This window comes from Pieris napi, chromosome 15, assembly GCF_905475465.1.
Source record: "Pieris napi chromosome 15, ilPieNapi1.2, whole genome shotgun sequence".
Classification (NCBI taxonomy): domain Eukaryota; kingdom Metazoa; phylum Arthropoda; class Insecta; order Lepidoptera; family Pieridae; genus Pieris; species Pieris napi.
The window spans coordinates 11,326,700-11,586,670 of NC_062248.1; the positions used below are offsets into that span (position 1 = coordinate 11,326,700).

The 259,971-nt window shown below is 34.6% G+C and overlaps 2 protein-coding genes, 2 long non-coding RNA genes and 1 other non-coding gene across 6 annotated transcripts; 3 read left to right on the forward strand and 2 right to left on the reverse strand.

The window, feature by feature from the left end:
• Positions 1-14,341: 14,341 nt before the first annotated feature.
• On the forward strand, positions 14,342-31,065 carry LOC125056692 (venom acid phosphatase Acph-1-like). Its single transcript, XM_047659954.1, has 8 exons — positions 14,342-14,458; positions 21,485-21,585; positions 23,161-23,271; positions 26,599-26,856; positions 27,577-27,759; positions 28,413-28,533; positions 29,004-29,221; positions 30,573-31,065. The coding sequence occupies exons 2-8, from the start codon at positions 21,487-21,489 to the stop codon at positions 30,741-30,743; spliced, it is 1,161 nt and encodes a 386-aa protein (XP_047515910.1). The 5' UTR covers positions 14,342-14,458; positions 21,485-21,486; the 3' UTR covers positions 30,744-31,065.
• A 6,373-nt stretch (positions 31,066-37,438) lies between these two features.
• LOC125056691 lies at positions 37,439-243,399 on the forward strand. 2 transcript variants are annotated; one of them, XM_047659951.1, is made up of 4 exons: positions 37,439-38,070; positions 175,191-175,227; positions 238,670-240,116; positions 240,503-243,399. In XM_047659951.1, the coding sequence occupies exons 3-4, from the start codon at positions 238,685-238,687 to the stop codon at positions 241,540-241,542; spliced, it is 2,472 nt and encodes an 823-aa protein (XP_047515907.1). In that variant the 5' UTR covers positions 37,439-38,070; positions 175,191-175,227; positions 238,670-238,684; the 3' UTR covers positions 241,543-243,399. The 2 variants fall into 2 exon arrangements, with proteins under 2 accessions (XP_047515907.1, XP_047515908.1); XM_047659952.1 differs by lacking the exon at positions 175,191-175,227.
• LOC125056693 lies at positions 63,073-64,276 on the reverse strand. Its single transcript, XR_007118089.1, has 2 exons — positions 64,081-64,276; positions 63,073-63,928 (listed from the first exon to the last, which is right to left on the reverse strand). It is a non-coding gene; the product is annotated as an uncharacterized LOC125056693 (long non-coding RNA).
• LOC125056993 lies at positions 120,677-120,792 on the forward strand. Its single transcript, XR_007118150.1, has one exon. It is a non-coding gene; the product is annotated as a 5S ribosomal RNA (ribosomal RNA).
• A 7,764-nt stretch (positions 243,400-251,163) lies between the features above and the next one.
• On the reverse strand, positions 251,164-251,602 carry LOC125056633. The gene is made up of 2 exons (XR_007118083.1): positions 251,542-251,602; positions 251,164-251,328 (listed from the first exon to the last, which is right to left on the reverse strand). It is a non-coding gene; the product is annotated as an uncharacterized LOC125056633 (long non-coding RNA).
• Positions 251,603-259,971: the final 8,369 nt, after the last annotated feature.

Here is a 259,971-nt window from a genome sequence, read left to right on the forward strand (position 1 = left end):
GCGAGCCGTGGTAAACCTTATTACACTTTAAACTTATAAAAGTGGTGAAAAATAAAAAGGAAAGCCGGCATTATAACAGGATATTAAACCATTAGCGCGTTCAAGAGTTTCCGAAGAAAACAATTCCTTCTCACAAAGTTTCTATCACACCGAATTGTATGCACAATTTAAAATTATTAATTTTTCGACCAAAGTCGATTATTTATATTTTACTACACACATACCCTATAACTATAAAGAACGTTTGTCCATCGTGTTGGACAAACACTGAAATGAAATTATACCACAAAGAACGATACACAATCTAGGATAATACGTATAAGTCCTGAGTACATACCTTCCTTACCAAGAAAAAAGGCACACAATTATCAGTCGTTAGGATTTGGAGAAATTGTATTGTGAACAAATAGAGGTTAGACTGGTACTGATACCTTGCCTCACAATAGTTCACAAAAACGCACAAAACACTCACTATAAAAATATAAATTGAGGACGTAACTCTTAGCTAATATAATTAATAAAAAAGTATAAATCAAAATAATAACGCGTCTAACATAACCCGAGTAAATTTCAACAAAACAGTGACCAACCAAAAAATGTGACGATCGGCCGATTAAAAATATTTTGGATGACCCTCATCAAATTTTATTAAATTAAAATTATGTATTTCGAATAGAAATGTTTGAAAAAAACAAAGGCAAAGTTTATTAAGACCTTCGCTATAAACGATATTTGATATTCTTTTATTTTGTGATAGTAAAATAAATAGGCTAGCATACAATTGACTATTAGTTAAAACATCCCTTTCCTAGATACTCATTATCATCATCAGCATCTTTATTTGGTCCATTTCTGGACGTAGGCCTTCTACGTTATCCTCCAGTACGGCATGCACTGGCCTCTCTATATCCACTAGGAACATATAACCTCCTTGACGATGTCGTCAGTCCATCAAGTCGGTGGGCTGCGGCGTCTTTTGTTCTGTCGAGGTTTCCAAGAAGCTAGCGGCTCCATCGGTATTACCTACTAATTCAGAGGTTTGGCCTTGGGACTTGTTCATAGTTAACGCCAAAGATGGTTTTGAAAATTGAATGGGGTTGGCAGATCAGGGGGAAGAGATACCAGGCTGGTGATAATGGTCGCTACAGTAAAACATTCCTTTAATTCATAAATAATTATTTCATAATTAATAAGCAGCTGCTTTGCAGGTGCTCTGGTCTGTCTCTGATAGGTGGTAATTTTATTCGTTAAGTAATGATTTCAAACTGTGAACAATTAAATAATAACTAAACAAAACATATCAAATAAAATAACTTCAAAATAAATCGACTGATTGACTAGATATTACTGACAATTCTAGCATTCTCTGACATATATTTATTTCAGTAATTTGAACGTGAAATATGTATTTAATGACTGTAATTATCATATGTTATCACCATATCATTGCATTAAAAAAAATGTAATTAAATTGTATATTTTAGCTGGGAACCCTGACACAGGTATTTTTTACTTAAAAAGGTTCCCAAATCTTACACATTCTAATGAATTGTTGTTAAATGAATAAACAAATTTTTATTCTTATATTTTTTTAAATATGATACAATGCGATACAACTCTTTTCAGTCGTCTCATAAAACATCGTAGACGGTCGTAGTATGTAACATTAATCCACACAATTTACACTCGGAATTCGTGTCGGTGTAAGAAAAGCCGTATTTTATTCTCAACTCGTTCGCTATTTCTTCAAACGACATATTCATATTTAAATTTATGACGAAACTTGGACTGGGCGAAGGAATAACTCAGACTATTGTAATAGTTTGTTAACTCGAAACTTCAACGTTTTGTACTACGTTCTTTGTATAATAAAAGGAATTTACCGAAATGAAGTTTTAATTCATATTCGCCGTGTTGTAATCCGATAAGTGGCTTAAGTGTGCGAAATATATTTGCTTTGTAAAACGGAGATATTCCTACTCGAAGTTAATTCACAGCATTTATGAGTTTTGGCCCATGTAACTTTCAATAGTAATAGCGGTCTCGTGTAGGAAATAGCGGTCTCGTGTAAGAAATAGCGGTTTTGTGTAGGGAATAGCGGTCCGATGTAGAGAATAGCGTTCCCGTGTAGGGAATAGCGGTCCGATGTAGAGAATAGTGTTCCCGTGTAAGGAATAGCGGTCTCGTGGAGGGAATAGCGGTTTTGTGTAGGGAATAGCAGTCCGGTGTAGAGAATAGCGTTCCCGTGTAAGGAATAGCAGTCTCGTGTAGGGAATAGCGGTCTTGTGTAGGGAATAGCGGTACCGCGCTACGATATCCACGATATCATCGCTACGGATATCGAAATAATTTCATGGAAATTGAATGCATTGAACATTTTATAATATTTTTATAATTGACGTTCATAAGTGTACATTGTTATATAATTTTATCAGCCTTGTCGCTTGTTACTTTTGGGCCTAAGGTTTATAGTCAAGATATAGCGCTAGGCATGACTCCGGTATGTCAAAAACGTATTGGACTCGACTTCTTACTCGTCGGTTTCCTCGCTAGGGGTTGATTCCTGCTTGTGTTCTATATAAACTGCAGATTTTATTGACGTTGTTAATAGTGTAATTGCAATTCCATCCAAGAACAAATATGTTGAAGTACACGTGTATAAAATTCTATTTGCGTTGCCATTTTAGTACTTACTAATGGTAATAAATAACTTAAAAATTCCTAGTTTATCAAGACGGTATAAGGCTGTGTTTTAAACAAATCAAATAGCTTGCATCTAACTTATTGTTAATCACAATATTTTTACCTAATGGACCATCTATAGTCATAGTTATAGTGATTAAAACGTGCGTTCAAATTCCAATTTTGCAATAATAACACATTATGACCAGCTGTTAAAAGTTGTTCGTACCTTAAACGCATCGTGAGGTAGCCGGCATATATTATACCCGAAAACAAGATTCGTGAACGACTATTTAAAAAAAACATAATTGGACCCATGTAGCCATGAAGAGTTGTTGCTCCACTGTATAAATTGTCGAAATAAATCACAACACAATTAAATGTGTGTGAGACCACTCACAAGTTCAATACGCGCAGTAAATAAAAACCAAATTATAAAATTCAAAATTCAAAATTCAAAAATCATTTATTCACGTAGGTAACACAATGTACACTTGTGATTCGTCATTAAATTTATTATAGGTTAGTTATATATTCGCCAAAGATAATTACTGAATGTACTACGTCAACAATCATAATAAATCAATTATTAATATTTCCATACCTTTATTTACAGTCTGATAACTTTATAATTAACAATACACATTTAAAATTAATTATTTCAGAATAAGAATAGGTAATTAATATGTGTTCAAGAATATGTACCATGCCTACTGCTGATAGGAAACTGAAAGTAAATCTAAAAAAGATTTGTCCTCTATCAGCAGGAGGCATGGTGAAATAGGAGCACGCACTTACATTCTCGTGGGAACAACACGCAAATAAATAGTCAACATCACCGCATACACGAATTCAAGTACGAGTTTTAATCCATATTGTTTACCAGCTTACTTACACTTAGTTTAAGTGGTAATATAACACACTAAATGTTTTAGATATTATTATTACTACCACCATATAAACTAACGCTTACATTCGGAATAATATAAATATATACGCTACAAATACAAATTAAGCATGTTCTTTTTAATTTTAGCTTTGGCACAGACCGTGCACAGTGTATATGTCGTTTCCCTATATGGCGACGTGTATAAAGACGTGGATTTTTTCACTAAAACTTTTCCCTGGGTAGTGGATAACATTGGAGGTGATATAAGTGTAGACTATTACCTTCTAGGGAGTGGAAGGTATTCAGTACCTCAGATGTGTGCGCTTGAGCAAATGAAGAGGAACACGTTCTTGCAAGCGCAGTTTTTGAAGTGTGAGGCCGAAGGTACATGGGTCAATTCAAATAATTCATTATTTTAAGATTTAAATAGTAGTAGTAGTATAATGGTTTTCAACGCAATTTCTTCTTTTGATGCCTCTACAACACTGGATGTTGGCTGTCACTCTCGTGAAGCGTGTCTTGTCCTGTGCCATCCATCAACTCTTCCGCAGTCGCAATTCCCGTCCAATCCCTAATGTTGTGAGTCATGATTTATTCCTTCTACATATACCGGCAAACATCTTGAACAAATGTCCTTGCCTGCGCAGAAGTGATTGTTAGGTATCTCTCGCGGCGGGCGGTGGTGCGCGGCGACGCGAAAGTGACGTGTCGATCGCGTGATTGGTAAAGCTGGTGACGTTTGTGTCCCGCGATGCGCAAACTTTCCCCCACGTGGGGTTTCCCTTGTTTAATGCTCAAGAAGTTTGCCGGTATCTGTACCAACACGTCGTTTTTCCGGTATTTTTCACATAACGCCATTCTATTTAAATGAAAATTTTAAACTTATTTCAATGTTTTTCATATATTCTTAAATTGTTTTCTTTTGGTTACAATGCACAGTATGAAGTCCCGAAATCCACCAAAGGGACCAACTAAATTTTACGTTAGTTTCACTGACAAGGATTTCATTTATTGGGCACATAAAAAACCATCCAAAGATGAAGGAATGGTCGACCAACGTCAGATAGTCTTATATTAGAGGTAAAAGCTACATATACTTGTTTCAGGCACCACCAGCACCACATGTTTATGTGAATCAGGCATTGATTCGCAGAAGTATCAGCACTGCGTCCTCACAAAAGGATTCTACGCCAGCTTTGCTTCAAACAAGTACAGCCAACTCGGTCTAGACGCTTCTCCCGTTATCGACGTGGGCTATAAAAATACGGTGTTTGGCGTAGACGAGAACTGGTATCTGAAGAAAATATGCACGATATTTGGAGACAATCCACCAAGAGGCTGTACTGAACCGTTCGCCTGCAATTCAACTTCAGAGTTTAGTCACAGAAAGGGAGTTGCTAGTTTTAATTGTAATAGCATGAATGACTGCAATTTGCCTGTGACCGCTGTAACTACGACCGAAAAGCCATATACGACAGAGAATAATTTAAAAAAAATTTAAAAAAATTATAAGAAGAGATATTGTATTTGTAATATTGATGTACGTACATATTTTATTTTTACTCTTAAAACAGAAAAAAATCTATTACAAAGAAAAATCCAGATTAGTTACTTTAAAACTCGATTAGATTATTGAAAAACAATTTTTTTTTCTTCCGAATGGAACATTTACAATTAAAACATTCTAATATCATCAATTATGCTTGCATAAATAATTCCGGCAGTAACAATAAATTTACGGTTTAAGATATTAATTTAACGCATTAACATTCAATGCGGAGCAGTGGCCTAGTGGCTTCAGCGTGCGCATCTCATCCCTGAGATCGTAGGTTCGTGAAGAATATTACTTAATGTAGGAGGAGATCCTAAACGAATCGCCTAAGTAGGTGAGCGGAATTTCCTAAAAGTATCTCTTTGAGGAGCGTAACATTTTTTTAAATTTATTTATTCCATAAAATACATACAGTATTAAACCAACACAATAATGTCAAAAAAGTATATAATATTTAATACATAATATACACAGTATCGCTACTATGAATTCACTCTGCGAACATATAAATATGTCGATAGTGTCGGAGACAGTAGGCGCAACGTCTTTGTTAACAGGGATCTGTCCAACAGACTGGTTCTGGGCCTTGGTATCGCAAATAGGCCTTCACACATATAGCTATATATTAATCTGCTTTCATATGATTTCTTATTACACTCAATTTGCATCTTAAAACGCAATTTATGTGTCTCTGTTAGTTATTTTCAGTATTCAAATTCAAATACCGAATTTGCAACGTTGGAATTATTCTTAGTTACGGAGTAGGTAATTTGTTGGAGTGCTCTTCTATCTTGTATAACATTAGCAAACGACCAAGACTCGTTTATCATGCTAACAAATATGTATTTGCTATGAATTACACCTCTACGTATGCATATGGCCTTGGTTCGATCTCGGCAAAACAAAAATTTTTTTTTTTTAATATAACATCTCTCATTACATTTTTAATTTTTTTTTGAGTATTGTTATTTTGTGTGTTTATGTGTGTGTACTAACAAAATTAGTAATAAATGTTGTCTATGTGTATGTTTTCGGGTGGAAATTTGTATGCTTCCCATTTAGAATATGAAAGTATAAACTTAAAACGTGACGAATAAACCTGAAACAGAGATTTTTTTTAATGTAACGTGCAGTAGGCTCACCTGATGTTAAGTGATACCGCTGCCTATTATTCACATTGACATAGTGCTCGCAAGTGCGTTGCCGGCCTTTTAAAATCTGTAACTACTTTTCTTGAAGGACAAAATAAATAAACACCAATGAAAAGTGCAACCACCGTTTGTTTTTTATATAACAGGCGATAAACGGGCACGAGGCTCACCTGATGTTAAGTGATACTGCATAGACACTTACATAATACCAGAAGGCTCGCAAGTGTGTTGCCGGTATTTTAATAGGTCCGCTCTTTTTTGAAAGACCCTAAGCCAAATTGATTCGAGAATACTTTAGTGGGCAGCTTATACCATATAGTGGTGGCGGCAAAAACTGCCTTAAAAACGCTCAGTTGTGGAAAATAGATGATGAACTATCGGTAATGGTCTAGTGATGTGCCGATAATCGATATTAATGTAAGAACGTACATCTAATAGAGTCTGCGATGCACGCTCGTAAATACGGAGATTGCCTCACAAAGAAGTGCTGTTCTTGATCGACATCGATAGATTTATACTATGGATTTAAGAGTTAAATTAAACTAAATGCAAATTTTAAATGTTTATCGCTGTCTGCTCTCGGAGTTGTAATAAATATGGTCTTGGACAATGTTTTCGAAGAGCTATTCGCTCAAATATTTAATGAGTTGCGTTTAAATTTATTGATAATTAATTTTTGCAGTTATACTTCTTTTGGCGCGTTAGGGAAAAATTATGACAGTAAATTGCAAGCGGGAGGGAAAGCCTAAGAAGTAGTGTGTACATAAGAACACACACGTTTTTTCTAAGACTAAAGCTGTTGATTTAAAGAAAAGACATCATCTGTACAGCTTTCCACCAAGTGGACTGTGAAATGTGTGTTTGTTACCTTCGGTCTCTTGTTGCCGATATCCCGTACTTATTTATATATTCACTATTTACGTGGGTACGTCATCAAGTCAATTCAAATCTGAGGACCAAAACTAAAAGGTTGTTCTGCCATTGTTTTTATTTAATATAAATTGTACACTATAAACAATGGGTACATCACTATGCCAGTAATATATTGAAGGAGTAATACATCACGGTAAACCCACTAGAGTTATGTCACCTGGGCACATTATTATAAGTTTTATTTTTATTTTATTTTTGTATAACATGTGTGATGTGAAGATATGTTCCAATGAGAACAATAAGATTATAAAAATATGTTATAGAAAGAATATACAAATGACATGAGAACTTAAAAAGGCGCAGCGCTAACCAGATCCATTCAACTTTCTCACAATCGAGTAGCACGCAATATTTCAGCACACAACTCACGAGGGGACTCTTTGTATTGAAGAAGTTGCATGGGTTCGGCAAGCATCCGCCAATATACACTGAAGTTATCTAGGAATAAAGACAATAATAATAATAGCAAATAATTAACACAGCAAAGTTTCTAAAACGTCTCGGCGAAAAGTCTCCATGGAGTTGCTGAAAAGTCCACCAAGTCGTTGAAAGCCTTGCATGAGTTGCGCTAAAGAGGCGCACCAAACCATTGCCGTGACTGCACGCTTACGGCTCGCTAGCTGCACATTCGCAGCATATTCGCCAGATGTGGACGCACCCTAAGGTTAACAGAAGCCATGTGAATATTTTTAAAAGGCCGAAATTCACTCGGGGCCATTGAACTTACAATCAAATTAAAGCTTAAACATTTATCACAATAAATAAATAAACTATATTAAAATTCAAAACATTTTGCTTAATACAAAAATACTTTTTCTATTAGCCCCAAAGGCTAGAGGCAATTTCATGCTTCAAAAACGGTAACACAAAACCTGTTTAAACATATTTAGGTAAAATTGTGTATTTCCCAACACTGATCCTCTTCAAATAGACGACACAAAGTTGAAATTGAATAAAAAACGAAATGTTTCCGTGTTTTATCCTCAAACTTCCAGCGGTGTAATTTGATAGCTTTTTAATCATACGACACGATTAATAATAACTCGTCCTGGTCACAATTAAGTCTTCTCGTACTGCTCACATCGTGATGCCAGAATGCCTTAGACCAGTTTTCCCAACGTGGGGCCCACGCCCCGCAGGGGGGCAATTTGATTGTTAAGAATTGGGCTATTTGAAAATTTGCTTAATAATTGTATTCATAATAATGTCATTATAATAAAACATATATGTTTTGAAATATTACTTACTGTGTCGTATAAACTTATCATTTAACAAAAGAGTGAGTAAGAGTTTCTTAAGTGAACAATTCAATTTTTTATATCAAAAATTATGTACTTATGGGCGTGAATAACAGTTTTAGGTGGGGCATGGCACAAAGAAGGATGGTAAACACTGCCTTAGACCCAAATTATGTTGTATGTACGTGGGTTACGGGACTTAAAAATATGTGAATATCGATACGTCATCATCGATACAACTTGTTGAAGCTTATAATGATGGGCAAAAATCAAGATAAGAGACGGGCAGGTAGAAGGTAGAAGTCGTGGTTGCGGAACGTGTGAGTGGACCGGATCCGAGGATCATTTTAGACTAGCGCAAGATACCCGACGATTCAAGCTGTTAAGCACCTTTAGTAATAAAGTGGCACCAGAAGAAGAAACGTTGTGTTATAACTTAATCATAGATAGCAAATCACGTGACGCAAGTGGAAATGGATAAACCACTCCGAAGTTTCCAATTATATCCCCAAGCATGTGCTTGATTGGAACCCGCAAGAAAAGCGGAAGCGTGGCCGTTCAAAGCAAACCTGGCGTCGTACAGTTACAGATGAGGCAAAGAGAGCCGGAAAGACTTGAAGCGAGGTGAAATACGAGGCTCAAACCGAACGCGATGGAGACTTACTGTGCGGCGTCCACAGTATTGTGCCCCATCTAGGGGTTATAGAACATGAAGTCATCTAAGTCATGAAGATTTTTAAACCATTCGCGATTGTATACAAGGGCGGGTCCTGAGAGGACCATGGGGCGTCATGACTTCCTGGGGTCTGGACAGAATATCCCAAATGTTTTAGCTTTTGGGAGTGAAGGTTTATAGTCAGCATAATTCAGATCTTCACATACTTGTGTACGTATATACTGTGTATTCATGAAAAAATTAACTTCGACTTCGTGACATTCCTAATGACTTCTAGATCCGCAATAGACTGTAATGTTCAAAAAATCGTGTGATATAAATTTCTTAGTGATTTCGTGACGTAAATAATCGTAATTCCGAGGCCCAAGCTCCACTATTCGTACCAATGTCGAATTGTGTCGGGAATCGACGCTTTCGTCGGAAAACTTTGATTACTTTTTCCTTCAGCGAACTTCCTCTTGCGTTATGGTATGTCCTAAATTACTTTTAAGAGTATCTTAATCTAATTCTTCAAAGTTTTTGGAGACGGGTTTAAATTCCAGTTGGTATGCTTGGATTCCAATTGTACGAATAATACCTAGAGTTTCTTCCATCGTTCCAGATCTCTGTTCCTCCTGTTTTAATGTTTAAAGAACTTTATTACTCATTACAAACAATTAATTTTTATTTACATGAGAACGAGATATGCGTCGCCATCAGCTATCCTAATTTAAGTCTACAAGGCTCATTCTAATATGTATCTTTAATGCTCGTTTGAATTTATTAAACACGCTAATATTAAGAACTCGCTCGACCGGTATTGCGTGTAAAATTTGATTTTTTTTAATGATAAGCTGCTATGGAGAGAGTTGTTTTTTTTTAAATTAAGATACAGGTGTTATAAACATATAGTTGTGTAATCGTCATAATTTTGGTTTCTTGATAGATTTTATTAGAAAGTGTTAAAAATTGTATCTAATTAGTGCTTTTATTAATTTATTTTGTAGTGTTTGTATCTTAGAAATTTTGTTTTGTTTTACAGCCATTAAATCGTTCATTTCCTGCAATAAATTACCATTCCTGATGTATATTTTCTTTACGAATTTAATTACAATATGCCCGCTAAACTACCATAATCTCTATTATGTACATAATGAATATATAAGCAACAAAAAAATACATTTAATTTACTAAATGGCCTAAATACTTTGTTATAATAAAAAAAGGGATAGGACAAGATATCGTAGCCGCCATTATGCCGATACGTGACCAAAACCAATCAATAATTTTATTTAGAATCAGCAGTACACGTTTACGTGTCTTTTCATAGCCACAGAATTTTACGCAGCCAGCAATATACAAGATATATGAAATTCTATCTTAATCTTATCTATAACCTCTAAACAAATCGGTCACATTTTTGAACCAATTCGACGTCCATCCGTCCTTCAAGAAAAGAGTGTACTAATTCTTACATCAGTAATGCACCTGCGAGCGCTCTGGCATTGACAGTGTCCATGGGCGGCGGTCTTAACATCAAGTGAACTTGATGCGTGTTTGCCCCATAACCCGTTCTATAAAAAAATCGCATAAACATCGATGGACACTACAAACGCGTACTTTTAAAGTAAAAATAAGCATATTCCAGAAATAGCTAGTAAAGCAATGAAAGTATTTCCTCCCGGACAAGCACAAAAACTGGCGCTGCCGCATAACCGGCGGAAAATAAACGGCTCAAATAGACATAGACAAATCATTTATTACAAATAAAAACACACACACATAAATACACAAAATAACAATAATCAAAAGAAAAGAGAAAAATTATAATAAAAAATAGAATGAGAGATATATTATAAAAAAAGTCCTTTTCGCATTCGGTTCGTTTCAAGCGTGTAATGCGTGTGTGCTGTGGCTGTTATTGGCCCTTTAGGAGGAGCTTTGGAGTAGAGACTCTTGGGCCATGGGGTTAAGTGTACAGGCCCTAATTAATTTAAGTTGGCGCCTGGTAGATAGTACCGGTGACACCAGAGCTGGTGCTTTTCTTGCTCAACTAATAAATATCGCAATACAGCGAGAAAATGCTGCCAGCGTTAAAGGTACACTGCTACAGAGACCTTTTAAATTTGTTTTCATTTTAAATTATTATTACTATGTAGGTTGAGAATATATACTGCAATAATATATTATTAGTAAACACAAAAGATTAGAACGTGTAGGTACTTTAGACTTTTAAAATGTACTGAGGTTAGGTTAGTAACAAGTCGTTCCGCACGAAGTCTCGAAATAAAAGTTGCCACGCTTTATATAGGTTTCTGCTACAAGATGGCGTTAGTCCGCTAACAATATAATATAATAATATGCATTTCCAACTCACTGATATACATACTGTATATGTGAGTGGAAATGCATATTCCATTTGTTAATACAAGTATCTTGGCTGTAACTAAACTGATATTTGCAAACTTGGTTGCTGATGTAACATTACCTTACGGTGCATAACTAAGGCTGTGTACATGTTTACATTAGTTGGAAACTTAGTTACCGACAAATGCCTTTGTTCAGCTTATACAGATAATTATGGTACGTGAAACTGTCGACAGGATAAATTATGTAGTTAGAAAATACAAATACAAAACATCACTTGTTACTGTCTGTTAAAGAAAAAAACGTATATTCTACAGAACAGCTAATAATAATCTAAGCGTACGACCAACCAGGCTCCAGAATTTTAACCACTCCTTATATGGAAATTGTATTCGTTTTTACAACAAACTCCCAAACGTTTGTTGTAAAAACAAAAAAAAAAAGTTAGAGAATTATCACTGAATAAATTAAAAACTCTCGTTAAACGTAAATTAATCAATAAAGTTTTTATACATTTGACGATTATTTAAATGGTCCTAATCCTTGAGATTGATTTGCTCCAGTTCAAACATGTATGACTCAAAACTTGGCAATTAAAAAGAGTGGCGGAGTTTCTTGTCAGTTCGTCTTGCCCTCTCTACGCCCTTGACTTGCGAACTGGTACCTTTATGTAAATTTAGAATCAATTTTATTTTCTGTAGACGTTAATAAGTGTACTACCTATATGAATAAAGTTATTTTGAGATTGAGTTTGATACCATTTTATTAATGTTTTTTTTTTATGTTTAGCAGGTTTTATTCACTAACATTCCTTGCTTTTTCAGTCTAACGACATTGATTAAAAAAGGCCTAGCTGATTTATCTTTTAAAATCAATAATAATGCCAAACAAAATTATTTTGAGTCTATTCTTATCATTCATGTCGATGTAGGGTCCTGCAAGAAAAAAGAGCGCACCAATTTTTTGTTCAGCAACGCACCTGCGAGGCCTCCATGGATGGCCGACTTAACCTATTATACGTATATAAAAAAGGACCGTTAGTATGTCCAATATAAGAGACAGCCCAAATCATAAGGAATCCTAACGTGGGGCCTTGTTCACTTTCTTTTAAACTAAGCATCTTATTATTTACGATAAAAATCTAAAAATCTTTCTTTCTATTTTACCTCTTAAAATAATAAATGACTACAAAATTATAAATATTATAGTAAATACTTAAACATTTTTAAACAAAAGTAATTTTCCCAGTATCATATCACGCCATCTATACTACGAGTTTAGAACTACGTAACATCTGTATTCCTGTAAAAGCGACATCTTTGGATTTGTTGTCGAACTTTCTCGTGCAATTTTGTGAACGAAGTTCCTGTGCTGACGGTTATTGCCACCAACATTCAATTTTGTGTCTACATTAATTAATATTATATTTAACGTAAAACGATAGTTTTATGAGCCCGCTTAATTGATTTCGAAGTTAATTAACAATTAAGAGAGATATTTGATGTAAATTAGTATTCAATTTAGTGAATATATGATAAACAAATGAATTTGCCTCGTTGCTGGCACAATTTTGAGCGGAATTATTAAGGACTAGCTTTTAGCACGACTTCGTTCGTGTTAAACTATATTGATTTATTTAACCCTACTTTGCATAATAATCCATGATCAGTTGAGAGTTAAATTTAAGAAATACGTGATGTTGAGAGGTAAATTTGTACATAACATACTTAAAACATTAATATAGTTTCTTCTTTAAGAAGTGTAGAATAACTGCCCATAACGTCATAAATAGTTAAACTACTCAATAGTTTTGACTAATTACTGCCTAAAATCAAATTTTAACATAAAACCAAGACTTTTCTTCTTAATCATATGATAGAAAATTAAAATAACAGTTGACCATGAAATTCATATGACAACTTCAGCCTTATTATTCATAACGAATTACGATTACTTCTGCAATGTTTTCCAAGTTCCATTACGTCCAAACATAAATAAATAATTAAATAAATCTTGATCTATACGATATTCACAAAGAGGCGGTGCAGTGGAGCTGGCCATTCCTTTTACTGCGCTACGGCTTGAGAGAACTATATCGACCGAGCAGTGTGGGCCTAGTGGCTTCAGCGTGCAACTTTCATCCCTGAGGTCGTAGCTTCGATTCCCGACTGTGCAAGCTTCAAACAACGGACTTTCGCGCATTTAACATTCGCTCGAACGGCGAAGGAAAACATCATGAGGTAACCGGCTAGCCTTAGACTCAAAAAGTCGACAGCGTGAGTCAGGCACAGGAGGCTGATCACCAACTTACCTCTTGACAAATGATCATGAAACAGATACAGTAATCTAAGGCCCAGGCCTAAAAAGGTTGTAGAACCGTAATTGATTCTTGATATCCTCTCCACACCACACCATCCTCACCTTCTTTTTATATAGAACAAACGGGCAGGAGACTCATCTGATGTTAAATGATACTGACGCCCATGGACACTCTCAATGCCAGTGGACTCGCGAGTGCGTTGCCGGCCTTTTCAAAATTGGTACGCTCTTTTCTTGAAGTACCTACCCTTAGTCGAATTGGTTCGGAAATACTTCAGTGGGCAGCTACTTTCTCATAGTTCAACCTTGTCTCATGTTATTGAGTATGTTGAGATCCATACGATAAATCTATCGAAATTTAGAGTGTACTGGCCGGCGATGCACTCCCTAACATGGGTGACCATGCGCATGTCTTTTAAGGCTGTTTTGTAGGCTCGGCTAGATGTTTTTGTACAATCTATGTCCTATTTTATAACTAGTAAAATAATAATTTCATTAATTAATCACAACTAATTGATAAAATACGTGCTTAAAACTTAATGACCAGAGATAAATAGCACTCGTAGAGACAAAAAGGAATGTCTTAAGGCGTCCGTGACAGTTGAATAAAACGACTCGCGCGCAGACAACGCGCAGTCGTGTTGCTACAAATTGTTTTTTTCACAACCTTGGGTGAGTAAATTATAATAATTATTTGTCAGATAAGTAATACATCGTGTATATTTCTTTAAAACTACTTAGAAATAAGTCAAAATTCTTTCACACATTACAAATTCAACTAATAGTTATGTTTCAAATCACTTTGAGGTCGTGAATTTAAAGCCATCAATATATTTTTCATGCCTATTTGGTGATTAATATTATGTCAGTATTTGACTAATAATTCTATAATAAATTCTTGTGTTAAAAAAATTTTAAATTTAAATTAAATTTTATAACACGACTTTATATTATTAATATAAAAGCCTGTTTAATTTCCAATCATTACAAAACCAGAATACTCAGCTAAGTTTACTTACATATATTTTTCTTGTTATCCTAATATCCTAGCTTCCTTCAGTGCCGATGATAGGAACCCCTTCACGCGTAAAGGCTTTTTCCAAAAAATCTCTGTACAAGGCTTTCTTTCTCCATTCGCTTCCTGCTTAATCAATATTTCTTCTATCCCCTTTTATTAGGACTTCTACTTCTTCTCCTTGGTTCTTTTTCTCCTCCATTAACACGACTATACAAATATTATATTACTATTTAAAGCCTAGTCGTAACTGGCTTTAAGAAGTAACAGTACTGGCATATGTTTCAATAAGTTACTAAAACATACTTAAAATTACCCTAACATATATTTATTCTATTTTCCCCTATTAGCCTTCTACTCTGTTTTTGCTTGAAATTGTTATCAGAGTCAAGTCTTAATGAGATCGTGAGTTTGAGCACTTCCTGTATTTAATACCAGTAATTAAAGGTTAAATAAATTGCAAATTTCAATCTTTTATCGCGTGTTTTTTAAATCTTTAATAAATATTATTTCACCGGGAGTTGTATCCGGATCTCAGGATGACGCCTAAACTATGGAGGCCGTACACATTTGTCGTATATATCTTCAATAATATGTAGACTGTCTATATGTAATTATATGTTATACTAGAGCGCAATTATAACTACAATTAAAATATCTATAAAAACACCGCATAATCGCCGAGGATAATTTCTTTATGTAAATTATACCTTATGTTGAATCATAAAAAACCCGTTACAATCATTTAAATAACAGGTTATATTATGTAATTATATGTATGACGGATCCGTAAATGTCGTTGTCAGGGAGCAACATAGTTTTATATTGCCTAAGAATTATCCTTTTTTTCTCTCTTTGGGTAGTTTAAATAAAGGAACTGCATTTTATGTAATTATATGTATGACGGATCCGTAAATGTCGTTGACAGGGAGCAACTTAGTTTTATACTGCCTAAGAATTATCCTTTTTTTATCTCTTTGGGTAGTTTAAATAAAGGAACTGCATTTTATGTAATTATATGTATGACGGATCCGTAAATGTCGTTGACAGGGAGCAACTTAGTTTTATACTGCCTAAGAATTATCCTTTTTTTATCTCTTTGAGTAGTTTAAATAAAGGAACTGCATTTTATGTAATTATATGTATGACGGATCCGTAAATGTCGTTGACAGGGAGCAACTTAGTTTTATACTGCCTAAGAATTATCCTTTTTTTCTCTCTTTGGGTAGTTTAAATAAAGGAACTGCATTTTATGTAATTATATGTATGACGGATCCGTAAATGTCGTTGACAGGGAGCAACTTAGTTTTATACTGCCTAAGAATTATCCTTTTTTTATCTCTTTGGGTAGTTTAAATAAAGGAACTGCATTTTATGTAATTATATGTATGACGGATCCGTAAATGTCGTTGACAGGGAGCAACTTAGTTTTATACTGCCTAAGAATTATCCTTTTTTTCTCTCTTTGGGTAGTTTAAATAAAGGAACTGCATTTTATGTAATTATATGTATGACGGATCCGTAAATGTCGTTGACAGGGAGCAACTAAGTTTTATACTGCCTAAGAATTATCCTTTTTTTATCTCTTTGGGTAGTTTAAATAAAGGAACTGCATTTTATGTAATTATATATGTATGACGGATCCATAAATGTCGTTGACAGGGAGCAACTTAGTTTTATACTGCCTAAGAATTATCCTTTTTTTATCTCTTTGGGTAGTTTAAATAAAGGAACTGCATTTTATGTAATTATATGTATGACGGATCCGTAAATGTCGTTGACAGGGAGCAACTTAGTTTTATACTGCCTAAGAATTATCCTTTTTTTATCTCTTTGGGTAGTTTAAATAAAGGAACTGCATTTTATGTAATTATATGTATGACGGATCCGTAAATGTCGTTGACAGGGAGCAACTTAGTTTTATACTGCCTAAGAATTATCCTTTTTTTATCTCTTTGGGTAGTTTAAATAAAGGAACTGCATTTTATGTAATTATATGTATGACGGATCCGTAAAAGTCGTTGACAGGGAGATAAACTTAAAGCAGCTTTACACTTGGTCGTTTCTGTTTCCGTTCGTATATCCCGCAATAGGACCAATCTTCCTTCTCTATAACTACCACTGACAATAGTACTACGACAATAACATTTAAAGATATTATACAATATGTTACATATTCATAGTACGGGCTTTTTAAGCTGGATCTTAGGGACTATTAAATTTGACTAGCACGGGACCTAGCACGAAGTTTACGATAGTTTTATTAAGTGTTTGTTACAGAGGTCATTGTTTATGACAGCTCACATACATTCACGAATAGCATACGAAATACATATGTCCTGTCCATGAAAATTAAACGAAATACATATGTCCTGTCCACGAATATCAAACAAAATACATATGTCCTGTCCACGAATATCAAACGAAATACATATGACCTGTCCATGAATATCAAACGAAATACATATGTCCTGTCCATGAATATCAAACGAAATACATAATATGTACTGTCCATGAATATCATACGAAATACATATTATGTCCTGTCCATGAATATCAAACGGAATAAATAATATGTCCAGTCCATGAATATCACACGAAATACATAATATTATGTCCTGTCCATGAATATCATATGAAGTACAGGAACTGCAAACGAAATACATATGTCCTGTCCACGAACATCAAACGAAATAAATATGTCCTGTCCATGAATATCAAACGAAATACATATGTCCTGTCCATGAATATCAAACGAAATACATAATATGTACTGTCCATGAATATCATACGAAATACATATTATGTCCTGTCCATGAATATCAAACGGAATAAATAATATGTCCTGTCCATGAATATCACACGAAATACATAATATTATGTCCTGTCCATGAATATCAAACGAAATACATAATATGTACTGTCCATGAATATCATACGAAATACATATTATGTCCTGTCCATGAATATCAAACGGAATAAATAATATGTCCTGTCCATGAATATCACACGAAATACATAATATTATGTCCTGTCCATGAATATCATATGAAATACATATATCCTGTCCATGAATATTAAACGAAATACATATGTCCTGTCCACGAACATCAAACGAAATAAATATGTCCTGTCCATGAATATCACACGAAATACAGTCCGTGCTTCCGTTTAGTTCCAAATACGCTAGTGGAGCGCTGCTCATGTATTACAAACATTCTTTGCAACCGAATGCTTTATCTAATATGTTTTGTCCTAAACTTTGTATGAAATTCATCCTCAGTAGGTCAAGTTTGCTATCATATTCGCGTCCCAAATAATTGTCTATCAAAGAATAATTTTTCGAAGTACCTTAAAACCTCAATTATTATCTCCATATCTGCCAGTACTAACGACCTAGTGTAATTATAAACAGGAATTAGCCTTCTGCCTAGCATAGCCTTCCTATTTCTAGTAAATAATCTTAGTTATTCTTAGATTTATCATTTAATATTTTTATTATGTATATATGATAAGACTAGGTCATTGGTTCGCATGAGTGGGTCACTCTCATGATATCGTCACGTGCTACACTGATTCGGAGAGATTTTAACCGGTTTAAACAGCCATTATGCAATAGTTTAGTTCCTGCTTTTATTATTACGATTCCAATATCAAAACAAGATAAGCGAATTATGTTATATAATTAAATTCCCGCGCGTAAATCCACATTTAGGTCTGTGAACGCGTTCCAAAGGTTAATTATTAACCGATTGTATTTAGTTTGAAAATCTATTTTCTTAAATTCAGAACTTAAGTGTCTCATTAACAAGACATTTTTTTTAATTTTTTAAGTTCTTTCATATCGCTTGAATTTGGATAATTTTATCGAGCAAACGGGCAGGCTCATCTGATACTAAATGCCAGAGCACTCGCGAGTGCGTTGCCGGCCTTTTAAGAATTGGTACGTTTTTTTCTTAAAGGACCCTAATTCGAATTAAATCGGAAATACTTTGTTGCGCACTGAGCTTGTTCCACATAGTGGTGGTGCACGGCAAACTGCTTAAAAACCATCAGTTGTGGAACGAAGGACCTCTCACAGACTCTTAAAAATATGACTGGAACTCTAACCCATAGTAGCCTTTTTCAAAATGACATTTTAAGAATGCTGATTAGTGAAGGAATACACAAATAATGTATAATAAAGGCAGATACGTTCTGCGTCTATTCCTTTAATTATTTTATAGTGATTGACTTCAGTCTACCGATACGAAATGATTTTTGTTTGCCCGGGAATAGGTTACAGAACCTGGTATACATATAGATTTGTGATCTACAATTTCGACATGTCTTAGACCCAATAAGTCGACGGCGTGTGTCAGGCACTGGAGGCTGATTACCTACTTGCCTATTAGATTTAAAAAATGATCATGAAACAGATTTAGAAATGATTTATTTTATTATATCTACAAATCTACTTTCTAAATCTAGTCATTCCCTAAAAAATCATCCTTTGGCAATAATAATAAAAGCCTTCTTTTACAAAGCCTGAACAACTTTAGCGTGAATTTTCATTATACTGAACTTGTACTGACCTATTTAAAAAAGTGATTAACACAAATCTCGCTTTCATAAACTTGAGAAGTTTTCTTTTATACTCGAATTTTCTTTTAACCTAATTAGTAATTACACTAATATATAAGTCTCCGAGCTCTATATTAAAATATATCTATCTTTAGAATCAGCGTTACAACCTTTTAGGTTTTTCTTTAAATCTGTTTCCTGAACATTTTTAGGTTTTTCTAATAGGCTAGTATCAATGATACACATTGTCACCCGTACACATAAAGTCCATTGTAAGACATGATTTATTTATTTCTCAATAACAAAAACTTGATATAACAAAATAAGTTTGAAATAAATATTTCATTAAAACTTAAGTGGATAATATATTATGATAAAGCGTTTAACATTTTTAAATTTCAATGAAAATTACCAGTTTTATAAAGCACCTCTCACTGGCTGGCAATAATAAAAAAAATATTTTAAACCAGTGATACGGCTTATGTTACTCTCATTTAAATATAACTATATACAATTAAGTTAGCAGAGGCAGCGAAGTGAGCGATAGATTTGGTCCCAAAGAAGTTTGCGGCAAAAAACTTTCAAAGATTATCCTAATAGGTTGATCTCTTGTATACAAATAAACTAATGAACATTTTATAAGCTTAATTCTATCTAATATTAGTTTAGTTTTATGCCTATCAAAGCAAATAAGTTAGGAGTCACATTAAATTTATGTCCTTCATCTAAATATACCTCTAACCATTACAAATATAACAATTGTGTAAATATTTAAACTACTTACCTCTGACAATGTAAACAAAAGTCTTATCTTTAACTAAATATTTTGCATACATAAAAATTATCTATGCTAATTTTAACTAGGCCAATAACCTTTCACTGTATTGCAATATATAAAAGGTTCAGTGGATTGACATTCACGTATTGTTACGGATTAACTGTTAAGAAATCAATAAATCTTATTATTTTCGTGACTCTGTGAGGACAGTGTAAAAATATGACGTTATACATTTTACGTCAGGTCCCGAAGTTTCCTCACAAATAGCCACACAATTGAAAACATGTTTAAAGAATGATTCGTCTTTAGAGGCGAGTGACTATTCTTCTAATCTAAAGGAATTATAATTTGTCGGTTCACAACTGAGCGTTTTTTAAGGCAGTTTTTGCCGCGCACCAGCTGCCCACTGACGTATTTCCGAACTAATTCGACTAAGGCCCTTTCTCCACTGCTCCGGTCCGGCGTCGGCATGAGTCATGAGAAAAATATCGGAACGCCGGATTGCGCTTCTCCATTATATCCGATCCGACAATAATCGATACTTGTATATTTATCATGCAACACTTATCTTAACTAAAACCAGCTATACTTGTACTATACCAGTTATACTTTATTTTATTAATAAAACGTTCTAAATTCTGAATATTTTATTGCCCTGGCAAGTTTATTACTTTTTTTATATTGTCTATCTTAAAATATTATAATCTACTTAATAAATAGTTTACTAATACTATGGTATAAAAATATAAATAAATAGCAACAGCTAGGTCCAGGTTATCCAGATTCTTTCAAATTAAAGAAACTATAAATAAACCTGTGAATAATAATTTATAACCTCTTGGATACTTGGATATACTTGGACCGATAAAACACCGCGTTCCGATCTAGCAAGTTATCGGATCGTTAAAAACCGGATGCCGGAGTAGAGGAGAAGTACGTAAGTACTGTTGTGAGTTTCTAAATCGGATCGGTAATTAACGTTTGCCGGACCGGAGCAGTGGAGAAACGGCCTTAGTGTCCTTCAAGAAAGGAGCGTACCAATTCGGAGGATCACTTGTCATAACTTGAGCCGTCTGCCCGTTTGTTCTATTAAAAAAACATTTCCTTAGACGATAGTCCCACCTTATATGCACACATGAACTTTTACACAGCACTTAGATGTCTATAGACATCACCATTCTCCGAAAATAGGAAGAAACTTGGTGTGAGTTGCCTCCTATTTACAGGACTTCATTAAAAAATTTGCGCCAGATTTTCAATCTTGCTTACTTTTTCAATTTAATTCTAGAACTTCATTCTTCATCCACAATTCGTTTAGTAATAATTATTTTATTTTTTACAGAAATGTACCGGTACATCGTGCTAGCCATTTTCGTGATAGGCTGGGCGCAGTGTAACGTCATCAATGAAGATGACGAAAATGAACTCCTTATGGCATTTGTGGTGAGATTAATTACTTTTTAATACAATTATTTCGACAACAACAATTTGAACCGATTCATACATTACCTTGCCATGTTGCGGAAAGTAGAAACCATTATAGACTTTAAATATCCACCTGTGTCCACAAAAGAATACATTTTTGAGGTATAGAGCAATTTTCCAATACCATACCGTATGACGTACGCTCGTTCCGCAACTGAGCGTTTCTTACATTGATATACAGTAGAACCTCGATAAGATAAAGTCCAAGGGAAGCACAAAATATTTTATGTTATAGAGGTTTTAAGTTATCAAGGTTCTATGTCGGGTAAAGGTTAATATAGAGGTATGTACATGTTTCTATGTACCCTTCATCCCATTTTTACTTGAATGCATCAGAAGGATGGAAAATTAAATATGTAATCATATTTATTCACATTACTGTGTAAGTAAAAATAAAACAACAACTAAAGGTTTAGTCTACTTAAAAAAATCTGTGATTTTCTTTTGTTTTAAAAAATTCACTGTTTCTAAATCGATTTGATTTTCAATGACAAATAGATAGGAGAATACATTAACACATTAACTTATGATGCAAGTAAGTCGTTGTCACAAAGCTAACCGCCGCAAAGCTTTGAAGAATTTAGATAAAGCAAACAATAGGTAATGTATTGTTTACGTTAACAATACATTAGTAAACACGTGCAAGCAATAAATACCGAAACCATTTGTTTTGACACTCTTATAAAATGACTCATTCACAAACAATTTTATGTTATAGAGGCTGTGGAAACATTTCTTTTAGTTACTGAGGGCCTATACAGAGATTATTTATTTACGTTATAGAGGTTGCGTATTTTAAGTTATAGAGGTTTTGGGCTCTGATGGGAAGGGAACATAGTATTTTTTGAAGTAACAGAGGTTTTTATGTTACCGAGGTTTACGTTATCGAGGTTCTACTGTACAAATAACCCAAGATGCACACTCAACGTCTAAAAACGTCCTCAAAAAATGAGCGCAACATTCGAAATTGTGCGCTCATTTCAAATAGTCTCGCGTCTAATAAGTGGAGTCGATGTTATTTATTTGTGTTTTTTTTTATAAATAAATTTATGTACTTTTGAACTTTTTTGTGTGTAGTTTTTGACAAATATATTTACGCTATATAAAGTGTAGGTCAGGAGGTAGCCAATTTAACTTTTTTTTTTTCGAGACTGTGCATCTTGGGTTTTTTGTATATCAATGGTTTCTTAAGACAATTTTTGCCGCGCACAATCACTATGTGAAACCAGCTGCCCACTGAAGTAATTCCGAACCAAGTCGACTCAGGGTACTTCAAGAAGAGAGCGTACCAATTCTTAAATGCAGGCAGCGCGCTTGCAAGCCTTCTGGCAGTGTGAGTGTCCTTGGGCGGCGTTATCACTTAACATCAGGTGAGCCCGTTTGCCTCCTGTAATATAAAACAAAACAAAACTGTCGACTAAATTTATATTTATACTTTAATCGTTTAATTATTCGTATTGATACAGATACGATATCTTTATTGCAACACTTGCTTTTAATAACTTTTTGACATTTAACATTGAAATTTTAAAGGTGAACAGACACGGTGAAAGGACGCCGGATTCTGATGAGTTGTCCTTGTCAGATCAACAGGAAAAGATAAAGAAACTAACAATCATTGAGGGATTAGAAGGATTAACTAATGTATGTATTTTATAATATTTTTATAATTCTTCGTAGACATTACTGAAGGTCCCAAATAGCCCTAACTGATACGTCGACTTGCTGCTTGCAAACCGCTCTATCAGCTTGTCTCAGGGCATTAGGCATGTTAAAACCCATAATTGTCTTTATTTGGACCAGGTCAGACCAAAGGGTGATCGACCCGACTTCTACCATTACTCCTACCTACCATTACCAGCTTGTGGAGACTTTTCTATGCTCTACGTTATTATGTTAATGGATATTGATTAGAATTTGAGTTTAAATTGGTTTAGAGACTATTATTAATATTTTCTAGACTATTCTTTAATCAATGCCGCCTTGTCTTGTATGGTATTAAGTAAAATTCACATTGTTGTGGGACATAAATAGTCAAAATGCTAATTAATTCAATGGATAAGCCCGCCATTTTTAATTGAAACAACATATTATGTAATTATTTACAAAAAACTTAACAGGATACCGTAAACCAACAAGAATATAAATCTAATAAAAACACGCACACGAAATAAACAAAATGAAGTAAATTAAGAAAAACGAAAAACAAGCTAAAGTACATTTACAATTTTAAAAATTCTAATAATAACAAATAGTTGACCTTTGCAGACGGCACTTCACTGACAATAGAAAAGGACCGTTAATATTTTTTATTTTACTTATAAAGAAATTATATACCTATATCTATGTCTAGATCATAGATATAGACATAATATTTTTTATTACTAACGAAACACACACAGAAACACACAAAATTATAATAATCAAAAAAAAGAAAGAACAATTTTTTTTAAAGAATAAGGTACATTTGGGTTGATCATTCTGCCAGATACCACAACAGTTAGTACGCGCCTCAGACGCAAAAAAAAGAAAAAGTGTGTATCTAATAATAATAATAGTAGAAAAATAAAATAAACAGTGTAAGAAAGAGAAGAAAAGAAGTTTCCTAATATCTACTATTATTTAAATAATTTATCGTTCTTGTAAGATAATTAAGATCCCCCAGAATGAATGATTAATTAAAGAAGGTTTTATTCAATTAAAAAAACAACAGATGTAAAAACCTTTCTCTTACTATGTACGAATATATTTCCTTGACTCAAAAACAAATAACGAAGTATTCGTGTCAACACTGCCCCACTTAAACCGTTTGGCGTTTTGCTTTGAAACCGAATCTTAACCAAAAACACGATAGCATTGTGACTCTGTGGTATGAAATACGACACTCTTAGAATAAACGTATTCCAAATTAATGAAACACTAAAGGAAGCATTAATATAAAGCCATAAGTAGAAAAATGATATGATGGACAAGAAAATTCTCCTTCCTCTGGTGCCACTTTATTGCTATAGGTTGATTGGTAACAACTACAATTGCCGGGTATCTTGCGCTACTGTAAAAAGCACCTTGACGGATGTGATGCCGGTCCACTCCCGTAGGTTCGGGAACCACGACTTCTACCTTCTACTCTAGCCTTGAAGTTTGCCCATCACTATAAGCTGCAATGATGGACAAGAAAATTGCTAAGACGCAAATATTTATTTAACAGAAATAAAGTAATAAAGGCCGCTCCTGATTATGCACTATTAACGCAACGAAGTGTTAATAAATAAATAATTCTTAATTATATTAAAAAAATATTACACAATTATAAATAAAACCAATATATTGATATTTTAATCAGCGATGCGGAATACTTAATTATGATTAATTACAGAAATTAAATACTTAAATCGAGAATGATGCATTATTTTCCGCGATATTTCATTTTTACAGTGGAGAACTATTTTAATAATTTGAAATATACGATACTTACCTAAATCAATTAGGACGAGACATATATAAAACAGTTTCGATATATACATATAGATATACTTTGCGGGTATAAATACGTAAATATAGTATTTAATTATATATTAAAAAACCTATCGAAATAAGTGTGAATGTATATCACTAGGTCACGTGGCAACTATTTCTTATCATCAGGTTATCGAAAAAAAATGCTCAATGTCAGTAATTGGGTTACATAGTTAATATATTATTGGCACGCTTTTTTGTATATAACATTACGTAACTTATTAAAACAAACAATAATTTACGGTAAATTGATTATACCAAAAAATATCTCGTGCAATTTCGTTCGTATGTAAAGCGTAGAATTTAGAAATTAAATCAAATGCAGCACATATGGATGTGTTACTTAGGTATAAGATGTGTTTGGATACCTGCAGTAATATCTAGATTAAATGATATTGTTTCGCATACCTATGGCGTCAACACTTTCTAATTAGTGGTAGATAATCACGATAAAAACTTATTTATTTACAAAATTTATTAAACAACATGAAACGAGACACGTTGGTGTCAAAAATTTTAGAGGGCAATGCTTTCTTGTCTATTTTATTTAATACATACGTATATTTATTTATTAAAGTTCACCATATCATACAAAGTGCTATAGCTACAGTATAATAAGGTTGGGGAAAAAGTTTCTTCGCATTTTTCAAGAAAATTCACAACATTTTTTAATATAGTTTATTTACATTTAACTAAAGTATGTAAGTACCATTTTGTTTGAAAACTTTTTTTTTTTTATAGAACGGGGGGCAAACGGGCAGGAGGCTCACCTGATGTTAAGTGATACCGCCGCCCATGGACACTCTCAATGCCAGAGGGCTCGCGAGTGCGTTGCCGGCCTTTCAAGAATAGATACGCTATTTAATAAACTATTAACTTATTGCTATCTTGTAGGTAGGGATATGATCCCATTGCTATAGAAATTTTGGGGCTTCTGATCAAAATAAATTTGAAAAACAAAAATTGATAAAGCTTAAACCAAATTTGTGCTACTCTCACAGACACTGCACTAAGTCCATAAACATCGCAAATTTTTTTCGGGGCTTGCGTTGCATTTTTACCTTTTTTGTAGTAACATTTTAAAATGTATCGAATTTCTTCATTACATTCACTTATCTTGACGGTACGAAAAATAAATAAAAATCACACATTAACATAAACATATAGTATAGCCAAAGAGATTTTATTACAAGTTCATACATAGTATAATGCGAAAAGACTTTTTCCCCAACCTAATAATTTATGCTACAATCTTTTCTTAAATCTATGACAATTATGGTCAACTAATTTTACAAAAAAATCAAAATATACAAAAATACTAGCAAAACAGCTCATTAGGTATGAGATAGGCAATTAACAATGTTTTTTTTATAATTATCAGCCCAGTACCGAATATATCTAGCTCCAGATAAGTACAAATAAGTCTATAGCAACTTATCCAGGTTATAATTTCAGACTGGCAAGCGGAGAGCGTACCAAATCGGAAAATTCATTCGACAAAGATATGGATCGCAGGGCTATGGACTCTTATCCAACATATACCTTCAAGATGAGATAATGTTGAGAAGTACTGACAAGGAGAGGACAAAAATGACAGCTCAGATGGCAATGGCTGCTGTCTTTCCACCTGATTCTGAGCAGCAATGGGATGATGGGCTTGGCAAAGTCTGGCAACCTGTACCATACACAGCCGTACCATTGAAGGAAGATTATGTGAGTATTTAGACGTATTTGTTTCAGTCAGAAATATTGTTAGAAATAGTTCACACTGTCAGACTTGAAACGATAACGATCTGTTATTTATATTATGTTACTAACAGATTCGGCCAAGCGTTGCTGTGGCTAAGGTTTATTTTATATAGTAGTAAACTATTCAAGGGAAACGGTAGGAGAACACCAGCCATGGGGACCACCATGCTTTTTTGGTGGTTATGCTATTAAATTGTAGCTTATGAAACGTTGGTACTTTCAACACAGCGCCATCTGTTAGAACTGTGACTGTCATATAATTTGCAATAAAATAATATTGCGGTATTGAGATGTATCCTATCTTTTAAATTAAATCAAGCAGCACACAGTGTGCAAATTTGATTGAAATCGGTTCAGTAGTTTAGGAGTCCATAGCGGACAAACAACGTGACGCTTAATTTATATATATTAAGATATATTTAGTTTCACATTTGTTGGACTTTCGACCTTTTATTATTAGTTTTCACGAATTTATAACAACAATTTAATTTTTAATGATAATAAAGTAATCACAAAACAACAGAAAAAAATAAACTTATCATTGTGTGATTACGTCTATATAGACTTGGGAATGGCTGCCTATAATTTCGAAATTACCAATTTCACTATATAAAACTGGTACCGTCATACTACATATGAAATATTTTGTAAGTACCCACATAAAGTATTAGCTTTATTTTTCAGCTCCGTTACTACTCAAACTGCAAACGTTTTAAAGACCTAATGGCTATCGCGAAGTCCGAATCACTGTACCAGGAGTTCAGACCCTATACGGAGCTCTTCAAGTTGGTGCAGACGACGACAGGAAAGGACTTCAGTGAAGATCCGCTTCTTTTTGAGACCCTCTTCGATTTGTTTAAGAGTCAGGTGAGTACTTCCGGGTTCTCAATGGCTTGTCACGATTACCTGCGAAATTGATTTTTCTTTAAGATATTACCTATATAAATATATGTACATACGAGGTTGCTAGACTTATAATAACTGATAAGTTAGTGATGCCAAGTTAAATGAAATGATAACTGGTTGCACCTGATTCGAAAAATACATATTTTACAAATGAATTGAATTGTCATACACGAAAGAGTACTATGACAAGGAATGCGCACGCACAAAGTGTAAAAAATTTGTTTGATTAAATTTAACAACTACTTTTTAACATTATTTACATATATAACTTTTATACTTTCTACCTCTTCTACTTCTTCTTTCTAACTTTCTCTCTCTTTAAACATACACCATGTTCCACGGAAGAACTGTAATCTATTCACACAATCTCTAGGGCTAGTCCCCTAAGAGTGTTGTGTGTGTGCGTTATATCGATTTTATCACAATCATATTTTAAGAAGAAAATCTATAATTATTAATCAAGGTAAGTCCCTGTAAATAACGGCTGTTAACTTTTAAACGTATAATAAAAATAAGCAATTTTACTGATTTACTTTATGAACAGGGGCGTTTGTACTTACCTTATTAAAAATAGCTTTTACGACTACAGATAACTTATAACTTGCTCTTTCCAGGTAAGCCTTGGTCTAGATATACCTAACTGGGCGAAACCCGTTCTGCCGAAATTGGGAGAAGCTGCAAAACTAGCGTACAGGCTTTATTACAGAACAGAAGAGATGAGACGTCTTGGTGGAGGTAATTTAGCATTTAAACATTCTTTACGTAATAGTTGTATCACCTAGTACCCTGTAAGGGGCGGAGAAGTGGCGAGAAGAACTGGCAAGACATTCTCCACCATTTTAAATAATGTGTTTGTTATCTAAACCGTCTTGCATGTCTTAAAATATGGTCATTAAAGTCTGTATAAAAAGTTAGCAAAGCAGTAAGCTTCATAATGACTGTATATAAAAAGCTTTTTATATATACAGTCGATTTCACGAATTCTTAATATTAATAACATAAGACATTTTATAGATAATTTTATATAATATCTATAAAAAAATAGAGCCTGTATGTATATCTTAAGTGATATTATCATTAAAGTTACCAACCCTATATATGAAATAATTATACTTTATAGTATTGTTCTACATGTTCCAATTTGAATCAGGCAATCGAAGTAAGTTTATATTTCACAAATATTCACATAAGTTATTTAATTCCAGGTGTTATATTAAACCACTTCATTGAGACGGCATTAGACATAATTAACGGGAAGAACGTGACCAAGAGGTTCCATATGTACTCAGCCCATGACTTCAACATTGGATCTCTTATGGAAGTCACTGGGATCACCAAACACGAGCAACCGGTTCCGGAGTATGGTGCTATCTTTGGATTGGAGCTCTTCCGTTCGAGGGTGACGGGAGAGTTTAGCGTGCTTGTAAGTGTTAAGCTAAACTAGGAGACCGACCGCCGCGTGCGTGATGGTGGCTGTACACACTCGGCGAGAGCTTCTCGCCGGGAGTCTCGACCGAGAGGACCGAGAGAAGAGCGCAGCCTGTACACACTCGTTACGTTAATTGTATTTAAAACACCGTTGATAATGGACGTGGCAACCGCTGCTGCTGTTTGTCTTTGTGCAATGAGTTATTATAATTTTCTTCACGTTAACCATTAATAAAAATACGAAGCCATGGCGAAGAAGAAGATGGTCACTATACACCGCAACAGAAATTGGTAATTAGGATCATAAAGTTTTAATATTATCCAAAATTTAATGATTGAACGAGCGTGTACAGGTCGCTCTCGTTTTACTCGCGAGACCCTTTGACTCGTGCGCAAAAAACCGACAGGCGACCGAGAGAGGCGAGACCAACTGCGAGGAAGCGAGGCGAGACGAGAGCTCTACTGTACACCCTCGCACTCGGCCTGTCTCGGGGTGTCTCGACGAGTGTGTACAGCCACCATGCAGTCACGTCGTGCTCCGCAATAACAAATCATTAAAAATATAATAAACGAATATTCGCGAGTTCGGAGTACAATAAACTATTTAGTAGTGCTTCAACTATCACTGCAAGTGCTTGTGTAGGATTTATTAGTATAATTTTCGAAAAAGTCAAGTAAAACATACAAACTTTTCAAAAGTGAACTAAATCCTAAAACTTGTAAATAGCATTAAAACGATTAAATAGTGTAATCCTGAAGAAAATGCTTTAAATAGTTCAAATATCGGATCGGTAATAAATTGATAAATTGAGATGAGATAATAATATTGTTTAAATCCATTCAGAAGTTTAACTCAGTAGTTGCTTCTCTCTTCTCTGACTCCTGTGCCTCGCAACGACTGTAGACCAATGGGGTTTTCTTTATATATGCAATATTATCTCGTGCGACGAGAAAAAACATTGTTAGGAAGCGGAAATGTTTATAATTATGTGTACTGACTTCGAATTTAAACATAACTTAAAATGAAGTACAATTTCAATGTTTATTCGATAATAGCATTTACAATTTTGCGAATATCAGTTGCCCCACGATATATTTAATTAAAATGGTTTTATTGGTAAAAATAGTTTCCATGTATTGTATTGTGAATGTGTACAGCACCGTTTTTATTGTTTTAAAATGAATATCTATGGAAATCAACGAATATTCAAAATTGTTAGTATATTATCGAGTTCAATTGTATCGTAGGATATACTGTGTATCAGGGTTTTGTCGCATTAAAATAATGTTCGCTCATACGCATAAAATTTATTTTTCTAGCCAATTAAATTTTTGTATGTTTTCAGCCGATATATGTGGCGAAAGCCGGTGAATCTTCTCTTCAAAAGTTACACTTTACCTACTGCGACGCAAGTGGAAGTTACTGCAATTTCGACAAGTTTAGAAATGCAACACGCCATCAACTACTTCCAGAATGGGAGTTCTACAGTATTTGTGATATTAGGACTGAGCTGTGATATTAATTAGTAATTTAAGTAAATAATATTTTAATTTTCCTCTACGTTCCTGTTGCACTGTAATAACTAACGCCTGACAATTTATTTAGAGCAATATGCTAAAGAGTCACTTGTTACATAATATGTTAGGCGTATAAATTTACATTGTGCCTTGCTATTAAGTTAATTACTTTATTAATATGTACCGTTATATTTTGCAGTTGCTGTGATATTGAGGTTTTATATTTCATAAGCTTGATATTTGATTCAAACCAAGAACATTTGACTTAGCCATTTATTTTTCATAGAGTTTTTTGATTTCATAGTGTTTATAACGTCCCTTATATAATAAAGAATTTAATGCAATATTAACTATACTATATAATATACACGGTGAATTTTTTTGTTTATCCATCTAGAACAACAAACTATTGTTAGCACTAATTTAAATAAATAATTGTGGTGTTGTATCTCATATTTTTCTATAGTTCAATTGTTTTATATAAATGATAATATTAAATAATTACAAATAAATAATGTACATATGTACTTAAAAGATTATATGGAAATGAAATTTTGTTTTTAATGAATAAACCTACTTTATGCATAAACTGTAGTTTCATTTCACTAACAAACCATACTAATTAGTGTGAGCGCACGTTAGTCTTCAGTGCTAAACAGTGGTAAGTGGAAAAATAGTACACAAGAACCGAGTGTCTTCCCCTTAAAAGAGACTGTAAGTAGTGTTATTGCACACTTACTTATATTAAATATCTTTTTTAGTAAATCAAGTTAATTTAAGATAACTTATTAGCTTTAAGTTAGATCGTAATGTCAAATGATGTCTTTGTGCAGAGACAATTAAAAAAAAAAGGTTTTTAATGTAACCGTGTAGTTGTTTTAATTATACACGATTCCCGAATGCCTTGCGTTAAAATCTTCGCTGTGATCAAAGAAACCTGAGGAAACCAGAATTTCTTAAGATGAAACTTATCTGAGATGCTCCTGTGAGTTATGAATCTTAAGAGACAAGACTCTTATAAAATTTACAAGTGACCTTTGAACTTACCTTCAGCTTTAAATAAAGTTGTATACAACAGGGTGAAAACGGACAGGAAGCTGATCTTATGTTAGACAATACCGCCGACCATGGACACTCTCAACGCCAGGGATTGCGAGTTGGTTGCCGGCCTTTTGAAAATTGGTACGCTCATTTCTTGAAGGACCCTAAGTCGTATTGTTTCAAAAATACATTAGTGCAGTTGATTCCACAGTGTTGGTGCAAGACTGTTTTAAAACAGTCAAATGTGTTTTTAATATTCATCAATTAATTGATAATAACTTAAAAAACATATTATCATATAAACGTCCAATCCCCAAACATATGAGCCCAAAGAAGATATCAAACAATAAATCAGTTTCAAAACAATAATGTTGGAAACTTTTACGGTAAAGTGTGTTTCTCAAAACGTTTTCCCGCCAAAACCCCATTTCGCACTGAATGAGATCGTGATTTATCGTGCAAGGGGTTCTGCTTTCAATTTAATTTCAATAGCTCTTTGTGCATTAGATGAATAGATCATTATTTTGGATATTTTACCTATTTGCTTACATTTCATTTTGGTTCAATCTTTTCACGGTGTTGATATTATATTTGATGTAATCATAATACTAAATCAAGCGCTTTAAAATGTTTAGAGTCCATGTAACGAAATATTTTTGCAAGCTAAACGTCAAAGTCATATTGACAGATGGTCATTGACAGGTCTATAAAACGCCGAGAGTGGAAATGGGTGGGCTATACACTCCGGAGGGATCCAAGTCACGTTGCCAAGCAAGGCCTCGACTGGAATCCTCAAGGCAAAAGCCGTGGCCGCAAAACAGACCTGGTAACGAAGCATCATTGCAGACGCGAGGCGATGGAATGCCGTGGAGTGAATTGCAGAGAGCCGCCCAGGACCGATCAGGCTGGGGTTCTATGCTGGATGGTCTCTGCCCCTCTTTGGAGACTTTAAGCCATGTTTCATAATATTTTTGATAAGATATATAAAAATATTGTTTCTATTTGAGCTTTTATAAATAATTTAAGTAAGACTATTGCACAGTACCTTTTGTTAAAAGGACTATTGTTTGTTTTGTTAAAACCAATTTAATAATAAATCAGTGGCGCTACAACCTTTTTAGGTCTGGGCCTCAGATTTATGTATCTGTTTCATGATCATTTGTCAATCTAATAGGCAAGTAGGTGATCAGCCTCCTGTGCCTGACCCTATCGACGTTTCAGTCTAAGACAAGCCGGTTTCCTCAAGATGTTTTCCTTCACCGTTTCAGCAAAGTTAAATGCGCACATAGAAAAAATTCCATTGGGGCACAGCTGGGTTTCAAACCGACGACCTCAGGATGAGAGTCGCACGCAAGCCACTAGGCCAATATGTATGTTAATGGCTCGTGTTTGTATTATTATGGAATAAAATAGCTAAAGCTATATCAAATCAAATCAATCAAATCAAATCAAAATACGTTTATTCAATTTAGATGCTTCTTAGAGCATGCTTGTAAATGTCAACAACGTTTACTAAATTCACGAGACTACGCCATCCGTTCGCAAAACTACCAGGAGGCCTTGTTCTGAGAAGAACGGGCAAGAAACTCAGCAAGTTTTGCCCTCCCTTTACATTACAATTATTCAAAGGAAAATGTCATAAACCTCAACGTCATTAAAGTTACATAAGTAAAAAAAATAAAAAATCTGTTCTGTGATTTACCACATTCACCATTACACACATATTCATAACACTTCAAAGATAACAAATCAAATTATAAGAATATAATTAGAACTATTGCCAAGCGGTTTTATCTTCCAGGTAGTCATTGACTGTGTAGTAACCTTTACAAATTAAGGTTTTTTTGATATGTGTTTTGAATCTGTTTAAAGGCAGTTCCAATATTTCACTAGGAATCATGTTATAGCAGCGTATACGTATATTATTATCATACTATCATACTTATACTTAAACTGACGCACGTTCCTGCCTGTACTGGCCTTCAGTTGCATTCGACATTTGGGATATTAGTGGAGCAGTAGATCCAGCAGTCACAGGACTAGCGAAGTACCTACGTTACGAACGAGTTATTTTTGTGTATTTTTGGAGTTTACTCCTTAAGAAACGATTTGAGTTATAAGGCCCGGTACGGAAATATAATGAGTAAAATCAAGTGTAACACGAAAAGTTGAGGCGTTATGTGTAACACGAAAAGTTGAGGCGTTATGTAGAAAGAGACAAATGGATTGAACGTGTAAAAGAATGAGATTGAATACATTACAATTAAGACTTTTTTATTTTGAATTCACGTTTTGACAGCCACGTTACAACATTGTCAGTGTTGATAGGTGTAAAAATAAAAGTAGATTGTCTAGCGTGCCAATTTTTGTCAATAGTAATGGTCAGTGAAATTAAAACTAAAAAGATTGTTCATTCTTATTCTTCTCTTACTATAAAGGTAACTTTGGTAACAGAAAGAAATTCCTATTTGGGCATAGATGATGTAGGTACGTTTTATTACTACTACAAACATTTATATTATAAAAACATACATTCTTACCACCTTTAGTATGAAAATATGGTCGACAGCCACAGAACATTATCGCCATTTTATCGTTCGTAAGGAGTAAACTCCAATCGTGCGTCGTAACTCGTAGCTGACACACACACATTTTTTTTGTATCTTATTTAACCGGATTTAAGCAAAAGTCATTTTATATTTCTTCATTTGCAAATTACACAGTAACCTGTACCAGTGTTCTTCAAACCGATCGTTGTCATCAAAGACAATTTACTTTAATTGTTATTACCCAGTACTCGGCGTATTTCAATTCCGGACGAATACATTTATATTGAGCATACGGTATACATATTGATAGGTAAATAATTAGTCAATTATAAAATGATATTTCTACTTTTATAAACATAGTTTCAATGTCAAATATTAAACACACTCTTTATAAGTGAATGATGGCTAAGATAATAATAATAAATCTGGTCGTATAAAAATAAATAATTAAACTAAGAAATCATTTATCAAGGGTTGTAGCAGCAGTGTTTTGAACCCTTAATGTGTTTGTAAACCACAAAAGCGGTATCATCACTAGTAGGACAGGACTTGAAGGGTACAGGAAAAGAAGGATCATAGTCAGTGTTTTTCCAAAACAGAGGTGACTATGCCATCTAGTAGTAGATTATGAAAGCTATCAAATGGTAAAATAAAAAAAAACAAAAGAAGTCATAGTCAACATGAGGAACTAAAAAGTTTACAATGGATGTAGGAAAAAAAAAGATTTTTGTCTATGGACACTGATATTTCTTTGACATTTGGCTTAAAGGTCTCGTTACCAGGCCATAAAATTTAAAAAAAAAATTCTTTGACATTTGTATGACAGCTGACACAGAAAATGTGAGTGAGAAGACAAAGTGTGGAGTCACTGTTCATCCTAAAAAGAGACCAAAAAGTATTCGTTAAAAAGATGATAGTTAAACAAACAAACAAAGATGATAGTTCATGACTTTGATCTTTGTTATAAAAGTAATTTAATCTCTATATATGAAAAATTCTCGTGTCACAATGTTCGTTCCCATACTCCTCTGAAACGGCTCGTTCGATTCTCATGAAATTTTTTATTTTTATTCAGTAAGGCTGAGAATCGGCTACGATCTTATGAACCCCTAAGTAATAAGGGCTGTCCACTAAAAAAAAAAAAATATTTTTTAGACAATTTTTTTTTTATTATTTTATGATACAGTATACAAAAATACATACAACCCCTAATTTTCACCCCTCCACAATCAACCCTATTTTTTTATTATAATAGATAGTTATTTTTACTTCTAAAAAAATGATTCCTAGAAATAATATACATTGCAAAACAACGTTTGCCAGGTCAGATAGTTAGAGATATAAATTTATGTTTAATTTGTAATAAAGAAAAGCATTTAATAATTTATAATTAATTTTATAAATAAATTTAAACAGTGTTTTATAATAAGAATAATTGGCCTACATGCCCTTTCTAAAATGTTGTACTTTAGTTTTAGTTTAATACATTGATTTTATGAGTAAATATGTTTTTTATTATTATCTCAAAAATATTTTTTCTTGACAGTGATCCATCTTTCCTTGTACTCCTTAATTGTTATATGTGCCTAAAATGGTGTCGTACTTTAGACACGGATTATCATTATGGTAACCTTGTTTAGATTTAATGTGAGTACACAAATAATATATGGTGCGATGTTTGCAAATTTGATACAGGATGTACCTAATGTACCCTACTTCAAGGTGGTCCTTTAGAGTTAAGTGGGTAAAACAGCCAATAAAACGCGAAATATTCCGTTGTCAAATTATCCAAGCTTGCAAACCTTTACAGAGCAGTGTTGGCATAGTGGCCTGAGCGTGCGACTCTCATACCTGAGGTCGTAGGTTCGATCCCCGGCTGTGCACCAATGGACTTTCTTTCTATGTGCGCATTTAACATTCGCTCGAACGGTGAAGGAAAACATCGTGAGGAAAGCGACATGTCTTAGACCCAAAAACTCGACGGCGTGTGTCAGGTCTGCTGAGGTCTGTAGAGGCTGATCACCTACTTGCCTATTACATTGACAAATGATCATGACACAACTCTGAGGTCTAGACTTAAAAATAATGATTATTGTCTTTAGAGGATTCGCGTGATTTAAAACCAAGATCTTGTAGAATAATTAACCAAACGTTTGATTAACTACTAAGCTTGATATAAAACACAATTATTTATAAAAATTTTCAAAAGTCAAAAATCATTTATTCATCTATAATATATACATCTAATCATATGTAACAACTAACACAATGTACACTTACGAACGTCAAAAATGAAATATACCTACATTAAATGCTTCTAATTTCAAATTTACTGCCAGTTCTCAAATTAAGGGCGTAGAATGGAAGAGAAGAACTGGCAATAAACTCTCCGCCACTCAATCAATCGCCAAGTTTTTTGTGAAGGATGCTCTTCGCCCGACCCAAAGAGAGGTTCCTCGACCTATACTGGTCGAGGAAACACTGACTGGCCAGCCCGAAGGGAAAAGTTCTGAAGGCCTAGATCGAGAAATGTATTAGCGGTCAGAATTCGATTCAGATTACATTACCTCGGTTCTGGGTAGACGCCATCGTACTCATTGTAGTCTCGAATTATAGGTATAAAAAGTAACAACCAAAAAAAAGTAACTACATAACATAAAAAAAAATACTATGGAAATAGGTATATAATAAATCAATGCCTATTTATTTATTACATTTTTAATTAATTTGACCTACTTACAAGTTAGTTATTCATTGTATAAATATAAAACCGCCAAATTGGCTTTGTAATTAACACGTATCTATCTAGAAATCTTAGATTCGATTCCTCTAGAATCAAAAATTGTTTCAGGTTCGTCGGCATACAAGGCTCAGTGTTCACCTATTTTCCTTTAAAAGTTATAAATAAAACAAGCACGGAAATGTTTCTTGTGTGAAGGGAATTCATGCTAACAACAAACCACAAAAGTACATTTGTGAAAGTATCTTAAATTACCTGAAGATGTTTTTATTTCAAGTATATACTGTTAAGTTAGCGTCAAGTACAACAGGTTCTATAGGGCTTCTCAACTGTTGTCTAACTTCACACCGTAGAAATGTTGAGTAGTTTTTGCTTGCGTGCTTAGCGCAAACATGGCGTCCGTGCTTAAAACCATAACAAAAAGGCGATTAACCTTATATTTACGCGTAACAACACGAACCGCACCATTATTTTAAACCTAAAATACAAACATAACTTGGGTCAACAGTTAAATGTAACTTTCGAGTCTCAAAACAAAAAGTTTTTTTTGACCCATGTTTATAGTTTCACTCGTGCCAAACCGACTAAGTGTAAAAGTGCTCCGGTTTTAACAAAACAACAAAGTGCGCGGTCTTTTTTATTTTGTTGGGTTTCATTCGTTTGTCGACGAATCAGTCGCGTTTTGGTTTTACGGTGGGGCTGTTGTGTCGCGTGTTTCGCTTGATAAACTTTTCTGTTCGAGAAAATGGATAAGTGAAATAAATCGATTCGTATTTCGAATAATAATAGTCATAGAAAGTGTTATGTTGTTTTGTGTAAGTTTTAAACACAGTTTTTAGTGCAATTCAGTGCGGTTTGGTGATTCATCTCAGTGAACAAGATTGTTTGTGTGTCACACATAGGTGTGTGTGTTGGAATTTAAGTTGAAACTGCACAGGAAATGTGTGAACGTTGATTTTTTGGAATCAAAAAGAGTCTGGTTGCAGCGGAAATAAGGTTAGTAGTTTGTTCTTAACTTGATTTATTTCGTCTTAACAACTAGAAGCAACGAGCAACCATCCTTTTATAAAGACCGCATAAAGGCATTCTTGATAATAGGTCTTATTTGTCTTGGTCCGTCAATTAATCTTATAGACTACATAACCTACACATACAGCTGCACAAATGATTGAATAGGGTTCGAATTCTAGAACGTAAAACAATTATCAATATTACCTATATCAAGTTATATTTGGTGATACTAGGGTCTTTTGTGTTATTTTCAACGCCGTATTTATCATTCCCTTTAAAAATACGTATTAATCGCGAAGGTGATAACGATTCACGATTGAAATACAATTGAAGACTTCGTAGTCTTATAGATAAAGTTAATGTCAAATGTCGATAATTTTTTTACCTTGGTAAGTACCTGTTTTACCGACCGGCTAGTTGGCGGGATTTGATCTGTTATTGTTGTTATGTAGTCATAGGCTGGATTAAATAAATACAAACTTGCCATGCTGTATCATTAATATTTCTAGGAAAAAAAAGTAATTTATTTATATTGGCGGAATGTCGGTGTGATAGCGGCTGCATTAAATTTTTAAAGTTACTTGTACTACATCAACTAGGTATTTCATAATCTGTATGCAGTTGAGATGTCAAATGAAACAATAACGAAACCTACTTCACAAAATATTCCACAGACAAAACAATATTTATTACGAAGCAACACACAGAGACAAAAGCAACTCGCAATGTTATCTTTTATTTTTGGTTAAATATTAAAAGCCATTCTTGCGGTAATAACACTCTATTGTTCTGAGATTCCTTTTTCTTTAGTGGGATTTTTAGGTTAGTAACTTGCTTTTGAGAAGGTTTATGAGAAATGGAAACCAGTTTTGGTACGAGTTCGTTCGTTTGATGCAGTGTACGTGAACTATTTCTTGCGTTTTAAAGTAGTCTATAATATTTGAGTGAGGATTTAGGGTAGGGTATGTTTAAACAGCCCAAATATGTTATTTACAACTTTATACTCACATACACTTTATACAGGTATTTTTTTCAAACTCAAACTCAAAATATCTTTATTCATGTAGGTAAACAAGCACACTTATGAATTGTCGGAAAGAAGTTAAATTAATTGTAAATTTACATTTACTACCAGTTCGCAAGTCAAGGGCGTAGAGCGGGTAAGAAGAACTGGCAAGAAACTTTCCGCCACTCTTTTTAATCGCCAAGTATTGTCATACAAATTGTTTGAACTGGAGCAAATCAATCCCAAGGATTAGGATCATTTAAGTATTCCTCAAATTTATAAAAAGCTTTAAATCCTTTTACATACTTGAGTGTCTAAAATTAAATGATTTTAGTCTTATAGCACTCAGAATTGTTTATGTTAGTCAAGGCAAGCCATTTCGTAAAGATATATGTAGTTCCTACACAAAGAAATTTGTATGAATCTGTCAATTTGGTTGCAATTTAATTAAAATTTGTTTGTAATACCGATCCGTAAAAGCGTGATTTTAATAAAAAGTTTCTTGTTTACATTTTGATAGCTTGTGAATAATGCGAACTCAATACATAATATTATCTGTAATGAATACGTCAGTTCGTCTCAATAAATCACTGACGGACACGAGACTAATTAGTTGTAGCAGAATATTATTTTGCTATTGTATTATTTTATTATAGAATTTAAACAAAAATAGCATTGTAACATTTGGCACTTAAAAAAATAATAGGATTGGGCCTACGTGCGAAATGATTTTTAATTTAATTTTTAAAATTAAAGACGTCATGATCCGCGTGGTTACGGGTTGTAATGTTTGCTTTTATAAGTATTAATTTAGAGTAATAGAGAAAATTTGCCCACGTGGCTTTAGAATGCGACACTCAACCCTGAGGTCGTAGTTTCGAACCCGGCTGTGCACCAATGGACTTTCTTTCTATGTGCGTAATTAACACTAGCTCGTACGGTGATGGAAAAGTTCTTGAGGAATCCGGTTTGCCTTACACCCAAAAAGGCAGGCTGTTTATCTATTTGCCTATTACGTAACATATACATAAATCTGAGACATATTACCTAATTGTAGCAAGAATGAATTTGTTTATTTAGAATAAATTTGCCTCCGTGAAAAAACACAATTTATTTCATAGCGTAGTACTTGAAGTTATTGCGATACCGGCTTGAAATTAAGTTAAAAGTGTCATTAAATAACACTTAATTGTATAGACAACACACATAGATAATAGTAAATTGAAACGGGTGCCTTATCGCTAATTAGCGATCTCTTCCGGAATCCCGTAAATTTATTATGAGATGAAACAAATAGCAATCGCAATTAACAACCCGAAATCGCTCTAGCTGTATAGATCTTATAAAGTATTCAGCGTACAAAGTTAATATAAAAAAAACCAGTGGCGCCTCACCCACAACATCTTAGATTTATGTACTGTTTATTTTTCTTAATTTGAATGATTAGTCTTCTCTGCCTGACACCGTCGATTTTTGGGTATAAGAGACTTCCTCACGATATCCCACGAGAAAGTGTTAACTACATCAAATATATAAAGTTCTCGTGTCGCGGTGTTTGTGGTTAAACTCCTCCGAAACGGCTCGACCGATTCTCATGAAATTTTGTGTGCATATTGGGTATGTCTGAGAATCGGACAACATCTATTTTTTATCATTTCATTAAGGGTAGTCCACCCCTTAATATTTTTTTTTGATACAGCATTAAAAAATACATACATCCTAACTTTCACCCCTCTACGATCAACCCCTATTTTTTATTATAAATGATATACATGGCAAAACGACGTTTGCCCGGTCAGCTAGTATTATATATATGGAATGAAATCTTTTGAGAGACGCACTTTCAAGTCACTATTAGCTAACACGGCTGTCGTCAATAGAAAAAAAACTATATACATTATTATTTCATGATTTACTTACGTCCCCACTATCCGATTTTAATGAAACACCTTTAATATAGCGTATTTTGTTATAACGACAATTATTTCATTAAATTAAAATTGATTTAATAAAATATGAAAAATGATATATTAGATCCGTTGGGAATCTAATTTGCCAGGCATTGATTATTCATAAATCATAATTTGTTTATTAAATACGGAATACCCGATTTCTGTGTGTTGAGGCGATAAGGTTGCTTTTTGACTGGTGAACTATTAAGTATAATTTTAGTGCAATGAAACGTCTGCTTCGCGTTGAATCTACTTTATTACTAAATATTAAAATTGCAAACATAATATGACTGAACATATCCGCCCACCAAAGGACCTTTAATGTCCTTTCAAAAGATTACATGCAAACCCTTAATATATACTTTAACAATTTGGCACTTAAGCTTCATTAATTGGGAGATAGCAAAGATTAGATACAGATCGTTTTACAATATTATTTCCATTTTTAACACTATAAACTCTAGTTACACCATCCAGAGTCCTCCGAAGTTTGGTGAGTATGCAGGAATGAAGTGCCACTGAGTGCCATCATTTGCTAAGCTGTCTATGATTTCTTGGTCAAATTGCAATTTTGCTTCTTCCCATGCTTTACACAACTCTTTGTTTGCTCCTACGAAGTTTTTTCCCTGATCACTCCAAAGATGTGCGCATTTGCCTCTTCTTAATGTAAATCGTCTGTATGCAGCTATGAATGAATTTGACGTCATGTCACCGTCTAGTTCTAAAAGAATTGCTTTAGTAGACATACAGACAAAAATTGCAGCGTAGGCTTTGTTTGTTTTGATACCTCTTCCTTTGTTCATCAAAATTTGAAATGGACCAGCGAAATCTACACCTGCATTGATAAATGGTCGAGAAGGTGTAGTACGAACGGAAGGTAAGTCACCCATTAATTGAGTTTTTACCTTTGCACTTTCCTTAGCGCAAATTAGACATCGATGGATATGCTTCTTTGTCATGTCTTTTGCACGCAATACCCAATATTTAGAGCGTAAATAACAAAGCATTAGCTGAATACCTCCATGTAATGTTGTTTTATGAGCGTCGGCGATAATAAGTGAGACAAGAGTGTTATTGTTTCCAATGATTATAGGATGTTTAGTATTTGTTTCTAAACTTGATTTTGCTAATCTTCCGCACACCCTGAGCACTCCATTATTATCTAAAAATGGATTAAGCGTCTTCAATTTACTGTTCTTTTTAATATTGTTCTTTTTCTTTAACGAATCTATTTCAGTTTCGAATTCTTCATTTTGCACTATCTTGATACATGTTAGTAATGCTTCTTCTATATCTTCTGTTGTGATTGTTATATTTTTATTATCCTTTTTAAACTTGATAAACTTTTTACAAAAAGCTATGGTTCTTAATAGTTCATTTAAGGTAGTAAATCTTTCAAATTTTTCGGAAAATCTTTTTTCTTCTTTAATGTTTGTCAATATGAGAGTTTTAATTCTTTCCTTTTTCTTTTCTAGATCTGTTGTAAATATGTTCTCGTCTGTTAAGATGATTTCTCCTTTTTGTAACCAAGTAGGTCCTTTCCACCAAAGGTTGCAGTGTTTCAAATCGGAGATGAACATACCTCTAGATGCAATATCTGCTGGATTTTCTTGTGATTGGACTTGATGCCATTGTTCTTTTTTATGATTTGCTAAAATTTCTACTACACGATTGGCCATAAATGGCTTCCATTTCGTGGGTTCGCCAGACAACCAAGCTATGACTATAGATGAATCTGTCCATGCGAAAACTCTTTCCATCGGTATTCTCATGGCCTGTGCTACTTGGTTCAATAATCGGGATAAAAGTAAAGCTCCAGAAAGTTCTAATTTTGGCATCGAAATTGTCTTGAGGGGAGCCACTCTAGTTCTGGCTGCAATTAATGATGTTCTATATGAACTGTCCGTTTTCTTGACTAGGCAATACACCACGGCGGCGTAAGCTAAAATAGAAGCATCACAATAACCATGAATTTGAATTGTATCCATGTTGGAGCAAGAAGTACTTAACCATCGATCGATAGAAATGTTATTCACATTCATAACATCTCGGCGAATCTTCAACCATTCTTCCTTCAGAAAAATGTTAAGATCCTCATCCCAATCAACCTTCTCAAGCCATAGTTTTTGAATTAATATTTTAGCTTGAACAATACTAGGTGCGATCCAACCTAAAGGGTCGAACAACTTTTGTATATCTGAGAGGATATTCCGCTTCGTGATAATGTTTTCTTCATCGACTTCAGGTAGGTTTAAGTTGTATTCAAATCGATCATTCCCTAAATTCCATTGAACCCCTAGTGCTTTAATTATTCCATCTAGTTTTAAATCGAAATGAGCTTTAGTAGTTCTTTCATCTGGTTTTAAACTTTGCATAAATTCAGTATTATTAGAGGACCATTTCTTCAACTCGAATCCTCCTCTACGTAACAATTCTTTTAAATCCTTGCTAATCTGAATTGCTTTTTGAACATCATCACTTCCAGACATGCAATCATCAACATAGAAATCTTCATTTAATATTCTAGCTGCTTCAGGAAACTTATCCCCTTCATCAATCGCTAGTTGCTTCAAAGTTTTTACTGCAAGATACGGTGCTGAGGCTGTCCCGAACGTTACAGTAAGAAGGCGATAGTCACGTATCTCATCGGATGGATTTTCTCTCCATACTATACGCTGATAATCAACATCATCTCTATGAATTTTTATCATTCTATACATCATTTGAATATCTGAGACGAAACAAATTGCATGAATACGCCATCTCATGATTAAATTTCTTAAATCTTCTTGCAAAACTGGACCTGACAGAAGCTCCTCGTTAAGTGAAATATTGTTGGAGCCTTTACAGGAAGCATCGAAAACAACTCGTGTCTTCGTAGTTTCTTTGTCCTGACGCACCACAGCGTGGTGAGGTAAGTAAACTGATTTTTTATGTAATTCTTTTTCAGGTACTTCTTCAATATGATTTAATGTTTTATATTCGTTTATTACTTTCAGATATTCGTCTTTTAGTTCTGGATTTCTACTAAATCTTCTTTCAAGCTGCATTAATCTCTTAATTGCTGTTTCTTTTGTATTTCCTTCAGATGACAATGGTGCTTCAGTTTTAAAGGGTAATCTAACTATATATCTTCCTTCGTTATTCCTAGCATGAGTTTCTTTATAAAATTCTTCACATCTCAATTCTTCTTTAGTTAAATTACGTTTTGTGTCTGTATCTATCTCCCAAATAGTTTTAATTAAATCATTAAAACTTGCATCAGTTGTGATATTCATTGCCATTATGGCTTTATGCTTTGGTTTCATGTTGATGTTTATTCCACCCATCACAATCCATCCCAGGCTGGTTTTTTGTGCGCATACTGTGCCTGATGGACCCTTGATTAATCCTTGTTTAAGAATTGCTGTATACTCTTGCACCCCTAATAGCAAATCCAATGCTCCGGAATCCATAAAATTTGGATCTGCTAGATTCAATTTCTCAAAATGACGCAGTTCCTGTTGCAAATATTCTGATGAAGGTATGTTAAACTTTAATGGCTGTGACATCACGTAGGCGTGTATTGGTAGCTCAAAGTTAGGTTCCCAGCGTGACAATAAATTAAAATTGACTTCTTGTTTGATGTTTACCTTCATATTATCCATACCCGTGACGACCAAATTTACAGGTTTGCGTTGCAATTTTAGTGCTTGAGTTGCCTTTTGAGTGATAAAGCATGACTGCGACCCCGAATCTATTAGCGCCCTAAGTACAGTTGTGTGCCCATAGTTTCCTTTTATAACCACAATTGCGGTTGCCAATAGATTGATATGTTCTGTAACATTATGTAAAGCTGTCATTGTACCAAGAGTCTTCTCCTCTTCCTGAGGTAATGTCATCGGTTGCTTGAGTTCTAAAGATGCCGATGCATTTGCTTTAGTTGACTGATGAAGAAGAGAATGATGACGAGCCTTGCATATTCGACATGAAAGAGGTAAATTACATCTAAATGCCGAATGCCCTGGAGCCAAGCAGTTGAAGCAGAGTTTGTTGTGTTGTGCATAGTGACTTCTTTCTGCAGGTGACATTTTTGAGAATGTTTTACAACGACATAAGCTATGATTTTCCTTACACATAATACATGTCTTCTCTATAGACATGTGGAAAACACGTTCTCTTAACGGCTTGAGAGTTGGTTTAAAAGGTGGATTTAACAATTCTAACGTTCTAAATTTTCCTTCTAAAAACTTCTGTAATTCAAACCAGGTAGATAATTCTTCTTGACTTATATCATACGAAAATTGTTCCCATTCTTTGTGAGTATCTGGATCCAACCTTTGAACTACTAAAAATACAATTATAGGGTCCCATGACTCTGTGGGTACCTTAAGATTTTGTAAGCTGTTTAAAACTTCATTTGTTGTATCTAATATTCCTTTTAATTGTAAAGCCGATTGTGACATAATTTTCTTTTGTGAAAATAATCGTTTAAATAATGAATTAATTATCATACGTTTATTCCCATATCTAAGTTTTAAAGTCTCCCAAGCAGATAAGTAATTCGACTCGGTGATTTGGATGTGTTTTAATAAGGATGCTGCTTCACCTGTGATGCTGCATTTCAAATAATGTAGTCGCTGAACATTAGACAGTGCCGTGTTATCATGTACCAGTGCAACAAAAATATCTTTGTAAGAAGGCCATTCTTCATAATTACCCGAAAAAGTAGGTAATTCAATGCGCGGGAGTCGAACCTGTGATTGTACGTTGTGTTCGACTGCAGTGGAGCCGTTCCCTTGATTACAGGATTGTTGTCCTCTTTGAATTTCAAGACCTTCTAACATATCCCTGATGTCAGACACCATACATAAATATAAATCCTCGATCAAATAATAATCCTCATTGACAAAATATGGTAAAATTGACTTTTGTTCACGTGGCGTAATTTTTATTAAATCTAAATGTGCACTTTTATAAGTCTTCCAGTAACTTTCTATACATTCCATCCGTGTTTGTAGATAACCTTTCGTAAGTCTAGCCTTTGCACATTTTTTAATATTTATTTGAGTCTTTTTTAATAGTTCATTATTATTTTCAAGTACACTTAATAATTGTTCCACATTTGCCATTATTTGATCACTTTAAAGTCACTTGCACGTTCTATTTCAATATTATTCAAAAGTTATAAGTCTAAAAATTGCACAAAATAGTTGCTAAACGAGTTCCTTATCGCAATGGAATGCGTATTCTATTGTTCCTTCGATGCAGCTCAGTAGACACAATATCCGGCGAGATTGCGACCATATGGAGCGGCGGTAAGGTTGCTTTTTGACTGGTGAACTATTAAGTATAATTTTAGTGCAATGAAACGTCTGCTTCGCGTTGAATCTACTTTATTACTAAATATTAAAATTGCAAACATAATATGACTGAACACTGTGGTTTGTCATTTGGTAGGGCGGTATGGTTTTATATTTAACTACAGTTAAATATTCATGAGATACTAAACCATTTATTAAGGACAAGTTAAAAAGATTTTAACTGACGTATGTTTTTTTTAACTAATCGGATCGAATTAAAGATTCAAAGTCAAAGTCAAATCATTTATTCAAATAGGTATTTAAAAGGCACTTTTGAAAGTCAAAATTACAAGTTATAATATTAAAAAAGTGCTTTGGTTGCCCCTTCCAAAAGAAGAAGAATGGGCAAGAAACTCCATACTTATTCTTTTAAAATCTGAGGCGAGACGTATTTTTTTATGTAATTTTTTCCAAAGGTAATGGAAGCACTACTTTTTTGACATGTATAGTTGCTTCGTCATACATTATTGACCTGCCCTTACATATAATTTAACCCCACAAGCATGTCTGATACAGTCAGTCAAGGCTATTATCTATATAGAGACCTTTTTAAAGGTTCTATTCCCAAACTCATACATTAAAATGTATTCATAGATTAATATTCTACAGACAGACACGTTAAAAACTGCAAATATGTAAATGTGGCGACATCTGTGGTCTCGTGCATGTATGCAGATTTCATTTGTTTTTGTTTAGTTTTTCAGTATATCGCTCATGCATATAAAACACGACGAAACATAATAACGGATATTTTGTTTGGTAAAGGTGATAATGTGGTAGATATGTATGATTATTTGTTTTTTTTTAATATTGCTTAATATATTATCTGTGGTCATAGATCACACAATGATAAGTACATTCATTCATATATCGAGTCATATCATATTTTAATAGTGCCTTCAAGATTTCTTAATAATTTAATTGCTTGTCCTGTAAAGATATGAACACAAATCTATATATATATAAAAATGAAACCCGTTTTTCGTTGTCACGACATAACATGAAAACGGCTTGACCGATTTGTCTGATTTTTTTTTATAATATCCCTTGAAGTACGAGGATGGTTCTTACGAGAGAAAAATTAAAAAAAAATTGAGTGAAAAAGTCTAAAAACAACACTTTTCTATATTCCCATACAAAATATTCGTAATAATACTTATAAGTCAATTTGAACTTTAATACCATATCATAAAGTTCAAATGTTAGTAGAGGGGTTCCAGGAAGGTAAATTTTTATTTTTTGACATAATGTATTTGTTGTCTTATCAACTTTCTTTTTTTTATCTCACTAGCTAGACCGGTGTCCCGAATACCAGAATAAGTATTTAAAAAAATAAAGAATCGACTGTTAGGCGGTACGATGTTCGCCAGGCCAGCTAGTTATATATAAAATAAATGCTAAATATTTAAAAGAAGAGCTCTAATGACGTCATTGGTCTCAAAAGTCCCATCAAAGGCTCTTTCAATCTTCATTCGTGGTTCACCTTATCAAGTGACCTAGAAGACCTGAGACCTACTCTAAAGGTTATCTCGATCGAGTGACATCGTACTGGCAAAAACTTTTCCTGTTAAGCGTAACGTCTCTTCAGGGAGTCACTTGAGTTTCGAAAGTTTTTTAGTTATCTATGTGAGGCTGAGGTGTCCCTCGGCTGATTGAGGTTGGTTAAGGTGATTTTGCCAACTGTATTAAACACCGTGTCTTTTCCTCAATTTATTTATTTTGTATGTAATTTAAATTATGAGCAGTGTTCAGCTAAAGTCATAGGTTCGATCCCCGGCTGTGCACCAATGGAATTTCTTTGTCGCTCGAACGGTGAAGGAAAACATCGTGAGGAAACCGGCTTGCCTTAGATCCTAAAAGTCGATGGCGTGTGTCAGGCTCAGGCTGTTTACCTACTTGCCTTTTAGATTGATTTATCTTAAAACAAATTTAGAAATCTGAGGCCCAGACCTTAAAAAGATTGTAAGTGCCACGGAGTTAAATACTTCTTTTGGCGCGTTAGGGAAAAATGATGACAGTAAATTTTTACAATGCGCGCGCATACCGTCACAAAAAACCGACACCCTGATATTAACATTTTAAAATAAAAAAATGTAAATTTCTTTAATTACTTATAAAGAAATATATTTTTTGTGATTTTTAAATAAACTTTATTGAACTAGATAATGCGTTATAACTTATAATAAAACTTTCAATGTATTAAATCCTTTTTTTTATTGTTAGTGTCTTTCTTTCTACAAACGTAGAATAAGGCGAAAGATAAAAAAATTAAAAAGATTTTTATCTTGTTACGCCAAAGAAGTATAACTTCTAACGCGTGTACATAAGTACACACACGTTTTTTTTAAATGAAATTACATACAATTGTATTGTTACATAGCGTACGTATAGTCGTTTTCGATTGAAGATATGTCAAATGCGATATAGAATTTACTATTACTAGCTGTTTCAGGAATTTTCCACTCGGCAGCCTTTTCGCAGTTCAACTTAGCACATTTAGCGGTAACTACCTACTTGGTTTGTTAATGTAGTATAATTTAGGCACCGCAAGCATACCGCAAGAATTCAACGTATCTTGCGATTAAAAATATACATTTCTGCTAATGTATGCAAGCCAAGGAAACCTTAGGTCCTTCCAACATAAGTAACGACTCTGTGGGTCGGTTAAATCATTACCGCAGCCTATGGACATATGCAATAGATACGTTGCTGGCCTTTAAGGGAGAGGTATGCTCTCCGTATCAAGAAATATGACACGGGAGTTGTGTAACCTTACATTAGTTAAGTTACATGTATGTATATTTAAGTTAATAATTAGAAGCGTTAACAACATTTAACAATCAATGCACACTTGAAGCCAATATGAGCCCTTTAGTTTTTACCACACTCAAAATTTAACATTCTCGTTCCGCTAATGTCCATTTAACATTTACGAACTTAGAGCGTATCAATTTTTAAAAGGCCGGCCACGTACTTTCGAGGCTTTTTTCAATATGTTCATGGGCTGTGGTATAGCTTAACATCAGATGAGCCTCCTGCCTGTTTGCCCCCTATTACATAATACAAAACTACATAAAGTTATTGTATTCTAAAAGATTGTATGCCCTTTGGCTTTCAGTAATACGACACATATTCAATATCTGTGTCTGTAAAAATCTTAAAAGTTTAATATAAATTATAAACAAATGGAATAATTAATAAAACAAATAAAAACAAAAAGCCCTTCAAACATTTACTTATGTCTGTGAAAGAGCGTCTAAGAAATGATTACCATTCAATAGTCACATAATGCCTGTTGTAACATCTCATATCATCATCAGCATATTTTTATTTTATATAGCTTATTTTCAAATAATTTCATAACACGTTGTACATAACTAACTTACTCAAAATTTTCTCGCTAAGTGAATGTAATTCTTTGAGATATAAAGTATCTTTGAACCGAATTTCAATAGAGCAGAATTTAAATGTACGCGCGATATAATGAAAATTTCAATAGTGAAATCGTGTTGAACTTTCTTGATAGGTACACAACACATGTAATATAATTGTATAAATATTTCATGAGGGATACTTGGCTGCGTTCCACACAAGAAATAAGAATGTCTGTTAGATGAAGGCGTTTTACTTAATTTATTTTATTGTGTCGGCCTTGTAGCTCTTAATATGAAGAGTATTTTGCTTTTGCGTTTTTAAAAAACGAAACGTTTTCCTTAATCCGTAACCGGACGTAAAATTATTTAACCGCAAGGGAAAATATATATAAATACAAATAAGTTCTCAACATAATTTTCCAAGAAAATAAATACAAACATGATTTTAATGAAAAATTAAATAAATCAGTGGCGCCTAAGTCTGGGCCTCAGATTTCTGAATCTGTTTCATGGCAAGTAGGTGATCAGCCTCTTGTGCCTGACGCACGCCGTCGACTCGTTGGGTTTAAGGCAAGTTTTCTCACGATGTTTTCGTTCACCGTTCGTGCGAATGTTAAATGCGCACATAGAAAGTCCATTGGTGCACAGCCGGGGATCGAACCTACGACCTCAGGGATGAGAGTCTCACGCTGAAGCCACTAGGCCAACACTGCTCACTCATAGTAAGACTCCGTACACAAGTTAAGCCGTGTACAGACCGACAATAAAAAATCCTAATTGTACATCTAAACCAGTGTTTCAAAACCTTTTTGGTGCCCCACCTTAGCCCTTCTAAAATTCCTATAATTAAATAATTTTTTATTTAACATTAAGTAAATTTTTCTCTTCAAAAACTTAAGTTTAGTACATTTTCAAAACATAATGAAAAACTGAAATTCAAATTAGGCACAAATAATTTTAATAAATTTTCCTAAACAATCATATTAAGCCCGTGGGGCGTTGTGATACACCGAACTGAACCTTTATCGAATATTTTTCAGTCCAGCTGTTTAGGAGTTTTATTATAAACACAGAATATTATATAATATATATATATGTACAGTAAAGATTATACTTAAATAAAACATTACGCGCTGCTGCTGTTTTGCCTTTTATGTACACTAAATATCTCTTAATTTTTATATATATATATATATATTACTAGCTGTCCCCGCGAACTTCACTTCTTAATGTGATTGTACTTAGCCTACCTTATTAGTACATACCAACATGGAACATTGTGCTATGCTATCCCAGAGACTGTTTGGTTTTCTGGAATGAAAACTTTTTAGGTTCTTCTGTAAATTTTTTCTATATATATATAAACCTCAGAGTTCAATTAACAATCATAAAAAAATAAAATTTTTCGCGTGGAACACCCTTAACAATTAGGGGTTTGAACTATAAATAGTAGCCGATTCTCAGACTTACTGAACATTCATAAAACATTTCATAAGAATCGGTCGAGCCGTTTGGAGGAGTATGGGAACGAACATTGTGACACGAGAATTTTATAATAAAAATCACAAATTATCCTAATATGAATTTGGAATTATCTTCTTTAAAATCTCAACTTTCAATGATATCAAATACAGGCAAATACATATAGTATAGCCAAAGAGATTTTATTACAAGTTCATACATAGTATAATGCGAAAAGACTTTTTCCCTAACCTAATATATTAGTTATCGTTTTTAAGATTTCTTTTCTAAAAATATTGATTTACCTAATATAATGAGAATTGGTAACACGGCTGTTTTAAAAGTTAAATATAAGTACACTGGGATGAATAAATCTTAACGCACATAACTTGATAAACTTGAAACTAGAACAATTCTAATTACTTAGGTAAATCTTGGGCCAGTATGGGCAAAGTCTTAAGTTTTGAATCAGAAATTCAGCCGCTAGTTTGTCTTGGGACTTAAATACTTTGTAACGGAAAGTGTAACAATTTGTAAAAGCTATTATGGGAGAATTGCCTAAAAATTTAATTTCTTTAACAGAAATTTATTACATTACTAGCTGATCCGGCAAACGTCGTTTTGCCATGTATATCATTTTTAATAAAAAATAGGGGTTGATCGTAGAGGGGTGAAATTAGGGGTTGTATGTATTTTTTAATGTTGTATCATAAAAAAATAAAGAATACATTTTTTATCTAAAATTAAAAAAAATGTAGGGGTTAACATTTAGGGGGATGAAAAATAGACGTTGTCCGATTTTCAGACATAGCCAATATGCACACATAATTTCAAGAGAATCGGTCGAGCCGTTTCGGAGGAGTTTAACCACAAACACCGCGACACGAGAATTTTTTACGTATATTAGATTTACGTAACACGACGTTTCGTTATTTTCAGCATTCGTGGTCATCGGGAGTTAAGGCAAATCAAAGTCAAACATAATGTGTTTTCTTATATTTGTTCCGGCAGAAAATTGTATTTTTTTTTACTTATTATTATACAGTATACTCGTGGAACGTGGAAAATACCTCCTGTTTTGCATTTTATAAATAAAGCGACATAAGGAAAAACAATTGAAATGGGAAAATGAAATGAATCGAAAAAATAGCTGTAAAAATTGAATTTGGAATTTCTTACCAAAGAGGAGATATTTGAGGTCAAAGTGGCCAATACGATAAAACTTCAATTTCATATGTCATCTAATATTACATTACTAACAAAACAGTATCAGTCTCGAACGCACGGCTGTTTTCGATAGGTACATAAGATCATAGCCATTTAATGTGCTTAAAATTGTGTAAAGAAAAAGTAATTTTAGATATTATTGCTCTTTAAGTTCACATGCAATACAAAAATAAATCAGTGGCTACAACCTCTTTAGGTCTGGGCCTCAGATTTCTGAATCTGTTTCATGATCATTTGTGAATCTAATAGGCAAGTAGGTGATCAGTCTGTGCCTGTGCCGTCGACTTTTAATTTCCTAGTGATTTCTTCCTTCATTTAAATTTCTTAAGTAAAGGTTGGAAGGTTTAAAAAAAAACATATTAAAGCGAAACGAAGTTCGCGGGTCAGCTGGTATCAAAAAGTTTTCTATCAATTTAATTTTCTATTAATTTGCGTTTATATCTATTATAGATAACATAAGTATTTATTAGCTTGTTCATATAAGGTGCTCTTAGAAGGAAATTGATAAGGCTATAATGTGAGGCCGTGTTCAATTTCCACTCAAATGAGCTTCGCTAATTGCACGCGATCGTTGACACAGTTCACAAGAACTCAAGTGGCAGGGAGTCTTGAGCTCTCATCTTGAGATCTCTTTTCGGTATTGTCTTCCTTAATGAGGTGGTAAATTTTACATGGTCAAGTGTGGGATTCCGTGTAGGTTTAGATTATCGAGTTTGTGGGAAGTAATTTATGAAAGTTGAATTACATTAAAGTGATTAGTTAAATTGATAAGGACCTGCAGCTGAGACTATTTACCGGAACTAGTTGCCGATTTGTTTATTTATTTATTTATATATGCTTTATTACCTTATTCACAAACATACGCATAACAAAAATACAAAAAAAACATGTTACAAAAGTTATAAGGCAACGGGCGGCCTTATCGCTAACAAGCGATTTCTTCCAGGCAACCCCAATGTGGAACAATGAAAAAGAAACACCTACAGAGGGTAGAGTACAAGAATTGCAAAAACTATTAACAAATTAATCAAATTAAAGATTTAATCATTTACAAACCAACTTTGTCTTTGGCAATGTAAGTGTCCATGATATGCGGTATCACTTTATATCAGATAAGCCTCCTGCCCGATTGCTTCCGTTGTTAATTTAAAAAAAATGGATATCTAAAGGAATAAGTGATAGCGACAGATGCTACCCAATATAGTCTACAAAACGGTTATTACTCAGAGGCATAACTGTGAGTACTTAAAATCGTACCTGAACTTCAGAATTACAGGCGCAGAAAGACATTATTATTTATAAACAAATAAATATTATTATACTTATGATATAGCTAAACGAATAATATTTTAATATATAAATTATATAAACAGTCAACTCGATAGACGCTATATATATATACTGGGACATTTAAAATATATAATAACTTTGTTTATCATATAAACATTTTTACTTGAGTAAATATATCTATAGCGCACAACGTTTTTCCGTTATTTCCAACAGAACTTACCTGAATAGAAATTCTTTCAAACTACGTGCCACAATGATACTTCCCAAAAACTTATTCAATCAGGCCGCGAACCCAAAACTGTAATCATAGCTTTACGGTTATATTTAGTTTTGTTAAAGTAAAAAGTTATGTTAAGATTACCGTAGACTTCGAAGCGCACCAATAGATTGATCTTTGCATACATCCTACGGACACACCATATACCAACAACGAAATATATATATATATATATTGGAGAAACTGATCGTGGTTGCCTAACCAGATGGACCGACTAAAGACTCATCGTCTTCAAAACTGTACAGAAGAAGAGAGGTATACTGTATAAGAGAGGTGCTGGACAGAATCCGATGGAAACAGATTGCTCCAGATGTTTCCTTGGTAACCACGACGCTCAGACATGACCTACCGTCTGAAGAAGGAGAGAGAGTTAAAGAAAACAATTAAGAGGACAAGGTCATGAATTAATAATTTGTTGAATTATTATTTATTTATTTCCTTATTTAATATAAATTAAACCAAAACCATAATATAAAAAAAACAAGAAAACACAAAAACCTAAATTATTTTATAACTGAAAATAATGCAATTCTTGTAAAATCAGTGTGCGACTAAATAATATCCGTCTCACATGCAATAATATTCAGGGTTTTATTTCCCATGTGTACAGACACATTCCGTACACTTACTGTATATTATTTTAAAAATATATATTTAGTAAAAAAACCCGTGACATTCAATTATGTGTTAATTATTTAGCTTTGTTTATTTAATCTCTTGTTAGAAATGAAGTTTGAAAAGCCCCAAGCGCTTTGTAGTTTGTCAAAGGTTTAGTTCCAAGAAAACTGCAACTCATTGTTGTAACTAGAAGTTCCGAGCGGCTTATTTAGTTAATTAAAAGTAATTAGCGATGTGCTCCATATGTGTGGAACAGAGCCAAGGATTCGAAAAGCCTTTTAAATTTCAAACGCGAGCCAAACATTTAATTGACTTAATAAGAGTAACATAATTGTCCAGTCGTCTAAAAATTGCACTAACATCACGCGCGTTTCACTCCTCGTTGGCATCAGCAGTTGCTGCACGATTTGGATCGTCGTTTCTTGTAGAAATAACAAAAGAGTGGAACTCTTTCCATCATCCCTAGACAGTTTAATATGATTTCATTCATCGGCGGTTAAATAGGCATCTCCTGGACAGCCTCCAAAAGGCCGCACCTCACTTAACGTCAGGTGGGAATGGGATTGTGGCAAATCGTCCGTCCAGTTCTATTAAAAAAAAAAAAAATTATTGATTAGTTTGTAAAATATACATTTTTACTAAACATATTTCATATTTACAATCAAGTGTATATATATATATATATAAATATATATATATACAGTATAATACCATTTTCTTAACCTACAAATAATAAAAAATATTAAAAAAAAAAATCAAAACAAATTTAAGTTTGGTCCCTGTGGCAGTGTACCTTTAACGCTGGCAGCATTTCCTCGCAGTATTGCGATACTTATTCGTTGAGCCAGGAAAGTACCAGCTCTGGGGTCACCGGTACTACTTGGCGCCAACTTAAATCTTTAAGCGCCTGTGCACTTGAAACCCACGGCCCAAGGGTGTCTATTCCAAAGGGAACAAAATATAATTAATTAATTAATTCACTAATTTAAATACATATATTTAAATTTTTATTTATTGATTACAAGAATAAAAACATTTAAAAACAATGTTGAATGTTTAGTATTAGAATTTACAGTTATGTATTTTAAATTAAACAATTCCGACGTTTCGCGAGATTTACAGCAATGGTCGCAGAAGCTCAACTCAATTATGATCATGAAATTCATTTGATAATGATTATTTTATTTAAATGTGTCACTCATAAATAAATTCAAATTCAAAATAATTTAATCATTTAGTACACTTAAGAATGTCAATAAAGAAATACTAAATGCTTCTAATTTAACATTTACTGCCCATTCTCAAATCAAGGGCGTAGAACGGACGAGAACTGGCAATAAACTCTTCGCCACTCTTTTTAGCGTTAAAAACAGCATTTGTAATAAAATTATTAAAAATTTCACTTATTAATAGCTCATTATATATTGGCACTAAGTCTATCTACAGGGATATTGTGTACACTATAACATGCTTTAAGTGTTTGCGTATGTTACTTTGACCTATATTACAGCTCACGTTGCTTTAATAAATTGCTGTGTCAGCTAACTAAATGTTGCCATCCTATACCTAGGGCGTTCAACTGGTGAATTATATTTTCTCTTATTAATAAATTAAATTATTATGTAAAAATTATTAAGAATGTATATATATAAATCTTTGGTCGGCCTCTATCAGCGTATACCATTCATCTTTGTATTGCTTGCTTGATACAGCTTTGATATCGGACCAGCGTGTTTTGGTCTGCTTATTCGCCGTTTATCGCTTGGGACACTTCGTTACTTTATACGTTCTTATGTCAGGATATCGTATTAAATATCTGTTTGATTATTTCTCCTTTAATAGGCTTTTAAATTATATAAGCCTAGTTTTGATTGATGAGCTATAGGTCCACGATTGGCATGATGCAATAAAACATATTATTATTGTCTTTAATTCGTGCCATCCATTACAGATTACTTTTATTTATAATTAAACCTTTACTGTTTACATACAGATAAATATTTATTATTTACACGGACTCTTTAGACTGCATATGACTTTTTCGTCCCAACAAATTCGATAATGAAATTTTTTAATCATTATTAAAATTCCTATATTGAGTACAGTATATTGCTAACATTTGATAAACCTATGGTATATATATATGGTAAAGAAATAATTATATTTCTTAAATTAGATTGTTAATTATTATCTATTGTGTTAATAAGACGTTTCATTTAATTGGTAATATTGTTAGTATGTGGAAAGAGACGAGTGTTGGCTTGTCATTTGAATTTTTACTAGAAGATTTTTTGTTGGAACATTTTGGAATTATATTAAAGTAATTGTTTTTAAGATCTTTTTTTTTAAATAAAAATTTTAAATGTTGTTTTTAGCAACACATTGATGTTTCTTTCATCATATTATATTGTATATATATATATTATATATATATTATATATATATAATATATATGTATATATAATTATAACACAAACAGTGATGTGATGGTTTCGTAAGTAAATTATTATAGCTGTTGCCAAGCCTCAACAGAAAACCTATTTAGATTAGCGACCACAAATGTAAGCAATACCAAATCCATATTGAGTGATTGTTTTATTTGTTCACTCATTAACGACAGCTGATTGTCACTTCTAATTGGCTTAAGGGTTCAAGTGAACACTCCACGAGTGTGACAAATCTTGAGTCAATAGGTCAAAGTTTATTTATTTTTTTATACAATTATTGCCAGTTCACAAAGCGTAGAACGGACAAGAATAATTGAATGAAAGTCGCCACTTTTTAATCGCCGGCTATTATGTTTTACAATATTCTTCCCCTATTAAGATTTTTTTTGGTTTAAAGTTTAATGGCATAGGAGAATGTCGTTTGTTGTTACTTCTTTTTCTAAGTCAGGTACGAGTAATAATATACAAGAACAGCCGACCCGGCAGATGTTGTCTTGTTTACATTTTTACAACCAACTGTTTTAATAGGCTGTTTCAATTTGAACCGTTTGTTAATTACAAAAAAGTATAATTTTAAAACTAAACCATTTTCGATTCAATAACAAAAAATTCTCGAATAACACTTTTTAATTCTCCATTTATTAAGTGAGTTTAATTTTAAAAGTTAGAAGTTGAGTTTAATTACACACACACAAAAGTTAACACACAAGATTAATATAAATAAATATTACCAAGTCTATTAATCGGCTTAGAACTGTTTAAGCAGATTGTAATTGTAATTTAAAAAAAGAAAACCAGCCCCGTAACTTTCTTTAAACTTCGCTGTTCTCTTCACGTGTTTCCGAATTATCTTCATTATTTTTTAATTTACTGTATTAAATCCGTGTATAGGAAAGAGATTTAGAAAATGTTAAAATATTATTTATTAAGGTTATAAACTTGTTAATAACGTATATCTGCTAAATACTTGTTAAAAACCGAAAATTATACAGAAACATATCATTTTTTATGCTGTGTTGTGAATATTCATGTATAAATAATAAAAATCCTAGGTTAGCATAAAGAATTTAGGGCAGTCTTGGAGGAACCCTGAATTTTATAGTTTAATTAAAAATAATGATTTGCTATAAAGTTTTCTGCATAAAATCAAAATTTTAAAACCTCAAACTTTTATTTCCATTATTCGCACCGTCTTCTGAGACTGAAATAAATTGAAATTAATGACGTCACCGCTTCATTAAAATTTTGAAATTGAATTCCTTTATAGTAGCGTTAGTAACTAGCTCAGAAACGTCATTTACAGACTCAAACTGAGCTTATTTTAGTTGTAATATTTTCAATTTTCTCCTAATAATGTCATTAAAATTATTAGGTATATTAGTCCATTTTATTCAAAATTCCACAGGGCATGTGGTAGCGATATTTCAGTGTTTGTTCGTTCTTTAGTTTATAGGCTGATACAAGTCGTAAATTTTTTTGGTTAAATTTTTTATCTCACGATAATTGCCTTCATCATACAAGTGTTACTTGCGCACACCTAAAAATCCAATAGTACCTACTAAGTTGGAACGTACCGCCTAAAGGTTGTGTGTTGATTTTGTACTCGTCCAATATTATTAGGTTTATTTAATTAATGTTATGGTGGCTGTACACACTCGGCGAGAGCTTCTCGCCGAGAGTCTCGACCGAGAGGACCGAGAGAAGAGCGCAGCCTGTACACACTCGTTACGTTAATTGTATTTAAAACACCGTTGATAATGGACGTAGCAACCGCTGCTGCTGTTTGTCTTTGTGCAATGAGTTATTATAATTTTCTTCACGTTAACCATTAAAAAAAATACGAAGCCATGGCGAAGAAGAAGATGGTCACTATACACCGCAACAGAAATTGGTAATTAGGATCATAAAGTTTTAATATTATCCAAAATTTAATGATTGAACGAGTGTGTACAGGTCGCTCTCGTTTTACTCGCGAGACCCTTTGACTCGTGCGCAAAAAACCGACAGGCGAGACCAACTGCGAGGAAGCGAGGCGAGACGAGAGCTCTACTGTACACTCTCGCACTCGGCCTGTCTCGGGGTGTCTCGACGAGTGTGTACAGCCACCATTACATATAGGACGGAACGGCGGCAACGACGCATTTTGTATTATTAAATTGGTGTCTAATGTTTAAACTCAAACTCAAAATAACTTTATTCATATAGGTAAACAAAAACACTTATGAACGTCAGAAAGAAAGTTAAATTAATTGTAAATTTAGATTTACTACCAGATCGCAAGTCAAGGGCGTAGAGCGGGCACGAAGAACTGGCAAGAAACTTTCCGCCACTCTTTAACTATGATTTGTAGGTTATATCAGGTTATATTCTATACACAACGTTAAAAAATAATGCCTTATTTCTAAAGTCCGTAGTTAGATCCTCATGGAACAATGAAAATGAAATAAAAATATTTTCGATTTTCGTTTGGACAGTATTAGATAATTCAATTTAATTATTCCGATTTTGGACACTTTTTCTGTCTCTTGGGGAAGCCGCTCCGAAGTGACATTTGGCGTATTTTTCCGAATATATTGGACATTTTCTAGGAATATTTGTCCCGCATTCTTTATGGGGAATATAAGTATAGAATTATATTCCTCATATAGAATGCGGGAGCCAACCCAGAGATCTTTGAGCGTGGCACTGCGGCAGGCATCCGAGGTACTTTAGTGGGCTAACCCGGATCTTGAGAAGCAGATGTTTTACTTGGAGTGGAATGAATCCTACATACCTACTCCTTGTGGAGCGGGATGGATGTGGTGATGGATGCGTAAAAGCCAATTCCACCTCAGATTAAAAAAAATATAATACGATAAGTTGTGTCCTGCGCTTATCCAAAAAAGTTATTCGTTTTATAATGTAATAATAATAATGAACTTAAAAATAATCAGAACTTTACTTAAATAGTTGCTAAGATAAATGCGTTCACTGAAACAAATTATTCTTTTTTTTATTATATTACATATAGATAATTAAATTATTGGAAATAGTAAAACTCCGGACCTAAAATCGGGTTTGAAAAGTAATGAAGATAAAAAATACACCTTACATAGCCGTGTATCGGTGTAATAAAATCTTGTGCGTTTAATATCTAGCCAATTTATCATTTTTATGTATCGATACATGCATTTTGCAACCACTCCCCTACGTAAGGCAAACAGTTCTTATCAGTGCAGACTATGACTGTTTCATAGGACTTTCAACTCTATATTCCTTTTGATTAAGTGTACAATTGCTTGTTTTGGCTTATCAATTACTTCAGGTGAAATTATCAGTGATCGACAGTGTCGCAATGAGTATAAAGTTAAGCAATGGCGTGGCTATTTATGGGTATAAGGAAATAAAATTCAAATAAATAGTGTTTACGCCGGACTTAAGGTTCCGTGAACACTTTGACAGATTTGTCTGAAAAAGCTTGGTTTATACTATGATTGTCTCAGTACAAATTTGTTTTTGTACACATACAAAGTCGCGAATTTTACTATTAACTACTAAGAAATCATTAGGAGCAGAATTAAGGTACATAACGTAATGTTGGAGCGGGTACGAAAGAATATTTTGAAGCACATCTGACTTACAATGTATAGTGTGTACGCATTCTACCCATTCATGTGTTCTAGGTTCTGTGGGTTAGAACAACCTCAAAGCACATAGTGAATTCGCGCTTGTGATTTACTTAATAAAATTGTTGGCAAGCAGAGGATTTCGGCAGTAAGCCTAATGGGCAAGTCAGGAGGCCACATCGGCCGGCTTTTCTATCCTTAGTATCTTTGATAAGGAACTATGTGGTCGCCAAACTCCAAAAAAGTACATTGTTTCTTTTCATTTTTCGTCATCGTTTCTTGAAGTAGGGCGAATGGAAAAAATATATGGTGGAGTTGAGTAGTTTATGTATCCATTTTGGAAGATCGATACACGATTTAAATAAGATCGCTTGATAGAAAAAAAATCCAATCATAGGCAATTTTTGATACTTCGAATTCATTTTATGACGAAAATGTATTATAGAACAGATAATATTACATTAATTTAATGTAACATAACTAATTGTTATTACGGGCCGGCGCGCCTCAGTGCTCCAGGGGGTCTAGCCAAGATGGCTTAACGGTAGTGTATGTAGAAAGTCGAAAACTAAATTTGTATGAAAATGACAGCTCGTGTCGACAGTCGGTAGCCTAGGCCCTAAAGGCGTGAGTCGGGATACAATAAGCGACGCCATGACAGTGCTACGAAAAGACACACATTAACGCTTACGCTATTCGGTAGCCAACGGCCAATTAATGTTTCGGCAGTGTAGAAAAAACGGCGTTTCTCCGCCATGTTTTAGCGTGATCTCAAAAGCTGCTGTTTGCAATAATTCAGTACAACTATTGCCATCTTTAATGGCTACTGTTTTAAAAACATGTCATATTTTGGACGTTTTAACGAAATGGTTTTTATTTGTTATCTGTCTTTTTTTAACGTTCTCGTGTAATTATAATAATTTAAACTAGAGTTAATATTTTAAAGTTAAGAGTTTTAGTTTTTCTATGAATCAATGCGAGGATAACATAATAGAGACAGATAAATATGAAAATATCAAGAAAATCAGCAAATTAGTAGAGGTAAATCCTAGTTATATTGGATATCTTTTATTGATATTTATATTGCATGTAAGTTCATGAAATTGTTCTTTAATTTGAAAAATAGGTACATATACCATTTAATATTGCATATATTATGTAATCACAAAGTAAAATGATTGTACATTTTATTTGTATATTTCAGATGAGAAAGCAGTCCCTAATGAACATAATTAGAAGTCCTAAATATATTTTATTGTAATTATAATAGAAGCTGATAATTATATAATGTTGATTTAAATTAATCAAATAAAGTGGATTTATACTTTATGAACTTTGGAAATATAATATCTAGTGAGCAATACTAAGTAATGGTAAGCAGATATTTTCTTTAATTATTTACTAAGTCAATATACTAGAGAAGTTATTATAATATTGTTAATGAATGAGAAGTTTGAATTCAAGTCCCTTGGGAGTTACTGACATTGTTTGGTTATTAAAAACTTTAATTGACAATAAGCAGCAAAGTGACAAATTAAATATATTTTTAAGTTTAGAATTAAGAAAAGAGTTTTAATATTAAAGTTACCTATTGAACAAACCTTGGGCCAATCTTAGTTTAGTTTGTCAGTTTTCTATTTGATCAAAGTACTAACTAAAATATTTTCTTTTCAGAAAAAGAGAAGCTAATAAGACAACTAAAAATATTTAAAAAAACCAAAGTGTTATATTATGTACCTGAAAATAGGGAATGAAGCATTTTATGAATAATGTAAAAAATAAGACAAGTGGAGTATGAAATAATGGTTGGTTAAGTAACATTACCTCATGAACAGGATACAGTAACTGAAACTATGTTCTTCCACATTTAATCTTAATAAGTTCAGCAATTTGAATGTTAATGAGATATTATTATAAACAAACTAGATTTGTAAATTTTGGGAAGAATTATATCTTTAAAAAAAAACTATTATTATTTACAATTGTTGTGTTAAGGAAACAATCTGTTTGTTTTTCTCTGTTTTTTTTAATCGCTCAGGATGTATTCATAGTAACTGAAGGTATCATAGTAATTTTATGAAATCATCACAACATCTAACATTAGGTTTTATGAATTGATTTTTTTTTTGTATATAACAGCACACAAACAAGATATTGACTTTGCTGCAAATTAACACTTACATTTATTAGTTAATTATCTACATATATAAATATGAATAATTGAATACATCTACATTAGGTAGTAATGCTTTGAATTTGGTACACCTGTGTGTGTTCAGTAGTAATGTCCGTATTGTTTAATAAGTTGTTACATATGCTTATTTTTCTATGTAGACTGCATTATGTTAAGGAAGATATTTGGTGCCTTATTTTAATAAAAAATAACCATAACTGAAACATTTTTATTTTGCTACCTATTTGTTTAATATTCCTAACTGTTAGTAGGTACGGGTCATTCAGATTATCTGTATATTTTTGTAAAATAAACTAATATTGTTAACCACTTTAATGGCTTTTCCTACTAAAGAAGACATAGGTAAATTACCAAAAATAAAACTGACAAATACATAACATACAATGTTTATTCATTTCTTACTTAAACAGATTTTGCATTTACATATTAACTAGTAGCAAATCACTGATATAACCAAAAGTTAATTGACATAAATATTAACTTAAAATCAGCATCAAACTTAAATTTATATCTAAGATGTAAATCAATATGGAATCAAAGGTTGAGTAAGGGTTTTAATTTCATACCAGACTAAGTTTCTATTTTATAATTTTTATGAATCCCTCTTTTCATTTCATTGAGTACTTGCTGCTTTTCAATTCTCACTTTCTAAAAGTATAAATTTATTATAAACAATCAACCTTTGACTCTAACTTAAACTGAAATTGTTTGTTGGACATAAACAGAGATAATTCCAACTAGTAGCAAATCACTAATAAAATCTACACTTTTATATAAATCTGCTTACAAATTGACATTAAAAATGTTCAAGCACAAACACCAATCCTAATTAAAGCTTAAATCAAACTCTAATTTCAGTGCTCACACTAGTCTTCGTTTTTTTTCTATAGTTTTTTAATTCCTTGGACTATCCTTCTATTCTTTATCAACTTCTAGTCAACCTTATTTTCACTCTTTTTATCAATCCACAGTACTATTTCTATTGTTTCTTCTAAGCGGTAACAAAATATGTTGCTTCTTCATTTTGCGGATTAGTTGTGAGGTCAAATCCTAAAAATAACAAAGTATGAGTACTTCTTATTATTATATATCGCGATTATGCAATTTCAAAATATTGTATTTATTTGTAGCCTTAAATTTCTGAGAAAACATGAAACAAACCATAATTAGTTCAAACATGCAATTAAAATTCATATATTTACTTTGCACCTTCCGTAAATTCCACTTAAATCGAAAATTGTTCCGACCTTGCTGACATTCTAATGTCCCTTTTGCAGCTTCCAATAATTGGAATTTGCAATTATAGCAAATTTACAATAATATTGTAGTTTTAACTTTTATTTGTTTATAAAAGTGACATTAGGAATACATTTAACCCAGAGACAATATGACGGAATAAGGTGCTACGAACAGCAGCTCGCATCAACGCTGTCGACTTTGCGGTAATGTATCGACATGCCTCTTGGCTACGAACGAAGCGTTTTCGACAGTACGATTACGCAAAAGCGGTAGTGTATGTAGAATACTTTTCGACACCAATATGGCTAGACCCCCAGCTCTCCACTACGCTCCGCAATCCACCCCGAGACACTGACACAGCAATTCGTGCTGGGATAGGGCCTTAAATAACAAATGTTAAAAAAAACTATGAATATGGGTCACTGGACCGATGTTAAAGGAGGTTCGTTTCTGACTCTTACCCTGGTTAGGGGTACAATACATTACAACAAAGTAAGTTCGACTATTTTGTTTAGGATTTTGACACACCCGTATATCTCGTTTCTGAAAATCAACAAGTGTTCTGTACACTTCAGATTCAGGAGCGAGACGAAGCTTTTATACTAAATGAAACGTGAAACGTGTATAGGCAACACTTATAGTTACCGCTTTCATAATTAATCAAAAAGCTTATTTGTTTACTTGTCCACGAAAGCTCGACGTGGGTGTTAGCGGCGCAAAATATCAAAGTTTTAATTAGTTATATCAAATGTGTACCTTTTGGACTCTAGAGATAACATTAAGCACTCATGATTGGTGGGATGTGTATAATATAAATTAGGTTAAATTGTTACGTTTATGTGGATTTTATTTAGTGGTAAAAAAGAAAATGAAGATTTTAAAATAAAAAATGTGAAATTATTATGTTAAAAAGATATTTTTTGAGTGTATTTTTTTGGTGTCTTTGTACCGTTTAGCATTGATTAAAATGACTTAATATGTTCAATCTACGTACAAAGTAATTTTTTTAGTCTTTATTTTTGAAGTTATACCTACTTTTGGTGCGATAGGGAAAATTTATGAGAGTAAATTTTTACGATGAGCACGCACACCGCCACAAAAAACCGACACGCTGAAGTTAGCTATAGTCAACATTTTATTAAATAAACATTATTTAACAAGATAATGCGTTATAATAAAACTTTCAATGTATTAAATACCTTTTATTGTTAGTGTCGTTTTTTCTACAAACATAGAATAAAATGTTTGAAATTGTTTTTATTTTGTTACGCCAAAGAAGTATAACTTCTAACGCGTGTACATAAGTAGTCACACGTTTTTTTTATTGAAGCAGTGGTAGAAAAAGAATCATTTTAGGTATTCCTGTGTTTAATTTAAGTTAAAAATAATTAAGTAATAAATTTGTTGTACTAACTCGTTACTTTAGTCGAATGCGAATAAAATATCTACTGTTCTTAATATTATATTTCATTGGTCTATTATAGTCATTTTTATTTAAAAAAACAGACCGGGCCGGGTGTGGACTCGCGCGCTTAACCACTGGACCTTGCACTTAGCAATAAAAACTTGCTTCAATCTAAATGTATGGGGCATTAATTGAAAACTTACCTACTCACAAGAAGCATTGCCAAGACGGTATCTCTACCAGAATGTTAAGTCTAAAGCGAGCGCACTGTTTCTAGGTTAGCATGTCACAAAACCCGCATACACCATAATAAATGGGGATTTTGAAAGGACAAGTTTATCACCTGCTCTTATTACCCGCTAATTACACAAACGAGAAGGGTTGTAATTGTTAGGTTTTAAAAATATTTTTGTAACCTGACAGTTCAGGTATTTAAAAAAGGGTGCGTGTACTTATGTACGCGCGTAAGAAGTTATACTTCTTTGGCTTTCTTTATTTTTTTTAAATATTAAATAATTAATAACAAATATTTAACGTTAATAATTGAATAATATACTAAATATATTTAGTATATTATATATATTTAATATTTAGTAAATTATTCAATTATTAATAAATATTAATAATAATAATAATTATTATTTATTATTTTATTATATTATTCATTCAATTTTATAACTACGTATGTTTCATAAGATTTTAACTAAGTAACAATAGGTCTTTGTGAAAAAGCATTGCTAAATTTCTTTGAAAAAGTAATTAAAACCCCTTTATTTGTTTAAAAGGTAAATGACATTATGTTCATTCAAAATTCTTGGCATAGCTGCTAACTTCACGCATATTCTATTTCTTTTTACTTGTAGATTGTCTTATTCCCATCTCGCTCGCGCACACTATAATCACACTGACAACTTTGTGTCTCAGGTGCGCGCGCATTGTAAAATTTCACTCTCATCAAATTTTCATAACGCGCCTAAAGAAGTATAACTTCAAAACGATTGAGGCACTTCTATTACAATATATTCTCAATATATATGTTCAATATGTTTTTGAAGCCTGTACTTTGTATGTACAAAAAAATATAAACGATTTTAAAACAAATGGTGATTCACCAGTATAATACTCGAAAGAGAACTAATCAAAGCATACGACCAACCAGGCTCCAGAAGATAAACCACTCCTTATATAATTGTATTCGTTTTTAAAACAAACTCCCAAGCGAAATTAGAGAGTTATCACTGAATATTATATATACTCTCGTTAAACGTAAATTAATCAATATAGTTTTTTATAAATTTGACGAATATTAAAACGATGCTAATCCTTGGGATTGATTTGCTCAAAACTTGGCGATTAAAAAGAGTGGCGGAGAGTTTCATGCCAGTCTTCTTGCCTGCTCTACGCCCTTGACTTGCGAACTGTGGTACCTAGTACTTTAGTTTTTACCACACTCATAAACTGTAATTTAACATTCTCGTTTCCGATAATGTCCAATAACATAAGTGTCACTTAGATTTACGAACTTTTCAATAAGTCAAGTTAGTTTTTTGTTAATCAGCGTCGCAACCCCACCACCCCTTTGTTATCATGTTAACAATTAAAGGCCAGTTGTTACTCAGCTTCAAACAAACCACATTATAATTATACATATTATATACATACAGCTGATTATAGTTTCTTTGAATAAGTCCAACCCCTTGAATTTTGTAAGTCAATTATCGAATTTACTTGCAAACTTACTTCATCCATCGAAGCGATTAGTTGGAGAAGCGTAATGGAACAATTGCTGAGCTGGTTGAAGTGAGTTCGACTTGAAATCCGACCGAATTGATTTCTATGTTATATTATTTTTGGTTGCCCTGCATTTTACTTACAATATTACCAGCTTTTAGATACATTACTTATAGACTATACATTAACGTGAGCTTGATATTAGTACAGATATTGCTATTTAGTTATGTTATTTATCAATAAATATAATTCATTTGAATTATTAACAAATCTTTAAATTACGCACTTATTTTAATTTTTTCATTTGTATACCGGGGAAAACGGCCAGGGATACCAGTCTGTTGCCGGCCTTTTATGAATTGGTACTCTCTTTTCGTGAGGATAGTGATGCGGAAACTGCCAAAAACCTACGGATGTCGAGGTGATACAGGTAGAATTTCGTATTCTGCTTGGTTGAACGGGTACTGGGGATCTCCCATGAGCAGTGAGGATGAGCACACCAAGCTTCATAGAGGCTAATTGAGCCTTCCCTTCCATATGATAATCTTAACGTGTAGACAAATAAGAAATTGTTAATATTTTATTGCAAATTACGGTCATAGCGCTGAAAGATAACTCACTTTAGACAGTTTATCAGAAGACTTAGTGTAATCAGCGAAGTGTTATTTTGTCTCGTTTCTTCATTTGCAAAGCTAGTCTAGAATAATAAGGACATAAAATTCACAACCTATGAGGCATTTATGTTTATGAAGGGTGTCTCCGTTTTCTTATAAAAATGTTTCCGTTTAACATACACACATAACTCGTGTAATGAGAATACAAATTGGTGCCAACATTTCATTTCGAAGTAAAAAATGAAACAAAAGTTTCAATTTGAGACGCCGAGAAAGCGCTGAGTGGAAGTTGATTCAATTTCAAGTTATTTTATATCTAAGGAGCCAAGGACTTTAGCGCCTAACCACTTTAAAGTGATTTTTCATTTCACTTTTTATACTAACACAATTATTAAACAAATGGAAAACTTTAACTTTATTTTTGACTTATAAAAATAATATGTATAAAGTATAAAGCTTAAAAGCACTTCAACTATCGATAAATAAAGGCCGGCAACGCACTTGCAAGCCTTCTGGCAATGTGAGTGTCCATGGGTATCACTTAAAATCAGGTGAGCCTCCTACCCGTTTGCCTCCTGTTATAATCATTAAAAAAATCGAGTTATATTAGTTACAGTACATAAATAAATTAAATTATATTTAAATTAGCATTAGACTAAAGTAGTTAAAAAACAAAGGCAGTCTTTGTTAGTGTGTACATACAGGATTTAACAGGAATAGTGGACGGAACGGAAGTGGCTGGATTAATATATATTTTCATTGTATTATGAGCCTATACGAGTATGTTTAATATTCACTGAAGTATTTCCGAACCAATTCGACTCAGGGTCCTTGAATAAAAGAGCGTACCGATTCTTAAAGGACCGGCAGCGCATTTGCGAGCCCTCTGGCATTGACGTAGTCGTACGTAACTCGTTTATTAGGACTTCCGCTAATATAACAAATATACGAAATACGAGTGTATCACTTCGACGTCCGTCGTTTCACAACTGAGCGTTTTTTAAGGCAGTTTTTGCCGCGCACCACCATTATGTGGAACCAGTTGCCACTGAAGTATTTCCGCATCAATACGACTTAGGGTCCACTCAAGAAAAGAGCGTACCAATTCTTAAAAGCGCAAAAAGTCGCATGCCTTGTGGCTATGTCAGTGTCTATGGGCAGGCCCAGGTTCTATAAAAAAATAATCTTTAATATCCGTATGTTCATAAATCAGTAAAACTAAGTTAATTAATGAAGAATATTATTCTACGCAATATTGTATATTTGTTAAAAGTATAAGCGATATACGATATTACGATAGTACAAAGCTACAGATAAATAAAAATGAAGGCCCAAATAAATCGTAAATCACATATAATAAGACCCGTATAATATTGTCATTTAAGACCAACGAAATTAATTTAAATTCTCTATTGAAACGGGTTCTGTGGGACCATTCATCTTGTGAAGAGATTTCGTCAACATATAGCGTAATTAGCCCTTCTATTGTTTTGTTACCAGGGTATAAATTAGATGTGAGCTTTAAAAACCTATTTTTTTATTGCTTGAGTAGTATTGCAGGGTAAAATAAGCTTAATGGTGAGAAAACAAGTATTTTTTTGTACGCTATTAAAGTAAATTTGATCTTCTATCATAATTCAGTTGTACACCTATTGGTTTATATGGAAAGCTTTTAAGCTTGTAATTGACACAGAAAGCCAAAGTATTGTAAATCTTGTAAGACAGTTACAGATCGGCAATCGCAAATAATTAAAATTACAATAAACAATAAAATTAGTAGTAGCAGTGATTCGTAGAAACGTATTGTTATTAAAATATCAAATTGCTTCTTGAATACAGAGATATGATTATTAGCGTACATTCCAACTATTTCTTGGTGTGTTAGTATTCATAATTACATACAGTAAAATTCAGAAATAGAGATACCCACATGTAATCAAGTGTGTAAAGCTAGAATAATAATAGTTAACACGCACAATGGTTCTGAATTTATTAGGGAAATAAAAACATAGCACTATTTGTTATTACCTAAAGTCACCGGCTCGCAGGACCAAAATGTACGATTCCTGGGTTATCGGAGTGTTTTAAATCATAGAATAAATTTTTAACTGTATATTTATTACTCGCGTACTAAATATAATATATGCGAAATAAATGCTTATTGCTATGAAACAAATGCTAAATGTAAATGTTGGAGAGAGTGCCTGCGTCTGGCTATACTTTCGGGGCGTAACTTACGATTTAGGTAATCGCCACGCATATAAAACTAAGAAAGCCTTAGTGAGCAAAATGTACCGCCTTGGCTCGGACATATTAAAAGGTACGAATAACTGATATGTATTCAATAGTAAATTGTATACAAAATGTATCCAACATCAACCTCATAGGTTTCGTTGAGAAAGATAGATATTTTTTGTGATTTACAGTCTAGTTGTTGCCTGTCTAGTGTCTACTTTGTCGAATCTAATTTTTAGACCATAGTGCTCCGAGGCGACGCAAACTAGGAGAAACAGATCGTGGTTGGTTACACCGAATTAACCGACGAAAGATCGCCCACCGACCAGATGGACAAATCAAATGAAAGACTGGTCTTTCTCTTAAACCTACACCGAATGAGAGAGGCGCTGGACATAAACCGGTGGAGACAGATGATTCAGATGTTAGACCACAACGCTATGACATGAGCTACCGAGCTAAAAGAGAGTTTAATCAATATCTTTGTGGCTATTCTAACATAAGCATTTGTATTTCGTTTCATGCTATATTAAATATTTTACAGTTAAAGGAACGCGATTGACATAAAATCCCACATTTACCAACTGTAATTGTGAACTACTGTGAACGCAATATATCGCTATTACTTGACATTAGAATATATAAATAGTTGATATTAGCGGTATAATGGATTTTAGTCAGCTAATGCATACCTGGCTTTCAAGCAATTACAATAATAGCTTTTAGCTGTGTCAGCAGTGTCTAGTAGCTTACGTATCCTCAACCATGCGGTCGTGCTTTCGAATCACGGCGTGCTAATAATTCTTTCTTGCAATTAACACTAGAGTGTTTCAATACTAGATTTTTGACAAAGTATAGTTGTAGAGGTGAAACTATGTCTATATCGAAATTTAGTAATTCCATTTGTCATTATGTCTACGTATCGTTACTTTGTAATTCCATTTGTCACGTGGATCAGGCAGTCGCCCTAAAACCGCCATTTAGGTAAATAAAGATTTTCGTTTTTCATTTTGTGTACCTCTAACACTAAACTTGTGACCTCCCGACGTGAATCAAGGTAAAAAAAAGTGAAAATCAGAATAGGACGGGCCGACACACAAAATATGTACAACTCACCACCATCATCAGGCGGCCCGATGACGCCATCCTGGATGAAGGAGGAACAGCCAGAGTGCACCAACATGACTCTGGCAGCCAGCAGCGAGTCGTCCAAGGTGCCGGAGTTCTGGGTGGAGACGCAGAGGCTGTGGTTTGCACAGTTCAAGGCTTTCATGGTGATAAAGACAGTGAATACTATTTTCGGTTTTCATTTTGTGTACCTCTAACACTAAAGAGTTTTACCATTTTTATTATTATTTTTTTCTGGACCAAAATCAATTATAATAAATACCCTATAGCAGACATTGGTGTGCTAAGGGAGCGTTAAAGTATTACGTAACGAATTTTTTGGTCCTTTTGTAAAACGTTACGATGCGGGGCGGGGATTGAATTACGCGTTATTTTTAATATTATTTTCGAATTTCCACATTATGGTAACTTTTAGGTATAAAGAGTCACTAGGGGGTCTATAACGTTTTACTTACTATACTACAGTACTGTACTTGGGTACAGAAAAACATTACGGCGCATTACATGTCTCAATAAACTCCAAAAATTGTGTGACGTAATACTTGAACGCTCCCGTAGTTAAAAATTACATTAAAAAATAACACAAGTTGTAAATATAATACAAAATTGAAATGTGGGATTCCCATCTTTTCTATTCATACTTAAACTTGCATTAAATCTTATTTGTAGAATTCAAAACGACAAAGGTCCACTTTGGACACGCCCACTCGATCATCCCAATTGTAACCGTAAAAATATTTTGCGCAACCACAAATACATATATTTAGTCTGCAATTTTATAGGCACACGTATTCTTTTGTGTTGTTTTTCTGAAGAAATTTTTATATTTTATATCAATTGTAATAAATAAAGAAAGAAAGAAGTAGTGGCTTCTGCGTGCTACTCTCATCGCTGAGGTTCGAACCCCGGCTGTGCACCAATGGAATTTCTTTCTATGTGCGCAATTAACATTCGCTCGAACGCTAAAGGAAAACATCACGAGGAAACCGACATGTCTTATACCCAAATTGCCGACTGCGTGTGTCAGGCACAGTTGGCTGACCTACTTGCCTATTAGATTGACAAATGATCATGCAACCGATACAGAAATCCGAGGCCCAGACCTATTTATTTATTAGAGATTTATTTATTAAATAAAAATATTCGTTAATACTTTTGTTAAATTTCGATAAGAATTTAAATTAAGATCACAAAAATTAGTTAAGCACACATTCTCAAACTACATTTGTCGTTAAACAGTTGTGTGTGTAGGTACACTAACACTTAAAATCCTGTTATTAGAGTCTTATACGTAACACGTGTTAAGATATTGTGGCAATTGTGCGGACAATAGCCCCTTACGACTGTAATGGACCACAATAGAATATAGGTAATAAATTGTAGGAGTTTTTGTGGCCCCTTAACGCTCAGGTACTGAGAAATGTTGCTCAACTGGTCTTCGCAGGATTACACTCGAACAGCATTGAAGTACTTATAACTGTTGCTGTATAATTTGTGTTCAATTTCATATTATTATAGCTATAAGATCAACAAAAATCCCACGAAATCTAGTTTTTAATCCGCCCAAAAAATATTAATAATTATTCTTATTTTTAAGTTTTAATTTTATTTTATTTCCTATACGGGTAGTTCTTATATAAGAGGTTTTTCGTGTATGGAGGAGACGGCCAAGGAGAAAAGTTGGAGTTTATCCATTATACATATATATTATGATTTTTGGCTCGTTTGTGTATCTACTCACGTAAGGGCAAGTTACTTAAAACATATTTTGTCACTTTTTAGAGGGCCAGGGTAAATACATCAGGCAGGGTAGAGACATGAAGATAAGGGTAGATACGTATTTGACCAGGGGAGATAATTAGAAGCAATAAAACAAAGAATACAATTGAAATAATCAACTTTTATCAAAGATTGTTCTTGAAATTTATAATCAGGCAACATTTTTTTATCATATTTATTATTAATCAGACTAAATGCGCCGTTTTTAAGCGTTTCTTTGGATGTCAACGGTTGTTGAATATTTTTTATTTGGTGCTTGTGATCTTTTGAAGTTATTATTTGTTCAATGTCAAAAGGAGTCTAGTTTTCGGACTCTGAATCAGGGACGTAAACATCTTCGACTCGGAGACGAGATTTTTTATTAGACGAGTATGTCATGACACCAAGCTTAGAATGATCGCAATGTATATCTTCTTTGCAAAAGCAGCTTAAAGACTTCATTTTCAATGTTGTCGGATCTTCAATGTTCCATGACACCTGATGGACGCGCAAAGTACCAGCAAAAGTCTTTATGAGTGTTTTAGCACTAGCAAGCAAAGCGTCTTTGTCTAAAATATCTTTGTCATAACGAAAACATTAATGCCAGGACAGTTTTTCTGAATAGCATCTGACAAATCGCTCAGACATGCTATATCTTTGCCACTAGCTACCAATAGGTCGGCTGATCTTTTGCAAACAGCATCAACACCATCTGAAGCTCCCTTACCGTGACCAGCTTCATGGTAATTCCAGGTAAAGTCTGTAAGAGCTGGGTAAACTTCTATTAAATGAGTGCGATATTGTGTCCATCGCTCCAAAAATGGAGGATCTCTACTTCTGGTGGCAAGCTGTTCAAAATTGGCTGTAAGTGTGCCCATATAGCTGGAGGCGTATGTAACAAAATCTGTGACATCGAACAATAGCATGTTGTCTTTACTTCACCTGATGCCTCTTCTTTCGTGTAAGTTACAACTGTGTACAGACTTATCTGTTGACGTGCACCTCCAAAATGGAATTTCTTCTGCGTATTTTGTTTAAAGTCACTAAGCTTCACGTGAATCACAGCTTCTCTTACTGTCAAATTTGTCTTATTAATTTTAAAAGCAGAATGTTGGTGGACTATATTCAGTTCATGGTGAAGAAAATACTCCAAGTTGTCTTCTAACTGTATGATCAAATCACGTAGATAATTATTTTTACAATGCAATCTCGCGATAGACACTGTTCGTTACACCTATTGCAACAAATTTGAAGAAGATTTTGATGGTTTGATATTGATGTAACTTTGGCTTGGAATAGTGCCGTAAGAATCAGATCCACATTGGCGTGTGCAACACACAGACATTAAATAGGTGGCACAATTACTATGATACATATCTCCCCTGGTCAGTAAGTATCTCCCCTGATAGTAATCTTACCAGGGGAAAGACACCAGGGGAAAGACGTTTTCATAACATAATACATTATTTTGGTTTATCCAAGAAAGTTTTCAATTAATAATAAAGCAAGCTTTGACTATTACAGTATTACTAAATTACGACAGGAATTGCAAATAAATAAAATGATTATTATAACTTTTATTACTTACCAGTGGAGAGACACAATGACCTTGCGAAACCGTTACATCGCACGGACGTGACACAAAAACTGGCAAATTGCGTCGATCTAACCGCTTCTGTGCTTAGTATTGCGAACTTCACGTTGTTAATTGTCAATGAGCGAGTTCGGTAATGTGGCCGTCTTATATTTTATATTGTAGCAGCGTGCGAACATTGCCAGGGTAGATACACAAAAAAAGCGGGACAACAATTAAGTTTTAAAAATTATTGAAAATAAGCAAATATTTTTCAATTTCTCTTTAATAATATTAAAGTATATTTAATTACGTTTGTGGTAAACATACTTTGTTTTAGCAAATAATACAAATATTGTATGTATTGTATGCTAGTTGGGCTGAAACCGGTAAGGGGACAGGCCAGGGTAGAGACTTTTTTAGACTATATAACGAGTTTTACAAAAATATGCTTTAATGAGACATTTAATTATAATGTTATTTAATAAAGGACATTTAAGAGAAGTGATTCATTGCACAAAATAGCAACATATAGATTAAAAAACCACTTTTAAATAGATTGCCACCATAGTTACCTCTTATAAGAGAATCACCCATACACCTTTAAACAAGACTTCATTACACTGTTCACTTTGACTAATGTTATTATTATTGTCTACTATTATTACATTCCTTTTCTTTCTTTTTTGCGACTGAGGCGCGAACTAGCTGCTGTGGTCTCTGGCAGAATGTCCAGCGCTGTGGTACCGTCTGCTCCTTAGCATAATGCTGAGCCAGGGCCAATTACAACCACAGCACACACGCATTACACACTTGAAACGAACCGAGGGAAAAAATGTTTTCCCTCTCATATTTTTTTTTCTTTGATTATTATTGTTACGTGTGTGTGTGTTTATTAGTAATAAATGTTAGGTCTATGTCTATTAATTTATGTTAAAGCAATTTACTGTTTTATATTAATTGAACTTTTTCTTTGCAGGTAATGGAATTTTATAGTAGTAATCTTCGCTAAAAGGTAAGACCCTGGTTTAAATGGGCTATCTGTGTGCGGATTTGTTCACGCAAGTATTATTTTTATTAGATAAATAAATGCCAACCTTGAGAAAAGTGTAAAATGTGTGCAGAATAGACAAGAATTACTGAAAGCTTACCCATATTCAGAAAAATCCTACTAATATTATATACGCGAAAGTTTGTAAGTATGGATGGATGTTTGTTACTCTTTCACGTAAAAGCTACTGAATGCATTTTAATGTATAAGCTATATTATTATACATAATATAGCTTATACATCAGAATAACACATAGGCTACAATGTATAAAGTATACCATCTGCGAGCTATTCTGTCGTGCGCTGCCAAAATCGCTAGAGTTACACATATGTAATGTATGATGGAATTTTTTTCTTAAATAGTTCTTCAAAAAAGCCCGCAAGATATATCTATGTGTAAGCCATTATAGCAAAAATAGTGAACCATAACTACAATAAAAATTTATATTTTATTCTAATACACATTTGGTAGTAAAAATTTGATTCCTAAATCAAAATATGTAAATATACTTTTAATCATTTCTGGTATATAACGCAGATAAAATGGGTCTTTCACGCATCAATATGTCCAATATCAGTTGGATAAATATAATATCATTTCATTATAATTTCACTCATAACTAAAGTACTTTCCGTCCCTTTCAATCAAATTGTGTTAACGCCGTGATGAAAAGAGAAATACATACTACAACCAACACCTATTTACAAATCAGGAATGATACCGTCAGCCTCTCGTTAGTGTTTCGAAGCCAAATCATGGTAATCTCTGTCAGCCATTATTAATCCAATCTTGTTAAGAAAAAATGCAAAAGCTCTCGTAAGCTCTATTGTCGACTGATGTTGTCTCAGGCTGGTGTGGTTTAAGCCATGAGTGAAAATATATTAACTTTTATAGTCTTTGTAAGACATTATAAAAATACGTTATAGATAGTTATCCAATGACGTCATTAATATTTGAAGTTTCAAATGACGACATGAAATTTTATAATATACTTATATACTATATATATATATATGATTTTTCACATTTAGGGTCCTTCAAGAAAAGGCGCTCTTTTTATTAGTTACTTAAGGTACGCCGTTGCATCCCTTATAATTTTTATGTACTGTGTTATTTATTATTTTTATTTGTGTTTCTTTTATTTTTATTGAAACCAAGTGTGAAAAAATAAATACTCTCCCTTGATGTCCCATAGTCTTGGAACGCCCTGTATATAAGGTTTGTTCCCGTTTTACTAGTGTGACTAAAATGTACTATTACAGTGTAAAATGAATTACGAAACAATTTATATGAACAGCAAGAACTATAATAATCGTAATTTAATAATGTTTTGTATTGCATTTCTGCTCTATGGCTATAGGGGTCCGAACCAATTCGACTTACGGCCCTTCAAGAAAAACGTGTACTACGTTTAAAAGGCCGGCAACGCTTTCGCGAGCCCTGTGGCGTTGAGTGTCCGTGCATGCCCGTTTGCCCCCTATTAAAATCAAATGTATTGAACATATTTTGTCATATCGCTTCCGCTTGTAATTTAGCCCTAGGCGATTCTTGTCTTGCCCTTTAGTGTGCCAAGTGAGAGATAGGGCACGATTTTTTTTCTTTATTACCGCGCCTTTTTAGGACGATTTGCGATGACATTTTGATGAAACCTATCACGGAATATTACCCTCGGTCTTTATAACGAATGATAATATCGGAATGGATAATGTTCCTGAAATATTACAGTCATTTGTTACTTTATATTTTGTCGATAGTTTAGGGATATTGGAGATTTTTTCGATCGTAATTCTAATACATTTATTTTATATCAGTGAATTTATGTATGTATCATTGATTAAGTAGACTTTATCAGAGGTGCAGTAGAGTTCGGTTCAAAACACAGGTGCAAATAAATACGCCATTTTGATTTTGCGTTTTTTTTATAGAACAGGGGGCAAACGGGCAGGAGGCTCGTCTGATGTAAAGTGAACCCATGAACACTCAATGCCAGAGGCCTTGTGTTTGCGTTGCCGGCTGTTGCGAATTGGTACGCTCTTGAAAATAAAGGACCAGTAAAGCTGTCTGCCAATGTTGAGAAGACAATCAGATACTTTTGGAAATATGTTTCAGGTGGCGCACAAGAACGTGCATTTATTAAGTATAGGCTAAAAAAGTAAATACAAAAGGTATAGTTTAAGTAAAATATAGGATGGTGAGTTAATTAAATGAAAAAAAAAATCTATTCTATTTACTTTGTATAGGTATAGGCTATACTTAATAAATGCACGTACTGTTGCGCCACCCAGTAGATAGGATATACATGTGTGAAAATGACATGAGAACTTAAGTAGGTGCCGCGCTAACCAGATCCAACTTCCTCACAATCAAGTATCATCCCCCAAATCGCACTCAATCTCAATAGAGATTCACTGCCGCGGTCGAATCGGCTAGAGAACATACGTTATTTTTTTAAATAGTAGCAGTTTCTGCCGCCACCACCACTATGTGGAACCAGACGCCCACTGAAGTATTTCCGAACCAATTCGATTTAGGGTCCTTCAAAAAAGAGCGTACCAATTCTTAAATAGCCGCCAACGCATTTCGATCCCTCTGGCATTTAGAGTGTACATGGGTGGCAGTATCACTTATCAGCAGGTGATCCTGCCCCTGTTCTATATTAAAAAGTAGGTCATCTATGCGGTCAGACCTTTGAATTTGAATAAAAGTATAGTATACAACCTCGATAGCAATAAAAGTCACTGTCTCTACAATAACTCGAATTCTACGGCCATTAAACGCAACGGTCGTACATTGAGTTCGACATTTCAACAAAAAAATAATCAATGAATGCGTAGTGTATAACACAAAACACATTTCCGGTTTCAATTACATATCCTATCGGATCCGGATGATCCAATCACAGTAAGACAGTTGCTCACAACAAGAATTTAAGTAATTACCATTTTAATACGGCCATAACATTTTCTTTCAAAGTCTTACCGTTTATTATTTACGGACTACAAAGCTAGTGCAAAACGCGTCTAGCATTTCATTATGAACGTAATATGATTTGCATACGAATCGATTTGAAATTCGTTTATCATATTGGCATTTGTTTCGAAAGTTTGCTCGATGCACACCTGTCGCCTGGGGCGCAAGGCGGGGTATGTCCGTTTCTTTGAATTCTCTTTGACAGCAAAATCCGAGAGAATCCCGATTGCGCATTGTTTGTAGTTATTGGGACAGTATTGCTTTTGTTTGTGATTTGGTCTGTGGTTTATTCATCTGAATTTTTGAGACCAAATACAATATTTAATGGGAAACGAACAGATGATTCAAGATTATTATATTAAGTCATTATTAATTTAAAACTACGTTGCATAGTATTCATAAAAAATAATGTAACATTTTTTATTATTATTTATTTTATTTAGTGACTTAAAAACAGCATTAATTAGTACAGTGACTTTTCCTTAATAGAGACTGTAAGTTGTTATTGGACACTTTCTTATCTTTAATATCTCTTTTAGTAAATTAGTTTGGACTTAAATTACTTATTAGTCTTAAGTTAAACTAGATTTTAATGTTAAAACAGCAACACATTATGGCAACATAGATGTTCTCCCTAATGTCAGTGGTGAACACTAAATTTACCGTTCTATGTAGATAAATATTTTGTGATTTCCATAGTTTTATGCTATGAAACCTTTTTTTGAGAGCTGATTTATTAATAGTTACTGTTGTATATATATATAAGATACATAGATGCGCGGGCCATAATTACTATTAGGTATTCCCATGAATTATGGCATCATTGTTGCGTTGTGGTAAGTTAATATCTTTTTTAATGTTGGTACAGTCACTTTATTGGTAATAGTAGAAACATCCCGCTTGTGACTTCTTTCGTAAAAAAATGTCATCTATCCCAAAAGCAAGTCCAAATTATTCTATCTATCTGTTACATGTGGCTACAAAATAAATAAAAACGAAATGTATTCCACAAACTAAAATCAAAAAACATTTTAACATTTAAAACCATCCTCATTCCAGAAAGTTTTAGTTGGGTTGATTGATATTTGAGGAAACATATTTTATTGAGTTTACATACAGTTATGTATATAAATTGTTATGTAATGTTACGCCGATAAAAAGTAAATGATATGCTGAAAATGTTGAGGGAATATGCTATTTTTACATAAAGCTTCTGCATGATAAACCTTGAGAGACACTTGCGGATGAAAGTTATGCATGATAATTACTATTATAATGAGGGAGTGCTACTGTTAGTAACGAGGCGCGCTACTAGTATTTATGTCTGAACTTTCGGCCTTAACTGTTGTAAATATCCTTACCAATTACGAAATAAATTATCGACGTAATAACAAAAATATTCCGAACGAATTTTGGTTCTCCGATATATCCATGAGAAAAGTTTCAGTGTTATCAATATTCATTAGTTTTATGTAAATTGTCTTCCTTGAAGAAAAAAAAAATCAATGGGGCTACAACCTTTTTATTACATTTTAGAAAATAGAGCCACTCATGGCCATGTGTAATATCTTTTCAGAATCCCTATTAAATGCGCCAAAATTGGTAATACAGGGTCACTTTTCGGTAGAGTATTTTTTTCAGTGTCTGAAGTAAACAAAAAGTTATGATTTGAGAAAATTTTATCTTGTAACTTAATATTATCTTCAATGCACCCAATAAACAACCCTAAATAGCATGTCTAACGCAAGGACACATCAGTACCAATGTATATTATGAAAAAGATACAGGATGTAGATCTTTTCGAATTTTAATATAATGGAAATAAAATTAAAAATTAAAAAGTTTGGTCCCTGTGGCAGTGTACCATTACCGCTGGCAGCATTTCCTCGCTGTATTACGATACTTATTCGTTGAGCCAGGAAAGTGCCAGCTCTGGGGTCACCGGTACTATCTACAAAATAAAAATTAATAATTAGTAATATTAGTAATAATTATAAAACAGGGGGCAAACGGGCAGGAGGCTCACCTGATGTTAAGTGATACCGCCGCCCATGGACACTCTCAATTCCAGAGGGCTCGCGAGTGCGTTGCCGGCCTTTCAGGAATCGGTACGCTCTTTTCTTGAAGGAGCCTAAGTCGAATTGGTTCGGAAATACCTCAATGGGCAGCTGGTTCCACAAAGTGGTGGTGCGCGGCAAAAACTGCCTTGAAAAACGCTCAGTTGTGGAACGGCGGACGTCGAGGTGATACGGGTGGAATTTCGTACTCTGCCTCGACGTCCGATGACGAAACTCAGCTGCAGGTATTAATCCGAACAACGTCGCCGTCGTCGACGATTAGAACCGCTCTGCGTTGAATACGGTCAAGTGGAAGGAGCTGGTACTGGGGAGCCCCCGCCCAGAGGTGAGAGCAGTACTCCATGTGGGGTCGAATTTGCGCTTTTTTGCAGCTGACGACCCCATCTAAACCCTAGTTGCGTTCGACTTTTTGGCCACCCTGTATAGTTGAAAATTACAGATAAATTGCATACTCGATAAAGAACAAAAATTCATGACAGTTAACATCCTAGCCCTCACTGTTTCACCCTCCACCCTGTGTTGCCCTCACCAGAGTGCATTTTACAGATAATTTTACAGATAATTTTACAGTTATTTAAATTTATATATAAACAGATATCAATTAAGAAGATTACTTCACAGTAATTAGGGATATAGTTAATTATCTTCAAAGCGTCTAATTGGCCGATAACTCTTGGCCAAGTTTAAGTTTGCCAAGTTTGTCCTCATAAATTCTCGTACTACCCTCAAAGATATCTTATAAATATTAAAACAGCGTATCGGCTCGGGTAAATATGAAGATATTGTTTGCTAAATAAAATAGAGGCTCATACATAAGGATTATTCCGGCTTTACTAAGCTTAATATTTCGTTGCTTCGTTATTGTAACTGGGTTACAACTTACGATGTGCATTCTGCTAAGCTTTCGAAAATTCTATTACAAAAATAAACTATATAAAGCATTTATTTATTTACTGTAAGTATGAATTCGTCTTCATATGCCTTATTAGTGTAGTTTTTGGTTTTTGTTTCTATTTTATTTTCTCTAAATAATAAAATAAAAATAATGTATTATGTATTTCTGCACTTCTTGCTTGCTTTATCTAACTTAAATTATTGAAGTGAAACTTTTTAGGTGCATGAGGGTAAAGTTTTTCGGATAAAACGCAATAATAATATTAGCGTCACGAAGATGGGTAGCGTTTTTGTCGTAGAAAAGGAAGAGAGCGACTGAGACAGATTGAGATAGAGTGAGAAGGGTGAATTACCTTATAGAAATTCTATTTTTATAATTAAAATTTCGTAAAGAGAATTTTTGAAATATTAGTATTTTATATTTTATGCTAAGTAATTTATTGAAATATCAAATGACGACTTGGAAATTAAAATGCCACGTATTTTTATTATCGAAGTAATAAATTAAAAAAAAATTATAATTTTTTATTAATTTTCGACGCATAATATTTTAATGACAATATATGACTCGAAAATATAAAGTTTTAGATTTGTATCAATATGAACAAGACTTAAAAATTAGTTTGCCAAAGAAGTTTCACTTCTGACATGTGTAGGTACTATGGACGCATGCAATTATTTTTTTCAAAGTCAATAGTCGGCGTACAAGCGCCGCAAAGTGCTCAATCAACACGCGGTTTGGCCAAAAAATATATTTCCAAATGACCTCAAATACAAAAAAAACCAATAAACTTAATATATAACATAACAATAACATAAAGGCTTGGTAACGGATAACGTAGTGCATGGACATGTTATAGACCAGAATATTGATTAGTGTCAGGTCCAAATTATGATTACCTTAAGGAATTAGGAAATTAATCTAATGGAATAGACGCAGGTTAGAACGTCATACAATAATAATTGTAGTTGCCTTTTCTATAAAAAGACAGCTTTTAACTCGAACTTCCGAAGCCGATTAATTACCATTAAGTCGAAGCAGCGAGAATCCTCCAATAAATTTCCTTGCTCAAAGAATGCATTTGCATTTCTCTGAAGTGAATTGACGGTTGAGACGTGCTGAGTAATCGTTTTTTAAGTGTTCATCATAAGATCTATGCCTTTCATTAAGGACAATTTTCCTGATGGTTTTCCTCTATTTTACACTTTTATCTTTACCTTGTTTAACTGGCTTTATCAAACTATGATTGAACCTTTTGCCTGTATTCAAAGTCAAAAGTCAGTTGTTCATATAGGTAACACAATGTACACTTATGAACGTCAAAAAAGAAATATGTACATTAAATGCTTCTTATTTTACATTTACTGCCAGTTCTTAAATCAAGGGCGTAGAAAAAGAAGAACTGGCAATAAACTCTCCGCCACTCTTTAATAAGCGTGTGTCCGTGTAAACGCTGCACTCTCAGTATTCAGAATACCGTAATACAGGTCCATTCAGAAGAATAAGTTTATTAAATTTAAGTAGGTCCAAATTGTAACTACCTGTTTTTGACGTTACCAAGGGGCTTCTGCGAAGCGCCCTGCCTTGTCATCTTCTGGGAATAAGACACCCTTCTTTTATCTTTTATATTTGCATCTATATACAAGTCTTGTTGAGAACCTACACTTTGAAAAAACAATTTTATATTCACTACTTTTAATAGAACAATTGTAAACGCTAAAACCATAGTTTTAGCAATTTCGTTCTGCACAAATACTCGCATTGTGATCAGTCTCATTGTCCAATTAAAAACAACTTTAAATAAATGTTCCTAAAGCTCATATTCATTTACATGTTGTTTGCAAGCTAAATACATTTTATAATCGACTTTAGTGCATGGTAATAAAGTAGGTTTTACAATAATTATGGGTCTTAACAAGTGTGAAGGCATAAACCGGTGGGACTAGTGTCTGAACTAGCTTGGCGTATTAAAATCACAGTTTAGTTTTAATATCCTCTACCTGTCTGGGCTTTCTATACATAATTGTTTTATGGTCTATTATTAAGCGGGTCTTGCATTTAATATTGAAAACTTTCTTTGTACTAATAGGTACTTGTAGATTAAAACTGAAGGCAGTTTGGAGGAAGGGTTCTTCGTCTGTCTTGATTTTTCTTAAATCTTCTTTGGCTTCTAAATAGCTTTTTTTCATGAAGTGCAGAATGAGGGACATAAGACCTTTTAAAACAAAAAGCCATACGGAGAAGAGCGAAAATACTTTTAAATTCTTTAAAATACTTTTCGTAAAGCTTTTGACACATTAAAGCGTTCCCTTGGGACCACGAAAACACCGAAAATGATTTTCTTGCAATACTTTATATGCGCTATGGTTAGAGTAACCTTGCAAATTGTATGAAGTGTTTACTGTTTAATGCTCTCTTGTCTGCCGGATATTATTACGTCACTTATTTAAATACGTTTGACGGATAAGTCGCTAAACATGTCAATTGTCAAGTGACCGTTATCACTGTAAAAAAATGCAAACGATATTTCTTCTTGTTTTTAAGGAACAGAAATCCTTGGAGCAGTGAGGTCGCTCCGTAAAGCCTGCGAAATGCTGGAACCTTCTGAGCTTCTGGAAGGAGCTGGGCTGGCTTACAACAGGATTTTACGCACAACAGCGTCTAAATGCGGAAGAGTCTATACAACACATACATACATTGTCTTTAAAACAAGTATTGAACATTTGTCAACTATAAATAATAGCAGTGACACGTACATTGTAGTCGCTCTGAATCCAATTGCAATAAAATACGAACATCGCAATATTTACGACAGCGATTTTTGCTAGTGCAGCAAAATATTAAAGTATAACGGAATCACTCTTCTCAGCTGTATTCCTCGTGTCTGAAGGTACCTTTACTGATAAGAAGCCTGCTGTCTGCGCAACTGTCATGGGTAGTATCGGGACTTGTTCACCATCGCGCAGTAAGAGTACCGTTATTACCTCTGGGCTGGTGCTCCCCGGTACCAGCTCCTTCTGCTTGACCGTATTCAACGAAGAGCGATTCGAATCATCGAAGACTAGTCACTTTCCGAGCGGCTTGATCACATGGCGTTGCGTAGAGTTGTGGGGTCTGTTTGTATCTTCTACCGCATTTATCACGAAGTATTCAGAGGAGGACTAATACCTGCATCTGAGTTTCATCATCAGGCGTTAAGGCAGAATAATAAATACTATCCGCATCACCTCGACGTCATTCCACAACTGAGCGTTTCTTAAGGCAGTTTTTGCCGCGCACCACCACTATGCTGCCCACTGAAGAATTTCCTAACCAACTCGACTTAGGGTCCTTCAAGAAAAGAGCGTACCAATTCTTAAAAGGCCGGCTACGCACTTGCGGGCCTTCTGGCAATATGGGTGTCCATGAGCAGCGATATCACTTAACATCCGTTTGCCAAGAAACTTATGAGAATACTGTAAATCTAGAAAACCAACACACATTTATCTGTTTCTGTAATTTGTTGTTTCTTCTCTGAAATAAAACTTTCCTTATAGCATTAACTAGAACTTCTAGAAGTACCGGGTTGGACCTGCCTTGTCAGCTCCGATACCGGCAATCTTCCAATAGTGGATCCCGACGTTTTTGTACTGAATTTCGATGTATTTCAATATCTACCTACAAAAACAAACAATTCGCAATCGCAGTCAAACTACTCCGGTCTCTATAATATATTCGTCTCGCCTCATTTTCCTGTGTACTATGTCACCATATCACGGGGGGAGTGTTATCGTTTAGTGTAATTTATGTTTTCGCTTTGGTTTTGATAAGGTTTACAATGGGAATTATCGATTATGGTATTTTATGTATATTTATGTAAGTGTGAAAGAGTATTTTGTGTAGATTTGTATCAAAACGGCATTTCATTAAGACGGAATAGGTGAATGATTGACTAATTATAGAAATTCGCTTAAATTAAATAAATATTAATTTTATTAGTTAAACGTTATTTGGTTTACAAATTAGTTTGGGTGTAAAGTAGTTAGCTTCACCGTAGACCACATCTTCGGTGGTTGGTGGTGGCTGGTGGTTTGAAACTTAAGTGAATTGATGTAATTTTCTTTCTACTTTCACAATTGTTACGCCATGGCTATAAGAATATTTAATCACCTTCCTAGAAGTTATAGATCGCTGCCATGTAATGTTTTCAAGGGGAAGGTGATTAGGCTTTTAAAGTCAAGGTGCTTTAATTGCGTTAGCGAGTATTTAGACCATAAGATTAACAATTAATGACTTAAATTCTTATTATGACATTATGTTAATGTTCTTATTATATGACATTGCAAAAAATTTATGACATTTGCATGCCTATTTATATATGGCTGATTGTGCGGATTTTTCTTGTTGATCGATCTAATTGTACCACTATCTTGGCAAATATACGATTTATTTAATTAACGATAACAGTAAATAAAAACATCGTGACCGACATGATATAGGCCTTAGAAGGCGTATGTATTGTATGAACAGTACACAGATATATGCATATATCTGTCACATATATGTAGAAACAAACATGCGTGTTTAAACATACAAACTAGTGGCTAGGCTGGTGTGTTGGCCTAGTGGCTTCTGTGTGCGTTTCTCATCCCTGAGGTCTTAGGTTCGATCTCCGGCTGTCCACTAATGGACTTTCTTTCTATGTGCCTTAGACATAAATCTTGACGGCGTGTGTCAAGCACAAGCGGCTGATCACCTACTTGCCTATTAGATTGACAAATGATCATGTAACAGAAACGGAAATCTGAGATCCAGACCTAAAAAGGTAGCGTCACTGATTTATTTTTATTTTACATACATGCATTGAGAACTAAGTTAATAAATATCAAACACTGTTAATAACAGTTAATCAAAGAGCTCAGTCAAACATTTTATAATAAATAATTTCTCTTAATTCATAAGCTAAGCCGAGATAAAACAAAACGACTTTGTGCGGGTCAATCGCGGTTTGTTTATTTCTGCGGTATTTAATCCAATATGAATATGTAAATATGCGAATTGCTTTATTTGAAACTCAAACAGAAAAAATATATTTTGAGGCCTTTAATTTTATATTCTTTTTAGTACGGACCACCATAGCTTTATTACTTTTTAGTTTCTGTTGTCTATTGTAACAGTTATAGTAAGACAATTTGTAGTATTTTTTAAACATCTATTTGATTTTGTTTAGAATAGTGTTGGCCAAGTGGCTTCAGCGTGCGACTTCCCTAAGGTCGTAGGTTCGATCCCCGGCTGTGCACTAATGGACTTTCTATGTGCGAATTTGACATTTGATCAAACGGTGAAGGAAAACATCGTGAGGAAACCGGCTTGCCTTAGACCCAAAAAGTCTACGGCGTGTGTTAGGTAGGTACAGACGGTTGATCATCTACTTGCCTATTAGATTGAAGCCCAGACCTAAAAAGGTTGTAGCGCCACTGATTTATTTATTTATTTTTATTTGAGTTTTGCTTCTGTTTATACGTCAAGCTTTAAACATAAAGTTAAGCTAATTACATAAAAATAATATCCAGAATGTTATTAGATGTTAATCCCCTGGTCACGATTGCCTCAGCATATGAAATATATGGTATTCACTTACCTAAAGTGCTCTTTATGTTGTTTGTGTATTGGTAACACTTATCCTCTATGACTCTGATGAATATCTGATGCCAATTTAGCACTTTACACGTCAAACATAAAATTAAGTTAATTAAAATGATGTTTTTGTATACTGATAATATACAAATCTTATTTTTCTACATACGGCCAGGTACAACTTTATTACTTAAGTACCTTGTAATATATGAACAACAGTTAGAACGACTAGACATACAAGCGTATCTAGTGGGGTGACAGAGGTCAGACACACCTGGGGCAGTAATCATGCCGAGGGTGTAATCAGCGGGAACCAGACTATTAAAGAGACCCTCACCACAGTAAGAATAATTAAACATTTGTCTTTGTAAGTTCTACATATAGGATTGATGTGTCTTTCATTGAATTTAGAATTGCTAACATATATTCAAAGGAAATTAAAAGTTATAGCTATTTTAATAAAAACTTCAAAGAACAAAAAAGACGGCTAGGCATATCAAAATTACTTGAATGGAATTTGTTGACCTTTCCTTCAGAAATACCACATTTAAATCCATATTACGACATATGTATATGCGTACTCCAGAAATTTGTGGACAAATTCACGAAATTTGTTTGAAAGCCTAAATATATCATACACAAATGTGTAAAAAAAATAAAAAATCACTGGCGCTCTTTAGGTCTGGGCCTCAGATTTCTGTTTTAATGATCATTTGTCAATCTAATAGGCAAGTAGGTGATCAGCCTCCTGTGCCTGAAACACGCCGACGACTTTTTGGGTCTAAGATATGTCGGTTTTCCTACGATGTTTTCCTAAACCGTACGAGCAAGTGTTAAATGCGCATATAGAAAGAAAGTCAATTGATGCACAGCCGGGGAAAGAACCTACGACGTCAGGGATGAGAGTCGCACGCTGAAATCACTAGGCTAACGTTGCTCCTATTATCTTATTCTAACAATATAAATATAAGTTAAACTGATAACTTTGTAAAGTATGTGAGATATGTATATATCCCTTTTGCTGTTTCTTTATTCGTGACGTTAAGACCTGAATGTCAATGTAAATTTGAAATCAGATATTAAAATATCATTAAATAATAACAACATAAACTTTAGATAATAGTGGTACCTCTCATATAATATATATAAAATTCTAGTGTCACAATTTTCGTTCCCATACTCCGAAACGGCTCGACCGATTCTTATGGGGGTCTACCCCAAAAAATTTTGTTTTTATTTTTAGATAATTTTTTTTGTTTTAATTTTTTTTAAATACATACAACCCCTAATTTTCACGATCAGCCCCATTTTTTATTATTGTACTTAGTTATTTTTATTGAACTAAAATTTTTTTTCCTAGACAAACATGGCAAAACATCGTTTGCCGGGTCAACTAGTATTTATATAAAAACAAATAAAATATTTTTCTTCATAAATAATAGAGCTATTACAAAATTCGGAACTAATCTTTAACAAGATTAATTTGACTTCTCCACAAAACCGAATACAAATCCTATTTCGATTCGAACTACTTTTCGTCTAACTGTTCGGCTGTCAGCGTGATTTACAATTGCAAATTCTACGGCAATCAGGGCAATAGCTGTGAATGCAACGAATCTCTAGGGCCCTAAATGGTAAGTCTTATACTTAAAACTATAGTTGTTATAGGAAATACGTTAATTTAACCGGTATTTTGATTAAATAGGCAGAAACTTCATGTTTTTTTCAACTGGCTAAGAAACAACCTACTGTTGATACGGGTAAAGTTTCTTCAAAAGCTACCAGCATTTTCACCATAATCAATAAATTCAAAACGTACGTTCACGTAACATTTTTTATAGAACAGGGGGCAAACCGGCAGGAGGTTCACCTGATGTTAACCACCACTATGTGAAACCAGCTGCCCACTGAAGTATTTCCGAACCAATTCGACTTAGGGTCCTTCAAGAAAAGAGCGCACCATTTCTTAAAAGGCCGGCAGCGTCCTTGCGAGCCTTCTGTCAGTGCGAGTGTCCATGGGCGGCGGTATCACTTAACAAAAGGTGAGCCTCCTGCCCGTCTGCCTCCTGTAACATAAAAAAAACCGCCGCCCATGGACACTGACATTTCCAAAAGTCACGTGCGTTGCCTTTTAAGAATTGGTAGGCTCTTTTCTTGAAGGATCTTAAGTGGAATTGGTTCAGAAATACTTCAGAGGACAGCTGGTTCCACATAGTGGTGGTACGCGGAAAAAACTGCCTTGAAAAACGCTCAGATGAAGAACGGCGGACGTCGAGGTGATACGGGTGGAATTTCGTATTCTGCCTCAACATCCGATGATGACATAGCTGCAGGTATTAATCCGTACAACTCCTCTGAACACTCTCCATGGTAAATGCGGTAAACTAAATCTACCACTTTCTTTGCAAATAAAAACTTATTATTATTATTATTATTATAGAAGATGCTGAGTGACCCCACATCTCTGGGATATAGGTAATGTGTAAACGACTTACGTACTTTTTTACCAGAATAACATTTAGGGCTCCATATACCTTGATCCATCCCTGTTGTATCGCGGCGACCCAATTCGGGCGTGCCTCGGGCGAAATGTTTCATATCGCTGAATCTTTAACGGCTTTTCGATAGGTGTTTGAATTTTTTATCTCCTTGTAACGATAGCTTTCAAATCCCATCCATCCACTTAATGAGATTTATTTAGTGAGTATGTCAACATGTTCCACTCAACAGTTGCGCTTGCGAACAATGTCCACTTGGAGAGAATTGTCGAGTTGTAGCGCGTTTTGTACTGAACGCTTTGTATACAGAACACCTTTGACATAAATTAACTTTATACGTTATTATGATACAAAGAGATACAGTTTCAAAATGACTTCAGTCAAGTTGGGATAGCTGTTAGATTAAACAACTATCAAGGGAATAACCGGCCAATCCCTTCCGAGCGGCTTGATCCTGTGGCGTTGCGTAGAGATGTGGGGTCACTGTGCATCTTCTACCGCATTTACCATGGAGAGTGTTCAGAGGAGTTGTTCGGATTAATACCTGCAGTTGAGTTTCATCATCGGACTTCGAGGCAGAATACGCATTCCAATCGTATCACTTCGACATACGGTTTTAAGGCATTTTTGTCGCGCACTACAACTATGTGGAACCAGCTGCCCACTGGAGTATTTCCGAACCAATTCGACTTAGGGTCCTTCAAGAAAAAAGTGTACCAAATTTTAAAAGGCCGGCAACGCACTGGTCAGCTGTCTGGCATTGAGGGCGGCGGTATCACTTAACATCAGATGAGCCTCCTGCCCGTTTGCCTTCTGTTCTATAAAAAAAAAGAATAACGGGTCGCAAAAATCCGGGGGCTAGATATAAGTTATCTAATAAAAAAAAATCTAATTGTAGTACTCCTCAATTCATTTTCTAAAACCACGGTGCCACCAGCAATCGCCCGAGGCATTGTCGGCAAACTTTGAAACCACTAGGCCGACACAATCAACGAAATTACTATACCAACGTTATTCTGATGGATTTTTTTTTAAATTTACCGCACACCGCAACCGCGTTAAACCTTCGGTTTAAACGGATTTTAAATTATTATTAAGCCACTTTAGATGAGATTATTTAGTTTGACATAAGTTATAATAATAAATTTTATTTGCCTCTTCACGGTATTACATTTAGCGGATTTACATGCTGCAGGTATTTGCTATCGTTGTGATAAGGCTGGTGCCTATTAGGACTATATAGCCAGCCTTCCATCGCGGACTGAAAATATACAAAAACAGGACTTCATGAAATGACTAAATAAATAAAATAAAATAAAACAAGTTTCAGGTACTGATAGGCAAATAGACAAGTACAGTCCGAGTCTCATCAAAATCTGTTCAGTAGTTAATTCCGTGAGATTGTGAACTTATAAGGCTTCAGTTAGAAATATACTATAGAGGTATTTTTGTTTTGGTAGTCATATGTACTAGCCTATCAAAATATTTAGTAGCCTATTTGACTGTGTGTAGTAAACAATTTGAATAGAATTATTTTAATTTGTTAAATAATTAAATACGGTCCAGTACTTTTAAGTTTATTTGTACATTACCAATCAACCCTGAACTTCGCATACGGACTCGCCTGTCTATCATACGCCGACTACGCATTATGACTTCGGCCATACAATGCGCAGAAGTGATGAGAAGTTGGAGAAACTGATCGTGGTTGGATCACGGCAAAAGATCACATGGCCGTTCATCAACCAGATGGACCGGCTAAAGACCCAACGTTCTCAAAACTGTACACTTTTATAAGAAAGGCGCTGGACAGAAACCGGTGCTTCCTTGCTGACCACGACGCTCAGATAGGCTACCGACTGAAGAGAGAAAGAGACCATACAATACATCTTCTTTCCTCTATATATAACATTAGGATAGGTGAAGGATTAAGACCAAACAAACTGTATAGTAATATCAAAGATATTTTCATAAAAATACTTTATTTGAGTCATTACGTAAACTCAACGTTCCATTATCCTTTAAAAGAAAAGTGTAGTTAGTAAACCCTTTTGTAAATGAAAATTTTCTATAAGTCTTGTGAAGTGAAATCTAAACATCTTGTACGTTGTACGCGTTGCATTACGCAGTCTTCTGGAAAAAGCTTTGTTAAGGGCGTGTCAAACCGACCGATATTACGAGAAGAAAATAATACCTCCAACCTGTTTGGTTCGGAATCGTAATCAAAAGTGCTCTGAGGGGTGAGAGCGTAAAACAAAAGACGCGAGACGAAACATTGCGTTCAATTGATTGTCAAACGGAGGTATGTCATCCTTTTATAGAGTGGCCAATTAAAATCGAATGGAATGCGCTGATTTTCGTGGTTGACAGTTTCCTTCTGTACCAACCGTGGCTGTACGTTTTAGTCAGTCAAGTTTTTTAATGAGCGCAGACAACATTCAGCATTAATTAGCATAGCTTTTCATTACATAGCATATAATATTTAACATTTAATCGTTTCTTTTAGTAATCGTATACTATATGTATTATTTAAAACATCCCACGGAATAATTGTAATCTAGTTACCCACAACGCAGGGGCACTCTAGTGCAGGGACAAGCGATAGAGGAATTTTGAATCAACCATATTTGTGTCATGAATAAAGGTTTTATTTATTTATTATTTTAAAACTAACCTAAGACGGCACTTTCAGTATGTAGGTAGGCAGTATACAACTCAGATGACGAAATATTTCAATGGCATTATAACAGATCAAGAATCCAAACTTAAGAAAATTAATACTTAAAACATAGACTTGAATTAAAGCCTGTATGGTAATGGCTTTACGAAGCATTAAATATGTAGCATCCCTGCGTCTTGCGTCTTGTAGCTCTTTGCAAGGCAACTGTAATAGTTGTATGGTAACTTAGATATCACACCAGGTCATTAGTAAAGACAAGCTAAACACGAACATTATGTAACGTGTAGGTATAACTATTTGTTGAAGTGAAATACCGTGGAGGCACTTTTATTCAATTTTGATATGAAATATTTTGTAATACACTTACAGGCAAGATAAATAAATTCAAAATCGAGTTACGTTCAGCGGCGGTTGTTGTCAAATATATGGTAAATGAAACCCTTTGTTTGAAGCTGGATATCAATGGGTTTAATCGTTTAAAACTTGAGTTTATAACTCGGGTTTAAATCTAAGTGACACTTATGTTACCTATAAAGAATATAAGTTTAGTCCAACTATTGGATATTATCGGAAACGAGAATGATATATTACAATTTATGAGTGTGGAGAAAGGGCTCATTTTGGCTTCAAGTGCGCGATGATTGCTAACATTTCTAATTATTGACTAAAATAAATAGTCTCTTAACTAATGTCAGGTGACTATCGTAAATATTTTTTTCTAATTATTAACAATAGTCTTAACCTACATCGAATTAATAATAATAATTGATACATATAAAATTTAAACAAATTTATGAAGAAACGCAGCATTCTCTAGCTGTATTGCGAATTATTTTTTATTATTACTTAGGCATGTATAGTTTTTTTAGGAACATATAAAATCTTTATCAAAGTTGGAAATCAAGCCTTCATTTTTATTCCGAATAAAGTATCAGTCGTGAAATCCTGGCATCGGAAGACGTCTCAGAATTTGGCTGCCACTCAACTTGGAATGAATTGTTCGTTGTACTGATAAAAATAATCTAATAAAGCTGAGTGAAACACTTGCCAATGCTGCAAAGATAAGTGATGCAGTCATGAGACATACTTTGAAAGACAAACTCAAAACTGACCATATAGGCTGCATATTTATATGCCCTTAGTCATAAATGTTCCTGTACCAGACTCGTAATCATGTTTCACGTTCCTCATATCAACACCAACTATGCATGCTGAGTTTTGTATCAGCCCGGACATGCAACGACCACTATTTAAACCTCGATTTGTTTAAGCTATCGCGGAATATGCTTAAATTAATAATATACATAGTGCTAAATCACCTGCATCATGAGCACACCTCACATACATACCCTCACCTATACATCACACAACAAGGCTGAATTAGGTATTACTTAGTTAAATATATATATTTTTTATATAATAAGGGGCCAAACGAGCGTGCGGGACGACCAAAAAGGGCAGGGTCTTCGCAGCCCATAGACACCCATTATTAGTGGGTGCGTTGCCGGCCTTTATAATCTTTATTGATTTTTTCCTTTCTAAGTTCTAAGTTCACCTTTGGCTATATGTTCAGTATATTTTTTTTTGTTGTACATATAATTTATTTACAGCTAACATTATTTACGGAATAAACAAACTAAAACTCATCTATTCCATTTCATCACAGCGTAAACGCATTTGGCAGAAAAAGACGAAAAAGTACTTTAGTTAACAAATGCAATTACTTTTCTGTCTTTGGTATATTTAATTAAAATAAACCTTAAATACTATAACATAGCATCGCCTTTGAATGTTACAGTGTCTGCTAATTTAAAATTAAAAATAAGTTTATATACGAACTAATTATAAATCATGGTAATCCTGCTTACTCCATCCTTCATTAGAGATAAAAAAAAATATCAGCATCAAATCCTTTAAACGCCCCAAGCATAATCCTTCATAATATATGCTGTAACTTTTTAATACTCGTGTAACTATCAAAGCTCACGTTTTCATCGCTCACGGCGCTTTAATAGCTGCTAGTTTAATCATATTTCGTAAAGTTAGCGCATACAACGCTTGAGGTTTTAATCCGATTTTAATTTTATCCTTTCGTTTTGGATACGGTCTATTAATTAAATGAGGTCTTTGAGTTTTAACTTAATAGGCGAAGTTAAGAAAATGTGTTTGCGTTCTCGCTCGACGGATTGGAGCCCGAATTTTGAGGTTTCTTGTTTGCCAAAAGGCACTTGAAATAATTTTGTCGCACCGCGGCAGGGCTTAGCATTTTTAAGCCCGAATAATCAAACGAAATTTTAGGATTTTTATAGTAAAAGTATAACGCAAGTATCTCGTGGTTACAGAATTATTATTTGCTAAAATCGCTGTGGCGCTGCGCCTCGAACGGACACTAAATTATTTTAAGTTACTGTTTGTGAGTATTGATGTAAAATAAAAAAATATCTGTGGCGCTACAACCTATTTAGGTCTGGACCACAAATTTCTGTATTTGTTTCATGATAATTTGTGAATCTGATAGGCAAGTAGTTGATCAGCCTCCTGTGCATGACACACGCCGTCGACTTTTTTGGGACTTCATCGTTCGAGCGAATGTTAAATGCGCACATAGAAAGAAAGTCCATTGGTGCACAGCCGGGGATCGAACCTACGACCTCACGGATGAGGAGCCAGAGTAGGCCAACGCTGCTCATTCAACGAGTATTTATGGATATTTTTCATTTTAATTTGTCGAAATGTACTTAACATTCAATAACGTTATCTCTACGGTTTTGTTTGCAATTTCGATATACTTCTCTCGATTTCTGTAGCGCTGTGAGCAATCTTTTTGATTGAAGTTACAGGAGACCAGCACTATACTAAATTATTCCTTAGCATTGAGGTGACGGCTAGCATTTTCCGTAATCTATATACGTATATATATGTATAATAAATGTTATGTTGGTTTGTGTATGCTTCAAAAACTCAAAAAGTTCTGCACCGATCGAGCTGAAATTTTAGCACGATATACAGTCCGCATCAAGTATTGTTTTTATCAATTTTTTTATTTATTTTTTCTACAAGTATTGCAAAATTATATGAAATGTTTTCTTTGTTTTGTTTCTCATTTCTAAACCATTCAGTCACAATGTGCCACAGCGAAGCGTGGCAGGGAACAGCAAGTATGAAATAAAAATGCAGATTGTACGTTCAATAGATTACAAGTGCCAACACAGTTGGCGCTTTTAAGTGAGTTTTGGCGTGCTTTGACTGACAATAAATTAGATTTGTGTGGTATTTGTTTCATTATTTCTATTTATATTTCTTTGCTGTTGTTGTGTAACTGTTGATAAGTTAAAAGAGATTAATAATATTAATAAAGCCTCATTTATTCCTTGAAACATTCAACTTTACAAAAGACACATATACATAAACCAAATTTTATACAGATTTTTTTTTTCAAGGACCTCAAGTATAGGTCTTCTCCAACTGCCTCCATCTCTCTCTTCTCTTCTCCCAATCTCCACTAACTTTTTTAAGCTCGTTAACACACAGTGCAAGGCGACCTCTCTTTATTTTACCTACGCCAAGAGATTAATAAAATACTAGATATAATAAGATACTAGGAATGATAAGGAATGTGCCAGGAACATATTATTTTAGTATTTAATATATCAACGTCAGAAAGATAAAATGATATCTGTGAATCACTTGTATGCCAAGAAAAACAAAACCGATTATGAGCCAATTGTAGCGAGTTTGCTGTGTCGCACCAATTTCTATAACAAACAAAAGTTCCGATGTCGTATTGTGTGCTAGCTTGTTGGGCCATTAGATAAGCCAATAATACGCTATGATTAATAAGTATACTTGTTTATTTAAAAAAAAAACTTGTGTGCAATTCACACGAGGTAGAAGTGAAACCTTAAAATAATTTGGTTTTAAGAGGATGAGATGAATTTAGTTTTAGTTTTTATAATAAATAATATGTAAATTAGACTTTTCTCTAAATTATTTTCATTTTGATAAAAAGTAAAATAATTAAAGCGAGAAAGTCGATGAAAGGAAAAAAAAATATTTACATATAAGTAATTCTTTCAACTTTTTTCGTTTCATCGACTTTCAAATCACAACGATACTAAAAAAGTTTTCAAAAATTGAATTAATGAGATAAAATTATATCTCCTAAAGTTATAGTAAATTAAAATATGTGGCAGAGGTTCTTGACATTGACAGTTCAGTGACAGTAAATTTAAATTTATAGACATTGTAAGATATTAATAAGTGTATTCAATATGTACATAAATTTTATTTGATACAAAGTAATTCCCAGCATATGGATTACTTCTCAAATGCTTATAAAATTTAATACATTAAGTCGGCTTGCTTAGCTAAAACAATGTATTAACTTGATAGAGTGCAAGTCTTATAACGAAAGTTATAAGTGAAGTTCCGAGACCAATTCTGTCAACTCATTATTATAATTGACGGATATGTTTTCATTCAAAATAGTTTCAAAATTAAAGCTTATTTTTATCGCTTTAACCCCTAATAATTTATGTAAACATTTTATAGTTGTACCCGCAAAAAACCAGTAATTCAAGCTTACCGCTTAGCTTATCTCCCGCCCGTTTAAGTCCCCAATGGACTTTAGGTCTTTGAGTCGCAGTACCGGGACCTAGTTACGTTTAAGACCGCGTCGGGACTTCGTTCCGCATTATTTTCAACATGTTTTTCTATTAACCATTGTCTTTAAAATTTGCTTTTAAATTTTCACTAGTTTATTTTAGGAAATCTTTGTGTACTGTTTTGTGGAGGTGTTTTAATAATTTTAATTAATCAAAGGCAAGGCAGAACTTTAACCGTTGTAATTAAATTTACCTGCATAAAACCCGCTGTGACCAAAGCTATTTATTAATTTTATTTATTTGTTTATTATAATATAAAATAAATATAATAATAAAGTAAGTAAATTGGTTTTATTTTTAACTTAAGTAATAGCTTTTTGTTTAATTAAGTGCGCATTTTAATATTCGCTTGAGAGCGGTGTTGGCCTAGTGGAGTATCGTGCGTTCGGTGCCTGGGTGTGCACCAAAGGAATTTCTATGTGCTCATTTAAGATTTGCTCGAAGTGTGAGGAAACCGGCTTGCCTTAGACCCATAAAGTGGAAGTGGAACATGGTGTAATGGTTGCAGCTCCTTACAAACATTGTGTAAAAAAAATGGCGATTAAAAAGAGTGGCGGAGAGTGTATTGCCAGTTCTTCTCTTCCGTTCTACGCCCTTGGTTTGAGAACTGGCAGTTAATGTGAAATTAGAAGCATTTCATATATTTTTTTTGACGTTCATAAGTGTACATTATGTTGCCTACATGATTAAATGTTTTTTTTTTACATTTTACTTTTTTTTTGACGGCGTGGGTCAGGCACAGAAGGCTGATAACCTAGATTGACAAGATCATGAAACATTTTAAATAAAACAATTTTAATAAAAAAGGTCTACTGCACACCCGTAGCCGTAGTTGAAGTCTATTGTAATTGTCGATCGCTTATTTATTCTAGTTGTAATAACATTATACACCCTTATTAAAACATCAATGATTAAGTTTGAATAACGTAGTCCCATGACAATTTACAGTAGACCATATAGGGTAAACATTATGGGCCTTTGGACAACCCTAATACCCTATGACATCAGATTAAGCGCATATTTTATTGATGGGATTACAAGATTTGTTATTGCCGACGTGATACGCGACAGTTATTGCGATGTTATTAATGTTGAGATGTGCGGGTTTAATATTGGATCACACACCTATGCTATAGAAATATTATTAGATGTCTGGATTTTTTATTTTAGGTTTTTTTAGATGGTAAGACCTAATATGTAGTTACACAATTCTTTCACTCACTCACTAACATGCACCCACACACGCACTCATGCGTGTTGAAAACAGTTGAATAATCAAAATCAATAAAGGTATTTTTTTTACTTTAAAGGGTTCATCATTTTACATATTACACATTATAATGAATTGACACATTTTTTTGTTAGTACCTATAGTAGTTCGTTAATTTTTACTGTATGTAATTTTGTTTTTTCTTTCGTGTGTAATTTTTTTCATAGGTTACCATTTTTGTGGATTTAAGGTCACCTGTTAAATAAACAAATATATTTCTCTAAATCAAAGTAGGAACTCTATCTTCTTTTGAAATGTAAATAAAACTGAATTTAATGTCGCTTCCTGTTCAAGTACAGTTGTGTTACTCTGACAGATGCAGTTATGCACCTGGTGTTGCACAATAACCAATTTACACTATTCGAAACCAGTTACACGACCGTACAAGGGTCGCGTTTGCTTGGGATTTTAGATCCGTCTTACAACGTTCTTTCTCGTTTCTTATCAAAGCATCTGTTGAAAATTGTCAAGTTAAGAAAGACAATTTTGTTTTGAATAAGTCCTAAACTAAGACTAAATTAACGGGTGAACCAGAGTACATATAGTACTATTTACATAAATTGAATAATTTAAAATAAGATATTTATTTCCAACACACAAATATACAGTATTTATAAATTATTTGAAGTTGTCTATTAAGTATGAGGGTGTGCAATTATTTAATAAATTACCGTCTTAAATTCGTAATATTAGCGCGTTTAACCAATTCAAAAGGGCATGCATGCATGCATGAGCATAAATTTGGGACGGCTGATGACGTGTATCTCGTTCGTATATACGTGTAATGTTCTCATGTAAATAAAAATAAATTTTTTGTAATGAGAAATAAAGTTCTTTAAACATTAACCTAGTACATAATAATAAAAATAAAAAACAAATTTTAAAGCTGATAAACTTTGGTCCCATTGGCAGTGTACATCTAACGCTGGCAGCATTTCCTCGCTGTATTGCGATACTTCATTGACCGAGGAAAGCACCAGCTTTGGGGTCACTGCTACTATCGTTCTACTGAAAAATTTAATTTGTAAAACTGAAAAAAAATACTTTGTAATTTGTGATTAAGGCTTATCAACTAAACCTAATTTAATTTTATCGTGCCTAAGCTGTTAAAAGGAATATCTTTTCACGTTTTTGCCACATTCATCGATAAATAATGTAAACAAATAATTTCTTATTGCGCAGTCTGTGATTAGTGCGTTCAATCAAAGATTATTGCGTAGATAATTCGTATCATTTATTTAGTCCGTTCGTGTGTAGTACTGCAGTCATCTCTGGGCCGGTGCTGCTATATGTCATCTGTGTTAGATCCTATTGAAAGGCGGGATCGATTTATAAAATGCCGGCAACGCACTCGCGAGCTCTCTGCCATGTGGTGGTATCACTTAACAACTTATAAAAAGAAATCGTTAAAATACCATCCAAAGTTTTCATTTGAATTTATAACTAGAGTAATAATAATAATAAAAGCCGTTTTTTTTTTTCAGATACATTTATATTTCTATAATCTCATTCAGTCCAAGATATTTGTGCCCTTTTTGGCAAAGGGTTTTGGGTGAATCTGTGCCACTCTACTATGTCGAGATAGAGTAAGCTATTAAAAAAAATAATGGGTATCAGCAAATGTAAAGCAGTATTAGCAAAAGGAAAGAAGGCAGTAATCACGCAATGAATGATCTCAACTCATTCATGGTTTAATTAAGTTCAATTTAAAACATCTGCTGCGAGATGCATTTATTACAATTGAAATTTCTATACATTTTCCATTCTATTAGTACCACTTATAAAGTCTGATATTTACCATATTGCTAGATTACGTATGTTTATTGTAGACATATTTGTGGATGTTATTTTATGTTGTTTAATTTTATATATTTACGCCCTTTTCTTAAGGTAGGATCCACGGATCTTCACTTGCTACGGTCCCGACATATCACTCTCTCTCTTCATTCATATGTCATTATAATCTGTGGAGAAAATAAACCCTCTATCTATTTTTTTTTTAAAGGCAACTGGAAGTGTTACCTTTCTTTGAGTGACTCACGCCATACGTTTTTGGGTCTAAGAGATATCAGTTCTCTCACGATATATTCTTTTATCGTTCGAGCAAGTGTTGAAGTGTATAAAACAGAAGTGGAAATGTTCTGTTGTTGACTTTTGAGTCGAAGATATTTCGGTGTCTGCGTGATGATTTCCTTCAAGTATTTATTGTGCAGATTAATAGAAAAATCCAAAGTGCAGTGATAAACAAGTTGCTATCTATATTATGTATTTATAAAAGCATTTAGTTTCAAACTGTTTGTAAATCGTGTAAGCAATTGTGTGCAAAACTATGCAGGTAGATTAATTAGTGAACTAAATTTAATCTACATTTCCTGACTCCAGTAGGGTACCAATGTTGTACGATTTGGTAGGTTTTAATTGTAGTTTTTTACTTCATATACCTATCTATGTAGAAATTAACGTAGGCACTTAACAAACGTGATACTGTTTTAACGTATATTTAGATGTTTATTAGTATTATAATATTAGCCTATTAATTCATATACTTTTTACATATATATATGTTAACGTAAAATTGTAAACACCGTTAGATTGTAATCTATCTCGCGAGATTATAAACTGTCGAAAGATTGTGAACCAAAGCGTACTGCTTACAATTTAACGTATTATTATTCGGTAGATTGTACTACACTAACTTAGTTATCATTCAAACTTCTTTGGTCTATTACAGATTAATTTTACTGCCCAACAATTTCATATAACTACCGAATAATAATACGTTAATTTGTAAGCAGTTCGTTGAGGTTCACAATCTTTCGACAGTTTATAATCTCGCGAGATAGATTACAATCTAACGGTTTTCACAATTTTACGGTGACATATATATACACATTTATATTTCTTATCTCTTTCTTTTAGGTATGTGTGTGCACTTTTTTGGCATAGGACTCCTCGAAATCCCGCAATTCCTTTTGCACAGTGCCACTTTTTGCCGTGTACCACCTGCTGTTTCTTCAATTTGGTCTATGCACCTTCTAAGTGTGTGAATTTTTTTCTACTACACTCTTAATGAGTATAATTTATTTTTGAAGTTATACTTCTTTAGGCGCGTTATGAAAATTTGATGAGAGTGAAATTTTACGATGCGCGCGCACCTATGACACAAAATTCGGAGTGTGATTATAGCGTGCGCAATCTACAAAAGAAATAGAATATAAGCTAACTTCACGCATATTCTATTTCTTAGCTTAGCAGCTTAACAAGAATTTTGAATATCCATGACAATTGACATCTGACATTGACATTTACCTTTTAAACAAATATAGGAGTTTGAATTATTGTTTAAAATAAAAGATTATCTATGTATCTAGTTATTTTCATTATACAAGTGCGAATTTTATATGTGCGTCTGAATTATAATCAGAAGTGATTTAAATTTAATATCTAAATCAAAACTAATTAATATGATAAAATATTTGTGAAAAAACTGTGCCAACCTTCCTGAGTGCTTCAATACAATTGAGGTTAACTATCCGTAGGTATTATCGAGTATTATTGTTGATTAAAACTGAAACATGAACCATTATTTATTGCTTATGTTTATTGCGTTTGTTACAGCAACGTTTTAGAAATATTCTATATATCAATAATTGAGAACAAAGATTTAAGCACGAATACTAATAAGGAGAAAATGAAGGCTTGGAGCGATATAACAGAGAAGTAAACATTTTAATAAGTACCTGCATCTCAAAAAAATGACCACATTATTTAATCAAAACATGTAATTTTTCAGATTTAATCTAGCAAATATAAGGACAAGAGACAAAAAACAATTGATGAATCAGTGGAAGTGCACTAAATTGAATACAAAAAAAGAGTTGTCATCTTATCGCCGTGAAACATCTAAAACTGGAGGTGGAACAAAGCCACCATCACCTTCTCGAGACACAATGGATATGGCAGAGATGATACCGCAACAGTTTGAAGTAGATTTCAATGAATTTGATTGTGATGGTGTCGAGGTAGGAATGTTAATTATAAATATGATGTATGGTGATGTTCAAGGTTCAACCTTTCAAGCATAGGCATATGCTCACAACAGTACTTTATTCCCCTACAGGTAGTTAGAGATATTGTAATACCTCAAAACATCCATGTTGCACTTGTAGTACCGAAACTCTGTCCAGCCAGAAGTGAGCCCATTCCCACTTATAATGGACAGTGGGTATAATACACCTTAATACCTGAGTGCGAACCACTCACCATGATACTTAAATTAATAGATGTTATTTATATATTTCAGGATATTACAAATAAAATCATTTTGGAAACAATTGATATCCCAAAAGCCAACAATGACAAGGTAATAAATCAGTTTTGACATAACTTGAATACTAAAAAAGCCAAACAAAGGTGTGCACAACAGTGACAACATAACTTAACAATTTCATTATTTTGTAGGATTAAAGAAAGGTTAAAGAAAATCATGTCAAACTGAACAACAAGAATCCCCAAACAACTCCAAAGAAACCTACAAGGAAGACACCGGTATTATATTTAAATTATCTCTATCTCTAAATAGAATAAAAGAAAGTTGCTATCCAGGTCTGTAGCATGTGCTACAAATTATATTATTAACACATTTATATAATTATATTAATGTGTTAAAAAATTTATAATATGAATTATAAAAAAATTTAAGTTTTGCATGGACAGAGCTTAAATTAATATTCTCTTATTTGTTGCAGAAAGCAAGTAGTAGTTTTAGTTTTGGAGAAGCCTCGTAGATGCACAACCAAGTAATGATTAATTTAAAATTACAAACCGAAATTCTGATGAAGACAGTCACTTAAAAATAAATAGTATAATGAAATAAAAATGTTTTAAAGATAAATAGTGTTTTATTTGTTTAATGTAAGAGAATAATAATAAATATTTATTTAATTAATTTTTCAAATGTAAACTGAACTTTATTGACTTTAATGACTCCTTTTCCAGTCTTTGATTATTTAATTGTAATTAATTATTTGCATGCAATCAAAAACTATTTTTAATAATGCCAAAGAAGTATAACTTCTTACGCGCGTACATAAGTACACGCACCCTTTTTTTTCAAAATATAAATTTATGGTGACTCTATTGTATAATATTTCAGCATACGATATCAGTTGCAGTCTGTTACATGAACTGTTTATCATACAAACCATAAATAATTAAAGAATAACAACTTTTGCACAATGTGAAAGGGGTATACTATGATGATAGGGGGCTAAACGAGCCCACATTACCCCCCAAACCGAAAAAAAAAGGAAAAAGGGCCAGACATTTAGTTTAGTGTTTTAGTTTAGTGGTAGCGTTGCCGGCTTTTGAGGGGTAATAGAAATGACTATGAATTGGGCAAGCTATAAACCCATTTCTCAATTATAGTTGTAAAACAATGCACAATTGATAATACCTTGGGTTTTTTCGGTAAAAGTAACATCTGTTGTCTGTAGTCAACTTAATCTTTGATTTTAATTTATCATTTACTAATAAAAGTTAGATCTAAGATAGAAAATTGAAATACTCCGTTGAGCACTTGTTACACTTTAATTACCTTTGTAGATTAACTACACTTCACTGATTACCATATTATAACTGTATAAGTTTTTTAGACGGGCTTTTTATTTTGTATGGTATCTCATTGCTGGCCTTAAGGGCTTTTACAGCTCAGCTCGGGCTTATAGCTCAGATCAGAATGATTGCTTAGCTCAGGCTGTTGCTCAGGTCGGACTGTTAGCTCAGCTCGGGCTGTTCCTCAGATCAGGATGTTTGCTTAGCTCAGGCTGTTTCTCAGGTCGGATTGTTAACTCAGCTCAAGCTGTTGCTCACGTCGACTGTTAGCTCAGCTCAGGCTGTTGCTTAGGTCGGACTGTTGGCTCAGCTCGGGCTGTTGCTGTCTATCTGTATTAACTAGTAACTCAACAACTGTGGTACATGCGCGATTATCTTTAAGTACATGATTACATTTCATTAATTAAAATTGAATAGAATTAATACAAATTAACATTAAATGCCAACACTAAGTTTATTGTTTTATATTTATCGCTTTGAATTAACCAAGCGTCCTCCGATTGAACCACAGAGGCGTAACATTCTGGAACCCGGGCTTATATTTCTCATATATACGTACATTGTCATATAAATTAGAATAGCACCGAACCATATAATTAATTCTGCGCCTGAGCACTGACCGACATAATGTCAGTCTAACTCATAAACTCAATTTAACTTTCCCTAATTTATAGTTTAAATAACTGTTTGTTGTTACCGAGTTTTTAATTGAAACGTTAAGCTGCTGCTTCTACTATTAATATAATTTAAAAAAAGTCCCATGAAAGTTGAGGTAAAGGTAGAATAATCATAAATTTATTTTTAGATTTTTCCTGCAATCAGAATTACTTATTGCAGACTAATGTAGTGTAAACTTATTAAATAGATATTTTCTGAATTTAAAATATCTTGAAGTCCTGACAACTACTGAGCTATAGAAAATCATCCGGGCTTTGGGGCTTAGCGCGTGAAATTACCCATAACAATAGCCTATAGGGGCTCAACGATGCGTAGGGCTGTTACTTTCAAAGTTTAGACTAGAGGTTCGAATCCAAAACCAAAGTTAAACGATGCTTGCTATATTAAGAGACGAGTGTCTAGGCCAACCAAATTTGTTTTATACTTTTATATAATTTCTATGTTCTTATGTAATTGATTGACATTAAATAACGGAAAGATGAGCACCTGGGTTATGACCGCAACCATTTCCTTTAGTTAATTATAACGGCTAGAATTCAGGATTTGAGCATCCAATTGATGTTGGCCTAGTGGCTTCAACGTGCGACTTTCGTCCCTAAGGTCGTAGGTTCGATCCCCAGCTGTGCACCAATGGACTTTCTGTCTTTGTGCGCATTTAACATTCGCTCGAACGGTGAAGGAAAACATTTGAAGAAACCGGATTTTCTTAGACCCAAAAAGTCGACGGCCTGTGTCAGGCACAGGAGGCTGATCACCTACTTGCCTATTTGACAAATGATCATGAAACATACATAAATCTAGACTCGCAACGTTAGGGAGTGGACGGGTATTGCGACTGTGGAAGAGTTGCTACCTCTGTCATGGGACCAGCTATGCCTCATGGGACTGACGGCTAACCTCCAGTAATGGAGAGGCACCAAAAAAAGAACGTAAATGATGTGTGTGTGTAAAATTAGTACCGTCATATTTTCTTGTATTTTAAGCATATTTTTTTAGATATTATTAATAAATCTCATCTACATGTCACAAGCCGCTTATTATGAAGATAATTAACTGTTATATTTTCGTTTTGACGTACTATTTTTATCAATACTGGATGAGAAATTATAACTACAATTATCCTTATCGATAATGACTGTTAGTTCCGAGCATGTTAGTTTCCGATCGAATATTTATAAAATTCTTAAATAACTTTCTGTCCGAATAGCCTATAATATTAAATAGGACGTGTCAACCCTAGACAATGGGTGGGGAGAAAATTATACCTATTGCAGCCTGCGGGGAAATCGGTGAACTATTTTATCTTCTAACCTGCGTGATTGCTATACTAGCATTTATCTCTGGATATGTCTGTTTTTGCATTTTTGTTAACATCATCGTTACTTCTTTAATTTTGAATTTTGCTTCTGAACTTGATGATTTGACCCAACCATTGTTTAAGATTTTTCAACCAAGACCGGCGTCTGCTGCCAGGTCTCCTTTTACTACCCACTTTGCTTTGTATGATTAGTTGATGGCGTATTTTTTGGTGTTACGTTAGACGTGTCAAGTAGAAGTTTCCTTTACCGCTTCTTTGTTTTGCATTCTGTCCAGTCTTTTGTTTCGTATATTTAAGCATACGTGGATAAACTCAGATCTCAAACCCTTTCAGTTTTTTGAACATACTCTCTGTCAGCGTCCAAGATTCTACTCTGTAGAGCAGTACAGAAAGGACGTACCATCAAACAAATGAATAAATAAATTATTGTATTACATACAGTCCCATAGTTTATAACTTTATAGGTATGACGAAGTATTTAAACGCTTCAATGAATTCGCGCATTCTTTTATTTCGTACAATGCAATAAAGACGTTATTTGATTATCTGAGTTGATATCACGGCTGAACAGTTACCAAGCTTAGTTCTGAGGTAATTTAATTCGTCCTCAGTCACGATCCGCCGGTTCCACCAATCTGGGGTCTGTTATTATAGCGAATACAGTTAGATCATTGACTTTCGAAGTGGTTCAGTGATCTTATGAGGACCTAAGGCTAAAATTACAAGTTCCAATATCCATACATTTGTTTCTCGTATATAACGTCGCGTCGTTGTAAATCTAATCTTATTATTTGTTGTAAAATATTATCGCGTTTAATTGAATGATGATTTTAATTTTATTTTTTTTTAATTTGGACGTTGTATTTTAGAGGGAAGGCCACAGGTAGATGGAATATAAAATAAATCAGTGGCGCTGCAACCCTTTTTGGCCTAGGCATCAGATTGTCTGTTTTATGATGTCAATCTAATAGGCAAGTAGGTGCTCAGCCTCCTGTGCCTGACACACACCGTCGACTTTTACGCCCAAAGGTACTGAAGGAAGCTAGGATATTAGGATATAACAAGAATAACAAAATGTATAATGTAACAAATCTAGCTTTTATTTTAGTACGGACCTTTATTGTTATTATTATATAAACGTTTGTTTCGTTTCTTCAAGTACTGCAAGTTTCTTTACCACAACGATAAACATGCGTATTGCGTATGTGTGACTGTAACAAAGCGTAAGATAACTCCAAATTGGAGTCAAGGTAATTGTCCAATTCGCTTCTAGGAGTAACAAAGAACATTTCCTTTCGAGCATACACGAAACTGGTTCAAAACGTGTTTAGTATATCGAACTCTTGAGACCATGAAATAAGAGACAATTCTATAGACCAAATATAGCGAGTTTAAAACTATTTGTCACCAGCAAATCCTCTCGAATATCAGGTGTAGGTAAGCCTAAAGAGAGAGAGTAGCGTACTACTATGTTAAAGGACGGCCACGCACTGGCAAGCCTTCTGGTGTTACAGATGCCCATGGGCGGCGGTTACCACTTAACATTAAGTGGCCAATTATTTGCCTCCTGTCTAAAAGAAGACTTAAAATTAGAGAACTAAAGAAAAAGAGAAAGTACCAGTAAAGGGAGCCTTCTCTTCCTAAAGTCAGCTTGGCTAACTTTTATGAGTATATTTCCGGTAATTTCACGTGTTCTTTATTAATACTTAAATATTTAAATCGCTGGCTCGCTTAGCTTATTAATGTTAAATAGTTTTTATGGCCATACATATTGAAATTCAACTCATGCGCATCGTTGCGACCACAACAAGAGACGGGCGCGTAATTGGTTAGTACGCATTATTTGATCATTTAAATACATGTTTTATTCACAAACGATTGGTAGTTATTTAATGCATATAACCGATTTAATTCCAACACACAAATACACAATATTTACAATATTCTTTACATAGTAATGGTTACATTAATTACTAGACTACTGTTTATAGTTACATTTATTTAGTTTCACATATTAAAAATGTTTGAAATTATTTTACAAAAAAATATTGTATATATATATGTATTAATAATTTATTTTTTATTTATCAATTTTTCTCCAAATTCTACCAGTACCAAATAAATGTTTTATCACCCGCCACCATGTGTACTTATATATTACAGTATAGTATATACAAGCAAAAGCCTCTTTATCTTCTTCTGTCGCGCGATTTCTGAAGGTCGTTAGTGGTTTCACCACTTCCTCCACTCTCCCCTATTCGGCAAGCCTCTGAGCGTGGCAGATTTTACTTTATCCGTCCAGCGAGTACTCTCTCCACTCTACCAGTCATAATAAGTTTTTCTATATTTTCTTACACTCAGGTGTCAAAAGACGAGTCGTATATATATACAAGTTCTATATTATATATATTTTTTCGCTACTTTTTACGTCTAGTTACGCTGAAGTTGTATTTTGTGATAAGCGAAATTACCTTATTTCCTTTCACGATACCTTTGCAAAAAGCTTTCATATGAAATATTTTTACAAAAGAATTTAATCCATACCAAACCAGAATATTTTTCCTTTAAAACGTCTAGAAAATACTAATTTACATTTATTAAGATATGAGTACGAGCTCTGGGTTTTTCACTGTCTCCACAAGGAACATAATAAGCTATCAGATTAATTACTTTATTTATTATTGGTATATTAAAAGACATTTCATTAGAAAACTCGTTAAAATTGTATTTTTCAACTTTGAGTTATCGATATCAATAAGTCGACTCGTCGACTGCTCCGAGTTAGACAAAACAGTAAATTTCTAAAGCTTTCCCTTTCTTAATCTTGGGTATCTTACATATTACAAACACTTCAATAAGAACCCCACAATATTCCAGTATTGAGGGGTAGAGATCCCCTAAGGGGTAGAAAGGGCCCCTTATAAGTCAGTAGGGTTCTCGAAGGTTCGGGGATTACAGCCGATTGTTTGAGACATAAAATTGTTTATAGCTATATCGTTGCTTTTATTCGTATTATTTTGAAGGCGTAATGAACATTTTTATTTAGAAAATATTGCGTGTATTTTTGGCCAAATTTAAATTTGATGTCTTAATTTAATGATTAAGGTCCCACAGCTTAAAAATAAATAGTTTTAGTAATACGTAAAAACAATTACACGACCTAAAAACTTTGCCAACGTGTTGATAAATTATTATTATCAATCACTTATTATGTTTGATAATTTGATATTTATGGAACCAGCTGCCCACTGAAGTATTTCGGAACCAATTCGACATAGAGTCCTTCAAGAAAAAAGCGTACCAATTCTTAAAAGACCGGCAACGCACTCGCGCGCCTTCTGGCATTGAGAGTGTCTATGGTGGTATCACTTAACATCAGGTTAGCCTCCTGCCCCTTTGCCCCCCTGTAATAGAAAAAAAAAGTGCCCCTGTTAATAAATTATTACTATCGATCATCTTTTGTTTTTTTTTTCTCGCAATAAAACTTTATTAATGTTTATTACAAATAGTAATATAATTCCTCTTTTCACTTTGAATCACGGTTATTAATTATAAATAATTCAATTATTATTTCCGGTAAACATCACGACAGCACGTGCTAAGATCGTTAGAATTTATATTTATAGCGATAATATAATCGGTCTGAGTCACGTTTAAAACTGATATGCACCTAAGAATATTAGTAATACAAAGAATATTTTATCACCAAGTTTTGTATCAGACATGAAATGTGGCTTTCTTTTATGTGCGCATTTAACATGCTTTTGAAACGTGAAGGAAAAACATTGTGAGGAAACCGGCTTGCCTTAGACCCAAAAAGTCGACAGCGTGTGCCAGGCATTACTTGCCTATTAGATTGACAAATGATCATGAAACTGATACAGAAATCTGAGGCCCAGACCTAAAAAGGTGGTAGCGCCAATAATTTATTATATTGCGTCAGGCTTACGCTTTAAAGACCTAAAAGTAAGCTCCAGAACTTCTTAAAAGCTCACTATACTAAACACGATTATATACAAGTAGTGTAACTATTAACACATGCTGACATTCGTGGCTGATCTGACTTGAATTATAAGTGAAAGCTTAATACATTGAAAGTGTTACCATTCAGGTATTTCAATGGGATCTGAAGGTATTTCTCAATGTTGACGTTTACCCACTATCATTTTAATATAATTAGATTGTCTTCAACTGAATTATTGATTATTATTTTATTTGAATTTTTAGGTCTGTGCCTCAGATTTCTGTATGTTTCATGATCATTTGTCAATCTAATAAGTACACATACGCCGTCGACTTTTTGTCGTCTAAGGTAAGGCGGTTTCCTCACTATGTTTTCCTTCACCGTTCGAGCGAATTCTAAATGCACACATAGACGGAAAATCCATTGGCGCATAGCCGGGGTTCAAACCTTCGGCATCAGGGATGAGCGCACGCTGAAGCCACTAGGTCAACTGCATTACTACATGTATAAACTAGCAAAAAATACCTTTCTAATTTTAATATACGTTTTATATAGCCGATACATTCGATGATTTAGATCCTCGTAGGTGGCACCTTGTTCGTTGTGTGTAATAATTCTATTGTTCTTGTTTGAATTCTTTCGCGAAATCTGCATTATTTAGATCTCACGTACACGCACCAGATGCACTGTGAAAAACACAACTTCAGTTATGAATATATTGGTAAGAAAATCGGAGATGAAAAATTACTGTTCACTAAATCTGTACATTGACTCTTAACTACTTCAAATAGCTAATTATATATATGACGGCGCCTGTACCGCCGTACGCGCCTATAGCAAACAACACCTGCATCGAGCACGTCACAGCCGGTTCTTCAAGTCTCCCCACTCTCCCCACTACTGAGTCTGTCGTTATAAATGGCGGAGCGGGCCTTACGCAGGCAGTCTCGGCTCTGGCGTGGCTTGGTGCACTAGTTGTATCTTGCGAGCTTATCCCTGACTCAAATTACTCTAATTACTCTGTGTAAATTAGGAGTGATTAAAATAGAATTATTACTTGAAAATTAAGTGGCATTTTATTTATTAAAATGTCCTACCCAAATCCTACATCAGAAGTGGGATATAACCACACGACCCACATTCAGTGATTGATGATTTGTGTCATTAACATTTCTAATGATTCGTTTTATTTGGTCAGAATGACCGAGTCTGAGAATTGATGACCTGTGGATTTTCTTTTCGAGAGCACACGAGGACGTGTGATGCGGCAGGGTGACCGTGACGGCGAGGTTACGTTTATGCAATCATAGATGTCGTTATTAGCTGTCTCTTTAAGAGATGGCGTTTGAGTCAGGTCTGCGTACGGTTCGAGAGTGGGTGGAGAGGTGGTGGCCGACCACCGCAAACTGTATCTTTTCTCTACTGGCATGGAAGCCATTTTTAAGAAAATTGCAGATAGTTTAAATTCTCAACTGTGGATTCATCAATACCTATCAAGTTGGTGCCATTTGACCCGGATGAAACCGATTCAGACATAACCAATTGGTGCACTTTAAATGACATAATTATTGACAAGAAGAATTTAGAAGGCGTTGATTTGATTATTGCTGGTATTCACTGTTTTAAAGGTCGCGCCGCGACATGCCTCACAATTATACAGCCTAATCAAATGACCTGGCAGAGCATTCGGGAAATATTAAATTCGAACTTTGCAAAATCAATGACTGAAGTAGAACGGAAAAAGTTCCGTCCTTTTAGAGGCGCTTGTTATGTTTATGGAAAAAAAAAGTTACCAGTCCAACATTGTCGAAGGGCTTAGGCCAGTCCAATGATGTTGCAGGGCACATGTTAAAAATAGGTTGCTAGTCCAGCATTGTTGAAGGGCTTCTTATTAAGGCCGGTCCAATAATGTTGCAGGGCACAAGTAAAAAAAAAAAGAAAAAGAAGAGGTTGCCAGCCCAACATTATTGAAGGGCTTAAGGCCGGTCCAATAGTGTTGCAGGGCACATGATAAAAAAAAGGGGTTGCCAGTCCAATATTATTGAAGGGCTAATGCCGGTCCAATAATGTTGCAGGGCACAAGTTAAAAAAAAATACGGATTGTTTTATTTTTGCAGGGCTTTGAGCTAGACCAAAATTATGCAATGGCTATGGCTACAGGGAATGTAAATTCCGGACTAGCAGAAATGACTAATTGTTATGGTTTTGCAGGGCTTTGAACCAGACCAAAATTATGCGCCTTAATTTATGTAACTGATGTAACAGAGGTATGGGATGAGGCGCGTGCGAGGACGCACGCATGTCAGTATGGCCGTGACGGCGCCTGTACCGCCGTACGCGCCTATAGCAAACAACACCTGCATCGAGCACGTCACAGCCGGTTCTTCAAGTCTCCCCACTCTCCCCACTACTGAGTCTGTCGTTATAAATGGCGGAGCGGGCCTTACGCAGGCAGTGAGTACAGCTGTCTGCCACCCTGTTGAGCACACGAGCCTTGTCTTTTATCGCGTTTTGTTTAAAATCTTTATTAAGTAAAGATAATAACAAACACCGAACGAGGGAGCCGCCTGCACTAAATACTACGCCGGCACCAAGGTAAGGAAAGTGCTGCGCCTATCCCGGCTTCCCACCAGCGGGTCTCACCGGGGGATGCGCATGCGCGGACCAAACTAAGGTGTCCAGGCTGTGCCTGGCAGACTCCAGCTCCCGTTATGGAGCGAAGATCCCGTCGCGACGAGTCTGGCCCGCGCGCCAAAGAACGCTCCCGCTCGCGCGGTGGAGCCGCGCCGCCGCCGCCGTCGTCAACCACAATTACACCCGCGTCGCGTATGGCAGACCGGCCCAGGTTTGACTCTCGCTCGCGTAGCGATCGAGCCCTGGGACCGGGAGCCGAAGACAGTGTAAATAAAAACATTTCCTACGAACAGCTCTCGTCGCGGTATACGGCTGGCGTATACCCCGACGCAGCGGCCCCCCACAACCCCTCCCCCGCGGAGGAAATTAGTGACCAACGCGGAATATCGCGTACGACCTCGGATGTAAATTTAAATGCAAATTTAAATATAAACTTAAGTGAAAGTGTAAGTGCCCATGGTGGCGATTTTAGGCCGCAGCTCTCGTCGCGGTATACGGACGACGAGAGCGCCCTTGTCGCCACCCCGCACCGACCTCAACCTCATCAAATAATAAATCCTGTAAGTAAAGATTTATCAGACCTATCTTATCAAGGCGACAACCCTGCCCATGGGCGCGATCCTGAAGAGCTGATCGCGTACCTAGAGGGCGACCTGCGGCCTTTGCAGCCCGTATCCGCGCGGGCCGGATATGAGTTGGATGCGTTTTTTGTTGCGCAGACAATCATAGGCCGGTACGCAACGGACGGGCTCGCACGTGCCATGTGCGAGTACCTCTCACAGACCCGCAGGCGCCTACTGGAGCAGGGTGTCATGACATCGCCGCTATCAAGCGACGAACACAATGCGCTCGCCGAAGCGAGGCGAGCGCATAATTTCTCCTTACGCCGCCCGCCGCCGCAGGACTTTTACGAGGACGCCGCCGGGACGGCGCCCAAGCGCATGTGCGCACAGACGACGCCGCCATCTCCCGCCATATGCCGCCATCGGATGCCGCCGCAACCGCAGGCGCCGTTGTCTCAGAGTGACCCGCGCCGTCGTCGCCTGGCGGATGCGCCCATGGGCATGACGCCCACCATGGCGCCCCCCGCACCCCATCAAGCGACGGCTCAAACAGAGCCGCAGGACACGGCGGGCACGAATAAACTGACGACCGCCTCGCCCATGGGCATGACGCCCATCACGGTGCCTCCCGCACCCCCACAAGCGACGGCTCAATCAGCGCCTCAAGACGCGGCGAATTCGTACGCCGCGACGACTGCATCGCCGGCAGTAGCCCGCCGGCCCCCCCTCGCACCCCTGCCCCCCGCCGCATCGAAGCCGAAATATCCGCCGTTTGTGATCGAGTCCCTCCCTGACTGGACGGTACATGTCAGGGAGATGAAAAAAAGGCTCGGGCGCACGGTCAACGCGCGCGCTTTTGGGCAGGGGTTGAAAATCATCCCCGAAGACGAAGAGGAGTACCGTGTGGTACAACGGTACCTTGGGGAGTTGGAGAGTAGCGGCGTCAACGTCGTTTACTTCTCCTACTCCCTACCAGCTGACAGGCAGCTGAAGGTGGCAGTGCGGGGCGTTCCGGCGGACACGGAGCCCGAGGCCATCATGACAGAGCTGCGCGACCTCGGGTTTGAGCCGGAACACGCTCAGCCCATACGCGCCAGGAAGGGTAGACCGGGGTGTATCTTCCTAGTTATTCTGCGCCGCACCCCCGACCTCACCCCCGCTATATATGACATCAAGGAGTTGCTGTGTATACCGGGGGTCACGATCGAGTCCTGGCGGGGCAAAAGGGGCCCCGCCCAATGTCACCGGTGCCAAGGATTTAGACACTCTTCGCACCAATGCCACCGGGCCTTAGCCTGTGTGAGGTGCGGGGAGGGACACCACGCCACAGACTGCCCCCTGCCAAAGGGGGCAACGCCGAAGTGCGTCAACTGCAAGGGGGCGCACCCGGCGAACCATAGCACGTGCCCTGTGCTAAAGGAGGAGGCGCGCAATAAGCGCGCAGGCACAGTGGCACACACCACACGGGGCATGGGCGCCTCGAAGGCGCGTGGCGCACATGGCGCGCCTGGCGCGCCTGGCGCACCTGGCGCAAGTGGCGTGCGGGGCGCGCGTGGTGCGCATGGCGCGCAGAGCGCGCGTGACGCACATGGCGCGCATGGCGCACCTGGCGCTTCTGCCCGTGCACCCGCAAAGCATGGAGACGAGCCGCGCACGCATGCGCAGGCTGAGCCGCGCGCCCATGGGCAGCACGTTTCGTACCATCGAGATGTAGACATCATCTCCTACCCTACGGAGCCCCTGCGAGGTCAGCGCAGGCGCCCCAGAGGTAGGAGAGGTCGGGGGGGGTTGCAACCCCCCGCCCCCCCGCGCGCGGAGTTTTCTGCGCAAGCCGAGGCTGGCCCCAGTAGGGCCGCCGCCGACTCCGCTCCAGCCGATGGAGCCACCAGAGCCGCCGGACAGCGAGCCGCACGCCCCCACAGTGGGGGCCCATTGGGGGGCCTGACGCCTTCCATTGAGGCGGCGATCGTTGAAGCGGTTGACAGGGCGGTCAACGAATTGATGGGCGCCCTATACCCGCCCCCGTCCGATCATCGTGCAGGACGCCGAGGGCGCAGTAGAGGCGTAAGAAAACAAAGAAGATGAACTTACGCCTCCTGCACTGGAACGCCGCAGGCCTTCGGGGAAAAGGCCACCACCTGCGTCACATCTTGCGTACCCAAGACGTGGATGTGGCGCTCATCTCCGAAACACACTTGCGCTCCACCGACCGCCTGAGTGCTGCGGGCTACTTCGTCTACCGCGAAGAGCACCAGGCGATCACCGGGGCGCCCATACGTGGCCTGGCGGTACTGATTAGAAGGAGGATTCCTCATCGTGCCATCCAGGCCACAAATCACACTGGCATCCTGACGCTAGGGGTAGAGCTGGAACTGGGTGGCCAGCCCACAGAAGTGTTGGCCATCTACGCTCCCCCTGGCTCTAACTTCATCCCGGCCGAATTGGAGGCCACGCTCAAACAGAGGCCAACAATCCTCGCGGGCGACTGGAATGCCAAGCACATCAGCTGGCACTCGCACTCCAACAGCCCGCGGGGGATTCGACTTCTACAATACGCCGAGACCCGAGGTTACACCGTGTGCGGGCCAGGAGACGCGACACACTACCCAAGGATAGACACCCACAGGCCGGACATCATAGACTTGGTGGTACACAACCGGCCTGGCCTCCACCTGGCGCAGGAGGTACTGATGGACGAATTCCAGTCGGACCACCAGCCAGTGCTGTGCATCGTCGCGGGGGCACCATCCCCGCCTGCGCGCACCTGCAGGGTCACCGACTGGAACGCCTTCGAGTCCATCATTGGAGACACCCCTGCACCCGGCCCACCGGACATGACACCAGGCGCCGTTGACGACATGGCGGAGTCCATGACGCGGCAACTCCAGGCGGCTCTGGCGGAAGCTACCACGACGCGTCCGCCGGAGGTCATACGCCCAGACCTCGCTCCCCACGTGCAAAGACTGATAAAACAGAAGCGCGCACTCAGGAGGCAGTGGCAGCGCAATCGCTGCCCAGTGCTGAAGACGCAGCTGAACCGCCTCGCCGAGCGTGTCAAGGCCGAACTGGCGACACACGCGCGGCGCACGTGGGAGCACTCTCTGGGAGAGGCCACTACAGAGCCTACTCGCCTCTTCCAATTATGCCGCCGTCTCTACCGGACTCCAGAGCCGAAGCGTCCACTGTATGACAGCAACGGCGTCATCACCTACAATGACACCGATCGGGCCGAAATCTTCGCCGAACACCTCCAGCGCCAATTCTCGCCGAACACCGCGACATCCCCTGCGCGTGTGGCTGAGGTAGAGAGCGCTGTCGAGGCCCGGTTGTCGAGCCCGATCCCACCTGACGAAGCCGGGATCTTCTTCTCGCCATCGCAAGTGCGGAAGACGATCCGAAGACTGCCGCTGAAGAAGGCCCCAGGACCGGATGGCATCACCCACCAGGCGCTGCGCCATCTACCGATGAGGTGGATTGTCGCGCTGGCGCGCCTTTTCACGGGAATCCTCCGGACCCTCCACTTCCCGAAGACCTGGAAAGAGGGCAAGGTGATCCTAATACCGAAGCCCGGGAAGGACTCTACCCGACCTGAGAGCTACCGGCCCATCACTCTGCTCTCGACGCAGTCAAAGCTGTTCGAGAGGCTGCTGCTGCAGAGGATCCAACTTTACCTGCAGCCAAGGCCCGAACAGTTTGGCTTCCGCGGCGAGCACAGCACGACGTTGCAGCTGACGAAGGTGCTCTTCACTGCAGCCACGGCCCTGAACAAGAAGAACGCGGCCGCAGCCGTCATGCTGGACATGGAAAAGGCCTTCGACCGTGTCTGGCACGATGGCCTCGTGTTGAAGCTCGCCGAGTCTCCACTGCCCCGCCGCATAGTCGCCGTGCTCCGCGCCTTTCTCACTGATCGCACGTTTTTCGTAGCGACGGGAGAGGCTGCGTCGAGACCGCGACCTATCACGGCGGGTGTACCACAAGGCAGCGTGCTGTCTCCAATCTTGTATGCCACGTATACTGACGACGTCCCGTGCCCAGAAGGGTGCACCTTGGCCCTCTACGCAGACGATACGGCGTACGTGGCCACATCCCTAAACATAAAGCACGCTGCGGTTAAGCTCCAACGCGCTCTGGACCTCCTGCCAGAGTGGCTAGAAAAGTGGAGATTAGCCGCCAACCCTAACAAGACACAGGCGATTGCCTTTGGCCAGAGTAAGTTGCCGCCGCCCCTGAGATTCCTGGATCAGGACGTGCCGTGGAAGACGCCGGTCACATATTTAGGGGTCACCATAGACCGGCGACTCACAATGCGGCACCATGTCAACAGGGCAGTAGGGAGAGCCAAGGGTGCGACGTACGCGCTCTACCCCCTACTCTACGGCAACTTACCCCTCCGAATCAAGCTCGCGCTCTACAAACTGTACGTGCGCCCACACCTAACGTACGCGGCACCGGCGTGGTACTCCTACACAAAGGAGACCCACCGCCAGAGACTGCGCGCCGTACAAAACATCAACCTACGACGCGCAGTGGGGGCCCCCCGCTACGTTAGGAACACCACCATAGCGCGGGACTTGAGGATGGAGTCAATCGACGAGTTCGTCGCACGGCTCGCCAAGGGGATGTTTGATCGAGCGGACGCCTCTCAACATCCCCACCTCAAGGACATCGCGCCGTGGCACTCCAGGCCACCAGACAAATACAGGTATCCGCGTGAGCTATTCTCCGCGGATACCTCAACCACCGGACGTGACACCAGGGCAGCAACCGCGGCTACGACCGCTGGTCGCCTCGCTGGGCCTCCCCCGGGGCCACCGGGGGTCTCACCCGGCGGAGCTTGACCGCGAGCCGCGTAGCTGCCCGATACCAACCATTGAGACACCAGGGCCAAGTCGAGAATACTCCTTGGCCCCAAACCACCGGATTGACACCCCGGAATAGACCCCATCGGCTGCGCGCAGCGAGTTGAGGCCAACGTCTCCTTGCGCGCTGCAGCCCCCACCAAGAGGAGAAACCTCGACCCCGTACCGCCCTGTATTAGCAGGGCGCGAGAAGTCACACCACCCGAAGGGGGCATAGCCCCGAACGGGCTTAAACACACCCCTCTAGAGGGAGTGTGTAACAAAAGCAAAGAACGCAGGCAGTCTCGGCTCTGGCGTGGCTTGGTGCACTAGTTGTATCTTGCGAGCTTATCCCTGACTCAAATTACTCTAATTACTCTGTGTAAATTAGGAGTGATTAAAATAGAATTATTACTTGAAAATTAAGTGGCATTTTATTTATTAAAATGTCCTACCCAAATCCTACATATACATATCACATTGCCAGAAGGCTCGCAAGTGCGATGCCGGCCTTTCAAGAATTGGTAAACTCTTTTCTTGAAGGACCCTAAGTCGAATTGGTTCGGAAATACTTCATTGGGCAGCTGGTTTCACATAGCGGTGGTGCGCGGCCAACACTGCTTTAGAAAATCTTTTCCCTTAACAAGGGTTATAAGTCCGTTGAGTAATAACTTTAAGTTATATGTAAACAATTATGTTAAATTTATAGCCCACTGGATACGTTTTCAAATCATTTGAAATTGTCAAGTGAATCCGCCCAATTATTCTTTGTAATATCAAAAGTGGCCTCGAGGCCAGTATGCCAGGTTATAATAATTGATATAACATCTCCAATCATTCGTTATAGTTGTTTTCCTAAAGCGAAGCCTGACAGGCCCAAGGTAGGATTAACTTCAAGATTATTGTTAATCTTATTAAGTTATTTGACCTTTTCGTAAGACATTTTGATGTAGGGCACGAAGTTTCTCTGTTTTCCTGTTGGAAAATTGTTGTATTCGAGTAAGTTTCTTTGAAAATTCTTTCGAATTATTGTAATATATTATGACAAAACTGCGGTCACAGAGGACGTAATGACAAGGATACGAAAGTGAATGCTTAAGTGGTCTGCCCATGTTGAACGAATGAATGAGAACCGTGGATGGTGGGATCGGGTTGGGTAGGCGGGGTCGACCAAATCCTGAAGGTAGGTACCAGAGACTAGTAAGAAGTACCCATAACCGACGGGCATGTTTGGTGAATGTTATGAGTAGATGAAGCGAGAGAGGTATGTCAAGACCGTAGGATGGCCTCTTTCTACCCCTTCGAGAAAGGCGTGATATTATTTAATTAAATAAATAAACTAAATCACTGTTAACAGTAAGTGAATGCACCTCTCAGTATTAGATATGTGTATCTAAATATATGTTTAAAGTGACTGTTCATTTAGAATACGATTCAGAAACGTAATAGCACTAAGTTACCCGTACGTAAAAATTTACATGGATTTTGGAGCTTATGTGTGCTTAGTAGCAATTATATCAGTAGTAACATAGCATGTTTCTATTGAATATTTTGAATGCCTAAAAATAATAGATTTTGAGTATTCTTATTTTATGTTCTGAATGATTATGAATAGGTTATTAGGCGTGACATTTCGCGCAGTGGGTATACCATCTCATGCGATTGTATTTCAATAAGGGTCCAGGTACTTGTATTGATGGAAGCGAGGGGATAGTACGTGTTTTTTATTTCAATTATTTTAGAGTGCAATTAGAATGATTTAAGTGACGCTCTGGGCTGTTCATTGTTTTTGTTGACAAAAGCGTTCATACTGTTTTGATATCACATTGAAAGGGCTATATGTATTTATAATATACGTTCATTTCAAAGGCTAGGCAAAGGTATCATTATTATATATATATATATACAAAATTTGTATATGTAATTCAATAATAAACATAAAAAAAGTCATATACATTTATTCATTTAGGTAACACAATGTACACTTATGAACGTCAATAAAGAAATACATATTAAATGCTAAATGCTTCTAATTTTACATTAACTGCCGGTTCTCACATCATGGGCGTAGAACGGACGAGAAGAACTGGTAATAAACTGTAATAATAATAATTATACAATATTAATTTCTTTATTCTATAGCGAAAGCTTTCTTTGGTTTTGTTCTTATCTCTGACGGCACAATGTGCTTTAGATTCTTGGGGCGATAATGTAAAACAACAGACTAAAGATAATTAAAAATGATTGTGATAACACCAACGGACGTAACATGACGTATTAAGTCTCAACGCGTCAGACTTGACCAATCAATTACACGGACCGCGTTGGGTTTTCAATTTCTGATCCTTTGATGGTTAGAGTGGACAAACACTCTTGTCATCAAACATATTGATGCCATACAGTTTATCACTACAGAGAAGAGCATCTGCCGAGCTGCAGTAAAAAGACCGTAAAACACTTGGGAACTATGAAAAATCCATCGGCAATTTAATTAAAACTTAAAACTAGTAAAAGTATTCTCGGTGGGATATAAAATTCTTTCGTTTTCAAAGTTTTACTGCGGCTCGGAATTATGCTTAATTGTTGAAACTTTAATAGTTTCAACTTTTTGAAATCCTAATATTATTGCGTTGTTTTTTAGTCAATTATGAGTCGATTATTATTGGAACGAAGTTCCTTATCGCGCGTTGTCAAAGGGGGCTAGACGGAAAAAATTCTTACGAAAAGTTGTCACGACACTTTTTTGCTATAGTTGTTATATTTTACATTTTCGATTTAGCTATCGCCAACGTCCATACGTTGAATACACCGGTTCTCGTCCGATCACCGAAGTTAAGCAACGTCGGGCGAGGTCAGTACTTGGATGGGTGACCGCCTGGGAACACCTCGTGATGTTGGCTTTTTTTTCGTCGTAAGATTGGTGTCGAGAAAATCTATCATACTGTTATGATACCAATTAACATATAAATTAATCGAAAGGAATTTCGTTCCATCCGGGTGTCCCTTGACACCTCTGAAGTTTGCTAATATTATTTTTGAATAAGGCAGTAAAGTGTAAATAAATAACCATAAATCATATGCTAACACAATAATATTTAACAAGACGCAGAAATGATATAAATATTGATTTTTTTTTCAATTTTCTATCAACGACAATGGAAAATAATAATCTAAATTAAATATGCATGAGGCATCCAAATTCCGTCTGTCACCCTCGACTGTATTAGAAGTTTGCATAAAGTCGATAAGGTATGAATAAACGTGCTACTGTGCGACTGTAAAGCTACGTTACAAATGGGACTAAATTTGTTTTTATTTTCTATGTATCAAATTTTCAATTGTTAATATTATGTTCGATAACTGTTTACTTTACCTCACAATTGAATGCATCAATCCTGGTACATTGCAAATGGGTCTAAGACAAGTGAACACAGTTGTGGATATTCTTGTTATTTATTCATTTACACTTCGTTGCATTATAATATAAAAATTTAATATAATTAAATGTAAAGAAGGGCAACTGGCGGCCTTATCGCTTTCGAGCGATCTCTTCCAGGCAACCACCGTGAAAAGAAAAAAAAAATTAAATTAGATAAGGTAGGCAAGAAGTGCAAAAATACATATTACATATAGTTATTAAGAAAGAAAAAAAAACTAAACTAATAAAGCATAGGTACATGAAAAACAAAAAGTAAAAAGTGCACATGAATCATGATAATTTCATTAAAGATCAGTCTCACGTCAGTTAATAGTTAGTACGAAAGTTAGGGATACGATGTGGACAGGTAATGTTTGTACAGAAGAAATTTAAAGGAAGATAGAGAAGGAGCTAAGCGAATAGGGACGGGAAGTGCATTTCATAGCCTAACTGCAGAGACCTTAAAGGACTCGCCAAGAAAGGAGGAGTAATGAAATGGGATCTCAAGGATATAGTTTTCGGAAGGGCGTAAGCTATAGCTATGGGCTCCCAAAAAAATGAAATCATTTTTGAGATAGGAAGGAGTTTTAGGGTTGAACAGGATGGAATATAAGAGATGGATTCCTAACCTACAAAGAAATAATATTATTATTATTTCTTTGTAGGCTAGAAATATTGTACGAGTATATTGTTTGAAATATTACGTTGTTTATTCACACACAGTTCGGTAATTGCATCGGTTTTTAATTTCATACATTCCATTTAATATAAACCACACTTGTATATTTAGTTTATTTTTAATTGAACATCTGTAACACCCAATAATTAATGCAATCCGCAATTATAGCCTTTATTTATCCTTTTCAACATTTTAATTATACGGTGTGTATACTGTATTCGACGGCTAACAATCGTGAATGCATCATCATTACCTCTTAATGGTAACGAGCCCTTAAAGAACATTCAGTAGTGCTTCAGGTTATATCCAATATTTTAATCGAATAAATAATAGTTCCTATTAATTGTCTAGCGTGGAATATGCTTAAAACGAGTATTAATAATATCCATATCGCAAGATCAGCCACACGTACATACCGTCACTTTCACACCATCACACAACGGGTGTGTTGTATCTCTTAGTTATATACAGTCAAAACTGAGTAAGTGACAACTGGGTAAGGAAGAAAACTATATTAATGATAGTATTTACCGGGTCCTGTCAAACATGAAACCTGTATAATTGACAGTCATTTTTCACGCGTGAACCTCTATAAGAGAGATTGAAACTTGCCCATACCTCTATAAAAAGTTAAACGCATTTAACTTTTGCTATTAATGATTCATTTTTAAATTTCGATGGACTCTTATTTAATTCAAACCAAATGTGCGTCTGTTATTGTTTTCTATAGAGTAATAGACCTCTATTTCAAATTCAAAATTATTTATTAATTTAGGTGATACAATGTACACTTATGAACGTCAATAAAGAAATACATATTTGTACATTTACTGCCAGTTTTCGTCGAACGGAAGAACGGACGAGAAGAACTGGCAATAAACTCAGCGCGACTCTTTTTAATCGCTAAGTTTTTTTTACAAACTGTTTGTATGAATCTGCAACCATTACACCATGTTCCACATGAAATCTTAAGTAATCAATGCCAGAGGGCTCGCGAATGCGTTGCCGGCCTTTTAAGAATTGGTACGCTCTTTTCTTGAAGGATCCTAAGTAGAATTGGTTCGGAAATAAATTATTATTAATGTATTTTAACGCTGTAGATAATTAAGAAGCTCCAAAATAATAATGGTATAATTAAATTAAAGCGCTATTTATCTGAAATGAAAGTATATAAATTTCTTTGATGTCTTTGATGAAATATTCTCGTAATAATTACCAATAAGCTCTTAGCCTATAACATTTCGTAGAGATGAAAACTTAATGTTTAGTGATAGCGCCGCCCATGGACACTCTCAATGCCAGAGGGCTCGCGAGTGCGTTGCCGGCCTTTTAATTGGTACGCTCTTTTCTTGAAGGACCCTTAGTCGAATTGGTTTGGAAATATTACAGAGGGCAGCTGGTTCCACATAGTGGTGGTGCGGGGCAAAAACTGCCTTGATAAACGCTCAGTTGTGGAACGGTGGATTTGGAATATACCCGTATTAGTCGCAAAGTCGCAAGTCTGCACAAACGGCATCCCCTATCTTGAACTTGTCCTCAGCTGCATTGTGCAACTTTAAGGAATTTTCCCCACCGAGGGAAGAAACGACGTCTCATTATCGTAACTTATCATTACCCGTCTTCCCCTAATACGTTTAATGTGTTTCATAAAACAGTGACGACATAATTATTTACTAAGTACTTGGTTAATCTTGCTACGTACATTAAATTAGCGTTATTACATTGTTAACTTAATCGATCTTTTTAACTGACTTTAAAAGGGAGCTTCCAAGTGTGTGCGTATAATTCATAAATGTATATTAGTCCCCCAACTTTCTCAGAAAGTTATATCTAGGATCTAAGTTTCATCAAATTGGTTTAGTAGTTGTGGTTATCATCGCATTTCTGAAGAGAAATGATATAAGTACTTGGATAAATATTAAAAATTAATCGTTATTATTTTCCGTTGACGTACCTACTTTAAATAGTCCGTTTAAATTATTTGCATTTTCACGGTAATAAAGTAACTATCTTTTCAGCTTTCATCTGTTTAAGGTAGCCTTCAAGTATTACGTAACGCAAATTTTGGAGATTGAATCCCCCCCCCCCCAAGTAACTCGTCGTAACGTTTTTCAGTAGGTACCCAAGTACAGTACTGTACCCAAGTATAGTAAAACGTTTCGTGACCACCTAGTGACTTTAGTTACTATTATGTGGTGTAAGTCGTAAAAAATATTAACAATAACGCGTAATTTTATCCCCGCCCCGCATCGTAACATTTTAAACCCCCCCTCCGAAAATACGTTACGTATTACTTGAACGCTGAATAATTCGAACAATGTAAATGAAAACAGTTACACACACAGACAATTCAATCATCTTAAATAGCTCAAACAAAAATGTTCGGCAACAAGTCTTCAGTAGCGAAAAACAACATAAATGTTTCAGATGTCTAAAGAAACTAGAACAGTCTATACTCCGAAAGAGACAAACAATAGATTTGCCCCGCACTGAATGTCGCAAAGATCTCTGGCCCCGCAATTCGGATAAACCCAGCCTCATTACCATCCACTGCTTATCTTAACGTTTTCTAAACTGTTATGAACGTGTAAACACTTTGGGACCAAGAAAATGCCGGGAAAAAATTATTAGGGTCTGTAATTGGTCGTGAATATTTTCAGCAAACATTGTAAGGATTTTACAAGGAGTTTATTGGTTATTTAAACTAATGACGGTGTATTTAGGATACCCTGTTCACTGTTCTTATTCGTGTTATATAATCTTTATTGTCTCCGTCTCGATCTTACGCCAAACAAACTCTGCAGCTTAGGGATATGTTAAAACATATTCTGCTTTATATATTATAAGAAAGTCGTGTTAGTTACACCACTTATAACTCAAGAACGCCAGAACAGATTTGGCTGAAAATTGGCAGGGAGGTAGCTTAGAGCCAGGAGACGGACATAAGATATGTTTTTTTTTACTTTTTTTTTTATCAACAAATCACAAGGCCAATCCTTAAAAGTTTAAATCTAGAATATTCATGTTTTTCCCATGGTCAATTATACGTGGCATGTTCACGGGTCGGAAGACCATCTGCGTTGTTTGTTTTTGCGCCTGATAATAAAACAAAAAATGTCGTGTATCACAAGGTACTTAAGTAAGAGAAACCTATGTACTAAAATACAGAAATAATAATGAATAATTACTGTAGGTATTAATTTTTTTTTGTATTTTTTCCAATAAAAAAAAAACAATCTGCTTATTTATTGCCATTAAGGCGGAACAAAGTTCGCCGGGTCAGCTAGTGTTACATAAGTGAAGAATCTCTATTTAATTCCCTGAGAATAGACTAGGCGCCACTGCCGATTTACCAGCAGGCTGAGTAGGCTGGAGCCTAGGGTGGCAGATTTGGAAACCGGAAGTGTTCATTCGGTGTAGAAAACTTCAATATTATAGAGTAAACAGCTATTTCGCGCTCCCCAACCGGTAATCGACATCTGCGCCCTCAGCTTACACTTTAAGAGTGATAAGAACGAAATTGCAGAAAATGCATTTCCCTTTTCCACCTTCCCCTATCAACTTATACATGTCAGTCCTACTACTGGTTGGAGGCTGCGTCGGCTGGCCTGGCGAGGCTGGGTCGTTTGTGTATAATTATGTGCACAAAAATCTGATACAAAAATTATGTAAATCCGCCACTGCTAGGCGCGTATCTTTCAACTGAGGTCTCGCGTACTAATAAAAATAAATTAGTGGTGCTACAACCTCTTAAGGTCTTGGCCTCAGATTTCTGAATCTGTTTCATGATCATTTTTAAATCTAAAAGACAAGTAGGTAGGTGATAAGCCTCCAGTGCCTGACACACGCGGGCGACTTTTTGGGTCTAAGACATCTTGAAGAAATTAGAAAGTCCATTGGTGCACAGCCGGGGATCGAACCTACGACCTCAGGTATGAGAGTCGCACGCTGAGGCCACTAAGCCAACACTGGTCTCACGTACTACTGCTACTAATAAATTAAAGTTTATTGATTTGTTGATACAGTAAAGGTTAACATTGTGAGGAAATCAGGGTATAAGACCCAAAATCCTTGTCTACAAAGATATTCGGTCAAGGAACAAAAAGGGAATTGCTCCTGGTTTTCAGGATTCCCCATAAAATTTAAACATGTAACATGAAATTAGTTTAAGATCAAACCTATACCTATAGAACGTAGGTCTTTAAAAATTACTTTGAGGTTCCGAAGTTGAGGAGTTGTTCCTTGAAAGATAATTCCAAAGTGGTAAAATCCCCTCTGAAATAAGATGGTAAATAATTCAAAAAATTTACTTGCACGAGATATATAGCTAGTGGTTTTAGCGATGTAAACGTTTAAGAATTGGCACGCTCTTGAAGGACCCTAAGTCGAATTGGTTCTTAAATTCTTCAGTGGGCAGCTGGTTCCACATAGTGGTAGTGCGCGGTAGAAACTGCCTTAAAAACGCTCAGTTGTGGAACCGTAGAATATTCAAAAATATAACATTGTGTATGTTTAATACTATTGAAACCTTTATTAGCGAGTCCGATTAGCACTTAGCCAATTTTTCAGGGAACTCAGTTTTCTGTTTAAATAATAAAAAGATATATTTTTATTCTAAGAAGGGAAACCCATCGATCTTAGTTATGAATAAAACATTCAGAACTTAGTTATTATTCTTACGTTGAAGATTTAAATCGCAATTTTTACATAAACCAAAAGTTAAGTCAACACGTTAAATACATATTTTTAGTGTTACTTTATAGTAAAGCTTTAAAATAAAAGCCAGTTAAAATAAATATTGCATTATTTCGTTTCAAAACGTACCAAGTGTGAAGTTTCGTACGAAATAAACGGGATTTCCAAGTTAAAAATAAACCCAAGTCCGTTGTTAAGGGATTTGTCCTTACATAATGGGTGTCTCAATGTATCGTAACACATCTTAAGGGATTACATTCCAGGAATACGAGAATTCCTTCGAAGAATTCGTTTCATGCCGAATCGAGTTTACGATCTTTAAATGGCTTATTCTATTACCATATTTACGTACCTTTTACTTTTGAGATGCCTATAAAGTTTAGTAATTGACGGACTACCGACTACAAACTAAAAATTCGATACTTCATCTGTTTTTATTTATCAATTTACTGATAACACGAAGTCAATTGATAAAATTTGACCTTGAAACCAAACCTATACATATTTTTAGCACAGCATGCCCTTATTATAATGTATCTCTTTTCGTTGTAGCGTAAACACAACTTGACGGAAAGAGACAATAGGTGTAGGGTAATTTGAGTGATTTAGTGTTGGTCTCTATAAAGTTACTAATTACATTCAAATCGTTATTTAGTTTCAATAGAACGTACAAACTAGTCTGTGTTACAGCTGTGTCAAATTATTTTGACAATTAACTGCTAGACTACAAAATCTATTACGTTGTTAAACGCTTAGAAGTAATATATATATACATATAGGTAACCATGTACACTTATGAACGTCAACAGAAAAGATGTCAAATTGATTCTAAATTTATATTTAATACCAGTTCGCAAGTCAAGGGCGTAGAGCGGGCAAGAAACTCTCCGCCACTCTTTTTAATCGCCAACTTTTGAGACATACAAATTGTTTGAACTGGAGCAAATCAATCCGAGGATGAGGATCATTTAAATAATTGTCAAATGTATAAAAAGCTTTATTGACGTAACGTTAAACAAGAGTTTTGGATTTATTCAGTGACAATTCTCTAACTTCGCTTAGGAGTTTGTTGTAAAAACGAATACAACTTACATATAAGGAGTGGTTTATCTTCTTGTCGGTCAACAAACAACAATATAGCAGTTATGTTTTATTCAGTTCATACACAAATAGCGGTACCATAATCGTTGTGACATTTAGAACAATACTAAGCTCCTAATATGACAGTCCTCGTAATAAATGCTTCCTGAATGTACCTAGATTCTAGATTGCTTATTCGATATATGGTTAGCTTACGTGATTAGTTTAAATTGCGCCGGCGCTCATATTGTTAACTTCTATCAAAGTATTTTTTTAATGATTGTATTTCTAAAATTTTCTTAACATACATAATAATAATTAAAAAAATATAAATAGAAAATTAAAACAAATTTCAAATGTTTGGTTCCTGTACCTTTAACGCTGGCAGCATTTCGTCGCTGATTTTTTTTTAATAGAACAGGGGGCAGGACCCTCACCTGATGTTAAGTGATCCCCATGGACACTCTCAAGTGTGTTGCCGGCCTTGTTTGGTACGCTTTTTTCTTGAAGGACCTTAAGTTGAATTGGTTCGAATATACTTCAGTGGGCAGTTGGTTCCATATAATGGTGGTGCGCGGTAAAAAATACCTTAAAAAACGCTCAGTTGTGGAACGACGGACGTCGAGGCGATACTTATTCGTTTTTTAAAGAAAATTTTTCCTTAATATGTTCGAATTAGATTAAGATTGCAAAGTGTATTTAAAATACTTTGTAATGCGTAATAAAAGCTAGTTCGTGCCACATATGGCTATTGCTGGTGGCTAGGCTGCGGCCAAGGCTACGTATTGGGCTGGTGGCGCCGTTGGGTCCTAGTGGGTTTGTACAGTAGCGCGTCCTACAGAACCCTTCACCACAAGGCAGACTCGCCGCGGCCGCGAAAACACATTTCCCCACGAATAAAAAATATTTTTGCCTGGTAATTGCTAAATAATTAAATATCTAAATTATTAAAATTTCTCAACTTGGGAAGTCCATCATTATTAAGTCTCTGCTTAATCAAATACCTGCTACTTTGGATGACGAAGATGGACAAAACAAGAGAAACGCATGCTTTTGGACATGTCCTTGATTATTAAAAAACACTGTAGGTATGTATTATTGCAAATTTTATACTAAATAATGTTTTTTTGTTTTACAGGTAATGCATTTCTTCCAACTTAAGAATCGTCTATAGTTCTTGGTAAGCATAATTGGATATTTAAATATATTTTAATGATATTTCAAAGCTCTTCTACGCCTTTACGGAGTAAACATAATTTTAAGGAGACGAAAGTGAATAGAGTTGAATAAGACGGATGTTTCACGTTAATGTATCTAAAAAATCTCATCTTAAGACATTTTCTATTATTAAGAACATCAATGAATGAGGAAAAACGTTTGTGTTTTATGGATTACATTCATAGCTTTGATATCTCAATTTTAAAACATTCGGATTTAAGGTTGTCTTAGTAAATATATAAACTCAAGAAAATTAGTCCCACAACATTTTTTTATTAAGACTTAATCTTAATTCTTAGAATATAAACAAAGTTGGGATATACAAACACTTATAACTCGAGAACGGCTGGACCGATTTTTATCGATTTTGATTTGTTTGGGAAATTTTTGAAAAAAAATTTGGGAAATTGACGAAAAAAATCCAATACAAAGTGTTCATGGGTGCAACTGACAAACATTTAATATTCATCCAGTCAAAAGGGTAAACTCTCCACATAAGTTAAAGAAAGTATTTAAATAAAGGTTTCAAATCTCCACAATATTCTGATTCTGATTTTTTTTTTTTTTATAACGGGGGGCAAACGGGCTCACCTGATGTTAAGTGATACCGCCGCCCATGGACACTCTCAATGCCAGAGGGCTCGCGAGTGCGTTGCCGGCCTTTTAAGAATTGGTACGCTCTTTTCTTGAAGGACCCTAAGTCGAATTGGTTCGGAAATACTTCAGTGGGCAGCTGGTTCCACATAGTGGTGGTGCGCGGCAAAAACTGCCTTGAAAAACGCTCAGTTGTGGAACGGCGGACGTCGAGGTGATACGGGTGATAATGGCGTATTTTAGATTTACGTAGAATCATTAATGACAAAGGATTGACATATTGTTGTCAAGTTAATGCTTGCGTCAAAAGCTTATTTCTTTTGTATTAGTTTCTAAAGCAATGAACTTAATATTTAATTTGTATTCATTGTATTACATTTAGGCGTATGAAGTTCGCCGGGTAGTTGTAATTTTTTTTTCATTTATTTATTTTACAGAATAGTATGATCAAATCATGATTTTCTTGCATTAGGAATGCATGTGGTTTGTGTATATGTAACCATAGCAGTCTTGTTTAGGATAGCAACAAATACATATAAAAGTAGTTTTTCCATTTATTTTTATGTTAGTTAACGTTAGGCTTAAAAAAATCTAATAATTTACTGGGTAGTCCGTTTATTAGCCGCGGTTGCAAGAGCCTCAGCATTCTTACAATATAGACGTTGTTTGCTCTCGATGTACAGAGCTGAATTTGCGTTACAGCTCGGTTCTTTTTTCGGTGTCATACTTGACTCGTTTTTATCTGTTTTTATACATTTTGCAGTTTAAAATACAAGTACACATTTAAAATACTATACAAAATATAAACTCCAATGTTTTAAAAGTAAAATGATTTTCCAAACACTCTAAAGCACCTTGAAACAGAAAATGAGCCTACAAAAGCTTAGGAGCTTATCGGAGTCACAACCTTGACTGGAGCTTAAGACAAACTTTCACACCCCATCAACCTTTTTGGTTAACACTTAGTACCTTCATGTTTTCCCTACAATATTTGAGCATGTTTTCATATAATGCGAATTCATCGAAGCTTTGAAATCTATTTTCGTAAAATGTATATATAGTTAACTAGATTTTAAAACCGTCCTATAATTGCAAAACATCTAATCACAATTTAATAAAATAAAAAATAAATCAATGGCGCTACTGTGCCTGACGCACGCCGTCGACTTTTTGGGTCTAAGGCAAGTCGGTTTCCTCACGATGTTTTCCTTTACCGGTCGAGCGAATGTTTAATGCGCACATAGAAAGAAAGTCCATTGGTGCACAGCCGAAGATCGAACCTACGACCTCAAGGATGCGAGTCGCATGCTGAAGCCACTAGGCCAACACTGCTCTACACTTAAGGGAAGGAAAATGGGCCACTATTATTAATCTTTAGAATTAAATGTTTAATGGCTCTATGACTGCTGCAAATCAGTGTCCATTTTTGACATTGATGAGTGAACTTAGCGCTAAATCACGTTTCTGAGTCATTCTTAAAAATGTTTATATATATTTGGAGTTTACCCTTAGACCGCCTCCTTGGCCCGGTCCCGGTCCTACATAATTTCTATAGTTGAATATTAGCATCGCTATAGCTATTAGGTTTTTTAGGTTAGTATTTATATCAATTCTTAAAAGGCCGGCAACGTACACGCGAGTCCTCTGGTCCTGAGTGTTATGTTAAACAATTATTGTTGCAATGAGGTCCTAGTCTTTTATGTAACACAAAACACCAACCGCTTCATAATATTAATAATTTATGTTTTTCTCTATTTGGAGACTGGGACTTTATGTTGCTACTCATCTAGAAACTAATGAATGAACGATGGAACTAATCAGGCAGGAAGCAGCTACGTGATGTAACAATAGTATTGTATTCAAAGTGACCCGGTCAGCTCACTTTCATAACCCACACAATGGCTGCATATATCGACAGTCAATCGTATCCGAGTGAGAATTGGATTTAGGATACATCTGGTAATTGAGTAATACAATCTTTCATAACTGTTTAAATATACACATATTATTAATGTAATATCTCGCATATGAAAAACTTAACGTTATTAAATCTAAAAAATCTTTGTTTTTATTATATTTTTGCTTCATAATTTCCTGTTTAATTTATTTTTATTTCAAATATACTTGCATGAGAAATTATATTATTCAGCTTTTAAATATTTGTCATTTGTGTGTGTGAACAACATTTCGGATTATACCATATAAGGCATACTAGACTTATCACCTATTGTAACTATATGATATACTCGTAAACATATCAATCCTCTTGGCATATATTTTTGTGGTGTCAGCGTGCACCAATGGACTTTCTGTATATGTGCACATTTAACAGTCGTACGGAGAAGGTAAAAGGTTTGGTTTTTGTGTAAAAGTGTCTTCCCGAGTAATATGGGACCTAAAAAAGAAAAATTAATTTAAATTTTCTAACAACTTGTATCGTGTATATATTGCAATATATCTCAGAGTTACCAACTCCGTCACCGTACATGAAGTAATATCAAGAATGTATGACTTAGTAACTCTTAAGAAACACGAGAGCTCGTGTATATTGCGAAAGTAACATTAACTGTTAAAACCAGAGTACTTGCTCACTTTGCATAGCTTTTTATGCTACAAGCCCTCAGCCTTTGGAGCAAATGTCAATTACTTAGAGAAAATAATACTTGCTATTTTATAATCCTGTTATCTTTAACTGATTAAAGCTTTTTTTATAATCAGGGAGTTTGAGAAACCTAATATCTAGATGTATAAAGGAGCGTTCAAGTATTACGTCACGCAATTTTTGGAGTATCGTAACGTAACGTTTTCCTGTACCCCAAGTATAGTAAAACATTTCGTGACCACCTTGTGACTCTTTATACCTAAAAGTTACCATTACGTGGTGTAAAGTACTGGAAAGTCGAAAATAATAATAACGCGTAATTCAATCCCCGCCCCGCATCGTAACGTTTTATAAAAGGACCCCCCCCCCCCAAAAATTCGTTACGTAATACTTGAACGCTCCCTAACGCAACGTTTACTTTTATATACTTGTCTCCTAAGTTGTGGCCTGTTTGATGTCATGTCCAGGTCTCGGAATAAATTTTTATATTTGTCTCCTAATTTGAAGCATGTTTGATAGCTAGAAAGCTCTTTATTTCCGACGAAGATAATTGGAACACACTCTATGTTTTCTTGTAGTGTTCATAAATATTTTTATAGTTGCGAATATCCGCCATACCCTATCGTTTCTGCTTCGCGTAACTTGAATGCAATGTTTAATTTTATAGAAGCTGTAAAAAAACTTAATACAAGAAAATTCGGTCATTACAACGATCTAGGGAAAGTATACTTTAAGTAACAGGCTTTGGGTTTATAATCCCTTGGCAGACGAAACCCTCAAGCTATGACAGCTGAAGACCCGTTTCAAGGAAATGTTCAATTTAAAGCTTGATATTAGGGTCTGGCGTACCTACCCCAACTCGATCAGATGACACAACATTTGGTAATGTAGTGTACTGTTAAGGGTTCCGGATTCGATTACCGATTAGATTTCCTTTTAAATTTTGCGGGTATTTTCATATTATTAGCAAATAAAAGATACAAAATTTGTGCTTTTATTGTTTGTACTCTCTCGATTTATATAGGTTCTTTAAAAAATAAAAAATCAGTGGCGCTGCAACCCTTTTATGTCTGGGCCTCAGATTCCAGTATTAATCATGATCATTTGTCAATCTAATAGGCAAATAATAAACCCTGACACACTCCGTCGACTTTTTGGATCTAAGGCAAGGCGGTTCCCTCACGATGTTGTCGTTCATCGTTCGAGCGAATGTTAAATGCGCACATAGAAAGAAAGTCCATTGGTGCACTGTCGGGAATCAAACCTACGACCTCAGGGATGAGAGTCGCACTATGAGAGTCGCACGATGAAGCCACTTGGCCAACAGTTCTATATAGATCTTTAAGATTGACAATAGTAGGACTATTGTCAATCTTGTGACACGAGACTTATTATTATATTTTTTACGAGGCATTCTTTATTAGGTTCTTAAGAAACTTTATTTTAAGTTTGAATGAATTGCCTTAAAAGTTTATTTATGAATAAAATATTAAAATCTATATTTTTTTATCTAAATCGATAATTTATACGATGTTTCATAAACGTTTATTGATCAATAAATTCTATATTATATTGGCAAAAAAAATATTTTCTGTATAATTCACGGGCCTAATAAAGTACTCTTAAGATCATATCCAAGGAATAAGAGGATTATTGCGAATAACTTACTAACAGATAACATATCTATAGAGAAACACAAAAATATAGACCAATAAAAACTTAGTATATTCTCTGTCCTATAAATATTTGTCAAGGACAAAAACAACTTCAGTGTTTTATAAAAAGGTTAGCAGAAAAATACATGCCTCAAATCTATTTATTAACGTGATATTACGTAGTGTTATTAGTAATTCAATTTTCCAATAACACTTCAATTAAGATGTGACTATTTGCGATATTAACCCATATGCATTGTTCAAAGGTGAACCATTGAGGTTTTAGCTGTAAAATAATTAAAAGATTCGTCATTAATAATAAATTAACATTTTAATAAATTTTTGATAAGGGTTTTGGGCGTTATAAATATCGTAATCCCTCGCGGGGAATACGCTGTGTTGCCAGTTACCCTGTATACAAAAAAGGAGTTTCAGATATAATAAGTTAGATTAATAAATAACATGTCACATTAAATGAATCTAAAACTTAAATATGTCAAATAAAATATTGATTTAATTGCACAGGACTTTAACGTTAATTTGCATTTTGGTATTTATCCCACAACAAAAGCTACCAGGTTTTGTGGTATTGGTATTACAAAACTATTTATACACGATAGAATATCGGAGCAGTGTTGGCGTGTTATATATGTTAACGTAAAATTGTAAAAACCGTTAGATTGTAATCTATCTCGCGAGATTATAAACTGTCGAAAGATTGTGAACCTCAGCTTACTGCTCACAATTTAACGTATTATTATTCATATATATATCTAGGTTCACAATCTTTCGACAGTTTATAATCTCGCGAGATAGATTACAATCTAACGGTGTTTACAATTTTACGTTAACATATATAACCAGTAACTTCCAACCCTAAGGTTGAGCGTTCGATCACCGGCTGTGCTCTAAAAGTATTTTATTTGTGAAACACTTGTTTTGACCGTGGAGGAAACGTGTTTGAGGAAATCATTATGTTAAAAAATCGACCATATGTGTTAGGCACAGATGGCTATCCTACTTCTATAAAAAAGAATTATAAACATTGTGGCGGCAACCAATTTTACAATATATACTTAAGCTTAGAAAACCTTACCAATTTTAATTTTATTATTTACATATCCAATTTGTTTAAGTCATGGATCAAATGTGTTAATATAACTTTACACAATCAGACATGAAACTGAACGAATCCATTCTCGAACAGAAAAAACTTGGCACGTTCTTCCTTTAAGCTGCTTGATAACAATGTATTGCGTTTTCGTAAAGCCGTTGGCAAAGGCTGTTTTGTATGCCGTGTTGTTATCAAGACGGTTATTGGCCTAGAGGCAGATTTTTTGCCAACTGAATGAAACAATGATCCTTATTCCGTCCTAATTTAATGACATACTTACTAGCTAGACTTAATATAATATAACAAAAAAATATTATATACACTATATTTTTGTTATTAATAGGTCCCTTATTTAAGTTTGTTAAATAAAGATTAAGACATCAGAGATATTTAATTAAAGGAGATTTATTTAGCTATTCTTTTAATTGTTATATATATAATCTTAAAATTAAACAAATAAAACGCGTGGCACTCGGGGACTGCCGCGGTAAAGCTATTGCATAGCATTTTTTATCCACTTATGCAGTTATAATTATTTATTTGTTTTTGCAGTATTTTTTCAATTCAATTTATATTAATTCAATCTACCAGACTCAGACTAACACGCCTATACAGTCTGTCTCACTCTAACGCGTACGGGGTTCACCGGCCGCGCTTACGCTACGTCACCGATCTCGTCAGAGAGATGTGAATACACAGTATACGTTCTGTCCCACTCTAACCTCTAACGCACCTGCGCTACGTCACCGATCACGCCAGACCGATGTGAGACGCAGTATGCGTTCTGTCTCGCTCTAACACGTATTGGCCGCACCTATATTACGTCATTGTGTGTTAGGTTTTTATTTTCGTTACGGAATTTCTTGATTCGGTCGCTGCGCTAAAATCAATACTACTTAATTTATCAATACTACTTATTTACTTAAAAATCATAATGCTACTTAATTTTTGACAATACATATGTAATTCAATTTCTTTTAAAGGCCGGTAACGCACTTGCGAGCCTGGCAATGTCAGTTTCCATGGTGTCCTCCTCACGGTCATGTGAGCCTCCTGCCCGTTTGAACCCAGTTATATAAAAAAATCACAAGAATTCAAACGAGTAGTTTAAATAGCAAACAACGGACAAAAGACTTAACAAGACAAATAAAGAAGACCAAATAAGTCTATCTGTAGCCCGTCTTCTAGACAGTCAAGTATTCCGAGCGTCGCACATTAAAATTCACCCCGGATGAACGGCAATAAATCGTGTCACCGCCCATCTTAGTTTCCTTGACATCTGCTTACACAGATCCGTTCCTAGGCTAGACTATAGACTATAGAAATGTATCAATGACAACTTGTTATTAGTCCAGCAATTCAGCGTAATGTCCAGATTCTAAAGCACTTAAAGGGTCATTTTCAAGGTCTTATCTACATACCATCCCTGTATGTTGATTGTGTTTTAAACGATTATATGAAATTAAAAGTCTTTACGTATTAAGGTCTGTAAATTGCGACTAAGGCAAAACGGGCAGTAAATGTAAACTTATTAATTTTATGAGATATGACGTAAGTGTACATCAGTAACTTAATATATAAATATATAGACTTTGACAAAGTCTTCGTCGTATTTTATAAGTAACCGATGTTCCTATGTTATGTTCCTTGTCTGTTTTGTGTTTATTGTGTAAATTGTATTTACAAAGCAGTGAAAAGGGAGCAGTGTTGGCCTAATGACTTCAGCGTGTGCCTCTCATCCATGAGACCGTAGGTTCGATCATCGTCTGTGCACCAATGGACTTTCTGCCTATGTGCGCATTTAAGATTCGCTCGAACGGTGAAGTAAAACAACGTGAGGAAACGGCCTTAGACCCAAAAAGTCGACGGCGTGTGTCAGGCGCAGGAAGCTGATCACCGGCATACCTATTAGGCAGATACCGAAATCTGAGGCCAAGACATAAATAGGTTGTAGCGCCACTGATTATTATTAAAATAGAATTGCCATTGGCGAACAAAACTACGCGACGTTAACATGGCGGCGTTATGTTTTTAATTTCTTTCCAAACAATAAGCACATAGTAAAATATGCTTGGAGAGCGTGTTTACTACTAATAATATTTATTTGTACTATAATTGTTGAATATACCGAGGTGAACAAGTAGTTCGCGTGACAATCGCAGGACCTTAACGATGTTACGAAGGTCGATTGAGATTGAGTTAAATGTTAATTATTTTTGCTATTAATAGATCTCCATGTAATGACATTAAATACTTTACTTCAACCTACGCATCTACTGTTTTTTTTATTTTAATTTAATATATCTTACATAACATATACGAAAATATTGCCAGGAGAGAAACAAAAAGTCTCGACAAGTTGGTAATGGTAATGGTGACGGTCTGACGCTTATGTATGATCGCTTAGGGCATTTCTAGACAGGCACGAAATAATAAAGTTTACGAAAAAGACAAATACGACACAAAATATTAATTGTGAGTAATAAAATGATATGTTTTTATTTTCATATGGACCCCTGAAATACTATAACGTAACTTATATAAAAAAACTAACATTGTCTGCAGTGTCGAAATATCGTGTAGGTATAATACTAGTCTTTTTGCTTAATTAAGTATTGCGTATCTTATCTATTAACAATAATATGTAAGTAGATATATTATTTAAAATGTTATAGTTTAATTCAATTTAACCGTTACTTGGTGGTCTAAAAGCCAAGCTACGGTAGAATAACTTTAATAAAAAGCTTTCGTTCTCTGAAAGCTTAGAATGTAATAATAAAAGAATCTGTGTTTGTATTCAATCTAATACAAGTAGAAGAATTCTCCCTTTTAAATAATAAAAGTGGTTGAAGCCACCATGAAAATTTTAAATGCGATCATTCAAAGCCACGGACTTAATCTAGTTTTCGAACTTCACGAACTGTTGGAAGTCAAGATTTCGTAACATTCAAAAAGTTAACCACTCCATACTAAACTTTAAGTTAAAATATTGCAGTTAGTGTTAGTTACGTATAAAATTATTCCACATTTAGTTTGCAAGGTGAAAAGGCTCTGAACGAAATGAAATGGAAATATTTAAATTAATTTCCGGGACTTTGTAAGTTCAGTGCTTGATCTAATTTCGCAACCTTGGATGATGAAATTTAATTTAGCCGCCCGCTTTTTATGCTAGTTTTTGCTCGCGTCGAGTGAGTTATATCTTGGTCAGGCACTCGTGACCCTGAGAGATTAAACCCTCGACACATTGGAAGATAACATTATGAATTAGAATTTTATTTATTGTCTTTAAAGGGCTTTACAACTTACAGACTTAAAATCTTTAAAAAATGAAACCTTACTTCACAAAAACTAAATCTGTCCAATGATCTGAAGTACTCATTGTCTCTTTCTGATAAACTCTGTTTACGCTGTGATGGAAAGAGACAGACAAGTACTCAACTAAAACGGTGCAACGGTGATGAACTTTGACGTATATCGTAATATATCGAATACATGATACATTTCGGATACTAGACTTTGTCAGAATAGATATACCTTATAGAGTCCGCGCCACCACTGAATGCCGATAGACGCGGCGCTAGCGAGTAGCGCAGCGTAGTAATATGTTGCTAGTGCGAGGTGCAAGGCTATTTATCCCAACGTAACATAAATTAATATGAAATTTGCGAACTACTCTCCAAGATTTGCTCCTAATGTTTTACCTTAAAACGAATAAAATAATATTTCACTGTAACGACAAATTTAGTTCTCAGGGTTCCCGACGGTAATTAGTAAGTGGTAGCGCGGACTCTACAGTCATAGGTCTTGTTTCTGAATCTCACCCTACGTTGTCGAGTGTATTTCGACAAGGTAGCCGTGCCGTGTAGCTTATTCAGAATTATAATGACACTTCGAAGAGACGGTATTAAATACTGACTGATGTATGGCTACGATAAAACACTGAACAAATTATAGGAATGAATATAATACGGACAAACTTACTCTACTTAATCAAACTAGTTACAAATGCTATTTTGCTAATGATAGTATCTATACAGTCGGGGATTATAGAAAATATATATTAATTTAATGCCCCGATCTTTAGGGTAATACATTATTTCCTTTCTACTATACTTTACTAGTAGGAGTTTATTAGAGAAAATAATTTCGTTCCCAAATTAATCTTGAAACCATTTTGACTGTATAACCTATTGACCCGCCCTTTCGGTCTTCAGTGCTGGGAAATGTCAATGAAATTTCATATCAATATACCATTTCTACAATTTATATTCGGAGCAAAGCTAAAGCGAAACCGTATGAACTTGGCTCATTAGCCGCTTGGGGGCACAATAAGGGCGTTTATACGCTAGCTGTTTATATCAAAATTTGTAGTTTGAATACATTTAACCACTATTCTATATTAATAATTATTTAAAGCTCCCAATAATGCTCTCTTTCGCACGACTCACTACTAAGAAATAAACCAAAAATATTATAAAGATATAAGATATTTAATTATAGATTTAAGTTGGCGCCTGGTAGATAGTTCCGGTGACCCCAGAGCTGGTACTTTCCTCGTTCAACGAATAAGTATCCGCAATACAGCGAGGAAATGCTGCCAGCGTTAAAGGTACACTGCCACAAGGACCTTTTTAAAGTTGTTTTAATTTTCCATTTATCAGTTTTTAATTATTGTTATTATTATTACTATGTAAGACTATTGTAAATACTGTATAATTGAAATTAATGGATAATAAATAAAAATCAGTGTGAAACATGAATAATAATAAATGCTCAATGGTGATAGAGATAGAGCCGATTGGAGGCTTTTAAGGCTCTCTAAGAGGTCTCTAAAATAGATAAAAGTTAATTTGTATCAATGTAGGTAAGTGAGTATATTTCGTAAATAGTATGACTTCAAGGAATGTTAAGTTTATTATTATTAATGAATAATTAAGGTAGGTACTCAAGTGTTTCATTAAATAATATTATATTGCTACAACAAAATGCTAAAAAATCAATTATTAATATTGTTTGTGCATTATGATTATTAATTTTAACATTTGCCTGTTTTATAGGGTTGATTGTGCGTTGTTGGATGTAACTGGTCTTTGCAAATAAACGATTTATCATTGTTTAAGGACAATACAGTTAAGTTCCTTATTACAAAGCAAATAAGATATTTCAAGACTGTATATCAAAAATCAATATGTCATATTTAAATCAATAATAATAAAATTATAGCGTAGATAACTATTCTCGAAAGATGATTGGACTCTTAACTCTTCAAAATATACTTTAATTAAAACATTTCAATATTTAATAATTAATTTTGAATTATAACAACGAAAACGCATGTATATACCACCCTTAATGGTTTCCCCGATACACCATATCGCTCGCCTAATGCCCGTCTGATATTCATATGCACCCAATGCTGGCTGAAAATTGGTGCTCGTTTTAGACTATTTACGGAACACGAACTTGAATAGGCAAACTTAGACTTCATAGCTGCATTGTTAGCTACGAGTTGCATAGTTTTATGTGTTTTCACTCAAATACCAACGGGTCTTAGTGCTTTCTATACAAACATTTCTGCTTGATAGTTTTTAAATGGATATAATCGTTCTCTATGGAGTCAAACAAGTGAATGAAGAATGTTGTCTCTTTTGTTTGTTAACTAATCTAGGCTAACATAAATGTATTATGTATTTATGTTTATGAATACAAGTCATCAAAAGGAAAATGTGCTAGAAATGAATACATGTACCTACTTCTATTATCATATATTAATTTGTACTTCTGGAGGCGAATGCTAAGAATACTCTGGCCTGCGAAGCGCACCAATTCATCGATCCTGATCCAATTCCGCATACGGACCTGTCTACCACATGCCCACAACGAATTATATCATATTTCGGCCATACAATGCGCAGAGGCAATGACAATTTGGAGAAACTGATCGTGGTTGGTAACACAGAAGGCAAAAGTGGCGCACCCACCAGATGGACCGATCAAGAAAGACTCATCGTCCTCAAAACCATGCATGTAGTAAGAGAGTTGCTGGACAGAAACCGGTGGAAACAGGTAGTCCGTTCCAGATGTTTCCTTGCTGACCACGACGCTCTGATATGAGCTACCCCGACTGAAGAGAGAGATTGCGATAATTCAATGGCAGCTCTTAGGACGTTGGCTGTGGTGGCTGGTATAGCGGAGCCTTCTCAAATAAAATATAATACAAATAATTACAAAAATAACTGTTCTCAAATCAAGGACGAAAGACGAGTAGAACAAGCAAGTAATTCTTCTCCATTCCTTTTAATTGCTCTTGACACTCTGAAGTTTCGCTTTTGTACTACAATCCTCTTCCTTGGCTGGTTTTAATAGAGATTTTCCAGGATAGAAAGTCAACCTGGAGGATATTTAATCTAATTTGATAAAAAATATTTGTACGCAAGTATTTTATGTCTTCAATAAATAGAGTAGACAAACAAACAAATTGTTCCTTCCGTGGTATTGTTGTAACTTGCCTGTTATACGTTTGCTAACTTCTAACACTTAAATATATTTCGTTGATTTTTGATATAGATACAAATACTATTTTGTAGTTATATTAAAATAAATCAGTGGCGCTACAACCTCTTTAGGTCTTGGCCTCAGATTTCTGAATCTGTTTCATGATAAATTTTCAATCTTATAGGCAAATAGGTGATCGGTCTCCAGTGCATGACACACGCCGGCGACTTTTTGGGTCTAAGACATGTCGGTTTCACCGTTCGAGCAAATGTTAAATGCGCACATAGAAAGAAATCCCATTGGTGCACAGCCGGGGATCGAACCTACGACCTCAGGGATGAGAGTCGCACGCTGAAGCCACTAGGCTAACACTGCTCTTGTAGTTATATTCTAAGTACAAATTGTTACGTTAAAAATATTCCCTCTTGATAAGTTTAGTATAAATAACGAGCTAATTAACAAATTTGAATTTCTAATTGATTAAATAAGTTTATAGGGCGATAATGAATAGAGATAATTGACATTACGGTTAGCTAGCAGCCTTGAACAGGTGGTCTCTGAAATTAATTGAATTTCAAATACAATGGGAGCCATTCAGCTATTGACTTAAATTTACATACCTGTATTTACGTATAATATTTTTGTAATTGCTTTTATGGGCTATGTTTTAAATTTAATTTATTTAAATTCAAGACTAGACTCTCGACTCGAAATCTAGACGAAGACGTCATAAAATGATTTCACCAATCTCCCAGAGATGGGAGAATGGTAGATGATCTGCCGGAATAGCAACTAGCTGCTAGAAAACTAGAGTAAAAAAAATATAAATATAGTTAAAACGTATATTATAGCTTAAGTTAATAATTATGTTATTGTATATATTTGGTTAGAGAAATAAGGCTTTTCATATATATTTGAATTGTTATTCGATTTTCGTTTCTTTTTCATTTAATTTTATAAAGTTCACTCTACCAGTAGATGTAAATTTACTTAAAGCTATGCCACTACAGTAAGAACTCTTTGTTATATATGCATAATAAAAAATTGAATTAAAATAGTCTTAATACAATGTTATATTAACAGACAGCGAAAATTCAAACGACTTAAAGGCCTTACGTATTTTGCATTAAAACGTTATTTCAGAATTGACAGCTCGACAAACCACTTTGACAATCAAGTCGTGAAGAATAAAACAGACGTAGAATAATTATTGCTGAAACATTTGTTTACTTTTCCACATCATCTTTATAGTTATTACGATACAACTACACAAAAATTTCCAACAATTCATATAATAAACAAATGAGTAGCGACTACAACCTTTTTAGGTCAGGGCCTCAGATGTCTGTATCAATTTCATGATCATTTGTCAATCCTAAATACAAGTAGGTGATTAGCCGCCTGTGCCTGACACAGGACGTCGACTTTTTGGGTCTAAGGTAAATCCATTTCCTCACGATGGTTTTTCTACACGGTTCGAGCGAATGTTATATGCGCACGTAGAAAGTAAGTCCATTGGTGCACAGCCGGGGATCGAACCTACGACCACAGGAATGAGAGTCGCACGCGGATGCCACTAGGCCAACACTGCTCATGCACCTTTTCATATCAAATTTCGTCGTTCGTTGAGAATATTATTGCTTGAATGTTGAACATACAAATGGAAATTGAATTGTTATATCGGATTATTGGTTCCTAACTGAAGACGGCTGTTGGAATATAAGCCTCCAATGGCTTCAGGCATTCTCCAGCTCCTCGGGGTAAGCTAATCGTGACTCTGTCAGACGTTCAGGAACGAGACTGACAGAACTGAGATGCTTCTAGGATAAATTTGGCGAATGCTCAAAGCTCGCAATTGTAATTAAATGTCGGAATATTATAAAAAATAAATATACTCAAATGTCAAATTTCGAGCGGTTTAATCTAAGCTGGATTTGAATACATTTTGATTACGATTCGTATGATTACTCCAGAAATCCAGGGATTAATGACACGCTTTGCCCATCCTGATGTTTTGTATATAGCTTACGTTTCGTGCAGTTGGGAAAATATTTACGAACAATTTAATAACACGTCCAAAACAAAAAAAAGGCGATTAAAAAGAGTGGCGGAGAGTTTATTGCCTGTTCTTCTCTTTCGTTATACGCCCTTAATTTGAGAAAAAAGAAGAAAAATTTAGAAGCATTTAATATTTATTTCTTTTTTGACGTTCATAAGTGAACATTGTGTTACCTATATGAATAAATGATTTTGAATTTTGAATTAAATATACGAGTTTGTCAAATTGTAGGTAAATATGCTTAAAATGTATTTTTTGTTTGCAGGTAATCGAGTAGATTAAACACAGTAAAGTAATTAGTCTTAAGTGCTACTAAACAGTGGTAAGTGAAAAAAACAGAACACAAGAACAGAGTGTAAGTAGTGTTATTGGACACTTTCTTATGTTAAATTATTATTTTTAGTATTTTATTTATTTTACGAAGAAATAATTTTGTTTTTATAATTTCTATTAATTTTGGACTTTTAATATTTTAATGACAATTAAATTCATTAAATTCCTTACATAATAGCTTCCTTTTTCCCTCCCTCTAAATCTCGGAAATCTGAAGTTTTAGATTTGTATAAATATGAAAAAGACTTAAAAATTAGTTTGCCAAAGAAGTTTCACTTCTGATACTTGTACGCACGCACTTTTTTTTACTTATGAGTCTTGAGTTAGGCTATGTTCTCAGTGCCGAGACAATTTATAATAAAAAAAATCAGTAAACATTTTTGTAAGTATAGCATTTCTGTTCTCATTATTTTAACTCTAAAGACGCAGATAATAAATAGATATTCGTGATATCGCGTTTTTTAGATTTTGTCACAGATTTGAAAGAGTATCGTTAATCTTCGTCTCAAGTTTCATAAAGCATCTTTGAGAAATGAAAGTTGAGGAAAAACTGTTTAAGCCGTTTGAAAGGCTAGACTTTTTAAAGGATATTATATAAATAAAATGTTCTATTTTTTTTTAATATTTAAAATACTTGATAAACGATTATGTGCGTTTATACTTAACTATGTATGTATATCTCGTGGGCTAATTAAATATTTACTAACTATTTAAATTATAATCATCAAGTAACTAAATAATAAAGTTCCTCTTGCTTTTGGTAAAAATATTTCATAAAAAAATTATTAATTGATTACTAAATATTCTATAGACAACAGTGCATTTTGTACCCAGGGGTATATTGCACCCTCATCCCTTACCTATGTTGAACACGTCCCATTCAATACAAACTAAAGCGCCCCATTGAATTATAACAGACGCGGTTGCCATGACAACGTTATCCCCTCGGTTCTCCCCAAATGGAATGCCATTCGCAAAAACGATCCTATACAATCGATAAACTATGATTAAAGTTTTTATAGCTACCCACTGTACTCAGAGTCGTCCCTTTAATTACCTCAAATGGTAGGTTGATTATTATATACGTAATAAAGGAGGGTGTATGCAATTCTTTACCTGATTTATTACTACAGATTTTCAAATTAATGAAAGCATGAATGATTAAAGAATATATAAAAGACTGTGGCTTGTTGTGACTCTAATCCCTGAGGTTGAAGGTTCGATCCCCGGCTGTGCACCAAATACTTTCTATGTGCGTATTTAACATTCGCTCAAACGGTGAAGGAAAGCATCGTGAGAAAACCGGCTTGCCTGTAACTCAAAAAGTCGACATGTGTAGGCACAGGAGGCTGATCAACTACTTGCCTATTAGATTGATCATTAAACAGTTACAGAAATCTGAGGCCCAGACCTAAAAAAAGCTTGTAGCGCCACGGATTTTTTTTTAGTTTATACGTGTGCTAAATGACGTTACGTCTATTAAATGATAAGACTGTAACTCGAAACGTAAAGTTGTAAGAAAATTAAACATCACTTTTCTTGCGAACATTGTATGTTCATGTGTTTTCTTTTAGGGTCATATGTAGGACAACTCAGTAATACCTATCATCTTATCATTAAAAATTCACAACCAATAGAACAAGCAGGCTTTTGATCAAGGTTCAATTAAGTCGATCACATAGGTACATGTCCTAGAACAGATCATAGAAAAGTACTGTGATTTCAATGAGTCGCTCTATATAGCGTTCATAGATTACAGTAAAGCTTTTGATACTATTAACCATATTTGAAACGCTGTAAATTCAGCGGAAATAGACCAAAATATCTTGAAATACGTCTAAAACAAAAGTGAAAGCAGGGTAAAGTTCGAAAAAAGGGGAGATCGAATAAAAATTGCAAGAGGGGTACGACAGGGGAACCCTCTATCGCCAAAACTTTTCGTAGTCGTTCTCGAATTGATAGTATTTAGGAATATAGATCAGTCACAAAAAGGTATTAAAATTAACAGTCGGCATCATTATCATCGTAGGTTTGTGGATGACATCACTATTTTGGCAGAAACACCTAAAGAATTAGAAGCATTGGTTTACTCCGTATTTCTAATATTGGTCTAAAAATGAACGCAACGAAGACAAATATCAACAGCCGATTCAAATGTATTTTTGAAGTTATACTTCTTTAAGCACGGTATGAAAAATTGATGAGAGTGAAATTTTACGATACGCGCTCACCGTGACACAAAATTAACAGAATGACGTTGCCCACGGAAGATGCTACGGCATTGTACATAATTTAAAAACAACATTCGAATTTTAATAGAATTTATGTTACACTTAATGTAAGAGAATAATAATAAATATTTATTTATTTAATTTTTCAAATGTAAACTGAACTTTATTGACTATAATGACTCCTTTTCCAGTCTTTGGTTATTTAATTTTAATTAATTATTTGCATGCAATCAAAAACTATTTTTAATAATGCCAAAGAAGTATAACTTCTTACGCGCGTACAAAAGTACACGCACCCTTTTTTATTAAGGTGGCTTTATTACTATTATTCTTTATCATCTGATAAAAATGTGTTCGAAGATAATCTACCGGGCTTATAATCCAATATCGTGTCTTCGCGTGCCCTACCGCCCCTGCATGATATCCGTCAAACTGTCAAGGGCCATCTATCACACCATACGCAGCATTCGTCAAACGAAAATAGATGCCTTAATTTGGACGTTCGTTAAGTGATAATTAATAGATTCTGTTCGGTGTATATTTATCTTTTTAATGAAATGACAAATGACATTTTTAAAGGGATTATTGTAAGTAATTTATGGTTTCATTTTAGCCAATATCATCCACTTAACATTGCAGACGTAATAGCTGGAACATCTTTCTTCGTTTAATTAGAATAGGTATATATGAATTAAGCTTTTAACTATATAAATGTTCGTACTAACACACTCTGTTGTGTTTGACTTTGCTTATTCGCTTTAAGCGCTTTTTTAAGGCACTTTCTACCGCGCACCACCTCTTGGTAGAACCAGCTGCCAGTAGAGGTATTTCCGAACCTTTAAGGAAAGAGCGTACTATTTCCTGAAATGTCGGCAACACACCCGGTAGCCCCTGGCATTACAGGTATGCATGGGTTATCAATTTATTCAAAGTGACCAGCTCGTTTGATTCCTGTCGCATAAAAAATTTAAGGTTCGAAAACTGTTAGTGTTTGAACCCTGCTATTTTACATTTGCTCGTACGGTCACGGCAAACATCGTTAGACCGTCTTCTAAGAATTCAGAAACGAGACTGGCTGAATAGCAGAAATAAAAATTAAGCCATAATTCAAAAATATATCATAGATTACGGGGTAGTGCCACTGACTTATTATTGGAAGAAGATTCTATTTCCGGCGTAACAATTTGTTTAGGTAAAGGTTAAAATATTATCTCATTAAGAATATTACAACAAACGTTAGAAAATATACTAACTAGTAATACAATAATACATAAGGCTAGTTTATAGACTAATTGAGTAGTATTAAAAAAGGTTAACCGAAGGCAAGAAAGAAAAGACTTTTAGATAGAACCAGAATTGTAATTAAAAAAATAATCGATGAATAAAAAATCGATTTTTTTATGCAGAATGTCACATCCCTATCTTCATGTTTTCATTTTAATATTTTTAACGTTTACCAGAGCACGACAAAACTTAAGCCTAAAGCATAGAAAATTTGCAATTTTTATTTAAATAAGAAATAATTACTTTAATTTTTGGGGCTGTGGTATACTCCAGTCGACAGGCGGAGGACTAACCATGCCCATCGGCAAATCAGTAGGACTTGTTACACCTGACCCTGAAAGCAAATTAAATAGTTTAATGCGTCTGTCAAGTATATTAACATTTTATACAACGATGTATTTAAAAAAAAGGGTGCGTGTACTTATGTACGCGCGTAAGAATTTATACTTCTTTGGCATTATTAAAAATAGTTTTTGATCGCATGCAAAGAATTAATAATTACAATTAAATAATCAAAGACTGGAAAAGGAGTCATTATAGTCAATAATTAAAACTCCTTTATTTGTTTAAAAGGTAAATGACAAATGTCATTATGATCATTCAAAATTCTTGGCATACGAACTTCACGCATATTCTATTTCGTTTTACTTGTAGATTGTCTTATTCCTATCTCGCTCGCGCACGCTATAATCACACTCCCAATTTTGTGTCACAGGTGCGCGCGCATCGAAAAATTTCACTCTCATAAATTTTTCATAACGCGCCTAAAGAAGTATAACTTCAAAAATTAAGATTATACAATCAGAGATGTACAAACATAATCTGATTCTGGATTGTCAGACCCAATTATTATCGAGGATAACCAAACCCATAGAAAAACACTTTTTTACCGGATTGAAGTTTATATACGTATTATTATAAATTTACAATTATTTTACATAATTTAAATTTAACCGACGTTTCGCGTGCTTTACAGCGTGCGTGGTGGTGACTGAAGACAAAAGGTGTTGAATTTCAAAAAGTATCACAGCTGTAGAAAAAGTTGTATTATCTGTATTTATTTCCCCGGAGTTATAAACATACATAACTTCAATCCGATAAAAAAGTGTTTTTCTATGTGTAAAAGTTATGTCAATACAAGACAATACTAAACCCATAGATACTTGTATAAATATTAAGGCCTTTGTAACAGAAAAAATAAAACTTTCGATTAGTATCGTATATGTATTAATTAAATTGTTGGTACACAAAACCGCACCAAAAATAGGAGCTCAATTGGTTTCACTCAACTGTTTTATTTTCAGCTTCAATTTAGAAAATAATGGACATGAGTTGAATAAAACGATTCCTATTTGCTTGGTTTGTAAAGTTTTCAAACGAATAAATACACATTTTGTTTGTTGGAAACATACTTTATACACAGTGCAATATAGTTCTTTAAAAACAATAGATTGAGATGATCATATTGTTAAGCGTAAATTCCACATGGAGACTGTTCTCACCTCTGGGCGAGATCTCCCCAGTACCAGCTTGACCGTATTCAACGAAGAGCGGTTCGAAACCACCAGTCACATTCTGTGCGGTTCGATTCCTTGGCGTAGATACCATGTACCGTATGTACCATGGAAAGTGTTCAGAGAAGTTGTTCGGACTAATACCTGCATCTGAGTGTCATCATCAGACGTCAAGGCAGAATATGAAATGCCATCCGTATCACCTTGACGTCCGTCGTTACACAACCGAGCGTTTCTCTCTTATTCACCACTATGTGGTATGCTACCTACTAAAGTATTTCCGAATGAATTCGACTTAGGGCCTTTCAAGAAAATAGCGTACCAATTCTTAAATACCTGGCAATGTGACTGTCCATGGGCGGTATCACTTAACATCAGGCGGGCCTCCTGTCTGTTTGCATCCTATAACATTAAAAAAACTAAAAATCAAAGGGAGAAGTTTTATAATTCGCCGCGTTATTGCTTTCATGAAATAGGCATTGAAAGCCATGTCATTGGATTTAGATAGCTTATCATAATTATCAGAAATTTACCAAATAATATATCTGTTATTTGGTCAATTTCTCCAAACCCTCTATATCTTATAAGTGACTAAGGGTAAGATTTTGAGCCGAGACTTAACGCTAGTTTGAGAAAACATATTTTCATGTACGCGAGTTAAAATTAGCGGCAATTGTAGGTACTGCCATTTCGTAAAAAAATATTGTTCAAAAAAATTTATTATTCGGGTAGGCTATATAACTGATGAGCTGTATTGGCTTCAGCGTGCGACTCTCATCCCTGAGGTCGTAGGCTCGATCCCCGGCTGTGCACCAATGGACTATCTTTCTATGTGCGCATTTAACATTCGCTCGAATGGTGAAAGAAAACATCGTGCGGAAACCGACATGTCTTAGACCCAAAAAGTCGATGGCGTGTGTAAGGCACTGGATGCTGATACTTGCCTATTGAATTTAAAAATTATCATGAAACAGATTCAGAAATCTGAGGCCCAGACCTAGAGGATGTAGCGCCACTGACACATACATAACTGATATATATAACTTAAGAGAATAAGAATAGTTTTCAGCCCTACCGAATACCCAAAAAAACATAAATCGGTCGAGCCGTTTCAGAGATGTTTGAATTTTATAAACCCTTGTTTACAGATTAAGTAGGTAAACAATACCAACTTAATCTGTGATCATCGATTTCCTGTTTCCCGCCGTTTTTCCGCGATATAAGCTATCGTAAAACCGTAAAGCCTTTTATGAAAACCCATTATTTCTGACGTCAGAACAATTAAATTTTATAGCCTCTTGACTTTTCTTCGTTAAAATTAGGCATAAAAAGAAAATTAAGAAATAAAATGTTTATTTTCAACTTGGGATTGAGTTTGAGTAATTGCCTTTTTAATAGGGAATTTAAGAGGGCCGTGAAAAATATATAGGCGTGGTATATTTACGATTATGGAAAAAATGAACTTTCTTTGTGCTTATGGTAGGTGACCTGCTACTGAGACAGGCCACACTGAAGCAGTGAGTTGACACTTTATAGAATCTTATAGTTCTAGCATCTATCGCTTACCTGCTATTAGTAGTATTAATGAATCAGTATGTCTTCCGAGCCCGCCTTTTATGGACGTATCAAGGGCTTTTGAAATATTTGGTGTTTACAGGAAGATGCCTCTGAACCTCTTGAACATTATTTCTTTTAAGTTCGTCTCTAGTATTTTTATTTCCATGGTTCAGTGATAACACAGGTATAAACCTTTCGTATCAGTAGGACCTCCATCGGGACCCTAATGTAGAGGCCACCATCACGTTAATGTCGAGGCTATTCAACTCCTTGACACCACGGGCCTAGTGAGAAGATTGAAAAGGACAAAACCATTTGAACTAGTGAATTAGTGTTAGTGCACGTTAGTATTAAGTGCTAAACAGTAAGCGAGAGAATAGAACACAAAGACTAAGTGTCTTCCCTTTAATAGACTGTAAAGGTGATATCAGACGGTTCACTCGGATGATTGTTCACTCGAGTGAATGCTTCAGTTTTTTTCATTCTATGTTCACACGGCTTAGACGAAATGATACAGAAATGAACATTCATTGTTCTTTCTTTTAAATATGTCATCGAATGAAGTTGTACGTCTTGGAATTAGTTTAATTTGTGATCATTTAATCAAAGAATTGACAAAAAAGAAGCAAAGAAAACGTCGACGGTGGTGGGTGCGACCATGGATTGAAAGAAGAAATTTATTTAAAAAAAAAAGTAATGTATTTTGATCGTTCCACTTGAACACCATTTTGCCGCATGAAAACAATATAATAACAAACAGAAAAAAAAAGTTATAACTTTGTCGACAACGTGATGTCCGTCGGCTACAGGACTCGAAACAAAATGGCCGAATCCGAATGAACGTTCTCTCAGTGTTCAGACCGTTCATTTCTCGTTCATTCGGAGTGGGAATGAAAGATACCGGATGCCAATATCCAACACTGTTGGATCGGTTCACTAATGAATTCATTCGGCACTCGTGTTTCATTTTTTGTTCAGACATTTCATTTCGAGTGAAATGTACCGAATGAAAGGTGAAAATGAACAAAAAATGAACCGTCTGATATCACCTTTAGTAGCGGTATTGGATATTTTCTTATGTTAAAAATCCTTTGTAAATTAAGTTAGACTAAAATTACTTATGACTAATAGTAGTTGACTAGTAGTAGTTAAGTTAGGCTAGATCGTAATATTACATGATGTCTTAGTGAAGACACATGTATAAAAAATAAAGAACTTACAATCATTCAAATAATTTGTGGAACAAATATATTTTCGCTATTATATCTTAATCTTCCTTATCGTATAGGAAAGGTTAATTAGTTTTTTATGCCTTATCGCATATGACGACTAGTTTTTATATCTAGCAGTCAACTGGGTCATATGACAATTGGAATGAATAATTCGACGTTCTCTACGTCTTGTCTCTGGATCTCTCCCTTTGGGTTCTGCGTCACTATCTAATCTACTATATAACATCTCAGATAAAATTAATTGTAGCTTACTACTTGAAAAATTAGTTATTGTCTACCAGACTTGTACTCGTGCTACTGTTCATGTTCCTCACATCAACACCACCTACACAAATCTTGGTTTTCCATGAAGCTTGGACATACAACGACCACTATTCAAGGCTTTTCTTGTTTAAGTTTATTAAGGAGTATTAAGAATATCCATAGCCTGAATAACCTGCATCATGAGCACAGCTCACTAATACATTCTCACTGTACATACCCTCACTTGCACACCATCACACACACAGCCGAATTAGGTATTACGTGTATATATATATATTGAATAATATTCATTGATTTTTTGTCTTCTAAGTTTCGTTAATGTTGTATATAATATTATATATTATGTATTCTTTGACTATACTTATAGTATAAGTGTTTTGTTATAATATATATAATTTAAGTTAGCTGTAGGAGTACGAAGTACTTGGCATTTGAAAAAATATATATTTTATGTAACAGGAGGCTCACCTGATGTTAAGTGATACCGCCGTCCATGGACACTCGCATTGCCAGAAGGCTTGCAAGTGCGTTGCCGGCCTTTTAAGAATTGGTACGCTCTTTCCTTGAAGAACCCTAAGTCGAATTGGTTCGGAAATACTTCAGTGGGCAGCTGGTACCACATAGTGGTGGTGCGCGGCAAAAATTGCCTTAAGAAACGCTCAGTTGTGGAACTACGGACTTTGAGGTGATACGGATGGTATTTTGAATTTGCCTTGACGTCCGATAATGAAACTCAGCTGTAGGTATTAGTCCGAAGAACTCCTCTGAACACTCTCCATGGTACATACGGTAGAAGATGCGGAGAGAGCCCACATCCCTACGCAACGCCAAGAGATCAAGCAGCTCGGAAAGTGGACTGGTCCTCGAGGTTACTCCTTTTTTAATTATATATTCAGCCACACATTGTATATTCTTAGTTTATTATCAAAATCTCTAATCATCTCTTGTCTGTTATTAATTTTAATAATTGTTATATTTAATGATTCTAATGTGAAGATATCTTAAAGGCGTACCTTTGTAAATATAATCTTAATCATTTTAATGTTTTTAAAATAAAGCTCTGTTGCACTAATGTGCCAGTCACTTAGGTACACGTGCAACTTGGCCCGTGTACTGTTTGATCTAAATATAAACGACCCCAGTGACTGAAGTCGATTTCAGTTTAACATTCGGACATGTTAATGCAACTTAATAGCTTTTACTAACTGATGCACATTTTTTTTATATGGGAAACGGACTTATTCCATGAATACACAATGCCAGAGTAAGAATTGTACATTTTTCGATATTTTCTTAGCGAATCTTAAATCGAATTGGATAAGAAATATACCGATAGCAGTTTTGTAGTCAAAATCCTTTTAAAATTGATTAAAAAATACAAGCAAATAATATACAAAGTCAAAATTATAAATAGTTGCTTTGCTTTTATAAGATTTACCAATATTGGTATTCAATGTCGAGCCCAAAAATACATAGATATAATAATAATATAGCTTTTATATTCCAAAACTCTGCGATTTGTGATTGTGTGTGTGTGTGTGAATATATCTCGGAGTTCGGTGTGCCTCTTGGCACTCCACTAACCCCTTCCACTGTTCTCTATCTTTTGCGATTCTTCTCCAGTTGTAGCCTGCTGTTAGTTACAGTTCGTCCTTCCATGTTTTGCGATGTTGGCCTCTTCTTCGTTTTCCGTCTCTAGGGTACCATAGCGTCAATATTTTGCTTTATTTATCTCCATTTTATTTGGTCTAGCTAATTGAATGTCTGTCACACCTGTTCTAACTTTCTTATTCTCAGCAAGCTTCTTTCCGTGTCTCTTTGCAGTGATGCTAGCAGCATGTCCCTGTGCTGGTTAGAGAGTGCCCAAGTTTCGCAACCATTGGTAAGGTCGGGTATAATACAGGTGTTACAGGTGCTTTGCTCTTTTTTTTTTGCCTTTGTTTTCATGATCTCCCTCAGAGGCCCATAATCTATTTGATCTCTTTGGTGGTTATATGAGTTGGAGAGATAACTTCCCCTTGTTTTACACATTCGAGAGGTTGGTTACTAAGTTTTATTTCGTATTACTACAACTAAAACTGAAAAAACAAAACAACACATTCTAAAACAACCTAATCAAGAAATGCAACTACGGCCTAAATATATCTAATCTCATAATCGTTAAGAGTATTTTAATTAATGCTTACGACTCTTAAAATTAACATTAACTCAAACGTAGATCCTGGCCGAGTGTATTAAGATAATACTTTAAATAGTTTATTTGATTTATTACCTTCGTTAATTGTTGGGGAGATGTTTTTATTATTTTTATGTTTCAATTTAACAAGCGTAAAATATTAGAAGATAAAAACTTATAAAACAGTATAGAACCAGTAGTCTGAAGTTCCTATTGCAATACTGATGCCAGATCTTTTATGTTTTTCACTATCCGTCAAAGTCGCAATATTGGGATTGCGTGGTACTAAGCATTGAAGACTGGGTCGGTATTAGGAAGCTTTTTTATCTTTTGTTATTGAGAAAAGGATTTGTGCTTTTAAAGTGTGATGCTGGAGGTGTATGCCTTGATTGACACAGCTGCAAATTAAAATCCGTTCAATATGCCGATAACGCATAATTTCATACTTTGATCACACAATGCGTAGGCGACGAGAAGCTAGAAGAAGCTCATTATGATTGGCAACACTGAAGGAAAAAGATCTTGCGGACGTTCGCCAACGAAATGGACTGATCTAGTCAAAGACTCCGTCGTCCTCAAAACTATACACAGTTGTATAAGTCGCGCAGGTCTGAAATTGGTAGAGGAATATTATTCGCGCCAAATCTCACTTTGCAGCTCAGCACGTTACTCAGACATTACCGACCTAGAAATAGATTCTTACTATGCAAGTATTATTCTAAAGTATTTCCAAACAAATTCGACTTAGGGTCTTTCAAGAAAAGAGCGTATCAATTCTTAAAAGGCCGGCAACGCACACGCGAGCCCTCTGGCATCGAGTGTTCATGAGCCGCGCTATCACTTATCCTCCGTCCCTCGATTTTTTCCTTCACCTTATGAGAAATTTGATGAAAGAAAAGTCCATAAGTGCACAGCCGCTATTTGAACCTTAACACTGTTTACAGCTTGAGTATTAACATTATAAACACCATGACAGAGATAAGAAAACCGTTACATATAAATACACAATTACCGTAACATCACACTTATTTTGAATGTTTCGATAAAACATTATTTGCTAAGCATATCTAAGTCGAATGTACAAAGCTGATCAAATATCTGACATATCGCACTTAACCTTAATGCGAGGTTTATGACCGCTTAATGAATGTTTCTGCACACGAAATAAAACTCTAATGTAAGCTAATAAGGTTGAATTTAACTTGATTAGGTTCTGATAGATTAGATTGAGGAATGTCTGGGTGATTAATTGTTCATATTGAAGAAATGTCTGCTGACGGATTTCTTCGTCTACAACTATGTGTTCGACAAATACAATTAAGATTTATTAGAATGAAAGCAGTGTTGGTGTAGTGGTTAGGCGCCCCAGTCTCTATCTCGAACTTGGTATCAGATAGGCAAAAGTTATTATTATTTTAAATAATAAACGTAAAAGAAAACATTATGAGATATTGTTTAGACTTTTTTTACACGCTTTATATTAGCTTCACCTGTATGTATGTAACCGACTCCTTCGGACTCGATTTTGACCCACTTTAAACGGACAGATTTAATTCAAACTTTGCGCACCTGTCAAAGATCGATGATAATGCAATAATCGGAAAAAAAAATTAACTAAAAAATAAATAATAGTTTAAAAAAACTAAAAAACACGCTTTTAAAGCTCTGTGCCATATTTTTCGTCTATCGAGCAACCCACGCTTTTTCACAATAATACCAGTATTTTTTGTTTATTACCATTTTCAGCCTAAATTAGGATTTTTTTTCACTTTTTAGTTTGATGTGCTTTAAAAGCGGGTTTTTTAGTTTTTTTTTAAACTATTATTTATTGTTACTTTCACTTTACTTGTATTACTAATTATTTAAACAGTGTGTAAAGTCGTAAACTATCAATATATATACGACTGTTCCGAGTCCCAGTAGGCGACAAGTGTCGAAACTATTTAATTCCGACTTGACGGGACGTCTTACCTATAAATACTTCCTGTTCAAAAGTTAGAAATTTAAAATGAGCAAGCTGTCTTACGCTGGAAGTTTAAATGGTATTTAAGTTTCAAATTTTTGCACAATTTCCTTAGAAACCCTCTTCAGTTTATAAAAATATTATAGTTCAATAATTTATTTATTGATTTACGAATTTATACGAAATTTTTGTACAGTTTTTTAATCTAATATATAAAATTCTCGTGTCGCGGTGTTTGTGGTTAAACTCCTCCGAAACGGATTGACCGATTCCCATGAAATTTTGTGTGCATATTGGGTATAACTGAGAATCGGACAACATCTATTTTTCATCCCCCAAAGTGTAGTCCACCCCTAATTATTTTTTTTTTAAATTTTTAGATCCCCTAATTTTCACCCCTCTACGATCAACCCCTATTTTTTATTATAAATGATAAACATTGCAAAACGACGTTTGTCCGGTCAGCTAGTAACAGTATATGATTATTTAGATACACTGACTCTGCGGAAAAGCACTCGAAATTAACTGTGATTTCGCTGTAAGAATTTGTACTTCATAAATCAAAGACTTAGCTACCTAAGTTCCGGCAATTAAGGATAAAGATTATAATGTTAACAGGTGTTATTTAAACTTTCCGTTAACTCACAAGTATTATTTACGTTAGCGAATTACAAAGTCTAATTTCGTATTTCCATAGTAAAGTTTTCAAATGAGGCTATCAGCGTGTGAGAAAGTCAAAAGTTTTGCTGAACTGTTTTTAATGCAAATCACTGTTTAGCTAAAAGTTCATGAAAAGTCCCATGATAATACATCTCATTCTGTTATGTCTAAATAATTTTGTCTTAGTTAAATTACTCAAAAAAACTGTTATGATAGCCACAAAATATCTCCTATTATTTATATTGCAAGACAAAAGTAATTTAGTTTTAAACGATTGTAAATTTTTATTTGTGCACCCATTTGGATTTGGTTGTATGTAGTTACTTTATCTAAAAGTATGACAGTATACGCTTACAAGAATAAAATATGTATTATTATAAAAAAATTCTTTTAAAGTCAAGCGATAAGCTTAGCTTAGCTTGATAGCGAAGCTCTCGTGAAATTAAGCGATACCAGGGCTTTCTATTGTTCCAGATATTTTTTTAAATGTTGTCTTTACTAAAACATCATGTAATATGACGGTCTAGCCTAACTTAAGACTAAAGAGAAGAAATTAATCAATAAAGCTTTTTATAAATTTGAGGAATACTTAAATGATCCTAATCCTTGGAATTGATTTGCTCCAGTTCAAACAATTTGTATGACAATACTTGGCGATTAAAAAGAGTGGCCGAAAGTTTCTTGCCAGTTCTTCTTACCCGCTCTACGCCCTTGACTTGCGAACTGATAGTAAATGTAAATTTACAATTAATTTAACTTCTGTCTGACAATTCATAAGTGTATTTGTTTACCTACATGAATAAAGATATTTTGAGTTTGAGTTTAATAAGTAATTAAGTATAATTTACCAATAAGGATATGTAACATAAGAAAGTGTCCAATAGCACTACTTACAGTCTCTATTAAAGGGAAGACACTCTTCTTGTGTTCTATTTTTCCACTTACCTAGACATTTTCATGTGCGACAAATATTGTGGATAGTTTGACCTAAATCCACGACACTAAATGTAATTAATACAGATCGGCGTTCATTTAGAACTTTACTAATTGGATCAAAACACCGATTCTATTGCGCATAAGTTTCATACTACATGCAGAATTATTATGTGATATTTATTTATCAATATCTTATAATTGTAATTAATTAATAATATTTGTTAATTTGTTAAACATTGAAACTTAAACAAATATTATTAATTTCTTATAGTAGTTTTAATAATAATTAAATCTCTATCTTCCAAGACTTCTTTACGTACACTGTTAAGTTTTGCTATTACTATTTTTTCTACTATTATTATTACATTTGATGCGCAAACTAACCATTTCCTTTTTTTTCGTTCCATAATTTTTTGATATTTTTTTTTTTATTATATTATTAACAAGCTGGCCTGGCGAACATCGTACCGCCTAACAGTCGATTCTTTTTTTTTTTAATACTTATTCTGCTATTCGGGACACCGGTTTAGCTAAGATAAAAAAAGAATGTTGATAAGACAACAAATACATTATGTCAAAAAATAAAAATTTACCTTCCCGGAACCCCTCCACTAACACTTGAACTTTATGATATGGTATTAAAGTTCAAATTGCCTTTAAATATTATTACGAATATTTTGTATGGGAATATAGAAAAGTGTTGTTTTTAGACTTTTGCACTCAATTTTTTTTAATTTTTCTCTCCGTAAGAACCATCCTCGTACTTCAAGGAATATTATAAAATAAAATCAGACAAATCGATCAAGCCGTTTTCATGTTATGTCGTGACAACGGAAAACGGGTTTAATTTTTATATAAATAGATGATTTGTGTGTTTCGTTATAGTAATAAATGTTATTTTATGATTATTTGGCAATAATTGTGATAAGTGAGTCAAGTGGTATTTTATGGCATATTTTTCGAGCAGTGACTGCTACACATACTTGATTATACCATGATTTTGCTATCTGTGCACAATTAATATTTGCTGGGGTAGAAAAGGTCTAGGGAGGATCTAAAATATGATGAAGTGTGTTACGCATGGAAAGCTCCGATATATGCGTAAAAAGAAAAAATATGGTAAAATTCTGAGGAATATTCGAATGACGGAGATAATAAAAAAATAAAGAGCACTTTTGATGTATAATACTCTAACTAAACTCCACTCTAAAATAATTCGACTTAGGGTCCTTTAAGAAAAGAGCGTACCAATTCTTAAAAGGCAACATGTCCATGGGCGCCGGTATCACTTAACAAAAGATGAACCTCCTGCCTTATTAAAGAAAAAAATTAAGAATTAGTTTAGAGTATACAAAAAAAAAGTATAACCAACAACAGAGCTGGTGCGGCTTGTGAAGCGGCTGAAAAAGCTAAAGCATGCAAATACAGGGGGCTCCGAATATGATTTTGTCCCATTCGGAATCGAGAACCTTGGTCCGTGGGGTCCTAGCGTCATAAGGCTTTTTAAGGAAATATCAAAAAGGTTCGTCGACATCACAGGATACCGAAGAGCTGGCAACTACCTCCGACAAAGAATTAGGCTAGTTATTCAAAGGGGGAACACTGCCAGTATCTTCGGAACCTTGTCTAAAGGGACTCCTTTTAATTATATTTTTAATTTTAGATTCAAAGAATGTTATTTTACGTTGCTTAATTAATATAATATTGAAGTAATTCTAATTAGATTTTTGTTTTTGTATTTCCCGTTCTTCAGACTAGTCTCCTTCACGATAGAAAAAAGTATGTATGGAATGAGAAATATTTGTGTCATTCTTTAAATATTAGATATGAAAGCCAGTACCTTTAATGTTTAGAGGAATTTTTATAAAGAAATAGCCGAGACATTGTTCAGCTTGTCACGTGCATCGCCGTTCAGAAAGATAATTCTTAAAGAAAAGATTATTAGCTATTTGAGATTCCTTTGAAAAAATATTTTAAAGAAAATTCCCAACAAACTATAGTTTGCAACAAACAGTTTCTTGTCGCTGAATTAAACTGAAAATATTATTTAATTTTTTGCGTAATATTTATAGTAAGTATTATAATAGTAAGTTTATATAATCTGTTACACTGTTATGCTACTACTCTTATGTGTCTCTCTCTTTAATCGGCAGCTCATATCTGAGTTTAGTGGTTAGCAAGAAAGCCTCTGGAGCGGACTATCTGTTTCCACTGGTTCTGCCCAGCGCTCTTATGTGTCTAGCTCAGAAATTAGTATGAGGATTACATTGGCTGATTTCTAACTTGTCGCTAGATCGCTTGAAAATGTTAAAATAAGGGCAGAAGAACCCTTTGCGTAGGCGACACTATTCAATCAAAAAATCAAAATCAAAATACGTTTATTCAATTTAGATGCTTCTTAGAGCATGCTTATGAATGTCAACAACGTTTACAAAATTCACGAAAGAGCAAGACTACGCCATCCGTTCGCAAAACTACCAGGAGGCCTTGTTCTGTATTAAGACAAGACAAGACAGAAGTCTTGGTCTCACAATGTCATAATGCCTGCTGAGTTGCCGGTTTATGAGCCATCTGTGTCTAACACATGTTGATGTTTATGTCCACTCGTAAGACAAGACAATAAGACATGTCGATATGTTCAAGCAAGTGTTATAAGCGCACGTAGAAGAAATTCACAGGACTTCATAGTTTAGTTTTGTAAACACTGGTAACACTGCTTTTAATGAAAGCTATATATAAATTGCGGTTATTACTAGTTGGCAATAGAGTAATCCATGTCCAGAGCCAACACATTAGCCAACGTTCGCGGCACTAAATCAACCTCTACGGTTTATTGCTCTGTACATTCGGCTAGACACAGAGTTATTACACTCAAATGCCTCCGAACAAACTTGCCTAAGCTCTGAGATTTAAATATAATATTTATTCTATGCATTATTTATTGTTTACCTTGTTTTTACGTTTGGGAATAAAACCGACAACCGGATGTTGCAAATGTCAAGGAAAGTCACGTCAAATGCCGAAGGACAGGTTTGCTCCTTGACTTACAAAAGTCCTAATACACAAAACTCCGTATAATACAATATTTATATATTTTAGATACGTTTAAGACACTTATATACCTATTTAGGAAATTGTCTTAATTTGTTTATAGTACAGAATCGTTTACTGAATATATGTATTATATGCGAAAATGAGTTGTTGTGTGGGCTTCGAACTTAGGGCGTAAATTCGCTAGATAAATAATAAAAATAAATATAAGTTATTCAAAATATTAAACTTCACTTCGGACTAATACTGCTATTCAGAAATAACAAACATCCAGAAGACCATACACTTTTCATTAGGTGCCTTACGGCCCTGACCTGTCGATTTTTAGGACTAAGACAAAAGGATGTTTTTATTACCGAACTATACTGAAATAAATCAATGGCACTACAACCTTTTTAGGTCATGGCCTCAGATTTCTGTATCTGTTTCGTGATCATTTGTCAATCTACTAGGCAAGTAATAAGCCTCCTGTGACTGACAACCGCCGTCGACTTTTTGAGTGTAAGGCAAGCCGGTTACCTCACGATGTTTTCTTTCACCGTTCGAGCGAATGTTAAATGCGCACATAGACAGAAAGTCCATTGGTGCACAGCCGGGGTTTGAACCTAAACCTCAGGGATGACAGTCGCACTGTGAAGCCACTAGGCCAACACAGCTCCACTGTAATTAAATATACAAAAATGATTTTGTATTGATTAAGTTCATCCGACATTTATAAAATTAACTTATTTCATTTTCAATGTAAAAACTATCTGCAATTAGGTATATATAGCATTGGGTCATACTTAAGTTAAAAATATTATTTCGCTAGGCCACTATGTCCTGAAATTTGATCTAGCACTTACTAAAGTTGAGGCTTAAGTGTGTACTATTATAATGTAAATGATTGCTTGGAAGTATTACCGGTCAAGCGTTATACAAAAATCAAAATTTTAATATTAAATATTTACTAAGCTCGAAAAAGCTTAAAGCTTGTAAAGATATCTCTTATGTTTGTTTTTATTTCTCATTTCGCCGGCGGTGTAGTAAAACTGATCCAATACTTTCCGATATTGCATCTGAAATATGACAGTTTTAAAGCATTGCTTTTTGTATTGGCCGCCATTTCCATTTCTATATTAAGATCCGTTCGCAAGGAATTAGTTCTGTACCAGGCGGAAGGTTTATTAAATGAATGATTTGTGTCGATTTATTAACTAGGCAAGGAAATATATTTACAATTTTCTTAACCTACATAGTAATAATAAAAATAATTAAAAATTAATAAAAAGAAACTTTGGGCTTTTAACGCTGACAGCATTTCCTCGCTGTATTGGTATACTTATTCGTTGAGCGAGGAAAGCACCAGCTCTGGGGTCATCGGTACTATCTACCAGGTGCCAACTTAAATCTTTATTTAGCGCCTGTGCACTTGAAACCCAAGAGTCTCTACTCCTAAGGGAACAAAATCGAAGTTGGAGGAAAGACTCTTATATTTGAGCCGTTTAGCCGTTTTCGTTTTTTTTGTGCTTGACCAAGGGACGTAAGACGGAGCAAACGTGTCCACATAAGTAGCATCCCATACCAAAATCCGTCCGTAAAAAAAAGAAATATATATATCGTGTATGATATGTTTGCCTATAAGTACTTGTCACATTGAATATTGTATTTTATTTTTCTAGTAGGTACTAATGTATCAGTGTGCCAAGCTCTGGTCAGCTTTTATAAATAAACAGATGCAAGATAATAATTTTAGTGATACCTAACACAATTTATTTTTCAAATTCAATTGCCTAAGAGTATTTTAAACAATTTGATCAACTCAATTTCATTAATTAAAACGGATATTTATAGTATTGTTCATGTTTGAAAAGTTTTGCTTGACAAAGTTTTATCGATTCGGAAATACCGCTGCCGGCTATTGGCTGTTTCACGATTGTCATGGATTTTGAATAGTCTAGGACATGTTTTGAATACAAAATAAGCCTGTTTTATCCTTTGTTTGAAATAATTCATATAGGCTGCTAGTATATTTATGTAAAGGCGGAACATGAATATTTTTTAAGGAAATTTCTTGCGTACCACTTCTATGCGGCAGCAGCTGCTCACTAAAGTATTTACGAACTAATTCGAAATTGGGTCCTTCAAGATCGTAGTAATTCTTAAAAGGCCAGCAACGTACATGCGAGTCTTCTGACAATGTTAGTGTCTATGGGCGGCGGTATCACTTAACATTAGATGAGCCTCCTGCCTGTTGGCCCCTTGTTATATAAAAAAGAACAAAATATATATTGTCTTTTTTGAAGTTATACTTCTTTAGGCGCGTTATGAAAAATTGATGAGAGTGAAATTTTACGATGCGCGCGCACCGTGACAAATTAACAGAATGAAGTTGCCCACGGAAGATGCTACGCATTGGACATAATTTAGAAACAACATTCGAATAATAATAGAATTTATGTTACGCTTAATGTAAGAGAATAATAATAAATATTTATTTATTTAATTTTTAAAACGTAAACTGAACTTTATTGACTATAATGACTCCTTTTCCAGTCTTTGATTATTTAATTGTAATTAATTATTTGCATGCAATCAAAATCTATTTTTAATAATGCCAAAGAAGTATAACTTCTTACGCGCGTACATAAGTACACGCACCCATTTTTTTTAAATTATAAATGTATTTCTTGCTATATTTTAGGTGCTTCATTTGACGATAATTCAAACGCATTGACTCAATTTTATATCTGACTTCTCAAAACAGCAGCTAGACTATCGTATGTTGCAATAAAGGTACAATGTTGCTAATGACAAGTTTCGCAGTCGGGGTTATCAGGTTCACAACTGACCACAGTCTTCGATTGTAACTCCTCGATATTACTTAGGCAGAACTTCCTGACGGGTCAACTTCCAAACAGATATCCACCACAAACTTTGTTTACCTCCTTAGTTTCTGTCTTGAAACGTCCTGACTTCTCAATGCAATAATAATATATTGAATAAGTGACTGTTGTTAATTGTGCAACAGTCATAGACAAAGGTATTTTTTTATACACATAAAAGCACAATTGATTAACAGGGACGCGAGGTGTTATAGTTACAGAATATTTTTGGTTCTTTATGATGGAAGAGGTCAGGATAGAATCGCAATAATATCCACGTCCCATTATCTAAGTAAGTTAATGAATAATATGTCAAAGATAATTTAATAAGACAACACGATGACGTTTGTTTTATTAGAATGGCAACACCTCGCAGTGTCATAGAAATCTTACAAGTTGTAAATTGTCAAAGTGGCAAAGTTAATTAATTCAAATCAAACACAAAAGTCTTTTATTCGTGTCAGTAAAAGTTACTGTCAGTTCTTAAATCAATGGCGTAGAATAGACGAGAGCAATAAACCCATTTAAATTGCTAAGTTTTTACAAAATGTTTGTTAGGAGCTGCAATTATTGCTGCTGCAAATTTGCGTGTTGTTCCCACGAGAATGTAAGTGCGTGCTCCTATTTCACCATGCCTCCTGCTAATAAAGGACAAATCATTGTTTTTAATTTATTTTATAATTATTTAATACTTAAGATGCCATGTGGAACATGGTGTAATGGTGGCAGCTCCTTACAAACATTGTGTAAAACAAAAAAATTGCAATCAAAAAGAGTGGCGGAGAGTTTATTGCCAGTTCTTCTCTTCCGATCTACGCCCTTGATTTGAGAACTGGCAGTTAATGTAAAATTAGAAGCATTTAATGTATATTTCTTTTTTGACGTTTATAAGTGTACATTGTGTTACCTATATGAATAAATGATTTTTGAATTTGACTTTGAACCATCATGCTCATCAGTCTTAAACTCTTAAGTCTGTCTAAGTCGTCTCCCATCGAAATCAATGATCATATGGTTTGCACGATTCCGGTAAAAAAACATTTGTTTTTATTGTTTTAACAAGTTTCTTGTCTCTGAACTCACACCCCGAGGCGGTTATAGTTAAAAAGTGAGGAATTTAAAGTCATTTATTGAAAGTTGTCTTTGACTTGCATATTTTGCCTTTTTGTACCATATAAGGAACCACCACACCATATAAGATGCGCCATATAAAGTAAAAATAGCCAATTTAGGCACGCTAACCATGTTCAGTCAACGCGATTTTTCTTGTTTTTGTCTAATTCGTTTGAACTGCTGCGTCAATGTCATAGTAAGCGTGGACCAAATCATAATTATATCTTCAGTCTCAAACAATCATAATATAATTCATGGTTTTAAATAGCCCAATTTGATACCGCATTGTGTATAGCAATTATTTAAATTACTCTGAAAAATTGTACATCACAATGACGTACTATGAATTGACCGTAATTTAAGTATTTTATGGAAATACTTGTTTTTGTCATGAAATGTAAATTGACATTATTTGACGTTGTTAAAAATAATAAAAATACTTACATTTTCACTAATTAATCAACCACTTTATGTTATTATCCAAAATTGGATCAACATTTTGGAGTACCATTTAAATAATAGTTTTTTAAGCCAACAAATAAGTTGTCCAATGCCATTTGATGGGCAAAAGTCGTTTTCTTCATCGGATATAAATTGTTAGCTTTTAATATTTATTGAATTGATTTAGAAATTTAAATTATAATAAAAATATAAAATGTTTTAGTAAATTTTAAAACTTTAAGTTCTGGATTGCGTCTTGATGTTTATTACGACTGGGCACTTTTCGTAATTCATTCTTGTACATAAAAAGATACATACTTGATAAAATACACATAAAAATTACTCTCATCCAAACAAATTATATTTCACACATTATGTATGAAGAGCAATCAGCCTTAATCTTCGCCGTAACGTCATCATTCCCCTAATGCAACTCGGTGGCGTTAATCGCCTACCTCAAATTACATTGCTGATTGGCTGGCTCCGTCTACATCCGCTCACATACATAAACACCGATGTATGTTGTCATCAGTGGAACACTAGTCATGTGATTTAAGCCTAGAAATGCGATTTATTATAAAATCGTGATCGAAATTGGTTTTAAAGCGTAGAATAAACAAGTGGTTATTGGTACAGAATTAATATGTTCCATTCCAAATTGCATTTTTACAAGTATTTTTTTTTAATTTATCTAAATTTACCTTATGGAATCTTTTTTTATTGATAACTTTAATTTATAATTAACTATCATAACCTAATTTAAACTGGAGTAAAAATAATAATACCCTGTCCCGTAAGCTGTAAAAGACACAAGTCAAGGCTTGGCACCACACATCAGCCAACGACGCAATCGCCAGTAGTCTTTTTTTTATAGAACAGGAGGAAACCTCACCTGATGTTAAGTGATATCCCATGCCCATGGACACTCTCAATGCCAGAGGGTTAGCGAGTAAAATTCGTTGCAAATGCATTTAGAACACGTATATTTATTTTAATAACACATTAATTGTTTAATGATATAAGCGAAATGTCCTACCGTCTAAATATTGTTTTAACCTAACACAATGTTACCTTGGTGTTTCAATGCCTGGTATAATATTGTTTTATCGCTTGGACGTGAGTAATCCTCGCAGGCCGTGCCTCAACTTACTTTGATGATATATTATGCTAATACTAGAACTTTGGGCGTTATTTTAGATTAATAGAATTGACCTCTTTAAACCAACCAGTCGTCAACGTACTTTGATTTCTGCACTTAATATATATATAATATAATATACTTACTAAGTATTTTCATTTATTCACATTCGTATTATATGTCGGTAAATTAGTTAAATCGTTCTTTGGCCAGTTCTAGGTTTGATGCTCAGAACAATAATTTCGCATTACTAATCATAGCATAAATAATGAATTGAACAATTATTATAATCGCTTGGGGAGGACCTTCCTAAGTGGCAAAAAGTTAACAAGTTATTGTAAGAACATTCACTTCCAACACACTAACATATATTTATATATTCTAAACCTACATAGTAATAAAAAAGATTAAAAATTTATAAATAAAAAAATTAAATCAAATTTGAGGTCACTGTGGCAGTGGACCTTGAATGCTGGCATTTCCTCTGTATATACTTAATCGTTGAGCGAGGAAAGTACCAGCTCTGGGGTCACCGGTACTATCAACCAGGCGCCAACTTAAATCTTTAATTGGGTGATTCTCATATAAGAGGTAACTATGGTGGCAATCTATTTAAAAGTGGTTTTTTAATCTAAACGTTGCTATTTTGTGCAATGAATCACTTCTCTTAAATGTCCTTTATTAAATAACATTATAATTAAATGTCTCATTAAAGCATATTTTTGTAAAACTCGTTATATAGTCTAAAAAAGTCTCTACCCTGGCCTGTCCCCTTACCGGTTTCAGCTTAACAAGCATACAATACATACAATATTTGTATTATTTGCAAAAACAAACTATGTTTACCACAAACTTAATTAAATATACTTAAATATTATTAAAGAAAAATTGAAAAATATTTGCTTATTTTCAATAATTTTTAAAACTTAATTGTTGTCCCGCTTTTTTTGTGTATCTACCCTGGCAATATTCGCACCGCTGCTACAATATAAAATATAAGATGGCCACATTACCGAACTCGCTCATTGACAATTAACAACGTGAAGTTCGCAATACTAAGCACAGAAGCGGTTAGATCGACGCCATTTGCCAGTTTTTGTGTCACGTCCGTGCGATGTAACGGTTTCGCAAGGTCATTGTGTCTCTCCACTGGTAAGTTATAAAAGTTATAATAATCATTTTATTTATTTGCAATTCCTGTCCTAATTCAGTAATACTGTAATAGTCAAAGCTTGCTTTATTATTCATTGAAAACTTTCTTGTATAAACCAAAATAATGTATTATGTTATGAAAACGTCTTTCCCCTGGCGTCTTTCCCCTGGTAAGATTACTATCAGGGGAGAGACTTACTGACCAGGGGAGATATGTATCATAGTAATTGTGCCACCTATTTAATGTCTGTGTGTTCCACGCCAATGTGGATCTGATTCTTACGGCACTATTCCAAGCCAAAGTTACATCAATATCAAACCATCAAAATCTTCTTCGTATAATTTGTTGCAATAGGTGTAACGAACAGTGTCTATCGCGAGAATGCATTGTAAAAATAAAGGACTTCAATACAAAGAATTTGATATTAGTAAGCAAATTTGCAGAAAGTGGGAATCCAAGTCTACCAATATAACTGATCCTAAAACGCATAAGACCAGAAAGGTGACTAAATATTTGAAAAAGGTGATTCAATTTTATCTACGTGAATTGATTATACAGTTAGAAGACAACTTGGAGTATTTTCTTCACCATGAACTGAATATAGTCCACCAACACTCTGCTTTTAAAATTAATAAGACAAATTTGACAGTAAGAGAAGCTGTGATTCACGTGAACCTTAGTGACTTTAAACAAAATACGCAGAAGAAATTCAAGCATTCCATTTTGGAGGTGCACGTCAACAGATAAGTCTGTACACAGTTGTAACTTACACGAAAGAAGAGGCATCAGGTGAAGTAAAGATAACATGCTATTGTTCGATGTCACAGATTTTGTTACATACGCTTCCAGCTATATGGGTATACTTACAGCCAATTTTGAACAGCTTGCCACCAGAAGTAGAGATCCTTCATTTTTGGAGCGATGGACCCGTAACACAATGTTGCAACAAATACATGTTTTATTTTTTTGCCACTCATTTAATATAATTTTACCCAGCTCTTAGAGACTTTACCTGGAATTACCATGAAGCTGGACTCGGTGAGGGAGTTCCAGATGGTGTCGGTGCTGTTTGCAAAAGATCAGCCGACCTACTGGTAGATAGTCGCAAAGATATAGCATGTCTGAGCGATTTGTCAGATGCTTTTCAGAAAAACTGTCCTAGCATTAATGTTTTCGTTATAAATGACAAAGATATTTAGACAAAGACGCTTTGCTTGCTAGTGGTAAAACACACATAAAGACTTTTGCTGGACTTTGCGCATCCATCAGGTATCATGGAACATTGAAGATACGACAACATTGAAAATTAAGTCTTTAAGCTGCTTTTGTAATGAAGATATACATTGCGATCATTTTAAGCTTGGTGTCATGACATACTCGTCTCTAATAAAAAAATCTCGTCTCCGAGTCGAGGACGTTTACGGCCCCGATTCAGAGTCCGAAAACGAGACTCCATTTGACATTGAACAAATAATAACTTCAAAAGATCGCAAGCACCAAATAAAAAATATTCAACAACCGTCGACATGAAAATAAACGTTTAAAAACGGCGCATTAATAATAAATACGATAAAAAATGTTGCCTGATTATAAATTTCAAGAACAATCTTTGATAAAAGTGGATTATTTCAATTGTATTCTTTGTTTTATTGCTTCTAATTATCTCCCCTGGTCAAATACGTATCTACCCTGATCTTCATGTCTCTACCCTGCCTGATGTATTTACCCTGGCCCTCTAAAAAGTGACAAAATATGTTTTAAGTAACTTGCCCTTACGTGAGTAGATACACAAACGGGCCAAAAGTGATAATATATATGTATAATGGAAAAACTCCAACTTTTCTCCTTGGCCGTCTCCTCCATAGACGAAAAACCTTTTATATAAGAACTACCCAATTAACCCACGGCCCAAGAGTCTCTACTCCAAAGAGAACAAAATCAATGTTGTAATTCAATAAAATCCTATTACTAAACATGCTTTTTCAAATATACAAACTTTTCTATTGTCAAGTGTAAATGGATAAATGACGTAAGCAACGATGCAAATAATATTATGCATTCATTGTGCTACATTCTGAACTGCAATTTATGTATTATGCAACATTCTCTTAAATCAAGCTTTGCGAATTTTGATGCCAGAGCTGTCTTCACCTTTCATATAACATTTAGCATGCTCTTATTAAATTTACATGACACATATTTTAGAATATAGACTGAATATCATCTATTAATTTGTTAAACAGTGTAGGCCTAGTGGCTTCAGCGTGCGACTCTCATCCCCGAGGTCTTAGGTTAGATCGCCGACTGTGCACCAATGGACTTTCTTTCACATTTGACATTTAACACTCGCTCGAACAGCTTTATGGTTAGGGCGGCGGGTACGTTTAATAATTTATTATTTAACTGTTCATATTGACTTTTTCGCCTCATGTATCGGCAAGTTGTGTCAGCAAGGAGAGCTCTGACATCTAAACTCCTCAGTAGTCACTAGTCAGTAGTATAATAGTGTATCATACGTTTTTGTAAGTGTATAATTTATACTACCCTAAGTGTTCCTCAACTAATTTTAGTTAGTTTATTGCTTTCTTTGATAGATTATAGAAAGTTGGAATAAAATTATTTTATTGTTATTAATCCATTTGATTATGAAGTTCTTAATTATATGTAAACATTTGTTTGATGGCATAAAAGGACTTTATATTTAGTAAATTAGTTAGTTATTAAACCTGTGAATCTTTCTCAATAACTATAATAAAAAAAAAAATATATTTTTAGCATTTCTATTTTCCTTTAAGCCTTCGGTGACATATATTGTACAAAAAGGTGCCGATAGTATCTGTGTCGAGAAAGGTCAACTTCGTAAATGCTATATTTATTATTTACACAGGCATAAGCTTTTATCTACAAAAACAGTCGATGGTGCTTAGAAGCTTCAGAAATTGTCTCTTATAAAATTCTTACTTTTATAGAAACAGCTATGTGTCGTCGTAAATATTATTTGGCGTCTATGGGGCCGTTTAAGTATTACGTAAGCAGTACTGCAATTTATATATTTTTATTAAACATAAATGTATTAATTTTTTGTAGGAATCCTCGGCAATGCATTTCGGTTTCAAGCATAGACAATGTGTGGATATGTGTAAAATAGTAAATAATTACTGTTGACGTAATCACCAAATAAGAAAATCAAAGACCCCCTGTACCTACTGCTTACGTAATAAACAATAACAATTAAAAATCTATAAAATTTGGCATTATATCTCAATATGAAATGACAATTTTTTGCTAAAAATTTCAGAAGACCCAAAACAATTAATGTGCTACAAGAAATCTGATACTGCCGCAAGGTCTTCTGTCACTTGTGGTAATAGGTTTTAAGGACCTTTCTTACCTTTTTTATAAATTGTCTCTGCAGAAATACACAATTTAACATTACGATCTAGCTTAAGACTTATAGACCAGTGCAGATAGCCTTTAAAATAAATAAAAAGTGAAAAAAATTACAGTAGGATGAAACCCATTAGAAAAGGAGGGGAATATGATCAAAATGAAAGGAAAAATAAATTACGGTCGATCTGAGGTCGGGAAGGGGTAGGGGGGGAGGTTTAAGGGTAAATAACGGTTTATCTCGATTTCCGGCAAAACTAAAAGTCCTATCGAAGAAAGTTAAATGGCAAAGTTGTAGGTAATAAAAAGATCTAAAACTTTTGTATTCACACATTTTTCACATCAACTCAAAATTTATGTGAAAAATTCAAAAAACCAAGTTTTTGGTTTTTTATTTTTATCTTTAACAAAAATATTTTTTTTTTAACGAAATTTGGTGAAAACTTACCTTTCTATGTCCCAAATACACTGTAATTTATTTGATTAAAAATATTTATTTGTTCACCTTATTTTGTATTAATATCGAAAAAACAGTCTAATTTTCAATCGAAAATTCTGACGTCAAAATTTAAGCTTTTTTCAAAAAGTTGGTGTGCTTTCAGTTCGTTGACATCTCTACTTTCCTATGGTAAAAAAATATATATATGTTACCATAGTAAATCTTCTCAGAAAACGCAAAAAATCGTATGCAGTAACGCCCAGACCTGTCATCCACTTCCTTACTTCTCTATGAAATACGAAAATTTTAGCCCATCTAAAGGCTAATTTTTTTTTTAGGTCACTCAGGTATATATAAGTTATCTTAAAATAGTAATAAATAGGCATCTGATTATAATTTAAAGAAGATTCATAGAGAAGTAAGGAAGGGGATGACAAGTCTGGGCGTTACTGCATACGATTTTTTGCGTTTTCTGAGAAGATTTACTATGGTAACATATATATATTTTTTTACCATAGGAAAGTAGAGATGTCAACGAACTGAAAGCACACCAACTTTTTGAAAAAAGCTTAAATTTTGACGTCAGAATTTTCGATTGAAAATTAGACTGTTTTTTCGATATTAATACAAAATAAGGTGAACAAATAAATATTTTTAATCAAATAAATTACAGTGTATTTGGGACATAGAAAGGTAAGTTTTCACCAAATTTCGTTAAAAAAAAAATATTTTTGTTAAAGATAAAAATAAAAAACCAAAAACTTGGTTTTTTGAATTTTTCACATAAATTTTGAGTTGATGTGAAAAATGTGTGAATACAAAAGTTTTAGATCTTTTTATTACCTACAACTTTGCCATTTAACTTTCTTCGATAGGACTTTTAGTTTTGCCGGAAATCGAGATAAACTGTTTTTTACCCTTAAACCTCCCCCCCCTAGCCCTTCCCGACCTCAGATCGACCGTAATTTATTTTTCCTTTCATTTTGATCATATTCCCCTCCTTTTCTAATGGGTTTCATCCTACTGTAATTTTTTTTGGTTTCAAAAATTATCGGCACTGGTCTATTATAAGTCATTTAAAACTAAAATAATTGACTAAAAAGGATAACACTACTTACAGTCTCTATTAAAGAGAAGACGATATGTTATATATTATTTTTCCACTTACCACTGTTTAGCTCTTAAGATTAGCGTGTACTAAAACTAATTCACTAATTCGAATTTTGTCCTTTTCAATCTTCTGACTAGGTCTGCGGTGTTTTAATCGCTAAGTTTTTTATTTTACACACCGTTTGTAAGGAGTTGCAACCATTACACCATGTTCCTCATGACATCTTATGTAATGAATAATAATAAAATAAATTAAAAACAAAGATTTGTCCTTTATCAGCAGGAGTCATGGTGAAATATGAGCACGCACTTACTATTGTGGTGACTTCCTCTACATAAAGTCCCGATGGAGGTCGTCATTGCGAGCAGGGAGCATTTCTGCATTATGTAACCTTTCTTATATAATAATTATCTCATTCAAGACTGTCAAGGATTGCATTTAATTTACATATTAAAATAAGTTTTGTTAATTCTGAGAGTGTAAGAACACATTTAACAGTTAAATCCAGTCGTAGTACGCTTCAGATAAGTAAGTACTAAGTAAATACTAACAAGACTAAGTACTAACGACGCGCTGACTCGCTTTTAATTTCGCTAAATAAATTCTGTGTTAGTGTAAGAATATTAAAATAATACGGGAGAGTTATTTCGTGGTCCCAAATTTTGTCTTTAAATAGATGGATTAATAAATAGGCTAAAATAAAATTATAACAAAATATCTGTTTATTTTTATAATGAATGCTTTATCACCTTTTTAGATTTGGGGACACTTTTAAGTAATATATAGACAAAACCTAAATGTGTTCTATGCGAGGGGGCCGATGGCTGGCCATGCGTCATACTCGTGAACGGGTGCTACTTGTGGTGACTGGTCGTACTTGAATTCGTGTATGCGGTGATGTTAGTTGTTTCGACTATGTATGTTCCTACGAGAATGTAAGTGTGTGCTCCTATTTCACCATGCCTCCTGCTGATAGAGGACAAATCTTTTTTTTTTTAATTTATTTTATTATTTATTACTTAAGATATCATGTGGAACATGGTATAATGGTTGCAGCTCCTTACAAACGGTGTGTAAAACAAAAAACTTGGCGATTAAAAAGAGTGGCGGAGAGTTTATTGCCAGTTCTTCTCTTCCGTTCTACGCCGTTGATTTGAGAACTGGCAGGATTTGATTTTGACGTTCATAAGTGTAGGTACATTGTGTTACCTACATAAATAAATGATTTGTGGCTGTGACTTGGCAGAGAAATATGACATGGTATTGTAGAAAGGAACTAGTCTCTTAAACATCATTTCGCTAGAATTCCAACGATTGCAAAACAGAGTGCATAGGGGAATAGTCAATGCTCCGTGGTACATTCGCGATAACGACCTCCATCGGGACCTTAATGTAGAGGACGTCGCTATAGTAATAAGTAATACTGCTGGAGCCCACGAACATAGGCTCCACCATCACGTGAATATCGAAGCTATTCAATTTCTTGGCACGACGGGCCTAGTGAAAAGGACAAAACCATTTGAACTAGTGAATTAGTGTTAGTGCACGTAACTCTTAAATGCTAAAAAGTGAAAAAAATGGAACACAAGAACAGAGAGTCTTCTTCTCAATAGCGACTGTAAGTAGTGTTACTGGACACTTTCTTATGTTCAAAATCCTTTTTAGTAAATTAGTTTAGACTTAAATTACTTATTAGTCTTAAGTTAAGCTAGATAGCATTTCACGATGTCTCAGTAAAGAGACACAAAAAATGTACACAATATTGACATAGGATTCACTACAATAATAACTATAAATGTTATTTACACAAAAGTAAAGCATTGTTGTTGTCTTGATTTGAAGCGCACTAAAGAAACGAAACACCCAGTAAGTATCCTAGATGACGACTTATAACCGCGAAGGCTTCGCGGCCGCATAGAGCTCAACTTTCAGAACAAAGGAACCGACTTGTTTGCTGCTAATAATTTGAAACTTGTTTTATTGTAATTGTATATTGTCAGACAAGCAAATTACGTTTATTGTACTAATAAAATATCACACTGGATATTTTGACAACGCCTTTTTTACTTGTGTAATAAAGAACTAAATTTCAAGGTACTTAGTCGTATAATCAAGTTTTATATTGACTAAGGTAATTACGGAAATTATCTGGACCTATTTAGAGATTTTTTTATTTCCAATATAGACTGTTATGCACTGAAAATTTCTTTGAAAATTCAAAACTTTTAAAGGAATAAAAGTGATCAGTTTTCCAAGATTATATTCCTACAAAATAATTATTATTTCTGCGGGCTTAACACTAATTTATTGCTTTGATTATTGCTTTGTTCACAAAGCCACGTAGTTGTAATAACGCTGTTAAATATTAAAGACCTTGTTTACCTCGTATAGACCACAAACTAAAGTATCGAGCGAAAAAATATCAGTGAACAAATAGATTTAAGCGTAATTTTTTTACGTTTTCACAGAAAGTTAATTTGAAAGTTGAACGAAATCGAACCTGCTCCCTGGGAACATGCAACGTGCCTAATTGTCACGCTATGTTTAATGAATGCGTGTTCGTCTGTCATTATGTTACAAGGTTAAAATAACATTTATTGAAATTGTAAATATATAAGTAACGTTAATATGAATCAAGACAAAACTTTATCAGTAGTTTTTGGTAATTTGGGCTGTAATATAAATTTAAAGACAGAAAAATAAAAAATGTAGAACTTGCTTTGAAAGCTCTTCTCTGAATTGGTAGTCCTAAAAATCTAATTTTAGGAATAACATTCTAGATAAAGCGTTGTCTTTTATATTCTTTGTGTAAAAATATTAATTAAATTTTCTGTTATTTCAGATGAAAATCGCAATTGATTACACTTGGATTTCTTAAGGTAAAAATATTTTTTAATTAACTAAAACATCACATATTTTTTACATTGTTACCACAAAAACCAAATTAATGAACAACTGTTTCAATCTATTCTCGTCCATTCTACGCCATTAAAATACATTCAGAATCATTATTTTTTACTGATGTACCGTACCTACTTAAATGTACCTAATAAATGATATTTTGGTGTTGCTACATACCAATAGGTACTTGCAAAACTATCGAAAGGGATCAGCTAATCATCGGTCAGTAGACGGATAAGGGATCGACGTACTATTTTCCTTTATTTGCTATAACTCTTAATTGGATCTCCCCTGAAACTGACCGCAGACAGCTCCCACGTATATCTAGAACGCGTTTTCACCGACGTTATTTTAACCATTTATTATAATTATTTTGTTTCCAATATAATTTTCGATATAACACCTGCTTGGGGATATAATTGGAATCTCTTCGGAGTGTCTAAAGTACATTTAATATAATATGAAGGAATATTTATTTTTCTTATTACTAATCTATTTCATTTTTCTAGAGTTCATCTTATTACCAGAAACGTTAGCAAAGACGCACTTGAAAGGATTGCAGGTGTTGCATAGGCATCGTTTAATAAAGTGACCCTGCTGGTAGACCCCACAAAAATTAAAAAAATCAGTAGCGCTACAACCTCTTTAGGTCTTGCCCTCAGATTTCTGAATCTGTTTCATGATCATTCTTAAATCTAATAGGCAAGTAGGTGATCAGCTTCCAGTGCATGACACACGCCGTCGACTTTTGGGTCTAAGACATGTCGGCTTCTTCACGATGTTGTCCTTCACCGTTCGAGCAAATGTTAAATGCGCACATAGAAAGTCCATTGGTGCACAGCCGGGGATCGAACGACCTCAGATATGAGAGTCGCACGCTGAAGCCACTAGGCCAACACTGCTCACGATAATACTAACACTCACATTGTATTTTTATACCAAATTTCGATTTGGGAAACAATTTAGTTAATCTATACATAGCCTCGTATTTATGAAGTGTGATGTAAATATGTTGATTGCAGACAAACAGAAGCCGTAGTAATAAATGGATTTACGTTTGTCTACAGAAGTGTTTATTTCAAATAACTTTTTGTTAATACTTTCAAGAATAAATGGTATTTTCATTAAGATATTGATTCTTTCAGTTTTTTGTTGGTAAACTTCAAAAGTATGTTTTATATTAAATAATAAACAGTAGGTACAGATTTAAACACAAAAGTTTATGTAGTATAACACAAAATGGAGGAAAATGTATTTTTGGTGGTGTTCGCGACCATTGAACGGAACTTCACTATACTATATTATGTACTTTAATGTAACCTACGTGACATTGGTTATCGGTGTGATTATACTTATTTGATTATATTTAAAATAAATCAGTGGCGCTACAACCTATTTCGGTCTGGGCCTCAGATTTCTGTATCTGTTTGTTGATCAATCTAACAGGCCAGGTGATCAGCCTCCTGTGCCTGACACACGCCGTCGACTTTATTGGTCTGCGGCAAGCCGGTTTCCTCACGATATTTTCCTTCATCGTTCAAGTGAATGTTAGATGCGCACATAGAAAGTATTTCCATTAGTGCACAGCCAGTATCGAACCTACAACCTCAGTGATATGAGTCGTACGCTGAAGCCACTAGGCCAACACTGCTCATTTTATTTTATTGTATTTATGAATTAAAACACGGATTTGAATTAATTAGGAGAAGACTTAAGTCAATTTAAACAACGCGACTATCGAATACATTACAGTAGAGGTCAGGGAGAGATGTCTCTGGTTAAACAAGTTTTATTTAAATATATAAGCTCTATATCTTGTCTATGCCTATCTATCCTTACCCTGCATCTAACGCAAACAATACGCGTATGAAACATTCAGCTTTCCATTGAGGCGAACTGAGCTAAAATTTAAATACTACGCGTCCATATTTTTGAATAATTTCGAAATAGAGCGAGCTATATCGTGATATTTTGATAAACATTTTTCTGTTTTTGGCGGTTTTTAAAACAATTCCATGCTTTTGTATGGATCCTTTTTGTATGCAAAGTATGTGTATTGAAATGTTTTTTGATGTTTCGTGCCACTGAATTCCTGATTTTATACCTCGTAATCGTCAATTAATACAATTTTGTTTTGACTGAATAAAACTACAATAATTTTAATGTTGTAGTAACTAATTTGTGACCCCAGAGTTGGTGTTTTCTTCGCTTAACGAATAAGTATCGCAATACAGAGAAGAAATGCTGCCAGCGTTTAAAGCGGGCCATAGACGGACCGCATGTTGCAGTCAAGACCGACTACAATATGCCTAAACAAAATCCAAACATAACCAATTTTTGACACTTTGACTTCATTATGACGAAAATTTGTATAGAACATGATTTTGAAATTTACACGATAAATTTTATGGCAAGTCAAGTAATCCATTTAAAAAAAAAAGATAAATTTACATGTTTTAATATTTTACATAACTAATTGTTATTACGGGCCAGCGCGCCTTAGTACTCCAACTCTCCACTGCGCCACCCCGAGACACTGACACAGCAATTCGTGCTGGGATAGGGCCTCAAGCCGACACGGCTGTCATAGTTATTAAGTTTACATCAAATCAACGGTTCAAACGTTGCTAGAGTAGGCAAAATCTAGTTAAAAATTGGTATAGACCTAACGTAACACGAATATACGATAAATGTTATAAAAGTCAACGGTTTGTACAAAAAAGGCACTCGACACGCCGTTGAATACACTTGTATTCACACTTACGATAAGCGTGAGTGGCTACATGTGATAATCGAATACATAATCCATTTTTTTTTAAAGGAAATATCAAAAAGGTTCGTCGACATAACAGGATACCGAAGAGCTGGCAGCTACCGCGGACAAAGAATTAGTCTAGCTATTCAAAGGGGAACGCTGCCAGTATCTTCGGCACCTTGTCTTAAGGGACTCCTCTTAATAATATCTTTTAGTTTTTATATTTTAAGGTTAGTTATTATTTTTTATATTTATTTATTGTTCTTTTTTTATATTTATAAGCTAGGTTAAATTATTAGTGCTGTATAATAAAAAAATATGATGTTCTAATAAATGAAAGCGTAATATCCAAAAAGGATTTTATTTTTGAACAGACATTTTTTGATTCCATTGATTGAAAATCAAAATAGTTAAATAAAAAGGAGTGTAACTGGGGGACTTATCGCTTTCGAGCGATCTCTTCCAGGCAACCACTGTGATCAAATTGAAGAAGGCAAGACTATATAGCACATACAACTACTTAGACAAAACTGATGCAGCAAAACCAAAGAATTTAAACATGTAAACGGTGAATAATAATTTTCAATATAATGATCGTTTATTATCTAATCGAACATTAAATTTACTAGTTTTAATTAAATTTACGGTAGGTACTCTTCTTTCGTATAGTTATTAAAGACGACTGTGAGTATCAAGTTTAAATACCAATTTACGTAAACCGATACACTTTCGAATACGTTTAATACTTCGAATTTATATTCCGCGTAAAATTTTGTCAATTGCCGGAAATCACGCTGCGAATCGACTCTTGAAGCGTAACTTCCGTTTACCCATTAGCCGTTAAATCGGTACCACTTTCGATTTTACGTTATTCTTTATATAGTGTAATGAAGATTTTTGTATCAACGTCATATTCATATATGTCAAATTATGTAATAAGAGAACACCATGTCTTTTTTTTTATGGCTCTGGCACGATTTGTTCATTAGCCAGCGTCAAGTATAGGATTTTTTTTATAATTCGTGCTTGTCTTTAGAAATTCGATCGTGTCCATGTACGGTTTAGGCACTCGCCCGGTACCGCACAACCCTCCCAAAGGCCGAGAACAAATTTAAATTAAATTAAAACTTGCTCTCGAACCGGGAATCGAACCCGGTACCCCTCACCTAGCTGCCACTTAATAAGACCGCTAGGCTATGAGGCCCCTAAACAATGTCATTTGTCTTAAGGTGGGAACTGACCAACGTTACGAGGTGTAATGTAACATGTAATGTAATGTTACACAGCGAGCATTCGTGCAGTTAGTACGTCGTGTTACGTAGTGTTTCCCCGTAACACGACGTACTGACTGCACGAATATTCGCTGTGTAACATTAAGGTGGGAACTGACCAACGTTACGAGGTGTAATGTAACATGTAATGTAATGTTGTACAGCGAGCATTCGTGCAGTCAGTACGTCGTGTTACGTTGTTTTTCCCCGTAACACGACGTACTGACTGCACGAATGCTCGCTGTGTAACATTACATTACATGTTACATTACACCTCGTAACATTGGTCAGTTCCCACCTTTACATTACATGTTACATTACACCTCGTAACTTTGGTCAGTTCCCACCTTTATGAGAATGGAAACACCACGAGATATGTTACAGGTTGTAAATTGTCAATGTGCCAAAGCCAATTTGACACCTAGTGCGTTGAATCGATCGTTGAGTTTAGTTTCTCTGTAATCGGCGCATATTTTTTAAATCAAATAAAAATGTCGGACGACGATAGTGATAAATAGCAAATATAAATCGTTTCGAATCTCCGACATAGTTCAAAATGATCAAAACTCTTTTGCTTTGCCTCAATAAATATGATGGTTGCTCGATTTCTCCAGTACCCCATCATGAGCTTGTCTTGGGACTGCTATGTTCACTAAGCTCCATATTCATAAAAACTAAGAAGTCTAAATTCACTTTTTTTAACCAACTTCAAAAAAAAAGAGAAGGTTTTTCATCGTGTATTTGATTAAAATTTCATTTAAAACATTTAATTGTCTTGATAAGACCAATCAATAGAAAAGAGAAATCTTTCTATTAGATTGTGTTTATGCTGTAATAAAAAGAGACTGATTCGTATAAATATATATAAGTTTTAATGTAGTTGTATAAAATTAACAAATTAGTATTAGGTACATTCTAATAGTAAGCTATACTTCTATCTCTGTTAAATAAATGTTATTTAAAATGTAAGTATACTTCCATAATATAAAATCCCAATAAAACTAATTGCCTATTACTGAAAGTAAGAGTATTCGGGAGATAAAGTAATGGGTCACAAGATAAGAAATGTGACGATTAAGGCCGCTACACACATGTTTGACGCGGGTACTACACACTTAATACATTTTTTTAAATTTGCGTTTTAACAGAATCCGAAACATTGGACATAAACATACAGTATTTAAAATTCTAAACCTACATAGTAATAATAATGATAAATAGAAAATTAAAACAAATTTTTAAAATGTCCAGCATTTCTCGCTGTATTACAATACTTATTCTTTGAGCGAGGAAAGCACCAGCCCTGGAGTCACCGGTACTATCTCTCTGACAACTTAAATCTTTAATTAGTCCCCGTGCACTTGAGTCCCCGGCCCAAGAGTCTCTACTCCAAAGGGAACAAAGTTGGAGGAAAGACGTACTAGTACCGTAGTTTGCGATCACAAGACCAGAAAGCAAACACGCTTCTGCATCCGTCTTATTGACATTCAGTCTACAATGTCCTGTTTGCAAATGGCAGCGTCCAGGTTACACGACATTTGCATTAATAAGGTCAAGTAGGTGATTAACAAATTAGGATCATAATTTAAACAAGACCGGGCCTTCCCATACACGCTTACAGATGAAACGGAGATGAGACATATGCAAACATTGCGTTTGACATTGTTTGTTAGTAGACTGCTACAGTCCTCATAGACGATTTAAAGTTCTGACGTAGCATTCGCATCGAGCGTGCTACGCTGTGTTCTAAAATCGGCGTAACATGGTCGTTTGAACTCTATATGCGAGGTTGTGTTGAGATCTTTGATTCTCTTAAATTATTGTTTATTCCAAACTAGTTTTTCTTTGAGTTTGTTTGTGAGGTTTTTGTTATCCACTCTATCAATAATACGAGGGGAACTGGAGGTATTGACTGATCCGCGTAACACTCCAAAGGATTTGTTAAAACTAAACAAAAAACGTACTGACTGCACAAGTTACATTACACCTCGTAACGTTGGTCTGTACCCAGCTTAAGGGTTTAACGAAATAACAGTTAGTCTGGCTTAAGTTATTTTGCATTTATACCTATGATTAAAACATAACTAAGTACATATTATCTAACAAGTATTTTGGTGTAAAACCTAAAATTTTTCTTTATGTGAATTAAAAATTCAGAAACTGCTAATTAATCAACTTCAACGCCCAAATTCTAAAGAATTTATAACAAAAACTGTCATCTTTTCATGACGCGATGACGTGATGAGACTGAACTTACTAAAATTAATTTATTTTCAAGATCCTATTGCAAATATGGATAATTACACAGTAATAAAAATTTCATTATCAAAACATTATACGCTTCAAGTTGAATTTTGAATATTCAATACAACTATTTATTAAAATTCTCATTACATTCGAAACCTGTTTTATATAATTTATTGTAAAAGTATATTGTAGTATAATTGCGGCCAATTACTTTTAATTTTTTTTTTTAATGACGTCCATGAGTGTACACTGTACAGTGTTACCTTATTAAATTTGTTTTCTTTATTTGATTTTTCTCTTTCATCAACTATATATGGCCAGTCTTTCGCAGACCATGTCAAAGTTAAAAGTCAAAATAATTTATTCATATAGGTAACACAATGTACACTTAAAAATAGAAATATATATGCTTCTAATTTTACATTTACTGCCAGTTTTCATCAAGGGCGTAGAGCGGAACAGAAAAACTTGCAATTAACTCTTTTTTTTTGCCATGATTGCGGAGAAGCACTCGAAACGAGTTATATAAAAGATATTTAATTAAGATATCTCCGCTTTGACGCTCCTTTGGTCCGTTGTGCGTACAACGGCTATGTAAGGCCTAGCACCTTCCGGATTCTCAGAAGCTTCCTGGACACTTCGCAGGTTTCACAGAGCGACTTCACAGCTCCGAGGATTTCTGTTCGTTGGGAAGCCGCAATACGCATTCCAGAATTACGTGGGTGACTGATTCTGGGTTGAAACAGCCACTGCACAAGGGACTGCTGTGGCGCTTAGGAGTACAGGAGACAGCCCGTAATAATTGTATCTAACATTAATTTGAGATTAATTCTGTTCCGGCATGAAATCTATATATAACAATTCTCTTAAAATAAAAACTGTAAACACGCTTGATAGTCGTTAAAAATCAAATAATTAAAATTTAATAAATTACAACGGGGCTGCTGCTCTTGCTTAATATTTCGCCGAAAAAATTTCTTTTCAAAAGCTTTTTATAGAATTATGGATGTTTTTCGTTGCTTTGAATTTTCACATTCTTTTTTGACGAAAACATTAATTATTGCCCTTTAGAAAGATAAATTATTATGATAAGTGATATTTAAAGGTATATTTACATATGAGTGTGCTATGGAGTGTTCTGAAGAGTTGTCGGCTGATGATTTGGGCGTCCTATAGGCTCGCTATTCTATAAAAAGTGACGCTTTTAGTATATTTTTTATGTAACAGGAGGCAAACAGGCAGGAGGGTCACCTGATGTCAACAGATACCGCCGCCCATGGACACTCAAATTTCTAAAAGGCTCGAAAGTGCGTTGCCGGCCTTTTACGAATTGGAACGCTCTTTTAATAGACACATTTTTGCGTCTATTTCTTCATTATTCATTAGCAACAGATTTCTGTGACCCAGGGCGTGGATATATTTTGTTTTCTTTCGTGTACGTGTCCTATTAGTGAACAACCGAAGCTAGTCTCTACTACCCCCGAGTCGAAATTAGCAAGCTTAACCACTGGACTAACAATTTATTTTATTACTAGTTTAAAAAGTTCGAATATAAGATTAGATTCTTTCCTTCAACTTCGATTTTTTGCCCTTTGGTGTAGGGACTCTTGGGTTATGCGGTTTAAGTGCACAGGCGCTAATTAAAGATTTAAGTTGTCGCCCGGTAGATAGTACCGGTGATCCCAGAGCTGGTGCTTTCCTCTCTCAATGAATAAGTATCGCAATACAGCGAGGGAATGCTGCCAGCGTTAAAGGACAAAGGTACACTGCCACAGGGACCAAACTTTTTAAATTTGTTTAAATTTTCTTTTTCTTTTTTATTATTACTAGTAGGATAAGAAAATTGTTAATACTGTATATTTGATTGTTTAGTTACATGAATTAAATGATTAATCGCATATATTACATAAGTAATAGCTGTAATGTAATTTAAAAATATATAAGTGCACAAATTTCTTTCGGATAGGACATTACACAACTTACGTAAGGAGATGTAGTGAGCGGAAACGCCATAAAAAGAAATTGTCCTCATGTGTGTGATAATTAATAAAGGGAATGTGTGACGTCATGCATGACTTATGTGCTAAATGAAGAGCAACTTCCGGTTTATTACAAAATAAGGTTTTCCGTTGTTAACTACTTTGCCCTTAATAAATGCAGGAGAAAAATAGTTATTAAATAAGCATCTTAATTATTTTTACCTGACTTCAAAAAAATGAGGCTATTACTTTGATGTGGTATTGTTGGAATGTATGTTTGTTCACTTCTAAAAGCCACATTGAGATGACTAACTATATTCCAAATTAGGAAACTATGTTCAATGCATTTTTGGAGTGGAGTGGGCATTTTACATCATCGGAGGTCAAGACATAATACAAAGGCCGGCAACGTGTTCGCTAGCCTTCTGGCAAACGGGCAGGACGTTCCCCCTATTACATAAAAAATCTTAATATAAAACTAAATCGCTTTTCGTCTGTAGGTACGCTAAAATTAATAAATTTCCAAGGGTACGAAATAAGAAAAAACTGTATTTTGAAATGTCTGCAGGATCCCTGAATTAATATTAAATATACGTAAGGTGTTCGTTGATTATTCTTTAAATCCATTTAAAATCTTCGAGGTGGAAACGAAAATTAATTCTTTATTCCCTAGTCGGGTATTGTATACTTAGAATTCACTGCATTTATTTATATGAACAGTTCATTGGCTCGGTCATTGCATTAGCCATGCTGCTGTGCCGACAACAGTAAACTTTGAACAGTTGATCGCGAATTTATTTTAATAATAAAAAAAAATACAAAATATATCGATATTTTGTATGGTTATTATATAGAGAAGGAGGGTAATGGAAATCACAATTGAATTGATCAAGTTACATTTATTTGTACGCATAAATACATTTATGTCAATTTCTTAATGGAACGCCTCAGAGCGAGGTAACGCCGCATGAGTCATGTTTTTTTGTGCGTGCAGCCGGCTCCATCGAATTATAAGACGTTGTCACGTCAAAATATTTTCGAATGGCTGTACGTGACATACAATGTTTCGGCGGAAACGACAGTACTGTACCTTTACTCCGATATATCATAAATATTGTGATATTTTATTTGGAAATAACCATATGTGTAAATAATTCTTGGTTTCTGGCTGAAAATTTGGACTAAAAAACGAGATTCCAGTTTAATATATGTGCTAATCACACGACAGTACTTTAAAATAAAATCATTTACTTCAGACACCGCAGTATATGGAATATACTAATAAGTTTTTAATATGAATTTCAAAATTCGTAAATCGGAAGTTAAAATACCAAATCAAACTAAATAGTATCGTTATAATGATGTCGGTAATACTGTTAAAACTATTCTGAGTTCTGAGAGATCGACTCAATCAGTTTATATATCTAAAGTGAATGTAACTGTAGCATTGATAGTTTATTTTACGGTTAGGTGAATCCGTCGAAGTTATTTATCGCTGACTAAAAATAGATTTTATTTGTTACTAAAAATATCATTCAATTAATGATCGTGTAACCTTTCTAAAATAAATAATAAATCGTTTATTTGCAAAGAAAGTTGTACATTCAGATTGATTAATTATAAAATACCGCACGATCATCCATTTAAAAATAGGCATGCAAATATTAAATTAATTATAATTTGACTTTCATTCTAACTGATGTGAAACTGATCTAAAATTATCGTGATTCATGCGCACTTTTTTAATTTTGTCCTGATTTCATGTTTTAATTGCTTTGTTTTGTTCCATTACTTTTGTCTAAACTATATGTCTTATGTATATTTGCAGTTCTTGCTTACCTTATCTATTTTCTTTTTCTACAAAGTGGTTGCCTGGAAGAGAACGCTCGAAAGGCGGCCAGTTGTCCTCATTTTCATTTAATTATGTCAATTGTATTGTATTTCTGTATGCAAAAGTGTTAATAAAAAATAAATAAAGAAGTACTTTCTTAAATTTTGGTTTTTGCGTTAACTTTTAAATTACACGCGAAACTTACTTATTTTATATCTTCCTATATGGAGCATAAACGTGAACAATCTTAGCCCGAGAAAGGCAAAGGATTATATAGAATAGCAGAATATTTAATATTGGAAAATTGTCAAAAAAAAAACAAATATGTGTTTCGTAATTGTCATGTTACGAAGTTCGCCGGGTCAGCTAGTATTAAATATATGCCAACAATTGACCTTGTACCAAATTCTATTAGAATCGGTACATATACAAAGACAGCTTAAGCCTATAAACTCAATATTCGTGACTCTCCATTCAGTAGAGCCATAGAGTGGTCGGCAAGCTCGCTTACTGACCGTAACTACATTATCTCGCCTCCCACTGGACACTAATAGTACGCTTTACTTAAGCCGACTTGGGGTACTTTTGATAGCATATTTGAATCAAACATAACTCAAGTTTATAGCAGTTTGAATTACTTAATTTATTTAATGAAATTAATAATTATTTCAATTATTATTCTAATGAATGTCGGAGACTGGGCGGTGGAGTTATTATGTTAGTGGAGTTATTAGATATCTGTTTTTAATACTTCTAATAATCTTTAACTAAGACTTAAGAGGTATATTTTAGAAGAATTAACACACGTTTTCTTTTAATCGCAATTGCAAACTTGGATTTATATGTGTTTATAGCCATTTACACTTAAAATTAATATGGAAAAAGAATATAGATATAATATGGCGTTAATTGTGGTTGTCACACACCAAAAAGCGAGAAATTAATTAATTTTCTGTAAATATAAATTAATTAAATTATTCACACTTTTGCTCACAATTAAATCTGAACAATATTTCAAAAACAAGTTATAATGATGCGCTACCAAGTGATATCTTTCAGGTAACTCTAATCAAAGCAGTAAAAAAAATAGTGCGTGGAGTCCCTTTGCGCGAAGAAGTGAAACTTCGTAGTGTGGAAATGGAATTGGAATCTAATAATGTGGAATCAAAAATTCCTAAAATAGGAAGGGGTAGAAATTGATATTTAGTGAAATCATATTGTTTCTTTAAAACAATCTTTATTAAAATGCTTACAATTCACAATTGATCGCATATTTTTATTATCATTTTCGAGTTGCGTTTAAGACAACAGTACTTTCATACCCCCTACATGGTAGCGTTAAACGTTTAACGCAACCTTGTTGGAAGTCTCATTATAAGTTTCACTTCAAAAGAGTTAAATGTGAAAAAACATATAATAGTAAGCTTTCGGGTGTAAGTCTGGTTTCTATAATGAACGAGTAAGCTTCATACAGCTACAGGAGATGCCTGTCAAACCTATTTCCTTTGACATTTCATCTAGAATTTTCCCAATTTACCAGCTCCAAATGAAAGTCGTACTATCAATAGATCTGGATATCTGTATACAAGTAATTACACTAAAAGTCAAAAGTCAATATTTCTATTTCTGTTCTTTACTTACTAATTAAGTGAGGGCCAGCGGTGGATTCCAAAAAAAACCAAAATATATTAAAATTACTTTAATTAATTACTTTTACAAATAATGAACTTAACTAAGTACAATTATTTAATCGGCCCGATATTAGGTGCACGATAAATATATTATATAATAAACTTAACTACTTGAGACTTGACCGGTCCGATATGAGGTATCCGATCAAAAGCTGTTGGTTCTCTTGTCCCTTTCCTTATATAGCGTAGTTTCGTAAGAGGTGACTTGTATTGGGTTTGCGGGGCAAAGGGAGTGCAATGAATATGTAACATCTCCCCCGTAAGATGAGCAACTATTTGCTATTGATGTCTATAGCAAAAGTTGCGGCTCGAAGTTCTTGCGCAGACATGTTCTTATTATCCGTTTTTGAAATCGGCTTCGAAGATGTATTTCGGCGATATCGGAGTACGAAGAAAAGTACAGCTGCGCCCAGGAGTGTGGTCATAGCGAAGTACAAAGGAATCGTTGTGTGGTATATTATGTTTGATGAATCATATGTTTCCGCCGGTGCTTTCATTGTAATTCCATTTTGCATATTGTGTAACTTCGTGAGATCGATTGAATTAAGTTGGACACCTGGTTGATTTTGTTGAATGATGTTGTCCATTCGAGGAAAATTAATGATTTCGACACCGCTTCCTTTAACTCGGTCGTCGATGTTGGTGGCCGTAATTTCTGCGGATTTTAGCATACATGATTTAGGTATTGTTGCGAAATAGCTGCCGTGAAGTATTTCATATTTTTCGTGGGAACAGACGAGTTGAACTTTTGTAGGTTTTGGGAATGATATTATATAGTGCTGACTGTCTAGTTCCGTAAGAGCTTCTTTATACATAGTAATAGGCGTTGAGGAACATGATTTGTCTATTTCTTGAGAATGGATAATTTCGTAGATGCAGTCCTTTTTACTCTTCATTTGATGACGTAGTTTTTGCTCGCATATGTGCCACCTGTTGATCTTCGGACATTCTGTCTCTATGTACACAAATTCTTTAGTATTAGTTGCTACATATGGATAGGACGGGATAATTACCTGAGAATGTATATTAGGTACAGGACACAATCGATAAAGTTGGAATATTGAAGGTAAGGTAATAGGAAAGCTAAGGACAACCACTATTTTCCTGTCTATATAATATGAACCTAAGCTAATTATATCATAAAAGTTTCTTATCTCCAAATCTAAAATTTGATCTGTGCCATACAGATTTTTTAATTTTCTTAACATTATTTTTAAATCATTAATATTTAATATAGAATGGTGCAAAGACATAGTGCGACTAAAAGCTAATATATTTTCTATTCTAATTATCTCATTATATAATTCCTGCACGTTATCGCTTATAATGTTGAATATTAGCGACAGGCGGGAGTATCGAATTACGCTTTGATTGTCCGAGTTAGACATGTTTATTATATAGTTAAGGGCTTTACTTAATTTTATTTGATTATCTGTTAAATTATTTAATACGTGAGTTTGTTGTATGCTATATTCTTTAAAAAGTGAAATATGTTGATTAAAACTAGAAGTTAATTCTTTATTATTCGATTTTAAAATATGAATAGCTGTCTCATATCTCAGAGCGTCATTATGATCGAGATTCCCAGAAATAAACTTGATAAGAGTACCCAATGGATTAATGATGCCTCGTTTAACCCTGGAGTCGGGTTCGAATGATTTTAACTGTAACATAACTTTATTTAATTTATTATTAATAAAATCGGTTTGGCTCTTGAAACGTAATGAGTAACCATTCGGTAGTCTATGTATAGTTTCAGTCAATTTTGTCTGCAAGTCAAGAACTTGTTGTTCTATTAGGTCTATGTTAATGTCTTTCAGGAAAACATGATGGTGAGAAATGATTTTAGTATCTCCTAATTTAAAGGGAAATAAGCCAGGTCCATTGTCAAGGCTGTCGAGTCGAATTTCTTGCGCTTGGGCTAGGGTTGTCAGAGTCAGTATTAGGTACCTGTAACAAAGTAGAATCTTTATGTGTCTTTTGTCGTTTTAATCTAGATTTCGCTACCGGTCCGCGTCTGCGTGAAGTATATATATGTATAGGTAAGTTAGCTATGACTTTATCTTGTGTATAGCGCGTGGCTAGCTTTTGTCTAGCTGCCATCGGATTTCGTACATATATCTCTTGGTCGGGTTCATACTGTACTTCGGGTTCTCTGTGAGTATTTCGTTGCGTCATAATCGCTTCGCGTTCGGCAAATGATGAGTCATGTATAAGTCGATATACTGTTTCCATTTTACTATGATGGTTTTGCATATATTGTTGTAATAAACGTTCGGATAAATTTAAATCAGTGGGATCTCTTGGGTCGTAATGTCCAGTGATTAAATCATAGGGTCTACATTTAGTTAAACTATGTATGGAACTATTATATGCTAAAATTGCGTAAGGTACTAAATTGGTGGCAGATTCATTCTTATGTTTTAATTTTAATATTCGGAGATGTTCTAAGAGAGTACTATGGAAACGTTCTATTATGCCGTTTTCATTTGGGGTGTGTGCAGCGATCTTATGATGGTGTATTTTGTGAAGACGTAAAAATTCAGTTACAACTTGATTCGTAAACTCGGTTCCTTGGTCAGTAGTCAAGGACATCGGTGAACCGTGATGGGTGATGAACGTTAGCAATGATTTTACGATATTAGGGGCTGTACAGTCACTTATACGATACGCTTGTGCATATCTGGAAAATGCGTCTATTAAAGTTAAATATTTTTCTTGTTCTATAGTTAATACATCTACATGTAGCATGTCAAAGGGTTTTGATGGCGGAGGTACAATTTTAAACTGTTGCTGTATTGGATTGCGATCGTATTTCGCACAATTACATACTGAACATCGATTTATATATTCTGTTATATCTGATTTCATATTAGGCCTAAAATAACGTTGTGACAAAGAGTTATATGTCTCATTGATACCACGGTGGTTGGTTTTACCTTCGTGATATTTCCTAATAGTATCCTGTTGGTTTAGATAATCTGATACGTTCTCAGTTTGCCGTTTGACGAGTAATATTTTCATAGAGGAACTTCTAAAAGTTCTTTGAATAATAGGAACAATATGAAGCATTCTATCTATTGGCTGGACTAAAATTGCTGTACGGATATTTGGATCAACATATTTTTTAATGAGGTCGATAGTTCCTTGTTCTAGGTTGTCTACATGAACTTGAACTGAAATGCGAGAGAATTTTTCGAATGGTTTACTAATGACGGGCTTCACTCTAGGTAAGTGATTAACTATATTAATTAATATCTGTCTGCGGAATTTATTTAAAGGGTCATCGCTAATAGGAATTTCAAGAATGGGATTTTCAGAGCTAGTATGAGCGGTTTCAGTATGGGACGAACTTTGTGGTGATTGGAATTCGCGTGTTTCAGGTGCTGTCAGAGTGGATGAGGAAGATTTGCTATTCCGTGAGGCTGCTGTAAGTGTCGATGAGGTACTATGACGACGCGGGTCCCGTGACGTATTAACTATTAAGGACATAGCTTCGTCATTGTATATTTCAATACGCGATAGCGCGTCAGCGTTCGTATTACACTTACCCTTTTTATATATTACAGTAAAATCGTACTCTGCGAGTTTTAGTTTCCACCTTGTTAAACGGGAATTTGGCTCCTTTAAATTCATAAGCCATTGCAAAGGCTTATAGTCGGTGACAATTCGAAACTTACGCCCAAAAAGGTATGGCCTGAAATACTTAGTAGCCCAAACTATGGCTAATAACTCTTTCTCTATCGTTGAATAATTTTGTTCACTAGTATTAAGAGTCCTGGATGCGTATGCTATGGGTCTATCGCTACCTATTGAACCTTGGGATAAAACGGCTCCTAATGCGATATTTGATGCGTCTGTCGTTAGTATAAAATCTTTTGTAAAATCGGGGTACTGTAGGATAGGATCATTCATTAATAAAGTTTTGCAGTGTTCGAAACATTTGATATATTCCGGAGATAGGGTAATAGTAGCGCCTTTTTTTAGACATGATGTAAGAGGTTTAGTGATTTTTGCGAAATCAGAGATAAATTTCCTATAGTAACCTAATAGTCCTAAAAAGCCTTTAATTTGCTTTGTTGTTTTTGGTATGGGATAATTTGCTATGGCCTTGATCTTATCTGGGTTAGGTTTAACACCTTCGGTCGTAATTATATGACCTAAATAAGGGGTTTCTCGTTTAAGGAATTCGGATTTATCCATTTGGATTTTAAAGTTAGAATCTCTTAAGCGTTGAAATACTTCTTTAAGATTAGTCATCATTTCCTGAAGGGAGGTACCAAACACCAAAATGTCATCGAGATAAATTACACATATTCTATTAACTAGACCTTGAAGAACATTGTCCATAATACGTTGAAAAGTAGATGGAGAATTTTTTAGGCCCATGGGCATTCGAAGGAATTCGTAATGACCATGTTCTACACTAAATGCAGTTTTGTGAATGTCTTTGGATGACATCTCCACTTGATGGAAGCCACTAGCCAAATCTAATGTACAGAAATATTGGCATTTACCTAATTTATCTAGAATGTCTGTAATATTTGGAATCGGATACTTGTCGTCAATCGTTTTATCATTTAACTTCCGAAAGTCAATGACTAATCGCCACTTAACTTTTCCAGATGCGTCACTTTTCTTTGGCACTATCCATATAGGTGCACTCCATGCGGAGGTAGAAGGTCTAATTATACCTTGATCTAACATGTTTTTTATTTGATTTTGAACCTCGTCACGATGTATATATGGATATCTATAGGTTTTACTATGAACAGGCAACTCATCGGTCGTATTAATACAGTGTTTGATTTTATTAGTAAATGTCAAAGGTTCGTGTTCAAGATGAAAAATGTCTGAATACTGTCTACAAATATTTTTTATATTAGCTGTCTCCTCTGCGTTTAAATGATCTATGCGCAAACGCGATAAGACGTCGCGAGCTCGGGCATTGTTATTAAAAGTATCATATGACACTTGTTCATTAAATATATGAGCTTTAATGGGTTCCGTCAAAGAAATTATAATATCACTGTTGGTGGGATTAGAGATTTCTAAAATTGCGTGATGATTATTTGCCGTAGTTATGCATTCATTTATGTAACATTTCCCGACTTTTTGATCTTGAATACATATATCACCGTTGGATATAGAAGTAGGCACACGTATTAATTTCGAAGAATTAGCTGGAATTATAGCTTCGCATAAATTCACACTATGGGACATGTACATATGAAGGGGGTTAGATGCAAACTTCGTAATTAATTTTCTAGATTCTAAATCAATTTTTGCCGACCATTTTTGAAGAAGATCACAACCAATTAGTCCATCGAAATAATTATGGAATTTATACACGAATAATTTTATCCATGCATTGTCTTTGAATTCTTTGAAACATGGTATATATATTGTATAATCATTCTTGGTAGTAGCATGCACGTTTGAAACAATAAATGGTTCGAAGTTTAAAGGAAAATTTGGAAAGTAAGTATCTATAGCTTCAGGTCTTATAAAAGATTGATTCGCACCTGTATCGATTAGAAATTTTAATGGTGGGAGATCTGGGTGTATTAGAACTTGAATAAATGGTAATTGTCTTTGATTTTGTATATTTAACTCTATTCGGGGAAAACTATCTTTCGATCCTTTGGAAAATCCTGTTTGGAAGGTTCTGGCACGTTGTTTTCAGAATTTATGGTTTCCGGTTGTTCAGTATACTCAGTTATATTATATTCGTCGCCTGTTGAACAGTCATATGGTAAGTAGTTAGGGTCATATTGTTGAAACTCACATGGATATTCGTCATTGTCATAGTCATAGTCGCTATAGAGATAAGGGTCATTTAATTCGTTATTATTAATCTGTCGAGTTTTAAAGTAATTGTTAGGGGGTGGATTACCATGAATCCTCCAGTCATGTCCAGTCTGAGTAGGTGGTAAAACTCGAGCAGCAGGGTGACTAATACCACTCATGGGTTGAGGGTAATTTTTCATAGGTATTGGTTGACGGGGTGGAATTCTAAATCCCGTAGACATATTCGACCTTGGCAAAGCTTTAAACATTTGTTGGGTCCTTGAAGGACCTTGCTGCTGGTACATATGAGGCTTATATGAATTATTGTTAAAATTTTGACCATTATTTAATCTTGGCAAGTTAAAAGGTTTTTGATACTGTGGATTAATATCGTATCTATAAGGTTTTAGAGTAGGCGAGCTAGATATTTGAGGTGTAAAATTTTGTCTCTTCGTATTTTTGTTTTGCAAGTAAATTATGTTCATCTCGTCTTTTGCATATTGCAACGCCACTTCTAATGTTTCTGGTCTCATACATCGTATGCGTGAGCCCAGAGGTTCCTCCAAACCTTTTAGATACGTTTTTAACGCGAGGCTATTGTATAAATTACGTTTAGCCTGAATAGTGGTCTCAATTTTATCATGAACTTCTACATATGTAATGATTGTACTCAATAAATTTTGTATACGCTCATAAAATATATGTGGGCTATCTGATCCTTGCGTTAATTGTGACAAATCAGTATAAAGAGTAGACTCATCTCTGTGATCTGAGAAGCTATTAATTAGAGTGCTTCTTATGCCACTCCAATTTTGAGGGGCCCCATTTGTTGATAGGGCTCTGGCGGCGGCGCCCGTTATTTTATTAATAATTCCATTAATTAATGCTAAATTTGTAACATCATTACCCGGACTTGGCTTGACATAAGTCACTACTAAAGTGTCACATAAGTTCAAAAATCTAGTTAAATTACACGCACTTCCGTCGAAGTTCGGCACAAATTTTAAAGCTCTTAAAATCCTATCTAATAATGCATCTTGTGCAATTGAAAAATTCTCAAGGGAAGCTTCGCGCTCCATGTTATCTTCTAAAATATCTTCTAAATAATCTAAATGTCTATTGCGATCTCTCAGCTCGATGCGAGAGGCAACTCTTGGGGCTTCGATTCCCCGGTTTTTCCTAGGATGGAAAATTTTGGATGATTTGGGAACACACAGGAATGTAACAACCAATCGTTAAGAAATGTGTAACTTACATATGCATTTCGACGATGGTGGCACCTTTTGTCATCGATTTCTGGATGCGCCGTGTGTGGTCCGCTGTCCTCGGTTCTTGTGAATCGTCGATTAAAACTTGAAAGTTTATTAGTTCGCGTACTCTACGTAGTCGATCTACGGAGTATATTACTTGGTACGCGCACTGACTCGACGATCCTACCGACTGCGCCAATTAAGTGAGGGCCAGCGGTGGATTCCAAAAAAAACCAAAATATATTAAAATTACTTTAATTAATTACTTTTACAAATAATGAACTTAACTAAGTACAATTATTTAATCGGCCCGATATTAGGTGCACGATAAATATATTATATAATAAACTTAACTACTTGAGACTTGACCGGTCCGATATGAGGTATCCGATCAAAAGCTGTTGGTTCTCTTGTCCCTTTCCTTATATAGCGTAGTTTCGTAAGAGGTGACTTGTATTGGGTTTGCGGGGCAAAGGGAGTGCAATGAATATGTAACATACTCGTATATATTTAATTTCCTTATTAGTAAACCATGTACAGATAATCAAAATATCTGGATCAATACGCGGTCATAAATTATAGATTATTATAATTTATAACCAATATAGAGAACGCGGAAACAATTTTACAATTATTTATTTAAAATAAACTATGCTGACTGTTGTACAACAAGGACCAGGCTTGAGGCCTCTTTCATTTGTAAACTATGTAAAACGTCGCGTTAATTTTACAATCACTAACACGATACAGTGCACAACACTTTATTTATTTTTAACACGTGATAATCGCGTAAATAAAATGTATCGTTTATGCTCATGGGCGACGATTATAGACGTCATTGATGTATTAACGAAATGACGACGAAAAGTCGGTTTAATGGAAAACAGCGACCCCGCTTTATAGAACTATTTTAGTCAATGAAAAATTCAGTGGCTCTACAACCCTAATTGGGCCTCAGATTTCTGAATCTGTTTCATGATCAATCACGCACGTAGGTGATTAGCCTGTACACACGCTGTCGACTTTTGACTTAGACCCATCTAAAGCAAGCCGGTTTCCTCACGATGTTTTCCTTTCTTTTAAAGAAAGTCCATTGGTGCACAGCCAGAGATCGAACCTACGACCTCAGGAATGAGAGCCGCACACTGAAGCCACTAGGCCAACACTGCTCTAGGCTATCAACAGAAACTATATTCAACAAACGTACAAGGCCTTTATTCTGTTGAAACAGAGTTCGTGTGGTGAGCTATTAATATGGAATAATTTACAAAACAAACATTGTACCGGATGCGATTAGCAGGGCTTTGATTGGTGTTCAATCAACATCCGGGTGTCGAGCTAATGCATGATCGATGTGCTAGTGGTGTTCACGTTCAGTCAACGTCGATACATTTTCATCTTTTGTTCTCCTGCTAATTTATTTCCTTTTAAATACTGCAGATTATTTTCTTTATTTGTTAAGCTAAAAGTGAACAGTCACGCCTATGCCTGCCCGTTAGATACTCTAGTGTCCGGCATCCGTACAGTTGAATTGCTAGTCTTGATATAGATAGGGGTCTTTTGTCTCTACGCACACATATGTATTTGTAAGTAGTCTAAGGTAGTATATAATATAAGATATATTCTACCTTATATAATACCTTAGTATGTATATTATAATGAATATTTGGCACTTTTTATTTTTTACTAAAACGGGGAATTAACGTGCAATAGGCTCATTTAATGTTGTGTTACCGCCGCCCATGGACACTCTAAATGCCTGACGGCACGTTATTGCGTTGCCGGCCTTTTAATGTAAATGTTTGCTATGCTGAAAATAATAATCTTGTGTTACAACCATGAACACTTTCAATGCCAGAGAGCTCGCGAGTGCGTCGCTGGCCTTTTAATGTAAATATATGCTATGCTGAAAATAATAAATGTGCAATTTTTCCTGGGATAGGATTCCCAGAACCATATTTTTTTTATTTAGCACTTGCCGTAGTAATGTAACTCCTAAATAACATACCTAAGGTTCCTGCATGCAAGGAAATATCTACAGATTCATTTCCCGTAATTGCACCTTTGAACGGAACACAAACAAAAACTCAATACTTTTGTATAGAAATCTGAAAAATGAGAAATGAATCAGTTCATAATAAAAATCCATTAGAAACTTTCATATATAATGAAAATGTTCACTACGAAATAAATTACTTCCATTACAATGGATTCGTGTAATAAAAACAACCCGTTGAAAATGATTTTAATAATAAAAACAAAGAGCTATTATATTGTCTGGCAACGGAGTCCATAAAATTCTCTTATAAATAAGAGGTTTAAGTAAGAGTAAAACCAGCGACCCAGTGGGATTCAAAGTTTCGCTGTAATTGAATTTTTTAAGTAGGCTTTTTATAGGGATCTGGCTAAAGCAGCCTTATTTGCGCCTTCGGGCGATAATGTAGGACGAATTTTGTATTGAATGTACAAATACGCGAGATGAATTCCTGTAATTTTTATGAATTAATCACGGAGTGACATAAATACTTGTTAAATTTTTATTTCTTTAAATTACAAAAATTTACTGATTTTGTGTCTCCAAAAGCTTTTGGATATCATAACGTCACGTTAGTGTAAGTATGAGTGATATAGATAAACTCAAACTATTAAAATTATCCTATATTTGCAATTACATTCGGAAATTTAATACAAAAATGGTCTCGTGAGACAATGTTTCAGACTTCGTTGAAATATTAATTGTTGAGAAATTAATTCATTTTTAAGGTAGTTATATTACATATATGCTAAGACATCAAGTTTATTAAGTTCAATTGTAATCCATTAACATGGATCTCGTAATTCGTTATTTACATTTTGACAAATGACGATCGACAATTACAAAACGCGTAATGTGAAGAGCTAAAGATACAAGCCGACTTTGCTTAATACTGTGAAGCTGTACTAACCATACAGGAGACCATTCCTAAATATTTAAACCAAAGAGGATTTCTGGAACTCTCTCTGAACAGCATAACTGTCTGAATATAAATGAGTGTAGCTGGTTGCAAACACTCTGTTGCGGTGAGGTTTACGTTTGACAGCTAAATTAGTTCCACAGATACTTAATGCTTTCATGATTTATGAGTATAAGCTAAAATTCTGTGGTTAATCTGTATAATTCCGGGCACAAATTCCTTCTATCACAATATTATATTAAATATTTATGGTTACGTAAATAAAGCGTTATTTACAGCAACTAGTGTCAAGTCAAATGTCATTGCAGCGCTTTCTTGACACTTGTCCATGCCATGCCGCTTGACCATGCATTGTTACAATATTACAATGCATGGTCGAGCGTATATAATAAATAATTCATTGTGTCCCGTTTTAATTCATTTTAACTATCCCAAGTAAAATTTATTAACACAATTAAAGTTAGTAAGATTAACGAAAACTATACATAACCAAGGAAGAAAATTAATATTCAATTGGACACAAAGTTTGAGGAGCTGTGAGGATAAATGTTTTACGATTCGGACCCTCCATTGTTTTAATCATTACGGTTCAGATATGAATATTTTATATGATTAGAAATAATATTCTCATTTCTGTCGTCCTGCACTTATTAGCATAATTAAATGTCCTCCAATTATTGAAGTGAAACTTCTTTATCGGGGTTGGAAAAAAATTTAGTGCAACATTTTTGCGTTACGCGTCACATTTTTCCGTTACGCGCCATCTTTTGAAGTGAAACTTCTTTATCGACGTATGGGAGAAATTTTGTAGCAGGTTACGCGCCATGTTGCTTTTTGAAGTCAAACTTCTTTATCGGCGTTGGAAAAAAATTTACACACATTTGTCACATTTTTCGGTTACGCGCCATCTTTTTCTTGTCCCTACCACGGTTGATCCGAAGAGATTCGAAGCCATTAGTAACAAAAATATATAATAACGATAAGAATGAACTAATAATTCTATTACAATTAATGAAATTCTGTAATAATCTTAGTACTACATAGTAGTACAGTAATAAGTTAAAATGAAATAATTGTATTTGTATTCATGTCTATGATAATAAAAGCCTTTTGTTAAACTTTATCTAATTTAACTTTATTTAACCAATTTCTGTAAAGTTGCATATAGTAGATCATTTTTCGAAAAATAAGGTCATAAAGAAGTTTCACTTCTTACGTGTGTACACCTAACTAAAAACAATTAAACTAAAGATATAGACAATACATAATATATACAAAAAGGTTCAAACATTTATTCACAGTACAGGTACAGTCTCATGTTAGAGTGAGTACAAAATAAAATCACCTGTACAAGAGACTGTATGGAGTGTATCCCTTGTATCCGCTTATGTACCCTCTTTTTGTTCTGGGTATGGTGGTTATGACCAGCTACGCCTCAGTAGAGAACTAGCTTTGTCTAGCTCTGTCTAGCTTAATATGTAATTAAATTATTTTCATTTATTGCTTTCTCCGTCTGGCCTGTAACAGTATTCTTGTAGCTATGTATAAATAGATCCAGAAATACCAAAGTAAGGCGAATAAAATATATGTAGGACACAAATGCACGTTATAGTGAGCGGGGTGACATGCAAACGAGATACCCGGATGGGCTTTGCCTCACGACGCCAGGATAAACGGAATTGTAGTCTAGGTGATGGTGAAGAAATAATATTACAGACAATTTTATTTTTATTATTGTACTTTTTTGTTTAAATTGTCTTTGCACTAGATCTGCAATTGTCAGACATCGTTAAGCATTACGATCTAGACTAATAAGCAATTTAAAATTAACCTAATATAGGGGATTCCATATTTTATGTTAGAACACCAGAAGTAGTAGTATTTTTTTAAAATACTTTACTAAAACTTCATGGAACGTTACGGTCTAGTCTTACTTAAAACTAATAATTAATTTAAGTGTAACCTGATTAACTAAAATGGATATTTAACTCAAGAAAGTGTCAAATATCACTACTTACAGTATCTATTAAGGAAAAGACACTGCTCTTGTGTACTATTTTTCCACTTACCAGTGTTTAGCACTTAAGACTAACGTGCACTAACACTAATTCACTCATTCGAATTTTGTCCTTTTCAATCTTCTCACTAGGCCCGTGGTGTCAAGTTGAATAGCCTCGACATTAACGTGTTGATGGAGCCTATGTTCGTAGTCTGCATCAAAAAGGCGTTATGTATGAAAACTGTATTATAATTTAGAAATAAACGAAATTCGGTTGTCATGCTTGTTCTGTGTGATTTTAATACATAAATTTTACTTGAATAGTGATTTTGCATGTTAAGGTGACAATGCAAAATGGTCAGCTGTCTCCTAGAGTACAAAGTATAGTTCTCATCTAAGCCCTAATACGCGACTCGTCGGGTAGTTTTATCTCGGAAAAGTGACTGCTTGGATTGAGAACACGTCATGAAACCACTCCGTCTTTCCCCCTACTAAACCGGTTACAAATATTGGTTTTAACTATATTCAATGCGAGAACTTAAATCTACTATTTTTCGTATATTTCAGTGAATTTATTAAATAAATCAGTGGCGTTACAATCTCTTTGGGTCTTGGCCTCAGATTCCTGAAACTGTTTCATGATCATTTTGAAATCTAATAGGCAGGTAGGTGATCAGCCTCCAGTGCCTGACACGCGCCGTCGACTTTTTGGGTCTAAGACAATCCTCGCGATGTTTTCCTTCACCGTTCAAGCAAATGTTAAATGCGCACATAGAAAGATAGACCATTGGTGCCAGCCGGGGATCGAACCTACGGCCTCAGATATGAGAGTCGCACGCTGAAGCCACTAGGTCAACACTTCTCTTTTAAATTTATTACTCTTTTTTTACCAAGGCATGTGACAGAAGAATTTTTTTCTAAATTATAAAGATTCAATAAAAAAATATTATTACTATTTAGATTAAGGATATTTAAATTAATATTTTGATAATCAATAATACAGATATCAAAATATACTTAGGGTAAAACAGCGTACCAATTTTTAAAAGGCCGGCAACGCAGTCGCTAGCCCTCTGGTTATTGAGAGTGTCCATGGGCGTATTACATAACATCAGGTGAGCCTCCTGCCCGTTTGCCCCCTGTTCAATAAAAACAAAATATGACGGAGTTTCTGATGAAATATTATATTTATCACTGAATCAATAGTGACCGACAAGCATTGTTGATACGAGGTGTCAGGTATCCTATATCCTATTATGACAATAAACAATGAATAGGCGTGATCAATAGATACTATCTACTATGTTCTATATATATGTGTCATATACAGGGCGGCCCAAAGTTATGGGACATGAAGGGAAAGTACCTTAAATATCGTAGATAGGGTATTTTACTGAAAGAAGACTTTGTTATTTATAAAAGTTAGTAATTCTGCATTCAAAGATTTTCTAAAAATTACTTGCCTCGTCTGAGAATCGAACCGACTTTAATGTAAGAAAAAAACACCCCTACATTCAACAAGCTCCAAAAAAGTACTTAACAAGTAACTTAAAAACTTACTTTCCAAATGTTAGATAAATTTGGCGGTGACTCAAATGCTGTATTTGACATCGTCACAGGTGATGAAAGCTGGATATATTGTTACGAACGCGAAACCAAAAGACAATCGCTTTACGAGCCCTGAAGATGCGGTGAAAGCGTACGAAAATGCCATAGAAGAGACCCCTAACTCCTAAGGAAGAATGGGCCCACTGCTTTTCTCAGTGGTTCCATCGAATGCGACGATGGGTAGAGAGGAACGGAGATTACTTCGAAAAACAATAAAGCCGTTTTTCATTTTCTAAACATTTTCAGTGTTACTCGTGTACCATCATCTAAATTCATTGCCCGATTTGTTTACAATTTGTCAAAGAACGTCGCTCTCGCATTCTTCCGGGGCCTCGACGGCATAACTGTTAATCTCAAAACCTCCGGTGCAGTGTACACTACATAGGAGGTAGGAGGTGAGCATATCTTCTTCTATTTACTCCGGGTCTTCTAACCCTAGGAACTATAAAACTATTTCCGAACCAATTCGACTTAGGGTCCTTCAAGAAAAGAGCGTACCAATTCTTAAAAGGCCGACAACGCATTCGCGGGCCCACTGTCATTGAGAGTGTCCATGGGCAGCGTTATAACTTAACATCCGGTGACCCTATTGCCCTTTTGCCCCCTCTTCTATAAAACAAAACTTTAATTTAGAAAAAAAATAAGAAAATTGTTTAAGCTCAGACTATCTTTGAATTTTCACTCCATGATTTTATGAACCATATTGACAATATTCAGATTGGAGCGAAGCCTCTTCTGAAAAACGATGAGGCCATATTTTATAGGCCGTAAATTCGTCTGGCTGTCGGCGTTACATGAAAAACTTGTTTTTGTGATCGAAAACGGTTCAACAAATGCATTCTACAGTTACCAATTGGATTCTGTTAAACAAAATAGATTTTCTAAATAATATTTTCTAAAAGATTTTAAAATGTGTGCATACAAAGCTTTGCTTAGGTAGATTATATTTTCACTTAAAAGCTTTCCATTCAGGTAAATCGTGACTGAGCTGAAATGAATTATGTACACAGCCTTTCTCGATGGATCTATTTCTTGACTTTATAAAATGATAGAATTTGTATCACGAGATTCTCTATTTAATATCACTTTTATTAAATTATAAAGACAATTTTGCTATATAATCTAAGTTAAACAGTTTATTTGTTCAGTTGGACGCACCAGTAACTACTGACTCGAAATTAAAAAAATATTTTTGCGTTGGATAGTTCATTAATCGATGAAAGCTACTATCACATTAAACATATAATAAATACATACATGATCGAGAATAGCACAGCTACATATATTTAAGAAGACATATTTTTTGGTCAATTAATCATTAAGTCCCTCGTTGAACACATTGCTAAAAAGCAGTCGAAAAGTTGACATAGCTAAATTATTTTTTTAATAATAATTAATTAGATTAATAATAATAATTATAATTATTTGAATTATATTTATCTGTTTTTAAACTTTAAATTCTGAAAGTACCGCGTCAATAGTGGTTTGCGCAATTGTAAAGTGGCAGTTTTAAAAACTCGCCGCATCAAAGCCGAGTTATCGCAGCCGGTACTAAGCCAAAGCGGACGCAAGCTTAAAATATAAAAGGAATTACTGAGTATAAAAATACGCAAAGCGTTAAGCACCTTATCTAAAAAAGGCCTTAAGAAACTTGTTATTTTTCTTGTAGAAACAACGACGGGTAATTTTGTATTAATGAAGATAAAAAATGTGATGCAAAAAGGATGCCACTGTGAGTCAATAATCATATCATAGATTCTACATATATGTATGTGAAATAAAATTGTGGAAGTCAACTGCAACTCAAATGCGTATGATATTCGGCAATATATATTACACAAGCTAGTGCCCGCGACTTCGTCTGCGCAGGATTAAAGTAATATTTCTCCAAATAATGTAACGTGTAAGATACCTTATTTTATATACTTTAAATACCAGAAGCGATAAAAGTATCTATTTTCATTTCGAATCAATTTATTCATTACCAATGTGCATTTGAAATAAATTATAATTTTTTATAGTAGTTATGGTTCACTGTTTTGGCTATAATTATGTGTACTGTGGCGGGCTTTTTTGTAGAACGATTTAAGATACACATTTCCATCATACATTACATATGTGTTACTCTAGTGGTTTTGGCAGCGCACGCCAGAATAGCTCGCAGTTGGTAGATTTTTTCCTTCTTAAATGATATTTTGGACAATTCACACAATTAGTTGTAGTCTATGTGTTATTCTAATGTATAAGCTATATTATTGTAAACTTACATTTAAATCCATTCAGTAGTTTTTACGTGAAAGAGTAACAAATATTCACGTTTATAATATCAATAAGAAAAATATATTTATATTATATATATATATATATATATATATATATATATATTTATTTATTTATTTTTAATCTAATTTACAGATTTCTTACAAACTTGTTTTAATTAATAATAGTAATAGTTATAAGTAACCATGAAATTGCTTGTATAGGGTACTTAGAAATATGGTCTAAATAAAATTAAGTGTCTTGCATCTGTTTGTTTGAACGGGATTTATAACTACCGAGTAGATTTTCGTACAGTCAAACCAATAGATCAAAATGAAAGCCTAGGTGTATAATTATTTTACATAAACTAATTGTAATAGTTATGATGTTAAACAAGTGTTGAAGAGGTCGCAAACCTTGCCAAAATACACGAAATCTACGCTAGTGAAGCTGCGAAATAAATAATATATATATTAGTAGTTAAGTACAGATTTTTATTAAACAGTTTTAAAGTTGCGATAATCGGCTTGGCACTTAACATGTTGCCAATATTAAAACAACCTTATATACCACATACCTCAAAAGGCATTACTTTCCTTGGGAAAGTAGAAAACGTGCATTTACATTTGAACTGTTTCACGCTTTGACTGTTACTTAAGATATCAGCTTTTAAGCTCAAAGCTCTATTAGAGAAGCTTTAAGCTCAGCTATTGGGACTCGCTTCGAGTAAAGTGTACGTTGGAGCAATTTTCAATTTGTCAGCAATGTTGCTTGAATGAATTATAACTGGTTTTAATAAGTTTTAGTGTGGTAGGCTAATAAGAATGTAATTTTGAAAACAAAATTATACGCACCAAGTCCTGAGCTACAATTTTTTAAACATTTTGAGTCGAAGCTATTTATTATTCTGGATATTTATCTATTTATGATAAAACAAACAGATACATCACTTAAATAGAAACAAAAAGAAGAAATGAAATATAAAGTTAAGTATTCGATGTATCCTAGAACAGTTTCACATAGAAATAGTATTTGTAATAAAGCAGCAGAAAGGTAGACAACACAATATTAATGGTAGGGGAGCCCACGATGCTAAATGGGGATTTACTCGAGCGTCGTAGAGACCTATTGGGATGCAAAGCTTAGATAAAAAGAAGAAAAAAATGTTATATGATAAATTCCTTTTCATCGGTGGGGGAAGCGGCTATAGATAGTTAAATATGTAAAAAAAAACTGTTGCATGGACATCCTCGAGCGCGTCAGATATTGATAGCATCTATGCCCTACGTATTTTTAATAATGTACGTATGTTAATCTGATCGTTTGCATGATGCGGGTGGTTGTATTTAAGGGTTGAAAATGAAAAAAAAAAAAATTATCGAGCGCGTCAGATTTTCTAAGGGAGTGTTAAGTGCACCAAAAAAAAGCTCTCATTCACTAATCTGACGATTTCGAAGGGAACACACGGCCATTTTCATAATATGCAAAAAAAAATCGCAATTTTGAAATACTCAAGCGCGTCAGATTATATAGATAAGATATATGTGGTTCATCTTTATGTTTTAAACGTACTGTCTCATAATCTGACGATTATCTAGAGGGATTCGCCTGACCTGACAAAAAAAATTTAGAAAAACGATTCACCGAAAGGGCCATCCCTACAACTTCCCGCTACTTCCATTCCTGGGCGCTTAAAATTGATATTTTGAGCTCGCTGAGTTCAAAGAAATAACATGTCTATGCATTTGAGCTCTCCCAGCTCGAAAGTCTGATAGAATTTTCATAGAACACTATTTTTGGAATTTTCAAACCACAATAACTTTTGAATGGATCAAGCAATTTTCACGCGGTTGGCGACATTCGACGCAGTTTTATCATCATCATAAGTAATTTTACAATTTTAATTGATAGAACCACAAATTTCGGAGTAATCCCGAAAAAACACTTTTTCGGGTTTCTTTCGTTCACGATATCTCTCGAACTAATCAACCGCTTTTGACGAGCTTGGTGGCGATCGACGTGGTTTTTCAAGCTCAAAGGCGGATTAGTTTTTGAAGTTGATCAATAAAGAAACCACTTTAAAAAAAAATATTTCTTATTTTTTTAAGATTTTTCAAAATTTCTCAAAATCTATCGGTCCGAATCGGTTCAAATTCACAGGAAATGTAATTTTGAGGGAAATATTTAGAACGCCGTTTAGTAGATTCCGATCGGGTAAAGGAAATGTAGGCATCACGCAGCTGCACGCATTTAACTTTATCGACGATTTTTTGTTATTTCGGCTTGCGGAAATCGTCAGATTATATATTTTTCATTATTCTTGAATTATTTCCTTCAAAATAAAAAAAAATTAGCTACGCTCGAGAATGTCGAGATGACGGTTTTTTTTTACAACTTTGTTGCCCTCCCCTTTTTTTCCGTCACTCTCAAATTGTCAGATTAGTGGAATATACACTTTTTAGGATGTAATTAACTCACCCTACCTTAATCTGACGCGCTCGGGAATTTCTGATGGTCAATTTTTTTTTACTAATCTGATCCTGTCTCCTTCACGGGCGGCCTTATATATGGGCCTCATATTTTGTGGAGGTACTTAACCCGGTACAAGGTATCCCCCTATATAGTAATCTGCCGCGCTTCAGTAAATTCCGAAATCCCCTCTTGGGCTCCCCTACCATAAGGAGATTACACATTACGCCAAGAATTATTATTATTAGAGCCTATTTATTTCCATAATTAATAATAAAACAAGTTTATCATATGATTAATTATTACATAATAATGCATTAAAAAAAATTACTATTAATAATCATTAAATTTAAATTCCAATCATAATTAATAATTTCAACGTACATAAATTTAAAATCAAATAAATTAAAAAGAATCAAATACAAAATTCATTTTTATAAATCATTAATCATTATGGACCCCTCTACGGACCTCCTCCATATTGCTCCACATCTGTCTGTCTTTCGCTTTGGTGATCCAGTTTTCACCAGCTTTTCTATTTATTTCATCAATCTATTTTCGTTTTTGTCTACCTCTTAATCCCTTGGTGTCCATTTTTCATTATCCATGCGTGCAATATACGCCAAGAATATTAATAATTATAACAATGGATATTGATTGATACTGAAGCAATGAAATTACTTTTCATCTCTTTGTGTAAAGAGATACTGATTAACAATTTTTTTGACAGAAAAATATACGAGTAGGTATATGTATTCTATTGATATACGGTCTCATGATTTTGATTTATGAATTAGGTATGCCTGTAAATGTTACTAACGACGTAAAAAGAACAACCCAAGAAGAACTTCTTTTACTTTTTTCCTCTCGTAGGAGGAAGTTATCAATACGATACGGTTCACAATTTTTTTTATGCCTATTCACAAATTCATAAAATGTAATTCAGCTTATATTTGAGGATTACATATTTGCTTGTAAGCTGCGTCTAAATCACAACGTAACTAGAATTTATTACCTTAATATTTACAAGCTTTTAGCCTTTACGTACCAACATAGAAACACATAATTCATCTTTATTTTTTGTTACAGGTAACCTCAATATATAAAGGAATTCGGTAACTACATAGTACTATATATCAACTATATTCAAAATATCTAACATTGAAATTTTTTTCTATTATATATACGGTCGTTACAATAACCTAAACAGGTTATTGTAACGACCGTATATTTAAAACTTTTATTAAATATACTCTTTGTTGACATATTACAAATTAGAGGATTATGTTCAAAATAAAAATGCTTCGAAACATGCTGGTCCTGCTCCATTGGACAATCAAACTAGGCAAAATCAACTGGTTGCTAATGAAGTTATTTAGGTTTCATTTTTTATTTTATTTTTGAAAAAGAAATCAACTTTGACGTAGCTCGAACACTGTTTGGCTGTATGTTAATCATTTATTTTTTTATATACAATAATGTAAAATATATAGTTGCAATATTTGTATATATGTGAGCACCACGTGTAGATACAATAATAATTTTTTTATCTGCTGCATTGTTTTTTTATAGCACCAATCGCCTATTGTACTCTAGTATAGTAATTTTTTTATCCTACGTCATGGTCTGAACATATAAATATCAAATCAATGTATACTAAATATTTTAAAAGAGTAAGTATGGGGTTTCTTGGCCATTCTTCTCCATATGAAACTATAGTCGTATTTTTAATTAGACGAAGCCAACTGACAGTAGCTAATGTCACTTTGTAAAATAATGTTGCCATATTTAAAGTAATAGTGATGCGTTCAGTTCTTGTTCAATCAGATGAATGAACAATGAGTGTGAATAGTCAATCATTTCAAACAATAAAAGAATATTATTTATATTTCAAAATTGTATAAAAGTGCTCTGATATAAGTTAGGTACTAGTACTATGTAACTACAATCAGTTTTTTGACGTCTTATTATAAAGCGCGGCGCGGCGACTAGTGCCATCACCGATCATTAATTCACGGGTTTTTACTTTGTCACAACACTATTTTTATTTCATTAAAAACTGACAACACCGTAAACGTCAGTTGACTTCGTCTAATTAAAAATTCGACTATAACTACCTTTTGGTAGGGGCAACTAGAATCCCTTTTTTTAATATTTACAACTAACATCCCTTATTAATAGGCATAATTAAATAAATAATTTGACTTTGACATACCTTGATTTCTTTTATGTATCTTAATTTGAATTGTAAATAATACTTTACTAATAATAAGGTGCCTATCGATGCTCGTTAATACTATCTATGTGTTAATAACGTATAAAGGGTAATATTTATAATTATGACACTGTTATAAGAGATTCTCATCGAAGTTAATTTTCAATATGTAATTTCTTACATTAAACAATTGAATAGAATTTATGGGCATAATTTGATAAAGTACGGCTTGGTTTAAGCATTTATCAATTGATAAAGTTTATAATACATAATATGAATGGAGTACCTACTCAAAACTCAGCAATAAACAAAAATTGCTACTCAATAACTAGATTCAATCCCTTCGTATATTTGTCTGCGAAGTTGATTTATCTCAAAGCTAATAATCTCTTAGAACTCACTAGCTCATTTGTAAAGGACACTTGCTGAAAATCTCACGAGATTTCGTTACGAAAATTCTGCAAATTTACGTTAAATTCTGAATCTGGTGCGCTGTATTTTATGAATCTAGGAATGCATTTATATTTTATAATTCTCTAAGATTCGAGAATGTTGTATAATAAACATAATTTCAGTTTTTATTACTTTTATATCCGATTTTTTGTAATCAATATTTGCAATTCAGATAAAAGAAACATTTAATTTATTGTACTTGCAGCTCACTTTCAAGTTCTTTGCGTTTCCATTGTCGGCTTATAATTTAGTTATAATTGTAAAACAGTTATTTGGCTTAATGCTGCAATAAATAATAAAAAAAGGGTGCGTGTACTTATGTACGAGCGTAAGAAGTTATACTTCTTTGGCATTATTAAAAATAGTCTTTGATTGCATGCAAATAATTAATTACAATTAAATAATCAAAGACTGGAAAAGGAGTCATTATAGTCAATAAAGTTTAGTTTACATTTGAAAAATTAAATAAATAAATATTAATTATTATTCTCTTACATTAAGTGTAACATAAATTATATTATTATTCGAATGTTGTTTTTTAATTATGTCCAATGCCGTAGCATCTTCCGTGGGCAACTTCATTCTGTTAATTTTGTGTCACGGTGCGTGCGCATCGTAAAATTTCACTCTCATCAATTTTTCATAACACGCTTAAAGAAGTATAACTTCAAAAATACTTTCGTAGTCCAGACGAACTAAAGAAAGATGTCAAAGAAGTCACTCGTTCTTTACGCTAAGTTACAGAATCTTATCCCAAATAGATACTACACCAATGCGATTTAAATATATTTGAACAAAATTCAGGCAATTCTTCCATTTTAAATTCACGTCGATAATATTTCTTCGATATTTTAACCGTATCATATTCCAGTGAGCCATATTTGCAATGCCAAAAGTGCTTTCTTACTTGTGCAACCAAAGTGTCAGGTTAACAGATGCGATCCAATAACATTGGGTTTTATTATATTTATAAGGCCTACATAAGGCTTATATTTTAAAGGCCGGCAACGCATGGGCGACAGTATCACTTAAAACAGCCTCCAGCCCGTTTGCCTCCAATGACATAAAAAAACGCAAATACAGCCAATCAATCAATCAAAAATTATTTATTCATGTAGGCAACACAATGTACACTTATGAACGTCAAAAAAAAAGAAATATACATTAAATGCGTCTAATTTTACATTTACTTGGCTATTTAAGGAAATAGCAAAAAGGTTAGTCGACATCACAGGAGACCGAAGAGCTGGCAGCTACCTCGGACAAAGATTTAGTCTAGCTATTCAAAGGGGGAACGCTGCCAGTATCTTCGGAACCTTGCCTAAAGGGACTCTTTTTAATAATATATTCTAGTTCTTATATTTTAAGGCTAGTTATATATATGTCACCGTAAAATTGTAAACACCGTTAGATTGTAATCTATCTCGCGAGATTGTAAACTGTCGAAAGATTGTGAACTCAACGTACTGCTTACAATTTAACGTATTACTAATTAACGGTCTACTATAAAGCCGCCCAATCGGGGACAACCTTCGGACAGTTGACAATTTTAGATAGTAATTCGACGGTTTCACTTCGATAGAGTACAATCTACCGAATAATAATACGTTAAATTGTAAGCAGTACGCTGAGGTTCACAATCTTTCGACAGTTTATAATCTCGCGAGATAGATTACAATCTAACGGTATTTATAATTTTACGTTAACATATTTTTTTATTTAATTCCTTTATTTTACAAAAAAATATAATACAATCATAACAAGTTACATTAGCAAACCGCTGTGGTTTATATTCATGTAACCATAACAATCTTGTTTAGGAGCGCGACAAATGCATATAAAAGTAGTTTTTTAATTTGCTGTTTATATTGGTTGGCGTTAGGCAATCTAATATGTGATTTGGTAGACCATTTATTAGCCGCGGTAGCAAATACCTCAACGTTCTCTCGCCGTACACGTTGTTTGCTCTTGATGTACAGAGCCGGACTTGCGTTACCGCTCGGGTCTGTACGTCATGCTCTACTCGTTTTTTTTTTAAGTCATCTCGAAAAAAGTGCTCGACTAGAAGACATTTATTAACTTTTTCTGATACGGGCAATATTTTACAGTGTTTGAAAACTCCTTTTTCTTCATTTTTGTATGAGTCGAGCACATTTCTCGAGACAACGTGTTTGAGGATTCGCATTTGGAGGTTATGTATTCGGCTGAGATACGTTGGATAAGTTCTCCCGTAGCTACTTAGACCGTAATTGATGACTGATTCGCAAAGCGCGTTGTAAAGTGAAAGTTTGGTTTTAAATGGGATACGCTTTTTGAGTATTGTTATTTGTGCCAAAAACTGTCGGAGTTTATCGCAGACGTATTCTATGTGTTGATTCCAATGCATATTTTTGTCTATAATTAATCCGAGATATTTTTGTTTATCGACTATTTGTATAGAAGGGCACTTGCACATTGTTGTTGCACTTGTATATTATAGTGATATACATATGACCAAGTCTTTTTGCAACCTTCCTGGTGTCGGATATAATTTTTGACTGCCAGTACAATTTCCGTAGATAATTGACTTTGTCCGCCATTTGAGAGGAGTGACATCTCCGTTGAGTCCTCGACAACAGGTTACAATTAATTTCTTTTCGACCAGAAATCGAGCTCCATTGGCCCCTTTTCAAAGCCACAGTAGACAGATTTTACATTATTTAAAATGGAGGGTATCAAATATCGAATACCGTCCCATTTTAATAAAGTTATATAAATCTTGTATGCATGAATCAGCAATTAAATTGATCTGCACAGCATCCGATATCCGTCATGTTAATTCATCTCTGCATTATTTTTAGTTTCACCTCTTTTCACACAAACATCACCTTTATTCCATTTACATAAAGTCGGCATTGGTGTACACATGCAAAAGCGTACGGCGGCAAAAATAGAACCTAAGTCATACGTATTGATTTAAGTGTAATAAAATTGAATTTTGCTAACGTCTGTACTCGCTTTACAGTTTTATTTAGTACGTGATTTCTCTTTATATGATTTTTAGTACAGCATTTTAATATTTTATAGCTATGGTCTGGCTGTATTAGTTAACCGAGAGTAGCATTTTTAATTATCACTGTGTATATGAAACCTTTAGGGTAGGGGCTTACGTAATTTTTAACTGTGCATCATACTGTATATTAATTAAAGAATATATCCACAGGATTATGTTTGCTTCACTATTGCCTGGAATCTTTCGCTTTATACTAACAGATTTGTTATTGTGTTTTACGTTTATTGTGTGCAAGGAACTGAAGGAAGGAACAAGGATGGAAGAAACATTTGAAATTTTGTATTACCAAGAATGTTATTGTTAGTTTGAGTTTTGAGCGATTAAAAAGAATGGCGGAGAGTTTTTTGCCAGTTCTTCTTGCCCGCTCTACGCCATTGACTTGCGAACTAGTAGTAAATGTAAATTTAGAATCAATTTAACATCTTTTTTGTTGACGTTCATAAGTGTATTTGGTTACCAATATAAATAAAGTTATTTTGAGTTTGAGTTAGTGTCTAAGAACTTGATTAGGCACGTCTCACTACACTTTTTCAGATCGTTTTTTTTTTAAATTAAACATGATAATCGAGAAACGTGAAAGCATAGTCACAAGGCCATGCACTTCGTATTGTGTAATTTCTGTATCATTAAATAATGATCACCATAGACAATAGAAGAGTTTGTTTGTTTCCTCTAATTATATCAACTACAGTCGCCTCGACCCAAAAACTCGGTAGCTAGGTTAATAGGGACTTATAACGGATAATTGGCGTATAAAGGCGAAATTGGGACATAACAATGACCATTTAGGGCACTCTGCGTTTCGTAGGTGATAATTAATTTAATACGTTTTGGCCATTTTTTAAATATTTAAAATATATCGTATTCGTAATATTCAAATCACTATGGGTGCAACTTGAGGAGCGTTGGCTAAGTGGCTTTAGCCTGTGACTCTCATCCCTGGGGGCGTAGGTTCGATCCCTGGCTGTACACCAATGGACTTTCTTTCTAAGTGCGCATTTAACATCCGCTCGAACAGCGAAAGTAAACATCGTAAGGAAACCGGCTTGGCCAAAAAGTCGACGGCGTGCGTCAGGCACAGGAGGCTGATCACCTACTTGCCTATTAGATTAACAAATAGTCATGATACAGAAATCTAAAAAGGTTGTAGTGCCACTGATTTATGTTTTATTTTATGCATGCAACTGAATTCATTTCAATTAACACTCACTCTCTCTTCAGTCAGCAAGGAAACCTCTAGAGCGGACAATCTTTTCCACCGGTATATGCCTCTCTTACGACAGTGTATAGTTTTGAGGACGATGAGTCTTTCACTTGATCGGTCCATCTGGTTGGTGAACTTCACGTCTTATCTTCTGCGTTAGCCAACCACGATCAGTTTCTCCAAGTTCTCATCGCCTCTGCGCATTGTATGGCTGAAATTGGAAATAATTACAATATAACGGATTTAAATCTGTTAAGACGATGGCAATGCAAGCTAATTGAGGTTTGACACAATTTTTATCGATTTTTAATTAAGCCGCCTTATCTCGGGATCCGAATTCAGCTTAGTCATCGTATAACGGGGACTGATTAATAGTCGCTTATTTCATATTGCTTTTTTAATCAGTAATGTTATCTGATTTGTAAAGTCCAAATGTAATAAAAAGTCAAAAATTATTTATTCATATAGGTAACAAAATGTTCACTTATGAACGTCAAAAAAGAAATGTATATGAAATGCTTCTTATTTTACATTTACTGCCAGTTCTCAAATCAAGGGCGTAGAAAAAAGAACTGGCAATAGAAATAAGATATAAGGATTTCTTCACCGTAGAACTATACTAAAGTATTTTTAGGTCTGGGCCTAATACGGGTTGCAGACCAAGAGCTAAGCTAAGTTAGTTTAGCTTAGCTCGCATAGCTGACGCAGTTTTCCATACTTGTGTGCAGACCGCAAACTATGCGAACTAAGCTATGTGAGCTAACTAAAATATGCGAAGCTAATTTAGTTGTGTATGCCGATGCGCAGCTACACGAGCTAAGCTAAGCCCCTCCCGCTACCCCGCACACCATTTGCACATCCTTCGCCACACTGACTGAGCTTTGGCTTAGCTGTTGGTGTGCACGCTATTTATTTCTAGCTTAGCTTAGCCTAGCTTGCTTGGCATAGCTTAGTTTAGCCTTGGCATAGCTTAGTTTTCGGTCTGCAACCGGCTTTAGATTTCTGCATCTGTTTCATGATCATTTGTCAATCTAATAGGCAAGTAGGTGATCAGCCTCCTGTGTCCCCGTCGACTTTTTCGGTCTAAGGCAAGCCGGTTTCCTTCACCGTTCGAGCGAGTGTTAAATGCGCAAATAGTAAGAAAGTCTATTGATGCACAGCCGCGGATCGAACCTACGACCACAGGGATGAGAGTCGTACTCTGAAGTCACTAGGCACATAATAAATCTACCGGAGTTAGAACGCATGTTGCAATGATTGTTCACTACTAGGCTTCACTACTTAAAATAATTGCTTTCAAAAGTTGATTTTATTGACTTTTGCGTATCAATTATTTTTACCAATACTATCGAATAAAGCTTAAATCCGACAGATAATTGCCTTGTTTCCTAAAGGCCCAACAAGGAAGTCAAGACTCTCATTATTTTTAACACAGAAATATAATTGTGCTTGTGTTCACTGAATCATATAGGATTAAAAATATGTGAATATATTTTGGGAATATATTTAATCATATTTTGTAATAGTTAATTTGTTATTAATAAGCACCTATGACTTCACATAAAGTACATATAACCATTATTGTTTTTGTGTTTTTTTTACCTTCGGAACTTGTCAATATTTTATTTCCAACATACAAATATATAATTAAAAATAGTTAAAAAATCGATAAATACAAAATTAAAACAAATTTTTAAAGTTTGGTCCCTGTGGCAGTGTAGCTTTTACGCTGGCAACATTTCCTCGCTGTATTGCGATACTCGTTGAGCGAGGAACGCACCAGCTCTGGGGTCACTGGTACTATCTACCAGGCATCAAATTAAATCTTTAATTAGCGCTTGTGCACTTAAACCCAAGAGTCTCTACTCCAAAGATTCTTATACATATTTATTCTTACTACGAAATAACATGCTAAATTGATATTTTGTGCTATTCACGCAAAATTAATCAAATTTATCGCGAGATGCGATATTAATAAGAAAAAAGACGTATTGCAAACGAATTAAACGTTTAATTGCTCTTTCGTGTCAAGCTGTCAGCTGCTTCGAGCGGACAAACAAAAGAATACATATGCCTTTATTGTGACCGTTAATTTTCGGTGTAATGCAATTTCGTGCAGTTATTAATGCGCATTTTTATTGCGGTTTTATGAGAGGCTTACAATGGACTTAATAACTTGAATTTAAATTAAACTAGCAAAACCTCAAATAATAAACTCACAAAATTTCAAAAATCGATTGGTACTTCACTCCGAGCCATCGCTTGCAACTGTATCAAAACGCAAATTCGGCCCCACGTGTACTTACTTACTTTAGTACTGTTCTTCTAAGGACGTGAGCTCCCTACTTTCCGACCGGCTTGATCCCTTGGCGTTTCGGAGAGATGTGGGCTCACTTTGCATCATATACCCCATTTACCACGGAGAGCCATCTGGGATTGAGAGTGTCCATGGGCGGTGGTATGACTTAACAGGTGAGCTTCGGGCAGAAGGCAGAGTTTGCCTCCTATTTCATAAAAAAACTTTTTCGTTAATGGCTGCCACCAAGTTATTTCATAAATATACTCTTTGGCCGCACATGTCCAACAAATCCAGTTGCGTTGTCTGCCTTTTAGAAGACTATCTTCATAAACAAAATACTTATTATTTGGCCTCAATAGCAGAAGCAAATGCAACTAAAAAAAAAATTTGGCCTCAATATACAGTAATAATAGCAATCAGTAGTAACACGTTTTCATACGTGTATCGACAAAACCGTATTCCAGCGTCGGTTATCCTATACATAGCCAAACAATTAAATGTATTCATGATAACTGAAAATAAATTGCGTAATTTATGTTTTAATATTCTAAGGGTTAGTTGATCTAGTTCTTAGGGTAGGAAATTAAACACTCCAATGATGACTTGATTCACTATAATTCACTTCACTGATTTGACGTAAATTGTATAACTTCAAACTTGAACAAAGGAATTGCCCGTGCGCATGTGTTACAACCTCTTTTATAATCTATTCCCTACTCCCACCCGACCATCCCACTTCGGCAGTTGTTCGAGTCAATTCGTAACAATTCGTAAACAACCGAACGAGTCAAATGAGTACATGCGCACTTGTAGCAATATTCTTAAGAATATGTTTCATAAAAAATGTTTAGAAATTAATTAAATAAATATTAAAAGCAAACATATTGTTTTAAGTACCAATGTCCCTTGATCTATTGTAGTCTGAATTGTTTCCTTAAATTCAATTTAAAACACCTCCACAGTTTCTGTAGTTAAGGTCGTTTGCAAGGGGTCATTTTGAGTGAAATATCTTTTTGGTCATTAGGGATATTGGTAAAACGATTATGACCTTCTAATATTGGGTACTCTAGTACCCATTAAGGGACCTTTGACAATTTCTTATAGTTTTTATTACTGAAATAAGTATTTCATGCGATTTAAACGGCGTTTAAGTGCTTTTCCTTAAGTTAAACGTTAACTTAGTGAGGTTTTGTTAACTATTAACACTTCGTGACTGTTGCATGCAGACAATATTTTTAATGTTATAATCTCATATGCAATATACATTTATCTACCATACAGTATTTAAAATTTTCTTAACCGACAGTAATAATAATAAAAATTTAAAAAAAAAACTTAAAACTTAAACAAATTTAACAAGTTAGTTTCCTGTGGCAGAGTACCTTTAACGCTGGCAGCATTTCCTCGCTCTATTGCTTAATTATTGCTTGTTACTTAATAGTTGAGCGAGGAAAGCACCAGCTCAGGTGTCACCGGTACTATCTACCAGGTGCCAACTTAAATCTTGAATTAGCGCCTGTGCACTTGAACCCCACGGCCCTAGAGTCTACTCTTTTGTTTCATTATTTCAGTTTGACTTGTATATTATAGGTATTTATACTTTAAGATTATTTAGTGACAACGAATTCTATTAAAGATGTGAAGACAAATAAATTACATGTCCAAGGAGAGACGAGTAGCAAAATAATGAGTTCAGCCGAGACTTTATCAGTCTAGATTGAAAAGAAATTGCTAAGGGATCCCGGTACACTGGGGGTTGCGGGTTGAGTGATGAAAATACTGTTAAATTTAACTTGACTTGTTAAAATAGACATTTTCTTCTTTCAAATGCCTATAATATATTTTTTTCTATTCTTTCTAAAGAGAATTGTATTCAAATCGTAAATATGCATTATACAGTCTACACATGATCGCGATTGCCCATGTGCAATGATGTCTTGTTTTTATGTAAAAAGAGGCAAACGCGCTGGAGGCTCACCTGATTAAGTGATACCGCCGCCCATGGACACTCACATTGTCAGAAGTAGTGGTGCGCGGCTAAAACTGCCTTTACGGACGGACGTCGAGGTCATACGGATGATATTTTGTATTATGCCTTGACGTCCGATGACGAAACTCAGCTGCAGGTAATGCTTTTTTAATTTAATAAGATTCCAAAAAGTTTAATATTATTTATATCATACCGGACAGTGAAAGACAATGTTGCAACATAGTTCATATGAATGATGTATTCGATTGTATAAAATACTAATCTGTGTTATCTGTTACTAAAAAAGTTGTATAACTTTTTCTACAGCTGTGATACTTTTTGACATTCAACACCTTTTGTCTTCAGTCATCGTGACCACGTGTAAAGCACGTGAAACGTCGGATTTTTTTATAATACAAATAATACTTTGTATTATAAAAAAATCCGAAATAAATACAAATAATAATTTGTATTTATTTCCCCGGAGTTGATATCGACTAAAAGATGGAGGGTTTTGGCCGTCTTTTCTATTGCAATTGACGTGGTTTCGATTTCAATGGCTTTGCGTACCAGTCTTGGGAAGAATCTTTTTTCTTTCGCAAGTACTTTCGGTTGGTCAAAGCGTCTGTAATGATTAGGCCTATCTAGTGTGTGTTCACAGACTGCTGATTTTGTGTGTCGTCTATGTCTTATGTCCGCAACGTGTTCTTTGAGTCTGCTGGACATATTGCTTTTAGTTTACATAATTTTTAAACATGTAAAATAATTATAAGTTTATAATAATACATAACTTCAATCCGGTACAAAAGTGTTTTCTTTAAATGTGTAAAAGTTATGTTAATAAAAGACAATACTATGTATTATTACCTATTCCTGTAACGATTCTATTTTGAAAGTTAATTATAAATATTTTCATAAATTCGTTTAACAACTGCTGTCATCATTCCCATTCTTGCTACAATGGAGCGATATTGGATGCTCATTTTTGAAATTTCGTTATTTCGTTACATAGCATCGTGAAATTTTATGTTAACCGTTATGCTCTGTAGTTTGTGGGAAAAATAAAAAGGTTTCATCAAAATGTATCGTGCTATGAAGATTTATATTTGGACTGCAAGCTTCTGAATTTATTTAAACTTTCGAACGCAAACAAATGTTTTGGTTTTAATACAGTTATGAAAACTATTTAATTCGTATAAATGAAATGTTTCGTATAAATTTCGAAATCGCTCATTGAATTCTGTTTTGTGATACAATGCTTAATAAAGTTTGTCGAAGTTATGACATATCGTGGTTTATACAAAAATTGTCATTAAAATATTAAGTGTCGAAAATTCATACATATTATATATATATATTTTTTTTATTTATTTCTTCGATAATGCAAATCACGTGGCATTGTAATTTACAATTCGACATTTGAGATTTCAATAAATTATTTTGCATAAAATATAAAATACTAATATTTCATAAATTCTCTTTACGAAATTTTAATTTTAAAAATAGAATTTTTATAAGGTCACACTTCTCACTCTCTCTTAATCGGTCTCAATCGCTCTCTCCCTTTTCTTTGACAAAAACGCTGCACATCTTCGTGACGTTCCGTAAAAATTTTACCAAGCAACTCCTAATGAGTTGCTTATATGCTTGGTATATTAACATACACATCAATTTTTTATCATTTCTTTTGAGCCCAGGATATTTTATTAGATGTCTTGTTTTGCGGATTATTCCAGTTCCTATGCGATGTTGATAAAACAAAAATATACACGAGAAAAAAATACTAAAATTATTAAAAGTAATATATATCATACCACCGTCGTACGCAGTTATTGCATTAGATTCCATCTTCCAACCTTTAAGATGTATGAGTAGTTTATCGTTAATTTTCGATTGTATTGCGTCTGTTCGGTATTGCCAGCCGGTTGTATACTGACACGGCCGGAAGTCTCACGGGGAGACACGACAAATATCAATATTAACAAACAATACGTAATCATGCAAATGTAGCTGTCCTATTGGGCCCAATAATAACATTGAAATGTTACTAGACAAGTTATAGGCTATGACTTTAAAAACAGGCACCTAAGGAAAGTTACGTTCATAGTTTGATTTCAATTAATGAAATTTAATTTAAAAGTCTGTAATTACATATAATCATGTAAATTATTATTTAAAGTTAAATAATAATAATAATAAAAACTTTATTTATTACAAAGGGGTTTGTGACAGAATTCATATATCGCTAGTCCCCACACTACCCTGTGTTGTGGGCAACTAGAAAACAATTATTACGTGGTACATGTTTCAATTAGTTTAAAAAAAGATGATAAAAATGTTTGATGATTTTTTTTGAAACCGACCGACAGACCTCTTATTGATTGGCCTGAAGTGACTGTTTTTTTTCAAAACAGCTTATGATATGAAATAAAATAAAAGATCTCCAAAATATTGTAACAAAACAAAAAATTCTTATGTTAATGTCAATTCAAAATATCGACATCGATCAATTATGAGAGTTGGAAGGCCACTAAGCTACCACTGTTCTAAATAAGTGTTACAAAATTTTGTATTCATATTATAGAATGAGTCACATAATGCAATACAAGTGAAAATTATTCAAATTTTCATTCATTAAAAATTCCTATTGAAATACTAAATGAAATTTCGAGGTCAAATGCAAAAGCAATTAGTCCCTTTCTGAATTCATATGGACATTAATTAGGCTAATTAGCTGTTTCCGATCTATTAACCTAAAAACAGAACAAACACGCACTAGGAGATGCTTACGAAATGTATTTAGTGGAGGTGATTCGATGTTTTAGATTTTATAATTATTTAAAACAAAGTACTTATCGGAGCTTTGAGTTTTATTCAGCCTTGCGATTCTGTAACTCACTTTTCGAACTCACACAGCGGTTTTCACAGCGACGGTCGCGCTCAAATCAGTCGTAAAGCAGTCATTTTACGATTTGGCCGAATCGCAAGATAGTTCTTCTGAGTCCCCTTAGATTTGGAGTCGAGACTTAGAGTACTATATTCCCTTATCTCTGCTATAAACTGATCTCTATCTGCAGTAATCGACGCTTTGAGGACATGCGATGCTGACAGTCTTACTAATTCATTCTATGACAGTCTCCATGTCTTCAGACGTAAGATGCAGCCATTGTTCCGTCACCAATAACAATCACAAAGCAGAAATATATTACATTTTTAAATGGCATATTTGATTTAATAATCATAAATATATAATATGTAACATCAAAGGGTAATATTACCTTAATTCTACTAAAGCGAACTCATATGAAATATAATATAAGAGAGCTTTTTTGACTATTTGAACAAAGCTACGAATACGCTGACATTTGAATGTTTCAGGCGCAATTATTAAGGTCACTAACAGTTTGTAAAAAATGTTTGTGCTTATAATTTAATTTAGCTCATTTGTTAGAAATTTGTATTCGGATTTTGAATCGTAAACATGGGCAGCAAAACCTAACCAGTAGTAATGTTTAAACACTCATAAGTAAAAAGTTGGCTAGTATCATTAGATGTGATTCGCAGGTCCTGCTTGGATCTTAGGTCGAATCTACGCCCGAATACCTTGGCTGAAGTGCGTTGGCGAACCCAAAAGGGCTTTCTAAGGACATGTGGAGGGTGTTTTTAATAGCAGAGGCTCCGAAGTTAGGCCCAACTCTCCAGTCCCCGTGTCAATCCGGGGCGCGTTTTCAAACTGTACATGGATGGTGAAGTCCTTTTTAGATAGGGAATTCCCACCACCCAAAGCCTAGATTAATAGTAAAGTTATAGACAGTGATAGATAAGATTTAAAAAAAGCTTTAGTTAGTCAAATATAGTAGTTGTGTTTATCCCATACAACGCGACCGGGCGATTTATAATATGTAAGATAACATTTTATTCAATCAACATCTCTTAGACGCTCTTATCGTCCAAAATAATTAAAAACAATAAGTGTTATCATTTAATAGCGCTTTTACGTGCCGAATAAAACAATTTGTATAGACAAATTAATACTAACCAACAATAAGTTCCCTTGGGATAAAAGTAATTCTTTGTCCGCTATTTTTCTTGGTTTGCAATCAGACTTAAGCATCTTCTTACTCAAAACAATTAGTAAGTCTGTAAAGAGTGGCGGAGAGTTTATTTCCAGTTCTTCTGTTCGTTCTACGCCCTTGATTTGAGAACTGGCAGTAAATGTAAAATTAGAAGAATTTAATGTATATTTCTTTTTTGACGTTCGTATGTTTATATTTGTAACGAAAATTAAAAAACACAGTCGCTTTTCGTTCCAGTGATCGAATTCAAAAATTCTTTATTTAGAACGAATCTCCAGTCGTGCGAAGCTGGGTCATAGCTAGTATGTAATAGATACTATAATACAGCCTACATAAAGAAATATAAATTGAATTGTATTTTCATTAAAACACGTACAAACTACATATATGCAATTTCTGTATTGACGTTTCATTAACATATCATGTAAATTGCTGTGTAATATTAATTAAATTCTGTTTGTTGACCAGTGTTAATCGTATTCATAAGTTTACTGTAGAGGGAGCGTTCAAGTATTACGTAACACAATTTTTGGAGATTATTGACCTCAACCCCCCCCCCCCATGTAACTCGCCGTAAAGTTTTTCATTAACCCAAGTACAGTACTCTACCCAAGTATAGTAAAACGTTTCGTGACCACCTAGTGACTCTTTAGTTACTATTATGGGATGTAAGTCGAAAATATAACGCGTTATTCCATCCCCGCCCCGCATCGTAACGTTTTACAAAAGGAAAAAAAATTCGTTACGTAATACTTGAACGCTCCCAGAACATTGGTTTACTTTGTACGATTCGTCTCACATTTCCTAACTTTTTAATGAAAGGGGTCTTCGTCTAGCCATAGCATATACTTACATATTTAGTTTGAAAGTTTTGCTGATATACTTTATATTTTTAGCCTGTTAAACTCTGGTAGCACTCCTCTACTGCTTCATTTAAGAATAATTTAAAACAACTATTAAGGATTACGCCTTATATCTTCTATCTTCTTTATTATAGCTACTAGTATGTTTGTCGCTCTCCGGATTTATAAATTGTGTGCTGTCAGGTTTTGTTTTGCTATGCTTTATATCATATTTTTTATCAGTGAAACTTTTTGTGGATGCATCCAATGTATTTATTTTATGTATTTTTTTTTTGTATCTGTTTTGTTTCCCAAATAAATAAACAACCCGGTTGTCATGGGTTCGATTTCTAACAAAACAATTCGTGTTTTGATTATAGAATTTTTAATTCTCTTTATACATACAAAAACAAAAGGTTTAATAATTTATTTAAAAAAGCTACTGTTAATAGTAAAAATATATCTCAAATATAAATAACTCATATTGTTACTCAATCATGTAGAAGAATCTAAAATGGGCCACACTTTTTCAAACAAATATGACGTATTAAAAGTCAAGTTGCAGCGTAACACTAATTCCCTGAACAGCTCATACAACCTACTTTCGCTACGAGGAATGCGACTGATAGAAATAATTGAGCAATCAGTGTGAATTGATACCGCGTGAGGGAATACCATGGATTGACACTGAATAAATTTGTATTTTTATTATGTTTGTATGTTAATCTTACATTATTATAACATAATTTAGATAAGTAATACAATGGATAAATTAACCGATAGGTTTATCAAATTTGTAACAAATACATTACGCAATAGTCACAGCTGAAAGCCGAAACGCGTCATTGCTTTGACTTACGTTATATATATTAGTATATATATATATAGAATCTTATATATATAAGAAAAATGGTCTTCGTTTGAGGCTCCTTCACGCCTAAACCACTGGTCGTATCGACATGAAACTACGGCCATTCGATGCGAAATTTTAGATTCTAGATGGTTTATGGCTATTTATTTTCCAACGTTCCTTCAATTTTTTATTGCTGTTTTACTTTTATGAAAATTTATACATACGGACTTCACCGCGGAAACATTCGGGGAGGCTTCCTAGAACCTCAAAACGTCAACATCTGTTAAAAACTCGATTTTCGTAAATTTTCAATTTTCTTAGCGGGCAGTTAAAAAGAAGAATAATAAAAATATGAAAAAATTATAATAATGAAACATAAAATTTTATTTATTTGGCCCAGCAAAGCGGGCGATAACGGCTAGTTTTTATATATAGTAATTTGTATATAATACTGCTAACATACATGAATATAACAAAAACCAATAACTAACCTTAAAATATAATAACTAAAATATATTATTAAAAGGAGTCCCTTTAGGTAAGGTTTCGAAGATGCTGACAGCGTTCACCCTTTGAATAGCTAGACTAAATCTTTGTCCAATGTAGCTGCCAGCTCTTCGGTCTCCTGTGATGTCGAAAAAAAAGTTTATTATTCATATATTTCGAATTCCTACAGCCAACATAAATTATATACGAGTACAACAGAAACAATTATACTAAACATGTAGCCAAAGATATAATACATATACAAAAAGCTTCACATTTTAAATACTATTAAATACGTAAAACCTAATTCGGCTGTTAATTATATTATTTATATCACATTTTCAAAACCCTTCAGCAAAGAGATACTGAAACTTTTATTCCTATAAGTAGTGTCAGCCTAGTCCTTTCAACTCTACTCGAAATTGCGTTAGAACCCCGTTTTGTAACCCTGTAGGTACTGTAAAAAATCGCACAGCAAAAATAGACACTTAAAACCGTCAAATGCGAGTGACCTACTGCTCTATGCAGGAAGGAATTTATATTTACTGGCGTTAATAGACTTGTCTTTACAGAAAGACACGCTACATTGTATGGCCAACGTGGTCGAACAAAGTCGTGTAATTTTGACGTTTTAGAAAGGTCGTTGGAAATCGAATTTGTATGGAGTTTACAGTATATTTAAAACAGAAAACTCTGAAACTATCAATAATATTAGTAAGTTAATTTTAATAAAAGTTAGTTAATAACAGCGATAGCGATTCGATACTAAGGATAATTTGGGAGCAGTGTTGGCCTTGTGGCTTCAGCGAGTGACTAATCCCTGTGGTCGTAGGTTCGATCCTCGGCTATGCACCGATGGACTTTCTTTCTATGTGCGCATTTAACATTCGCTCGAACGGTAGAGGAAAACATCGTGAGGAAACCGGCTTGCCTTAGACTCAGTCGACGACCTGTGTCAGGCACAGGAGGCTCATCACTTGCTTAATAGATTGACAAATGATTATGATCAGACCTAAAAAGGTTGCAGGGTCACTGGATTTTTGTTTTTTTACTGATTCTAACGTATCAGATTTAATAAGAAGTGTATTTAGTCTTTACGTTTTTATAACTAGGCAACGTTCAGGTTTTATCACTGCTTAAATAAATATTAATCAGTCAAGTGTGTTTCAAGACAATTATCAAAGTTATTGGTAGAGTTAGAATAGTTGAGGGTCATAATTACAATAATAAGTCCCACGTTTCGTTCGCAAAAATGTTTTGCAATTTAAAAAAAAAACTATGCATGTCAGAATTGCTCCGTACGGGTCGCTGAATTACATAATAGCTGAAATATATTCAGTGCATTTTAAATAATTTTAGCTGCATTCGTATTACGCATAATTACATGCAAAGCTGAAATACGAGGTGGAGTTAGAATATAATACACATTTTGTATTATGCATAAAGAGAAAATGAATTAGAACTTTTTTTGCATTGCCACTTTTATCCACAGCAGAGACTGTTGAAGTGTGTATATACTCGTATATTACTTAATGATGGGAATTTTATATTATAGTTAATCAAATAAAAATATTAGGTGTTCATCTGTTTAACATTGACACTTTTATACAACAGAGAGTGCACAAGTGTGTCTGCTGAGATGTTAGCTAATAAAAAATATATATCTAAAACTTAATCAAATATTGTACATATTAACATTAAAAGATAAAAGGTGTTTAATCAAAAACAAGTACTTTACTCGCCAGATTGGTCAGATCCACCGCAGAAAAATACGCTTTGCGCAGCTGCAATCAAAATTTATGTATTCATCACAAAATACATGCCAATCACTGCTATATAGACTGACTTACCTAGTACCTCAAGCTACTAACAATTTACATGAAATGCTTCTAACTTTGCATTTAGTGCCAGTTCTCAAATCAAGGGCGTAGAACGGAAGAGAAGAACTGGCAATAAAGTCTCTGCGACTCTTTTTAATCGCCAGGTTTTCTTTTTACACTACGTTTTTAAGGAGTATGTGAATATATGTATAGTTTATACGAACCTGTCAGAAATATAGAATCGGTGACTGAAGGCGAAGGAAAGTTAGTGAGCTCCTTTCAGACCTTTTCAGGAACATACAATAAAAACGAAGTAGAAAATTATTTGGTTTTTTTATATATATAAATTGCACGTTTGTATTTTTTAATCTAGTTTGTTTTTTTTACTTTTATTGTTTAAGTTATTTTCTCTTTATCATCTAATGTTTCCCTCTAAATGTTGTGCACATTTGTTATTGATGCACGTATCTGGTTCTCTATGTCATGTGTTCTCTGTAAGTTTTTGTATTTATTTCGTTAGTTTGCCTTTTAAAATAAATAAATAAAACAATCCCGAAAACAATCCATACAGTCTGTTCAAGACCTCAAAACATTAAGTCCAAAGAATATTGCCCATTGCATTATCCGGAGTTCAAGTGACGTGCCCAGCAAGGCGCAGATGGATACAAGACAGGGTAATACTTAGGCCGGTAAAGTTGCCTTACATATCAAAATCTGAGGCCCAGACCTAAAATGGTTTTTGCGCCACTGATTTATTTTCTTATTTAAAAGTTGCCTTGACTTTCGTTTTTCTACTTTTACTAGCATCAGCTTATATTTTCGTTCATATCCATACTTACAAGCATAGCCGATTCATTTATATCTCTATAAATTATGAACATTGGTAGTTAATACCTCAGTTCAATTTATAAGTTACGCATTCGCCATGACCACCACTTAACCGCAAGTTAAAATTATGAGTTTATATGTCACATCTCATTTACAAGTCGCAGTTACAATGTAATTCAAGTGATTATTATTGATCGTTTTGTATTACTGTAAAGCAAGGACACTGCGGTCAAGTGCCTCGTACTTACTTACATATATAATCTCAAACTCAAAGTAACTTTATTAATATAGGTAAACAAGTACACTTATGAACGTCAACAGAAAAGATGTTAAAATGATACTAAATTTACATTTACTAACAGTTCGCAAGTCTAGGGCGTAGAGCGGACAAGAAGAACTGGCAAGAAACTCTCCGCCACTCTTTTTAATTGCTAATAGGAGTAAAATTGCGATTCTCCGTGTAAAAAATAAATTTTTAACAGTTGAGCGGGTAATTTTAAATGCTGATAAGTTTCCGTCCTTTATATACAAATAAGTGTTTTGTGAACGTCGAAAAATCACTAGTTTATTAACTTATAAATAACATTTTCATCCAAATGTATTATCATGTGTATTATATGTACAAAACGCAGCCTCCACTTTATTAGGTGTAAAGAAGCAGTTATTTTTTCGTTGGTATAAATGCGTCTTTGCCATTTCATAAGCCATTTGGTATTTGACAAAGAAATGAAATCTGTTTTCGATATTCGAGAACGCCTCGAAGTAATGGAACAGCACTGTACAAATTGTTATATATTATGAAAAATTCACATACTTAATTGATATTTAATCATGGCTATTTTTTAATATTATTCCAATTTAGTTTTTAGTACTAGTTTTCAGTAATAACCCTTAACAAGTCAAGACCACCAAGTGTTCAAGTATTACGTAACGAATTTTGAGAGGGGGGGGGGTCCTTTTGTAAAACGTTACGATGCGGTTAATGTTAATATTATTTTTGACTTTCCAGTACTTTACACCACATAAAGGTAACTTTTAAGTATAAAGAGTCACTAGGTGATCACGAAACGTTTTACTATACTTGGGAACAGTACTGTACTTGGGTACAGAAAAAGTTACGGCGCGTCACATGGGGGAGGGGGGGTTCAATAATCTTCAAAAATAGCGTGACGTAATACTTGAATGCTCCCTAATCATTTAATAAACAATGCGTTACAAACTGTGAATGTTGTAACCCCATTACAGCTTATTAAAGCAGCTCTATAAACAGCTCTACATTATTCAGTACATTACACACACTAATACATACCCATTACACAAGTTTAATATTTTCAGCACGAAGCAACATTATTCATACGTGACTTATATCCGCAATAAAAAGGGACTTACAAAAATGTTAGATGAAAATATTTGCCGAAAATTGTAAGAAGTAGCCGAACCTTTCATGTCGATAAGTTCCTTTCGTCCCACGGGACCAAAGGAATATGACAAATTGATCAGCTGATTTCGTCAGGCTCGCAAATAAGAATAACATACAGCCACACGAATCATGATACTTTAAATTATTTTTATTGGGGACGATGGATTCAATGCAGACGTAATTACTATAAAATATTTATTACGAGCACAAAAATGCTTTTCATCAATACTATGCGTAAGGCAAGATCCATTCAATGCTGCCAAAGGATATATTCGGCCTATCAATAATTCCCTTTAAATCCTATTTCTTACGCTCTGTAGTATGGACCTTTCCATCTACATCGTGCTGCATAAGCATTTCCAGCTGTTCTCTATGACGTCAATAAGTCATTATTTCCACAGACCGATTGTGAATCTTATGCCGGCCATACACACTACGGTCTACCGGAGAGGTAATCTGTGCAGGTATGCCTGCGCCGGTCAACCGAACAATGGTAGCGTGTATGGGGACGTTCCGGTGTATCGGAGCGTACACAGGTACACCGTACGGTGTCACTCGAAAGAATCGATTTTCGATCTTGCGCCGGTAGACCGTAGTGTCATACACACTGCCGGCATTATTAAAAGAGAAATGTAGTAGCGGCTGTTTACAGATTGTCAAATTGAATTGCCGTCGCCGGCTTTTTGCAATTCGACAGAGGCAACACACAAAATATTAAACACAAACAGTTTATGAGTACATTACAATATACAAATTACTTTCTCACATAAACAAGATGTTTTAAAACAGATTAGATGATCTAAACGCATTTTTCATATCACGACTCTGATTCTGTTTCAAGCTTCAACTAAATACAATTTTTTTATTACAATTTGTGGTACAAAACATATCTAAGGTCTTTTTTGTATTATTCATATTAATATGTGTTATTAAATCTAAAAATAAATAAACCAGTAGCGCTACAACGATGATGGATGTGGGCCTCAGATTTATGAATCTCTTTCATGATCATTTGTCAATCTAATAGGCAAGTAGGTGATCAGCCTCCTATGTCACACACCGACTTTATGGGTCTAAGACAAGCCGGTTTCCTCACGATGTTTTCCTCTACCGTTCGAGCGAATGTTAACTTAAAAAGAAAGTCGATTGGTGCACAGCCAGAGATCGAACCTACGTCCTCAGGATTGAGAGTCGCGTAAATAAACGTGTGATTTACACCTACATATATATACGTTTACGTTTATATTAATTTTAAAAAAGGTACTATTTAAGAGGTCATTTTAAGAAACCTTCTAATGCCTACATACTTTAAATAGAGAATAATAAAAGCCAGTCCATTCAAGACTCGTATATAAAGCCGTATGAATCGTTCAATTAACTCAAAGGTAACCCCTATAGGTCAGCAACACAAAAGATGCATCACCGGGTCACTGGATCTTGTGAGCGTATATCCAATCAAGCGCGATTGAATTTGCCTCTTGAGTATGAAATTGTAAACGTTATGTTTTGTTGCTCTCTAGTTGGCCATAGAACAGACAAACGGCCATGGACAATCAATGCCAGATGGTTCGCGAGTGCGTTGCTGGCCTTTTAAGAATTAGTACGCTCTTTTCGTCGAATTCGTTCGGATATAGTTCGGTGGTACTTTTCACAGATGGAATATTAAGATTTTGTTAATTATTTTCGTTACTGGGTATCAAACCCACGATCCCCGTTCCAGTATAAAAAGAAAATATATCCACAGAAGGATTATTTGTTGTAGTTTTTCGTTTGTATAATTTAGTAGTAGGCTAATTATGCTAGGTCCTTCCAGAATCTCAGTTTCCTGGACTCTTCGCAGGCTTTACGGAGCGACCTCACAGCTCTGAGGATTTCTGTTCATTGGAAAGTTACAGCCACGCATTCCGCTTGTACATTGTATTATAAAGCCTCTTTCGAAGTACAATACTGAAAAATAAATATTCACACAGCAAATACCCTTATAATAAAGTAATGAATAAGTATTAAATAACGGTATTATTTGAGATGAAAGCGATATATTCGGGTCTATTTGACCGGCGTGGCCCTTTGCAAATACACGGGCTGTGTAAACAGCAAAGCGACTGTTGATTAAGACTTTGCCATTTATGGTTTAATGTGATTTTATAGCAGTGTTAGCGTAGTGGCTTCAGCATGTCTCTAATCCCTGAGGACGTTGTTTCGATTTCCGGCTGTGCACCAATCGACTTTCTGACTAGGCTATTGAGTATTACGTAAGCAGATTTACTGCAATTTATACCCCCTTTCCCCCCTAACCCTTGTCAGCAAAAATAAAAGTACATAAACGTTTTAATTTTTTGTAGGAATCCTCGAAAAAATATTTCATTTTCAAAAATAGACAATGTTTGAGTAATATTGTATAAAAAAGTAAATAATTGCTTTTAACGTAATCACGAAATAATTTAAGATTTTATTATGACTTCTCCATAATAGGTTTAATCTACATTATAATAGTAATAATTATTAAATTATAAATATTGATAAATGTAAAATTAAAACCATTAAAAGTTTGGTCCCTGTAGATGGATGTGGGTCCCTCGCTGTGTTGCGATACTCTAAATACATTATACCGCCGGGGTTTTCATTTACTAATCATTTAGTGGACTAAAGATATTACTAAAAAACTTTCTGTACCAAGAAACACATACAAAACGTTCTTTATGTAACAATAAGTTTATCCAATGCAAATGCTCATTATCCAACCCCCCTTGTGTGTCTCCGTGGGGGTTGAATGTGTCCGCGATCATATAGCACCCACCCGCGCCAATATCGCGACTTCAAATTACGACATTACGCTATATGTAGACAGAGAGATTTGGTGAGGCAATATTACTCATGTGTGGTTCAAGCACAGAGGTTGACCGCTTTTTTGCAGAAAAAACTTAGAACTACTGATTTTAGTCATTTACCAGTATACAAATATGTAGCGACGTGAAGAAAAGCGCATACCAATTCTTAAAAGGCTGGCAACGCACTGGCGAGCCCTCTGGCATTCATAGCCGGCGGTATCACTTAACACCAGATGAGACCCCTGTTGTTTACTCCCTGCTGTGTTAAAAAACGGTATCTTTTAGTGATAAGCTCTAGGTTTAAGTGTGTTTGTGAATGGTATTTTCCATTCAAACGTAGTTATGCCGAAAAAAACAATGGCGCTACAACCTTTTTGGTTCTGGGCCTTAGATTTCCGTATCTGTTTCATGATCATTTGGTAATATAATAGGCAAGTAGATGATCAGCCTTCAGTGCCTGACGCACGCCTGACTTTTTGGGTCTAAGGCAAGCGGGTTTCCTCACGATGTTTTCCTTCACTGTTCAAGCGAATGTTAAATGCGCAATTAGAAAGAAAGTCGGGGATCGAACCTACGACATCAGGGATGTGAGTCGCACGCTGAAGCCACTAGGCCAACACTGATTTTTATATTATATTATAGTTATGCCAAATATTGTGTTCAAACACACAACTTTTTTAACCTCTTATACTTGTCCCTTAGCCCACCCATCAAACACAATTATAAGGCGCGGTTCGTAACGCACTTCTACCCAAATTGCTCCCCATTCACGCCTCACTGTCACTTGGAGTACGCGTAATTATCACAGTGCGTAAAGAGCGTAACGAGGCTTTAGTATTTCTCCTCTTATAATCAAAAACAAACTTTTGAAATGTATTCTGTTCTTTTCCCATACCAGTATGACGTTATATAATGAGAAGTGTCAAAGGCAAATGATATCAAAAATGTGTACTTGTATGAGAATATATACAAAATCACAAGTAGGTATATATCCTAATGGCATTAGCGAGAATAGACGCTTATTCTTCCGCCATTGCCTAAACGCTGAATTTATTTCACAATTTAATATAAGTAATCTTAATATATATAAATTACGTGTCACGTTGTTTGTCCGCTATGGACTCCTAAACTACCGAACCGATATCAATCAAATTTGCACACCGTGTGTAGTTTGATCCAACTTAAAAGATAGGATAGCTTACATCTCAATTTATACCCGCAATATTATTTAATTGCAAAATATTTCTTTTTATTTGATAGTCAATTCTAACAGATGGCGCTGTGTTGAAAGTACCAACGTTTCACATAAGCTACAATTTAATGGCATAACCACCAAAAAAGCATGGTGGTCCTCATGACTGGTGTTCTCCTACCGTTTCCCTTGAATAGTTTGCTACTATGTAATATAACAAAAACCTTAGCCACAGCAACGCTTGGCCGGTCTGCTAGTTATATATATATGTTTTGGTAACAATTTAGATTAGTTATTAATTTAAATCAATATAATTTTTCTAGTATTCAATATTTATGTAAAAACTATGCCCAACATAATACTTTCACATATTTTAAATCTTTAAGGAGTACCCGAGCCACGACTCATTCCATATTACCTTCAAACTCGTATTTTGGAGATAATCAAATCGAATTGAGTTTAATAAATAATATAAATCACACCCTTACACATTACAGATTCCCACACACACCTCAACTAATAATATTCTTTGTACACATAATGTAATCCGTTTAGGCTTTATCTTTTTAAAAAGCTTTATTGTTTCATAAATTAATAACCATTCTTCTTTCTAAATCTAAACTAATATATCTTTAATATTTTTGCGCTGTTTGATAAGCAAAGTGATCTTTATATTTTAATGACACTGCAAAATGTTTTAGTTTACATGCTTCTATTTTATTATGTTAACAAATAACGTGCCATCAAAGTGCTTATATCGGTCGAATTCAAAGCGATGCTTTTACTAATATAATCCGCCTACTATATGCGTTTTCACGTGGTTACATATGCATAGGCTTAAGTGACGGACATAATATCTGTCACCGTAAAATTGTAAACACCGTTAGATTGTAATCTATCTCGCGAGATTATAAACTGTCGAAAGATTGTGAGCCTCAACGAACTGCTTACAATTTAACGTATTATTATTCGGTAGTTATATGAAATTGTTGGAAAGTAAAATTAATCTGTAATTGACCAAAGAAGTTTGAATGATAACTAAGTTAGTGTAGTACAATCTACCGAATAATAATACGTTAAATTGTAAGCAGTAAGCTGAGGTTCACAATCTTTCGACAGTTTATAATCTCGCGAGATAGATTACAATCTAACGGTGTTTAAAATTTTACGTTAACATATCCAAGTACACCATCGGAATTGGAATAGTGGCTTGGGCGTGAAACTCTTATTTCTGATCTTCTTCTTCTGCCACTCCATTACTGGAGGTCAGCCGTTAAACACGTGAATCATGTCTTATCCTGTGCCAGAGGCAGCAAGTATTCCGCAGTCGCAATACCCGTCCACTCCCAAAGTTACCAAGCCATCATATTTTACTTGTACCTACCCTGAATTTTACCCATTATAATTAATTGAAGAAATGTTGGAACACTTGGGTCTAAAATCTTTCCGTTGTGTGATGTTCTGATGTTCATCCCTGATCTTACGAATCCCGGCTGAGGACCAATGGACTTTATATCTATGTGCGCAATCAACACACTCGTACGGAAAAAGAAAATATCGTGAGAAACAAAAACTCGAAGTTGTGTGTCAGGCTCAGATGGCTGATCAACTGCAGTTGTGTGTCAGGCATAGATAGCTGATATCAGATCAACAGATCATGAAACACATACATACACCAAGGGTTGTAGGGCCAATGGTTTTTTATACGATCTAACTTAATAAACAAATAACTTTTTAGTTTTACCTTTAAAGCTGTCAATGTAATAAATACATTAGCTTAATGTGTTACTGCTTACTAAAATGTCCAAAATATGATTTAACCGGATAAAATAGTTAAATTTAATAAAAAATTAAATCAGGCACGAGTTTTCGTGTTATCTATAATAAGTGGAACGAGAGCACTTTCGTATTGTATTCTAAGATAGGGGTATTGTATTCTCATCAAATTTAGCCCTGAAAATAAATAGGTACTTTAAAAAATATATTCTCTCTTATATTTTATTCTGCGACCAAACAGCATAAAATCTAAGACCTAATGTTCTATTAGGTCTTAATAAAGAATTATAAATAAAACAATGTATTATATTTAAATAACGTAATTACCCTTTGTGCCGCTGCGAGAAAGAAATTGTACTGCAGACTGCTTAATGGACAATGACACGACACTAACCATTCAAATTTGATGCTGGAAATTGTTGTTCTCACTGTTAAGTGAAATATATGGTAATGTATCTATTTTCTATTGTAAAAAATCAAACATCATTTTTTCTTAAGAACGGCAAAAAAAGTTGCTTCTCATTTTACGTTTACTGCCAGTTCTTAAATACCAAGGAACTCTACAGGAAGGTTTTTTTAAAAAAGGCTTTCAAGGAAGGGAATAATTACACATCTACACGACCTCTTGAAGCACTATTATATCTGACACATTTTAGATTTTATGCTAAACTGGCATTAGCATATGGTCCCAATTATTAAATGCTATTTCTATGTCATGCCACTTTGAAAAGAACGTGCCGTATAGTTGAGCTTAATATAGTTTATTTGCAAAGAAAGTGAAACATTCAGATAACAAAAAAACCGCACAATCCATATAAAAATAACTCAAAATAACTTGATTCATATAGGTAAGTCCACTTATGAACGTCAACGGAAAAGATGTTGTTTTGTTTGTGCCCCTATTGTAAGGAAAATGTTTCTTTTGAGCTATCCCGTAGTCACTAAACAAATAATTAATTCCGATTAATTAAAAGTCCACAAACTGTATCAGGGATGAGCAGCCTTTGTGAATACTCTAAAGGGGGTAATCCAGGTCATATGAACACACAACACTTCAAGGTGTGATTTGCTTTTGACGTGATAACGTCTTTAAAATCGTTTTAGTCGGGTGACAAGTTCAGAAACTTGTGTCACACCAAAACCTCACGAGCGCGATCGCAGGTATAACGAGAGAGAGACGGACCGATCTCCCGTCTCATCTCGAGCGCTGCCAGTTATTCCGTGAATGTATGAAGAAAAATGTATATCATAGTCGAATAAGTAGACATAGACATAGACATAGACATAACATTTATTACAAACAAAAACACACACACATAAACACACAAAATAACAATACTTAGAGAAAACATAAAATAAAATAAGACATCACAAACAATAAAAATTAGAAATTAAAATTAAGAAATTTTCTTTTGCCATTCGGTTCGCTTCTAGTGTGCAATGTGTGTGTACTGTGGTTGTAATTGGCCCTGGCTCAGCATTATGCTGAGGAGCAAGAAGTTCCACAGCGCTGGTCATTCTGCCAGAGACCACAGCAGCTAGTTTGCGCCTCTAATAAAATAAAATAAATAATTATAATACCAAGTAGAAAAATAATAATAATAATATTAAAGATAAGTATTAAAGAAGTGTGAGTAAATCGTGTGTAACGTTGTGTAATAAATAGAATTAAATAAAAGTTAAAAATAAGAATAAACGTAAATAAGTAGATATTTGTTTGTTTTATGGGTAGAAACTAAATTTTGTGGGACTTTTGTTGCATAAGTAGAAGTGTCTTATAAGTGCGACTAAAATTCGACTTTAATTGAAGACACTTCAACGGAGGAGGGATATTGTTCCAGCACTTCGTCGCGTTATATTTAAAACTCCCACGAAATGAAGCCGTCCGATGCTTGGGAATGGCCAGCTCCTGAGTGCAACTCCTGACTTTATGCTTGTTGGCATTACTACGCCAGAGGAGCTTTTTGTATAGTAAACTTGTCATTTTACACCCGAAATGTATCATCAAAAGTGTGAATAAAACGATAGATGTAATTTAAAATTTGAAAAAATTGTTATCTTCATTAATTCCTTACTTCCCAAAAACTTATATCACCAATAAGACGTTATCACGTAAACATCTCGATCGTAAACCTACTTTACAAACAACCAATATTTTTTTTCCACAAATGTGGCTAATATCACAGACTTTATATAATCATGTTTCTGGTACAGTTCTGAATCCGATTCTATCACAATCACACAGTATGTTACTGATCTATTTATAATATCTTCATAATTAATTTGTATCTCATAAATCTTATTTTCCCAACAATACGCTCACTTTCCTTCAAACATTCCCATACAAATTAATAATTTACTACGTAAAATATTTCGCGTTTGCGGATTTAATTAGGGTGTTTTTGGAATATTACTGTATTTTGTGTTTTCCTGTCATTAATAGAAATTAATATGTGAGAATTACATTTGTTTTTTGTGTCCACATAATACCTGAATAATATTTTTTAGAGATTTTTGATACGCAAATTTTGTTAAAATAATTTCAGCACAGTAAATTGTACGATGAAGAAAATCATCAACCACATCTAACACCAACACATTTTGTTGCCCAAATTGGTTACTTGGCTTTTTTGTATAAAAGCATATTAGTATAACATAACAAATCTGAGAGAGAGTAATATCGGGTCGTTCAACAACTTCATCGTATTTTGCCAAAAAAACTACAATCTTTTTTGTATATCAAAATCATCAAAAATGTTTTAAACGCTTTTATAATGAATTTAAAATAAAGTAATTCACTTTTGCGGTACTAAAGACCATTTATTTTGCTAAGTGTATTTCATTCAAATATTAATAATGTTTCAAATATCATATTTACAAAAATCTATTTTCTGCGCGATTATTCGTTATTTTATTTTTTCGGTACAATCAAAGTGTTAAAGATTAGGTAATGTATAAGAAACTGTATAAAACTGGGAGCAGTGTCGTAGTGGCTTCAGCGTGCGACTCTCATCCCTGAGGGTGTAGGTTCTATCCCCGGTTGTGCACCAAAGGACTTTATTTCTATGTGCGTATTTAACATTCGCTCGAACGGTGAAGGAAAACATTGTGAGGAAACCGAAGTGCCTTAGACACAAAAGAAGTCGACGGCTGGGTGAGGCACAGAAGGCTGATCACCTACATTCCTATTAGATTGACAAATGATCATGAAACAGATACATAAATCTGAGGCCCAGATCTAAAAATATTGTAGCGGAACTGATTTATTTTTTATAATACTGGGTATTAAACTACTACAAAGTACACAACAGTAAATTGTTTCTTAAATTTTCTCAATCATACACATATAGCAAATTTTTTTTCATAATTATAACATTTTTAATCCGCTTTTTCTCGTAAAACCTACGTTAATATTCCTCAGTGTAACACGACATCTATTAATAAAAAGCTTACGGTTGAATGATTTATTTTAAAGCGCCCGTAAAGATTTATGACTTTTAATTTAATTTTATGGCTTACTTCATAAAAGTGTAATGAATTATGTACTACAAGATGGAGACTGAAATTTAAGGGTTTAAGAAGCTTGTCTGAAATCTTAATAATTTACTCGTATGACGAAATAAAACGTATCAAAGGATACCCGACTCGTTGGTCTAGTGGTTAGTACCCCTGACTGCGAATCCATGGGTCCCGGGTTCGATCCCCGGCTGAGGCGAACATCGATGTGATGAGCATTTGGTGTTGTTCTTAGGTCTTGGGTGTTTAAATATGTATTTATATGTATATCTATCTATAATATGTATGTATATCCGTTGCCTAGTACCCATAACACAAGCTTCACCAGCTTAGCATGGGACTAGGTCAATTGGTGTGAATTGTCTTTAAAAAAAAAATACCAATCATTTGATTCGTTTTATTACCGGTAGGTGCCTTGATAATTCATAATAATTAAGGATTTAAGTGGTAACTAATGTATGTATTTGAACTTAATCTTTAACTTAATTAATTATGTTTTTATATAACAAAAAACAAACGGAAAAAGTAAAAATAACAAGAGGGCTCGCAAGTGCGCTGCCGGCCTTTTAAGAATTGGTACGCTCTTCTCTGAAGGATCCTAAGTAGAATTGGTTCAGAAATAAATTATTATTAATGTATTTAAATAGATAATTAAGAAGCTCCAAAATAATAATGGTATAATTAAATTGGTGTGCTATTTATCTGAAATGAAAGTATATAAATTTCTTTGATGTCTTTGATGAAATATTCTCGTAATAATTACCAATAAGCTCTTAGTCTATAACAGAACATTTCGAGATGAAAACTTAATAAATAAACACCAGTTGATAGAGAACATGGAATAAAAAGTTTTATGGCAACATTGTTTATAAACCTCACCATTACATCTGTTTATACTCTGAACTCATGGAATCCCTTTGAGAATAGGCCGAACATACATGTGTACAGCAAAAAAAGATGTTATATTCGACCTCCTGAAATGTATGGTGTAGTTTCCGGCACGTTTGCGCGAATATCGTTTTTAGGTAATGGCATGCGAACCTTCTATCGCGCCAAAACCTTAACAAGTGACGTGCAGTGCTATGTATTTATAATTGGAGCTTTAGTCTACATATATTTTATACAGTCCTGTATTTGAATATATAGCTTCCATACAGGTTCTTGTGTAACTGAAATATAGAAATCTTATCCATATTATAAAAAGGAACACTTAGACAATAAACAAAGCCAAAACAGTTGACATTGATTAAATATAAATAAACAACCAGTCAATTTCTTCAATACAAAATACCAACCGTATCACCTCGACGTCCGTCTTAAAAGTGCCGACTTAAAAGGCCGACAACGCACTTGCGAGTTGCGAGCCTTCTGTCAATATGAGTGGCCATGCGACGGTATCACTTAACAACAGATGAGCCTCCTGCGCGTGTCCATTACATAAAAAATAAACGGTAAACATAAGTACAGTAATAGATAAAAAAAGAAAACTAAAATTAAACTAACGATAACTTATTTTTTTTAAATAAAAAACTAAATTGTTACTACTGCTAAATAAAGTCATATTAGAACTACTTCTTTGGTTAACATTTAGTTCGAGACTTAACTTAAGTATTATTCCCGTTTCTCGGAATTTAATCCTTAGTATCAAAACTTTACATGAAGTTATTTTTGTGTCTACAAAACCTAAACGCAAGCTTCCGTGCGTTAATCTATTTCTAGTTCATTTTATTGCTGTTATAATGCTCTCAAAAACACGCATTTTAAGTGTTTCGGTTTTAATGTTTGAGTTCCCCTTGTGATTTATCCTCATGAAGTGTTGACTGCAATCGAAGTTTATGTACTGTGCTGATAGACGCCATATATGTTTTTTATTTCAGAAGTTATTTTTACAAGACTTGAAATAATCTTAGTTTTAGAATGGTTTATGATTAAAATATATATAAATATGGTACACATGTTACCCTTAGTACACATGGTCACTCCAATGTAGCTGTAATCTCCATTAAAACATACTTTTTGCATTATTTCAAAACTACTTGTTCAAATCTTTGAGCAGTGTTGGCCTAGTGGCTTCAGCGTGCGACTCTCATCCCTGAGGTCGTAGGTTCGATCCCCGGCTGTGCACCAATGGACTTTCATTCTATGTGCGCCTTTAACATTAGCTCGAACGGTGAAGGAAAACCTCGTGAGCAAACCGACATGTCTTAGAAAGTTGACGGCGTGTGTTAGGCACTGGAGGTTGATCACCTTCTTGCCTATTAGATTTAAAAATGATCTTGAAACAGATTCAGAAATCTGAGGTCCAGACCAAAAGAGGTTGTAGCGCCACTGATTTTTTTTTATTCAGATCTCTAGTATATTACTATTACATTAATCGTTTATATACAATTTTATTAGTAGTTAATTATGCCTTATAAAATAGTTTAGATACATATTTCATTGTAGAACTTGTAATTAGTGACTGACAGTTATTTGTCTTTTGTTTCAGATTCAGAATACTAAAATGGCGACGCGACTTCACAAACTATTAGTTGTGAGCCTGGTGCTAACAACGACAGCCGCAGACTTCACCGCAAACTGCCCAGAGGAATGCAAATGCGTTTGGGCAAGCGGCAATAAGCAAGCTGACTGCTCACAATCAAACTTTCACGACATACCTAAAACGCTGAGCACGGAAATTCAAATCCTCGACCTAACTGGAAACGAACTATACGAAATCACGAGACACGCTTTCGAAGACGTACGATTAATTAACCTTAAAAAACTTATCTTAAAAGAATGTCAACTTCTTACGATACATAAAAACGGACTAAGTGGGCTCGCCATTATGATCGAGCTAGATATGTCTAAAAATAACCTGAAAACCCTACACGCCGAGACTTTTAGAGAAACCACAAAAATAAGGTGGATTTTACTCAATGACAACCAAATAGAAAAATTGGAAGATGGACTCTTCAATAATCTACAATTTTTGCAGAAAATTGACCTCAGCAACAATCGCATAACCCAGATCGGAATGAAAACATTCATGTCAGTGCCGAAACTTAATATCCTAAGACTCAACAGTAATAAACTTGAACATTTGAAACTGGACACGCTCAGCGCCTTAACCTTATCAAATCTCGATGTTCACGACAATCCGTGGCGTTGCGATTGTTATCTACAACCATTCAGAAACTGGGTGATAAGCAACAATTTTTATACCTCCCCCATCACCTGCAGCGAACCGCCCAAAGTCCACGGTAAGCTGTGGAAAGAATTGGACTCCAGAGATTTTGCTTGCCGGCCGAGCATTGTATACCCCTCAGTCACGACTACTATACAATCAGGTGACAATAACATAACTTTATCATGTCAAGTTAACGGTAACCCTATTCCCGAAGTCAACTGGGTTTTGAATGCCCAAATCATAGATGGAACTTATCGGTACCAAGGAGAAGTAAAATACATCTTAACACAGAGTAATACAGAAAACAGCAGGTGGTTAAATTTAACAATAATCGATGCTGGAAGCACCGACAACGGAATGTATCTCTGTGTCGCAAAGAATCCTGGTGGGGTGGAAGAAAGAAATGTCACCTTATTTGTGACTCATACTGCCCCAGGTATAGTCCCACCTACTGGTATGAACAGTAATATGTTACCGGTTCTTATTGGAGTGTCATGTGCAGCTGCAATTTTGCTGATCATCCTGGTCGTTATATGCTATTGTTGCTGTCGGCGACGATCTTCAGATAAAAAGAAAGCTAATAATTCGAATGGTGAAGCGTTAATTGAAGGTTCTGTAATACCAGAGATGGAGAAAAGTCTTATATCAGCTGTCAATCCTGTCACTAAACCTCCACGAAGATATGAAGTTCCACCTTCCATTACCAGTGGCGGCACGGAAATGTCTGAGCTGAATAAGACTCTACTCGATAACGACTCTGTATTTGGTAAGCATTTTTAAGTATGTCCATTTCAATTAGTTGTTTGCAGTAATATTTATAGCTTCCTTTTAAAAAAAATCTTATAAACAAATGAACCGATCATTGTTACAAGCATGCCCAGTCTGGCAATTGTTTATAAATTTAAAGATATGCAGCAGTTTCAACACGAATAATTATTTTTAAACTTCGAAACTTTATAATTTATTATGTTAACTGACTGCACTAACCAAGAATACACAGACAGAAAAAAATACACACACACAGATTTTGGCAATCGCCAAGCGAATTAACAAACTGAATAATTATTGTTGAGTGCCTATATTCTATTAGAAAAAAAACGAATACCTTTTAACTAGGTCTATGTTGTTCTTACTAGTTTTCTGTAATTTCAGCTCACAACGATGACGAAAAACGGTCATTAGATTTTGACCACCAACGCAAGCGTTCTGAAGATGCACTGAGCGACTACGGGCGTACAGATGGACGAGCGTATCCGCCAGATTTGCTCTCCTTTCCTCCAAGAGCAGCACAAATATCTCCAGCTGCTAGCAATGCCTCAACTGTACCAGATACAAGTAGGCTTCAAGTGAATCCTGTCAGTCCAATACATTCTCCGATCTACGGCATGACGACTAACCAGAACATATTCAGAACGTTACCATATTCCCGGTCACAGTCACCTTTCACGGCACCCATTACTCCGCCTGTGGTTACACCTCGACAGGGCTACGTTACCATTCCTAGACGGCCTCGTGTACCCTCATGGTCCAGTACTGCAAGTACTCAAATTCTTCCAAGCGCCGAAGCACAGGAACCTCTCTATGATAATCTCGGCTTGCGGACCACCGCAAACGGCAGCTCTGTTCTATCTCTTAACAAAACTGGATTAGAGCCACAATTTTCTCCAATGAGAAATAGACCACTGCCTGCGACCCCTACCTCCTATGCGAACACACATCCGGTTTTCTACGCACCAATAGAAGAACAAGAACCAGCTCCGTCACCAGTACCGCCGCCATTTACTCCCACGAGAAATAGTATAAGTTCACAATTATCGACCCAGCTCTCCACTCCAGGCCCTCAAGAGCCTTCCAATCCCAGGATGAGTTGGACGGCGAAAAACACATCAACTCCCCAGCCAGAACCAAGAAAACTCAGTGTGGATTCAGATACTTTGATTCGTAAGGGTAAACCAGAAACTGGCTCGCTACGAAGAAACCCAAGACCCGATAAAGAAGAGTCCAGTTCGCCAACAAAAGAAGATCCAAGAAAGAATGAAAGCAGCGCGTCCTTGAATCAATCCGGAACTATGGGAAGAAGTGGTAAGATCCCACCGAGGCCTCCACCCAAACCGAAGAAGAAGCCAAGTCCAGAAGTGAATCCCAGCGAACCTTTATTTGAAGATGAGGGTGAAGACGGCACGGAGGTGTAGTGTCGGGATGCCACTCGTTGTGCCAATGAGCTTGTAGTGATAGCAACGCAGTGAAGTGTTAACAGTGAAAAGACATGACAGTTAATTTTTGAGGTGCTCGTGTATATACCTGTAGTGCTAGATTTTTTACTATTGCGTATATTACGGACCATTATGCGAGTTTTAAATTAAGTATTGTAACTAGCCGTGAGTTAAAACAATTTCGAATTGGAAACCGTATCATTAAGTATTTATTTTTGTTTTGACATCGAAACGGTAGCTATTTCATCGCTTGCCACATAAGGCATATCTTGATCCATTTTAAGACTGATTATTCTAAATTGGTTGTCACATTCCGTAGTGGTTTTGTCCTTATTCCAGAGTTTTGAGCCTAACAATGCATTTAGAAATTTTAAATTACTTAGATGTATTTTGAAGACTGAAGAGATTTTAGACGCTTTTTGGCTATTGATGCAGTCAATAGATCATTAAGCGTATTAGAGTTATATCCCCATCATTTTAAATATTGTGCAGCTTTTTAGATAATATTAAAAATCATTGTACATTTCATATAATAAACTGGTCAATTACAAGTTCCGTTTAAGACTTGTAAATTTAAGTCTTTAGATATCATTTTAGTTTACACCGAACGCGTCTTCGACACATTGTTATTTTATATAGTACAACATTATTTATGAACGATTAAATAAGGAATAGTTCCTAAAGTTTTAAATACTAGGCGAGTATCATCTATAATTTTATGTACATAATTTTATATACTTTTTAATGTTAATAATTGGTGCATTTTAGTTATTGACGTCACTTATTATTTTAGTACAATCATGAAATATTTAAATAGATTATTTGACATTAAAGGGTTAAATCTAAAATTGTGATATACTTTAAGTTGATCGGGAAGCGTATTAATGTATTAAAAATTCTGAAAGCTAAATCTATCCCAAAAGTTTTCTGATCAGCTTGAAAATATTTATTCATTCCTTGCAACTGTTAAACGTTATAAAAACCCTCTTCAAATGTTCAATATAATCGTCATAATCACGTATCTTGTTAAAGAATATCTGCACTTCTATTCTTTTACACCTAAACCGTCTTAACAGAGTATGTATTAAATGAATGAATAATAATTTCATAAAACCTAACATGTACCACAAGCCCATTTTAATTCCTTAAGAATTGGTACAAAAACGGTAAGTCAAAAAAGTCTTTTGTACAATAATTATACTTTACCTATCGTTCAGGAAACCATAACTAGGTCGGAAACAGTTGTACTCAAAAATTCTGAGCAGCTTTATATGTCAAAATTATATATATTTCCAGTGAATACAAGGTGATACAACCATGAAATACTTAGAAATTCCCTGTATTACCGCTATACTTCAAGCCAGCGTTCGAAAAAATTCATTCCAAAAACATTTCGCATGTGTTTATATGTATTATTGTGTAATATTTTTGATGAATTCATAAATGAAGTACCTAATTTAAACCTTTGCAATTGTTTTTTTTAAATAATTTTTTAATGCAATTTTACATAAAATGTCAGTCGTTACACGGATATAATTACTACCCTTTTGTCTCTTTTTCACAATTTGTGTTTATGTTTTGATGGAAAGAGACAAAACAGTTAATTTAGACTGAATTTTTGTTTGGGTACAAGAAATGTTGTAAAAGTTTTGGACCAGCGCAATCTAACGTGTATCTTGTAAAAGAGTGAATACATTTACCCTTATTACGTCTGTATTCTTTTATGTACAACCTATGTATCAATTTTACATTGTTTACTGTAGACATATGTTTTATATAGGTTAAACGCTACATGTAAATAAACATTAAACTGATTAAAGCTATATTTCAGTATAAGGAGTTTTTTATTTGCTTTGCAATACTTTAAAACACTTATTCAGATATCTCTTGACCGATTACGTTCCTTGATTAAACTAATATCACTAAAATGTGCTTAACCATTTAATGAATTAAAATTCATAAACCAGTGCAATTCGACCGAGACCAACACACAAAATATTATTCAATATACAATATACTTTCTCACAAAAACTAGATGTTTTAAAATTAATCTTCACGCATTTTTCATTTCACGTCTCGGTTCTGTTTCAAACTACTAAATGTTATGTTTATGTGCGATAGGTACACACTCTCTTAGGTTCTTTGGTACAAAAAATATCTCAGGTCTTTTTTGTAATATTTATATTAATATGTGTTATTAAATCTAAAAATAAAGAAATAAATCAGCGTTGCTACAACCCTAATTGGGTCTGGGCCTCAGATTTCTGTATCTGATTCATGATCATATGGTAATCTAATGGGCAAGTATGTGATCAGCCTTCTGTGCTTTACACACGCTGTCGATTTTTGTGTCTAGGGCAAGCAGTTTTCCTTCACCGTTCGAGCGAATGATTTTTTTTTAATATATAAATTTCCCAATATCCCCTAATAGACTCTTATGGTACGGGACTTTATTTTATACATATATTTTGTACAAACATATACAATATACATACATACAAATAATCTAACTAAATTGTTAAAGACACTGGAAGGAACTAGCGTTTAAGATACAGGCTAGGCCTAGTTTAATCGCTAGTGCACATAGAATTATTTTATGTTCGAGGTTGACCAAAATTAATAGTGTAAAACAACGCTTCGTTGCATATTGTATGTTTATAACCTTTAGAATGTAAGTACCAAATGTTTTTCGTCAAATAAAGTGATTTTTATTTTTTTATTATTATTACATTAGGAAATTGCGATAGTGCGATCGAGCGAATGTTAAATGCGAATATAGACAGAAAGTCCCTTGGTAAGTTCGATCCCCGGGTTTGTCCCGGGGATCGAACCTACGATCTCAATGATAAGTTGAAGCTGAAGCCACTAGGCCAACACTGCGCTGAATTATTATTAAGTGAATATTTCGTAAGTTTAAAACAGACAAAGAAACATACGCAAAACTTCCTTTAGTCGGATAAAAAGCAATCGCGACCTTTATCATGATGTCTATATTGAAATTCGTAAAATCCCTTAGCAACAACGTGCTGACGTGTAAATTACGTGCGATTCCCGTGACCTCCACAAACCTATAAACCTCCTGTGATTTTATTACACACCAATACGTCGTAAATATTAACCTTAGGGCTGTCAAGTACTATATTTTAGTTGACAGGAAAAGTTATTTCAGTATTAAGTTTTTATTTAGACATAGACAACATTTATTACTAACAAAAACACACACATATAATAACAATAATCAAAGAAAAAAAATATAGTGAGAGATATCAAAAAGATATTATTTTAGGTTCGTTTCATGTGTGTAATGCGTGTGTGCTGTGGTTGTAATTGGCCCTGGATCAGCATTATGCTGAGGAGCAGACTGTTCCATAGCGCTGGTCATTCTGCCAGAGACCACAACATCTAGTTTGCGCCTCAGTCGCAAAAAAAGAAACAAAAGGAATGTTAATACTAAGTAGAAAAAATTAGAACAATAAATATTTAATGTTTGCTCACAAACATCACACATATTACAAGGAGGACAATCAGATACTTATGAAAATATATTATAGAAAGGATATACATACAAATGACATGAGAACTTAGAAGGCGGAGCGTTAGCCAGAACCGTGGAACTTCTTCACAATCGAGTAGCCCGCAATATCGAGCACATAACCCATGTGGGGACTCTTTCTTTATATTGAAGAAGTCACATGTGTCCGCAAACATCCGCGAATATACTATGTAAATACATAAATAGCAAGTAAATGTCCTCCATATAAATGTCCCCCGGCCTCGAAATACATATAAAACTGCCGAACGGATGTATGTACAGTTTTAACGAACAAATAAGTTGATTTATTATTATGGTTTTAAGTAAGTGATCTGTAATTAACTGTTAAAGCAAAAATACTGCCGATACACGTAGTTAGTCTACGAAACGTAGGCAGGCGAATACTAATAATGACAGCAATAATATAAAGTAGGTATTCTTGCAGCAATTACAGCGAGTTCAAAGTAAGTTCAAACGTCTATTTAAGGTTTAGAAATCATAAGGGATATACACATATAGTCATTATTTATCTAAAGAATTATGAAGCTACGAAGTATTACCAATTAGGCAACATCTGTTTTAAGGAAGGACTTAGTGGCTTAAGCAACATTAACGCTTCATTAATGAGTCTGAGTACCGCCATTACTCTTTCCTTTATAATGTAAAGGAATATGTAAAAAATCCTCTTGAAATATATAACGTATAATTATGCTGCCAGCTTTAAAGATACACTCCAGAGGGTCCAAATTTTTAAAATCTGTTCTGATTTTTAATTATTATTATTAGTTTAAGAATACTGTAAATACTGTATGTGTTGGAATTAAATGTGACTTATAAATTTATTAATATGGTTTATTTTTAAGATTAAGTTTCCTATAGTATGGTATTCAATGCGCATTTTCTCCACAACTCTGCTGCTATTACGCGATCTATGGTTCTAGATTGATACATTTTATGACAAGGCCTTCATACAAAAGTCGTAAACAGACAATTTATTGTTTTTTAGTACGCAATCCTGGGTCGTAAATTGGGAAATGTGATAGGAATTTCAAGATATAGCAACAAAAGTATTTCTTAAGGCAGTTTTTGCCGTGCACCACTACTATGTGCAACCCAGCTGCCCATTGAAGTATTTCCGAACCAATTCGACTTATATGTAGTTCTTCAAGAAAAGAGCGTACTGAGTTTTGTGCCCTGTGCGATTTTTTTGTGAAATTAGTTTCATGCAACTAATTTCATGATGGAGGTGCGACATGAAACTAGTGTCGCGAAAGTGCCTGTGCTGTGCGGACATGTGTATTTCGATAGTAATACATGATGCCACCCTGTATTTTTTTGAAAAAAATAAAAATCAATGACGCACAACCTTTTTTAGGTCTGGGCCTCAGATTTCTGTATCTGTTTCATGATCATTTAGTAATCCAATAGGCAAGTAGGTGATCAGCCTTCTGTGCCTGACGCATGCCGTTAACTTTTTGGGTCTAAGGCAAGCCGGTTTCCTCACGATGTTTTCCTTCACCGTTCGAGCGAACGGTAAATGCGCACATAGAAAGAAAGTTCATGTGTCAAAGTTTCGATCCTCGGTGCACAGCCGAGGATCGAAACTACGACCTCAGGGATGAGAGTCGCACGCTGAAGCCACTAGGCCAAAACTGCTCTGAATCTTATGATGAGAGTTAAAACTATTTTCAGTTGCTAAAAAACGCAGCATTGTAAGTTTACAGAGAAGTATCTCATTGAATAAAGAAAAATAAAGCTTTGATGCTCAAGGGGTCATGGTTACAGCGATACTGAGGATTTCACGACACTAATTATTTTACGAAATTAATTACAAACTACTTTCGTGAAACTGATTTCCCATGCATGCCACTAATTTCGTAATGTAATTCCGGCTTTAAAAGTTATTTTCGGATCCATATAAATGATGATAACTTTAATGTTCATATTTAAGTTTTGGAAATAAATGCTATTGTTATCACGTATTTTGAGCCTATCTAAAACTCTGCAATTTAAGCTGTATGTTAAAGATTTATTTAATTTACTGGAAATATCACTGTTACTTACATCTTATCGTTACATAAAGTACAAACATAACACTAGGTAAACACGATATTCAATAAAATGTGTATTTTTACTACGATGTGGTCACGCAATTGCGCGCTCAAACTAACTCTAGGAATTCTTTTTGGATTTCGTTGCTTGCCGAGTATTTTTGTAACGATTAAAATAAATTAAAGCAACATAATTATTCTGTTGAGTACATATTTGTTTATAAAATTTAGTTTTCATTGGTATGTATGTGTGAATCTTTATTAAAAAAATTTCTAATATCGTAATATTACTTAGTCATATTATTTGTGATTTTTGTACGAAACAAATGAACTTCAAATCAAGTATGTACCTGTTAGTGTATTTGTTACTTTTGTCCCCCATTTATCATACTATACACTCGGCGCATCACCGCTTAGTTTTTCACAAAGTGTGTAAACTAGACAATGTGTTTTTGAGTTTGCAAAAAAAAACTTGTCACTTGCCTAGTTTGGAGCTATTAAAGATGCTGCATCTTCATGTCATGTTTTTAACTCACATAAAATTCAAAAATCATTTATTCATATAGGTAACAAAATGTTCACATATGCACGTCAAAAAATAAATATATATGAAATGCTTCTAATTTTACATTTACTGCCAGTTCTTAAATCAAGGTCGTAGAATGGAAGAAAAGAACTGGCAATAAACTCTCCGCCACTCTTTTTTTTATTAGTCTTAATATACATACTCATCTGACAAGAGAAAAATATCTTTTGGGATTTATAAGTACCTTCCAGACTGATATTTAATCATTAGCGCTCTATCTAGTGCCAATTACTAAGCACTAATTCAAGCCTGTTCCACCAAAAGGAAAAAGAGAAAATATGGTGTCTCCGTTTATTGATAATTTATGTCAAACCGAGAAAAAAATATCACAAACAATATTATGATTTGGGAATATTCAAATTATGTATCAATTATTTCGTTTCTTGTAACAACCTCACACTATGCTACGTTTTTTTGGTATAATACGTTTTTCTCACCGATTTTATTTAACGTTTTAATTTATTCACTCATGCCTTCAAAAGAGATTAAGAACAATGAACTTTTTCCACTGTTCATGATTTTATTGCTGGTAATAAGTGTCGCATTTCATTGGCTCGTATTTCCTGGTAAAAAGCTTCGACCTTTCTGAGACCATTGTTAGGAGACGTAATACGATACTTACGTGGGTATACTAAATTCGAGAATATTATCAATAATAATTTTCGGTAATCACATTGTACTGACTGCTAATTAGACTAATTTCGCGTCTTTTGTTGATAATTTTAATGAAGAGTTGAAATATTCCGATTTTGTTTTTGTCTTAATTGTTAAATTCGCTAGTCCGCTTTGAAGAGTGCATTCACCGTGATAAAATACATTTTGACGGTGTAATATTCCGTACACAAAATCCGCACCAATACGTTATACCTACTTTACTGCAAATACAAATACAATTTGTTTGTTTTAATAAATATTTAAGGCGCTGAAAAACCCTATATATGTATTAGGAAATTTCTTAAGTAAAAATATGTGTGTTGGTCCCGACTACAAGAGTCTGATCTAACCTTAGAGATTAAGAAATTTATTATAAAAAAAATAAAGTATAATTTTAAAAATTTGCACTAACTATTATAAATATTTTAGGTTAATCTTTACAAAACTAGCCAGTACGTAAGTTTAAATGACGTTCATAAACGTGTTTGTGGAACCGTAAAACCTAGTGAGTGAATGTTACAAAGAATAAAACTACTGGCGGTATATCGAAGGAGAATATCAAACGACGAAGGCAAAGCTGAACGGTAAATTAAAGATATTTCGATGTTAAAGAGGGTTTATTTGAAGTGGATCTTAAAAATAAGGCGATAGGACCTTCCTTTACGACGAAGCGGCTTAGGTATCAAGTGTACATTTCAATTGAAGTGAAAATAAAGATTTAGAGGTTTGGGTAAAACATTATTTACGGTCTACAATTAATATTTTTAGTTGTTGAAGAAATACGCATAACACAGAGGCCGTTGTACTGACGAAATAATAATCGTTTTTGTTGAGAACACAGAGCTTTCTACTCGCTGTAAGAAAAATAATTGAGTGGTCATAATTTAATTAAAAACAAATGGCACTACAACCTTCTAGGTATGGGCCTCAGATTTCAGTATGTTTCGTGATATTTGTCAATCTAATAAGCAAATATCAGCCTCCTGTGCCTGACTTACGCCGCCGACTATTTGGGTGTAAAGCCTTATGATGTTACGAGTGAGTGTTAAATGCGCACATGGAAAGTCCATTGGTGCACAGCTGGAGCTCGAATCTACGATCTCAGGGATGAGAATCGCAGACCACTAAGCCAACACTGCTCGTAATGATGATAAAACAATAAAATAATAATTCCTACGTAAGCTATCATTAAATCGTCTTTAAAATATTTATTTGTTTTTGTATTTATAAGTCCTAAAAAAACGTGTATGCATAAAATTATACAAGAAAATGTGACATTACAAATTTTACACACATAAGCAAGCTAGCGAGTAAAAAAATTAAACAACCAAACACAAAAAAAAAATATCTAGCGTGATGCACCCAAACAACATGATAAACAAAGTTACGGTAAATTGGAATATTGTTGCAAAAAATATCAATATTTTCATCAATGCTAATAATAATTAAGTTGTAAGAGAAGTAGACTTTTAGTTATAGTATCTCTAGGATTACAAAGACAGGAACATTTTGCAGGAAGGTAAATACATATGAGTATTGATGTTAAATATTTAATACAAATAAACTAGTTTTAATCATACTATCCCGTAAAAGAAACATAGTTATGTCGTAAATACATAGCCACTCTGTCAGCTATCATATAACGTCATAACATCAAGAAGTACCCACTAGACGACCATAAACCAGCTATACATTGACGACCCAATTATCTACCGTAATTAATCCGAATTCGCCGCTTCCACCGGGAATTGAACCTTATACCCGAATATTACGGATGTAATAATTAATTCACGTTTTGACAAAACGGTAGCTCTTCAGTTTGGGGTTTTTGTTGGTTAAATTAAGCTAATTTGTCCAAGGTCATAATTTATTTGGTAAAGAAATTCTTATACCTATGTTTAATACAATTTTAATGGTTTTGTTCGTTTGTTTTATAGATCAGTAGGCAAACGGACTAGAGGCTCACCTGATGTTAAGGACATACCTGGGGGCCTACCATGAACTCTTATTGCGAGCCTATTGACAACCTACAACTGAGCTGCATCGCTAATTCGTACCATGACATCGAAAAAACGAGACAGTTTAGGTTCCCACGTGACCTTAGCGATTATCAGATTTCGTTCGTTCAATTTGTATGAAAATCCGTACCATGACCGCTCGGCTGAACCGAAATTTGACAGTTGCGCCTTCCAACTATGACAGGATAAGCGATTCTAAAAAAGTTACTTTTTGTTCAACTTTTTTGTATCGAAATGTCCAAATAATAGTTTAGAACCTATAAAATTCAATATTTGTATTAAAACTTGTTAATAAAGTTAAAATAATAAGATTTATCTACTATGGCTAACATATGAAAGAAAATATAATTTTTATATTTTGGGGTATTTTGAGTTTAGAGAGTGTGATAATAAATAAATTATTAAAATATCGACGGAGATGAGAAACAAGACGGCAATGCCCTTCTACCGACTTCGAAGATATTGATTTTATAATTTATTATAGATTAACTACTTTGACTCATTGAAGATTGCAGTGTACCTACAAATAATTGCACATGGTTCAATAATATTTTAATTAATTATTTAGGCATGTCTAACAAAAACATAATTCCCCTATTGTATCATATTTACAATAAATAATAATGCCATATCACTAGTAGATATTTATTATAGTTAAATTTTTCCTCATTATGTTCATGAATTGTATTATTCTCCTCTGCTTTTTCTTTAAAAAAACAGAGGTGTTTCTCAAATTTATAATGTGTAAATAATAAGCCATTTGAAAGTATTACAATAACAGTATTTATTTAGTTAGGATGACTCCATCAAGATAGAAAAATCTTGTCTTGTCTTGTCTTGAATCAGGCAATGTTCAATTGGATATAAACATATATTCATTTATATATTTTCTTCTCTCAATTCAGCGAGTTTGTCAGGTTTAAGCTGTAAAGACAATAGAATTATTTATATTATATGAATTAGTTAACGTATAAATTGAATTTGTAAAATATTAAGGAATCAATTTTTATCATTATTTACTTGATGATTTTCGAGTAATAGGTTGATTGTAATATCTTATGCAAAGAGTTTAATATCAGCAATTCACTTCGATATAGATATTTATTTTTAATAAACCAATTTTTGAACAATACTTACCCCATCATATTATTTTATAAGTTAAACAATTTGTAAAACTATATTTATGAAACCGAAATTTTGTAAACACCAAATATATTGAAAGCTCCTATCAAAATTTGAAGGAAACGTTTAAAAATAATAAGTGTCAACTGCACAGCACCAGAAAACTTTAAATTTAAAATATATCAAAAGAATAGTTTTATATTAAATAAATATATATTAAGACATAATAGCTTATTATAATTGATGAATTATTTAAAATAATTTTATATTTTATTTATTTTTATAGAAACATCTGTCGAAGTAAGTTTGACAGTTAAATTTCTAAACTTACATAGAAACCACAAACAAAATTATCGTTCTTTCATTCGGTCTTGCGATGCAAATACGATTCAGCTTATAGGCGGTCATGGTACGAAAAAATGCGATTGACTTTAGGTACCTAAACTCAACTGCATCTCAACTGGATTGTTTTAAGAAAGTTCATGGTAGGCCCCCTGGTCGCCAAACTCCAAAAAAGTAAATAATTGTTTAAAGAAAAACGCTTTTTACCGGATTAAAGTTATGTATTATTATAAATTTACAACTATTTGACATAATTTTAAATTTATAATAATACATAACTTTAATCCGGTAAAAAGCGTTTTTCTTTAAATAAATAATTGTTTCTTAGCATTTTTGGTCATCTTGAAGTAGGGAATGGAAAAATATATGGTGGAGTTGAGTAGTTTATGTATCCATTTTGAAAGATCGATACACGATTTAAATAGATAGAAAAACCCAAACATAGCCAATTTTTGACACTTCGAATTTATATTATAACGAAAATGTATATATAGAACATGATATTCAATTTTTTTTAAAACATTAATTGAATGTTTGACATAACTAACTGTTATTACGGGCCGGCGCACCTCAGTGCTCCAACTCTCCACTGCGACCCGCAGTCCACCCCGAGACACTGACACAGCAATTCCTGCTGGTATAGGGCCTTAAGTAATTCCGCCTGCCATGGACACTCTTAATGCCACAGCGCTCGCGAGTGCGTTGCTGGCCTTTGAGGAATCTGTACACTCTTTCCTTGAAGGACCCTATTTAATTGGTTTCCTAAATAAAGACCACTAGTGTTAATTTGCGTACCTGGGCCACGTGTTACGCCATAACCGCTTCCACCTACTTCAATTAATTATAATGCGTAAAATTCTGGTTAACGGCGTGTTGGTAGAAGGAAAAAGTCATGGCTTCGCAAGTTAGGGAGTGGACGGGTATTGCGACTGCGGAAGAGTTGCTGCAGCTAGCACAGGACAAGACACTCTTCAAGATAACATAGATACTCGTATAATATTATAGGTACTCTGACACATAATTCTATTATCGTAGTGATCTTTTAGTAAATATTTTATGTAGGCGACCCCAAGTTTTCATCAGTGCTACGGATATTTCAAGTTCTATATCGAAATTGAATACAAAAGCTCAATGCAGGATCGCCATCGCATCGGCCAGGAAGAAATACATTAAAGTAAATCAAATGAGTTTCATCCAATTTTTCACATTTATATTAAAAATACATACTGTTGTGAAATTCCTGTAATACGTAAAGGATAAATCCGTATAAGTTGAATAACGTCTAATTTAAGTAGAAGTAGCCATTGTCCATGATTTGGGTATAGCCGAGCAAATATTGACAATATTGTAATGCAAAACCGATTGTAACAAAGGATATATATGTCACCGTAAAATTGTAAACACCGTTAGATTGTAATCTATCTCGCGAGATTATAAACTGTCGAAAGATTGTGAACCTCAGCTTACTGCTTACAATTTAACGTATTATTATTCGGTAGATTGTACTACACTAACTTAGTTATCATTCAAACTTCTTTGGTCAATTACAGATTAATTTTACTTTCCAACAATTTCATATAACTACCGAATAATAATACGTTAAATTGTAAGCAGTTCGTTGAGGCTCACAATCTTTCGACAGTTTATAATCTCGCGAGATAGATTACAATCTAACGGTGTTTACAATTTTACGGTGACATATATATCCTTTGTTACAATCGGTTTTGCATTACAATATTGTCAATATTTGCTCGGTGAAGGTAATTCGTTAATAAAAGCTAAAATTTCTGCGCCAAACTTTATGTCCGAACCAGAACCAATTAAATAGAGTCCTTCAAGGAACGATCGTACCAATTCTTAAAAGGTCGGCAACCAATGTGTCCATGGGCGCTATCACTTAACATCAGGTGAGCCTTTTGCCTGTTTTCACACATGTGTTCCTTTCTGTAACATATTTTCATATCTGATGGTCCTCCTTGTGTGATGTATGAGAAAAAAATATACCATCAAAATTATATTGACAAATAAAAAGGTGTTAAAAACAGGGATTAAAAGCATTACAGAAACCATAGACAAATATAAACTTTAACGTACTTGGGTATAGACTTCATAAGATCTTTCCAAGTAACAGAATGTTACATTTACATGCAACAATACTTAACTGTCATTTGGAAAAGCCATAAAAACAGTTTGGCATTACATTAAAACTTAGAGACGAGATAAAGTGGCGTTACGTACGCTATAAAATACATTTATGTGACTGTTCACGGACGTATGTATGTCCCTATTTCACCTATTTCTTGTAGAAGTAAGGGATTATTGAAATCCATCCTGTTCCATATTGTTTCCTTTAAACTCCATTAATTCGGAAGACCGCTGCAACGTATTTTCTAGAATAATCAATTTATCCCCGAAGGTCAAAAGTCAAGTAGTCGAAGCTTTCGTAAAAGTTCCAATAAAAGCTGTAGGGTATACGTAATAGTTAAAACACTACCAAGATGAACTTAAATGTAAATTAAATTTCTTTTATTTATTTACACAAATACAGTATTTACAATTTTCTTAACCTATAAAGTTATAATAAAAATAATTAAAAATAAATAAAATGAAAATTAAAACAAATTTAAAAAGTTTGGTCCCTGTGGCAGTGTACCTTTAACGCTGGCAGCATTTCCTCGCTGTATTGCGAGACTTATTCTTTGAGCCAGGAAAGTGCCAGCTCTGCGGTCACCGGTACTATCTACCAGGCGCCAACTTAAATCTTTAATTAGTGCCTGTGCACTTGAACCCCACGGCCCAAGAGTCTCTACTCCATAGGGAACAAAATTGAAGTTGTAAATTAAAATGCCACGTGTTTTTATTATCGAAGAAATAAATTTATAATTTGTATTAATTTTCGACACTTATAATATTTTAATGACAATTAAAGTCATCAAATTCCTAAAGTATCTTCCTTTTTCTCTCCCTATGTCTCCGAAATCTAAAGTTTTAGATTTGTATAAATATGAACAAGACAAAAATTACTTTGCCAAAGAAGTTTCACTTCTGACATCTTTGTACGCACGCACTTATTTTTTGTATTTGCGCACAAAGACAACAAGTCCATTGGTGCATGCCCGGGTTAGAACCTACTTCAGGAATGAGAGTCTCACGCTGAAGCCACTAGGCTAACATTGCTGAGAACAGAACTTACTTTTTAAAACTCTTACTGGCGGTAACGCAAGAACGGTGAAAAGAACATTTTAGTTTTAGGTACATCTAACAAAACAACGGAATAGATTTATTCTTCTAGTAGTTCAACAACTCTGCACAATGTGTAATTTTAGTTAAAATGTGAAACATCGGCTGAAACTAATTTGGTGGATTGTGTGAATTTCGTTAATTGCGAAGTTACAGAAAAGGAATTAAAAACGCTCCGAAAGGATTTGCTCAACAAAGTCGTTAATTGGACGGAAGTTCCATTGTACATTTATACATTGTTTTTTTGTGTTAATTGCGGCGGAAATATGACAACTTTTCTGACGGATATACGCGATATTATATAATTTATGTTACTCAATGATGTAATAGAACATATTAATCGTTAAATTTTATTGACATATATATCGCTCGCTATTATTTTTGGAAAATTGGACCCAAATTATTTTTGAAGTCAGAAACCTCAGATTTCCACAGGGATGAGAATCAATAATTGAGATTTCTCTATAATTATTACAATACTTTTTCTAGAAGTGACCTGCAATTAATGTTATTTGAGATGATGTCATGTATGAGCAGTAAATCGTCGTTTTTGTCGAAGTTGTTTTGAATCTTTCATTTTTTTCTATGTGTACTGTGTAACTAGGTGACCATACCGAGCAACCATATTTGAGAACACCTCCTACATATGTATAGTATAGCACTTTCTTACAGTTGACATGATAAAAATATTCACACACATCTTACAAATTCAAGCTGCTTATAGGCTTTGTCAAGTATTATAAATTACCAAAAGAATTAAAAGATATTCCGACTAGAGTCTTTAAGAAGCAATTTGTCGTACTACTTTTGGAAAACATTTACTATTCAATAAATGATTAATTGCGTGAGACACTGTTGTTGATATAAATTTACTAAAATATGATATGTACGATACAAATTATATAAGAATTGATCAATTCAACATTTTAAATATGACTAATAATAATGTAATATTCCTTTAAAGACAAATTTGCGCGCCATTGTGTGCGGCAGAATATGCGAACTTATGATTGTACCACCTTACACATTTTTGTACCATATTCTTGCAATTAATAAATTATTATTGTGTTAATATGTTTATTATACGTCATGTTACAGTCAAGCCTTATACCTAAATCACGAACACAATCAACTTCTTTAACGGATTTGTTTTTAATATTATAATTGAAGTTAATTTTGTTTTTTTCCAGTGAAAATTTTTTTTTACACATTTTGACGTATTAAATGAATATTAAACTTATCCATGTAAAAACTGGCTTGCCCAAGCTTAATAACTAATCTTTCAACATCACAGCATCTAAAAGAAATAACATAACAGACAGTTGAACATAATGTTATTGTATTGTAACAGTAATGGGTACAAGGAAGCTAAAACAAAGCTACGAGGCTAATAGAGAAGCATTCTGTTTTCAAAGGTTCTCTACGCCGGCTTGCATTTTTGTTCAGCAGATGAGGGACGTTGCACATTCACTGGCGGTTATTTATAATAGCACTTGTTTGTGTCAAACATCAGAATTTGCTCTCTTAAAAATTTAAATCAAAAACATAACTCGTAAAAAACCTCAAGTTAAATAGTCTCAAGTTATGTAACCTTACATTAGTTTTATTTCTTTATTTGGGACACAAAACAGATACATCTCTATACAATAAAAAAATATTAAAAAATAAAACATAAACTAACACATTCGATGTATCCAAAGCAAAGCGTAACAAAACATTCAGCACAAAATTTATAAATCCGAAGAACGACAAACATACTAGTAGCTTTAATTAAAATAAAGATACTAGGATTAGGACATACATAGTTGTTTTAAATTATTCTACACTATGTTATGTTAAATAATATATATATTTTAGTGTACAAGTTACAAAATAATTTATTCATATAGGTAACGCAATGTTCACTACTGGTCGTCAAAAAAATATATATTTATATGAAATGCTTCTAATTTTACATTTATTTCCAGTTCACAAATCAAGGGCGTAGAACGGAAGAGAAGAACTGGTAATAAACAATATTAGAAATCATCGTACAATTGAAGCCAAAATGAGCCCTTTAGTTTTTCCCACACTCATAAAGTGTAACATAACATTCTTAGATATGTCACTTAGATTTAAGAACCCATCAATGAGTCAAGTTAGTTTTTTGTTAAAATAATATCCATTTAATATGAAATCGACCGAAGAAAGAGAGTGAGTGGTCCATTAGTCCAAGTCTCGGAGCCAATCCGCCGTTAAATCTCACAAGATTTGGAGTTGATGGAAAATGAGAGCATTCACACTTTTCATTCGCTACATTTACACTTTATTGGTGATTGACTAGGGAAACAATTTAGCTGTAATTTCTTATACAGAAACGTAGGAATAAAACGTAGAACATTTTTTGAAATTATCGAAGTGAAATGTTTTTAGGCGCATGAGGGTAAATTTTTACGAAAATGTCACGAAGATGTGCAGCGAAAAAAATCGAAGAAAAAGGAGATAGCGATTGAGACCGATTAAGAGAGTGTGAGAAGGGCGAATTACCTTCTAGAAATTCTATTTTTAAAATTAAAATTTCGTAAAGATAATTTATGCAATATTAGTATTTTATATTTTATGCAAAATAATTTATTGAAATCTCAAATGATGAATTGTACAAAGAAATAAATTTAAAAATTAAATAATTGAATTCCTATAATAATAATAATTGAATATCTTTTTCTCTCCCCCAAAGTCTCGGATATCTAAAGTTTTAGATTTGTATAAATATGAACAAGACTTAAAAATTAGTTTGCCAAAGAAGTTTTATTGTGACATATGTATGTGACATACTTTGTATGGGCGCACTCTTTTTATGTAATTAAGTACATCATATTTTAATGTAACCCCCTATAAAAGGTGGATTTAGGAAACTTAATTAAAAATTAAATTTAGGTAACAGCTGGTATATGGCAGAGAGTGAAACAGTGTAGACAGGAATGGCAGGATTAAGACAAGGTCTTTGCCGAAAAAGGACGAAAGTCTTAAAAAACTGAGATAGAAATATAAATGTGTTTAAGTGTAAAAGTATCTGAAATAAAAGGCTATCATTATTATTATTTAATCTATTCATTTATTTTACTAAACAAATATAAACACTGTTATTCATTGTTGCATTTACAAACGACAAAGCTTTGTGTGAATGATATTGTATGTTTTACTCATATATTCATTATAACCACGCCCTGTTTGCTTTCTTACATATTATATCAGTTGTTTATTAGTAATCTTCGCTGTATATGTAATTATTATAAAATATATTATGTGTTATGGGATTACAAGCAATTTTGCTGCTGTATAAAGTATATTCAGAATATTTTAACTATCTCATATCAATGTTCGATTCCTCTGTACTTTTATATGTTCCCCAATTACACGTCTGAACTATTTTCATAAGAACTTCCCATGTGTGGTCCCTCGTACATTTGATACATAGTTGATTGTGCTCTTAAACTCGGTTACTGCTGTTCTTCAGTTAAATTATCTAAACTAAACTACACTAGATATTTTTTAAGTTATATTTTTTATTTCTTTAAGTTGCAGAGAAAATAGAACTCCAGTCAAAAAAGATCGATACAGCTTGGACAATGACACATATACCTGATATGTGATACTCCAACAAAGGAAATATATCGCAAACACCAGACAAAGACGCTCTTTCACCTTTAGTGCATTGATCGCGGAGTGGGTTGAAACTGACCTTCACTATTGCATAATATATATACATCGTCTTGGCCACAGATTTCGGTACCTATTACGTGATTACTTTCTTGTCTCATAGGCAAGTAGATAATTCAGTGCCTGACTCACATTGTCTTTGTGCCTTTGGCCTGCTGGTTTCCTAACGATGTTTTCCTTCACCGTATGGGCAAGTGTTAAATGGTCAAAGAATGGTCCATAAGTGAAGCCGTGATTCAAACCTACAACCACAGAGAGAAGAGTGCACCTTCTAGCCACTAGGCTAACACTGAATAAAAAAAATAATTAAACCAACGTTGACGTGATGTCGAGGCAGAATACGAAATTCCACCTAAATCACGTCGAAGTCCGTCGTTCCACAACTGAGCGATTCTTAAGGCAGATTTTGCCACGCACCATCACTATGTGGAAACAGCTACCCACTGAACCTATTCGACTTAGAGTCCTTCAAGCAAAGCCGGCAACGCACTTGAGAGTCTATGGGCTTATCACTTAACATCAGATGAGTCTCCTGCCCGTTAGCCCCCTGTTATAAAAAAAAATAGATCACTTTAACTGTCTGTAGTAAAGTAATGAAAAATAAGATTTCGTTTTTTTTGAGGAAATTTAAATTAAAATTTATATGGCAGTCCTATATTTGGATGTTGGTGGTGAACACCCTCATACCCTAGACAGATCTTGAAATAGAGAGTGCGCATACACTATATATCTACATACTTTATATACCGTGTACTTGGAAGTCTCAATAGAGTCCACTAGGACCGACTCGGTCTAGAGAATTTAATATTTTTAATATTATTATACATATTTCATATTTACAATCAAGTATACTGTATTTACAATTTTCTTAACTTACGAAGTAATAATAAAAATTATTAAAAAGAAAATCAAAACAAATTTAAAAAGTTTGGTCTCTGTGGCAATGTACCTTTAACGCTGGCAGCATTTCCTCGCTGTATTGCGATACCTATTCTTTGAGCCAGGAAAGCTCTGGGGTCACCGGTACTATCTACTAGGCCCCAACTTAAATCTTTAATAAGCGCCTGTGCACTTGCGGCCACGGCCCAAGAGTCTCTACTCCACAGAAAATCAAAGTTGGGAGAAAGATTCTTATATTTGAGCCGTTTATAATTTTCCGCCTGC

Excerpts from the sequence above, each read along its gene's own strand:
- LOC125056692 (XM_047659954.1), top strand. The coding sequence starts at position 21,487 with ATGTACCGGTACATCGTGCTAGCCATTTTCGTGATAGGCTGGGCGCAG. Across the intron at positions 23,272-26,598 it reads GATTAGAAGGATTAACTAAT|ACTGGCAAGCGGAGAGCGTA; the intron begins GTATGTATTTTA and ends TTATAATTTCAG. Across the intron at positions 26,857-27,576 it reads TACCATTGAAGGAAGATTAT|CTCCGTTACTACTCAAACTG; the intron begins GTGAGTATTTAG and ends TTTATTTTTCAG.
- LOC125056691 (XM_047659951.1), top strand. The coding sequence starts at position 238,685 with ATGGCGACGCGACTTCACAAACTATTAGTTGTGAGCCTGGTGCTAACA. Across the intron at positions 240,117-240,502 it reads CGATAACGACTCTGTATTTG|CTCACAACGATGACGAAAAA; the intron begins GTAAGCATTTTT and ends CTGTAATTTCAG.